General features: G+C 40.7%; 1 protein-coding gene across 1 annotated transcript; it reads right to left on the bottom strand.

Moving 5' to 3' along the window:
* Positions 1-34,692: 34,692 nt before the first annotated feature.
* On the bottom strand, positions 34,693-206,635 carry lamc3 (laminin, gamma 3). Its single transcript, XM_033646979.2, has 28 exons — positions 206,053-206,635; positions 195,680-195,984; positions 162,044-162,174; positions 147,181-147,347; positions 125,698-125,886; positions 124,521-124,638; positions 118,072-118,170; positions 117,071-117,207; positions 114,391-114,510; positions 102,765-102,963; positions 77,926-78,035; positions 74,715-74,942; positions 59,180-59,368; positions 58,624-58,869; positions 55,842-55,995; positions 55,604-55,746; positions 55,264-55,442; positions 51,292-51,472; positions 49,967-50,211; positions 46,756-46,832; positions 46,283-46,417; positions 42,841-43,060; positions 42,230-42,376; positions 39,877-39,979; positions 38,833-39,026; positions 36,775-36,915; positions 36,562-36,661; positions 34,693-36,045 (listed from the first exon to the last, which is right to left on the bottom strand). Exons 1-28 carry the CDS (start codon positions 206,438-206,440, stop codon positions 35,783-35,785), a joined length of 4,908 nt encoding a protein of 1,635 aa, XP_033502870.2. The 5' UTR covers positions 206,441-206,635; the 3' UTR covers positions 34,693-35,782.
* Between the last annotated feature and the right edge of the window lie 26,278 nt (positions 206,636-232,913).

Below are 232,913 nucleotides of genomic sequence, written 5' to 3'. Positions count from 1 at the left end.
ATTTGCACTGTGAGGTTTCAAGCACAAGGCTCTTTCTCAAACTGCTGTAGCGATGTCGAAGTGTAGCACACATTGTGTGTTCATGAATAGTACCTTGAGTACATAATTTAAGCAGAGGCTGTGGTTTCTAATAGGGCTGCGACATTATTTTCCCCATTATTGGTTCATCTCTCAACTGAATGGAGTAACTGTTTAGTAAATAAAATGTCAGAAATAGTAATAATAAAAATGGCCATTGCAGTTAAGGTGAGGTCTTCAGGTAGTTTGTTTTGTTCGACCAACAGTCCCAAACCCAAATATAGGCCTATTCAATTAGCAAAGGACAATTTAAGAATCAAAATATGGCAAAGTTGGAACCGTACAATATTTCAAATTTTCCATGTTTAAACACAAAGACAGAAATAAGAATGACTTTGGCCAGAGCTTATTTACAAAATCAGGTGACATGTTACTGATGTATTTTACTTTAAGAATATTTTAATTTTAAGTTTTGTTTTGTTCAAATTTATGTTGCATGTTTCATGTCTTTTTATACTTTGATTAATAAATAGACACATGTTTGAAATAAGTGCTATCATTGTACATGTCACAGTTCAAAGCTCATGAAAATACAAGTGAAGTGAACATACTACCTACTGTTTGTTATTCCTGAATGTATCATATGTCCTCACATGATACTGCAATAGTTGTGAGCACCACAGTGCCAGAACTATTTTGTATCTTTCAACAGTACCTGTCCATTGCCACATTAGAGATGGCTGCCACATTGGACTAAAACAAACAATACATTTCACCTGTGCTTTTAAAAATTCAAAACAAAAAGTGAAGCTTTTATTTTGAATACTGAGACATCTAAAATCCGGTATCATTGTGTAGCGACACTATCCTCCTCATCAGTGAATGATGCCCTGGGGTAAAGTGGGACGCTTCTTGCTCTCGTGCACCATCATGTGGCCTCAGAGGAGACTGCACACCATGAGGCAGTGAGTCACACTATCAGTGGAGCTGGATCAACACTTCACTGAGGTAAAAGCATTTCAGTGTGCAGAAATACATTTCCAAACAATAAAAGACAGCCATAGAGCTCATACTCATCTTCCAACAAAATGTGACAATCCACTATTAAAAGTCTCCTTGAGCCTCTTTTCCCGAGCAGTAAATGCCCAATAAACACTATGATATGATGCCATATGCAACAAAACTGAAATTCATGATCATGTTGCATGCAGATAATTCATATTGTCTTTGTCCAAAGTATTCCATTGTCTGCGTATGATTGGGTGTGAAATAATTACGCCTCAGCTGAGGCTTTATGCCTGTTAATGTGATGTCATTTCAGCCTCATAAAGACCCTCTTGGCTCATACAACAAAACAATTCGGGGATTCATTTGTTTACTGGATGGAGGGAATTTCCAAAGCGCTATGGGATGATATCATGACTGCAGAGCCATTAAGATCCACCTGCTTGTTACAAAGCATAGCCTTGTTAACAGAGCTCTACAATAAAGTGCATACAAGCCTTGTTATACATTTAAAAGACACCCAAAAATAATTTAACATCTAGCCTTATTAGTAATAATTAGATTTCATTTTTTGTTTTCATGAATAGCAGTTATACACGGTGTCCCACATTACTATATTTAAACCTAATTTATCCCAGTGAAAATAAAATGTAGGCAACACACCATATGAAAAAAAGAAGATGCATTATGAGGTGTTTTTTCTCACCGTAATGTGAAAAAAATATGCAATCTTTCTTGTTTTAAAAGAGCAGTTTATTGACATTGTGAATTATACAGCGATTGTTTTTGAAACATTCTTCCTAAGTCATAATTAATAATGATCTATTATCGTTTAGAGTTAGTTTGTCGCCCCCTTGCGGTCATTTGTTGTAAATACCTGCAGTTATGTTGCATCCAGATAAAGGCAATCAGGCAATGCAGCATCACTTTTTCTTCTTCTTCAGCTAGTGTGTATACATGTGTAAACTGCATTATGTTTACTTTATACATTTGTAATACATATTTGAGACATTTTCCACACTCTATTTCAGTTTGTTTTATCAGTAAAATTCAATTAAAACTCACTCTAGCCTCAGGTCTCTATCGGAATATGACTCATTCTGGAGCATTAGACAAGCACTGAAAATTAATAATAATACACCTGATAACGGTTTAATTTATGTCCAGTAAATTCCTAAATTTATTAGATTTGAAATTACATGACAAGTTTGCACATAGGCCACTATGTAAGTAAATGTCACCATAAGCAGAAAAATCTCACATGTAACTGTATAATCATCATAATGTTTGTTGTTAGACAGCAACCTCTAATAGCTGTCGTTATTATGACGGGAGCAAAGAAGCAAGTCAGGTGACATAGTATTGGAGGTGAAATTTGTTTTCCTAGGATGGCTGATGTTCTTACCCTGACTCTAACCAGTCTCACTCCTCATGCATAAACCTCACCAACCCAACCAATGAAGGCAACAAGCAGAGGGAGAATAGGACAGGTCATGCCTCCCCCATCCTAGAAAAAAAAGGCATTCTTTTGATCCTCTTAGGTGCTGCCATCTTGTGTTGGTGACGTCATTTGGAGCCACAGTCTGCGCAGAAGTGATCGGGGACAGAGCCATGATATCAAGGTCCCTCTCATACACCCACCTGACTCAACTGTGACTCAATCACAGCTGTCATTCTTGACATCACACACCCTTTTGTAATAGCATCAAACAAGGAATTCAAACCAAACTTCTCTTAAGTATTAACACTTGAACACACATCAGCGTGTTAATCATTTTTGGGAAAAATTTCTTTAACCTGTGCTTTGACTTTTTTAGTTTGGCCCCTGCCCCATTCGCTAAAAGGGGAAGAAGGGGACCCAGGTTTATGATCTACACTGCAGGCAGCCACCAGGAAGCCAGATGTTTCTCTTCACTTTTGGGAAGACAATGTTACTGATACTATTCTTTCTCACACCTTGAACTCAAACCATTGTGTTGCCCCGCCCAAAATATATCATTTAAAAATTAAATTAATGTCGTAAACATGCAGACGACTAGTTGACTAATGGCCCTACATGACGACAATTAGTGTGAAAAAATAGGTCAGCTGTGTCAATGCTATTCTGTTCAATTTATTGTTGTCATTATCTATATACAGCAGCAGCATACAGTGAATGAAATGTCATTACCCATGAATCCAGGTGCAGTAAAAGCAATGTACTTTACTGTGAATACATATGTGTTTAAAATATATAGAGGCTCACTATAAACACTGTAAAAGAAACACACAAAACAACACACACTATACTCATTAAATAGAACACAATGTCAGCACCATCACAGGACACAAGAAGATGCATTATGCATAACAGCGTATTATATAGTTATCACATAAGAGGCTGTGTGTCTGTCTGTCTAAAGGATACTTCTCTCAGTGCCATTGAACAGCCACTGCACACTTGATGGGTCTGGTAGGAGCCCTTTTGCTTCAGGTTGATTGGATTTTTTTCCTAATGGGGTTCTCATCTCCAGTGTCTTTGGGGGTGTCATGTTCATTAATTGTTTAATAATGCAGACATTGTGTAAGCCTTTTAAAGTGTTACTGTGGGCGATTCTGCCCTATTAGCCCTTTAAAGATAAGCTCGACTTGTCACTGCTAATTCACAGTTTCAGGGCATACTTGTTATTTTTTAAAGGCGAAACATTTTGGAGTGGTGCAGCCTTACCTGATTCATTAGATGGCAGTCATTTGCATGTGATAATTTAGGAGTAATATTAGAACCACACTTACCAACACCACAATTAAAATTTAACAGCTTTAAACCCAGAGAAAAGGTTTTTCTATAAATGGCTTTGTTCCTGTGAATACTCGCACAGAATAATAAGCTAGCTGAGGGCAAGGCCTTTATCAGGACTCAGCACATTTCTGAATTTATTTCTTCAGAAATACGACTTCACAGAAACAAAACAGACCTGGCTTTAGAAAAATATTGTGCAATCGGAAGTCATGTCTCTGTGTGATTATGGAGACATTTTTATTCACATGCTATATTTTATAGTCTGCCAGAAAACAGGTACAGAGGTGTATCTCTTTTCAGTGTGGCTGCACAACAAAACAAAAACGTGTTTTGAGTGCTTTATGGGAGTATACTTGAAAGCCAGTTTATTCAGTTTTCCACAGTGCATTTAGTTTTATTACAGGAGGCATTTTTTACACTTTCCATTTTGGTTTACATGAAAAGGTCTACTAGTCTTTATAATAGCTAAAAAGATTAGACTGCATCATATTAATCTACGAGACTCAGCTACTGAAGATATCTGCTGGTTTTTTACACTCATTAATTCAGTGCTAGATCATAGGACTGCTGGTTTTAAATAAATCATGACCTTGGTAAAACCACAGACTCGTAGTAAATTGAAGTGACTGCAAAACACTTTCAAATTATAATATGTTGCCCTCCCATTGATTTTGAAGCGATCTCATATTTTTGTTGATGTTGAGAGATGGGCGGCTGACTCACATTTTCTCCTTGAATATTTGGAAGTACATGTTGCAGACAGTTTGAGTCATAGTCACTCACTTTTCTGCTTATTCATTATTCAATCCGGTTCTTAGTAGGGGAGAGTGGGGTCAGTTGGAACAGAGGGAAAGTGCCTTTTTTTGGCAAGTTAGAAAGCACCTATGCCATTTGCCACACTCAGCCATACCCTCTTCACTTTTAACCTCACATGAGTTCTTCTGACTATTCTCCACATTTCATTCACCGTTTTGAAATCTACAGTGTTAAAGGGCCAGTGTGTAAAATGGGTTGAAAACAGTGACATCAGTGGTCAAATTCTAGATTGCAGGGCTCACTCACTCACCTCTCCCGTCAGGTAAATGACGGCGGCCTTGTAGGGACAAAAAGCCTTGCGCACGAGTTTTTCAGGAGTAGGTCTATCTAGCGACGAGGTGAATATTTATTTAGAAATCTAAACCATGTTACGATATTGTAATGAATCCCTCACGAGCAGGAGACCAGAGGAGCGTTCGGGAAAAAGGCCCGTTTATTTGAGCACTCCAAAAACTCTGGTAACACTCCAGGGGGTAAAAGACTCCGTCCCAAACTTTGACTCTTCTAGCGTAACAGACACACTTCATACACACATACTCGTTTACCATACTGAGTGGGCACCTCCTCCCCCCTCTGCTCCACCAATCTCCAGCCCGCACACTGACTGACAGCGTAGCCTGTAAACAGAGCTCGGCTGTTTATTCAGCCTAGCAATATCTCCGGACTATAGTAGCTGCAATGGACGACTTTGAACGCGATTTTGAAGAGTTTCTTGTAGCGGACACAGACCCAGAGCCATACCTGTTTGAGCCGGAGCATACAGATAAGGAACTCCATGTGTTTGATGCTGAGTGGGCGAGAAGAGAGGCTGAATGCACAGAATGGGATTCGGTGCTACCATCGTTGGGGAGATATATCATCAGGAGGAAAAGTGCCGCAGAGAGTGCATCACAAGGAGTGAAGTTGCGTCTTCTTTTCCTCGCAGATGACGGTTCGGGTTCATTCTCTCCTGTTGCGTGGTAAGGGTGGTCCATTCGCAAACTTTATAACTAAAAAAACTTTTCACTACTCTCTATCGACGAACTACTAACACTCTCTGCTGTTTCCTCCTCCTTCTTCCTTTCTTCCACTGTCTTCGTTGGTTCATTTATACACGCGAAACATGTTCTCTGGCTGGCTGGATTGTCCGCTCGGTCTGCCGTACATACATGGCGGTGCAAGATGGCGACCTCTCTAAAGCAAGGCCCTAGCTATATATATATATATAAAAGCATAATCATAAGGCTATGAAAACCAAACGAATTTTATTTTAAAGCGATTATACACTTATATAAACATATTAATGGGCAGAATATTCAGATTCAGATTGACAATAAACCATGCCAAATATTACACACTGGCCCTTTAAAGTGTACTTTTGGCTCTTCTTCATTTTCATTCTACTAAAGCTGATTTTCAGGCCTTTCAGTGGATGCTAGCGTTAGTTGTTAGATTTTTTGTTGGTAGCTGCACAGGAGTCCAGAGTGTGTCTGCTCTCCCTGGGATAGTTAGGAGAGTAACGCTGGGGCCACTGGGACACTATTGTTTACAGCTTCTACCTTGTTGCAAATCAATAAAAAGAAGACAAAAACAAGACATAGGTTTTTTTTCCTTATTGGAATAATTTAATTAACTTGGATTAACCTATAGCCCATGTTCACTTTAAGTCATGTTTAGCCTGAGATTTAAACTGCTAAGATGAATTAATATGTTAATAAATTGTTTTCATGAACTTGGATCATAGCCCATGGTCTCCGTCTTAAGGTACATTTAGCCAATTAAAAGATTTAGAGTGCTAAAATCAATTAATATGTTAATAAAATATTTTTGAATGAACTTGTTTTAGGTGATAGCCCATGGTCTCTGTTTTAAGGTGTGTTTAACCTATTAAGAGATTTTGACTGCTAAGCTGATTTAATTGGCCTTGTTAAAAAATGCATGAACTTCAAATAAGCCAACATTTCAAACCCTAAGCATATACTGAATGTGCAGAATTTAACCATTTCACTTTTAACTCTAAATTTGGTGTTGTTGATATTTATTTTGTGTGCGCAAATTTAGAAAAACAAACTCAATACCCCACATAAACCTACAGTATTGGCTACATATAGCCCAGGGTAACTACACTGAGCTGTCACTGAAATAAAGACTAGATGAAAACCAAATTCCATATCACGGTAATGAATGAAAATTTTTCGCACAAGTGTTTTCTTTTTCTGAAAGAAATGTATGTATGTATGTATGTATTTAAATGTATGAAAATTTGGGAAAATGCACTTTGAAGTTTGGGTTGTGAACTAAAAAACGTGAATCACCTGTATGTGTTTAGAGATCAAATTATTTCAATTACTGTTTATGCTAACATGCTAATTGGAGTAATAGAAGGTTATTTGTGTTGATGCAAAGGTGTCCCACTCAACCCCTCTCTCCCCTGTGTAGTGTGTAGTCCCAAAATAAAATATAACTCAGACCAAACAGTATGCAGACTAAATAGGGTAGATCTTTCCATGTGTTGCTGGACACTATTCTCCAGCAATGCATGATGCATTGCACAAAGGAAACTAAGGTGCTCCTCACAGCTGTACATTTGTATTTTTTGGAACTTGTGGTTGGTGCTGAGACAGCCAGACACTGAAAACAAACAAAAAGTGAAGCTTAATTGGCATGGCAGCTCTGTGAGGCTGTATTTACTGCTTAATGCTAACATCAGTATGCTAACATGCTCACAATGACAATGCTAGCATGCTGATGTATAGCAGGTAGGCTATAATAGTTAACATGTTCACCAGATGGATTTAGTGTTCAAGCATGCTAATATTGGCAAAATGGCAAATTATCTTATTTGGAACAAATGCAAAACAACAACCAAAAGTTAGGAAATGAAGAATAGAGAGATTGTTGGCTTTTCATGAGATTTTTAGATGATAAGAAAATGATACATTAACAGCAGCCTTGCTCTTTAATCTATCAATTTACGACTTGAAGCTTCTGTCTGCTACAGTTCACAGTGCGAGACAAGCTCCACAACTGGCGAGTTTCACATGCTCCTTGTTGTTTTTTGAAAGTCCCCCGAGACCCTCAGGTCAGCAACGAACATCTGGTGGTTCAAAGCGTTAACAGAGGGTGAGGACCACAGAGAAAGAGCTGCAGCAGCGTGAAGAGACAGCAGAGGCTGGTGTTTCAGTGCAAGAGCCAAGTTTTGAAAAACAGACTAATTGGGTTCGGCAGGCTTTTGTGTGAGGAGGTGGGACATTCTTGTCTGCAGTTTGATGTCATACAGGTTTAGGACAATCACACCTAATGATCTGACAGAAGGTGGGTGGGAGAGGAAGAGAAGGGCAGGCAGCAAGTGCGCCAGTAGAAATGAGTTTTTAGAGAACAGAGATCTTAGGTCAGCAAAGGTTTCATAAGAATCTAGAAAGTGAGAGGAAGGAATCTGGAGGAGAAAATGAGAAGTGAATAGAAGGGGAGGTGAGTATGTTTAACTGGGTTATGATGAGGTGAGAAAAACAGGGTAGCAGGGAGGGGAGTGAAGACAGGAAAGCACAGTATATATCCTTCAGAAGAAAAACTAATGACTGAAAGCAAAACAATGTACAATGTAAAGAAAATACAGGACCCAATGTGTTGCTGATTTTTGGCAATTAAATCATTATCAGAGCATAGAAGAGCAAGAACTGAGAGTCAAACACACCACATGAGGGCAGCATTGATTCACACCGCTGTTGCCACCACCCTGACAGTGGAGCCATGTTTATACTGAATGCAGTACATTATTTCAAAAGCAGATGGTCGAGGGAATAAATCACAAAATCTTTAAAACATGTTAAAGACCAACAAAAAGTAAGTAAAGGAGAAATCAGGATAAGACTGAAGAACACAGACAAAGAAAAACAATAGTGATACTTACATCATAATGGCACCCAAACTTCTTCACCCTATATCTGTTACAGGTGTTTATATGTGGTACCACAGAGGATTAAAGTGTAATATAAGCTGAATGCTGAAAACCAAAGAGGTAAATATTCAAGTAAAAGTCAGTGATATTGGCGTCACCAGACTACACTTCATCATAAGGAGCATAAAGGCAGGCTAATGCTGCAGTAGTCAGCTCCGAGTCTCCTAAGCATATATACTTGATAGAGTAAGAGACTTAGTTCACTAAGTTTCCTGCTGAGCTGCTGAGCTTACAAAGATGAATGTCAGGAAATACAGTTAAATTCTGTTCCTAAATCACATCACAAAATCCACATCAAGTCTATCATAAAATAAAAAAAATTGAACAGAGGGAAAAAAACCCTTTAAGATATTACTCCTTCTCCACCAAACCACCGTATTTAAAAGATTAGTTTCAACTTCACTTCAAGAGCCTCTGTGATAATATATGCCTATTTATGTTTCACAACTCAACTGTTGAGCATTTCAAGTGTCGAGTGTTGTTGACTGAAGAAAAACACACTGTTCTCATTTCTCAGCAGATATAGGGTAAATGTACAACAGATAATTAGACTAATTTTCTTAATATCATGTCATTCATTAAGTCCTTTGCTATCAGTAAACAATGCAGGAAATTAACAAATAGGCCTTGCTGTTTAATTAGACAGCAATTAAGTGCTAAACAATGACTGATGCACTGCCTTAAAGTAATTATTAGTGTTACCAATATTCATTAACTCTATCTTTGATTGGATCATGTAATCATTTTAAAGCATGAAATTATGATAATCTAAATCATTATGATGTTGCCACTTATTAAACTGAGCTGGCGAATGTGCCATCGTATTTTTAGGCTCCAGAGATGGCAAAGGCAGTCTGTTGGTTGGCCAATTGGTCCACCACTTTGGTATGGACAGAAATATCTCAACAACTATTGGAATGACTGCCCAAATCATGAAATGTATTAACTTTCTGAGATCTTAGCTTCTGTTCTGTATACATCTTTAACCTGCTAAGCATAAAAGCAAAACATTGTCTTTGAACAGGAAGTAGTTTTGGAGAAAAAAAAACAGATTATTTAGAAACTCTGCATGAATTTTCCTTGATCCATACTCCAAGCTAGGAATGTCCTTTTGTCTGTGACACCTAATTGGTCCCAACATCCTCAAATAAGACAATTCTAAAAGCTTTTTACTGTTGCTAAAATTGGTGAAATCTGTTGTCATATCAAACTTAAAACATTATTTATCATAAACAAGTTTCAGCCATAATATGTGATCAGGTTTTGTACCTTGTCCACTTTTGTGTCGGGATCAGCTGCAGACTGACTTGGCAGAGAAGGCTGCCATCTTGTTTTTACATGGATGAGTGTATTGTGCTTTTGCTACCACTAGATGGCACAAAACAGTGTCCTCGAATGAGGACAACAGATCTAAATGAAGTAGAACTAAGTATAAGATGCAGTAAACCCAGAATGTGATGTCCTCATATGAGGATGCAGGGTCCCAGGAGGTTAAGTTAATTGTTCCCAGATGATATACATATATATTGTCCAATACTTAAGTTTATGACTAAATACCTGCAAAACTGGTATTCCAACCATCCTTAGGTGTGGACTCATGTCACATGACTTGGACTTGAGTCAGAATCGAGTCACAAATTCAATGACTTTAGACTTGACTTGACAAAACCAAAAAAAGACTTGCAACTTGACTTGGACACACGCGCTTTAATACTTGATACCTTTCCCCAAACCCAAAGATAAAAAGTATGTTATTTAAAAAGTGTGTCACAAATCATTTTCTGAATCAGCTGACACCACTCATTCCTAGCAGGTCAATATTTAATTCCCCAGATGATCCCCTTTGTTTGCGCTAACTGTGCACCAGTTGGACTACAAAAACTCTGTGGTAGTCGACAAAAATGGAACTGCAGTATGTAAAGTATGACGGTTGAAAATCACACGCGAAGATGTGATAACTTCTAACAAACTTGTTTTAAATAAATACAAATTTTAAAAATGTGTGTTATCATTACTCTATTGTTAAAATGGCATTTGGTGAAGAGCCAATCATGACTTGTTTAGGACACGAAACCAAAGTATAGGGACTTGGGACTTGACTTGGGACTTGTCAGTCTTGACTTAGGACTGGAGTGCAAGGACTTGAGACTTACTTTTGACTTGCAAAACAATGACTTGGTCCTACCTCTGGTACTAAATTAGCAAAGGTTAGCATGCTAACAAGCTAAACTAATGGTAAATATTATGCATGCTACACATGGCATGTTAGGACAGCCTCACAGAGCCACTTTAGTGTAATATTATCTCAGTTATAAAATATACATCCATTCATTCATCCACTTATTTTCTTGTTGCTTGTCCAGGTTAAAGCGACAATTGGAACAGCAGAACAGCCCTGAAAACCCCATTATGTCAGCTTCTATATAATAATTGTTTATTCTGGCTCCCATCAAAATCATTTATTATGTCTCCATCTCTGCCCCAGAGAGCTCATTTTTCTGCCTCTCTGACAGAATTCCCCTTTTGCAACGTGTCTTTGTGGGTGTTCTAAACACGTTTACGGTGGAAATGTCACCAAATATTTGATAAATACATGGCTATTATTACCTTATCAGATTACAGTCTCACACACGTTTATGAACATATTGATGAATGAGGACCAATGCAAGGAGGCTGCAGCTGGACCCGAAGGTCTTTCTGTATGACTCAACCCTTCACCCCATCAAGCAGAGTGAAAGCAGCCACCCTCTGGAAGAATCTTATTTTATCTGCTTGTGTGCGCAATCCGTTGGCCACTTCCCAAAGCTTGTGAGGTGAGTATCAGATTTAAGATTGACCTGTAAATTGAGAGTTTTACTTTGTGCCTCAGCTCCCTGTGCACAACTGCACTCCCATACAAAGTCTCTGTTACTGCAGCCGATGCCCTTAACTGAGGTCAGTCTTGTGATCCTTCTTACCATTCCTTGTGAATAAAGCACCTTTTTGTTCAGGCGTTTCTTGAATTGCAACCTTATCGTGGTGGAGCGGGCGTGTGTGCCTCAGTGACCCTGGGAGCAATGTTTTCAGGAACATGAGCTCCTGTTAGGGACATCTGAGGCAACCTATCTGAGGAGAAGAGGAGTCTGTGAAGAAAATTGTGCCCAGAATAAACACACCAGGGTTACGGACAGAGATCAGTGACCTCTATAGCTTGAGAGGACAGGGGGGCTAAACGTGCACCACTGTATACACAAAAATGTTACAACATTTTCTGTATTTCCTTTCGTCCTTAATTGTGAATCATGCTCAGATTAAAGTCTTTGTCCAAATTCTGACCTTGATTATACACTATGTGCTAATGTTACCATTGTAATGTGCCACCTAGGAGTTGGCTGGCATAATCTGCGTCAGTATAACAGCCAAGATGACCTTGTATGGTCCTGTATGAATTTATTCAACAATTCTCTTGAAAAGAACAGCATGTAAAGAGCATAATACAATGACTGTCCAATGCATTCAAAACAGAAAAGAAAGGCAATGACGGCAGTAACACCTGAAGGCTTGTTTTTACTGCAGTTCTTTTGAAGATTGTCATTGTATGGTGATCAACAAGCACAGTCATAAAAAGACAGAATACGAGCTTCAGCTAGCGTCACTGTTGTTTTTCCTCTTTAAGTATCTTTTTATTCTTTGTGGAAATTTTTGGTTTCAGTGAAGTTTGTACAAAGCTTTTTGAGTCTGTCCTTCTCCTGTGACACAAGTATCTAAATACCCAAAGAATCATAAAACAGTTTAAGTCCCATGAAAGGAAGAAAAATGAATCCTGAATGAGAGACCTGACACACAATAAGACTAAATTCAAACAAGGACCCCTGAACATCTGCTATTATTTGCTGCCCTCAAGGTAGCCTGCACCCAACAGAACCTAAAAAAACAACTGCTCCCGGACAGCAATTGTCCAACCACAGCTGAGCAAACATTATGAGGCAGACTAGCTTTTCCAAAAGAAAATGCACGAGGAATGGATTTGATAGTCTGTTTTTTTTTTTGCTATAAGGTAAGATACACTCATTACGATCTAACTAGCTTACTACCCACAGTAGTAACTAGGGTTGGGCTGATGGACAATGCCATCGTCCATCGGCAGTGGCTGTCAGCATTGACCATTGAGCCCGACTTTGAGATTTAAAAGCCCCCACAACCCCCTGTCCACACCAACATCAGGGCAGAAGTTTGCTGTGGCACTAACGGAATTCATTGCGTGATTAAAAAGTAACAATTCTGATTTATCTACCAGATGAATTGTAGGCTGCCAGATAGGCAAAGTGGTACTCTTTTTAGTTTAGGATACAAGCAGCTGAAATGAGTTTCCTCTGTGGGGTGGCTGTGCTCAGCCTTAGAGATAGGGTAAGGAGTTCGGACATCCGGAGAGAGCTCGGAGTAGAGCCACTGCTCCTTCGGGTCGAAAGGGGTCGGTTAAGATGGTTGAGGCATCTGATCAGGATGTCCCACTGGTCGGAGGCCCTGGGGCAGACCCAGGACACTCTGGAGGGATTACATATCTGATCTGGCCTTGGAACGCCTTGCGGTCCCCCTGGAGGAGCTGGAAAGTGTTGCAGGGGAGAGGGACGTCTGGGGTGCTTTGCATGGCCTGCTGCCACTGCAACCCGGCCCCAGATAAGCATTTGAAAATGGATAGATGTATAGACTGTGAAGATTTCAAGCTAAAGTTTAAGTTTATTTGCACATTGTAATATAAAAGAACAGAGAAAAGGTAAGATAAAAACAGTTTACATGTGCAGGTGAGGTAGAAACCCAGAAAGGGCTTTTCATGGTAGGCTACCTCACCTAAAGGGGCGAATAAAATATACATAGATTAAAAAAAAGCAACATGATGCAAAGTAAAATGTCAATTAAGACACGTATTTTCCACACAATCACCACTACTGAGGAGATATAAACATAATATCAAGATGTTTAACTGTTGACATCTTCATATGTCAGTTTAACAGACATCGCCCAAACAGAGTTCAACTATTCAGTGTGTAGTGTGACGTAAAGCCTACTGTTTGAATAAGAATGTGAGCTTAGCAGAACTCAGAAAGAAATAATAGTCTAATATTACCATATCTTCAGCATGGACTTTATACTTTGGACATGTAGCTTTAGCCTCAGAGTTTTAGCGTTATATCATTTACCATGTATAGCCACAAAGTGTAGCCTACCATATATTTACAAGATTTTCTTTTTTCAATCGAGTTTGCTGGACACATTAAAACATTTTTTAACCAACTCATGGAGCTAATGTTAGCTTAGTTAGCTAGCTAAAGCTGATAAAATCTGCCACCCAACAGGTGTAATTTTAGCAGAAACTGATGGTTTCTGGTCGTCTAAAGTAAGTTTAAATTTATAAAAGCAAAGCATACACCTGTACAACTACTAGAAAAGAGATTTTTTTTTGTGATATGTGACCATTTACAAGGTCTACAACCCTCACGTACAGTGCATATGAAACACTACAAATGCGCCAACAATATGGAAATTGAGTTGTTTGTACATTTCATTATGCAGTTGAAATAAGGTACCAGAATGAATGGTTTCCATATGGCCACCCTCTCTCCCTCTCAGCTGTGCCCTGACATGCCACTCTCTCCAGCTGCTTGGGCACGCCAGGCAAATAAAGAAAAGATACACATGAGGTGAATAAAAAGGGTAATACCCACTTCAAACGCCACTTCCCACTAATCCCTACATGCATTCAACCTTCACATAGTGAAAGTATACCGCTGACACTTGGACACTGACACTACCCACTCAGCTTTCTGGAACTTTACTATGGAGGAGTAGCAAGAGACTGAAAATGAGATTATTCACTCAGGGAAAAAAAGGAGACAAGACACTGCATCTGTCTGCACTTTAGCCCAGCATATGTTCTTCTCCACAGACACAACTGCTTTATAAAACCAGTCTCCCGTCCAATCAGGTAGCACTGTTGCCTGCTGACTTCAACTATTGAATATGGTCCACAAAAGATCCACCCTCGCTCATCCCCTGCGTGATATTCTGTATGATGCACAATCACAATGAAGATTACACATGTCTCTAACTGTCCCCGTCATTTCTCCATGTCTCTGTTGTCAGGTAAAAACCTTCAAAATCACTGGATCAAATCAAAACAGTAACCTTGTTATAAACTTGATAAGAATGTGTTTTTGATGTCATTTACTAAGTTCTGAAAGGGTTTCATTAACCAAAGTTCTGCATATCTGTCAACATGATGATGCACAGTGTTTGAAGAAAAAAAATCGAAAGAATTAATTGAGCAAAATGCCATTCGAAATGTGCTAATTGTATCAGAGCATCAGAAACTGATAAAGCAAATGATAATGGACTGTGACTGGAGGTGTTGAAACAGAATTTAAATGTGGTGCTGACAGCATGATGTGCAGTTGAGAATTAACTGTGGCTTTGCAATTACCGCAGTGTGAATTCCTTGAAAAGATAGTTACCTATAGACTGAATTAACAGGCGACTATGTCTCCTCAACACTGCTGGACCCACCAGTGGATTCATTATTCCACACCCTAGTCCAGTCTAAAACACCACAGTCAAGCCAGCCACAGCCGCTGCACCATGGTGAAGTTAGTTTACAGCTGGGGCGTCAGTGGCTTAGTGGTAGAGCAGGCGCCCCATGTACAAGGCTGTTGCCGCAGCGGCCCAGGTTCGACTCCAGCCTGTGGCCCTTTGCCGCATGTCTCTCCCTCTCTCTCTCCCCCTTTCACGCTCATCTGTCCTATCGATTAAAGGCTTAAAAATATCTTTAAAAAAAAATTAGTTTACAGCTGCCTGTTTGTCAGATATTCACTCTGGACCTGGCATTGTCTTCTTAGTTTCAGTTTCACCTGACATTGGCAGTAGAAAGACGGTACGCTCACTTCCCAGCACTCCTGTTTACTACTGTGGGCTGACGCAGGCCCTCAATTGTACTATGAATAGAATTTCATGTGCGTCAGCGTGTCTACAGGTGCTTTTAGATGTTCAATGACGAAAGTGCGTCTGAGCCTTTAGTTACTGTTGCTACAACTGTCAAGTTCGCTGCATGCAGTTTTATAATGACAATTGTGGCAGATTTACCACAACAAATTCTTATTAAGTTCTGAAACAATGGGCCTTTGATTTGGACATTAAATCTATTAATTTGCTTGATGTTTTCGTAACACCTGCATTAGCTTGGGGCTGCCTATTGGGAGCATTGTAAACAAGCTGTAAACACAACGCTGACATATTCCCACCTTTTAAATTGAAATAATGAACAATGAACAGCTAGCAGTTTCTAACATCCAGCAAATATGGAGCAACATTCATTTAGGGTAATGTTTCTGGTGGAAAGAAGTCCAATATTCACTCTTCTTTTAGCTCTGTTTTGTTCTCCACCAACTCAACAAAGCAAAATAGTTGTCTCTTTCTTCTAAAAGCTCCTATTTGTTCACCCGCTAGTGGCTAACACTGCGTTTCCTGTTTGGTGCTGATGAGATTGATGAGAGTGAACCTAAAGTAGCGGGCTGTAAAAATATAACTGTTAGCTAGAAGGGGTTGAAATGCTTCCTTGAGCTGCAGGACACTAGCCTGAGTGTCAGACTGAAGCTCCCAGAGCCTTCAGTCTGACATCGCCTCCATTGAAGGCGATTGATAAAGGGGGTGGGGGGGGGGGGGGGGATTTGATTTTTCCCTAACCAATTGGTAGAGATCAACGACTCACCCAGAATCTGACGTCATTAGTATCCATGCATCGGGGGTGCCGAAAACAAGCGAGCATTGCCTGTTTAAAATGTCTCCGTCGTCGTGCATGCCCAGCTGCATCGCTGTTAAATCCAGTTTAGCAGCTTCCTTAATTTGGTCCTCCATTAACGCGAAATACCTCGATAGCATCGTTAATGTGGTCTGTAGGATCTGTGAGATAAATCGCAAATTCATTGCAGTATGCCAGACCAGAGATGCAAGCCTACTCAGTTGAGTGGGCGGGGTCTATGGTCTGGAACCAGGCTAGCAGGACACTGTAAAGTTGGGTGACACTTATCTGGATCTTCATTATTAGCGACCCCTATCACATTACACGTGAATTTGACGTATTGTTATAAGAATATTGACCATAGCAGCTTTAACTTTCTGACATTACAAAACCTGACTGTCCCGTAGACATTTCAAGAAAAATCTTGACTTCTGCATTTGTCAGAATAAAATTCTTGTTATTATAAATTTGAACAATTAAAGTTCATTACAGACTCATGATCATTATAAAAAGATTCATTAATTTCTGGTACAAGGTTGAAGGTGTGCTAGAGCCTATCCCAGCTGTCATTAGATGAGAGGCGGGGTACACCTTGGACAGGTCACCATAGAGATAGGCGACCATTCATGCACACATTCAAACCAACAGGCAATTGGCAGTAACTAGTTAACCTAACCTGTATGTCTTTGGATTGGGGGAGGAAGCTGGAGTACCCAGAGAAAATCCATGCTGACACGGGTAGAACATGCAAACTCCGCAGGGCTCCTGCCTGGGTTTGAACCAGGAACCCTTTTGCTGTGAGACAACAGTGCTAACTACTGCACCTTGCAACCCTTCATAAATAGAGCTAATGGAAAAATGATTTCTATTCATCAGCAAATACTGAAAGACAAGTACACTCTGTGCACTTTCTCTATTCAGTATGTACAAAATTAAGGAAGACAGCACACAAAAAGTTCTCAATCACAGTGAAGCACTTCTACAAAAAAGCACCTATTAGTTGTGTAAAACACATAATGAACCAGTTGGGCTTTTGTCTTTTGAAGGCTGAGACCTTCACAGCTCTGCATGGGCTGTCTTTTTCTGAGAAGTGGAGTTATTGAGGCTATACAAGTTCCCCTGACAGCAATAGTCCAGCTAATAAACGCTAGATAACGTAAACTGCACTTACCTGTCGAGGAGAAAAACAACTTGGCTTCAGTTTTCATTCTCTCTAACTCTCTCAGGTTTCTTCCTCTCACAACACAACTTCCAAAGTGTACTGTTGTTTATGACCCAACTCTATCATTGACAATTTGCAAGGCATATACTGGGGGACTCGATACTGAATGCCACTCCATCATATTTTGCATTACAGACATGTCCTTGGGATGGTTTTTCTGAGCCTTTCTAACAGTGGGAATTTTACAACTCAGAAAAATACACTGAGCTTAATATATAAATCACACCACTTCTTTTACTGCTGAAACAGTCCCAGTGAAAACTATCCATAGAGAGACCCGTGGATACATTTTTCAAATAGTATTTTTCTACTTTTTGAGTGCTGAAAAATGGCATCCCTTTCATTGTCACTGCTTTGCCAGATTCAAAACTATCTCCATGGCTAGATTTTACTTGAAGAGAGAAAATATTCTTGTGAATTAACCCTTAAACAAAAAAAAAGATACAACAGACAAATTCCAGTCATGATCCAGCCTGCAGTATAGCACTGAGTCAGCCCTCCTCAGGGTGTCTAATGATCTGCTGATGTCTGTCGATTCTGGTAATTGTGCCATTTTATTGTGTTTGACCTCTCTTGCCGCTCTTGACAAGTTGCAATATACTTTTTTCATGCAGTGCCACAAGCATGTGTCATGATTTGCCTCCAATTTATAAGACAGATACATTTCTGTTAGAACTGGAAACTCTTCTCATTCCTTTATGTCTGTGCCGCAGCACACAGCACAACATTGCTTATCATCATTTCACTGACTATACACAGCTGTGGGCTTATTTGAAACAGGATGATACTTTGGAGAAAAGATTCAGCTTTGAATGCCAAAAAGTTTCTGTCTAAATGAGAGTCCCTACTGTTTGTGGCCCTTCAGAATCCACTATAGTGCTGTGCCTTTGCTCTCAAATGTACAGCAGATACCCACTGCCAGCATTTGACAATGAACACTATTTTAAGTAGCAGTTTATACATCAGATATATTGCAAAATGAAAATAATTGCTCTTGATTTGATTTCTAGAGACAGTTCTTAAAAAGTTTGTGTCTTCCCATACATGATTTTAAAGGGACAATTCACCCCAAAATCGATTTGCTATCAGTCCAGATTGTATGCTGTGAGTTTCCAAGTGTTGGAAATATCAACTATAGAGATATCTGCCTTCTCTAGAATATAATGGAACCAATCGCACTTAGTTTGTGGTGCTCAAAACACTAAAAAATCAGCGTGTTCTCACTCCCAATAACCGCAGCGTTGTCAGTGAACGTCACGTCAGACACAGACGCACAGAGGCCCACTTCTTGGCAGTATACGCACCAGGCAGCTGCCAGTAACTAAAATAATATAAATAGCGAGAAACTCCATGTAGGGTGGGTTGGAGGGGAGGTGGATATGTCCAACAAGCTCAGGACTTTCACCTGGGAACCCATTTTTTGTTTCCCATGTGAATTTTTAGCATGAATATGTTTTTTATTTGCCTAAACCTAACCACAGAGTTTTGTTGCCCAAACTTAAGGAAACAAACGCAAAAACAAATTGTTTTACGTACATTGTAAGTTTCTTGGAAAAAAAAAACTGTATACATGCAGCAGAAACTGTTCACATCATGTAATAAAGGGAGGTGTATTTTGAAAAGCCACAATGCATGTAACAAGAGTAAATTGATGTGCCGTCCCTGAACATCCAAAACTGACGCCGAATGGTCAGTGGTATTTGCCAATCTGGGATGAGAACATGTTGAAAGAATACATTTGAAAAACTCAACAGCAATGTCTCCTTCCAGAAATCATGACTTGGTCACTCTAGATAATCCACAGACCTTGCTGTGAGCAGTTTCATGTAGGAACTATTTTCTTTATACTGAACTACCGCCACCAACCGTATCACTGCGCAGAAGGAAGCGTAAACTGCTAGCTCATTCCATCAATGTTTACATCTCACGCTGTCACAACACAAGCCTCTCATCCATGAGTAGATGCATGCTTCCTTTTGCACAGTGATACGGTAGACAGGTGTAGTTCGGTAGGAAGAAAAAACTGCTCACAACAAGGTATGTGGATTATGTTGAGTAACCGGGTCATGATTTCTGGAGAGAGACATTGCTGTTGAGTTTTTCAAATGTTTTTTTTTTTTTTTCTTTGGTGCTTTGAGCACCACACGCCGAGTGCCATCTAGTTCCATTATACTGAAGAGAAGACAGACATCTCTATAGCTGATATCTTCAACATTTGGAAACTCACACCAAAAAAATCTGGACTGATAAATGGCAGTACAATTGAGAAGAAAAATACATATTTTTAATTTGGGGGTAAACTGTAAACTATGCCATTATCCTATTAGCTTCTCTTCAGTCTTGTTACAACTTATTTGATTTTTAGTTCCAATGCCTCTCCGTGTTTATGTTAAGATTTATTAAGATATATTTTACTTGCCAATATATCAAATGTAGAATAATCATGCAAAAGTACATCAGAATTCAGGAAGAGACTAAAGAGCTATTCATTTTGTAGCACTGGCACCCCAAATAAAGGGTGGTAGGTGTAATTTGGCAGCAGAAGACTTGGACAGGGATGATGAGAAAGACAACAGCTGCAGGCAGCATCCCATGCCAAAAAAAAGTGGAGTTTTTATTAACAAAAATAAAAGAGAAGCAGATGCCTAAAACAAACCCCGGGAACTGCAACAAAGGCAACTTAAAAGTGAAGTGGAAACAATCACACTCCTTCCAGCGTGCCTCTTTCTCATGAACTACAGAGCACTGACTGGCATTTCACCTTAAAGCCTCATCTAAACTGGGTCGTACCATCTGCTCAGGTGAACATGGGGTGACCTAAACAGGTGTAAACTTTCACAGAATGAACAAAATGACAAATCAGTTCTTTAAGTGACTGATGACATCTAAATTTAGCTATAAACATACACAAATACATCAAAGTGAACAAACCTCAGTAGAATATCCTCTCAGTGCAGAACAGTTTTTCTTCAGGGTTAGACTGTGTCCAGTCGCTCATTTAAAGGTCAAAAAGATACACGTCTGTTTTCAATCATCAGTCCTCGCCACCTGTGCAACATAAATATATACACTTTAAAAAACCTTTGTTCAATATCCATAATAAAGATAACATACAACAAATGTTATAATGGGCCTCCAACTATGCCTGAACTTTCCCCAGCAGGTGCTTCTGTTTCTAAGACACCTTCAAATGTATTTTAGAGTATAGAAACTCCAGCAGAGAGGGCTGACTAAAAAAGCTGTGCCACCTCTGAGAGTCCCAAATTTCAAGTGGCTATCACACAAGTGAATCTCTCTCAAGAACAATTATATTTGCATGACTGCTTTTACAAACGAAAAAAAAAGCCCTTTCTTTCTGTGACGTCCATGATATCCTTTATATTTATCGCAGCAACCCCACCGAACTAAAAATGAATTCCATTTAAACTGATGAAAAATAAATGAGAAAATATGCGATAAGAGACAAAGAGCAGTGATAAATCTGTAAAACAGACGTAAACAGCAGGGACAGCGTCTAGACCTTTGCTTTATCATCTACCTATCTGTATTAGGGGCTAATTATTACACATCAGTCAGCCTGAGCTTTCTTATTCAAACAATGTGTAAAAGCATATCTATTTTCCACATGAGCTTGAGCAAAGAATAATACAAAAACATGCCAGAATCAAATCCATAATTTGACAGCTCTCTAAGAGAATTTTGAGACCTAAAAAGATTTCAGGCGAGAACAGGTAAAGATATGATTCATGTCATTAGCTTATATCATCCATTAAATCTGTGTCCTCACATACTTCTGTATTTAAAGGTTCTCAGTGTTTCGTAGTCTAACTTGCTGATGAATACTTAATAAAGAATCTTTTATAATAATTGGAAATTAGACATACTTTTTAAATACCAAATAACTCCCAAGTTATTGCCTGCACAATTAGTTTTTAATGAAGAAAACTGTTTTTGTGCCTCTAGCCATGGCTGTGGCCCACAGGCATTATGCGTGTGGGTTGTCGGTCCGTCCATCTGTCCATCTCATTGTCGTGAATTCAATATCTCAAGACAGCCTTGAGGGATTTGTTTTTTCTTCAAATTTGGCACAAACGTCCATCTGGACTCAACAAAAACTAATTTGATTTTGGTGGTCAAATTCAACTTGTCAAGGTCACTGTGGCCTCATCTGTCTCATTCTCATAACAGTAATATCTCAAGAATTCCTCGAAGGAATTTTCTCAAATTTGGCACAAACATCCACTTGGACTCATGAATGAAGTAATAGAATTTGGTGGTAGATTGTCAAAGGTCAAGGTCACTGTGACCTTATTTCTGTCTCATTCTCATGAATGCGATATCTCAAGAACTCCGTGAGGGAATCTTCTCAAATTTGGCACAAACATCCACTTAAGCATGCACTGATTAGAATTTAGTGGTCAAAGGTCAAAATCACTGTGGCCTCACAAAACATGTTTTTGGCTATAACTTAAAAATGAATATGCTAATTATGTTAAAATTTCACACAAATGTCTAATTAAATAAAATGACGAAGTGCTGACATTTTATATCTAAAAGGTCAAAGGCCAACATTTTCTGGCCATTACTCAATGTCATAACTCAGTAACAGATGGGGACACATTTGATCTGATACTGAATTGGTGACACTAATCCTGGGAACCCACCTTGAAACTATGCTGATTGTATAGAAGGGAAGATACAGTATATAGGGAAAATGTGTGTGAAGCATTCATGTTTTCATAGGCATGGATCTAAACTGTTACTGCAACTTGACTAGTTTGCAGAGGCATATAACCTCAAGGTTGTGATTCTAGTAAGCTACATTTATTAAGGCATTATGGATGTGTTTTTCTATAGCTAATCTTAAAGCGGCACTAATCTAATGTGTTTTTGTTAATGTGTTAATGTTTAGTGACAAACTGTAGATTCTACAGTTTGCTCAGTTACGTCTTTTTAGCTCATTCTTTTGGTTTTAGGGCCTGCAACTAATGTTTTTTGGGTTAACTCTCACCGCTCTCATGAACCCCAATTCCAGACAGCATACTTTATAAGTGAAAATGCACTGATAAACCCACTGCATGCTACCAGTCTAGCATCAGACAGACAAGTTGGTGACTAGCCAGTGAACATAGTGGAGCACAGTAGAGCGGCAGTGGAGCGGCAGTAGCTCAGTCCATAGGGACTTGGGTTGGGAACCAGAGGGTCGTCTGTTAAAGTCCCCGTCCGGACCAAAAATATGGAGCGTGGACTGGCAGCTGGAGAGGTGCCAGTTCACCTCCTGGGCACTGCCGAGGTGCCCTTGAGCAAGGCACCAAACCCCCCAGCCGCTCGGGGCGCCTGACCAAAGGGCAGCTCCCTCACTCTGACATCTCTCCACTTTGTGCATGTATAGGTCCTGTTTGTGCATGTGTGTGTTCGGACCTGTGTGTAATTGACAACAGAGTGTAAAATTGAATTTCCCCTCAGGGATTAATAAAGTATATGTATATATATATATAAACATTAGCTGCTAAATAGACAGATATTTCCCTCAGGTGTTGGTGGAGACTGAAACAGAGGTAAAGGAGAGTGAATGTTGGACCAACATTTCCCAGGTGGCCAGAGACATGACTCCTATTGACTGATAATATGTCTCCTGAATGTGTAAATTGTAAACTGTGTGCTAACATTATTGCCATATCAATTCTATAATGTGATAGTATGTCAGTGTTGTGTTTATAGCTTGTTGTGGTACCCAAAGGTTCAAAAAAATAAATTCATGGAAGGTTAAGTTCAGAGGCTAGGCCCACTTCATTTTGGCACCATATTTAAGTCGTTTACCACAAAACATTTTGCCTGATTTTAATATTTTAATCTAAATCCTGTTTCATCTGCCCATTCTTTTTAACATTATTCCCTCTCCACTGAAGACACACTTATCACCTTTCATCAACAACATGGCTTTCATAGTTCATTTGAGCTCCGATAAAGCTTAACAATTCCCAACAGGACCCACAGTACGTTCGTTTTCAATGAGAAATGCAACAGGACTCAAGACACGAGGTGTGGTTTTAAATGAGGTTACAATTATTTCATCATGCAAAAGCCTTTTCTCTATAGTTTCAACTTGAATGATTCCACATGTTGCAATGTGGGAAGCAGATGTTTTTTCAGTCTTGTCACACCACAATCTGACTCCTTCATTAATAGGATCATTAATGGCTTTCTAATACACTGAATAATTATATTTAAAGAAACAATATTCATGCTTTTGACAACTGTGTCACTTTGTTCCAGTTTAAAGAGCACATATATATTAACAGTTTGGCACAGATATTTGCAGCAGATGATAATTAAATGTGCGTGATTTACTGTGGCATGTGTTGAGTACAGATGCTCTGTGGTATTACTGAGGCATATTATAGTATTTTTAGTACAATGGCAATAAAACAGTTTTATGAAGCAGAAAAAGTGCTGCAGGATATAGAAATATACCTGACAGAAGGTTTAAAATAATTTCTTAATTTATACACAAATCACAAAGTAGTGATGAATTGAAAAGCAATCACAGTGGCACCCCTGATCGAAATTTTATTTACTGTGACTAGTTAAGTGAGTAGAAAATGAACTGATCTCCAAAAGGCATGAAGTTAAGGATGATATATGCTTTTCAACATTTTAAGCAAGATTAGTGTACCATTTGTGTTTTGCACAATTTTAGAGTGAAAAAAGGGGGGAAAGGAGCACCATGCAAACATTTGGGCACCCCAAGACATTTGAGCTCTCAGACAACTTTCACTCTCAGACCATAATTAGCTTGTTAGGGCTCTTACATGTTCACAATCATAGTGAGGAAAGGACAGGTGATGCAAATTTCAAAGCTTTATAAATATTCTGACTCCTTGTTTCAACAATCAGCAACCATGGGCTCCTCTAAACAGCTGCCTTAGCACTATGAAAACTAAAATAATTGATGTCCACAAAGCAGGAGAAGACCATAAGAAGATAGCAAAGTGCTTTCAGGTGGCTGTTTCCTCAGTTCATTGTGTAATTAAGAAATGGCAGTTAAGAAGAGCTGTGCTGGTCAAGTTGAGGTCTGGAAGACCAAGAAAACTTTCTCAGAGAGCTGCTTGTAGGATTGTTAGAAAGGTAAATCAAAAGCCCTGTTTGACTGCAAAAGACCTGGAGAAAGATTTAGCAGACTCTGAAGTGGTGGTGCAATGTTTTACTGTGCAGTGACACCTGTACAAATATGACCCTCACGGACGAGTCATCAGAAGAAAACCTTTCCTGTGTCCTCAACACAGAATTCAGTGTCAGAAATTTGCAAAGGAACATCTAAACAAGCCTAATGCTTTTTGGGAACAAGTCCTGTTGGAGTGATGAAGTTAAAATAGAACTTTTGGACGCAATGAGTGAAGGTATGTTTGGAGAAGAAAGGGTGCAGGATTTTATAAAAAAACAGAACACCTGTCCAGCTGTTAAACACGGGGGTGGTTTGATCATGCTTTGGGCTTGTGCTGCAGCCAGTGGCACGGGGAACATTTTACAGGTAGAGGGAAGAATGGATTCAGTTAAATTCCTGCAAACTCTGGAGGCAAACATCACACCATCTGTAAAAGAAGCTGAAGATGAAGAGAGGATGGCTTCTACAACAGGACAATGATCATAAACACACCTCAAAATCCACAATGGACTACCTCAAGAGGTGCAAGCTGAAGGTTTTTCCATGGACCTCACAGTCCCCTGACCTAAACATCATTAAAAATCTGTGGATAGACCTTAAAAGACCAGTGCATGTAAACCGACCCAAGAATCTCACAGAACAAGAGGCCTTTTGCAGGGAAGAATGGGTGAAAATGCCCTAAACAAGACTTGAAAGACTCTTAGCTTGTTACAAAAAGCATTTAGAGGCTGTGATACCTGCCAAAGGGGGCGCTACTGAGTACCGACCATGCAGGGTGCACGAACTTTTGCTTCAGGCCCTTTTCCTTTTTTGTCATTAAATGACAAAAAAGGAAAAGGGCGTTTACATTTTTTAAATTTTTTAAAAAATGTAAAAGATTGAAATTAAAAAGCAATCTTGCTTAAAATATTGAAGAAATGTGTCATTTTTAACTTCATGCCTTTTGGAAATTAGTTCATCTTTTACTTATAACTATTCACAGTGAACAAAGTTTTGACCAGGGGTGCCTTAACTTTTGCATGCCTTTTGTACATGCTCACATGATTTCAGAAGGTGAGGCACAAATACTGCACAGGGGCGGAGCAAGACTTGAACATTTGGGGCTCAGCACAAGGGGGGATGCTTCCTTTGGGACCCCCCCCCCCCCCCCCCATTTATGGCAGCTACATGCACTATTGTTAAAGCTACTGAGGATAAATGAATACTTAAAAATCTGTACATCATTTGGGAGAAACATGACACTGCCTACATCCTATTTTGTATCTAACTGCTCTCCAACTGTCTTCGTTATTCTGAAACTGTAACACAACAAATGTTGAGTATGACTCAATTTCACTCCTGACACCTAAAAAGAGGCAAAATTGTCTGATGTGACTATTTTACATTTCATAAAGGTAGTTTGGGAACTTGCCAATCCATACCATGATAATCTGAGCTGCTCTTATGGCAAATTAAGGATTAGGCCGACAGAAGAACATTTACTCAATTATATCAGATTTCTTTAGGAAATAACATAGATTTAGGACCTTTGCGAAAACATTTGGACTTGGAGTCCCAGAAGCCTCCCCCCCTGCTACTTGCTACCTGCTGCTTTTTAACCTTTGGTCTCTGACATATTCAAAAGCCATCTGACATTTGTTTTCTCCCCTTTATATGAGCCTGTTTAAACCATTCTCTTTACTTACACAGCATACTTACGCTCACATTTACAGCCACTGTGTGATTGCTTGATACCAAAGCAAATAACAGGGATAAGCCGCTCCTGGATTCTATTTTTCTGACATAGGGCATGGCAAGGTTTCGAGTGGAAAATATATTTTGAGGGTACAAACATATTTAGTTTCCTCTCCTGAACTCATTTGATGACTAGCTGTGAGGTGGGACAAGGGGCACAGTGGGGGGGGGGGTGTCAGCAACTATCTTTGATGTTAAGGATTTGCACTTGTGTTGCCTGCTCAGACCATGTCAGGCATCGGCATTCTGTGCAATTTTTCGGAGGATTTACCAGCTTTTTGTGGATTTTAAAACAGCTAATTTGACAACAATGTGTTTTTCTTAAGAAGGAATTATGAAGGCACAATGTTTTCCATTCCTCTAATCTATCCTCAGCACATGGTTGTGAATGATATCCAATGTACTGTGCGACTGCCAGCACGCATCTTGACACACAAGTAGGGGAATGTGAAGGTAGAAGCACCCTACAGATGATAGATGTTCAAGAGGTCATTTTACCTGGTCATTGAAGACATGAGTATGAAGCCTGGGCTATCCAAGCTTGCTGCTGGCTTGTGCAGCATTCACATGGGTCAGGCAGACAGTAAATGACAGATAGACAACACCCTCTGGACGACATGGGAAACACAAACAGTCAGATGGAATGGCAGGGTGGCAAAAAGAAAAATGCATGATGATATACAAAGAACAGAATAAAATCCATTTACCTCTCTTTCATGCTGCCTGTTGTGGAAAGTGTGCAAAGCCACGAATTAACTAATTACAACTGTTACTGCTGGAAAAAGATGAGCGCACATGTATGCTGCAGAATCTTTCAGAAGGCCACACAAAGTTAAAAGCTAGCCAGATAGCTTGTAAAGCTATTATATCATTACACACTCTACATATTACCTTCCTGGTGATGTGCTGACTGCTGGTCATATGAGCTTTTCCTGTAATATCTCAGTAGGATTTCAAGCTGTGATTGTATAATTCTTGGTGCTGTTGCAACAAAATGATAGTTTCTGTTTGTCCAAATCGCCAAAGTTTTCTCCTTGTGGAGCATGGCAAAAAGTTAAAATATTTCAATTTTGGACAGCAGCGCCATCCACTGTTACCCGTATTCTCTGCTAATTTTACTGTCCTGCTGTTGTCCAACAAATTCTGAATCCCAACTAGTCAAATATAATACACTTAGATGGTGGCCCCACATGTGAAACTATGATGCTCTAGGTACACGGATGGCGTGTCAGTTTATCTTTATTACATGCAAAGTGTCTTTTCAAAATAGACTTTTGCTTGTACAGGAAATGTACAGTTTCTACTTGTTAAATGTGTACAGTCTCTTCAAAATAAACTCAAAATGTAGGTAAGAAATGTAATTTTGAGGTTTAGAGAAACCATCATGCTTTGGCTTAAAGGAATACTCTGATGATTTGGGAGTTATGCCCTTTCTCTATCATTTTCATATTGAGACAACATGATTGATATCTTTTTTGTGTCTGTACGTCCAGTGGCTGGGTCTCAGCGGTTAGCATTGCGGCTTAGCTTAGCGAATACAATTGAAGTCTATAGGGGTCAGTAGCCTACTCGGTAAAAGTCAACAAATAAACGTTACAGAAACCCTGAAGCTGGAATTTCTGCACGTGTATTTAAAATAAACATGTTTAAACATTAATTCGAAAAACGAGAGTCCTTTTTAGTCGTTTTAAAGATTCGTTTTTGTGGGCTTTTTGCCTTTAATGGATAGGACAGTGTGTGAAATGGGGAGACAGAGAGAGAGTGGGGACTGACACGCAGCATAGGGTCGCAGGCTGGACTTGAACCCGTGACTGCTGCAGCGAGGCAATGCCTCTGTACATGGGGTGCCGGCACTATCCACCACGCTACTAACACCCCCTTTTTAGTCATTTTAGAAGAATTTTGATACACGGAACTATAGTGTGTTTACGCCCTTCGCAAAGGGATACACCGGTGAGCAACAGCTGCAGCTGGCTCTGGGACAAGTACGCTAGGTCACTCGGTAAAAGCAAACAAAGAGACGGCACGGACGATATTACTCACTCGACTGAAAGCTGTCCATCGGCTCCTGCAGGCCTGGGGTGTTTTTTTCCAGTTTATCTTAGGAACATGAAAAAATGTTTCAATCACGCCAGGATTAGTGATTGCTGCAAAGTTTTCAGCAGCTCTACTCCGAGCTCCCTCCGGATGTCCGAGCTCCTTACCCTATCTCTAAGGCTGAGCCCAGCCACCCCACAGAGGAAACTCATTTTGGCTGCTTGTGTCCGCGATCTAATTCTTTCGGTCACTACCCAGAGCTCATGACCATAGGTGAGGGTTGGGACGTAGATGGACCAGTAAATCGAAAACTAAATGAAAAATGAAAACAACAGATTATTTCGGGTGGTAACGCATTGCGTAAAATTGTAAATGTAATAATAATACCCAGAATCCTGTTGGTAACGCCTTATATTAATATTATTAATTACTGCTAAAAAGTATTATCTTACTGTAATGCCTTACTTTTGTAATGCATTACCCCCAACACTGGTTACTAACATAATGTACTGCATGTGAAATACATCACATACATCACGTGACACTTGCGTAACATGCTACACACACAAGCACACTATGTTTCTATTAAAATAACTCGCTGAGTGGCTTCTCAAGTGAAAGTGTTTGACTGATCCACCCAAATTTCAGTTTAAAGGGACAAACCTAAATGCACGAGCAACATTACAAAACTTAGATTTTAGATACAAAACTCTGTGCTCAAGCTCACCTGTTTGAATGACATAATATTTCATAAAACATTAGCTTTATTAGCTAGCTAGCATAAGCTGATAAAATCTGCCAGAGACAGTTTCAACCGGCAAAAACTGCTTGTTGCCTCTTAAAAATGCCCACAGTACTTTTGTTTATCTCTGCTTGAAATCAAGGACCCATTGCTTTAAAGATTACCACATATTTCGAGGTAAATCTTCCCGTTAAAACTGCAAACTGCATATGAGCTGTGTGATGGAAAACTTCAGACGTAACTTAAAGCTAAGGAAAATGTCAAATATATAGAAAATATAATGAATATATATTGTCAACACTTCCTTCCGACTAATTCTTATAAACAACTGTGTGTAACCTTTACATTAACAGTGCCAAAGATATCCCTCCCAAAAATGAGACCTTTATAAAAAAACATTTGCATTTGTTGTTGGTGTTATACAAACAAGGAATTCGTCATCTTCAGCACTGACACTAATTGCTTGTGTTTCCAGTCAAACGATGGAGCTGAGCTCATCACAGAACAAAAGATAAAGATGAGGTTTGATGAGCAGGAAGCAACGCTCAAAGACACATTACAGGGTGGAAGAAACTCTAACTGTTGATAAAGGTGAAATCATACTGAAGTGAAGTGTTGCTCTGATGCTCTCACGTCTCATCTTGAACTTCCAGTTAACAGCGGCAAACTCAAAACTGTGTGATCCTCTGAGACAAACACATTTGCTTCAGAGTTCTTTAGTTCACTGTTTTTTTTTCCTCACACTTTTTAATTCCTTTGTTGAGAACTTAAGGGAACAGATGTGTGACGTGTCATGTGTACACATGTATTAGAGACAAAACCCTCTTTCTTTTCCATTGCAGTTGTTTATCGTTTAACTAATTATTCAAGTTCATGTAAGGCTACATTCAGGCTGCAGGCAATTAAGATTTGTTTCTTAAATCAGATCTTTAAAACGGACTGTCTGCACTGTTATTTGTAAGTGATCAAATTGGATTTGTGTGTCCAGTTTGTGTATACCACATTGTCGACTCCTCAGTTAAGTTCTAGAGTGTCCAGTACGTCAGATTTTTCTCGTCAGTCCTGTTCAACGCTTGGAGGTGAGACAGACTTGTGCACAAAGCTCAGCTGGCAAGGCTACGCTTCAGCAATACAGTACAGAAAAGACACTTTGAAATTTGATTGGACTCACATTTCAAACTATCTCAAAATGTAGTGTAATTCCAGAGTATAAATGCAGATTTTTGCTGTCAAAACTTTTTGAAATCACAATCTCGATATGCCAAACGATGTATTCTCATAGGACGGCTCGTGTGATATCCTATTAAAAAATGAATGCTCAACAGTTCCTATCCTAACAATTAGCGCCCCATGAATGATATTACTTCCTTAACATTCAGTTAAATAATTAACATAAAGTTACAGAGGTTAGGTTTAAGAAAAGGAATATGGCGAGGACATACCTTAAAATCACGCAAAGTACATACCAAAGTTCACACAGTTCTAAACAGGGGAAAGTCCTGGGGAAGGTCCGTGTTTTTGTGAGCCTTCCAAAATCCCAACCTGCCTCCTTACAAGAACTCAGGACTGCTTTCTTGTTTACTCCTGTCAGTGCACTGGTCATGTGATCGCTGCCTTTCAAAGTACGTGGGATATTAACGAATTTAGGTGCTTTCTTTTTATAGGAAAACATACGAATGGTTTGTGAGAACAGCCTGGCCACGTAACAGATTTGGGCTGTCAGTGTGAACAAGGCCTCAATGTTCAAAGAAATTAACTGAAACTTTTTCCCTGTGCTGCAACAATACAAACGTAGTTGTGGTGCTAAAAAGCTGCTCTGAAAATGACTTCACTACGTCTATACATTTAAAATATCTTCAGGCACAATCACTTTTGGTGACATTAGTATATACTACATACTGCCTCTGAATCGAAACCAAAATCAATGGCGGTCTAGCAGGTGATACATCTACTCAGTTATATAAAAGGAATGTTAATGTCTGAGTGAAGCAAAGAGCTGTGAAATGACACTCATCCTGAGTGACTGCCATTGTTGGCAAAAATTAAACTGTTGGTGCGCATAACTACGTGCCGAAAACACTGTTAACGAGACGTCCCCAACTTCTCTGTGAACTGTTTTTAAAGGTCATCTCCATTAGACCACTGCCTGTGGACATGAAATTACCAAGAACTACAGTATCAGCTAATACTGGACGATACACTCTCATATTCTTTTACTTCTAAGGTGTAGACCCCATCAGGAAGAACGTTAGAGTATTCACTGCAGTACCAAGCATGAATATTGTAATTAAGTAATGACTTCAAGGACTCTGTGCCATTCTATATCTCCATATTACCTCTCAACAGTCACGAATTTGGATTTCATTTTCATATGGTAATGACACTCATCTCTCTTTAGCTGCTAAACTGACTGAAAATGACTACTTTTAATTCCTAAAACTTAGAGCTGCATTGCACATGATGGATTTCCATGAATGTTCTCCTCTGTGATTATCTTGGTAGAGAGTTGAACAGAGACACTACTGTTTCTTTGACCTTGCACAACATATGGTGCTTCAGCATTAGATGTGTCAGAGAAAAGAAAAATGACATATGCAGGTTGTGCACATTTCACTGCTGCTGTGTCAAAAGTTGGAAGCCTACAAATGTAATAAAGTATTTAATTTGAGTAAAGCTTAGCAGTCAATGTGTGAACCAATATCTTGCACAGCATAATGTTGTGTTTAAAGTAATGATAGTTTTAGTGGTGCTATTGGAATTAGGTTGACAACAAAGGGAGCACATTATAAAAAGAGGATATTGACTTTATAATGATTTAACTGCAAGGGGCTGTGAAAGGAAAATTTGCTTATTGGCTTTCTTGTCAAGAGTTACGCAGCATTTCCCCTGAATGGTACAGCATGGCTCTACTCAGCTCACACCAAAATTGGTTTTTATTTGTGGATAGTACCTGATACTTGCCTGGTACTTTTTTTTGTACCACCTTGGTTGAGGTGTGTTGTGCTGAGTTAGAGGGAAGCTTTGGTAATTTTCAACCTGAACCCTATTTTCCCAAGTTTTTGTTTCTAAGTGACTCACGGAGACAACAATTTTTGAAAGTGGTCCAGCATTAAGAGAGCCGCAGTGTCAAAATACGCTGCAAACAGGCAATTGCTCACCGTCAATTCACATCCATTAAAAGTGCTTGTTGTTTCTCCATTGACAGGCTCAGATTGGTGTGAGAAGTGTCTGATAACATTATGGAAAGGACCCTACAGAGAAATAAAACATTTTACCTTACCTTTCGCTAATCCGGTCTGTTTGTTATTGTAACCAAGACTCTCTGAAGAAGAAGTCTCATTATGAAATCTCCAAAAGGTGAATTGTTGCAGGCAAAACAATGGTGGAAACATTTGTGAGAGTTGGAGAGAGAAGTGAAGAAGGGAACAGTTGGTTGTGTTGGAGTACAGAAAGCACAGCTTAATGTTATTTAAAAGGTTTTCAGTGTCCTGGCTAAATATTGGGCTGAGTTTGACAATGTGGGAAAAGTCTGTGAAATATCAGAATGAGACTTCTCCTTGAGTGAGACTTGGTTACACACAAACAAACCGCATCATCGAAAGGTAAGGAAAAATGTTTCTAGGGTCCTTTCTGTACATATAATAACAATTTGAGCCTGTCAGTGGCAAAAACACGTTTTTTAATGGACATAAATTAATAGTGCACAATTGTCCGTAGCCTATTTTGCGGCTGCAGGCTCTTTCAAAAATTGTTGTTTCCATTTGTCACTTAGACAGCTAGAATTACCGCCTTGCAATTGTATGCCTTTGCAAACCATTCAAGTTGCACTTACAGTTTACATCCATGTCTGTGAAAACATGGTTGCTTCACACACATCTTACCTCCAGCAGCACAGACAGTCTAGAGAATCAGCACAGATTCAAGGTGGGCACCCAAGATTAGAGTCACCAATTCAGTATCTGACAAAATGTCTCCCCTTCTGTTCCTGAGATAACACACTGAATAAAGGCCAGAAAAGTGGTTTTGCAGAACATTATAATGTCACGGGGAAGTTGACCTTTTGACCTTTTGGATATAAAATGTCATCACTTCATCATTTCATCCTATTTTACATTTATGTGAAATTCTTTGTTAGTTGTGGCCAGAAATGTGTTTTGTGAGGTCACAGTGACCCTCTTATCATGACATAGGCCAAAAAAGAAAGAAAGAAAAAAAAAAAAAGACAGGTAGCTTTTGTGATACTATGTTCTGACAGTTGTTTTTCTCTCTTTTCTTTCGCTGGTGCTTCGTTGTAATTTGCTACATACAATGAAGGGATCCATTATTACACTCACAGCTCTCTCCTTTTAAATGTTATCAACGCTCGCACTGTCTGCCACACACTCATAATTTCCATGCATAAACGGCGACAAATAGGTTCCCCATAAAGGTTTTTTTTTTTTTTTAAATTAAACTAAATTAAATTGCATTTTTTAGCTAGAGTTGCCCCTATTAGGAAATGGGTGCGCATAACATACTGATAAAGTCAATTAAAAATTCATTCATAAGTTTTTGTATAGACCCAGTTGAATATTGCAATAGTAATGGGTGGTTATCACAAAATCCCATGGCACATCTAGATTGGCATCATGGCACACCAGCGTGCCATGACACATCATTTGAGAACCACTGCACTATGCCATACAAATGATGAGGTGTCACATTTAAGATGATGTCATGGCAGTTTAAGCTGGTGGTGCTATGAGAATGACACCCAGCATGATGGGGCACTATCCACAGTGGAAAGGAAATAAAAAAAACACTGGTAACAAAAGAGAGTTGAGTCAACCCAAACCATGCAGTGGAAATGAGACATGACATGGGAAGATCGATAAGAATGTCATATCTGTCGTTAGCTATGAAGCTAATCAGCAGGTGATTGGCTTAGCGTAGCATAAAGACTTAAAACAGGGGGGAAACAGCAGGCCTGAATCTGTCCAAATGCTGCCTACCAGGACCTTTAAAGTGAACTAATTAACATGTTATATATTTTCTGTTTAACGAGATATAACACTGAACAAAAAAGAAAGTGTTATTATCACCATGAGCCCAACAACCACTGGAGAACACTTCATCACACAGTCCCCCCCTCGTAAAAATCACAGTGTGTGGTTTTAACACTTTCTGTTTTTGCACAGATTATACAAATAATACATAAGGTGTTGATTAGTGAGCCGTAGAAGTTCTGGCAAACAGTCTTTGGGGTGTAGTTTCACCTACAGACAAGGGAGTGGTATTGATTTTGTTACTTAACTCACAGCATCATGCTCACTCATGTACAAAGGTTAACAGTGCAGTATTTTAGCACACAAAAGATGAATGTACTCAACCATTTTGTACCAAAAGGAAATTATTCAACATGTATGCTAATAGATGTTAATCACACTCTGATGCCAAATTCAATTTTGAAAAATCCACAAACACCATAAATGTTTTCCAAGGATTAAATACATTCAATTTATTGTTTTTGTTTTCTTAGCATTCCTTGAACCATCACCTAAACTCTTTATCAGCTGTGAGCAGCTCCTTCATTTCCATTGTGCATTTAACTGTTGTACAATAGTGTCCACTCAGAAGCAGAGATATGTAAGTATGGATAATGGCCCTTTCAAGTATACTTTATAGTGTAATGGTTTCTATGTGAAGGCCTTACACACTCAGAGCATAGTTATAACGAGTAGATGTCTAACTGGGACACACTGATGAGCCTATGTGTCTAAATCTGATGCCTGATCAGTTATTCAGCATTTATAAAAACAGAACCAATGTGCCTCGTACATAATTTTGGTATACCGTCACTTCTAGAGTCACATTCACAATACAAAGATCATTAGCTTTTACATTTTGATCACCAGGAGCCAGACAGTGTGACCAACGCCATGACCCCAAGACAAGGGATATTTGATCATTTGATAGTGACATGGAGAGAAAGAGGGAACCACAAAAACAAGAGAGGTAGACACTGTAAGAATCCCAAACACAGGTTGTGTGCTGCTGAAGCCTGACCTGAACCCAACTGAGGCCGAGGGGACTAATTGTTAATTAAGCCAGGCTGATGAAAAAGAGCTCAAGTGTAAATGAATGTGTCAGTCTGGAGGAGCACTCAGACACACCTTTTACCCCTACAAAGGAAAATCAGCATTATTTTAAACTTGACAGGGCACTCCAGCAATTCAGAACGGCTGGTTATTATTATTCATGGTGAAATTAAAGTTCTGATGTTGTTGGTAAAAAAAAAAAAAAAAAGACAGAGTGGGAGGGGAAAAAAGGAAGATTAGGTATAAATCATGGGAGATAGTGGAGCAGTCTGTGGCTTTTAGTGGGAATGTGTGTGTGTCAGTGTATTGAGTTGTACCTTCGGGCACAGGGTGGAAAGAGGGCAGAATGTAAAAAGCTATAACAGACTTTTTTTGAGGCAGAATAAAAAATGACCACAGCCCCTTTTATTAACAAAATCCTCCCAGACTTCTCTGATGTTCAGCTGTGTTATCAATGACCCAAACCCTGTCATCTCCAATATCTAGCCTTTACCTGCTCCTGTGGCCTGGGGGCAGAACTGAGGCAGGTTTAAAGCAATGTCCCTGAGACTGTCTCTCTCCTCCCTGATCTCCTGTAAGTCCTGTTCAATGAGGGACATCCGGCTGTGCTGTTCCTTAGCGGCCGAATGCAGCTTCTGGATCTTCGAGCTCAGCGTCGGGCTCTCGACGCTCCCGCGAAGCATGCTCAAGCGGCGCGCTGTCTCGTTCAAGATCCGGTCAAAGCGCTCCAGCGGCACGTTCCCATCTGGTCCGGACACACACGAGGGAGGACAGATGGGAGAAGGGGAAGCCACAGACAGAGCCGTCAGAAGTTTTGCAGATTGTGGTTTGTAAATGGCAGGCCCACACCAGTAATTCAAATGATGGATCAGCCATGTGGACCCTAATTACAGTGATTTGGTCATTATCCTCAACATACCCACCACAAAAGTCTTTCTAGTTAAGTCTACAAATTGTTCAACATATTACACAGGAAATGGGTTTGAATGAATAGGTCATATAACAGCAGGTCAGAAATAAACCGCTGAATTATTTTAACACACTGAAATTTACCCACAAAGGGCTCGGCGAACAGCATTTATTCTTGCTTTACCACAGGGACAAAAATCTGGAAATATTTCCATGTTAAATGAGGCATGAAAAAGCACAGAGCTCTTTAGTGATCTGACATTTAAGGTATAATGAAGATTTATGAGTTTTATAGATATGGAAGACTAAAAAGGAGCCACGGTAAAAAATAATCTATAAGAGAGTGACTTACCAATTTTGCTGATTAGCTCAGTTAGTGTATCAGAATAGGCCTTTAACTGGAGCTTGGCTGCTTCCATATCTTCCTTTACGTGGGTCAGAGACACCTCAGGCTGCAAATGGAGAAGACACACTATAGAAACAGTCTTTAAAGCTCCGCACAGGAAGCACGGGTCGATATGCATAGATTCTGCTGTTCAAATGTGTATATGTCTGTGTTAGGTACCTCTGAGGTGAGCTGGGAGTTGGCTGTGTCAGTTAGTATCTCCTGCTCAGCCAGCTGTTGTAAAGCAGAGTCTATATGGGAGGTCAGGTGAGCAGATGCAGTCCTCGTGTGCTTGGCCTGGGTCAGAATGGCTTTGGATTCCTGCACACAAATAAAAGAGGAATTATAGAACTGAACAAAGATAAAGGGCAACCAGCTTTTGATAATATTTTGATTACTCACAGAACAAGACTAATGCTGCGTCTCTAATTGGATACTTCTGTACGCACCTACTTATACTGGCTACTTTGAGGCATGAGTGGGTTCACACAGCTACTGTATGGTGAAATGCAATGTACTATGAGTACCAGGATGCTGAATTCATAACACTCGAAAAACTGAGTGTGAAACATTGAACACTTTTTACCCTCAATGACTGCCATGTCACCTAGGTAGCGGAGGACTATGGTGTTGAACATCTAAGCATCACTACCACTGTGTCAGATAGAAGCCCACACTTTGTTTATTGGGTCAATGCTGTAATACTTTGGTACTGCAAATGATAATGCCAATGCTAATGCAAATGCTAACATTAGCATGTTAGCTAGCTAACGGCAGCACATTTTATCATTAAGCATTGACATTTCATTTGTTGTGGTGTAAGCTATATGGTCAAAAGGCCTAAGTTTCATTTGGTGTTTATAAATTATTATTGTTGTCTTCACTGTAGAAGATTTTAGAATTAGATTTGTGGGGAGATGCTTGACAAGTTGTAAATATTCGCAAAATGTGGCAGCTATCATTAACTCCGTAGATCAGCTGGTCAATGCATTGCATCCGGTCAATACGAGCCACGGAAATTCATAGATAAAGGCCGAGAAATGTGCTGAGAAAGCATGTTCATTTTTAATACAATAAATAAATAAATAAAAATGCCAAGTGCTCAAACAAGCAGATATAGCAAGAATTTTGGAGAGTGACAACTGTTTTAAAATGTTAGCAATTAATGTTTCATCTGGTTGAAATTTGTCGAGCAGGAGAAGAAAGGCTGAAAGATTTTGTGATCATCATTTGCGTTCATGTATGTGTTTTGCATGTTTAGTGACACCCTATCACTTTGAAGCATTTCTATTTTGAATATAAAAGGCACAAGATCACCTTGACGCAGACACAAAACAGCCGGTGTAATTAGTTCGTCCTCATCGTAGTAATAATCCCACCTTCAAAAACGAGGTGCCATGACAACCACTGCTTTATGGATGACTTATCACCTCAGGGTCTAAGATTTAAGTTGTTACTTCAATCAATCAGTCAAACAATTTTATTTATACAATTTGCGTCAGAGGGCTTTACAGCATACGACATCCCTCTGTCCTTTGGACCCTCACAGCGGATAAGGAAAAACTCCCCAAAGAAACCCTTTAACGGGGAAAACAACAGTAGAAACCTCAGGAAGAGCAACTGAGGAGGGATCCCTCTTCCAGGACGGATAGACGTGCAATAGATGTCGTACAGAACAGATCAACGTGATAAATTAACAGTAATCCGTATGACACAATGAGACAGAAAGAGACACAGAGAGCCTACATTGGAACTATTTCAGGTAATGCAACCCTTAAAATGTTTGTAGCGCGTGAACTCTAATCTTAGTTAGTAATTACGGTGAAGCGAGGCTAGGTTTCAACCTAGGCATAACTGGTGGAACTACAGAATAATGTTTAGCAGGTGTATATGGAAAATGAACTGTGTTTATATGGTGCTTTTATCCCATTCCCATGTGCTCAAGGAGACTTTGGCATGTGGACAGGAGGAGCTGGGTAACGAACCATCAACCCTGCAAGCTAACATTTGTTAATTAGCAATAAACACAAAGTACAGCTGAGGTTGATGGGATTTTCATTAGTTTAGCTGGTATTTGGTTATAAGCAAAGTACTGGATACATTACCAATGATCTCCAAAGTCATTATAATTTATCCTGAGGTGAAACATGGGTGTCGTTAACAAATTTCATGACAATACATCCTATAGTTCTTGAGACATTTCACAAAAAAATAAGATACGCCAATCTGCACACAAACCTTCGCCACAGCATGTGCTGTCTGTTCTGCCTCCTTTGTGGTGTTGCTGGAGTTTTCCAGAGCTGGTTTTAGCATCTTCTCAATATGTGAGACCTTTTTTCTGACATCAGCGAGAACCTTTTCCTCCAAGGGTCTTTCCTTCTTCAGCGCAGCTTTGGTCTGGGCCTGCCGACGGGGCCACTCCCTCACCATGTCTGAATTAAGATTGGAAAAAAGGCAGGTAGTAGGATTAAAGGCCCTGAAAACTTAGTTTGAAAAACCGAGTGTTTCTATATGAAATTAAATAATCTTTACCAAATAAGTGACATTCAAATTTAAAGTTGGAAAAAGACATCCAGAGGCAAATCATGACTGTTGCATGGATTTATGGGACATCACATATTTCTTACTGAGCCCTGCCCCTTTAAATCAGTGAGAAGAGCTCAGACAACATCAACAACAATACAGAAATCTGTCGTGCAGTAAACAAGTGTTCTAACTTTGCGGAAGATATTTGTGTTCACGTAGGACCCCATTATTCATCGTAAAAAGCTCATTAAGAAAAAATGTTTTCAGGGCCTTTAAGACAGATTCAAGGTTGTAGTGAATTATATAAAGTTTGGCTCAAATAGATCATTGTCTGCTGGCTGAACTTTATTTTCATTATTCATCTTCTGCTTATTCTGTGCTACTTAACTATTTCAGTGAAAGTCTGAGAGACAAAATCACTCCAGTCTCTTCACGTAAAATTAACAGGCAACATTTCGTTCATGAATTTGACGCTGTAAAATTATAGAAACATTCCACTCCATTACATTTCCACATAAGCTGCTGCTGCATTCAATACATGACAATTAGGTCAGAGCATTACAATAGTGATGACATATTTATTATAGTAATACTTCAGTCTGTCGCTCTTATGTTTGTTTTCAGTCTCTGCGCCTGACAGTTCAATTTGAGTCGAATAATTCAGCTGGATGTTCAACAGAAACAACAATGCAAGACAGACAGTGAAGAGAGTGACACAGAGAAACAAGATAGAAAGATGGAGAGAAAGAGACTCACACTCTAGTTCTCTGTGCAGGGCGATGGCGTCTGATTCCACCTCTTTCCCTGTCACCACGGACGACAAAGCCACGACCTTTGCCCCTTGAGCATGTGCTTGCAGCTTGAAAAAGAGACACGTAGGATGGGACATGACCTCAGTGGAGCCAACTGTAGTCAGTGCTTGCAACAACAGATATCAAAGGAAAACTGGTGGGAGGGCAGCACTGAAAGAGTCTACAACCATGCTAGCGGCTCTGTGAGGCTGCACTTGAGCATAGTGGTGCTTTGAGCTAAATGCTAACAATGACATGCTAACATGCTCACAATGTTCATGCTCACATGCTAGCAGGGATAATTAGAGATGGATCAGAAATGAAAGAGCACACCACAGAGTCATTCCCTGCATCTGTATTACGTGGGTTTCGTCATTTCCTCGCCCCTTTAAGAGACTAGCGGACTAGCGGCAGTTTGTAAGTCTACTCACTCCAATCAGAGAAGTGAATGTGACACAGATGATGACCAATTCTTTCATCCCATAGTCACCGAAGTAAATACTGGACCATTTTTTTCACAAGCTACATATCTCCCATACATTTCAACACTAAATGGCATTTTTAAGACTGACAAATCAGGAATTTGTTCGAAACCTGTGTCTGTAGTCACGCTTACAAACCAAATAAACCACATTTTGGAACATTTGCAAAACAAAATATGCTCTTTCCCATTCACTATTATTATGTGAATATTGGGAGTTGGTTCATAAATAGTGGTGGCTGGAAAATTGTAATTGTCTCAGCAACACACTCTCACAAGATCTAGCCATACCCAATTAGGAGACAGGAAATGTAAACCATTTTATACTATTGATGCAGCTTGTAATGTGTTTTTTTTTTTTTGTTATAGAGCATCTTTGGTATAATGTTTACAATGTTCACTGTCTTAATTTCGTGCATTAGGATGCTAACATTTGCTAGTTAGCAGAAAACACAAAGTACAGTACAGTGTGTTAGATTCTGGGGGATATACTGGCAGAAATGGAATAACATATTTTCCGTTTTCATTACTGTATAGTCACCTAAGAATAGTTGGGTTTTCGTTACCGTAGACGGAGCCATTTATATCACATAAGCCTACCAAGCAGGTCCTCTTCCATGGAATCTGCCATTTAGTTTCTATGGTAGCCCAGAATGGACAAATCAAAGTGGCTCTAGATAGGTTCATTGCGTTTTTGCATTGCCCACCACAGTTCCCTGCAGGCTTGGCACATGGGAGAAGTTTCAGGTGGTTGCAATCTGCAGCCTTGCCGGTAGATGTCACTAAATCCTACACGCTTGACCTTTAAGGCACCGCCACAGTTATTACAATTCATCCGAGGGGGGACACAAGCACCTCTAACGGGCAAGGCCAAACTTTTTTGATTATGGGCCATATACAGAAAAAAATATAGGGAGTCACAGGCCAAACAATAGTAAATGCCAAGTTGCAGTTACACAGCAAGAAAAGCCCATTTGCCTTAGAAAATTAATTTTCAACAAAGTTACTATTCTAAACAGTTTAACATTTGACTTTAGAGTAGATTATTGGTGTGCCGACATATTATAAAAAGTATTTCTCTATCTTCCTTCTTTTCAGGTCCACTGCCATGTTGTTCGAGGTAAATATATTTTATCGACAAATAATCAATCATTGTAGGTGAAGATGCAGAAGTTGTCTGAGATGACAGTGTCACTGTGTATAAAAAGTGGAAACTATTAGAAATATTGTCAAACCATATTATGTTTTTTTTTTGTTTTGTTTTTTTAAAGCTGTTAGCCATTTACAAATGGGCAGAGAGCTGCAGTTGGCCTGTTGAATGATTAGCAACTGCGGCCACCCCTGGTCTATACCAAGCATGAAATTCCATCCAGTATTTGTCGAGATGTTTAATTCAATATTACAAATGTTAGCTTCATGGTGGCACTAGAGGAAAAGTCAGGATTCATCCGCTGGGGACCCTGAATGTCTGTATAAAATGTCATGTCAATCAATATAATAGTTGCTAAGATATTTTAGTCTGGACTAAGGCCGCAACTAATAGTTATTTTATTTCTCAATTAATTAATCCGTTGTTTGGTCTTTGGTTATTCTTAAAAAAAGCACTTAAGCGGATTAATTATGGAATTAGTTTGTGATGAATTTTATAGCTGACAACTAATCAGTTATCAATCATTGTAGCTCTAGTCTGGACCAAACCTACTGACCATCAGACTAACACTACCGTCCATAGAGCTGCTAGCATGGATAGCAACAACCTTTACATTAAGCATTAAAAATGAAAATTCAATAAACATTCAAAATATCGAGACATAAAGCAAGATGCTGAAGCAGTCACCTCACTGATGTCATCCACCATCTCCAGTTTCTTATTGGCAGTCTGTTTTAGAGGCTCCACCTCCTCTGTGATCTTACTGATGACATTATCTTTGGTCTGAATTTGCTGGTCCAGCTCTCCTGTTTGCTTTAGCAGGTCCTCGCCCCACTAAACAAAAAGCAGAAATACACAACTTTAATGCTTTCATTAAAACAGTCCCATTTGGCTTTCTCTATCCGTTTTGCAAAAACATTCTGCCTTTAATCAGCTATTTACAGAGGGCACATTAGCCCATTTCTATGTCATCTTACAATGTTTTGTCTGCTCAGAGATGCTGCAGTGGTTAATCACCCTCCTCTGGAACAACATGTACCCCCGTGAGCAGCAAATCCTGCCAGAATTCTCTCTCCTGTGCCTACTCAGCTTCTCCTTCTGCTTGCCAATTGTTAAATCAAGAAAAAAGAAAAGATGTAGAGTTAACTGCCCACTTTTCAAAACTATGTACTTGTATCTGTATATGAGCCTAGTTAAATGTCCCGGAATGGTTTTTAATATAATATGTGCGGCAATAAAACCGGCTCTAATTAGAATAAAGCTTCAAACTCCATTTGTACCCTGCTGTCCACGCTCACCTCTGTTGTATGGTTGGTTGGTTGTGTTTGGTTGCGCTGTGTCTGTTCATGGTCTGGTGATGCGCTGGCATCTGTCACAGCCAGCTGATGTAAAGATGATGTGATGTTACCCAGGGCAAGCTTTAAACCAGCAGCTTCCTCCTCCAGGGCCAGCTGTTTGGCCACTGTCTCGTTCACCTGCGCTGTCAGGTTCTCCTTCTGCTGCTGCATTTGTGTTATTCTGAGATGAAAGAAAGAAGCAAAGAAAGAGAGCTGAGAAAAGGTAAATTATAATGCACTGTAATAGTCACTTTTAGATATCAGGATGTCTTCTGTTCATCTGATTTATTATTGTTAAGGTGATGAAAAGAGATACTATGCTGCTGACTCATTAGAGCCTCACATTTTTCGCATCATTCAGTGCATTCAGTCTTTAGTTGGAGAACTTTTAAAAAGCATTGTGCTTTGCTATATTGAAATCAATATAAATCCATGAACAAGACAATGCTGCTTGTTATAAGTGAGCAAATGGGATTAAAAGATAAGGTGACATTGTGCAAAGAAAGCATGATGGATTCATGAAAGGTGTCAAGCACAGTGCAGTAGATGTTAAAGTGCTATTTCTATCACCTCCGCAGCTGTAATGATAGCCAATCTGCTTTGCCTCAACAGAGCAGATACAGAGAAATTCACAGTGTGTCACTCCAGTTTTTTTTTTCAGATCCTGTATTAAGCAACAAGCACATGGCGTTCTCATGGGTAGATAAAAATAATTAGTTTTCACAAGAATTTATTTAACATGTTTGGTAGGATGCTGGAATGCTGACAGTTGTTTGTAAGTGTATCAATACAACAATGCAGTACTCCATTACAAGTAAAATAAAGTTATAAAAATGTACCTTAAGGTCCAGTGTGTAGGATTTAGGGGGACATATTGGCAGAAATGCAATCTAACTTAATAAGTATGTTTTCTTCTTTTTTTTTTTAAAGATATTTTTGGGCATTTTAGCCTTTAATTGATAGGACAGCTTAAGTGTGAAGGGGGGGAGAGAGAGGGAGGGACATGCAGCAAAGGGCCACAGGCTGGAGTCGAACCCGGGCCGCTGTGGCAACAGCCTTGTACATGGGGCGCCTGCTCTATCCACCAATCCACCGACGCCCCATAAGTATGTTTTCTAAAGTGTATAATTGCTTGAACATAAAAACCCTGTTGTGTCTTGGTACCTTAGAATGAGCTGTTCATATCTACACAGAGAGTGGTTTCTTGCCTACAGAGTCTGCCATGTTTCTACAGTAGCCCAGAAGGGACAAACCAAACACTGGCTGCAGATAGGGGCATTCACATTTTCACTTCAGCCACCGTAGTTAGCAGCCTCTTTCTGACTAGAGTGTAGGAAAAACACAGATTTTTTTTTTTTTTACGTGAAAATTATTAGATGATTTATTCAGTTTTTTTTACTGGTTTAAATCACTGGTTCTATTTGTTTTGGAGAGGAGGAGACATCCGCAGATAATTGGGCTCCCAGTAAAAACCTCCTGAACATCTGGATCTTTAGTTATCAGAGAAGAAGGTGAAATCAGATTAGCAGGTGCTAGGCTAGCAGCCTGTCTCTGACCTGCCAAACAGCATCAGAGAAACTATGATTTGTAATGTGAAACTGCTTTATTAAGTGTTTTTTAACGCTTTTAATCACTGAGTCCATTTGTTTTGGAGAGAAAGGGATCTCTGTGGATAATTTGACTTTTGACAAAAATCTCTTGAACAATGAACACTAAAGGAATTCTAACCAGGAGAGGTCAAACAGGCTGTGAAACACTGCTGTTTTTTTTTTCCCGTGTTTAATCTCCTGTAAATAAGAATCTGTGTTGTTGTTAACTTAAAATGAGCCGATTATGATTACATAGGGGGTGGATCTTCGTCTACGGGGATCACCATGTTGCACTGCCATGTTTCTACAGTCGTAGAGTGGACAAATCAAACACTGTCATTGTCTCGTTATCTCATCGGCCACTATAGTTTGCAGCCCCTCCACAATGAGAGTGTTTATAAAACAGCAAGTTTTTAATATGAAACAGCTTTATTAAGTGTTTTTTCCAGTTTAAATCACTGGGTTAATTTGTTTTGGAGGGACAGAGACCTCTGGATAATTTGACTCACGGTACTCTGAAGGAATTTTTTATTTTTATTTTTTTAAGATTATTTTTTGGGCTTTTTGCCTTTAATTGACACAAGTGTTAAATGGGAAGAGAGAGAGAGTGGGGGGATGACATGCAGCAAAGGGTTGCAAGCCGGAATCGAACCTGCGACCGCTGCAGGCGCCGGCACTATCCACTACGCTACCGATGCCCTGCATTTAAGGAATTTTAACGACAAGTTTCAGCTAGTTGAAATCTGCAGTCCCCCTAAATCTTGTACACTGCTCCTTTAAATAAATGTTGTGGAGTGAATAGTACAATATTTACCTTTGAAAGGTAGTGGCGTATTAAGTAGAAAGAAAGTGCAACTACCTAGTAAATAATACAGTACTTGAGTAAATATACTTAGTTTGTTCTCCTGTGATAAAGCCACACACTTTCATAGTGGTATAATAATGTTACACTACTTCTACATTTGCTGCCACTGAATACAAAAATAGAGCACAATTGTATGTCAAAAGTAAACACAAGTCATTTTAAGTGTTCGAACAAATGTTTTTAAACTACTGTTACTGTTATCTGAGGCCTTGTTACACAGGCCTGCTGTCAGTGGCTGGTTGAAATCCTTTTTTTTCTGATTGGATAGCTGTCCTGTCTATAAAATGCATCTGATCTGCTTAAGTACAACACATGGAAAAAGATGGGTGGGAAATGCAATTTTATGCAGCCCATCTGTGCATAAACTGCTCAATTCACGTCCTATAAAGTGACACATGCGCGCACGTGCGCACACACACACACACACACACACACACACATATATATGCTATACGTACAGCGTACAGCAGTGCTCCAAAGATTAACAGAACTCTCCTGAACTGAGCTGAATACTGTTAGAAGGGGGGTAATCAATTTTGAGTTCCTCGCTTCCTGCTCTCATCATGGCCACCGGAGGGCTTTTTGCATCATTCTGTCTGGCATTCAGGATAATCCTCAGAGCAATCACACGCTAGGAGATGCAGCGAGCGTGCGGCAAATCCAAGAAAGCAATAGGCTTACAGTGGAGAGAAGCTGTCCCCCTGTGGCTAAATGTCTTACTCCTAAACTCCAATGTGCTTTAAAAGGCTGCTGTGAAGAAGAGGACCTTGAGCTGTAATACAGGGATAGGTGCACTTTGTTAGAAATATACTGTTAAAGCACAATAATCGAGGGAGTCATGCAGCCTGTTGGGATTTTGCAATACGGGATGCTTTATGTGAGCAGGAGACATTCTTTCTGCTTGTGCTTGTCTGGGTGGGCGTGTGTTTGGATTAGTTATTGTGCTCACTGCTCCGTTAGGTTCCTGATGTACTCCTCTGTTGAGTTGTCTTGCAGTAGATCCATCAGGAAACCGAAGGTCTGCTCTGAGGCTCTTACTGCCCTGCTGGCTATGGCCTCAATGCGGTCTGCCGTTTCTCTGTGACTACGAGGGATGTAAAATAAAAAAAGAAAGGAAGACAAAGTGAGAGGAGGAGAAAAAAGGAGAAAGTGAGTAACATAGAATAACAGACCATTACAACTGCCTGAGGAGAGATGAAATGGATTTCAGCATTGACGACCTTCCCCTCACTGGCTCTCCAGTTCAGATCTCTGTAACTACCACATAATAACGCTGCATACTCTGAGCGGCTAAGGGCATCGATTCACAGTGGCCTAACCATAATGTCAGTGACAAGCTTAAAGAAGGAAGCAAGGAAACATGGAGTTCCTAGGATAACTACAGTGGCCTTCTCTTATAATTGGTCAATTGACTTGACTTACCTTCTCATTAGGGCCTGTGAGTCATTGACCATAATGTTCCATTTGTTGGGTCCTGACACCACCTCAAAAGGAATGATCTATGAAAAATGGTATAGAGGAAAAGCAGCATATTGAGCAGAGATGAAAAAACTCTATTTTTTCGCTTTAAAGAGACTTCAAACTGTTTCAACATGTTAAATTAAGTTATGTGAATCTCTATCTCATATTTAAGGTAATTTTCACAAATAACAGTTTGTTGACAGGACAGTTTGTTTTTCAACCCAGTGATGTTTGCTCATAGCATTTTGCCTCTGTGTGAAAGCTGATATTAAAGGTAGTTAATTTAAAGTGGGCCTGTATGAGGTTCTTATCTACAGTCAGTGTATTACCTACAGAAGGTGTCGGTCAGCACCTGTGTTTGGAGAAGCAGACAGGAGTACCACCAGGGAAGGTAAGCAATGTACTGGTGTGAATGGAGGTCAGCAGCAAAAGGTATTTTAGGCACTTAAAGGAGCAGTGTGTATTATTCAGTGGCATCTAGCAGTCTGGATTGTAGATTTCAACCAGCTGAAACTTCTCCCATGGGCTAAGAGTAAACTCCTTATTATGATACCTTTAGTGTTCACTGTTCACGAGGTTTTTAGCAGGATGGGAACTATCTGCAGAGGTCTCTACTTCTCCAAAACAAATGGACCCGAGGATTTAAACAGGTAAAAAACCCTGAATAAAGCAGTTTAACATCACAAATAAGTGTTTATCTGATGTAATTTTGGCTCATCGCAGACGCCCCTAGCCCAGCACCTGTTAATGTGTGCTCACCTTTTTTCACTGCTAACTTTAGATTCAGATGTTCAGGCGATTTTTTCCAGGAGCTAAATTATCCACAGAGGCCTTTTCCTCTCCAAACAAATGGACCCAGTGATTTTAACTGATAAAAAGCAGTTTCACTTTAAAGAACAAGTGTTTTCCCCTACACTACTCATTGTGAAGAGGCTGCTAACTACAGTGGTTGACATGAAAATGCGACTGGCCCTGTCTGGAGCCGTTGTTTGGTTTGTCCACTCTGGGTTACTGTAAAAAACATGGCGATCTCCATAGACAAGGCTTTGCTCCCTATATAAATATGAAGGGCTCATTCTAAGGTAACAAAAACACAACAATTCTTATTTTCAGGTGATTATACATTGAAGAAAATATATATTATATTCCATTTCTGCCAGTATATCCCTCTAAATCCTACACACTGTGTCTTTAAAATAAGGCCTACCTAAAAAAAAAAATATCAATATCAGTCTAAGTGGATGCTATATTAAAGAAATCTTCACAGCTGTACCTTGCTGTCAGACAGCCCTTTCCTTTGGCACTACATTTTCTCAACCTTAAAACTTCCATATTCCTCTGCATAAGTACAACTGTGCCGTGTAACTGCAGGTCAGCTTTTTGACTTTCAGCGATTGATGAAGAGACAACAAATACAAGAAAATTATAAAAATGATTATGACAGCAATGACAAAATGCAGTTCACTGTGGAGACAAAAGGATACCCTTGGGAATGAGAATATACAGAAGAAGACCTTTTGCAGAGGGAGACCCAGTGGGCTGAAAAAAGAGAGAGAGGAGGCGCTTCTGTGGAAACCGGAGGCCCAGAAAGAGCAGAAGCTAACTGTGAACTGTACATGCATGCTCACAACCCAGCGAGCTACTGCTGCTATAAGTGAGAAACAACTTAAGGATCTTTCTGAATGAGAAGATGCTAGTGCTTTACACTTTACTGGTTGTTTGGTAAGTTGTTACACTTTTTTGTAGGTATTTATTATACTTTCACCTGATGACTGGATACAGCAGTGCTCTTTAAAAAAAAGTGTCTGTCTCACGTATTTAGCAGTGGTTTTACATCATCTCAGCAAATGTCGAGTTGTCTCAGTCTTGCAGGTGGAGTTTTTATGTCAGTGCAACAAGCCGAAGCTGCTTTCTTTTTCTTGTTTGAACAGCCTGGACAAACCCAAGCACGCACTATCTTTGAAATCTTTAGAAAAGTGAAGTTTTGTCTCGGTCGGATTGTGCAACAGCATTGTCTGACCTTAACAGCTGACCTGTGATGTAATACAGTGCACGCAGTTGCAACAGTTGCGCCTAGGTGCTGTCCTCAGTTGGGAAAATGTAGTACCAAAGGAGAGGGCTGTCTGATGGCAAAGTAAAGCCGTGGGAGCATGCCAACTACCATCTAGTGTAGTTAATACCGTGACTATGGATAAGTATCTCTTACAGCCCACTTTGAAAAGTACAAACTATCCCTTTAAAATCTGGGCACGGGTTTTTGAATATATATCTCAGTGTAGTTGTTCACTTTGCTGGATGTAGATTGCTTTTCCGGACTGCAGTCGTGGGCAAACCTCAGAATGGTGTCCTGTGGATTGCTTTAATTCTGCAAATAATGAAACTCATCTAATGAACCTCTACACTTAAGTATTCAAAAAGGTTCAAAGCAGGGGCATGCGGAAAATAAATCCCCTCAAGTTTTGTCCTGATAAATGTAATGTGTATACAGTCAAATGCAGAATGCTTCCCCGAGTGACATTTAATTTGAGAAAATGCAAATAAAAATGGGAAAACTGAATCAACAATTGACACTCTTGCATTTTTTTTTCTCTTCATTTTGGGTGGCTGCTCTGCTTATTAATATGGAATTAAATTGCTGCCGCTTCAGGCTTACCCGAGTGATAAGGGCTACGGAGGTACAGTGTGTCTGTGCACACAGGCACACAATCGGAAATAGAGAGTTATATATTGGAAAAACAAGCTCTCTCTCATCTCCCAGAAACCTAAATAACATGGCAGCAGTATCCATAATAGATTCCTGCAAAGCATCGTGGGGAGGACGTGAAAAAGTTGTTAATTTTAGCGTCCATCAAACATTCTTTGGATTTTCCTTTGGAGGCAGAAATTTGCCAGGTGGAGGGAGGAGGGTGGTGGAGGTTTGAGAAGTATTGTTTTGCTTTGGGGGATCTTTGTGGATCTATACAGAGGAGCTCCACAAAGAGCAGCAAACTGCAGCATCCCATAATAAGGACAAAAAAATCAATCCTGTTACATACAATATAAGCTTGTGGCCTGGGTGAACACTTACACTGTAGCTACCCTCAGCATTTAATGCATAGAATACCTGGAACATATCCTAACTATGTGGACCATTAATACAATGCTGAAGATGAGATAGGTTTGATTTGCCTACCATGTTGTCCAGGTCCAGTGTTGCCTGCTTTAGCTGTGTCTGTGACGCTCTGACCATGAGCGTCGTCTCTGTGAAGGTCTGACACACGCCCCTGCTCCCTTCATCCTTCCTTCTCTCCTTCCCCTCTTCCTCTGTCATGCTGATGCTGCAGTTCAAAGTAGATGTAATGCCATGCAGCTGGGCTAAGAGTGCGCCTGTGGAAGCTTCTAGCAAGGAAAACTGTTTTATGAAGGCCTCCCGCGCTTCTGAAAGAGCAAACGACACAAAACAAATAAAACCACATTAAGTCCTTGGCAGATTATTTCACCAAGAATATCATTCTTTTGATGCTTTGCAGCTAGAACACTGTATTTTAACACATCTCTCTAATTTACTGTGTGAATTCTCATCCTTTCTGTCTAACAGTTTATAGTCGGAAAAACCAAAACCTTGTGGGATTCTGTCCAGATGTTAACACTTTTGTCACAGTCTCACTTTGTATTCAGTGGAGTCTGACTGATACTAATTAGTACAATATGCCTGGATGTTTGTTGCTTCATTTTGTGACACACTTTGCTTGTCTCTTTGACTTTGTGTCATATAAAATGAGAGATAACAAGTGTGTGTGTGCCCCAGTGTGAGCTGTTTGGCCTCTGTGTGCCCGCTCAGTAAGCCTGTCGCTCCCACATACTCATTAAATCATTATTGGGCCACCCAGTGTTGTAAAGAGCATGGCTGGTAACTATACGTGTGTATGTGTGTAAGTATGTGGGTGTTGGGATGGGGAGGTTGTTAGACAACCGTTATCGTGATTGCAACTATAATCATAATAAACCAGGGATTAGAGATGCACCGCCTGTCATATAAATAGTGATTAAGTTGGTCACACGGCGCCTTGTTCTATATTGTTATGATTTGTCTCCATTTGGCCTGTGCAGCTGAGCCTGTAAGCCCTTTCCCCTCCAAAGATAATGAGGATATATCAGCATTGTGTTAAAGTAATTGGGAAAGGTTTGTATTGTTGCCTGCTCCCCGATTTAATCGCTTTGTTGTGTTGTATCTGTAACAGTGTCACACTGAGGAGACGCAGACAGAGCAACAGCCCCTTTGCACAACACCGTGGGTGGTTTCAAGTCAAATTTCTTAGCCATGCCTGCTGGTCTCGTATGTACTGATCTGGCATGTTATCATCTCGCAGCCAAAATGTGACACAATCATTACAATGGCGCATAAGCGAGCTTCTCACAAAGCAAAGGCTGCCAAGTGTCTCTTGCGTGACCACATAGGAGACATTAAAAGGAGTAACAGGCCAAGTGGAATTATCTTGGCTTCTTGGCTGCTGTTACCTTGGAAGGCCAGAAAATCCTCCAGAGCATTGGGTAGAGTATCCTCCCTCTGGTGCTCATGCTCATAAAGCCTGGCCATGTGATACTTCAGCAGGTGGTGCTGCTTCCCAAATCTACCTCGGCAATCAAAGTGAGCCAGCAGCTTCTCCAAATCCTGCAGGCGAGTCCTCAGCTTTTCTGCCTGTAATAGCACCCAGATTTATCACTGACAGTGTCAATGAGAATACAGATTTTTGCGAGACCAATAAAACACAGGGCTGTGACGACAACTATCACAACAAAATATATATCCATCCATCCTGCATTTATTTATTCAGACACAGGGATTGAGATAGGACTTTTGATTCCTGGTACACCGTGACATCAAAATGTAGTATTTCAACAAAAGCAATGAATAAATGAATACCAACAACAGGATAAGGATAAAACACGGTTTTCATATCCACATCCACTCACACTATTCTCTGCGTAGCATGTGGCCAGAGGAAGCATTCTAGCAGATAACTGGATTAGACTTCTCAGAGAATGCAAAACAAGGTCTGGAAATGGAATAAAGGTGCTGTGATTGGCACCAATTTGTTGACCCTGGAAGTTAAATGGTCCGGATCTATATAAAAAGAGCCTGCAATCTTTCTGCGATCACACCTTTTTCAAACAAGGAAGCATGCTGCACGTGTTGCACATGCGGTTTTGAGGTGTGCCCTTTGGTGGAAGATGTATCTGTGATTTACGTGGTAAAAATTAGAAACCAAGGTGTTAATAAATACACATCTAAAGTCCCATCATTTTAGCACCAGGAACAACATTTGCTTTATAATAGTGTGCCTCTCTGCCTTTGAACAAGTACCATATATCTTTCTCAGTATTTCATCCCATTCTTTATTTTGCCTTTATCCAGCATCTTTTTAATATCTTTCTCGATCATCGATCACACATCTCTATCTTTTCCAACCCTCGTCTCTTTGCGCTCTCTGTCCTGTGTGTGTGTGAGCTGGAGCAAAATGTGAGCAGAAAGATAGAGGCTAGGAGAGGCAGAAAAGGAGAGCTGGGGGAGACTGAGGAGTAATTGCAGGTGTTCAGAGCAGACAAGACTTGGGATGTTCACTGAATTGCTAACACTGTGGAAATCACGACACGCATTCACACAGGTACAAGCCGACCCAGAGAGAACACACAGCCACTTTAGGCTGGAACAAGAATATGTATGGAGAAAAGACAGGACTTGTCGGTGGTATTGGATTGGCTTTGGAAGGCAGATCCAGGGACGCGGCACCTTAGCATGCAGACGTGGGTTGCCACAAATCTAAAGGGACAGAAAGAAGCTGCACAGCAGATCATTAGGGCAAATGTCTCTTTCTGTTTCACTGCACATCTACTGTTTACTTGCAATCTACAAATACAAAGGCGCCATATGGCTGTCATGAGGGTCTACAAAGGCAGGGTGTGCAGGGAGGGGGCTGTGCTATTTCAAGAACAAATTGCACCTCATAACGCAACAGCGAGAGCTAAGACAATGTGCAGAACCTTTATATGGATATTTGCAGCAAACACACATTAATAAATGTGAAAAGGAACAATGGAAAAAGATGAAGCAAATAAAGATTCAAAGCAGGCATATAGATACATTTACTCACGCAAGAGTGATACTGACACTTGACTTGAATGTAGTATTTTGTCAAATGTTGCAATCCCCCTTAATGACATCTCAGAGAGAATTACTGCACTTTATTCTACAATTATTTGACATCTGTAGTTTCTTATGCCTTTGCATTAAAGGCTTTATTTGAGTGCTTTATCAAAACAAGATGAACTGACAATTTTGCTCAGTGATTAATTGTTTGAGTCGTTTATTAAGAAAAAATACCAAACATTCACAGGTTCTGCCATCTCAGATTCACGGAAATAGTGTAGTAGTTAGAGAATTAGCTAGCACCACCTGTAACACTACTTAGACCTTAAAGTAGCTTTGATGAATTACCCCCTTTACAACTTGCATTGAAATGCTTTATGGATGATCGGACTGCAATCGGATAGTGCTTGATCACATGAAAGTTGACATGTGAAATTCACCCAAAATGCATTGAGGACGGACTGAGATGCGATCGGCAAAACCACTTTTAGAGGTAGTAAGGAGCACGTTGTGACCCCACTGAACACAGGTGGAGATGCAAATGCACTTTGAGTCCCCATACAACACTGGCGGAAATATGTAACCACACGCAACTGTTCCAAACCAGCGACGTAGCAGCCACTAGCTAGTTAGCTAAGCTACTAGCAAGAAAGCAGCAAGAAAACCTATGGATGTTCAAGACATTTGTGGATGGAGTCAAGACGAGATCAAGTGTCTGCTTTCTGTTTGGTGTGACAAAACATGCGAAACTTTGCAAATTCATATTGCAACCAAAGCAATGAAGCAATGGCAACGCAAATAGTGGAGAATCAAGTGGAAAATGAAGCCAACAAGGTAGTACCAAAAACTGCAGTTTGTCAAATAGCCACTAAAGGCTGGCTCCAGAATCGGGTCAATCCCTACAGGCCCCCATGTGAAAATGCCCACATTTACAGCTGAAATGAACATTTTACAGCCTGGTACAAAAAACTGTTTAGGTCTCTAAAGCTATTTTCACTGTTCACAACAACTGTACAGGGGGTTAAAGTTAATATAACTCACCCGTTTACATTTCAATAAGGCTTAAAGTTATGCATAACTAAAGGCAGGCTGCTTTGAGTGACAGGCTGTCTGCCAATGGAGTCATCAGCTTCTCAGTCAGATCCATCCCTTGCTCCTTCACAGCTCTAACCTCTCGTTTAAATATGGTAACATCTGGATAGAGCAGTCGCCCCATGTACAGGGCTGTTGCTGCAGCGGCCGGGGTTCGACTCCAGCCTGTGGCCCTTTGCTGCATGTCTCTCCCTCTCTCTCTCTCCCCCCCCTTTCACACTTCACTATCCTATCAATTAAAGGCAAAAATGCCCTAAAAACCATCTTAAAAAAATAAATAAATATGGTGACATCTGGCTCCAAAACACCAAGGGGGGACAGCCGAAATGTAGAACTCAAGGCCTCAAAACAGGAGTTCACAAACCAATGGGTAATGTCGTGGTAGCTTCGTCCATTATTTTAAAAGTCTATGCAGGGGACAGCTACAACTGATCAGCTGTTTTCGCTGGAAAGAGTGCTAAGCAAGGTGTAAAAGGGATCATACTTGTATAAACAATGGATCACATGCCTACTTGTATTGAAAGGAGTTGTTTGTAGTGATGAACCTACAGAAAATGAACACCAACTCAGATCTTGTCAGCTATATGGAGTTTTTCAGCTTATTGTTTATGTTTTCTGGCTCACAGCTTCTCTGTTTTGGTTCTCTCAAGCTACACTTTCTAGGTGCATCAGGTGGCTGTTTTCATCAAAAAACCTAAAAACCTTGCTGTACACTGGGGGCTTTTGGAGTGCTACTGCATGCAGTGACCGGAGCTAACATTAAGTTGAACCTCTGAACTGTGGGCTTGTTAAAACACAGTGTCTCCTTTTGAAACTGTACACATTCCAGTAAATACACAAGATGCGATGTGTGGTTGTGGAGGCTTTGAATGAAATGTAATCTAATGTTTAAGGTGACAAATTATGCTTGCTGTTGAGTAAATAGTGAAGTCATGCAAGTAAGTAACTTGCTACTATCTGTATCTGCTGGATGTGTTAATAGGCCATAGTCTGGTAACAAGTTTATCAACTTAAATGGTTTATTGATATTTCAGTGGCGTGTTCACAGCTTGTTTCTGTAGCCCGTGCCCGAAAAATCGGTAATTGCAGTTTTAAAGCCACTAATGCGTAGAATTTGAAAATTCCTCCAAATAGTAGTTCTCGCTCTCTCGCTCTCTCTCTCTCTCTCTCCCCCTCTCTCGCACACGCACACGCACACGCACACACACACACACACACACATATACAATCAATCACAACCATGAACTCACCTGTTTCTTGACAAGGCCATAACAAACTGGGCACTCCTCACACTGGTGCGTGGCTCTGTTGTGGAAATAGTTCAACTCACATTTGTCACACTTATAACCCACGAAGCCCTGGCGACAGTGGCAGGTACCGTTACTGTGACACTGCATGGAAGTGGAGCCCATTGGGTCACAGTTACAGGCTGAGAAGGGGACAGAGCATGGCAAGAAGGGAAACGCAACAAAATGGGGGGAGCAGAGGTAAACATTTGAACAGTCAGAAATGCCTTCATGTGTGATCTGTATTAGAGGATTAGAGGATGGCACACAGTGCAGTTGTGATGCCTGAAGTAAAGTCCTGCACCTCTGCAACCACGTGACGAGAATCCAAAGAAGCCCACACGGCAAGAATCACACAGTCTCCCCTCCACTCCTGCACGACACACACACTGGCCTGTGATTGGATGACACGCTATGGACGATGAGCCAATGGGGTTACACTTGCACCTAAGGAAGACAGGAAAACGTTTTAATAATAGATTCAGTTCGTGAACTCGGAACATCAGCAAATCCACCTGGAATTTCACAGGTGATATCAATACCTCTCACATCCTACACCTGGTTGGAGGTTGAAGAAGCCAACTTCACAGTAACTACAATCCCGTCCGGTCACATGACCGAGGCACAGGCAATTTCCTGTCTGAGGGTGGCACTCATTTACATGCCCAGAGGTTCCGGCAGGATTGCAGCTGCACGCTAGAGGAAACAAATAAAGGAATTTCCTTATTAAAACAATAACAATATTACATTACCTGCTCAAATGTTGGTGATGTATCACTTGAGCATGGAGGACTTTTATCGATTTGATTCCAGAGCGCTTGAAGGCAAAATGGAAGAAAATGACAGACAGCACCAGGGAGACTTGTGGATCTCTCCTTGACATTGTTCTGTACAAAATTTAAACCCAGTGTACTGGTTGAACTGAAGTACTATGAGAAAGTCAGAAGATGAACACATCACAGCTCTGACTCTCTGGCTCTCTGTCTGCCTTTGTAGCTTTATTTCAGTGTTCCATTCAATTAGACCTTTTTTAATTCTCCCAACCCAAAGACTTCTCTCTTTTTTTCCTTTCGATATCTTTCTGACTCACAGCCATTTGTTCACCCCATTTTCAGCTTTTGCCTTTCATGACTTAAGAGTGCGACACTTGTCAAATCTGAACTCCTGAATTGATTAGTGGAGTCTATTTGAATGCACCATTTTCTGTGTTCCTTGACCCAAGGCCATGTAGTCTTTAATGGGATTTGTCTATCTGACTATTATTTGACTCAACCTTTCCTCTGGTGAACAGAACAATCTGAATCCTAAAAGGTATACTGATGGCATGTCATGCATGTCTTTAGTGAGGACCAAGCGGAAACCTTCAAGGTTGAAAAATGAAGCCAATGCAGAATTGCCAAAAACTGCAGTTCCTCTAATGGCCACTTGAGGCTGACTTAAAAAAAGAGTCAATCCCAGTAGACTCCAATCTAGCATCCCCATGATCCCCATTATGGTAGAAATAAACATGTTTACAGCCTGGAACAAAACGCAGCTTTGGCCTCTATAGTTATTTCAACATTCCGAACAACTGTACAGGGGCTGAATCTTTACATAACTCATCTATGTTAATGTTATAAAGGCTTAAATATGCGCATAATGAAAGGTGTGGCTGCTTTGGGTGACAGGCTGCCTAAGAGGCATCACCACAATTTATGAGTCAGATCCACACCTAGCTTCCAAAAATCCAAGATGGGGACGGCCAAAATGCCGAACTTAAGGGTCAACTTGGGAGTCCACAAATCAATAGGATATGTCGATCATATTTTTTATAGTCTATGGTTGAGGACTCAAGGATTTATAAAGAGCCCCTCCAAACATGTTTTAAGATTAAAAAAAAGCTGCTTTGAATAACAATATAATAATAACAATCGTGATTTTTTTACACAACAGTTCAGTTATCATTACATCTAGTCCTTATCCCTCATTGTAAAACATTAGTCTGTGATGCTGCAAAAACTATTTATACTGGGGGTAAGTGCATTGGTGGCTTCAAGTTTCCATCACATTTGTAAGTTGCACATTGGACTGTGACTGGTTTACAAACTAGTTGTAATGTCACAAATGATGTAATGCTTCATGTGCGCATTTTAAAGAGGAACACCACCTAAATGAAGAATTACAATATGTTATTTCCATGGCCAAGGAAAGTTGAATTAATATTTCTGAGCATGAGCTGCTCTCTCTCAAAGCCAGAAATCAGAGCAGTAAGTCTCCAACTTGTGAGGTCATAAGGTTTAATGTCTGGAGTTGCTCCATAGACAATTAATGGGAGCCTGATTTTGTGGGCTCACAGAATGTTTTTTTTTTAAAAAGCCAAATTTAATCTAGTGTTCTCAGCTCTGAAACAGAAAATGTACCCATATACTCAGAACATTCCCCTGTGTGCTCCCAGTGTCATCTGGAACATCCTTCACCATTCACTGTCTATGGCGCAGCTCCAGATATGACATCACAAATTTAAGTTTTTGCACTCTTGTTTTTGGATTTGGGATACAGTTGTTCATGTTTACTAATATTTTGGACTCTGTGTTCATAGGACTAACTTGCATGAGTTGGGCCTAGTTCCCCTTTAAAGAAATACTTCACCTGCAAAATGACCATTTGTATATCAGCTATTTATTTTCTTTGCATGCCTGCACGGTGAATGGAGAATCCAAAAAGGGGAACATTCTTCATAAACTGAAGTAACATTAGTAAAAGTATATCAAAACATCAGTTTACAAACACTTACACAACTCGTGCCGTGTAATCTAAGTCTTCATTTTTCCGGCTGTACCTTCTTGCGAGCAGAGGTGTTTAAAAATGCATGTATTTGGGAAGAACTGAGCATCCGACTGGATAAATAAGACTTGGATTATATGGCACGACTTGTATGAGTGTTTATAAACGGATGTTTGTTTTGAAGACTTTTCGCCCTTGTTGGCACTTTGTTCACTGTGGAGGCATGTGAGAAAAACAAAATTTTCTTCATGAATTCAAGGTAACATGCATTAATAATTGTTATACAAATGGTCATTCTGCGGGCGAGGTATTCCTTTAAAGTCAGATATAAGGTGAGCACAGAGAAATTTTCCTCCCTCAGCATAAGAATGTGAAAACAGCCTTCAAGTGGATAGTGCATAGTGAAGGTCAAACATTCAGGTGAAGTAAGCAAATGTTTTGACAGGATGGGGACTTTAACATTACCTCACAGAAGAATATCTCTCTTTCTGTCCATCTCTGTCAATAAATACTGAATTAACTGACAGGATGTTACCTCACAATCCCGTCCCAGTTACTCACATTTGCACTTCGGTCCAGCTGTCTGGTTCAGGGCATCGCCGTAGAAACCCCGCTGGCAGCGTTGGCAGTGGTCGCCCTCTGTGTGTCCCATGCATTTCAGACATCGGCCGGTGATGTGGTCACATATTCCTACCGCGTTGAAGTCCACGTTGCCATTGCAGTCGCATCTCACACACGGTCGAGCTGCCCCAGATTGTCCCAGGGGATCACCATAGTAACCATCTTCACACATCTGACAGCGCATCCCTACACCGGGGGAAAGGTGAAAGGAGTGGGCAGGAATTAGATGGATGACTGAGCTGCTGGAGGTCATTCCCGTGTCACCTCAGACTCTGATAATTAAATTAAAACTCTCTCATCAGATGTGTCTGAATCCCAGGTGGCATTGTACAATGACAGCCCCTGCAAATGAGCTGCATTAAAGCCACAGTCTTTTCAGTATCACGCTGTCCGGTGGAAATGTTCTTATCATTTTGTTCTTGACAAAAAGCCCATTATTTACTGGTTGGTGCCAAAACAAATATATATATTTTTCATTGTTGGTGGTTCATCTCACCTGTCTGTCCTGCAGGGCAGTTGGTACAGACCACCTGTCTTGTCTGCGCAATTTCCACACAGCTGGTATGGTCAGGGCAAGGGCAAGGCTGACAATCACTAGGCGTGCCAATCAAAGCATTGCCATAGTAACCATCCAGGCACTGCTCACAGGTCATCCCAGTGGTGAAGTCGGAGCACTCACACACACCTGAAACAGAGAGAAGAGTGTAACGCTTACGCACTCCTATGACACACACACACACACACCTGCTTATATGCGTCATTGTTTTTCACACTTTGGGGTTCGACACAAATAGACCACAGAGGGTGATGTTTACTCCATCGCCAGCAGAGTGCGCTGTGTCGCTGACCATAACTGCAGTCAGTCCATACACACACTCCACTCCACAGCATAAGAAAAAATAAAAAATAAAAAAAACTCCCCACAGCCCACCATGGAGAGCGGAAGACAACTAAATTCACCCTGACTATAATTGCTTTGGGAAATATAAGAGCCAAATGCAGTCTGAAAGACCTTCAAGAAGCAAAGCAATTCCCCCACCAAGTGGGAGAGATTACCAATTCTATGATGTCCTTAAAAACAAACTGTTGTTTCGAAAAGCCGCACAAAAACAACTCGCAGCCTAAGACCACTTAGAGGATTTGCTCATGTGCAACATGTGTCGATATACACGTATATACACCAAATGCTCGGATGGATTCTCCTCAGTTCATTGAGCAGATTTTCCTCCTCATTATGTCAGATTTCAAATCCAGTAAAGTACATGCAGAGCTGAATGATATAACGTGATAATCAGAGAAATTATCTGCAGTCATGGAGGAACTGACATTAAGACCAAGTGTGCTGTATGATTGTAAAATAGTAAAAGGATCCAAAGTAAAATAACCCCGTCTCCTGCTGCAGTTCAGTGACTTGCAGTGGCTCTAACGTCACAGGCTGAGACGACAGGAGCCACGTGCACCCCCACAGCCTCCTCTGCGTTGCTGCATTCGTGCAACAGTAACTTCTGAAATGAAACAGTGAAAATGTGACATAATACAATGTGGCATTCTAATTTAATAACTGACTGACTAAAGCTCACAGTGGAGCACAGAGTAATAAGTGTTAACATTCTTGGAAAACCACAAATAAAAAAGCAACTGTTAAGATGCTTGCAGAGTTTAATTTATCATAAGATCACTATGAGCAAACCTTCATTAAATTTCAATCAACATTTATGCAGTTTAAATGTAACAAAATAGTATGCAGCTTTTTTTTTTTTTGCTGCAAGGAGATATTTAGCATTCCTGCTGCACTGCATGATAGTTTAGTATTCACTGGGCATCTGTATGTCAGTATAATAATTTGAATCATTTTTTAAATTTCAAAGTTGCTGAAATGACTCCAGCATATGGGTTGATAACAATAATTGCACTGATTTTCTAGAGAACACCAATAAGATCTCGATGCATGGCAAATAATCCGCCGGCGTGCGATTTTACAGAGTCCTCATTAAAATTTCCCATCACTCCCTCATAGCCTACGGTGTGATTCAGCAAGGAGCTCTTTTCGCTGTGCATTTTGAAATCAGCTCACGCCACTGAATATTGGAGTAAAAAAATTCTTGCCGCTAGTTATGGGGTCACTGCAACCAGTGCCTGCCACTGCTAAATAAAGCCCTGTTAACTTCAGACCTGTAAGTCAAGTATATGAGATAGAATAACGGCTGCAAAGCTAAATTGATCACACAGCCATTAGGGGGAACAATTATCCTGTTGCCCGATGAAGTGTAGACTTCTGGGTAAAAATCATTAGTTCCTCGGCGAGGTGAGGTGAATAATACATGACTTCCAAGCATGTAATGCCAGTCATTTAAACAGAGTATTTAGTAATAATGATTGTTCCTAGCATAAAGAAGTGAATCTTTCTTGAATTTCACAAGGCATTACAATGACACTGATGGTGTGCAGTGTCAATCCCCAATGAGCCATAGTAAATTTAATGGCAGCAGAAAATGTGCTGACTTTACTGAGTGTGAAGATGACTGAGCGTGATATGAGGCAGCGGAGCCACTGAGGGCCTCCTCGACACTATTATCATTCCATCGGCTCCTCAGAAAAGCTAACGGCATGCATCACAAACCGTCGCCGGACGGCGGGCTCACTCTTCACGTGATATTCCTCATCGTCATGCTAATCATCATTACACCATGACATCCCCGCAGAATAATTTTATCAATGAATCAATGACCGCTCATTCAGCCTTAATGAATTGGGATTTCTGTGAAGCTTCCCCCCGTGGAGCCGCACACTTTGAATCCTTTGACAAATCCACACAATCCCGCTATTCTGCTCTCGCCCTCTTGTACTCCTCCCCTTTCAGCTACGGAGTGGTACACTTCAGCGCTCTACTCCCCGCCTAAACTCTGCCTGTCTGTTCCGTGATGGCAAAGCAATATTTCTGTATGGGAAACAAGCAGTCTGGAGTTGTTGTTGTTTTTTTTTTTTTTTTTTTGAAGAGGAGCCCTCAATCATACATAAATTACACTCCAAAGAGCTCCTTTCTACCACTGCTCATTCTACCTGTACTTCATCCTTTTACTCTACTCCTCATTGTACTCTACAGAACACACATCCAGGACTAATGCACTTCATTAAGGAAGCCACTTGTGGAGGGTAGGAATACATCACTGTATTATAGCCGCAGGGGCACGGGCAGGCACTATAGAATGAATGAAAGACTGGCAGCTTTGCCATCAACCCCCTTTCCACATTTCCCTCATTGAGTGTGTTTATACTCGTGCGTCATTCAGTATTCCTCTCAAACAAAGTGCGACGAGTAGCTCTTCCAAAGATAGCGGTTATCATTGTTTGCAGTAGCTTGTAATAGCTTTAACACCAGATGGAGATAGAAACGTGGGAGAGAGAAAATCCAAAGAGAAATGGATTTTAAATAAGTATGTTTTTGTTTAGGCGACGATAAGAGTGCGCCTCTCTTGTGTTATTACATTCTTGCCCCCAGAATCTCATTTATTTACTGACCAAATTGAGTTTCTAAAGATCATTGCGTGTCATTCTGCGCCATCTTGGGAGGTCTCCCTGAAGGAGAAGGGCAATGTGTGGGGTCTCGGATGATGTGTGAGCCCAGAAATACAAGTAAAACAGGTCTCATGAGTTCAAAGCAACATGTGGCTGCGTGAGTTATGCGACTGTTTAGGCTACTTTTTTGCTCAAAGCGACAAATGCCTCTCAAGTGATATTGGGAAAAGAATCAGTTCTAAGCTAGAACATAAAATTGCTTTTTTTGCTTCTATTTCTACTCTGCTTTACATAAGCACAACATGGATGTGATGTCAAAAACATGAGCTTTTCAAGACCTCCACATTTTCCAGGAGGCTTGTCTCCTTAGCCCAGTGGAACATTAAAAAGCTTCAGGCAAAGGAAATGTATTTACTAATGCATGTCTGAACTCCCTGTTAATGAAGGAGAGAAGGAAACAAAACAGAAAGACAGAGAGAGACAGAGAAAATCCTGTCTGCGGCTCTGAGGCCTCGAGGGTAGAAGTTGGGGGTAAATCTGCTGCGGGACTGTTTGATGGGGATGTTGCTCTCTAATTTAACACAGATATGCTGCCAGCGCCTGCTGCTGCAGATGTGGCTCGTCAGTGGGGTCGGAATGGGTGGACTGCCGCAGAGGAGAGAGGGAGGGTGTCGAAGGAGAAGAGGAGGGGTTGTATATATTCCATCCACCCCCATACATAATGTGCACAATACGGATGACCGGGGATATATGTTTTGTCATAGTGTGACTGTGGAAAATAAATGCATCAATTCCTGTTTTGTGTATAGAGGCTGTCAGCCAAATTGTTATGTCCAAGGCCCTGGGGGTATCAGGGATGGGGACTCTAACGGCAGTGGTTGTAGCTCATGCTGTCCCTCTCTGGGTCACCTCATTGTTACAGAGGAGGTGGACAAATGACTTATTGTGTATTTTGCTCAGATCAGATGTCCATTACTCATGAAACTGATGCAGTAAGATGCAAAATAATTCTCTGAAATTGTGTTTGAACATCTTGCAACTTTGCTCAGCTGGTTAAATAACAAAGGAGAGACACATTGCATTAGGTTTATCTGTCTACTCTTTTTTTAGCCACGTTAGCGGATGGTAATGTTGACCTGTTTGATGGTCCACCACTTTGGTCCAGACTTAAATATCTTGGCATCAATTAATGAGATTCGCCATGACTTTTTCCACAAACATTCATGGTGCCCAGATGATGAATCCTTTGATCATCCTCTGATTTTTCTTCTGGTGCCATCAAGAGGTTTACAATTGTGGTTTTGAGCTAAATGTTTCCACAACTATTGGATGGACTGCCACAAAATTTGGTACAGACATTGTGCGCCTTGTCTCTATTTTGGTAAATTAATTCCAATCAAAATATGAGTATAGGTATGTGGAGAGGGAGACAAAGGAACCAAAAGAAACAGGGATGATTGAAGAGGCACTGGATTATTTATCCCATGTTATCATAGATGCATTATTAACATGACTTCAATATAAAATTCCTGATACCTCTAGTTCCCACCAATGACTGTATTTAAAGATAGATGGGCCAAAAACAAGTCAAAACTGCCCTCAGGTGGCTGGCTGCAGTACAAATCATCAACCCCGTCCCCTCCATGTTAGCAGATGAGACATGAGCTAAGAAATCAAAGTACCGGTCAAATACATTTTTTCTGAAGATTGTTTCTGTCATTTTAGGTGGTTTTCATCATGCTTATGTATGTTTGAGTGTTTTTTGATGTTATAAAAATAAAGTGTTGATGTTATGATCAGAGTTCTGCATGGGTTTAATTTTTAAGACCCGCTCCCAAGTCCACAGAGGCAGTATGCCATGTGCCATACTGCCTCTGCCCAGCCATTTGCGCATATGACCATTTAGCTTGCATCCTGACTTCTTGACACGAGAGCCGCAATCCGACCTGAAACTGCCAATCCTATAATAACAACGTGTTCAAATAATTAAATTAGGCAGCACATTTAAAGTGATAATTTTGGACCCTCATATACATGTGAAACAAAGATAATATATTTTAAAACGAAGGATATTAAGGAAATACAATTTAGATGATTATTTTCTGCTTATTCTCTTAATATTGAGCAGCACATCTCCACAGTTAATGTGCCTGTTAGTAACGTTCTTGATTGAAGCAGTTCCCATAATCCAGCTGGTGCAGAAGACGACACACAAGATCAGCAGTTAGAGGATTAAAACGTTAAAACACTAAATTAAATTCATATTATTTTAAATATGTATTTATCATCCAAACCATATGTTCTTAATTTCACCCAGAACCAAAAAACAGAAATAAAATTAAGACATAATACCACCCGCGAATCCCCGCTTAATGTGGGTCACCCATTCGGTATCCACGGGCACCCAACCTGATGCATGGCTCTGGTTATGATTGACAGCTATTTTTGTCAATTGCTGTGTTCAGGATTAACGGTGCTACTCATGTTTGAGGCGAGAACTCTTCCTGATTGCTACTGCACAAACTCTGGCTCCAAATGACATCACCAGCGCAAAATAGCAGCGCCTGTATCCGGAGCATGGTCTCAAAAATCCAGCGCTTGGGCATTGACTTGCAGCATCAGGCACCAATGAAAAACTGCGTCCTTTAACATCGGCATGATACATAGCTGGTTGCCGTTATAGTTTAACGGTGCCCGGTGGCGTCAGGGGACATGCGGACTGGGGCGGGCAGATGGGTCCAATAAACACTGACTTTTAACTCTGAGAACCGTGTTTGCGTCCCATAAGATTCTAAAGCCAAACCCTGATCTTTTTCCTAAACCTAACCACATGTTTTTGTTGCCTAAACCCAACCATGTGTACAAAGTGTATTTTGAAAGAAGACAATGCATGTAACAGGCAGAACTTGACACGGCGTCCCAGAATGTCGGCAACCAACGCAACCATACTACCCTTTACGTTGTATGTGGGTGTGGAAAGTCCATGACCATACGTCAATATGTGACGAGATCGGAGTGACAATGTGTTGGTATCCAGGATATTTTGGCTTAATTTTTGTTCAGTGGGAGGAAGTGGAGACGTGTTGTCCATCTTTATATCCAGTCTTTGGTACCCACATATTGTACAACTTTGGTGATCCCCATCATCATGTCAAGATTTCAGTTTGTTCAGTGCTATAGTTTATGACAAAATACCAGCACATTCCAGTCAACCCCAGATGTGCAAATGCTAACATGCTAATATGCTAAACTGTGACAGTATACATTATACAAGCAAACATCAGCATGTTAAAGCACAGCCTCACAGAGCTGCTAGCACAGCTATAGACTCTTAGTCCTGTGCAGAGGTTTTCTTTTTATATCTGCCGTTTTTAGACCGAGGAGACTTCCTCATTTTTATTCATTTTGGTGATGCACCAGGTTGGTTGTGCTAAGTTTTCCCTGTCTAAACTAATTTCATCAAGGGAAAGGTTGAAACCTTTTCAAATCAGCGATCTCTGACAGTGTGACTGGAAACCAAGGCAGGCAGACAGAGTGTGCACATTGTTTATCTTTCTGTTTATTTTGGTGTAAAATAAATGCACTGGTTGTGAGGAGATAAGTAAAGCATGCTGAATGGGATCAGCAGGAGAAATTACATGGTAAGATTCATTCTAACTGACTACATCTGTTTTTTTTGCTCTTTCTCACTTCCTTCCCCCTTCACTGTCGCTCTTCATATCCCATCACGCTGATACAGGCCAGACATCTCAGGGCTTAGCCTGCAACAAATGCAGCCCACCAGAGAGATTAGGGGGCAGAATAAGCCAGTGCTAGAGCCGGCTTCACTCTCTATCAGTTTGTCTGCCTCAACTTTCTCCCATAGATTTTCTAACTAATGACCTTAGAGAGCTGAAGATGGCATTTAAGCAGGCATTTGGGAAATGCACGCCCTGGCTTACTCTGTCTCATTCTAAAGCAGCGTTTTGTTGGTAAACACTGACTCACAGTATCTTCCATTTTAACCAGGCATTCTAAGGAGTATTGCAATGAGCTGCATATTTGGTCATTTCTTCATCTGTACCCTAATTGATGCAATGAGATAGGCACTCTAGGTGATGGCCTTTATTAGGACCTCTTCAATGCATTTTGCTGCAGGAGCCCCTGGTGGTCCGTTCTCCTTCACAGACCAAGAACAAAAAAAAAAAGCTTCCGTTTCCCGACCTGCTCCACCAGACTGCAGTGGGCGTGACATTTAGCTATGCAAAACCACTGTGCATTATTCAAAAATTTGGCCCCGCACAAATGTCATAGTGGGAAACAAGCATATGCTGTTATGAAACAGAGCAAGAAACAGAGAGACCTTATTTATTCTGGGGTTTGTAGAGTGGATGCATGTGCTGCATTCAGGTACTTGTGGTCACCAGAATGCACTAACTATAGCTGGCCTTCTTAATAGCCTCGAGATTAAAGATAGATCCAAAGTAAATGGGGAAACGTGACTGAATTTGAAGTCAATTGGAAATGATTAATTAAGCCTTAAAGGGATAGTTCTGCCTTTTTGAAGTGCGGTTGTAATGGGTTCTCGTCCATGGTCAGTATATTACATATGGTAGTGATCAGTCGGGACGCCTAAAGTTTGGAGAAACAGGCTGGAGTCTGACACAGAAGCCAAGCAATTTATTAATTAACATTATTATCTTTTCTATTTATTGTATGAAATACTAACAGGAGCTAATGACAAATCAATGCAAATAAACAACTTGGCAAACAAACATTAACAGTAAATAACAAATGGTAAGATAACTATGTGTTTGCAAATTTCATCTTCTTTTTGGTGCCCTGGATGACTTTTGCCTTTTATTTTCTCTAACTTTAATGCTCTCCACATACACTCCACTCCAAAGTTCCCTTATCTTCGATTATTTTTGAATAAAATTTTTTGGGGGGCTGCCTTTGTTGCCTATGGAAAGATCTGCCTCTGCACAGCAGCCTGTCTGTGGAGGTGCAGACACTAATAAAGATCACTTTGATCCACATCAAACTAATGATTTTGAGATCATCCAATAGCAAGAATACACAAAGGGATTTTGTGCATGAGATATTGTGGGGAAAAATGCTCCTTTAACCTAATTAATGAATGAGTTCTCATTAATAATGTGTCACTGATAAGAAGAAGAGAAAATTAATCAAAGTGATTTCCTCTGCTTGGTTCATTAAAACATAAAGAACCAGTGTTGCCTTTGATTGTGTGTTGTTTTTGAAATAATAAAAATTTTAGATTGCAGTTTTGTGCCAAATTAGCTTTATATTGTGTTTTGTATGTTAATTTGATTTTATTGCGTAGCAACATTCTTATGGGTGAGGATAATGGGAAGAGGCACTGAGACAAATGAGGCTGAGGATCTGAATGGTGAGACCTCTCTCGACTCTCCTTTTGAAGCCTTACAGCAGTATTTAAGAAAACATAACCAAGAGTGTTGCCATGCTAAGGTTTGCTAATTAGCACTAAACACAGAGTACAACTGAGGCTGACAGAAATGTCAAATGTAAATTGCTTACACCACTGTATTCTGTATGCTACTGCTAATTGGCTATCTTTGTATGTCCACAGACTTTTGCATTTGTCGGCTTTTATATTTAAATCTCTCATTGGGCTGGTTCCTTCTTGTCTTTGTGCATATGTTTGTAGAAACATAGATCAATATGGCCTTTGCTCTCATAATATTCTACAGATGTTGGTCCCCCGTGCACAGAACAGAATTAGGCAAAACAGCTTTTAAATATGGGTGTGCAGTGCCACTAAATCTCCCTAAATGACACTGTTCCTTTTTGTAAGTGTTACTGAAATATTTTAAGGAAATATGGGCCGACCTATTAATGCATCTTAACTTGCCTGACATTTGTATTTGTTTGTGCTTGCTGTTGTTGCCCTCTTGATCAGGTCAGTTCTGAAAACTATAAACTGTAGTACTTAAATTTTGCCGAGATGGTGCGCACTGGAACAGAAGATGAGGAATCACAATATTTGTAGATATGGAAGGATGGATATGAATATGGAAGATATTTACCCTCATGGTGGCAGTAGAGAAAAGGTTAAAGGATCACCAAAGTGGACAGGATTTATCCTCTGTGGACAATGAACGTCTATACATATTTTCATGGCCATCTATCCAATGGTTCTTGGGGTATTTCAGTTTGGACCAGAGCGGTGGACCGATTGATGGACATAATGACATTACATCCCTAGAGCCCCACTGCTGGCATGGCTAAAAAGGAATGGTCCAAATCAAAGCAGCAGAGAGTCAAGACACCCTGACTTTTAGCTCCAAAAAACACCATGATGTAACTAGAAAGTGTGTTTTCATCAGACCCAGTGAATGTCTCAGACCTAAGAAAGCTGCCTCTGTACCCACACAGAACATTATACAACTATTTTGGCAGATTAGCAGTACTCCTCGCAACTGGTAATTAGATTTTGCCCTCTAATTATTTCGTGTTTTTTCATTTTAGACTCATATTAGTCATTTTTGTTCAGACACACAAAAAGATAATCTTCAGATGACATTGTTCTTTGAAGAAAGCATAAGTGTGGTTTACAATGGAGCACTAACACAGGTCTATTAGGAAGCAGGGCTAAGAGAGGAGCTCTAGTTCAGCACCCTAAAGCTCAACACCCAGCAGAGACTACAGTGTCGAGAGCATCATGTGTTTCATTTGTTTAAGTGATTAATGAGCGCTCCCCTACAGTGTGGGCTGCAGAGAAAATTGAGTGTCTCCATTTTATCTATGCATTACAATCATCTCTCTCCTTCCTCGAGCTTATAAATCATGGCCTCCTCCCAATTTTATGGATGGTGTGTACGCAATTAACACAGTGTACACACTGTATAGAAGCAGGTCCGGGTCAGTGGTACACTGAAACGCCAAAAACTGTGGAAACACATGCGCTACACCCACATTTTTTTTTTTTTTGTATCTGAAGGACGTATGTTTGACTTCGTCAGCCCTGCAGCGCAAGTGCTCGGCAGAAATCGCAATTTGCTCGTTCCACCACAAATATTAACATTTCCAATCTGTTGTGTTGCGCTACAGCAAATAGAAGCGACACGACTCAGAGAGTGTTAATAAATCATGATTATGAAGCACCATTGGCTGCAGCTTCCCTCGGCAGCCAGTGAATAAACTCCATCCCAGTTCTGTCTGTGGGCACACCCTGCATGATGATACAAGTCGTTAGGTAATTATACAGCAATTAAGATTCTGATAGGAGAAACAGCAGGTTGGTCCGCCCTCCTGGTGACAAATGATGAACAGGGTATCTCTAATCGACTTACTTTGATAGTTCCCCTTGACCTGAACTTATAGATTTATGGGAGAGAGTGTGCTGTTTGTTTGCTTCCCTTTTTCTTTTTTTGAAGTAAAGACGAGCCAGCCGGCTGTCAGAAGATGACATGCCATCATCATCGGTTGGAAAAAGAAAGGCTAATTTTAACTAGCTCCCTTTCCTGATAGTCAGCTATTCAACTCAAGTGCTTCGTGCCAAAGGACACAACACACAGGGGATTTTTGATCCATGACTCAGAGGACACATTGCGCTCCATATTTAACACTCATTCATCATTTGCATGGCACTTGTGCCGTGTGAATATTTTTAAAACATCCTGAAAAGCTTGTGTGTGTGTGTGTGTGTCTTCACAGCCTGTGGGGACTTGTCAGGTGTGAACTCTGTTGAGATGCTAAACGCTGCTAAGCTCAACCTGCCGTGCGTAAACTGAACCTGCTTTGATGTTAAACAGTTAAACAGGTTCATTAATAAATTATGGGGGGTTTCTTCCAACAACTCCGAACACAAGTACATTTGTGTTCAGACCGCCCTGAAATCTCTCTCTCCTAGCTCCTGACACTTTTAATCTTTTTAAAGAACAGGAAAAAATAAACAGACTTTTCAGTTTTAATCTCACCACTTTTCCTCTAACATCTGCTCTCGGATTCAGGTTGAACTTACTGTTGGCACTTATTCCTACTCTACATTAAAGCACCTACAAATTATACAGAACAGGATGTTGGGTACTATATTAATATAAAGGAAATATGGGGATATATATGGGTATATATACAGGGAGTGGAAACTTGAGAGGAGTCTGCACAGAAGGGAGTCAAGGGCGCTAAAAACAAAGTCAAGGTGACTGGGGAGAGCAGGTGCAATCCTTGCTGAGAGGAAGAAGGAAGCCAGCAAGAGGCTGACTAGGGAGTCTAGGGAACACGAAGAGGCAGAGAGAACTAGTATATATGTGTGTGTGTGTGTGTGTGTGTGTGTGTGTGTGTGTGTGAGAGAGAGAGAGACATCCAGATTGAGAAGAGACATAAGAGACACAGGAAATCTGCAAGCAAATTAGACATCATTAGCCAAGAGGCAGCTAACAAGTCTAATTAGGGGGGAGGCAGGCAGGCAGTGATACCAGACTTGCTTCCGGACCTCAGACGCACACACACTCATATAAACACACACACAGTCACAAACATAACACACACTCGCAGCCAAAGCTTGAGGCATCTCCTAACTAGGTCAGATCTCTGATACTTTAAGTCTGAGGGTAGGAGGGAGAGATAGAGAGGAAGAGAGAGATTGAGAGAAGATAAAAGATGGAGGGTGGGACCTTGGATGGGAGAGTTGTCTGTTCTTGGTGAGAGGGAGACACTGGTTTAAAGCTGCGAGAGTGAGATAGTGTGGAAAAGACTCAGGGAGAAAGAGAGAGAGAGAGAGTGCACATGGTAAACAGACGCACACATATAAATAACTGCATAGAGGTTGACTTGTTTACACACCCAACAGCTGCTGTTTTACTTCTGTCATTTACGGGACGCTGCGTTTAGCATATGAATCTGAAAGAATACTGCAGCTGCTGTTATTATCTCCCATAAAAATGTCAGGTGCGTTAAGTACACACTCCTAGTTTTAGCTGTTATTATAAAGATTAGCTTTGTGAAATGAGGGTATCGCTGCATTAGCACAGCAATCCAGTTCTCAGTTTGAGTGATAGCTTGCCAATACACCTGAGGGATGACTGAGTTACATTCCCTTGAAGCGATGATGACTGAATGTCAGCTCTGGGAAGACACAGAAAAATGCTTCAGTCGAACAGCCTGCATCTCTCTCTGTTCCCTCTGCTCTTTCAGAGGCACAGTGACAGAAAATATTGTCTCAACAACCTCTGATGATCCCTCATCTCATGTAACGCTGGCTCAGTGCTTCGGAAGAATGGCGCCAATGCCTAACTAGCAACTTGGACCAGCTTAATATTCTATAATACAGTAATATACCAACACATTATTCTGTTTAGCAATGAGCAAAGCTTGTTGCCATGGGCAATACAAATAGTGGTAATAGTTTTGAATGCTGACTTGTGAAATGGTGGGCTTTTAAATCACTTAACGAAGACAATTCTGTCTTACAAACATGATTAAATTGCTTTTTTACATTCTGTTTAATTCTATGACTGTAAATGCACTACAGATAATGAAACAATGTTGCATCAGACTTTCTTTCTTAACAGTACTTCAGTGATAGTATATTCTGTGATGAGGGGAGAGCATAGATTGTATGAAAATAATGGACATGGACACAGCTATGAAGCATTGAGTTTGGCATTCCGGCCGTCACCATCTTGACTTTTGGATCCAGAAAAATCCTTTATACAATATAAACAGGTGAGTTCCAAAAAAATTCACCCCAGTACAGTTGTCATAAATGAGAAAATTAGCTATAGAGACCACAACTGTTTTTCTGTGCTATACTGTAACTATGTTTATTCTGGCTTTAAAATAGGGCATTCTAACATGGGGTCTATGGGGATTGACTCACTTCTGGTAGCCATTCAAAGAACTGCAGTTTTTGGCAACCTATTTTCCTTGTTAGCAAAATGACCAAAATGACATCCCCCTTGGCAACCTGCCATCCCTACCCGGCCCCCCGGCAGCACAGAACATCGATACAATCAGCACAATTTCAAGATGGGCACCCAAGATTGGTGTCACCAATTCAGTATCTGACCAAATGTCTCCCCTTCTGTTCCTGAGTTATGATGTTGAGTAACAGCCAGAAAAGTGTTTTTGGAGAATATTATGATGCCCCAGTGAAGGTGACCTTTGTCCCTTTGGATATGAAAATGCCATCACTTCATGATATTATCCTATTAGACATCTGTGTAAAACGTTTATGAATTCTTGAGTTATGGCCAAGAACATGTTTTGTGAGGTCACAGGGAGTTTCAGTTCATTGTGAAATCCCAGTTGATGTTTCTGTCAGATTTAAAGAAATTATAAGGTGCTCACAAGTTATGAAGTTCACAAGAATGGCATGGACATAGGGATGCATGTGTGGATGGACTTTTGTAAGTATTTATGGACAGACGGATTTCCCAAAGACATTATTTCTCAGAGCACAGCTGTTGCCAGCTTGGAGGCATAAAGAATGATCAAAGTGGATGTAGCAGAGGCTGAGACATCCTGACTTTTAGTTCTTAATACGGGTCAAGCTTCAAAAATGCTGGATCCTACACTTCCCATAAGACAACTAGATTAGACAAGATTCTTATGCCTCCCAGCTGGAGAAGCTGCGGATGAAGGCATTGTGTTTTGGGGTTGTCTCACTGTCAGTCCGTCCGTCTGCCTGTCCCATTCTTGTGAACGAAGTATCTCAAAATTGCCTTTAGGGAATTTTTTCAAATTTGGCACAAACATTCACTTGTACTCAACAATAAACTGATTGGATTTAAGTGGTCAAGGTCATTGTGACCATCCGTCTCATTCTCCTGAAAGCAGTATTTCAGAAACACCTTGATGGAATTTCTTCAAATTTGGTAAAAGCTTTCACTTGAACTCAATGATTAACCAATTAGATTTTGGTTCTCAAAGGTCAAGGTCACTATGACCTTGCATCCGTCTCATTTTCATGGACACAATATATCAAGAACACCCTGAGGCAAGGTCTTCAAATTTGGCACAAATGTTCACTTGGACTCAACGATTAAGCAATAAGATTATGGTTGTCAAAGGTCAAGGTCACTGAGACCTTACATCCGTCTCATTTTCATGGACACAATATGTCAAGGACACCTTAAGGCAAGTTCTTCAAATTCGGCACAAATGCTCTTAATCATGAACTGATTCAAATTTAGCAGTTAAAGGTCAAAGGTCAAATTCACTGTGACCCCACAAAACATGTTTTGGGTTATAAGTCAAGAATTCATACTATAATTATGAGAACATTTCACACAAATGTCTACTTGGATACAATGATGAAGTTATGACATTTCATATCCAAAAGGTCAAAGGTCAACTTCATGTGTGACATCATAATGTTTAGCAAAAACACCTTTCTGGGCATTATTAAACATCATATTTCAGGAACAGAAGGAGAGACATCTGGTAAGATACTGAATTGATGCGTGTTAACCATCTTTGTTTTCACAGACACGGAGGCATACAGCCGCAAGGTGATAATATGAGTTCATTATGCAGCATTAATATCATATGTGACGGATGTCAGAGAGGGAAAAGATTCCCATGTTCGCTGAAGAAAGACACAAAAAGCTAATTTTCACATTCATAAAATGCAGAATACTGTGTTACTGGATCATTCAGACAGTAGCATACATGTCATTAACACTACTTCTTTCTTCCATTGTTGAATATCTGGCAGCAATATATCGTGGATGAACTTGCACATTCAGAATCTGGACGTTCATATACAACGGCAGACAGTAAATAAAGTGGACTTTGCTACATAGTTAATAGTGAGTGATTTTGGACACAGTGCTTATCTTTCAAAGTTAACTTTCCGCTAAGTATCTGTAGTCTCCTCTTGCCACTATACTTGAGGGTCGCGGGGGGGCTGGAGCCCAGCCCAGCTGACACTGGGCGAGAGGCAGGGTACGTTGTACCTACGGACAATTTAGAGTTATCAATTAACCTAATCCCCAATCTGCATGTCTTTGGACTGGGAGGAAGCCGGAGAGAACCCATGCTGACACGGGGAGAACATGCAAACTCCGCACAGAAGTGCTCCCACACCCGGGATCGAACCGGGACCCCTCTTACTGTGAGGCAAGAGTGCTAACCACCACACCACCGTGCCATCTTACTTAAGTAATATCACTAGATATATTTTCTTAAAACTGACAAAGCTCCTCCAAAGCCACGGAAAACATTGTTCAGCTGTCACGGCCTGTGGAGCACTGTGACTAGTAAATCAACAAGTCACAGGGAGGGACTCCACCACTTTTACATGCTGGTGGAGTCCCTCCCTGTGACTCTCCTTTAAATATGAAACATTCTGCACTTGATTTATGATTTCACTTTTTCAGGCTTTTTTAGGCTTTCTACATGTGCAGATGCCACTGAAACAGAAGCATTGCTAATTGGCTGTCAGTGAAGAGGCACCAAAATCATCATGCCTTGCTTGATTTTTTCAAATACACATTTATCATTTCAATACAGGTGTATAAATATGCTGTGAATGTTTCACTTATTACCTGTCTCTGGATGACAGGTTCCATGCTGGTGGCAGTTGCACGGCACACATGCTGAGAAAGGCCCTCTGCCAGGGTTTTCCCGAGTGAATCCTGGGGCACACAGCTCACAAAACTGGCCTTCAAAACCCGGGGGACAGGAACAAGATTCCACCCATGGGGCAGGAGGATGCGCTGGACCAGAGGAGATGAAAGCTGAGGTCATGGTTAGCCCCGCGAGCTGCGACGTGTCTGGACAGGAAGGGGAAGAACAGACGGGTAGAACGACTTGTCATAAAACTGATGCTTGCAATGATCAGTAGTAAACTGATAATTGTTGCCTCAGAGGCCTGTTGAAGTGTTTAGGGCACCTGCTTTTCTCTGGAATTAGGTGTGTGTGTGTGTGTGTGTGTGTGTGTGTGTGTGTGTGTGTGTTTGTGGATCCCCGTATCTCGTTAAGCAGTAGGTTATTAGCATTTGTTGCAGTGCTGTCCCTCCCTCCCCATCTCATTACAGGTTCTGGCCTGTGTTTACAGTTTACAGTCTGACACGTACCCACACACACATACACACACACACACACACACACCTACACACACATGCATCCACACATGCACACTATAACAGATTCATCCACCCACATGCCCGTAAATGCCACACTTAATGCTCACTTGCACACACACGTGCGCACGCATGCGCCCACACACGTACACTCGTCACCCGGGGAATCTTTGATATAGCAAATGAATAAATCACTGCAGCATAGCAAGACAAGAAGAAAGGGAGACAGGAGAGTCGGTGGAGGTATGTCAGACGTGCAGTTCCTGTGGGGTTTCAAGATCCCTCTCTCCTCTCATGAATAGTGATGGGGGCAGGCCATCCTGAACCGCATCCCTTTCACCCTGTACTCTCTAAACCACAGCCACAGAACACAAAATTACTTTTGTTCCTGGTCCCATACTGTGTCTGCTCTCACTGAAGACACACAAGATGGATGGATCGCTGGATAGACGGATAAAATATGCTGTACGCGCTTGACTATGTAGCTTTGTCAGATGAGAATAAACCATGTGTGAATGGGTGGCTGCATAATGAGGGGTTCTGAGTGGTAGAACCAGAGGAGAGGATGGACCTTGACTTCTAACAAGTCATGATCCAGCCATTCCTTCAGCGGTGATGAAACCCAGTTCATTTGCACCTCTGAGGGATAATCAGTAGGCAAGCCTGTCCTCTTCCCTCTCCATGACTCGCCTTAGCCTCTACCCTTTACTCTCCTCCACCTCCTGAATTCTATTAGCTCGTTCAACGGGGGAAAATGTGCAATTAAAACAATTTTCAGACACTGAACCCTATATTTCACTTAATTAAAAACTCATGCTGTGCAAGTTCTTGCCATCTATCCTCTCTACAAGAAACCCTGTCAGACAAGTCAAGATTTTAATTCCCTCGATTCTAGAATGGCTCACTGCAGCCCCATGGACTATGACAGTTTACGTCTCTTTAGGTACCTGTGCATTAAATTAAGCCATTGATTTATCATAAACTTCCAATAAGGCTGTGCGCTCTATTCAAAACTCAATTTTTGTGGCAGAGAAAATGAAAGGCCTTTACTGCAACTGCCATCAAAGCCTGCCTTTATAGTTTAAAGACAATACTCTCATTAAAATAATGCAGTTCTGTTAGAAGAGACTCTGCAGTGCAAAGAGAATTTAAAGAATAAAGGAGAATGTGAGAAGGAGAGAGGAGAAAGATGAGGACAGCTTTATGGGATTGCAAAATTAAAGTTTGCCGTGCAGCCTGCAGCGATAAGGCACTTCTAACACTGTTTGAGAATGTGTTTGAGACCTAACACAAATCATTAACAGAGTTTCTCCCCTGTGATGTGCAATAGATGCAGCGTAAACTGTGTGCTTGAGTTTGTTTGCACGTTCATGTGGGTGGGTGGTTGCAGGAAACAGTTTGATGGAATATGCATGACTGGGCTTCTGTTTCTCTGTGCGCAAACTTCTGTGCGCGTGTGCGAGTTGCACGCAGAACTACACAAGAGTGTACGTGTCACCACGCCTGTACTGAGCAGCTAATTAAAATGGTGTAAGCAAGTGTGAGAGAGCTGGTGAATTTGGCCAGCTGTTCTGTCTTCTTGGTGCTCTAATCCGCCGTAATGCCTCTCAGATCCTGTCTGTACTTTACAATGCTGACTATCAGATAGAGAGAGAGAGGAAGGACATGACAAAAATAAGAGGAGGATTTCCAGAACTAGTTACAAACATCTGGGAATAAATGTCCCGTTTCTTGCTGAGCCAGATTTGGAACAGTAGAACTATTCCCTGAATGCAAGCAGTGACATTGTTTTAGCAACTATCTTTGGTGCAGCTTTAACTACTTTGTGATGAAAATTTATTTTTAATTTAAGAAAAATATGAATATTTTGCAGTCTTTCTGTGGCACTTTAAATTTAGCTGGTATTACTTGTAATGGCCATGCATTCAGCCACAATATACCATGATGTTTATTTTGTTTTTTTTTTTTACCATAATGCCTAAATGCTCCCAGATTCATAGTTGTAGGGCCACATCAGACACATACCCCTCAATATTTAGAACATGTGCAGAGAAATAAACATCTGTGGATAATTCAGCTCCTGGTAAAAACCTTCTGAACATCTGAATCTTAAGTAATCAAGGAATAAAGGTGAGCATGCATTAGCAGGTTAGTGACCTGTCTGCGACACGCTCAACAGCGTCGCAGAAACATTGATTTGTAATGTGAAACTGCTTTATTCTGTGTTTTTTATTAGTTTTAATCACCTGGTCTGTTTGTTTTGAAGAGGAAGAAGCCTCTGACGATAATTTGGCTCCTGGGAAAATAAACTCCTGAACAATGAACACCAAAGGAATTCTAACTGGGAGAATTTTCACCTGGTTGCAATCAGCATTCTTCACCACTAGAAACTAAATCCCCCTCAATCTTACACACTGTTCCTTTATAGACATTTACACCATAGATTAATGCAGAGAGGGCACAGACAGGTGCATAAAAACCAGAATGCAGGAAATTAAGTATTTGATGTTTAAATTTTCTGGCAAAGGAGCCCCAAACCATCTGTTTTATACGTGTCGCCCCCTTTGCTGAGATGAAACCTACGCCCTTGTATAGATGCACACACAACCATGCTCTCAGGTATGGAAAAAGTCTCTATCTAGTCTAAAATAAATGTGTTAATTGTGACACTTACAGTTCTGTCCTCCAGCGTTGCTGATTCTGAGAGCTGTCAGGTTGTAAAGGAGTTGTTGGAACTCAAAGGCAGACAATGAAGGTTTGAATCTCATCTCATTTTCATGAAGCCTATGAAATGAGAAGACATGAAAACACATCATTCACAGCATGTTTGGGAAGTTTATTCAAATGCTTACAAACTGTGATTAAACACCAAAAACAACACATTTAAAGGTGCAACAAACTAAACTAAATATGTCTGTGTGGCTAATTTATCAACAACTGGAGTAGTTTAAGGGCAATGTAATTGATGTCCACAGCTACCAAGATAAGAAATGCCCTGTCATTTGACTTTTTATGGAAGGCTATCTCCAGCATTACCAGCCGACACGCACTGTGCGAAGAAAAATGTAAATGTGCTGACATCAACACATATTCAGGGTCTTGATCACTGAGCTTTGCCATCTGCTGAAGGATGTTCTGCAAAGCCAGTCTGCGCAGCTGACATCTGCCTGTTTTACTCCAGGAATCATGCACTCTTTCCATCTTGATGAGAGGTGCTGTGTCAGCTCCACACAGGCGATGTAGTGTTACAAAATTTTCTCCTAGTATCATGTGAAGGTCTCAAAAGCGAGGAGCAGCAGCATGACGGAACACATTCACATTATCTTCACGTACAGGTGTAGGAAACACAATTACAGATAACATTTTTCTAATATGTGGTACCTAACCGTTAATAAGTATTCATGAGTTTCTCAGTTTCTAATAAGCCATTAAGTCTGGAGTTACAAATACAGGTGTTGATGAATGGATTTTTGTCCAGGTGCTCTGCAGCTCTTTTCCACAGGGAGAAAAGGAAGACGACCAACCAAAGGAAATGTGCAACCCAAAAGTTATTCTCATCAATGGCTAATAATTTATATATATCTCTATCTTTATACATATCTCTATAAAGTGTAGCCACATCACTAGCCTGACTGACATTTTCTACAGACATTCACGTTCACAGTCCCCAGAGGATGAACTCCTGATTGGTTAGTGCCAAATTTGGTATCGACATTTGTGTTCCCCTCAGGATGTGACTGTGGTAGATTTAGTGATAATTTACCTTTTCATCTGGCCCAATCATCAGACCGTGCAATACTTTGATTTATGTCCAGACACCTTAAAAAAATGACATTCCTATCACCCTTGGCTGTATTTTGTGTTTAACATCAGCATGATAACATTTTCATTGGGGCCATGCTAATGTTAGCATTCAAGGCTCAAAGTTGGGGTATACTGAATCAGAAGTAGTGAGTACAACATCACAATGGTGGGTACTGTTTCCACTTTGTGATACTGTGTTTGTGTGTCATCATGACAAAAAGTGGGAACTACCGCAGAAGCCATTTTGAGTATTTTGCCAGGTGTTTAAATAACTGTCTCTCTGTGGACAGATTTTGTTAATTCAATGGTGTTGCAACCATGCAAGATGCATTCATGAAATTTTACAGCTGTGAAGTTGAGCTGAGTCAAAAGATGGGTGTGGTCTAAGCAAGGGCGCTGGAATTGGGAGTAGGAGGAAGCCACTGGCACCCCCACTTTACACCCCTGGGCCACAGTCGTTTTAAAGCATGGATCGCTGTATTGCAGCTGGAGAGATCCCATCGCAGGATGATCTCTAGTTCCCATGATATGCTGTTGGTCTTGTCAGTCTCAGAAAGTTAAAGAATTGGTCAGACATAGCCCCCCTTCTCCGTTGTCAGACAGATGTTGGCGCAGAGGGTTTACAAAGCTATTTGACCTTCGATAAGTGTTCTGACTGATTATACTAGCCACGTAACTATGGCCTCATACAGCTGCCATTTTGACTGCAGTCTTGTTTAACTATTAATAAAGGCATTTGTTACAACTTATAAACCACATGGTAAAGGGCACCTTATTTGAAAGTGGTACCCAATTATAATATGTGAACCTTGTAATTATAGACAAGAACCATTAAAGAAGTGCAAAACCTTTAGTTTGTTGACCATATCAACCTAAGTCAGGCCTTTCATGTGCGAGTACTTGATGGCCTCTATTTTATTAGGTTAACTGTTCTCAGCACGACACTGACTCACTCTCAAAATGCTTTGTTTTGCGTGTGGCCTCTGTCTCAGCATTCACATTTACACTGTGCACATGAGAACATGTGTGTATGTGTGTGTGTGTGTGTGTGCGCAGTTCTGGCTTGCGACACAGACTCTCCATTGATGCGGCGGGTCCTTGTTCCTTGGCCTGACATGTAGGCACAGTAATAAAGAGAGGCAATTACAAACTGGGCCTCAAAGCCATGGTAATGGAGCTGGTCAGACAGAGATAAGCAGAGTGTGCATGAAAGTGAACAAACTCCCAGTCATGCTTTCCCTATGGAGCGTCAGTGTCCCTTTTAATCAGCACCAAGCAGAGCGCGGAGAGCCACAGCGTAATTAAGCCCGCTCCACTGAGGATGAGAGGAGATCATCGGGAGAGAAAAGCCCAAAAGAATACCAGACACACACGCGCATGCATACACTCACACACAAGTACCCTCAGAGTGAGTACAGAGATAAAGATACAAGGTGAGCAAGACAGCAAGACATAAACGGTGTGTGAAGGATGGAGAAAGAGGAACAGAGAAATGATGAGGTACTAGAAAGATAAGTAAGCATGAAAGTGAAAGTGAAGTCAAATTGAAAAACACAAATGGGTTACTCGTGTATGGGGACATGTTATTAGCATATTCCAATAACATATTCTGATTGTGCCAATCGGCTTGTGATTAAAAATAAAACCCAAACATATATATATATGCACATATATAAGCATAACTAGTTATCATGGTTGGTTGTAACCCTTTTGTAAATGTCATTATGCCATTCCAAGCATTGTGCACTAGTAAAAGATTGATTGAGTTACTGTAAAGAGTTCACTGAATAGTTCTATGTTTTATTTATTGCATTTACTATCCACCTTTTAGCTTGTCATGCAGCCCAGTAGCAAGAACAAATCATTGGCATTGTACGTTTCTGCAAACCACAGGTGTGTCACATTTTTACGTTTCATACATATCATTAATGTTTCTAAAGTGACATAGTATATAAGCTGACTTTGCCATCACTATGTCTTCCAGTGGCTTTTTAGCTATCAAATGTGGAGATGCATTACTGATCTGAATTGAGCTATCACATTTGACACTTTCAGAATTCTAATAAAATTAGAATATATAATAAAATAAAAAATAATATTGTAACAGCATTTTTTTTATGCGAACCTAAAGTCTACATATACAGTATGCGTGTATCAACAATAACAATGCAGTTTATTTATAGGCACCTTTCAAAGCACTCATGGACAGCTAACAAGACACAGTTAAAAAAACCCAAAACAAAACAAAAAAGCAGCAATGTGTCCAGACATCATAAAATCAAACAAAGCAGAAATATACAAGATTCATAAATAAAATACTGGGTATAAAATTTAGTCATAAAAATGAGGTATAGTATAATAGTATAATGAGGTATGATTATCACCATAAAGTCATTATCTGTGCAAAACACAATGTGTTTGTCACCATTTGAGTCAGACTGAATATACCGGCTTTAAAAGGCGTGTTTTCCGATGGGATTTGAAGGTGGAAACAGAATCAATATTGTGGATGTCTTCTGGGAGAGATTTCCAAAGGCGGGGGCAGAACGGCTGAAGGCTGTAGACCCTATGGTAGTCAAGCAGGCAGAGGGTGAAGTGAGTTGGATGGCAGAAGAGAATCTGAGAGTACAGGAGTGTGTGTTGATATCAAGGAGCTCAGAAAGATACAAAGGGGTGAGGGTATGAAGGGTCTAAAAGGTGAGAAGCAAGATCTTAAAATCGATACGGTATCTTACAGGAAGCCAGTGAAGTTCCTGAAGAACAGGAGTGATAAGATCTATGGTGAAAGTTTGGGCAGCTGAATTCTGGACCAACTCAAGTTTGTAAAGCCACTTGAGAGAAAGACCAAAGACAGGGATCTGCAAACTTTCTTTTTCTTTTCTTTTTTGTATTTTTCCTCAGCAGCAATTTGTGGAGTTTGGTTAGTGGAGTTGATAATTGATCAGGTCAGGGCTGATCAGAACAGATCAATGGATGAGAGGAGCAGCTGCTGCAGAGGCAAGTGAAAGCAAATTTTCAGAACCAGCACATTGAACCGTTTCCAGTTTCTCTTTAATTGCGCTTGGTGCTCTGCTGCTCCATTTGTAACCATTGCACAGAGTATGCTCTGCGCCCCACAATGTGATGCAATGAATAACCAAACAGCAGTCGAACAGTGCACCTCACGAACAGTCCAGCTCCAAAAATAGAAAATCAATATGTGGCATGAGATGTTGATATTGTGGTGGGCTGCCACAAATAAATGAATGTAAGGGAAACCCTGCACCCATATTCTTAACCTGGGGGGAAGGGAGAACCATGGCTAAACCTGACTTTTTTATACAATTAATTTTCTCTGGCCGTTGACAATTCCAATGTAGATTTAGTACCTACAAGGAGAACCTCAGTTTTATCATTATTAAGGTTGAGAAAGTTGAATGAGAACCACAATTTAATTTCCAGTAAGCAGTCACAAAAGGAAATTGGCAGGAAGATTGGGAGTAGGTGTGGTGGACAGATAGAGCTGGGTGTCATCAGCATAGCAGCTGAAATTGGATGCCAAATTTTCTAAACATATGACCAAGAGATACAAAGTAAATCATAAATCATAGGGGGCCCAAAAAAGAGCCTTGTCGGTAATGTATAAATCTGGAATGTATTTTTTCCCATCAAATGTTCAAACAGCCTTTGTTATACTGAAAAAGTTATTCTAAATTCAAATGAGACAAGAACTGAGTTTTTGGCCAGGGACTGTAATGGTTAATAAATCACAAATACAATACATTGTCACTTCCGACTTGTCAAACACAGCTGCTTGGCCAGTGGCCCTTAACGTCAACTCTCGAGGTACAGCTCCAGCATCAGTGTTGGATGCTGGGGATGGCATGTCAATTTATGTTTGTTACATGCATTGTGTTTTTTCAAAAACACAGGAAATGAACAGTGTCAGCTTGTTAAATGCATATGTTGTCTTTTCGAAATAAAGTACATAAGTGAAAAAAACCCTATATTTTTAGGTTTACTTCCTGAGCTTTAGGCAACAAAGGCAGGTGGTTGGATTTAGAAAAAAAAAAAAAACATCAGGGCTTGGCTTAAAATAAGTATGTTTGTTACTAATGTAATGTCAACAGACATACGTCACTAGTATGCTATGTAACTAGCACAGAATGTTGCTATTAAAAAACCTCAATTCATTTTGGTTTCAAATGAGACACAAACTGGTAAAAGTCCAGAGTTTGTTCAACCCATCCACCTTCCCTTTTGTCCACTCTATAAAAACTTTATTGCTGTTCACTAGAGCAGTTGCATTGAGTGTCAAAGAATGCCTCTACCTGGTGCAGCTCGTCCACGGCCGAAGGGTGCATTGTTGGGGGTGAGACTGTGTTGGAATCATACATTTACCCAGGCACATAATTCCATGTTTTCTTGTTCTGCCCAGTCACCTATGGCAATTTATTTCATTTTGGCAGCAATGAGCCTTCCATTCAATATATTTAGCTGGCCGTGATCTATGATCAAAGTCAGTGAATTTTGAAAACATGACAGAAATGAGCTCAGTGCCAGATGGACCACATGCCGGCATTACTACAAGAGCTATGCTGACTCCTGCAAATTGGCTCATACCTTTTAAAGCCATTCATGAGCAGTTTCCTGAAACACTTCTTTTGCCAGGGAAAACAGTGAACAGCTGATCACCTTATGTAGAGCATTTATCAGTTGATTGTAAAAAGAAAAAAAAGAAGAAAAAGTGGCAGAGCATCCGAGCAGTTCCTTATGGCATAAATATTATGCTTACATGCTGCAGACGTACACACACAGCTACAAGCAAGGCAATAAAACCTCCCCGCCTACTGGTTTCAAGGGAACAGAAAGTGAACAGAGGCAACATCAGAGAGAAGAGTGGATGCTACCTTATATAAGCCATTCACCTCCTCCTCTCATCAATCCTCTCCGCTCCAATCCCCACGCTTCCATATATTTTTCCTTCATCTGATTTTAAAATGATCTTTGCAGCAGGTGGGAACACGCAGCCACTTAACAGGTTAACATATTTACCAGCTATGAATGCAGATGCTGTCAGTCAACAGAGATGTGGAGTGTGTGTGTTTCTGCTCATGTTTATGTATGCCTTCACATGCCTTTAGGGAAACACTTGGAAGCACGCACGTTCCCATTTTCGAAACATGATTATTTTTGCATCGGACTGTTGCAAATCACACTGGCAGATGGCCACATGGATTGATGTGTTTGTGTGAAAGCTTAAACTTGCAGAAATTCTTGACATGTTTGAATGTGTGTGTGCGTGTGTGACAGGGAGAGGCAGAAAGAGACAGAGGGAGTAGGGAGGGAACGATATACTGGAGTACGTAGTGAAGTGCATCTGTGCATTTACCTGAGAAGTGTAATGAGATCTGTGGAGAACCTCTCCAGAGAGGAACACTTAATGACAGTCTCTCTGTCCCCCAAGCTCCAGTGCATTTCAGAAAGGGAACCAAAGTGCTTCTTTAGCCAGGGCTCTTAGTGCTAAGGGGAAACTCATTACTAGTGCGCAGACACCAGAGAGAGGCATGGAAATATTGGAGGGTATGAAAAGAGCTGTGTCCCAGTTCAGAGGCAGGATCCTCTGATGGAGCAAGCATAGAAGATGTGTCCTTCTTGACTTGAAAGACCAGACTGAACCTGTGCCTCTGGCCTATAATAAGATTATAGCATTCAAGGGCTCCTTGTCAACTTGTTAAGTCAATAATTTTCAAGTTTATCATTAGGAAGGTGGCATGAAAAGGAACAGTTCACCCCGAAATCAAAAATACATGTTTTCTCTAACCTGCAGTACTATTTGTCAATCTTGATTGTTTTGGTGTGAGTTGCAGAGTGTTTGAGATAACCGGGTCATGATTTCTGTAAAGAAACATTGCTATTGAGTTTTTCAAACAGTTTTTTTTTGGCACTTTGAGCACCACAAGCCAAGCGCCATCTAGTTCCTTTATATTCCAAATAAGGTAGACATCTCTACAACTGATATCTCCAGTTATTAGTTAGCAACTCACACCAAAACAATCTAGACTGATAAACAGCACTAAAGGTAAGAGAAAAATGTGCATTTTCTATTTGGGGGTGTGTTTAACAAAGTATAAAAACAGTGGTAAAACTGTCATTTGTTTCATTTAAAATCAATACTGTTGTTTACAACTACAGCATCCAGCTCTTAAAAACCCACCATAGGACCTGCCCAGCACCAAATAGCAGATAAACAAAGTTAGTAGCCAAATAGCCAGATATTATAGCATAAATAACCTGACATAAACTCTTTTAGTGTAAATGACCAGATGACCAGAAGCCAGATGACCTCACATGATCCTGATCAAATTTGGATGGGTGAGCAGAAGCAGCTGTTCCAAGAACTGGTTATCTGAATAACAGGAAAGAGCAGCTTAAAGGGAAATTTCAGTTTATTTCAACCTGTCTCCTATCGTCCTAAATTTGTTTCAAGTGACTAGTGACATAAAAATAATAGTTAGCATGTTAGCCGTTAGCCTAGATACAGCTGGGGCGCATAGTAGCGTCAGACCTGTTAAAACGTAAGTGAACGGGCAACCTTCAAGTGCAAAGTTAGTCCACTAAACAAGCTTTTTTTCCACAAAGACCGCCTCATATCGTTAGGATAAATGTCAGAGAACATATAGAAAATGACATGTAAACGTGTTGTCTTACCTTACCGGTGTGGTGCCATGTTTGTTTACCATCTAGCTCTGCTTTCCAAAGCGCAGCAGAAATATTGCAACAACAAGCAGCGATCTCATACCGTGTCTGACATCTCGCGAGAACAAGCAGCAACAGCTGGAAGGCGGAACCGGACAGTAGCCTGAAAAGTTCATTAATTTATTTTATGAAAGATTTATAGAATAATGGCTGACTTTTTGCCAGACTTCAACTTTGTGGAGGAGGAATCTGATTGCAGAGTTTGATGGCCGCCCTTATTTATTTGAGCCAGAATACACTGACGAAGAGCTTCATAAAACTGAAGAACGGAGGAGAGAGAGAGAGAGAGAGAGAGAGAGAGAGAGAGAGAGAGAGAGAGAGGCGCAACAGGTAGAGGATGAGAGAGGAGGAATAGCTGCTGCAAGGCTGCGTAGCTCTGGAGATTGGTGGTGTACCTGTGAATGCTGTGCCCCAGTGCCCACAGAAGAGGAATGCCTCTGTTGCAAGGAATGGGACCGGTTGCAGCCTTATTTTCAAGGTCTGGATGTGACCGAGGACGAGACACCTCCACCTGGAGTAATATCCAGCTGGGCTTTATCTAGAGCTCGCAAGATATATTTCGGCCGCGCTTTGGAAAGCAGAGCTAGATGGTAAACAAACATGGCACCACACCGCTAAGGTAAGACAACACGTTTACATGTCATTTTCTGTATGTTCTCTGACATTTATCCTAATGATATGAGGCGGTCTTTGTGGAAAAAAAACTTGTTTAGTGGACTAACTTTGCACTTGAAGGTTGCCCGTTCACTTTAACAGGTCTGACGCTACTATGCGCCCCGGCTGTATCTAGGCTAACGGCTAACATGCTAACTATTATTTTTATGTCACTAGTCACTTGAAACAAATTTAGGACGATAGGAGACAAGTTGAAATAAACCGAAATTTCCCTTTAAGCTGCTCTTTTCTGTTATTTAGATAACCGGTTCTTGGAACAGCTGCTTCTGCTCGCCCATCCAAATTTGATCAGGGTCATGTGAGGTCATCTGGCTTCTGGTCATCTGGTCATTTACACTAAAAGAGTTTATGTCAGGTTATTTATGCTATAATATCTGGCTATTTGACTACTAACTTTGTTTATCTGCTATTTGGTGCTGGGAAGGTCCTACGGTGGGTGTGTCAACTGATAATGCTTGTTTGTCAGACACTATAAATTGTCCTGATGTACCAATTCTTTGGCTGTCTCGCAAGTAAACCTTCAAATGTCAAATCCTATGTGCGTGTGTGTGTGTATGTATCCTGTCTTTATTCCACAACAATATTCCCCTCAGGAGTTAGAGGACACTTAAAGAAAAGTGAATATTAGACTTACAGTCCATTCATCAGATGAAAAGACACAGGGATGCTGATGTTGCTCTGTATCTGCTGGATGTGTAAAATGTGTGCTACCAAGTTCACCAAACGAGAATAAAGGGTGATTAATATGCCAATGTTAATGTTTTGCTTGCAGCTTGTTTCTGCTGAAGAAAAAAAAAACAAACAAACCAACAATTACAGGTTTAAGACTTGATGTCCAAGTGGCAAACAGTGTACTAGGTTAATGGTAGTGCTGCACGATTTGATAAAAATGTGCGATTGCGATTATGGTCGACAATATCGCGTTTTGAGATTACAATATAATTACAATACGATATAATAAATAAATGGTATCATGAGTCTTTTTGCTTGATTCAGTGTTTCCCTACATTATATCAGGGGGGCACTGAGCTGACGTAGTTATTGTTATGGACAGACAGTGTGTCAATGACCATCTACAGACTGAGCACGGAAATGTACACACAGCGGAGCAAGCCTGTGTTGCGTTCAGGCGTTGTCACGTAAATGACAAATTCCAGCACGCCATAGCACAACACAGCAGCATGTCAAGTGGGCCGAAACCGAGCAAAATTGCTCAATTTTTCATTTGTTATGGAGTCCATGATTTCCCTGTGACACTTACAAACGTTTGCTTAACTGTGCTTGGATGTTGTTTTATGAGGCTCTGGCGGCTTTCAGTTCTCTCTTTGTCTTTAACGTTACACGGCTTGGCTTTCTCTCACATGCACTCTTCCTACTTTTCCCTGTGGTGTCTCAAGTGTTGATATAGATTGGTCGTGCTGCCGCGGGACGTGGCGACTTTAACTTTTGAACTTTTACACAGCACGTCTTTCTGTCCAACATCGCCGTACCTGAATCCAATGTAATAGACGTTGCGTTTTTTTCGCCACCAACTCAGCCTGTTCATGGTCGTGCTCATGCTCTTCTTCAGTGTATGTGTTGGTCACTGCTGCACGCCGGCTGCACACACCAGGATAGCTTGTGGGCGTGATGTCAACAAACTCCACACACTACAGGAGAGGTAGTCACGTTCACAGGCACACACGTTAACATTTATTTACATTATATTGCAAATCGCAGCCTTTTATGCGGTTATGTAATCGCACAGCCTGACATCGCGACTGCGATTAGATTAATCGTGCAGCACTAGTTAATGGTAAGTACTTTATAAAGCAAAGAACAAACATTGAGGTTTATGTATGGTTTCACCTTGCACTGGCTTTATCTACAGTCCAGTTTGAGTGTTATCAGTGGCTCATGACCATTTATGTGGAAATACCTGGTGAATAAAATGTAGCTATGTGATATTTCATTTAAACTAGTCAAAGAGGTTTGAAAACCTACAGACATGTGGGGAACTTGAATGTCTGTACCAAATTTCATGGCAATACATCAAAGAGACGTCTCAAAAACCAGGGTTTGACGCTAACTTGTTCCCAAGGAGCACATGTGCTCCTAAGTTGAAAAAGTAAGGAGCGCACAAAGAACTTTAGGGGCACAATGTAAATTGATCAAATAATGTGTTTTCCGTAATAAACGTGATGCAAATAGACATTTACAAGCAAAATTATTTAATGAATTTGTATACAAAATGTACAGAAAAAATCAGGTAAAATCATCAAGTTTTGAAAAAGTATTGCAATTTAATTTTGTCTTTAATGTTATTATCTTATATATTATCTTTGCAATATGATTATCTTATATAATGTTATTACTATCCTAAATCATTCTCCAGGTCCTCTGAAACTCTGCAGGACTTATTTCCACCCTGCCCAGCAGCGGTACCGTGGCGAACGGTCCCTACTGCGGGGAGAACGAAGCAGGCTTCCCCGGAGGTCCGCTGCTTTTCCCGGTCCTTCTTCTCCGCCACACTTTGACTTATTCCCACCCAGCCGACAGCCTGGCCGTGGAGAACGGTCCCTAACAGCGGGGAGAATGGAGCAGGCTTCCCCGGAGGTCCGCTGCTTTTCCCGGTCCTTCTTCTCCGCCACACTTGGACTTATTCCCACCCAGCCAACAGCCTGGCTGTGGAGAACGGTCCCTAACTGCGGGGAGAGGGCTTCCCGGAGGTCCGCCGCTTAACCCGGTCCATCTCCTCCACACTTTGACTTATTTCCACGCTGCCGACAGTGGGACTTATATTCATTGTGCCGACAGTGGCTTGGAAAACCACCCATAACCGTGTCACACGGGGAAGAGGGAAGCAGGAAAGCGGCTGGAGTTCCTCCAATATTTGCGGTTAGATTATCATATTTTTTTATTGACAAAAATATAGGCTGCTTCGGCTGATTTTTTTATGCGCACATGTGCCCCTAAATATTTTTTACAGTTCGCACAAACCTATTTTTAGTCGCAAATGCGAGTGAAACGCTCACACTGTCGAGCGCTGAAAACATAAGGCCCGTTTCCACTGAAGAAGTTCCTGGTACTATGTGGGGGGCAGGAACTTTACAGAAATCTCCTCTTACTCCGCTCTTTCAACCACCGTGTCTCCACTGAGAGGGTGGAGTAGGTGGAAGGTTCCTGTAAAGTTAGCGGGATCTGGATGTGACGTAATCGTTGCACGACCATTTTGACCGGGGCGACGCGGCAAAGAACAAACAAAACAAACAGCTATTTTGTTGCTTTCTGTTGACGTCACATCCCGCCTTGAGTATATCCAATCAGCACCAAGTAAACCCCAAGCCCCACCCAGGAGTTTTTCGGGGCCGTTCTGGGTACCTACTCCGAGGCAGGGACTTGCTTAGCCCATGTAAAAGTTCCGGAACTCTGTCCTTCGGGGGTGGTTCCTGCGGTGGAGACACGCATCAATGGCCCCAGCCCCGTAAAATTACCCCAAAGTTCCTGCCGTGTGCCTAATGATCTAAACCTCATCATACTAGAGGAAAAGTCAGGCAATCACCAAAGTCATTGGGAGTTATCCTCTGGGGACCATGAATGTCTGTACAAAATTTCATGGTCAATCATCAAATAGTCTTGACCAAAAAGGTAGACCAACTTACAGCTTATGGACCAGTATTCCCTAGAATGAAAGCAGCAGCATTGCTAAACACATACAAACTGTTTACATGCAGAAAATATCTGCATACCTAGCTAATACAGAAGGAGACAGGAGGAGGTCTATTACATCGTACTACCATCACCTTGCCAGTAACACAATCTGTCCCTCTGTCCAATCACCTGAAACTCAAGCTGAAGTGGGTTTCTCTTCTTTTACCCACACTAAAACCAATTTCAACAAGACTGACCTGTCCTTTGTCAAATGTTGTTTTCCAACCAACACAGACAACAGTACAAGTATATTGACTCCTGCCCAAACTGCCAACAATCGGAGTGTGATTCCAGACAGCCAACTGCGGTGTGAGTCCCATCATTGCAACCAAAACACATTCATGCAGCTTAACTCTTTATAACATCCACAAAGTCAGACCTTTCCTCACTGAGGATTCTGGCCAACTCTTTGCTCATGCTTTAATCATCTCCCATCTGAACTAGGGCTGAATGATACTAGGAAATAATCTTGCATAATAATATCGCAACTGAGATTCATTATGCAATTTTATTAAAGTTACTTATCTTCTGTATTATTCAATATACACAAGCATAAATCTATCTATAGCATGACCAACGCAACATTGGATACAATCAGCATATAAACTACTGTTTTATGGAGGCCAGACCTACATGTTATGAATGAGATGAATCAATGCATAAATTGATAGGAATACCACATATTTATTCAGCAATTGAACTGTAATAACCTTCAATCACTGTAGAATGTTGTAACATCAAGTCTTGTAAGCATGTAATATAATCTTAATGTCTTCACTGAAATAACATCTCAAGAAAGAACAATAAAGCACTGCAGAACAAAAGGCCTGAGAACATTAATATATGAAAAAATAAATATGTATCTTACGGATCTCCAGTCGGTTACACAAACAAATTACACAAAACTATAGCTCAACCACTTTAAAAATATCTAGATAACTCAAAGTTCAGCCCCTTCACATCACTGAGCAGTTGGAAAGCAAGACATGGGACTTCACTTGGACTTGATGAGCTGCAGCATTTATTCATAGACAAACTGAAACCTACAATGTACATATACTACCACTTGACAACTTTACTGCTAATTTCTCCTCTTCTGTGGCCACACTTGCTATGCACTGAGCTGTTCCCCAAATGAGCTACACTGTAATAGCTTATGTGCAAATGTGGATTGCACTTAAAGGAATACTTCTTCCCCCAAATGACCATTTGTAGGTTGTATCAATTATTCACCCCATGTAACATTGAATATATGGAGAAAACGTTTTTCAGTGAATGAAGAATCCAAAAAAATAGTTTTAAAAAAGTTTTAAAGGGTTAGGCTGGATTCACCAAAGTCAAACAATAACACAAACGAAGTAACTTACTGAGGCAGTGGTCGAGCAGCTTCTGTGCTCAGGTAGAATTACTGTTTTTGTCCATGTAGTCTGGCTTTGAAGAGAGAGCACGGATTAAGTTTCGCTCTCCAATCAGTTCCCCGTTGGAGAGGGCTGTCTGGGTAGTACTGAGCATGTGAGAAAAATGTTTTGTTTTTCGTTTTTCCCCCAACAAATTAAATGTAACACGGGTTGAGTAATTGATAAACAAATGGTCATTTTGGGGGTGAAGGATTCCTTTCAACTGACTGCATGGCGTGACATTTTACAAATTGTTTTTTTCATCTACTCTCTCTCTTTGCATATGTCACATGGAGCATTAGCTCACACACAAGTTGTTTCCGGCCCTCTGGTTGGTTAGAATATGCAACATTAAAAAAGCATTACTTTTAAATCACAGCTTTTGCAATATGAAATCTGCATTCCATTACATTGCAATGTCGGTTTGAATGATATTAATCAGCCTAATCTGAATTAGTGCAGCTCCCCACCAGGCAAAGTACAACTTACTCAGAATGCTGTAACCTTCTGTTCCTTCTCTTCAGCTTCTTTAAAATTTAACACATCACTGTTTTTTCAGATTCCTTTCAGCGGCAACCAACAGCCTGCTGCCCATTGTTACCAAGACTGTAAGAGGGTGATCCCACAAGTATGTAGAGGCTCTACAGGACTGTTTTGGACTAATGGACTGGAACAACCCCTGTGGAGCGCACAGAGAGGACAATGCAGGGCTCCCTGGCTGCATAACATGTCAATTTCCATGTCGACCCTTCAAAGCCATTAAACAGTTTGCCGTTTTCGGCAGTTCTCTTTAAACAAACCCTGGAAAACAAAGAAAATTAAATCCCTGCTTAGGGAAGAAGAGACCTTCCAGGGCTGGCTACAGGGAGGAAGCGAAGTTGGTCTGCGGGTGCTGAGGAGGAGAATTAAAGATAGAAACACAGGGGCAGAATTGAAGACAAATTGCAACAAAACAGTGTGAAGGAGGTGCTGAGTGGGATGAGAAGGATTACTGGCTCCAAGACGCCAGGCCAAGTGGGGGAAGAGAACAAAAATAGTGTGAATGACTTAAGTCTGTTTTTAACAGGTTGAATGTAGAGACCCGGCCAGCTGCACCCACTCCCCGAAGTTGACGGACCTCATGAGATCTCTCCACAACAGTATGACTGATTACACTCCCGCTTCCCTACAGGCCGTCACACCGGGGATCACCTCTCCAGCCCCAGACACTCCCGCCTCCGGATTGGACACTTTAACATGAAGGACAAGAAGGGAAAAAAAGGCCTGCAGGAGTCCAGAGGAAATTGTTGCAAGGAGAACCAAGTGAAGTGTAATGTGAGATGAAAGAGCTGGTAGAGGATTTCAAGCAGAGAAAGTGGTGGTGGAACAGTCCTACATATAGCTGAGGGTCAATATCAACAACAAATTGGACTGGTCTGAGAACACAGATGATGAGAGTAGGCTGTTCCCTTCAGGAAGGAACTACATGTACTAGTACAGTCTGCCTTTTTGGTATGTTAGTGAGGCAGAAACGATGAACATCTTGAAAGAAAAGGCAAATTTTGTAACTGGGCTGAAGACAATAGCTCAAGATAAGTTCATCTGTTTTTGGGTCTGTTCGGTGTACAAGCTCAAACCAGTTTGATTATATGCAAACAGTCTGAACCTGTATTTTACATTATTGCACATTTTGGCAAATTAAAAATTAGCCTTCATCAGCAACCTGTATTGATGACATCATGGTGCTAAATCCAACTTGTATTGCATTAGCAACAAGAGATATAACAATGTGATTAACATAATTGCTTATAAATGGACTAACTGAGCTACTAGTGTCTGACAGGTTAAGAACAATTTACTGCCCAGCCAAGGCTGGCAACATGAAGAGGATCACATTTCAGTAGAGGTGAGAGGGGGAAAGAGTGGCGCATGGTGTGTTTCTTTACTACAAAGTTCATGTGTTTTGTTTTTTTTAATGACGACATGTGACATGGCAGAGTAAGTCTATCCAGAACTGTGTCAATATGGAAACTGTGTCAAATATGGATCTGAAGCAGACAAAAGGATGTCTTAACTGGCCGTGACATGGTGCGCCACTTTAACCTGAATTTTTGTCAGACGCCTTGTTGCTATTTATTCCCTTTGCTCGCTTTCAAAGCACCACAAAAGATGAGGAATGGCTGATTCATGAAGGTTCATGAGAAATATTACAAGATGCCTTCTTATTTCACTACCAAAAACCAAATACAGTGGCAGCTGGTTGGAGGGAGATTGCCAGGGAGCTGAAAGATTCTGGTAAATGACCATCACTAATAACAAGCTAAACTACTTGCTGTTGGCTAGATTGTATGTTATTTCCAGTAAATATTGTAATAAAATGTGTTTTCTGCTTTAAAAAGAACAAGCATAAGATAGCTACTTCCTGCCATATTTTAAGTGGGTACGCCTCCAGGCCAATCTTGAGCATACATCTTATAGACACGTGGTTTGTTTGATTGTCACTGCAGAAGTGCAGTTTTTTTTTTTTTATGGTATTTTTTGGGGCATATTGCCTTTGTTGGACAGGACAGCCAAGCGTGAAAGGGAGAAAAAGAGTGAGAGGGGATAACATGCAGCAAAGGCTGGACTCGAACCCAGGCCACTGCAGCAACAGCCTTGTACATGGGGCGCCTGCTCTATCCACTAAGCCACCGACGCCCACAGAAGTGCATATTTAATGGATTCAGTGTGGACAGAGAGCTCTGTCCATGCAATGCGTCGCACAGGGTCCCCCCAGGATTTTTCCACTCAAATTTAAGACTTTTTAAGACCTTTTTAAGACCACAACCAATGAAATTTAAGACCAACCTCGCACTTATTCTGGCATACATTTATGAAATAATGCAAAAAAAATCTGTCAGAATAACTAAGAATAACAGCATAACACAGGGACAAATAACAATCACTTATTTTAATAAACAATAGTGTGTGCGTGCGCACGCCTGTGTGCAAAAGTATTACAAATGGACTTACTTTGAAATGTTTTAGCAGGTCCACCGCCATAGCATGGCCCATGAACTCAGAGCCAAAATATCTTGAGTGGACGCGGTCACCAACCCAGTAGCGCAGATGAATGTCCAGCTGTTTAGTTTTTGTACTTTTGTTTAGACTTTCGTCAAGCATGACCACAAAGCCAGACGCCTTATTGACCTGCTCGGTCAGTTGTTTGGTGATGAAAGGGGCCAGACCAAATTTAGTAATATAGGCAGTCTTGTTGCTCCCACATGTGAAAGTAGCCGCGATCTCTGAGTCGGGGAACATGACTTTGAAGAGCTCGCGTGGTGGTCCGATATCGTCTTTAGTGTCCACGTCACCTCTGCCTTAAGCGTTGGCATCGAGCCACAAAAAGCTCGTATGTTACCTGGCTGTGTGGGCTCGGTGCTGCTGGCAGCCGAGGTGACTGTTGAGGTTAGCGTCGGGTTTGCCGCGCAGAACTGGGATATGGGTGCCTGCCTCCGTGTAGCTGCTGAGCATGCTAAATGTTTAGCACTCTTCATGTGCGACTCCAAGGCCATATGTCCCATTGTGCCGAGCTTGAATTTTTTACGGCACAGGCTGCACTGAGCCTCCCACTCATTCCCTGGTACAGCCTGAACCCAGTCATATTTTGAGTCACTTAGCCACGATGGATTAAATCTGCACTTGCCCATCCCAAAGCTGCTGCGCGAGCGACGACCTCGGTGGGTCAGCGGCTGACTGTGCACGCTCCAACGTAATGCTGCGTTCTAGAAAACTCGGAAATCAAGATTTTCCGACCTCCTAGTTGAAACTGTGCATTGGAACGCCACCTCATGTCGGAGATCGATAAAGTCGCAGAAAAAAATCATTTTACAACGCAACGTTCCAAGATTTTTTTTTGTTAGTTTACTTAGTATACAGTTATGTTGTTGAGCTGTATCATGCAGATAAGAAAGTGGAAAATTAAGACCTTTGAGAATGAAATTTAAGACTTGTAAACAAAATTTAAGACCTTTTCAAGGCCTTAATTTACGGTTATCAAATTTAAGACTTTTTCAAGTTTTTAAGACCCCGCGGGTACCCTGGTCGCAATGTCAAATGCTTGTTTGTTGTTAGGACACGGTATCACTCCACTCAAGAGTGGCTGCTGAGTCAAGTGCAACACCTTGTGTTAAAATTTGGTATGCCAGTCTGATCCAGTGTTTAGCTTGATATCAAACCGGTGTGAAATTTTTTACCCCAGCCCAACTTTAATGTATATTCAAAGAGTTAGTGGTGGCTACAAATGTCAATCTATCCTTTAAAGGTGCTGTATGTAACTTTGGAGCAAGACCATTGATTGTTTAGTCTCACTGCCAAGTCGTCAAACACTGGCGCATTGGGTTGGTAGGTGGAATGAACCACCGCCCCAAAAGTATTTAATAACCTGGGAATGAGACTTAACAATCAACTGTCTTTCTCTAGAGTTTCTTACAGCACATTTAACTTAACTTCTTGGGTTAGCTTGGAATAAAGAAATATACTAAAAAAAAATTCAAATGTCTCAACACGGACTTGTTTAAACAGCAACACAAACAAACACCGGGGCATGATGCCGGAAAAAAACAAAATGCACGCTGGCATAAGACAGCTCAATCTGCTTTAGTCTCAGTTTCCAAATAGAGATGCTTATCAACTATCTACAACACAAACAAATGATTACAACTGACGCGCGTACATCTTAATATAATCTAACACTAGAGACAGGGAAAACAAGAACAGCAGACTGCCAGCTACGAGTAATGTAAACACCATCAGCTCTGTGTGACAGGAACTGTGTCGCAGCTTGATTTTGATTGCTGCTATCTTTCTAACAATATCTGAACTCTGATTGCTGCAGTATTCAAAAAGGTGCTGCTGCCCTCGAATTACAATACAAACTATTCCTGCCTGCAAGGTCTAAATAAGAATTGTTACACCTTGTCACAAAATACTTGTGAAAAAAAAAACAAAAAAACAACCATTTGTATGAAATTGCTCTGTGAGTTTATATCTATATGTATATTTATATGCTACTGGAAATGTATGAATGTGATCTGATTACTATAAGAACAAGTGTGCTTTTGCATGTTGGTGTGGGAGGCTACAGTATGCATTATACCTGAGTGAGTGAAACTACTCAGACATCTAAAACTGCCACCGTTAACAGCAAAATGCTGCAGCAGGTCAGAGATGATTTCACTCAGAGATTCATGGATAAAAAATGTGGACAAAATATTTAAATCAAATATGAATTGACTATTAGATAGAAAATCCCTCAGTCAAATGCCTGGCAAAGAGGCTCTTCATGCACCTCATGTTTATAAAATGAAGCCTCTACCTGTTCACATTCCAAGGCCGTCAAATACCAACGCTTTGTCACACCCCTCTAGCAATGCAGAGGGCGACCTTTAGGTTATCTTTATGACGCACAGCTCACAGACATACAGCTGGTTGAGAAAAAAGATCATGTTTCAGGTTAAAGTATGTTTGTTACGTAATGCAACAACATTGTTTTTTTTGTTTCATGCTGGACACAACCTGCGGTCTTCTGGGTGAAAATCTGGTTTTGTTTGACATCTACCTCACCTCCCTCTCACCCTACATGGACTTTCTCAGTCTTTATACTATATCAGTTGGGTTTCAGAGTTAGTGGAAAGCTCAGTGCATCGTATAATGACGCTAAAGAAGTGCCTTTGGTATTGATATCACACATTGAGGAGTGTGAGGAACCGACTCTATCTGACACCCTGGGAATGAGAATGGGCTGGAGCTCCATGTTAGACACATGAAGTATATGCAGAGCTTTGCACAGCCTGAAGAGCACACATACATACACTGTAATTCCCTTTAGGAATACGCTCGCCGAATAAACCTCTACAGTTGATGATAATATGACTGTAACTTCACACTTTTCTGTACCTTCACGTGTTCATTCAAACCTGCATTCTTTTAAATGTTATGAGGTGTTTTTACTGCAATAATGTATATAGATATATCCTATGTACATGTCTAGATAATATGTGGACAGGCTGAATTTTATACACATATATTGCACTGATATTTAATTCGTTTCACTCATGCTCATATTTTTTTCATAGTCATTTTCACATTTTTGGCCATATACAGTATTTATACAGTTAAACTGCCAGTAAAAATACAGCACAACATAATTAACCATGAACCTAAATAAAATGAATTACTAAAGCATTAACTCCCATCCTTAAAACATTCAAAAATAACAGTTTAAGTATAATAAATCAACTTCATCAGTTTTGTTTACATCCCTAATGTCTTTACAACTGCGACCAGTATAATGCTATTTATATTCTATTTTTTCTTTGTTCCTTCGATGGCCCTCTTTTCCTCATCAAGTCAATAATGTTACATTTTTATTCACTGGTTGTCTGTCTGCTTGTCTGCTTGCATCTAATTTCAAGCCCTGGTGTTGGCATATCAGGCTGCAAAGGGACCACTATCCACAAAACCGTTCCTCTAGGCCATGGACCCACCCTATACTCCATCTAATGCTCTGCATGCTGTCGCTATAATCCACTTAGCTCTCCTTTCCTTGCTATGACCTGGTCATCCTCCCAATCTGGACCCCCCTCCTTTGCCTCCTGGAGCCTACTACAGGAGTGACCTCCCCACTCCAGTCAAAACATCAGACTCCTACAAGGTTCATCTGCTGTAGAAGTACCTTTTATAACCCTCCCTCCACTCACTCTAAACTTCCCCATATTAGTGGTCTAGCAGACCTTTTGTAAAACTCCATCGACAGTGAAGATTTTCGTTAATGTTTTCAGTGTTTATGTGTAGAGAGGGAAAACAGTGTTTGGCTTGTAACGTTAAAGTGTGTGTTATCTCCTTCGTGAGGTGTCACATACAGAGCAACATTTTGTGCAACGGCAGACGTAGCCAAAACAGTAAATGGTAAATGGACTTGTACTTTTATAGTACCTTTCTAGTCTTCTGACCACTCAAAGTGCTTTTACACCACAGAGTCACATTCACCCATTCACACATACATTCACACTCTGGTGCCTGAGGCCACCATACAGGGTACAACCTGCTACTAATAGTAGTATACATAATAGTGCTGTTTCTAACTTTGCAAACAGGAATAGAGTTTTGCTTCCACTATATTGGGGAACAGAGGTGTCAGAATATGCTACAGGCGTCAGGGCTCCAGGTCTCTTCTTATTCTGTGTGTGGTTTTAGATTTAGGATTATTTCACCGCCTTTTGGTTTGGCATGCTCTTGACAGTGTTTTAATTGTGTTTTTGCATTTTCATTGGGATGGAAACATTTTTTTTTCTAAAAGTGTTTGTTTGGACTTCGGATTGTTTGGGGGAATGAAGGAGGGAAAAACCCTGTTTTTAAAAATGCTTTTTTAAAAATACTTTGTACATGTGGACTGGGACTTATATTTGCCAGTTTTCAGTCATGCTAGTGCCATGGCTCTCGAGATGGTTGGTCAATCAGTCCATCGCTTTGGTCCAGACTAGGCTTGCGCCAGTTTGAAAATTTTCCAACTGGTTTGATTTAAAGCCAAATATCTAACCGAACCGATATATCGAATTATATACCTAATTTTACCACTGGGGGTCGCATTGGAGCTATTTTTCCCAATAAAAGCCCATTATAGGTGTAATGCGCTTCCAATCCATTAGGTGACGGTAATGCTTCTTCTTCTTCTGTAACAAGGTTACAGAAGAAGAAGAAGCAGAAGGACACTTCTCTCTCTCTTGCAGCAGACAGCTGAGCGGAGCTGCGGAGTCGCAGTCTGCGGAGCCTCTGAGACAAACTAAACAAAACACTTGTAGGCTCCTCCACTTCATTTAAAAACATACATAAACCTTATTAAGTTGTCATAATGCATGTTACAATGCAAGATAAGTTGAATATAGTCCCTTGACACAACGCTGATGTGAAAAGCCCCCCCCCCCCCGGTTTATCCGGTTGACGTGAATTAAACCGGGTGGAGCTCTACCGGACCAAACGGGTTAAACTGGAAATCGGCACAAGCCTAGCCCAGACTAGAGCTTAGATCGGGCCCAAAAAATCCAGCCCGACCCCGCCCGAGCCCGTGCACATTATGTCCGGGACTGCCCCGGCCCGTCCAATTAACTGTAATTATGGGCCCGAGCCTGATTTAAAACCGACATTTTTCAATAAGTTGGCTGTTATAATTTAGAGTATCCACAAGTCTTGTTATTTGAATGACAGAAACATAGGATCTTAATGAATGGCGCAACACGGAAGCATGATTATGTAATAAAACAGGTGTTTATTTTAGGATCCAGGTGGTGAAGAGCTGCGCGCGCACAATGTTGCAACATTGTAACTGAGGGCCGAATTCACAAAAGGATTGCGTGGCTTTTGCGGCTGCTAAACCGGTAAAAATGGAGCAAACACATACCTTCTAATTCACAAAGCATGCGCAGAGGGTGAAATGCTCCACTAACTGCGCTGCCAAGCAGATTGTGTCTCGGTGCTCCGGTGTTATTTGCACGTATTTAAATAAGGTAATAGCCTATGCATATATTTGGCGGAAAAATTGCCCATTTCTATGCAAATGAGCCTATTGATAAACAATGTCTAATTCACTAACACCAGCGCTAATAGCCACATGCAGTTTGAGTGAAGTAAATAACGTCTTTAGAAAGCTGGTGCAAACTGGGCGCTCCTCTGTGGAAGCCTCTCGCCCAGACTTTCCAGTGATCGTGGCAGCAGTGATCGTCTGTTAAATCAGTCTGTAAATAATATTTTGACATTATTATTATAATCATTATTACTTTAATGGCATCCAAAGATATTGATGCGTTGAACAGGTGCGGTCGTTCTCAAAACGCACTTCTGTCACGCACTTCAAAAGCAACTTTCAATAATTTATTTTACGAAACGGGGGAAACAAACATGAACAAATGGTTCCATAATTCATATTAAATTGAAAAGATAACGAAAAAACAGCTACAAGTGAGAGAGAATAGTGATAAAGTGGTCAGACTTCCACAGCCTCAACCCATCCGACACTGTTAGACTGACTCACCAGCAGACATCACTATATGAGGGTATACAGTATTCAGTACTTTGCCAAACAAAGTCTGCCATTGTTCTGCCACGGTGTTCTTGGCGCTGCACTCAGCTGCCAAACTTTGTGGGCGTGTTTGCGCTGGTATATCATTAGCGCAATATCCTTTGTGACTAGGACGTTAAGACGGAGCAAACTGCGGGTACAAATGAAGTGCAATTCAAGGTGCTATCAGCGGCCGCAGTTCATTCTTTGTGAATTCGGCCCTAAGTTTGTTGTAACTTTAGGCTATGTGTCATACAAAGTGTGGTTTAATTTTATTTTTCATAATACTGTAGGGTCCGCCAGGACGTGTGGAAAGGATGACGCAGTTATTCGGCAATTAAACCACCGTTTATTACTGAACAGTAGGCCTACAGGTTACTGTTGGCCGTAACCACGCCAAAACAACCAACAAACAACAACTTAGCTGTAACTCCATCTGTGCACTCCTGCTCTCTCCTCCAGCTCGCTCACACACACACCAGCACGCGCACTCACACAGCCCTCCTCATCCCCGTCACACTCGCACCCTGCACCTCATTCAATCCCAAACATGCCATTAACTCACAGATCATTGACATTATAACAGAACATTTACTGCAGGGTCGCTACAATACATAGCCTATAACATTATCAAATCATAGCTTTAAAAAACAAAAAAAAAAAACAAAAAAAACACATCATATCTGACCAGGCCCGGCCTGGGCCCGTCAGAGGGAGGGGGGCTCCCTGCGGGCCGGGTCGGGCCGGGCAGAGAATCGAAGCTCTAGTCCAGACTGAAATGTTTCGACAACAATCTGATGGATTGCCATAAAATTTGGTAAAGACATTCAAGGTCCCTAGAGGAAGAGTCTTACAGGCTTTGGTGATTCTTAGGTGACTCTAGAAATAGCGCTTCCAGCAGGTCAGTCAGTGAAAAACCTCAATAGCTAGTTGATGGATTTTTTTTTTTTTTTTTAAAGATATTTTTTGGGGCATTTTCAAGCCTTTAATTGATAGGACAGATGAGCGTGAAAGGGGGAGAGAGAGAGAGGGAGTGACATGCAGCAAAGGGCCACAGGCTGGAGTCGAACCCGGGCCGCTGCAGCAACAGCCTTGTACATGAGGCGCCTGCTCTACAACTAAGCCACTGATGCCCCACCTAGTTGATGGATTGGTACGAAATTTTGTTCAGCTATTCATGGTCACCACAAAGCCTCAAGGAGGTTGACATTTGTGGTTTTGAATAGTGTCTCACAACCATTGGATGAAATTTAGTTCACAGTTTGTTATAACCTTGGGGTTTCTTTATTTTTTCTTCGAGTACCATCATCAGGCCAAAATCTGTTGTACTTTTTGCCAGCCATGACAACATCACTGGCTGGTATTGTTTTCACTTTGTGTGTGTGTGTGTGTGTCATCAGGGTATATTGTGGTCCTGGTGACACCAGTTGTAGCAGGAACTATGTCTGTCTGTCTGTGGACAGAGATAGAGTCACAAAAAATTACAGGTGTATAGCTGAGATAAGGCTAAATTAAAAAATGGGCATGGTCCAAGTAAGGGGACTGAAAGCACGGGAAAGGCAGTGGGGAAGGGGCCATAGCCCCCCAACTTTATATCCCTGGCTGACATTTGTTTTAAGTTTGTAAGTTTGACCCCCTTTCTGTCACTTTTTCTGTACTCTTGGTGACTTTTGTGTCATTCAACACAATTCTGCTCACATTTCAAGTCACTCCAGGTGAAACCATCTGCTAAATGTATAAAATGTAAAAATGAAAATGCAATGCTGCCTCTCTGTACCTGCCAGATCTACATGACAGCCAGCGCATGGGGGAGCTGGCTCATCACCACATTCATATCCTGACATTCTGCTGGGACCATGACAGCACAGTCAATGTAGGTGAGCTGTAGTCTGTGCATGGGTGTCCTGGATAGTCTGTACTCTGCGGACTCTATATATATTGTAACAAGAAACAAGGCAGGCAACAGGGACATGCATAGATGCAGAGAAAAACAAACATCCCGACAACCATTCTTACGCACACATTGAGGCAAACGCTTTGGTATTTTCCACAGAGACTCAAGTTCAACAGTATAAAAAAAAAAAAAAGCATGTGCACAGACTAACAAACTGACAGCCCCATGCTGCATCCTTGTACCTGACAATGAAGGAGTGCCGAGGTGTGAGGCTGGGGTCATGGTCAAGCACTGGTGTGGGTGAAAGGTCAGCAGACAGGGTGACTCCAGAGCCTTGGAGGAGCAAGGTGACGTGGTTGGGGAGCAGCGCGGTGGTCTCAGAGGTGAAGGTGATGGAGAGGAGCTGGCTGTAGCTGTAGACTTGATGACCCAGGAATTTCCCTAGTGGGCGGGCAGAGGTTGGATGTTAGAGAGGTGAGTGGAGTCAGCTTTATTATTGAAGTCTCAGTCAGCTCTCTGCCGTCAACGCAGTAAACACAGAGATGGATTTTTGTTTGTGCAAATGTGTTGTGGTGGAATCTGAATTACTCTTACTCTTTATCTTTGTGTATATATTTAAAAAATATTCTGTCTGTTCTTATCTCTTTCAGTCTGTGTGTGTGTGTGTGTGTGTGTGTGTGTGTGTGTGCGTGTCAGGGCAGAGGGGTACAGGCTTTTTGAGCCCATATGGAGCACTGCAGGAGTCTATGTGTAATTACCCACCCTCTCATCTCTGGCTCATTATAGCACATTAACAGGACTTCAAAGATCTTAGCCACCACTAGACAAACCCCCTCCTCTTCACTACCAACCTCCAAAACTAGCTAAAGGAAAAACACTCACAAGTTGTACTTTTGATATATAAAAATAGGCAAAAGTCTTCCCGTCCCTCACTATGGATATGAAAGATGTAAACAACACATGCTATTGTAGAACGCCTTGCACCAGTTATGCTCTCAAAATGAAAAAATCATACCAATTTTTAGAAAAACAAAACAAAACAAAAAAAAACAACAACCATGCTGCCATTCTTGACCAGCTCTGGGTGAGCGAGTGGGCAAAACTGACAGGTTGCACGCTTGGTTGCCACCTTGTTTTTGAGCGTAATCGTGTGTGAAGTACATCCTGAGCTCTTGTGAGGGTTGGGAAAGCTAAGGACTTGAGTGGGTGATTTTGCTTGGGAGGTGCCTCTGGCGTCATTCGGAGCAATTCAACTGTCTGATCGTTTGATATCTTCTCAACCGACAGCCCCCTTTTATCATCTCTGCCGGGCCCTTCTGTACATCTGCAGCCCACTCTTGGTGTGTTTTTATCTGACCTGTAACGCTTTTGTAAGGCTCCGCTTTTAGACACCCTAATTGATGTTTTTGGCTGCTGTCGGTAATGCATTACTCAGTGATGTGTTAAAGTAATTAGTTAAAGTAATACATTATTACTTATTTTAAAGTAAAAAGCAATGCAATTAGTATTTCAATTAAGTCTAAACTGTTTTCCTTCTTTCATAATTTAATGCATTTCATGGTCCAATGAATAATGCTATTTGCTCTACCTATCATTCATTTGGTTTATTATATTATATTGTTATATTACTAGTCTTGCTGTATCTTTCCAGCTACTATGCAGCGACACTTGCTTGTTGTTCAGCTCCAATGTAAAGGAGTTACTTTTTTTTCATGCGTTCACGTGACACATTACTGTGTCTTTCGTTTTTCTAATAAGCTGCAAGCTTTCACAAACAAGAAAACAAACTCAAGAAGTTGAGCTTTATTCACATTCTTCCATGAAACAACACACCCTGCCTCAATAGCTGTTAAAACAATTCAGTTTTAATGAGAGGATACACGAATAAAGGAAGCCTAACACACTGCGTTATTTATATTTATTATCCAGCACTATGCTATCAGTATTTGTAGGAAATGAAAAAACAGGCAATGATTGAAGAGGAAAGGCTTCAATTACATGACCAATCAATAGCACTTTCTGTTCCGAGGCCAATAAGGCATCATTCATGTCAATTTGACTTTAGAATCGATAGAAATAGATAATTACAGCCAATCAGGAGCAGGGGGAGTGGCTAAACAACCACCAGTCACTGCCAGTGAAGACAAAAGGCCTTCTCAAGTAAAATGAGCTGCCACAGAGCTCAATGTAGTTTCAGGATCAATACATATTGAAATCAGCCAGTCTGGAAAAGAAACGACTCTTAGATTGAATCCATCACCAATTAGACAGGAACGCCTTCAATGAGCCCTCTCACATCTAAACATCTTAACCAGAGGAAAAACAACCAATGTGGGTGAGAGGTCTAAATGAAATTACAGATCAATACACACCGCTGAGTCCAACAAGGCACCACTCATACCAGTGCAAATATAGACACAGACATAAAAGACTGAATAGACAACTTGTAATGTTAAAATTGCATGCTCAAATATAAAAATAGGATTTCTTTAAGTTCCTGTAACGTGCTGTCTACAGTTTTCAAAGGCACGTCACTCCTAAAATTTTTTAGCCAACTTTATTGTTACAAAAGTTTGTAGAATGCACACAGAATTATAGTGATTTTATTTAAATTTTTTGATTTGGCAGACAATGATTAAGGATGATGATTAAGATGAGCCGTCATAAAGACTGGCCAGTGTTGCCAAATGTACGATAATTATTGTATTTGCATGATAATTTTGCCCCATGTACGATGTACGACTAATAATGCCAAAAGTGCTATAATATAATATAATAATAATAATAATAATAATAATAATAATTTAACCATTTTATGAGGCTTAGAATTAGTTGTTGGTTTTAGTTTGGGCTGTCTCATTTTAACTGATTTCCCAACAATCAGGAGAGCAGAAAAATGGATCCTAAATCTGTGTTTATGCACCTCTCTTCACATGACCTCTGTCACCCTAACCATGCTAGGTGTAGGCTATGATAAACGTGATAAAAAGTGGTGTAGTGGTAGTAGATGGGGTGTATATACTAGGGATGCGCGCGATTAATCATTCGCCCCCTTGCTAGTCAACACCAGAAATATTAGTTGGTCAATTCAATTAGTGTTTTATTCATGTAAAAGGCCGCTTAACTGTCATGCAGCCGCCCGCCACTAGTGGGAGCTACAGAACTGTCAGACAGCAGCTCCCCTCCCCATGGTAATGCTCGAGTAGACCGGAGTTTTAAAACAGCACGGTGGGAAATAAGAGAGATGTGGTCTCTCACAAAACCAGCGTGGTTTGGCAGTACTTGATTTTAGAAAATGAAAATAAGGTAGCATGTAGGCTGTGTCAGAAAGAATGACATATAATCACTCAACTGGAGCAATACGTAACTGAAGTTGCTTTTTAGATGAGTCAGCTAGTCCTAATTAAAATGTTCTTTTAGTCAACAGGGAAATTAGTCACCAGGAACATCCCTAATGTATACTATTAGGTAAATGGGTAGGGTACAGAGGAAGAAGTGGGTAAACTGTTCTTTATATTCCAGTGGCTTTTTGGCTGATTTACTGTAAACAGACAGAAAAAGCAGTGGGTAATATATGTATAACTTCACCTACCCTCAACTACACCACTGCTTGTGAGCATGGCTGTCTGTCTTAAGCTGTGTCTGAGTCAAGTTCTTTTAAGTGCAGAAGTAAGGCGAGATATTTATTTAATTAGCTTAGCTTATTGCCTAGGTTTCCATGCCGAATATAAACAGGCTTCCAGTCGTGCTGTCTTGTAAATTAATTTTGTACTAGGCTATTACAAAAATTGTCAGAGTGATGGACTTAAGGACTCATACCCCCCTCCCCGCATCCTAGCAACTCCAGCTTGCTTTGAAAAAAAAAAAAAAAAAAAATGTGGGTAGATTTGTAGGTGTGTCAAAAAGTCATTTAAATATGTGTTTTGTAAAATTACACATTTTGCATATTTGTAGATACTTTCATTCTAAGCCTCTTGTACCATGCACCATTTCCAATCTTGAAAAACTGAGGCCTTTACTCAGTGTGTTCAAGAAATGCAGTGAGGAGAATGGTAAATGTTGTGAGAGAGAAATAGGGAATTGATAAATGATTAAGTGTGTGCCAAGACCTAAAAAACAGAAAACTGAAGTGTGGAAAAATTAAATGACCAAGTGAAAGATAAACAGATAAATAACAGCTTAAAACAACAAAAGTTTTTATTATTTGACTGACTGAATTATTTATTGATGTACTCAGTTGTATTTTTCACTTTTCTGATAACATTTAATTGACTCTTGTAAGTTTCTGATCTCCATACAGTGCAAGGGTGTAGGTTTTGTTTGGGGGTCCTCTGCCAGATAATTTTGGGGTATCAAACACTTAATTTTCGGCATTAAAGTGAATTTATATGCACCAATTTGTGCATTTTCCGCATTACTTATGGTGTAGATGTCAAAATAAAAGTCCTCTGCTACTTCATGTTTTTATTGGAGTGGGGAGATGACAAATGTACTTTATAATACTGAGCAGGACGTGTCTCCCGTGTTCCTCCCAAAATCTACACCTATGACACAGAATCTTATACCTTTTCTATAAGGTGCTGTATATTTGTAATTTTATTTACTTTGGTCTGTACAGTCAGTCAGTCACACTCTCTCACACACACACACACACACACACACACACACACACACACACACACACACACACACACACACACACAATACCCATTGCAACAGAATAGCATCCTCCAGATGATCATTGTTCCATTAAGTTTATAAGTGAGAACAGTCCCAGCAGAGCTACTATTTGGGGGGAACAGAGAAGAGGCAATTACCTACATTTAGGAAGTGACGCCCTATAATAATGAGTAATGTAAGAAACTCATGTTCACAGAAAATAAAAGTCAACAGATATTACTTTTGAAATGATTAATAGGAAATATATACTGCACATTCCTTGCATAACGGTGGGTAATGAGCCCAGTAATACTGTTGTGTGACTAAGCTAATATTCTCTCCTAAAGTGCTCCCTTATGGTTGTGAGTGGTTATGTTTCAGATGGAGCTTGCTGGCCATTATTCTGCTGGGGTCTGATTTGCGTCAGTGTGGTTCCTGGTAGTTTTTTCTCTGTCTGTGAGGACTGAGGTACCAAAGCATAATTACTCATAACCCTAATAGACCATCCAGCAATGGCCCCACTGGCGGGCCCCTCTCCAAAGTAATGAATCACTATAAAAAACAATGAAAGGATTATTCATGTGTAAGCCTGATCTGCTGTCTGTGTATTTCCATGGATTTATATTCATTATTTTATCTCATATGACAAATCGGAGAGAATTAAAAAGTTTAGCAATCTCTAAATACCACAGCATGCAGGCTGCACATACGTGAGGATGTCTTCCTTCCCTCAATAATTAGATTCACATTTACTTTTTAACACTCAGTGCAAAACTTCAACCATAAGGGGAGCCATTAATTAGTTGGTCAGTTTTGCTGACTGATAAATCATCAAGTTATTCCTTAAAGGAACAATCTGAGATTTTCGGAAATATGCCTCCTTTTTTGCTTGAGAGTTTGAGAAGATCAATACCACTGTCATGTCTAAGACTGATACCGATCTCAGGGTTCCCACACCTTGTTAAACATCAAATCTAATGACTTTTCAAGGACTTTCCAGGCCCATTCAGGAACCCACTAGTTTGAGACATAGATCAAAGCTAATTACTATTACAACACTGAGACTTTTTTATGAGAGCTGGCAGTCTCTACTGAAGCTCACAGCCAGTAATTAAAAAGATACAGAGGCCTGAATGTGTGAACGCTTCTTAATTGTGCTGTGTTACAGTGATGGCAGAGTATGTTGTCTCTTGCCTTCTCTAACACAGCACAGCAAAATATTACATTGTGTAAGTTGATCCATAGAGAGTGTCTATCAATGCCAATGTATGTCTAGTTTCAAAAACTTACACAGCCTCAATTTTTACCAAATTCACAAACTTTCAAGGATTTCAAGGACTTGTTGAAACCCTGCAATCGTTGCATCTAATTCTTGGCAGAAAAGGGAATTTACTGTTCAATAAAGTGTCAAAGTAGTCCTTTAAAGGTCCAGTGTGTGGGATTCGGGCAATACATAGGCAGAAATGGAACATAATATAATTAGTATGTTTTCTTAAGTGTATAGTCACCTGAAAATAATCATCATGCTTATGCTACCTTAGAATGAGCTGTTTATATCTACATAGGGAGCAGACCCTCGTCCATGTTGTTAGCAGTGTTGCTCTATGTTTCTACAGTAGCCCAGAACAGACAAACCAAACACCAGCACTAGATAGGGCCATTCCTCTTTTTACGTTGGCTGCCATATTTAGCAGCCCCATGACATTTAGTGTTGGAAAAACACTGATATTTTAACATGAAACTGTTTAATTTAGTGTTTTTATCAGTTTAAATCACTGGGTCAGTTTGTTTTGGTGAGGAAGAGACCTCTGCATATAATTCAGCTCCTGGTTAAAACCTCCTGGACGTCTAGATTGTAAGCTCTCAGAGGAAAAGGTAAGCACACACTGGCAGGTGCTGGGCTGAACAGCGTCAGAGAGACTGACTGAAATGTGAAACTGCTTTGTTTCAAGATTCACTGGTTGCAGTCTGCAGTCCTCACCTCTAGGTGCCAATGAATCCTACACCTTATTCCTTTAAGCAAAATTACCAAACATGCTCTGGTTTGGGTTTCTCCAATTTAAGGACTTGTGTTTATCATTACACTTAACATCTGTAGGTTTTGGACTGTCGGTCAGACATAACAAGCTGTTTTAAGATGTCAACTTGGGCTCTAGAAACTGATAGACAAAACTATTCATAGAAAAATTATCAACAGATCAATTGCTAATAGAAATAATCAATGCAGCCCTGGGTCAGTAAGCCAAATATATGAGGCATGTATTTTATTCAACAACTTAAAAAAACAGAATGGAAAAAAAGCAAAGCTTTAACATGTGCAGCTCCATTTGGTTTCTATGACTGTCAGAATGATCTGAAGTCCGCTGACTGTGCTGCTGCTGACACTCTGCCAGGAACACATAAAGCCACCATCACAACAAGTGATAGATTCCCCTATAACTTTTAGGGAACCGCGGAGGAGCTGACGATCAATCAGGAGGTTTAGACTTTGCTCCAACCAAATTAAATCAACTCAATTTCAATTAAATCACAGCTGCCTTGCACAAACACAAGTCCCACTGAGGCTTTAACATCGACCACCACTCAGACAGTTCAGGGGCAAAGGTTGGATGGACAAACTTTAAACTTTTAAACAGGTCCCACACTGTCAAGACACAGAGTCTAACACTAAACTGCACTGCCTGCAGGTGCAGTAGACTTGACTTGAAATCCAATTACATGAAAAGAAGAGAGTTCCATTCATATTCAAGGATGCTTTTAAAGCAATATGCACCGCATGTGGATATGCAGCCTGGTACACATACACACTGACTATAGCTATACAACCAATAGAGATTATTGATATTAGACATGAAAAGAATATCATAGAAATAAAACTTACTATTTGAAAAAAAATCAACACAATCAAACAAATTTGCCTGAGCCCTCGGTGTCTACACCACAGTGTCAAAACTGTGGTTTAAAATGAATGAGAATGCAATACCTTTTTGACAAAGTGTTGTTGTCGATCTGAACAGCCTTAAGACCTCAGTATGCTCAGACAAACTGCTCAACAGATCCTCTACCGCTGTCTGAAATCCACTTATCCCGATGGAATTGGTGGGACCGTGTCCGGCAATTTTTGTAACTTCCTGAAACAGACAACCTTAGGCCCCAGACACACTGAGACGCAATGCTACAGGCGCTGCCACTTCAAAAAAACCTTGGCAAGGCACACTGAGCAAAACAGCATGTTACACCAGCAGAGCTGCGTGCACAACCGCACAATCAAATGTGAAAAAAACCACACAAACTGACCCGTAATCTTCCCTATGCTCCATCTCGCTCTCTCCCTATGCTCTATCTTGCTCTCTCCCTCAAAGACAGTGACCAACATAAAACTATCATGACATGAGATATGGTTCCCTCTTCTCACATACTCTGCAGCTCTATTACAGTCCAACAGCTAACTGGCTAGTAAGCTTGCCAATGTACTGGCATGGTAAACAGCATTATACTCACCATGATTCACCTGGCTGCTTATGCAACTCCATGCATGCATTAGATCAAGTTTTTTAAATGATGGGGTGACCTTAATTGTAAACACCGCTAGTATTGACCTTTTGACTGCATTTGCCTATGTCCAAATGTTCCTACCACATCTATCCTGCCTCTTGGTTGTTTTGATTGGCCGACTGGGCAAAGCGTGACATTAAAGAGCTCTGCTGTGAAAAGTTAAGAATATTTGAATTTCTACTGCCCTGACACACCAAGCCAACAGCTGGTTGGCAGTGCTGCTCTGTGCACGAGAAGAGAAACGTAAGTGAGGAAAGGAAACAAATGGCTAAATCAAGAGGGTGTACAATCAGAACCAATTTGTTGATTTTGGTAAGATTATGTTTTTAGCCGTTGAGCTATTTAGAAGAAATGGTCTGTGAGTGTTTATGTTATTGTTCACTAGCACATGGTAAATATCCATTGTTCTTTCAACATCTGGTTGTGTTGTTGATGGGCTAACTGGTTAACTAGCCACTTGAATCCTTCCTGCTGTTGCTGTTCTTTTATGTGCTTCTAAAAACTGCAAGTAAAACCTGAAGCGTGGCGCAACAAAGAAGCACATGCCAGGCACGGTATACAATAGAAAAACAATGGTTTTGACTGCAGCACGTTTCTCGCAATGCATGTACTGTGATCAGGGCCTAGCAGTGACACATGCAGTGACTGGTCATGTGTTTGGAGGTGAAGAAAGTAGGCATGATTTGAATTTCTCCCTCAAGCTCTCTTTCTATTACCTCCTTTACTTTTTGAGTAGTGCAAATACATGAAGTAGAATGAAGGGACTGCGTGAAAAATTTCTTGTGTTGAGACAACAGAATGCTGAAAGATACAGAGCTCTTGGAGAGAGATTGGGGAGGCAGTGGGATGCAGCCCGGAGGAAGATATGATGGCATGCTTCTCACCAGGCCTCTGAGTGTGGCTATTTGGAATGGGTATCAACACTTTTACCTTAAGATGTGGTCAGACACGTACCACTGAGTTTGTTTCAAGCATACTGAATTCTTTACTCTCAGTCTCACTCAAGCACTCCTTCACCTTCTAAGTTAGTTGACTTTCTCTCTGTGTCTCTTCCTCTGCACTCCTTGTTCCCTGTTTTTGCTCTCTCTATCTCCCCTCTCAGTTTTCTCATCTCCCTTTGCAACATCTCCTTTCTGTTTTGCTTATGCTTCCAGATGACAAGGCCACCAGACTGGGTTACATGCAGACCTGGGCGCAGGTAGTGCTCAGGTTGTATGAGGCTCTTAGCTGCAAATGCTGCTTGAATCAGAGTGACAGGTAGCCTGGAGCTGCTCTCGTGGATCTTTGCTCTCCTTACTCTCTCTTCCGTTCCTCAGCTGAACACAAGGGCAGCCATATGCTACTCCCTCGCCTTCTACTAGAGGGTTATTTCATTAAAATTCTGTCCCCCCCCCCCCCCCCCCCCCCCCTTCTTCTCCTTTATTTTCCTTTTCTTGTCTCCCTGCTGCTTCGGGCTTAGCAGGTTGGCCTGCGCTGCAGATATGAAAAGGATCAACATTGCAAGCTTCTCAACAGATGGCTGTTAGGACTTATGTTAGATGATGTCCCCTTCAGCATGAAATGCCGCTTAGCCAAGAGAGCTGCAGTTACTGTCCAGCAGATTTGAGTGGTGACCACAGTTGTTGGAGGCAGGTCAAAGCAACTGTTTAGGGAGGTACTTCATGTTTGTCTATGATAGTTCCTGGCAGCTGCGCTCAAGTGTTCAGTCTGTTAAGTCACCGGGGGGACTTGAACTCCGCCTGTGTCAACTGTCAAGCAGATGTCCAGGATCAGGAGGAGGACAAGTGGCATTGCACATGTTTCAGAGGGGAACTGTGCCCTCAAGTGCCCACATGCATTCACACATGTCTACCCACATAAATATATGACTTGGGCACTTGACGTACTAGTAGTGAAAAGAAAATAGGTGAGAGGACAATTGAAGAGGTTTACAGAAATGAAACGTTTTCATGCAAGTGAAAAGGAAGGAGCAATTTTGATGTCCTGACTGGGCCGGTCATTTGACAATCTGGGGTGAAGAAATGAAGAGGAGAAAGGAGTGAAGGCATAAGTGCCATGCTGGCCTGATTGTCATGGGGGACTCAGGAAACTCAAGTGATATTCTTTCTCTCTCTCTTTTTCTTTCACGCTATCTCAAACTCTCCTTGTCTGGTCCAACAACTCCTTGTCAGGCACTATTGCGAGAATATCAGTGATGTCTTGTCCTCTGTAGCATCGGCTGATATTTCTGGAGCTGGGTGAGCTCCCAAACACTCGCCTCTCTCGACGAATTCAATAAAAAAAAAAAAAAAAGCGTATGATTGAATCCTGTCCCTCGTGTGACAGCTGAAGCCCGAGACAAACTACGGTGACAAATACATTCGTGGGAATCACAGAAATTGCATTTCGTATGATGTTTGACGCAGACTTGTCACTCAGAATTATCTCGTACTTTGGTGAAGAACACAGTGGAGGGATTTTCGCGCAAATATAAATTAAAAGTAAAAAGAGCAGAGACAGTGGCAAAGAGAGAGAATTCCAGAGCTGCTTCCAAGGCCGTTGCCACTCCGCTCTAATCTTTAAAGTAACTGTACACACGCAGCATGGCTATGAAAAAAGGGCGAGAGAAAATGAGATCATTAATAGGGATGGCAAGGCAATAGATTTGTGCATTTATTATGTGGAGAAACAACATAAACAAGCACTGCGCGAAGTAGATAAGCAGGCTGCCACAAAGCTGCTCTCGGCCAGCTGGGCCACTAATCTGTGTGCTGTGGCCTACAGAGACGTCACTATAGGCCGTGTGAAGATGAAAAGCAACTTTAAAAGACACCATTAACTATGTACAATTATAATTACACATACATATGGCGAAGCATGCAAGCATTCATTAAGGACTTATCTATATGTCTTGTATACACACACTCACAACTTGCACATCCATGACTTATGTGCGCATTCATAATGACATTTTATAAATTATGCCTGACCACCAGGCTTTGTCACATCCCGCTGTAAGCATTTCATCTTTCTAAAAAAAGATGCCTCCAAATGGAGTCCTTTTCTGTGATCACGCATTTTGGGCATTAAACCTCCAGGACGCAGAGTTAATGGGATTGCTCCTGTTTTGCCTCCGGCTGTGGGGCTGCAGAGTGGCTGGAGGGGCTGCGGGTTGATGCCTAGAACCGACTTAGTGGAGACAAGAAGAAACCAAGCCAATTTTCACTTTGTTGCTTCTCCAGTATGGCTAAGACATCCAATTCCATCAGGCCTTTGCTGCTGGGGCGGCTGATAGAAATGGGCCCTAAGTCCTGTAGCTGGGCCAGCTTATTCCCTTATCTCCTAATGGCTCTGATAACGGATTGGGGGAAATGGTGTCAGAATAACTGCCGCATGACCCGTTGCCAAAGACCCTGATTAATCTCACTAAGGAACAACGGGAACAAGATATGGGTATTACAGATGCTCTTCTAACACTAATATCATTTACATATTTGCTGGAAGAGCAACAACTGGAGGATTTATTATCTAATAACGTAAATGTCAAACAATACTAAAACAGCTTCCTGCAACCTTATTGTAGCTTACTGGAACCTACCCATTTGACCCTACCGGAGGTATCGATGTGTCCTCATGGATGAACTTGAATCTCTATTATTTTGCGTTCTGACTCACCAGGGGCTTTATAAAAGCCGATGTCTTCCTCGGTAAGAGGCAGCAGGTAGACTTCACCTTCCTTCCACAGCAGGGGGTACTCCTGCCCTCCAGAGAACTCTCCCAACCAGCCGTCCTGATCTGGAGATAAAAGAAAACATTTTAGAACATGAATCATAGCTATTCTCCTCTGCATCACAGGCTGTCAGGAGATATTTGGATAAAGCTAGTGTTCACAGAGACTTTAAACCAGAGGTCATCACACATTTGTCCAAGGGCTAGACTTTTTTTTAGCAGACACTGTGGAGGCCAGAGTTTCGAATTAAAAAGAAAAAAAAAAATTAAACCTAATATTTGCTTTATAATAATTAAATAAATATTTTTTTAAATAATAAAATAAAATTAATTTAAGAAATAAAATGTTCAAAAAGAGCATGTGACTGCTCTTGCATGAAGATATACAGGACGCATTCCATTTATAAAAATGGCAAATCGTTTCAGCTCCACCTGTCCAGACCCAACCTGCAAACAGCCGAGGGACAGAGAGAGGTGAAGAGGAGGTGGAAGGTCGACTATTTCTGTAAGTTATTTATCTCAGGCTAATCATTAAATACAACAATCCTGATAACTGTCTTGTCTCCCTGCAGGAAGACGATACCGGATACACCAGAAAAGCACTGACAGGCTCAGGAGGAGTCTCCTCTCTCAGGCCACAAGGATCCCAGATGAAGACACTGTCTAAGACTGCCCAACCTCTATTCATTACTCTGTCTTTTTTTAATGAACAAACTGAAGGCACTGACAGATTACATTTTACTTGAACTATATTTTATGCGATTTCATGTGACAAATAAATTGATAATTGATACCCTGTGATATTTTTCTATAAGGTTATCAAAACCCGCCCTGTGCATCATTTCTACTTATTAATAATAAGCTGAGAGGTGAATTTATAACATATTTAGTACCTATGGGTGGGACACCCACATTTAGGAACATCTGGGACTGGTAAATCATTCCCAGTAAAATTATTTCCATGTCAATTGTTTTGGGGTTGCTTTAATATAGGAAGCAAAAAAAAATGCTGGATAATATAAATAACACATTGGAACATATGGAACACATGGAACACATTTTTTTTCCCGCCTCACATTTTCTGAATTCACCCATTCTCTATGAGCCAGAGGCCTTGGCTGGCCGTATGTGGCCTGCAGGCCGCAAGTCAACAATCACTAAATGTTTGAGTTCTTAAAGGAGATGTGTTGAGATTATTTTTCCATTACTTTTATTTTATCTGTGATCAACAGAGGAAAAAAAACAACTGTACACAGTGGCCCTGAGAAACTCAACACACGGCAAAGAAACGTGCTACAAATACAGAAAACACAAAGAAACTCAGAAATCCTGTAAGCTGCACAGAACAAAACAGTGTCACAAAGTTACTAAACAATGTTTCCAGGTGACAGTAAAAAGTGATGAACATGAACATGATGAATTCGAGTTCTTGCCATGGTCTTGGCTGAAACATGCTACATTAGCCTGCACATACACTATATATACTGTATATATACACCTGAGGCTTGTATTACAAAGCAGGATTTGGGGTTAGCGAGGTAACTAAAAAGTTAAATCTGGATTTTCAGTACTATGAAGCTGGTTCTCTTTTTACCAGGATAAATCACTGTGCTAACTTATGCTGAACAGCAAACCTGCTTCAGAGCAGGTTAACTTCAGAGTATCAGATCACAACCTGTCAACAACCCGACCACTGACTAATCAGATTAATGAAGAGGAAAGTATCCCAACACAGACAAAAGTCCAGGGTGACAGGTAAAATAGGGAAGCCTATATATTATTATAGGTCAGTCGAATCATTTCATTGTTTCAGGGCTCTATTTCCACTGGTTTTAAAACAGATCTCCTATAAAAGGGAGTTATCATTTACAACACTAAACACATGATTTTAGCCGTATTTTAACTTGTGAAGTTTATTTCAGTTTGCAGTGAGAGCTGACAGTGTTGCTGTCTTTACAATGCTCTGATTCTATCACTGCAGCTTGAAATAACATCTAAAACATGCAATCAGGATGTTACAACTGAAATATTCTTGAAACTCATTCTCCAACATCATTGGCAACATCAACTTCAGTACACTCCTGTTTTTTTCAGTGTTCTCTCAATTAGGTATTGTTTTCTGTGTTTGCAGCTTGTTTCGTTACGCTGCATGTATTGTAAAAACAGTGATGAAGTTTTATTCTTTGGAGCATTTATAAATGCTATGCATGCTATGCATGCAATCTGATGAAGATGACTTTCTAATTAGTTTGTGTTTTGTATATTTGTCTGACTTTTCTGAAGTTGCAGTGTGTTGGACTTCCAGGGCCACTTTAACTGTGAAGGAGCCAGCGATAGCATAAAAGACAAATTTTCATTTGCCGTCCCTGGCTCCCTAAAAACAAAATAAAACAACATATATCATAAAGTTGATATACAGAAAGAAATATAGCAACAGGCACAATGTAGTACAGTACACATTCACCAATAAATTATAGCACAATGAAATACATTACGAAAAATGAAGAGGGTGCAAATTCAGAGAGAACAAAGTAAACATCGTTGGTCTTGTTAATTTTAGCTGGGTAAAAACAATCCCACAGTAACAAGGGAACCTCATTAATGGTGGGTGTGTCTCAGACAATACCTTCGATGAAGTCAGAAGTGATGTTGACAGCAGCATAGTGATTGGATGAGGAGCAGGCCAGTGAGTGGCCAAAGCAGAAACACGCCTGGCAGCCTGCCGGGTTCACTTGTTGTAGGTTGAAAAAGCCTGGCTTGCATCTGTAGGCACACACACACATACCCACATCCATAAAAAGTTATCAACATCCACACACTGTGCGTGCACCTCACTGCAGCTATTATAACACATCCTGCCGTAGTGCTATTCTTACTAATCTCTTTAAGTTGTACTCAGTGCAGCCATGATGCTGGTTGCTGCAAGCCACAGTGTTACAGAAGAAGGGACCAAATGGAGCTCAGCTGCAAGGACCCTGAGCTCTGACCTACAGACACTAGCTGGCATATGGGTGGGACAGGAACACCGCTAAAAATCAGCCACTAGACTAGTCACATTACACAGGAGAGGGGCCTGCTCAACGAGCCGTGAAATCAGCAAAAAAAGTCAACAAACAGGGAGCACAGAATTATTCAATAGTCTGAGACCTGGGGCTGTGTGTATTGCTAATGTCACAGTGAGTTTATCTGTTTGATCCTGTGTCCCAGAGGAACAAGATAGAAACAGACAGGGAGAAGCTGCAGAGACTGGGTTATTGACATGTTGTAACAGTCAGGTTCACTGTCAGAGTAGTCAAAATGACAGATAGCCCCAAAACTTGGAGCAATTTTTAGACAAATTATTCTTAAAGCTTTAGAATTCTGGTGCAGAGGATGTGCTGACCTGTCTGCTGGATGTAATGCACTCATATTGTATGACAAACAAGTATTATCATTACCAATATATCTAGGAATGATAACATAAATGTTTTGTCCTTAAAATCAAGACATTAAAGATCAGCCACTATCAAAAAAATACTATTTCCTGTACATAAATTGATGAATGGTATGCTTCAGTTGTTCCATTGTGGAGGACTACAACAGTTGCCTCGGTAACCACTAGTCGCATGCGCAAATACGTGAACACACCTGTCACAGCTCTGTCCTTCGACGTTTGGCTTACAGTGACAACGTCCATCCAGAGGAGAGCAGTCGTCCACACTTCCGCTGGGGTCACACTCACACTGCCTATAGATGACAAATGATGTGAAGAAAGATTTGAGTCCCCTGCAAATAACGGACACATGTGTGGGAGAGAACACATTGCTGAGAAAGAAGGAGCAAGGATTTTAAAGATGAGGACAATGTAATAACTTCCCTGATGTCCATTCTCTATTCGCTTGCCCCCTTTCACATCCCAGATGGTCTAATACACAAAAGCTACCATGGAAACAGTGGGGTGTCTTGCTCAAGGACGCCACAACAACAGGGATAGTTGTCTTAGGCCTTGAACCCGGGCCTTACGTAATAACTCGTCGACCCTGTGAATGTTTTTTTGGAAGCACCACTCTCATTCAGACAGCACAACAAGTGTCCTTGCCACACACCATCAAAAGTGAGATGCTTGATTTAGTGCACAACCTATTACTGAACTTAAAAGGCTGCGTAAACAATACTGATAAAAGTAAGCGAGGTGTGTGGGTCAGCAGTGATTTGAAGAATGTCAAAATGTGTTTGATCACCTTCATTGATTGATCACTTCTGCTTGAAACTATAACGCAGAATCTATTTTTTTTAATGAGGCGCTATTACAAATAATTCAATTATCCCAAGGCAAACCGTCTCTACTTGTTTCTGCTCCACTGGTCTGAGTAATTCACACCTCAACTCAACAGCCTGATTTTGCTGCATGAATGACAGAGTGTGTGAGTCTGCACACATGCTGGCATGTGTTCATGCAAATGTGTATTAACAGAATTTTGTCTCTGAGAACAATTCAAATTAAGGGTCAAGTCTAATAGTGTTGTCTACTTCTGATTTATGAATTTGTTATTTCCAAAACTTGTGATATTCAATAAAGGAAATGAGTTTCAGGGGTTGTTAATCATTAATGGTTTCCAATAAAGCCTCCTTTATCTTGAGCCTTACTTTAAACCTACATTAACTGCTGCTGTTTGTGGGCAGCAGAAACAAGCTGTAAACACAACACTGGGATATTATAACTTCTTCAGTTGATATGGCAAACATGTTAGCAAGCAGTTCCCTTTGCATCTTCCAGATATGGAGCAGCATTAGCATTCTTAATGTTTTTTTTTCTAATGTAAGTCCAATATCTAACCCCATTTTAGCTCTAATTTTGGTCTCCACCAGCTCCGTAGAAAAATATCTGGCTCTTTATCTTAAGCTAAAATCTTCTTTGGCTACTTAATGTTCCATTATACTCGCCAAGCAGTCACTAACCTGGTCTGTCTGCTGTTTGGTGCTGAACAGGAAGCATAAAATGGTTTTCTTCAGGCTTATTTTTTCCAGAAACAGATGAGAGCCGTCAGACTGAACCTAAACAGTAGAGCTGAGGGAACCTGCAGAGTTGCTGCACTGTCATTTGAACTATTGTTCATACAAAGATACTGATTGTAGCAGCTTTAAAGGAGCTTTATATGACATTCAGAGTATTAACATAGCAGCATACAACTATATAGATATAGTGGAGTAATGACATCCTGTGCAGAGAATGAAGTCATGCTCCCACTGTATGTGTTGTAATCTGAGTGTCCTGTTCTTTGTTGTGTTAGCCAGCGCATGTAAATTCCCTGTGCATCCCACTGGCAATCTGATCACTGCCACTCAGCGGTTATCGCTGATATCAGGATAACATCGTTGTGGAACTATACCTAGCAAGCATTTTTTGGTTTAAAAAACGTCTAATAACCGTCTACATGAAGACTTGACGTCTAGGCTAAATCACGGCTGAATTTGTGATGTCAGTGAAAATTTGGTAGACGTCTAACCATAGTCAAAGTGTAGACGTCATCAATTATACGGCTATGTAGAGACCATGTCCAAAAAATGGAGATAAACATATTTTAATTACTGTTGACTCTCCATACGTGATTGAATATCATACCGCACGCCATCTGCAATGGCGAAAATTACATTTAATGAATTTCAAAATTAAATCGGCTAGATTTGGGTTACATGTAGCTAGACTAAATCGGAGCTAAATATAGCCAATACGTTTAAATCATGACTATTGCTTACTGGGTAGCGTCTTCCCTCCAGTTTCTCCCTGGTTTACACTATTAACTTTGCCTGTACTGTTACTGTTACTAGCACTGTTTGTGCAGTTAGCACCATTAGCTACTAGCCTAACTGTTAGCTGCTGGCTGCGGTTATCGCAGATATCAGAACAGCGTTGTTGTGGAAGTGTAGTGGCTACTCTCCAGTTTCAGACAACCTCTGAATCTTAGATATGCTCTGAATATCTTTTAGAGCTACTTTAAAGTCACAAGAATAAATATTCAAGTTGTCAAAATCTAAACCTGAATTTCTCATGGTAGTTAACTGCCTGTTGTCACAGTGTTCACAGTTAGATGTTAAACAACAATGTTAACACCGAACAGTCATTAATATTCGATTCAACACCATCACAACTTAGCATTCCCTCAGCAGGTAGAGGGGGTCAGGGAGAGCCAGGATAGACTTGTTATGAATATGAATACTAGAACATACTTCTCCTACGTACGCACACACATATGCACCATCATATATTGCATACTTAGCAGGAGAGCGCTCAGGTCAGAGAAAGTTGGAATGTGCTTTTCATCATCAAAATGTATGTAGTTGGTCAATGCATCTTCAATCTACAACAAAGGATGTTTAAAAAAAAGTGTGTGAGTGTGCAAACCTTCAAAAGTAAATCAGTCTCAAATCTTAGAGATGAAAGCAACTCTGTGTATCTTAAAATCAATTAAACCCGCTGAGCTTATTCTTGTGGCAAACTGAAATCAGAGCTAAGTACAAACGTAGTAAAACAATACTTCAATGGATGCATTCATTATGTTCTTATTTGGTGCTCCATCCCAGTTATAACATTATAACAATTGTAATCAGCCATCAATCTAACAGATCCTTTTCCAATCAGAGATCAGTTTGTCTCTGCAAGAAAACACCAAACAAAATCTCTTAATATAAATAAACAGAAGGATTTATTGAATACACACTAAATAATTCAATGTCACGATTAAAGCAAAACACTAGTGTTACTGCATTGAATTATGAATGATCTATAATTGCGTATTAATAAATAGTCTGTGACAGTAAAACAGGATTATGGATGTTTTGGTTCATGAACCAGATTAACATGGGGCAATGTTATGCAAAACTAAACAACACTAACCTTTCCTAACTAAAGCATTATGCATTCAACGGTCTTTAGAAGAGAGCAGGGACGTTTTTGAGGCTAAGTTTGTCCTTGGGGTTGGCTGCGGCTGAAGCTGTTCTCTGAAGTTTCTGAAGGCAGTGAGGCTGGATCCGGTCACCATAGTAACAGATGGAGGAGACCGCATGGTCTCTGGCTTGGTTCTTCAAACACCAGGTCTTTTTCTCTTGGTCAAGACAGCTGGCCGACCAACCAAAACACTGACCATGTGTGGGGAATTTCATATTTTCTGGGCTTGGGTCACCATGAGGCTGGATATTTACAATGTTTCCCTTTCCAATTCAACTGGAAAGGGAAACATTGCCTTGTTGAAAGGTAGATTCTTGATATTGGATCAGATAAAGAAGAACTGAATCAATCAGGCCACAAGGTTGATCTTATTTCAGGCTCTTTATTTATTGTGTTGGTCAGACACAAGATGAACAGAAGTACACCTGCAGTCTGCACTGTGAGAAATGCAGACCGCACGTTAAGTAGTACAATACATGGAAATTACACATTACAAGATCATGTATAATGTCTTGGTTCCAGGTGAAAAACAAGTTCAAGTGTTAAATCACATGGTTTGGCTTCTCTCCGCCTCAACTCACATATCTGTAAAAGGACCCAGGGTTCATTACTTCTTTGCTGGCCTCCCTCTATCTAACCAAAGGAACCTGCTGGACCTCTATACGTCAAGGAGAGTGCTCCCAAGCAACAAAGTTACACAAACCTAAAAAACGGTATATAAATGGTATAAACTAATCCCTCCAGGATTTCATAGGCTGATTTTTGAATTGTTGCGGCCTGAAATGCCTGATTTCATGGCAGCTTTTCTCAAAAATCACAATGAATGTTGAGATGTGTATCGGCATTGTTTTACAGTGAGTTAGAATCTATTTGTGATGGTAGCAGGGTGGGGCCAGCAACAGCTGATCGTCGCCAGTAAGCTGTTGATGCTGTGTGATGCAGTGCTGGAGAATCATCCCTGTTAGAGGCTCTCCTCCTACTTTCCCTGCCTGGTTAGCACGAGCTAGTGCACACATGCACACTTGGATCACATGTGATCTCATCACTTTTCTTCATTTTTGAATTGGCTTCACTCTGCCATGCAATTCTACTATGAAATGAGATATTTTAAGAGATGTTTCTATTAGTCAATTTGCAGTAAAATTGTGGTGACTGGACAACATTACAAGGTCACACAGAATTCACTGCGATTGGCTGAATTTGTGTTAACTGTGGTGATCGCAACATTGCAGAATCCTGAAAGGACTGATAAAAAGATTTACATGAAATGATATGATATGAATACAAGAGCATATGGAATATGATTACCTGATATTATCATTACAAAGACCCACCATCCACTTGTGCTCCAATCATTTATGACGCACTCCTTAAACCTGCAATGGCTAACTTCTGGCTACAGTTTCTTACCCTTCTTACACACCAACCACGTTTGGAGTCATGTGTCAGGCAGCTTGATTACTCTATGTCCAGTATTCACTTTTTGTTAGTGGTAGTTTCGGTTGCCACCAACTCTTGAGGGAAATATCTGGCTCTTTAGCCACCAAATGCTCAAGAATGTTCGCCAGGTAGTAGGGCTGGGCGATATGACCAAAATCTCATATCCTGATATAGGTCATTTCATATCCCGATAACGATACCTATCCCGATATAGCACATTTTAATGCAATGAATAAAAAGTTGTGTTATGTTCTAAAACACAAACATGGCCACACCCCCACACACCTCTGTATGTACAGGCTGTACTCCAAATGATGAAAAATATTGCCGTAAAAAGTGTAATTTGCGTCACAACGATATAAACAACAGAGCAAAATATGAAACGATAGATATTTTTCTCTCATCACACGATATATATCGTCACATCGCACAGCCCTACCAGGTAGTCAGGCTGGGTATCAATTCTCAATACCTTTGAGGTATCGATCGAAATAACCCAATACTAAGTGGAATTGAAACTCCTCCAGTCAAGCATTCAATCTTTTTTGTACCCACATCTAGGAAAACATGAATATTTGTATGGTTTTGCTTGCAGCAAATCACCGGAGGTGTTCTTTGATTTTATGCAACATGTGATTGGCCGACTACAGCTGCAGCTACAACCCACACAGTCTGTGGTGTGGTTAGGTCTTGCGCGGTGTAACGGAATTGACAGTTCAGCGTGCTGAGATGCTGAAAAACGTTGGCAAGTACGGCTATACTACATGCCTGTGGCGTCTGCTGGCATTTATGTAGGCCTAAGCGAATGTGTCAATTCACTTGATGGGCATCGAACAAAGTAGAAAAAAATGAAGGTATCAAATGAAGTACTCTATTGGTATTACTACTACTTTATTAAGAGTACTGGTATCGGTACTGATATTGTAATTTTTTAAACAATACCCAGCCCTTCCAGGTAGTTGCTATTTTTATCTGACATTTGGATCTGGTTTTGTGTGATCCAAGACTTAACTAATGTAATACTGCTTCATGAAATGCAGACAAACATTTCATGTTGGAACCATGAAGCCATGATTGATCAGATTGTGATAAACGTCAACACTGTCCTACTGCCATCAGATAATATGCATGAAATGGACATGATTGATAGTAAAGATATAATAGCATTGATTAAACAGTTGAATATATGTGTATAAAGCATAAAGACCACAAGGGGTAGAAGGCAGTGACACGTTGGAATGACTATGATTGAAATATTTGTTGAAATCTTGATTAAACTGAGTGTTGATTTTCTTTTTTCCCCCAACTTCATATTTCCATGTGGAAAATTACAGCGCTCTGGGTTGACTTGCTTTTTAGAATGGCTGTGAGCAGTACGGTACTGTACAGCACATCCTGGTACTAGCTGATAAGAAGGTCACTAATTCACAGTGGTGTCACATAGAGAAATGAGAATCCTCTTGTTTACGGCTGCTTTGTAGTTTGATAAATTCAGGCTTGGGGAAGTGAGATGGTATAACTGCAAAAGAGGGAAGATTTATGAAACAAAGTCTGTGTCTGTGGTACCTGTTTATTTCTTTTAACCCCTTCTCTCTTTTACAGGCATATGTTTTTACCATTTATTTAACTATCCTTTCAATATTTGCATTGTTTTTGTGACTTTCATGCGTCAATATGTCTGTGCGTCTGTGTTTACGACTGTGTTGCTCACCTGCAGCCACCAGGGCCGAGTGAGTGAAAGCCAGCCCGACATGTGTCACACTTCTCCCCTGTCACGCCAACTCGACACGCACACCTTCCTTCTACATCACACTGCAGACTCACTGAACCTGGGAGGGACAGCAGATGGATCAGTGGGGAAAAAACACAAAACAACAACGACAAAAAAAAAAAACAGAATGAAAAAGGTACAGAGAGAAAGAGGACAAAAGGGAAACATTTAGAAATATTTCCAAGAAAATGGGGGGAACAAAACTTCAGAATCCATAAATTTCATTGGTGAATTACATGAATTGGATCAATATATCATTAACAATTTGTCATGTCAGGGATAACTGAATACCCGTTATTAAATTCTGTTCAAAGCCCCCCCAAGGATGAGCTTGAAAGAGCAGGATATAACCTTGCAACCACACTGTAGCTGACATACTGTAGCTGCAGTTAATGGTGAAAAAAGACCAGCTGGGGTGAGGCGGACATGAGAGAAAAGGAAGCCTGATGGAGTCTGCTATAACCTTTCATCAATATAATGGACTCCAACAACTCTGCAATCACCTTACACTATCTAGGAAATGTAGAGGAAAAGATTGCTGATGCATATGTTCATTTCATCCTCTGGCTCTCTCTCTTTACCCCGATGATGGTGTAATTAAGAGCCCAAACATTTAATGTCTCTCCACCCTAAAATTAGACTGTTTAATGAGTCTCTTCATTGATAACGTTCAGTGAGTCGACCGGATCGATTTACAACAGCAGGGCTGAGTGAAATCATGGATTTCTTTAATGGTCATTTGGGAAGCTGAGGCGGGGGTAAATCTGATATGATGTGCAAGACATGAGACGAACAAGATTCTATGAATTATGTACCAGAAAAGACTCCACTCTTAGGCAAGTTGAGTAGTCGATGAGTTAGAGTAATGTAATGTTATTAATGATTTAAAAACATTTGCAAAAAATTTGCAAAAATTAATCCCATGAGTCCTCTTTCTCTGTAGCTAAATCTCACTTATGGCGCCTTATTGTGTCAACACAGCTTTCCAATTTGAACATAACTAAATTTTCTCATGCCAGGGAAAACAAAAACAGTGAGCAATGATATTTGCATGGATTACAATTAGGGGTTTTAAATTCTTATCAAAACAATTACGGGCTTTGTATCTGCAGTTTACCATTAATATTGCAGTTGCAAGGTAGGCAGGGCTCTTCAGCAGATTTCCTGTAGTGGTTCTCTCTGCAGCGCTCACAATGGGGCCCGTCCGTGTTGTCTCTGCAGCTCAGGCAGCGCCCCCCACTGCCGGTGCTTCGGTACTGCTCCACGTCGAACACGCACTCGTCTGACCTCCCACTGCAGTTACACTCTGCGGGCGAGGGAAAGAAAGCAAGAAAGAGAAAGAGCAAGAGGTCAAGTGAGGAGAGACGTGAAGAACGAGGAAAGAACAGTCACAGGGGAAGGAGTGGGCAGAGGAGGCAACAAGGTAAAAAGAGAGAGGACAGAAATAGACGGAGGAGAGAGACAGAGGGAGGGTATATGTGTGAGAGATTATGTGTTCTGGGATTGGATCATAATTTAGAGGCTCGCTGCTAATCTCATTTCACACAGGCCTAATGAGGAGCCAATCGGCTGTCAGGGGGCACTTAGATAACAGTAATTCATGTTTATACAAGAGCAAATTACTCAGCTGATAACACACCATCACAGCTCTCATACTCCTCACATCAAATCCCTCCTTAGTTTACCAGTTACCCTGAGGGGGGATTTAGGTGAAATTGCCCATTTTATTATGAATCAAGCTCTCTGTTGTGCTGGCAATAACCATATGATTATTCCTTCCTGTTAATCAGGAGTCTCAGCAGTGTTCACCTTATTTCAAAGATAAAAAATGATCACCAGTTGCTTCAAAACCCAACACGTAACAAACTTGGGATCGGTGAATAAAAACTTTTAATTTTTTAAAAAGATTAAAAGAGAGCTCTCGGTTTCATTTGGGTCTAACTAATGTTACATTCATGAAATCATCAGTATTATCAGTAAATGAGACTTCATCATTGCTGTTTAAACTTGCAATCATTCTTTTTTGTCTACTTAGGCTCAGCGTAACAAGCTAAAAAGACACCATTGACATTTTATCACCTCAGAAAGCTGATACAGCTAACATGTTAGCAAAGGGTTAGTAAACGCGTCCAGCCTACAAGAAGCAACATTCATTGGGGTTGTGATTCTGACTACCTGACAATAACCCAATATTAACTCTCCTTCTAGCTCTGTTTGGTCCTCACCATCCTCTGAGGGAAATATCTGGCTCTTTAGATGCTAAATGCTCCTCTATGTTCACCAGCTACACACTAACTTTGTCTGTTGGAGGTTAGCCTCTACCAAAAGACATACCTACTGTAATAGGAACAAGAAATGTTCCTCCCAGTAAATCTAAAGTAGCCTAATTAAACTTTATTTGACTTTAACTTCTGCACCATTTCGTTTAATGTCTATGTCTTTGATTCTCTCTAATGTGTGTTTTATCTTTTATACATTTTACATAGAACCATCTGGGTTTCATTTAGAGTTGGGGTGTGTGAAACCCACATCTTCACAGTGAGGACAGTACCTGTTAAGTTTCAGTCAGTTTAGCTTTTGTCAGTCACCAGAGCAAGCTAAGCTGTGCATTGTGAGTAAATATTGTAGGTCCTAAGCTTTATAAACACCTATTTGCATATATACGTGCAGAATCTGTAGGCAACAGGACACCATTTTGATATCAGAGGCAGTCTAATTTCCATTTGTAGACTGAGTTGTATTGATCAATCACATTTGACCGCTGAATAAACAGCAGCGTGGAGAGGCGGAATGTATTGGCTAAAATGCAAGCTTGGAACCCATGGCCTATCGTCTGACCACGATTTATCTCTGTATTCGCTTTCTTAAAAATATGTATCTGTATTCATATGCAGATATCTCTTTATGAAGATTAGCTGAAATAGGATGTCTTGGCCCACGAATTCACTTGCTACACAAGTTCTTCCAAAATACTGGCTGTTGCCACCAGAGGCTTATCATAGTTAGACCAGTAGCTGTAATGTGCCAAGATAAGGCTCCACACAAGTAAGGATAAGATAAGATACACCTTTATTGATCCCACAATTGAGAAATTCCAGTGTTACAGCAGTCAGGGGGAAAGAGTCAAATTAAAGATTTCAATATTTAAAAACTTAAAAAACTAGGCATGCAGAAAAAAGTACAAAAGATACAAGAAACAGCAATAAATAATAACAATAATAATAATGAGCAGTGGATAAAAAAAAGTGAGCAATGGATTAAAGTGAACATATTTAGTGCAAGTGAATACTGAATGTGCAAATGATACTGAATGTGCAAATAAAAAAAAAAAGATTGTTTGAGTCCAAATTGTGGACTGGCTGCTTGTGAAACTGCAATGTTTCATCTTCTGTTCCTAGATGTGGTAAAATGAGATTAAACTTGTAGCTGTGGATGGTTTAAAGCCACCTTTGATGGTGCTGTGAGTCAAAAAAGTTATGTAACAAATTACTTTGTTACCTAACTACAATTTTCCAATGGGATGTATTAGTAATTAATTCATTTTTCAAGTAACATGTCCAACACTGTGTACAGCAGGATTATCTGGGCTTTTTCACTGAAAAAGCTGCCTTGTGTGTGTGAAAACAGCCGCTAATGAGAGTGGCAAAACTGATCCCTAATATTAAAGATGTCACTGTAAAACCAAAACAATGAGCTGATAGATGGTAAAACAACTCACAGAGCAGAGGGGAACTGCAGAGTTGGGTGATAATTCTCTGTAGATTCTTTACTTTGGGAATTCCAACCCAATCAAAATAATAAATGCTAGCATTAAACATTTCTGCAAACCACGGACATGTAACATTTATAATTATGCAGCGGATATGCTGAAGCTTTATATTTCAACAATGCTGTAGTTAGCATGTGGTTACATGTAGTGTAAGCACAAAACCTTTTTGGTTATGGCTGGGAAAAGATGGTATTTTTGCTTAAAACACCTGCTTTTGGTGTCACAAATGCTGCTGGATGTTCTGTGAGGTCTTCGGTGTTGAGGTATTTGTCTTGAAGATGTGTCATGGCAGCTGTCTCACCATCCACCATCCCCTTCACCTCCCGCTTACAAAGCCAGCTCATATACAAGTAATCAGATCTATGTCTGTCACTGATATCATGTGAATGAAATGTACACAGGTAACATATGTGTGGTTTGCAGAAATGTACAACGCCAACATTTCTTCTGGCGACAAGGCTGGGAATTTGACCCATTGTTAAAATAAAAATATTGACTGGTGCAGCTTTAAGCATCCATCCTGAAATTCTAATTCTGATGGATGGAAGAAATGATACCGTAGGAGCCTTTGCACAGCTCGGAGTGGCCTTTTAAACACAACATGCATCTCTGAGTAATGCTGAGTCCCTTGTTATCACATTTGTAGTCCCTCTGCTCACGGGGCAACAGAATCTGACAAAAACTGACACTCCACATCGAGAGTCGCTGCAGCATGACTCAGTTCTGATTGGCACTGGTGGGCAACCAGAGCACAAATACTACCAGCTGGCTCTACCTGTCAGCTCCCATCCACTCTGTCTTTATAGTGCCAGCTAGTGGTGCAGCCACTACTGTTAGGACTAACTGATAGCTAGGTGGCATTTCTTTCAACAGCCTGAGCCTCTTATTGCATTTTCTTCAGTCTTACATATTCACGTTGACTCAGATGTAAGATTTGATGTTCCCCATGATGTTATCATAGATGAATGTTGTTACTCCCAGGCTATCCTCAAAAAGTTAACAATTATTTCAAAATGATGTTTTACTCACATATCTTCAAGACTATCAATAGGTTATGTCAAAAGTTACTTAATTTGTGAACTGAAGCGAGGAAAATGAGTTTGTGTAATTATGGTCCTTCATCCTGAAATGAGCTTCAGGGCAAACTGAACATCTGGCTTCCCATGCCTCTCAGCAAGTTCAAAAGTATATTTGCTAATGTTTTAATTACTTGCTGCTCCTGTTTCAGTTATTATTAAGCTTTTGTTGTTACTGTTTTTAATTGGTTATTTGGTATCTGCAATGAAAATAGGAACATGACTGAAATTAGTTTGGATCATTTCCAACTGTTTGTTGACTCTGTCTTTTATCATGTTGAACATTATCATGTTGAACATTAGCAGCAGAACAAATATCAGTGTTGATGCCATATTGGCCTTGTCAACCTCTTATCTTGAATGAAAAGACATCAAACCATTAAACACGGTATAATAAGCATGTTAAAATGCATATTTTCCATTTAGGTAAAGGAGTGAACAATTAGTGTAGCACAACAGTTTAAAGGTGGTGTATGTGGGATGAATTTTGCCATTAGCAGTGCACACAGCATGGCAGAGGGAAACTGAGACACTCAAAGCTGTTTTTCGACAGATGCAGCACAAAGACCTGTATGCAGCTTTACACGGCCCGTGTTTGGCCATCTTGACCGCATTTAGGTCTCCCCGCCCACAACCACCTCTTTAATGTGCTTCCCTCGATCCTGTCCTGGAGACCACACAGCCTGTGCATCACTGCCACTGTGGAGGCTCCACACAAGTAAGGAGGCACACTTAGCTCCACACTCAGTATGAACACAATAGTGCACAAAGGACTTTTTCTAGTGATTGATGGAGCCACCTCCTCAAACACTATGCCTCACACATTTTTGGGATGAGAAATCTGCAGGATTACAACAGAAAGACTTTTGAATACAACACCATGGGGTGACGGCCTGCAGCCTCCTCAGCTATAAATTCTATTTTTCTCAATTACATAGACACAGGAATATGTGGTAGTTGCATTTCTTGCTAAGGTGAACAAGTAAAGAAACTGAAATATGACTTTAGTTCATGGCTTCACGTAAGTTCTGGTAGAGTTTAAGTTTGATATGTATGTACGGTTGCTGTCTCCTAGGAGCTATGTTTATATACTGCTTATTTGCAAAGGTGGCACTTCCTCAACTTGAAATATTGTTGACACAAGACACAGTGCAGATAAGGTAAGATTATATTTGGCAAAAGAAAGTAGTAGTATTTGTACTGTAATTTATGGGAGGTAGGTTTGATGTTAATGGTGACAACCTGTGAAAGCCGTCTGGTATGAGTCACTTTACTTGTTTCATACAAAGGGCTGGGTATCATTTAAGAAATATCAGTACCCTTAAAGTGATGGCGATACCAATGAAGTACTTTATTTGATACCTTTTTTTTCTGCTTTATTCAATACCCATCATGTGAATGGAAGCATTTAGTTAACTACTTTAATTGTTTTATTACTTTGAAACGTTTTGGTGGTATTTCAGCATGCTGAACTGCCAACTCCATCATATACACCACACTTGGCTTTATCAGACCACAAAATGTATGGGTTGCAGTTGCTGCGGCAGTGGGCCAATTACATGTTAAATTAAAGTAATGACTGTGGTGACTGTCTGCGAGCAAACCCTACAAATAGTCATTTGTAGAAGTCTTGATACTAGTTGGTACTAGGACATTTTGGTCAATACCTTAATAACTCCAAACCAACATCAAAGAAATAGTGGCTACAAAGGTGGACTGTTACTTTGCCTCCTGTTGCCTGTGTCTCAGCCAAAATGTTGTGCTTGAACCCACTGCAAAAACTACAGCCGTGGCCAACTAGCACGTATTCTCCATACCAGCAGGTGGTGGTAGTCTGTATTCATTATTCAAAGTGGAAACTGGAAGACCAACGGGGCAGATTCAAGATGCTAGTTAGCCAGTTAGCACGTTAACAACTCAACCAGATGTTGAAAGAACACAAGGTATTTATGTGCTAACATGTGAAGTGCCAATCAGAGTGATTTCACTCATCGATGGGCTCCACCTTATCCAACTCTAATTCAACATGAAACATTTGGTCGAAAACAGCCAAAAGGGGCCAACGTGTGACAACAACAGGGGACACAACGCAAAAACTAGGGACACTCACCAACGGCCTAACATCGACCAATGGCCAACCACTGGCTTTGTGTGTTAGGGCCTTTGAAGGTATCAAGTACTGCTACCAAGCCCTACTCATACAAGTGGTTGTTTGGTTACAGTGGTTAGTAAGGGTGCTTTCAGACCAAGAGTTTAGTTGCTTTGGTCTGAATCAGGGACTAATTTTGTTACAAAGTTGGATAATTGCCTAGAGTTGGTTACTGTTCTCACGGCTGCATTTACAAGTGGACCAGAAAAAATGCCTGTGCAAGAAAGCTGCTCTTCCAGGAAGTAAACAAAACGTTGAAGATGAGTACATTTGGAAGATAAACACAACACTTTCTAATGTCACAATGGAGGGACAACTACACTGGTTGATTTTAGCACTGGTCATTGTGTACTATATTGCTTGCATTGTTAATTTTAGACAGTTAAACAGTTTGAAAATGAGGCCCGGCTTCAGCTAGAAAACAGTGTTTTGATGCATTGGATGTCCTCTGGGACTGTAACATACTCTTGCTTGTTTAACCCAAACAATGTATAATGTGACTGCAGTTGGTTTGGATCGAGGTCAAAACATGCTCTCACCACAAACAAACTGCACCAGAGTTTGTTTGTAACCGGACCGAGACCACCTCTTCAAGAAGGTCTCGCACTCTGTTTTGGTGTGCACTGTGTTCACACCTGCCCAAATGAACTGTACTTAGGGGGCAAACGAACTTGGGTTTGACTGAACCGAACCAAACAGGTGTGACAGCACCCTAAGTCACCAAGCCAAGAATCCTAAACTATCCCAATCACCCCTCTCTACAGATCCTGTGCAACTTCCACTGTAAAAAACTTGCTGCATTGTCTCTGTGTGGGTAAAGAAGTACCCCAGTGCCTTCAGTGACTGTGAGCCAATAGCACTAACCTCTCTTGACAGGCCGGGACTGCAGCACTTCAGACTCCTGCTGAGGGCTTTCAAGGACTCTTTGATTTGCATATCATGCCCATATAAGCGTGGATGTTGCCCTAATATTGCTCCTTGGGGCTTTGTCTCGTGGAGATTAGCGTGGACACATAGTGAGAGCCATGTTCATTCTAGCTAAATAAACTCAGTTGTAGCATTATGCAAAATTAGGTCATGGAGATGCAATGTTGTAAATTCAAGGTTGATTTCCTTCTTTTGATAATAAAAGTGTTGTTGGTTAACTTGTGTCAGCATCAATCTAAGTGTTAGAAGATGTTTGATGTCTTCGCACTATAAAAACAGAAATCAGTTCCTGTGATGCAAATACTTCCTGAACTAGTCTCCAAATGACATAATGCCATACATGAAAAGATATGTAAATCAATAAAAGGATGAAATACTAACAACACTTTATGGAACCCAGGTTATGTATAAGCTGGAACACTGAGACCAAACTATGAATGTTTAATTTTGTTATAGGTGATGGCAAAACGCCTGAAATTACAGAAGTGCAGTGGTTAATGAATTATAAAGTTAGCATGAAAAAAAATGTCAGTGACAAACAAGCTGAACTAACTTTATCCTGATGGAATGGTGAATCTCAGCACTCTGTGCAGCAGCCATCTTTCAGCAGCAGGGCATAGTTTTTGGAGGCTAAAGGAATTTGCCACCTCACCTGCATGAGAGGTGATGCAATTCACCTCCTTATTGTCTTGTGCCCTTTATATGAATAATTTCTTAGTATTGTTGCAGAATGCATTGTAGAGAGGGACCACAGTCCCTGCAGGCACAATAATTTTTCATTTTTACATCTAATTTGCTGGACGAATGAGATGTCGAATAGCCCAGAGAGCAGAACACCAACAGTGATAACAAATCAGTCTATGAGGGATCATGCTGCACACCTATCTGTATGACCTTCAGTGCACTGTTACAGACAAATCAGACCTCTACCTCACCCCCACACTACTGCGCCTGTTACCTTTGTGCGTAGGTGAAGATATGAATGTTTGATAAGAGGTTTTGCAAAAATGCAGCATTTGAAAACAAAATCAGCCCAGTTGTCCATCAAACATGGCTTACCACACACCACAGGGTTGCTCAAGTCCCCTGACTGTAAAATCCTCATAATTTCCTCTCCACTCATGCCAAAGCAGGGCTTGACGCTAACTTTTTTCCCAAGGAGCACATGTGCTCCTAAGTTGAAAAAGTAAGGCGCGCACAAAGAACTTTAGGGGCACAATGTAAATTGATCAAATAATGTGTTTTCCATAATAAACGTGATGCAAATAGACATTTACAAGCAAAATTATGTAATGAATTTGTATACAAAATGTACAGAAAGGTAAAATCATCAAGTTTTGAAATAGTATTGAAATTTAATTTTGTCTTTAATGTTATTATCTTATATATTATCTTTGCAATATGATTGTCTTATATAATGTTTTTACTATCCTAAAACATTCTCCAGGTCCTCTGAAACTCTGCAGGACTTATTTCCACCCTGCCCAGCAGCGGTACCGTGGCGAACGGTCCCTAACTGCAGGGAGAACAGATCAGGCTTCCCCGGAGGTCCGCTGCTTTTCCCGGTCCCTCTTCTCCGCCACACTTTGACTTATTCCCACCCAGCCGACAGCCTGGCCGTGGAGAACGGTCCCTAACTGCGGGGAGAACGGAGCAGGCTTCCCCGGAGGTCCGCTGCTTTTCCCAGTCCCTCATCTCCGCCACACTTTGACTTATTTCCACCCAGCCGACAGCCTGGCTGTGGAGAACGGTCCCTAACTGCGGGGAGAACGGAGCAGGCTTCCCCGGAGGTCTGCCGCTTAACCCTGTCCGTCTCCTCCGCCACACTTTGACTTATTTCCACCCTGCCGACAGTGGGACTTAAATTCATTGTGCCGACAGTGGCTTGGAAAACCGCCCATAACTGTGGGAATGGGGAAGAGGGAAGAGGGAAGGCGGCTGGAGTTCCTCCAACATTTGCGGTTAGATTATCATATTTTTTTACTGACAAAAATATAGGCTGCTTCAGCTGATTTTTTTATGCGCACATGTGCCCCTAAATATTTTTTACAGTTCGCACACACCTATTTTTAGTCGCAAATGTGAGTGAAACGCTCGCACTGTCGAGTGCTGCAAAGGAATGTGTAATGGCAGTGTTTGCAATGATACATACAAAATGAGAGGGAGCGTATCTATGTTTCCAGGGTTCTATGTTTCCCTTCCCTTTTTGTGTAAGTGGGGAACATAGAAGCTTTATTGCAGGGTTAAGTGGGGAACATAGAACCCTGGAAACAAAGGCATTACCCCAAATGAGACCATTCATTTTAGAAATGTTTTAATCTTTAACCTTAGTTTTGCTTTATTACAGCAAAAAGTCATAAGTGTGTTATATATTGCTTTTATTTTAATGTGGCTGACTTCATGTATAATAGAAGCAGGTCGACATTTTGGGAATAAACACTTATTCGCTTTCTCACCAGGAGTTAAATCAGACTGATATCAGTCTTTATGTTATGTATGAAATTAGATCAAAGCAACAGTTAGCTTAGTTTAGCATGAAGACTGAAAGAGGGGAACATCGAGCTTTGGTTGATGGTATCTTTGGTGAATGGGTGAAATAGCAGCAAATTGCAATGCTTTGTCTTCCAGGCTTTAAGTGCCATCCATTTACCGTTTACATATGATTATAGTGCACTTTCCATTCTGACTCCCTGTGACCTGCAGGTATTCCACTACATGGAGTGCAATTGTGATGCTGATCATGTGGGCGCAACCATGTGACAGTTGAGGTGGAAAGGACTCAGCAGGAAATTAAGTGGAAGGATGCTGACAGGTTTCAATTTGCATTTCGGGAGGGAAACATCAGATTTCTATATCACTGCAAATGTTTGCACTATGATCAATGTTCAGTTTGCCCTGTGTTTAGAGTTTCAGTGTGCAGAGTATTTTTTAATAATCTTGTGGGACTGATAATAAATAATACTTATTAAAGCCTGTATTGACAGTTTCCTTTGTGTTTAGGATTTTGTACCATCTTAAAGGAATAGTTCAGATCTTTTGAAGTGGAGCTGTATGAAATAGTTATCCATGGTCAGTGTGTTACATACAGTAGATGTCAGTCAGCATGCTCTCATTTTGGAGAAGCAGGCAGAAGTACTGACACAGAAGGTAAGCAATGTGCTCCTGTGAAGGGGTCAGCAATAAATCATATTTTAGCCACCTAAAAAAAATCCCAAGAGAAAGAAAAGAAAAAAAAAAATCTTTCAAGTGTACAATATTTTCAGAAAATTTTCATTGCTTTATATTGCCACAGACAACTCTTTCTGTTAGTAAAGCCACCAGTCTCCACTGACAAAAACAGTAATTTAAGCACGCTTTTCTAACGCTGCCTTGATCAGTTAGTTAGTTTGTGTTATCATGTGACTGGAGAATCTGAACTAAATCTTTTAAATGCCAAAATCAAACAATGACACAAACAAAGTAACTGATCGAGGCAGCAGTAGGGGTAGATCAATAGTTCAGGGATATTAAAACACTGTTTTCCTCAATTGAGTCTGGCTTTGAGGACATCGACATAATGGCTTCAGTTCTCTGTTGGAAATTCCTGTTTGACAGCAAGGTAAAGTGCTGAAAATACTTTGTTGCTGACCTCTCCACAGCAGTACACTGCTTAGACTCCAGTCTCCTTCTCCAAACTGAGGGCGTGCCAACAGACATCTACTGTATGTAATACACTGACACTGATAAGTACCTCATACAACCCCACTTCATAAGATTTAAACTGTCCCTTTAAGGTAGCACATTTGGCATATATCAATTTTGCATACATGCAGACATGACTAATTTAATATCAGAATGATTGGGGTTTCTGTGCTTTTGCCCAGCAGACCAACAGCAGGAATATCATATATGCTAACTTTACTTTAGAGCTAACTTCATGTAATCTGGGTTCACATCATCACCGCTATAGCTGCCTTTTTTCACCTCTGAAATGTATTTTAACTGGTGTCCAGCAAGTTGCTGTATTTCTAAATTCTAAAAAATCTCCATGTGTCTGTCATCATGGCATTTCAGCATTTAGTTTTCTACCTACCTGCTGCTTGGCTGTTTGTAAATGGGTTAGGGTTAGTCATGTACAAGTATTTAATAAAATGTCTGCTTTGTGCAAGAGCGCTTGGGGTTCAGTAGTAGATCAAATGTTTTTTCTTGTATTGTCCTAAATAACTACCAGCTAAAATATGAGTTCACAAAGCAAACACAAGAAACCACAACAAAAATACAAGAGAAGATTAAACAGAATTTTAGGCTTAAATCTTCTATATCTATCACATTTCTCACCAGGAGTACAACCAGAGGCTTAGATGATAAGTAGCTGCACTATTACGAGTGTACTATTGATATTCAAAAAAATGATCACAGTCTCCCAGCTACAACCGCAGCCTTCAACCTGAAATCGGTGGCAAGAAAGGATTTAAAGTGTCTTCTTACTGGAACAGCCTCAGGCTAAGCCGATGACAACATCAAACAAACAACGGAAATCATGAAGACCCGCAGCAACCTGCTTGGGCTGTAAATGGTTTCAGCCGGGGAGAGTCTTGATGATAATGACATCCCATTTCACCTCCAATATGCACACATAAAGACACACACACACCCTTTGCATATTTCTTTACACCTATTTTTACAACCACAAAGCAAAACAAAAAAAAAAATATCAGCAGTCCAATACCAAGTTTTGATAAACAACCTCTACTGATCATGAAATGACCAATAAAAAACACTCAGGCACGTTCACATAACGCTGAGACACTCACAGAAAAAGCCCCCCTGAAGCTTCCATCTACCACCTGCTACTACTGTTCACACAGTAACAATAGCAAAGATAGCTGTAATAATCACACTGCTGTTTGTCTTTTTGCTCTTTGAAACAAGTTTGAAATCTGAAGCAATAATAAATGTCTTAAATTACAATAACTTAAACTGACATGCAGGTTTATGTAGTGAGTAGAGAACTGCTATATTAGAGTTGCTTTTTTATCTGGAAGACAGAATAAACAGCCACAGAACAGATATATGAAGGAGCCATACTGCATCAGTAAAGTAGGTTGGTATTGTGTCATAGTATGTGGGAGGACTACGCTAATTTCCCTAATTGACCATAACATCATACTAATGCACTCCATCAAGGGTCACCAATGGGGTTACTTTAACGTGTTTGAATTATGGTGCTTGTTCACTTCTTTTTCACGCATTCTGGTTGATAGAGATTGTCATTTCCCTGACACTACATTATGTTATCTTGTTCTGAAATGCAGAACCTTTGAGAAATGTGACACATGATTCATATAATTTGCACACGTGCAAATATCCAAACACACTGCACTGATTGAGATAAACACACATTATATAAACAGTGTGCTGCGACTGGATTTTGCAGGATGTCTGTATGTGATATGACGCTGCAAGTTAATTATCTGAAATGAGATAGGTATAAATTTGAGTGGTATTTTTCAGATCCTCGCAGTTAGGTTTACTGCATGCAGTGTCAGACGGGCATGATAAAGAGAATTCACAGTTTAAGAGGCAAAAAAGACAGATTCAGGATTCAGGAAATCAGCAGCTTATTAACTGTTTGTCACTTTGTGTTTACTTTGTAAAGTTCAGCTTTTATCATAATTATTTTCTTATTCTTGGGCTCCATGGTTTCCTAAGCCCCAAAAGGTCAAGAGTCTGTTATAGTTTATCCTCCCTTTTAAAAGATTAGCTGCTAAAATATTGCTTGAAAGAGACACTTGACATTTTTGCCAGATTTGTAGGAAATTGTCGGCTTCTATCAGCAGTGATAGCAGTCATTGTAAATAGCCAACATAATTGCAATCCACTTTTCAAAATGTCTTTTTTGTGCCTCAGTAATTGGAGTCAATGTTGCAGTGTTTGTGAATTAGCTGCTGCCTCTTATTTGCATGAGTGCGCCATATACATAACTATATCTCTGTCAGGTTCTGTTGTTGTCATAACCTTGCTCTCTTATTCCGTGATTAAATTTTGCTATTCGGCCTGTATTCACTGTTTTTGTCTTTCTCATATTGTCATGTTCCTGTTTTGTCTTGCAATAAAAAAAAGGGTTCTGTTGTTGTTGTGCTGTCAATTGTTGCTTCACTGTGCTCGAGTGCAAGGTTCTGAAAACTTGCTGTTATAACAGTTATAGTTTTCATATTAGAATTTTGATCATTTTAGCTTTTGCGTGTACTGTATTAGTATGTAAAACAATATATACAGTCAGGTCCATAATTATTTGGACAATGATACAGTTGTCGTCATTTTGGCTCTGTACACCACCACAATGGGTTTTAAATGAAACAATGAATACCTGCTTAAAGTGCAGACTCTCAGCTTTCATTTAAGGCTTTTTTCAAAAATGTAGTATGAACCGTGTAGTAATGACAAGCATTTCTTCACACAGTCCCCCAACTTTAAGGGCTCATAAGTATTTGGACAAACTAACATAATCATCAATTAAACAGTCAGTTTTAATACTTGGTTGCAAATCCTTTACAGTCAATGACTGCCTGAAGTGTTGGACACATAGGCATCATCAGATGCTGGGTTTCTTCCCTGGTGATGCTCTGCCAGCCCTTTACTGCAGCCGTCTGCACTTCCTGCTTGTGTTTTGGGTGTTTTGCCCTCAGTTTTGGCTTCAGCAAGAGAAACGCATGCTCAATTGGATTCAGGTCAGATGATATGACTTGGCCATTGCAGAACATTCCACTTCTTTGCCTTAAAAATGTCTTTGGTTGCTTTTGCAGTATGCTTCAGGTCAATGTCCATCTGCACTGTGAAGCATCGTCCAATGAGTTTTGAAGCATTTGGTTGAGTCTGAGCAGATAATGGTGCCCCAAACACTTCAGTTTTCATCCTGCTGCTCTTGTAAGCAAGACAAGACTTCACTAGAATAAATACAGAGGGTTTATCACAAGATGCAAACCATTGGTTAGCCTTAAAAATGGAAGGTCAGATTAGAGTTTGTCAAAAACCATCTAAAAAGCCTGTACAGTTGTGGAACAGCATACTATGGACAGATAAAACAAAGATCAACTACCAGAATGATGGGAAGACAAGAGACGGAAGAAGGGAAGGAACTGCTCATGATCCAAAGCACACCACCTCATCAGTGAAGCATGGTGGAGGTACTGTTATGTCATGGCCATGTATGTGGAACTGGTTCTCTTGTATTTATTGATGATGTGACTGCTGACAAGAGCAGCAGGATGAAAGCTGAAGTGTTTGGGGCACCATTATCTGCTCAGATTCAACCAAATGCTTCAAAACTCATTGGACAATGCTTCACAGTGCAGATGGACAATGACCTGAAGCATATTGCAAAAGCAACCAAAGACATTTTTAAGGCAAAGAAGTGGAATGTTCTGCAATGGCCAAGTCATATCATCTGACCTGAATCCAACTGAGCATGCGTTTCTCTTGCTGAAGCCAAAACTGAGGGCAAAACACCCAAAACACAAGCAGGAAGTGCAGATGGCTGCAGTAAAGGGCTGGCAGAGCATCACCAGGGAAGAAACCCAGCATCTGATGATGCCTATGTGTCCAACACTTCAGGCAGTCATTGACTGTAAAGGATTTGCAACCAAGTATTAAAACTGACTGTTTAATTGATGATTATGTTAGTTTGTCCAAATACTTATGAGCCCTTAAAGTTGGGGGACTGTGTGAAGAAATGGTTGTAATTCCTACATGGTTCATACTACATTTTTGAAAAAAGCCTTAAATGAAAGCTGAGAGTCTGCACTTTAAGCAGGTATTCATTGTTTCATTTAAAACCCACTGTGGTGGTGTACAGAGCCAAAATGATGACAACTGTATCATTGTCCAAATAATTATGGACCTGACTGTATGTCCACACTACTGAGGATGTGCAAAATATGCAAATGAGCTCTACATTCACTTTGACTGATACTGTTATTTTTCTTGGGAGAGCAGTTCGTAACACTGATATTTTCACAGTGAATGCAGGTTCAGAAAGAGAAAAAAGTTTAAAAAATAGCTGTTATTTTGCAATACTTAAAAAAAGAACTGTGATCATAACTAATTAACGGAGCTAGGTGCAAGCCAGAGGTGTCACTTCTAAAAAGTAACTTCGGACTGTCTTTTCTTTTGGTTTTCTATAAAGTGGCTTACAAATAGTGGTAATAGTGGGTTGTGTTTATTTGTGTTTAAGTGTTGTTGCTTACTTGAGCTTGCTCCTTATTAGTCTCCTATCTCTCTAGTTTGTCCTGTTGCAGCATCTGTCCCTAAGCCTGGTCCCTCTGCCCCTCCCCTCCCCTCATACAAATCTAAATAGCGCAATTAAAGAAGATTCTTCAGCTTCTTCGCAAACAATGTCCGTGACTAAGTCGGCAAAATATGGAAAAACTAGAATTTCCACAGTTGTATGCTTCTGCGCACTAGTCAAGTTGCATTTACAGTTTGCATCCATGTTTGTTTGTGTAGACATGGATGCCTCACACACATCTTCCCCCAGCAGCAAAGAAGATCTATACAATCAGCACAGTTTAAAGGTGCACACCCACGGTTGGTGTCACCAATTCAGTATCTGACCAAACGTCTCTCCTTCTGTTCCTGAGATATGATGCTGAGTATATGGCCAGAAAATTGTTTTTGCAGAACATTATAATGTCAAAGTGAAGCTGACCTTTGGATATAAAATGACATCAGTTCAAAAGTGGGAATTAGAAATGAACACAATAATTTCAGATGAAAAGTGGGAGCTGTCATGTAGAGAGGGACATAAGATAACAAACAGCCCCACTTGGAAGGAATTTGAATGGAAAGTTAAGATGAGATTTTTTAGGACGCCTCTTGTTTCTTCAAAATTCGGGGTCACCTCGAATCATTGCTGGAGGGGCTGTGGCCTGGTGTGAGACCATAAACATATATTCTGGGACTGCCCAAAACTATCAGGATATTGGAAAGACATACAAAATGAGATAAAAAAATAATAAAAAATTAAATACAGAAGTGCCATTAGAACCATCTTACTTTCTATAAGGCATATTGCCAGAAAATCTAGAAAACAATAATCAGATATTATTATTGAGAATTCTTCTTTTAGTGGCCAAAAAGATGATCACAGTCTCCTGGCTGAAGCCACGACCCCCCACAGTGACACAATGGAGGGAGAGGATTAAGGATGTTTACTACATGGAAAACATTACAGCAAGGTTACAGCTAAAAACAGAGGTATTCTTGTCTAAATGGTCACCAATTATTTCTTTTCTTTCCCTCTGACCAGTATGGTCCAAGTGGAAGGGAGAATGATGTTCCTATTTTTCTTCCCATTTAAATGTGAACAATTTTATTTATTTTATTCTCTCTCTCTCTCTCTCTCTCTCTCTCTCCCATTCCCTCTTCAAATAATGGATATATGGACAATGGATGTATGGATAACGGACATATGGATATTGATGGAAGGCCAAAACCCATGGACAGACCCTTAACATTTATACATTTATGCCTGTACTACTTTAAGTGTCTGAAAAGCTGATTGTACTGTACAACTGCACTTGATAAAAGGAAATAAAATAAGTTAAATAAAAAAGACATCACTTCATCATTGCGCATTTGTGTGAAGTTTTGTCATAATTACCGCATGAATTATTGAGTCACAGTGACCTTGACCTTTGACCATCAAAATCTAATGAGTTTATCACTGAATCCAAAGTGGACGTTTGTGCCAAATTTGAAAAAATTCCCCTCATTTCTTGAAATATCTCGCTCACGAGAATGTGACGTACAGATGGACAATCTGAAAACATAATGCCTCAGGCCACGGCTATCACTGGCACAGAGGCATGAAAAATTCAAAAAGGGTTGAAAAAAGAGAGTGGACAAAAGACTGGATTCAACCTCATGTTAGTGATAATTCAAAGGCAGTGTGCAGATTCTGTAAGTGTGACATATGTGCACATCATGTAGATCTTGGTCAACATGCCAGGGGGGTCATCAAGGTACTTCTTTTGGGCTTGTTTCCATGGACCTGGTTACTTATATAAAACTAGAAAGATTCGCATCAAGGAAAATAAAACTATTAAGCTTTTGATTATATTCTAATCACTGTTTACTGATTGTCTTCAGATGCTTGGTTATAGATCTGACAGTTAAATATAAAAGGTATGTGACACACAAGACCTCCCTGCTGCTGTGTTAATCTATATGGATTTTTATGGATTTTTCCAGGTCAAAACCGATTCATAACAAAACGTACACATCATTCAAATTCATCAAGTGTACTGAAGCAAATTAATGCATGCTCTAAAAATAACACTATACATTAATTCTTCTTTTTGCTTTTACTCTCAGTTCCTGCAAAGACAAAGATCACATTCCCTCTCCACTCAGCCTGCTTTACATATTCTGAAAATGCACCTTATCCCTTCTACCTTATTTCTGAGCAGTCTGAAATTACATGCAGCCAAAGCAGCCTCACACTGCAAATGGTGCTGCTGCTGCTCCCCAAACTTGATTATCAGGTATAAAACAGTGTCAGCCCCCCTCGAGCCCACATATGTTTCACACCCTAGACCTCTGACAGCTCAGCCTGCATTTGTTAGCATGAAGACATCTCTACCATAACTAGCAAGCAAAGGGGCGGGACCATCTTGACATTGTTTCACCTCATGGTAGTAACAAACGTGGACAAAATAACAGTGTGTATACACTCACTGCATGCAGTTTTTACTGGTGCAACAAATGCACAGCAAAATACATTATCTCAACAAGTAGGGACACAACATAAAAGACGAATTGTGCCAAATGTAAAATGCCATAATAAAGGAACAGTGTGTAAGATTTAGGGGGATTTAGTGGCATCTAGCAGTGCAGACTGCAGATTGCAACCAGCTGAAACTTCTCTTGTTATAAATTCCTTCAGTGTTCATTGTTGAGGAGGTTTTTGCCAGGGCCTGAATTATCAGCAGAGGTCTCTTTCTCTCCAAAACAAACAGTCCAGGTGATCTAAACCAGTAAAAACACTGAGTAAAGCAGTTTCACATTAAAAATCAGTCTTTCTCCGACACTATTCAGCACGTCTTGCTCAGCATGTAAAAAAAAAAAAAAAAAAATCAGTGTTTTTCTGACGCTCTAATCGTGGAGGAGCTGCCGGAGATGGTGGCTGATGCAAAACTGTGAAAACTACAAATGAGAATGACCCTGTTTAGAGCCACTGTCCGCTCTGGGCTACTATAGAAATATGGCAGTGCAACACAGCAGACTTTGATTACGAGGACACGTAATTTAAAAAAAAAAAAAAAAATTCAGGTGAGTATACACAAAAGAAAACATACTTATGTTATATTCCATTTCCCCTAAGTCCTACACACTGGACCTTTGAGTGAATTTTGAGATGATCTTATAAAGCAATGTGTTTCAAAAACTGTATTGCAACTTTTCACCTTTGCTCAGTGTTTTATAATCCTTCTCCTTGTTTCTTTTCTGGTTTAGGTTGCATTTTGTTTAAAAGGTAATTATCCTTAAAGCCTTTTTATATGAACGGATTAATCAAAAACATAACAAAGCAAAATCTCTTTGAGATTTGGGAACTGTTCTAGCCTTGGGATCACACAGGATCATGATCTCATCTCATCTAATTTCTACTTTTTATGTTCTTTAGAAATTATTTAGTTCAGTTACCATCTTATTTCTTTGTGTATTTAGTGCATTCAACTTCCCTTGATGCAAATTTTCCAATAAATGTCAGCAGTGTATAAAAATATGTCACAGACAGAATATTATGGCAGTTGTTCAAGTCCCTGACAGGAAATATAAAAGGTTGGTGGGGCAAACTAAAGCAAAATGAGTGTTGTGCCAGATAGAAATGTGCAATTACACTGAGCATTCATTATTATGTTTCCACAATCTGTGTCTCTTTTATATGGTGTGTTTATTTATTAATATACAGCATTGATTAAGTTGGGTGCAGTACTCTATTCAAGACGCCATCTGCTTGGAACCAAGAGTAAGAGTAATTAAAACAAGCTTGCTGCTTAATAGAATTCAGCGAAAAACAAATACAATTTGCGAGCCACTCTCCTTTATCCTTTTATCCCTCAGCCAATTACATTTCATCCTCAACAGCATTCACAAAAAGTGTACAGTGTGATGAGCCAAACCTGATAATACTCATGCTAATTCATATGCACAGAAGCTCTGACGCAGGGACGCCTGCAAACATATGGGCACATGCACAATGCATGTGTAGCTGTAGCTGAAGAAGCTGATCTGAATATGCACACGTCTTCCAAGGAGCCAATACTGAAAGACTTAACAATGCAGGCATGTTTAAAATAGATTAATCAAAGTCAATCAAAAATGTATTCAATTACTGTGTGTTTTTGCTCTAAAAGTGAGATGTGGTGGCAGGGGAACAGTTAAATGCTGTATGAAGCTGGGTTCACATAATAACATACCATTCAATGTACAGCATAGTAACAATTAATAAATATTGACTTCTGTGAATACTTGATTGCAGGGTTTGAAATTAGCACCTGCCACATGCTGGTAAATTGTTGGCATTGGCCATTTAAAGTGTCAGGCCATCCACCACTTTGACAGATGCACAGAACATAAAGATGTGTTTAGTAGGGCAGCTGGTTAGGTAGAGATACCCATTTGAAAGATGCTTTCAACTGCTATATAAAAGCAAGCCTACTGGTTGTAGACGTTCACGGAATTCTAGTCAGTGACAATCAATGAACAGTAGTGGGCACGCACACATACATACATACATGCCCACTCAATACTGTATCGACTTCCCCTGTGACCTACATGTTAATCTTCTCTAAAGGAAAAGCACAGTGTGTAACGAGTGTGTGGTTGAGCCAGAGAGAACGAGAGATGGTGGATGCACTCAGAGCAGACAGGTTTTGGTGATCTGGGCAGAGAGGAAATTAGCAGTAAAGTTAACTCATGTAAGTAAATTTACAGTTCAGGTTTTTGTTTCTCCATGAATAAACACTGCAGCTCCTCTAGACAAAAGTTAACTTCAACTGTAACAGACTGTAATATTATGCTGTCTCCTATGACTGCTACTTTTGGTATATTTCCAGCTCTAGGTGATTCCAGTCTCCCTGCTCACCTACAAAATGTCTCTGCCTTTTCCTCTCTATTAGCCAGCCGTTCAATTCTGTTTAAATGGAAGGTTGTAACAGCTTCATCACACCGCAAGTGGATCAAAGATGTGATGCAGAACATCAAGCTGGAAAAAAATCAGATGCATCCTCAAGAGCTCTGTTAAGATATTTCAGAAAACCTGGAACCCACTGATAGAGGTGGGATCAAGTCATTGTTTTGTAAGTCACAAGTAAGTCTCAAGTTTTTGCATTAAAGCCCCGACCTGCATGTTTTGTATACTGCAAATCGTTTTTTTTGACCATGGCCTAGTTTTTGTGTGCTAACATAATGATCTTAGGTATCATTTTTTCCAGCTAGTGCACTGTAACTTAATGTTAGTTCTTTATGGTTCTCTCTTGCAACTTGGTTGCTGCTGCATTGGTTCAAACAAAGTGAATCTGGGGAATTAAGTGTCTACTTGCTGGGAATGAATAGCATTCATTGATTCAGGAATAAAAGGAAATGAACTGAATCATGGAAGACTTTTAAAGCAACATTCTTCTTATTCTTTGGGCTTGGTGGAAGGTATCAAGCATTTTCAAGTCGAAAGGCTTAAGTCCAAGTGAAGTCATGAATCGTTGGTGTTGAAGTCCAAGTTGAGTTACAAGTCCTTTTTTGATTTTATCAAGTTGAGTCTAAAGTCATCATCATTTATGACTCAAGTCAAAGTCATGTGACTTGAGTCCACACCTCTGCCCACTGATAAACTATGTGAAAGTCTACCTGAACTCATACATCTACAGGTGGCCTGTCCTGTATCTGCTTCAATACTTGCTGGGTTTTTGTTTGTTTCTGTTTTTTTTGTGATCTGTCTGGTTCTATTCCAGTTTTCTTACTATTTCTGTACAAATCTGTACCTTGAGATGACAGCTTATGTTCGTGTATTGCCTGATAAATGGAAAAATCTCCATATATATAAAATCTTTTTTGTTTCTTTGTTGTTCCAGGCTAAATATTCTCTGTATGAATCAAAGGTATTGATAGTATTTTTGCATTCATGTCTGCATAAGCATTTATACAATACCCTCCCACGCCCGAAAAACAAGGTTCTCCCGAAAGCCTCGGTGTAATTCAAACAATGGAATATACCATGCATGTAAGCGGTTTTTTTTTTTTGCATATTAAATTTTTTTGCCAGCAGTCTTCACATGAAATGTTTAAATGATCAAAATGTTATTCTGTCAATTAGCACATACATTTCGAAAGTGGTGGATCCAATGTTTGAATCGCAGATACTTAGGTGCCTACCAGAGTGGCAGGTAGTGAAAAAAGTTCATTTCAGACCCTGCTTGTTTGCCATACTGATTGTCAACATCTTACCCCTCACACAGCAAATCCAAAAGCTGCACGAAAGGGAAATCAACGCCTTAAGATATGTCTGAGGTTGATGTAAGGTGGCGCACTGACGGATTGTATGACAGCCTGGACTTGTCACTTGAATTCAACACCTCCCTGTGGATTCTTCAGGAGGCTGCACCTGGTGGGTTTGTGACAGAGGAAGGGAAGACGGCTACTCACTCAGACACTCATTGGCGGAGTCCCCAGTGGCCCGGGCCCAGGGTCTGTCCTGGTAAAAGGGGTGACATCTCTGGCAGTCATCTCCCACCGTGTGATGTTGGCAGGAACAGACCAAGCCCTGATGTTCCCCCTCTATGCACTCGCTGGCGTGACCGTTACACTTACATCTGAGGGTAGCACAGACAGATTGTTACGTAAAAGACACAAGTACAACTTTTCCTGTACACATTCCCTCTCTCGCTTTCTCTGCTTCTCCTCACTGACTCAAAATACTTGCACACAGTGAATGGACTAAAAGGTAGAGGGGAGGGGAAAGTGAGAGGGTATTTCCACTGTGAAGAGTTGTCACTTCTTATTATCTTTCATGGGCATAAACATAGTTTGAGATGAGGTGGGGTTTTCATTCCCTTTCAGCAACTGCACTGTTTAAGTGCGCACTCAATGCTAATACACTCACACTATCTGAGAGTGTATGAAACAGCAACAAGCATGTATCTCTGCAAGTATTAGTTTGTGCCTTTGTGTTAAATGTACATGCCTATATTTACCATATTTTTGTGTGCACACCATCTTCAAATAAGTGTATAAAAAATAGATAAGTAAATAATCATGAGATAAACAGGATTCATTAAGTCCATTTTCAAAACAAGACAGCTAATATCTGCTAATTTCCTCCCCCTCGCATTTGGAAAGCCTATCATTTCCTCTGAAGCACGGTGGCAGCTACGCCCTCCTGTGTGTAATATTTCCTGGCAGTGTTGTCGGGTTTTGTCAAGTGGCTGTTATAGGGGACGGGGACTTGTCACTGAGTGGCAGGCTCTGTCAAATTTAGCCAGCTGTCCCGGATCCAGACGTATGCTTGCCTGAGGCTCAGACCCAGTTATTTCTGTTGTTGCTGAAACGACAACAACCTAGTAGCTCCAAAGTGCTTCCAATCCACATATCAGATCTTTCTGCTAGAGTAGACATGAGCCACTCGGCGATAATTCTTACTGAATATGTTATGAGGGAGCTGACCTGAACTGTACAGGCAGCATATGTGTGTTTCAAAAAGTAATGAAATGTTATAGCAGAATGGAAAAAATGCATAAACAGCATTTTTTTTTATATACATGTGGATTGTTGCCACCACACTTGTAACACTTTTATTTTCGTAGCAGTCCACCTTGGGTTACGGTTGCAGTGATATGCTATATAAATCATGAGGAGTCTTTTACAGCAGCTGTGAGTAGCACCGACCGACTTGGCGAGGTAAACTCATACAGAAAGTGCAAGGCTAACATGTTGTCATGTGGCTCTCTCCCCCAGGTGTTGTGGCATTGGTGGGTAATTTGTACTGTCACTGCAGTGATCCTAAGTGTTTATGACATGTGTCAGATCAAATTTATATTCCGTATGAAGGCTTCATCTCAACTACTTAATCGTCCACTTCTATCCAAAGCGCCAAGGTGCAACCTGGTCCTTGGCACCACGTCCTCTTTCATTACTTTAGGTAATAAACCAAAAGAAGTGGAAGGAGGATGGAGAGTTATCCTGGTTCATTTTCAGCTGATGGCAACCTGACAGATGGCAAGGCATTTTTTTGTTGCAGGGTGAGGTGTTGATTACTTGCCTTGCTTTAGAAACTTATAGCATCCGTGTGTTACAAAACGCCTTTCCCCTGAAAATGACATTCATAAACTACATGTGTGTTGAATTATACTATCACGGTAGGTAACGCTGCCTTGGGTGACTATAGGTATGAGACAATTAAATTATATGCTTCTGAAGTCCGTTTTTACCAAATTTAAGACTGATTTTTGAACAAGTAATATTTTTCTTGATCAAGCATCGCAAGGAAGTACAAAGCTCAGTAGTGTATATATCTATATCTATATATGTATATATGTATATATCTATCTATCTATCTCTATATCTATATCTATATATATATGTATATGTGTGTGTGTGTGTGTGTGTGTGTATATATATACAGTACAGGCCAAAAGTTTGGACACACCTTCTCATTCAATGCATTTTCTTTATTTTCATGACTATTTACATTGTAGATTCTCACTGAAGGCATCAAAACTATGAATGAACACATGTGGAGTTATGTACTTAACAAAAAAAGGTGAAATAACTGAAAACATGTTTTATATTCTAGTTTCTTCAAAATAGCCACCCTTTGCTCTGATTACTGCTTTGCACACTCTTGGCATTCTCTCGATGAGCTTCAAGAGGTAGTCACCTGAAATGGTTTTCCAACAGTCTTGAAGGAGTTCCCAGAGGTGTTTAGCACTTGTTGGCCCCTTTGCCTTCACTCTGCGGTCCAGCTCACCCCAAACCATCTCGATTGGGTTCAGGTCCGGTGACTGTGGAGGCCAGGTCATCTGCCGCAGCACTCCATCACTCTCCTTCTTGGTCAAATAGCCCTTACACAGCCTGGAGGTGTGTTTGGGGTCATTGTCCTGTTGAAAAATAAATGATCGTCCAACTAAACGCAAACCGGATGGGATGGCATGTCGCTGCAGGATGCTGTGGTAGCCATGCTGGTTCAGTGTGCCTTCAATTTTGAATAAATCCCCAACAGTGTCACCAGCAAAACACCCCCACACCATCACACCTCCTCCTCAATGCTTCACAGTGGGAACCAGGCATGTGGAATCCATCCGTTCACCTTTTCTGCGTCTCACAAAGACACGGCGGTTGGAACCAAAGATCTCAAATTTGGACTCATCAGACCAAAGCACAGATTTCCACTGGTCTAATGTCCATTCCTTGTGTTTCTTGGCCCAAACAAATCTCTTCTGCTTGTTGCCTCTCCTTAGCAGTGGTTTCCTAGCAGCTATTTGACCATGAAGGCCTGATTCGCGCAGTCTCCTCTTAACAGTTGTTCTAGAGATGGGTCTGCTGCTAGAACTCTGTGTGGCATTCATCTGGTCTCTGATCTGAGCTGCTGTTAACTTGCGATTTCTGAGGCTGGTGACTCGGATGAACTTATCCTCAGAAGCAGAGGTGACTCTTGGTCTTCCTTTCCTGGGTCGGTCCTCATGTGTGCCAGTTTCGTTGTAGCGCTTGATGGTTTTTGCAACTCCACTTGGGGACACATTTAAAGTTTTTGCAATTTTCCAGACTGACTGACCTTCATTTCTTAAAGTAATGATGGCCACTCGTTTTTCTTTAGTTAGCTGATTGGTTCTTGCCATAATATGAATTTTAACAGTTGTCCAATAGAGCTGTCGGCTGTGTATTAACCTGACTTCTGCACAACACAACTGATGGTCCCAACCCCATTGATAAAGCAAGAAATTCCACTAATTAACCCTGATAAGGCACACCTGTGAAGTGGAAACCATTTCAGGTGACTACCTCTTGAAGCTCATGGAGAGAATGCCAAGAGTGTGCAAAGCAGTAATCAGAGCAAAGGGTGGCTATTTTGAAGAAACTAGAATATAAAACATGTTTTCAGTTATTTCACCTTTTTTTGTTAAGTACATAACTCCACGTGTTCATTCATAGTTTTGATGCCTTCAGTGAGAATCTACAATGTAAATAGTCATGAAAATAAAGAAAACGCATTGAATGAGAAGGTGTGTCCAAACTTTTGGCCTGTACTGTATATATATATATATATATATATATATATATATATATATAAAAAAGGGCTGTCAAAACACCAAGAAATTGATTTCGAATATTTTCGAATTAATTTAGTAGAGTTCGAATTATATTCAAATTTATAATTATTCATTTTTATTTATTATTATTTTTTTACAAGAAAACACAAAAAATAAGATGCTTATTGCTGGCGCAATATGAACGTGACACTTGGATGAAAACATCCGTTCTGACCTCACTGAAGTGCCAGGTATGACCAACTTCTGCCTCGCTATCTGAGCAATGTTTGGATACTTCAGTGCGCCTGTAGGTTTCCACCATAAGAGTGGATCCTGGTCGGCTCTTAGTGGTGTCTCATTCTGGTAACGTTTCATCTCTTCTTGAAAAAGCGTAGGCAGGAAGGCAACAGGCGCAACACTCTCCCTGTATGTCTCACCAAACAGGTCACACATCACAGACAGCGCAGTGGGTGGTGTTGACGCAGCGGGTTCCTCCGTCGGCGCCTCTCCCTCCATCTCTCCATCCCTCTCTAGCCCGGCTTGTGCGCAAGCCATCTCCGCCTGAACGGGATTCACCGTGAAATACAACATTATTAATAGTACTGTAACGAACTGGGCCACATTACTGTTTATGTGTTATAAATAAGAGAGATTTAGCCCAGATTCTATACTGTTAAGTTGAAGTACTGATATTTCTGAGTGTTAGTGAAATAGTTCAAGTGCTGGTTTTCCTGAGTGTCTATGAACGCGTCTCGTGAGTGAGACGCTGCAGCGAGAGGGTACGTATGTGTTTCTCTCCTCTGAAGACAAGACGGCGGCACACATGTGGATAGATAGCCTGTGTTACAATCAGAAATAAATCGCCCTCTAAACCGGATAACGTCTCGGCGTGTGGTTATTGAGGGATGTGGGATTAATGATATTCGAAGGAAGATCAAATTTAGGTTCGAACTTATAAAAAAAAAAAATATATATACATATATATATATATATATATATATATATATATATATATGTATATATATATATATATATATATATATATATATATATATTCGAATATATTTCGAACTTCGAATCTTTTTTGACAGCCCTGACACATGTATGTATATATATATATATATATATATATATATATACACACACATATATATACAGTACAGGCCAAAAGTTTGGACACACCTTCTCATTCAATGCGTTTTCTTTATTTTCATGACTATTTACATTGTAGATTCTCACTGAAGGCATCAAAACTATGAATGAACACATGTGGAGTTATGTACTTAACAAAAAAAGGTGAAATAACTGAAAACATGTTTTATATTCTAGTTTCTTCAAAATAGCCACCCTTTGCTCTGATTACTGCTTTGCACACTCTTGGCATTCTCTCCATGAGCTTCAAGAGGTAGTCACCTGAAATGGTTTCCACTTCACAGGTGTGCCTTATCAGGGTTAATTAGTGGAATTTCTTGCTTTATCAATGGGGTTGGGACCATCAGTTGTGTTGTGCAGAAGTCAGGTTAATACACAGCCGACAGCCCTATTGGACAACTGTTAAAATTCATATTATGGCAAGAACCAATCAGCTAACTAAAGAAAAACGAGTGGCCATCATTACTTTAAGAAATGAAGGTCAGTCAGTCCAGAAAATTGCAAAAACTTTAAATGTGTCCCCAAGTGGAGTCGCAAAAACCATCAAGCGCTACAACGAAACTGGCACACATGAGGACCGACCCAGGAAAGGAAGACCAAGAGTCACCTCTGCTTCTGAGGATAAGTTCATCCGAGTCACCAGCCTCAGAAATTGCAAGTTAACAGCAGCTCAGATCAGAGACCAGATGAATGCCACACAGAGTTCTAGCAGCAGACCCATCTCTAGAACAACTGTTAAGAGGAGACTGCGCAAATCAGGCCTTCATGGTCAAATAGCTGCTAGGAAACCACTGCTAAGGAGAGGCAACAAGCAGAAGAGATTTGTTTGGGCCAAGAAACACAAGGAATGGACATTAGACCAGTGGAAATCTGTGCTTTGGTCTGATGAGTCCAAATTTGAGATCTTTGGTTCCAACCGCCATGTCTTTGTGAGACGCAGAAAAGGCGAACGGATGGATTCCACATGCCTGGTTCCCACTGTGAAGCATGGAGGAGGAGGTGTGATGGTGTGGGGGTGTTTTGCTGGTGACACTGTTGGGGATTTATTCAAAACTGAAGGCACACTGAACCAGCATGGCTACCACAGCATCCTGCAGTGACATGCCATCCCATCCGGTTTGCGTTTAGTTGGACGATCGTTTATTTTTCAACAGGACAATGACCCCAAACACACCTCCAGGCTGTGTAAGGGCTATTTGACCAAGAAGGAGAGTGATGGAGTGCTGCGGCAGATGACCTGGCCTCCACAGTCACCGGACCTGAACTCAATCGAGATGGTTTGGGGTGAGCCGGACCGCAGAGTGAAGGCAAAGGGGCCAACAAGTGCTAAACACCTCTGGGAACTCTTTCAAGACTGTTGGAAAACCATTTCAGGTGACTACCTCTTGAAGCTCATCGAGAGAATGCCAAGAGTGTGCAAAGCAGTAATCAGAGCAAAGGGTGGCTATTTTGAAGAAACTAGAATATACAACATGTTTTCAGTTATTTCACCTTTTTTTTGTTAAGTACATAACTCCACATGTGTTCATTCATAGTTTTGATGCCTTCAGTGAGAATCTACAATGTAAATAGTCATGAAAATAAAGAAAACGCATTGAATGAGAAGGTGTGTCCAAACTTTTGGCCTGTACTGTATACATATATATATATATATATATATATATATATATATATATACACATATATGTATATATATATATATATATATATATATATATATACACACACATATATATATATATATACACACATATATGTATATATATATATATATATATATATATATATATATATATACACATATATACATAGTTACCCATAGTTTCTGTAACAACAAACAAATCTGGCTTGTGAGAACAGCTTAATTGTCCCACGCTCCCGTGCAGTGGTGCTCGCGCCACATCTCATCTCTGCAGCTGCAGTCACTCACAAAACGCAGTCATGGCAGAAGCAGCGGACCCGAGTGGCGGCAACTCTGTATCCCTGTATTTACGGATAAGTGTTGGTGTTGTTAGCAGGAGGACTAGCTAGCAGCAAAAGTGCTTCAGAGCACAGAGCGTCTCTCCTGCTCACAGCCTGTCAGCCGCAGGAGAGCGTCCCGGTTGACAGGCTGTGAGTTGACGAGTCACACTGGACGGAGGAGAGATGTAGAGACGCTAATACTGTACACTAGGGTTGGGTACCAAAACTCGGTACTTTTTGTACTTGGTACCGATTCACGTTGGTACTACTGAGTACCGATTCACTTAAAATGAATTGGTGCCAAATTTCGGTACCTGAGGGGGAGGCAGAGCGAGAGCGCATGACTTGCACCTCAGACTCAGCAACAATGGCGACAAAAAAAATGTGCAGACAAAAGTTAACATGCAGCACTGTTCCTAAATGTTCTCAATAAAATGTTGAAAATGAGAAGTTTAGACTATGGGCCCGAACGACGCATAGTGTGTCCAAATTCACACCCGTTCTTCTCTGTGGATTTTCTCCGTGACCATGCGTCATAGCGAGAAACCACGCATATCACGTGAAACAGCAGAACTGTAGCTTTCTGACAAGGCCAAGCACATGTCAGTAATCCAATGTTTTCACAGCAAAAAAAATTGATAAAATTACAATAAAATGATGTATAACAGTGCTTTCATACAGCTTTGCACACACATTACAGCTGGATGGATTACTCGCGAACGCAGGCTCGCAAAGAAATGCCACGCATATCACATGAAAGCGCAGGACCACACACACCCAGACAACTGCAGCCTAATTATGCATGCTGACAGGGCAGTAGTCACCATGTGACAGAGTCACCTAATCATTAATTAAATGCAATTTAAGATATGGAGATATCTGAGAAACAACAGGTTTCTTCGATTATGTAAAAAAATAAATAAATAATTCCCTGTACATGTATAAGGGTAAGATGGGGTATCCGCTGTCGTGTGTGTAAATTTCTGTATGTGTAAAATGATAATTTACAAAAATGGACGAGATTATTTAGGGAGGAAGAGGCGGAGAAGACGAAAAAAGAGGCGGAGAAGAAGGGACCGGGAAAAGGAACAATAGAGCTGGCGGACCTAAACGTTAGGACCTGAATATAAAGTAAAAGTAACGAGCTGTGGACATTAAGTAAATTAAAAAGACCATTAAAAAGAAACCCATCAGTGGTTACCTTAAAGACCCGTCCTTTCACAGTATCCCAGCTGGACATCTCGACCTCAGAGGACAGAGCGTGTGCCCAAGACCAAACAGATGGATTACTTTCCCTGACTGACTGCGCGGTCCCTGGGTGAGATCGTTTCTTTTATATATTTTTCCTGGTATACCAGAGGTACAGCGATCGATCGCATATTTTTGTTTGTTCATCGGTTTTTGCTGTGTGGATCTGCACTATTTTTGTTTGACACGCCTGGATGAGTGACTGTTTCGTTTGCGTGCATCACGGACTCAAAAATAATCAAAAGACATTTAAAAGTTATTGAAAATGGACAGTATTGTATTTTTCGTTAGTTGGGACTGTGAGTTTATTTTGGGGATTGCAAAGGCTGAGATTGGTTTTGTGATGTGACCTTTCTTTTTTAATTTATTTAAACCTACGCATGACGTGCGTATAGGCGCTGGGGGGAGGAATTAATTAAACGTGTGTTATTTGAATTTATACACTCTGTTGAGAGTTTCATATATCTTTATTCCTTAATATTTGTTGTTGTTTTTTTTGGGGGGGATAAATATTTTTTATTTTTCCCAAAAGTTTTCTATTTTCCTGAAAAGAGCCCCCCTTGTATAGTTAACGCTTACTTGAGAAAAGGTAAAGTGTTACAACCATATACATTGAGGGGGACACGCGCCCCCCCACCAATGCCCAAAATGTCCCCCCAATATATAATTGAAACTGAAAAACAAATATTATCTTGGAGGACATCATTGCAATTGGTTAACTATTTTTCTATTATCTTAGATGTAAATATTGCATGTTTCTTTCAGATAAAACACATTTTTGACTTGTGAATGAGTCAATGGAATTTCTTGCAATAATAAAAAAAATACTGGCAATAATGTCCGCCTGGCACAAACCACATGTTTTGGACAACTGTGAAGTGACAGAATGTCCCAGCATCATGGTTCTTATATTGTCAGACTCTCCCCTCTTCATATATGGCAGAATATGTCAACTTCCAACTTGCTATGGTGAGATACATGTAAAAACGTAAGAATTTAGGCACACGGATTTGTTTTTTTCATTAGTATAAAAAATAATAATATAAAATACAGGCACATAGAAGGACATGGAATGATGGCAAATCTGGTTAGCCCAGATTGTCCTGAAAAAAAAAAAAAAAGAAGATATAGCATGTGTATGTAGCCTTTATAATGACTGCGATATGAGCTTAAAAGTAAAGGCAGTAAAAATACCCCAAAAAGGCCGAGGGCCCATAGGGTTAAAAAGTACTGAAATAAGGTACAGTTTGGTACCGGTACCAAATTCCAGATACCGGTACCGTATCGGTTCAATTATGAACGGTACCCAACCCTACTATACACGGACTTTGTTGCATTTAACACCAGAGCTGAAAGCGCCAGAGTCAGAAACGAGACTGTTCAATTTATGAACAGGTAAAATAAGATTAAAATTAAATGAAATTAAAAAGAGAGAGAAATAAGACTAAGATATAAATAAGTGGACATAAAGAAAAACATTATTAATAAAATGTAATATGTAGCACAGGTAGATGGACCTGCCTGCTTGGCATCACTGCCCGACGCACCTCCGACGGTGCCTTTGCGCCAGCTGCAGGGTCATCAGCCGGGAGCCACCCTTCACTGATGTTTCGCTCCATTAATCCCGGAACATCTCTGGGTGGTGGAGCAGCGATAAGCCCTAGCGGTGTTGGATAGGCCCTGGTCTCCCTGTCTAACAAAATGGATGCGTCTCTGTGAAGGTACTGTGCTGTCCTTCTTCACCTCAAGCCAGCGTGCTTCCAGGATCTCAGCGATCTTTCGCAGGACCCAGTCGTGGCGCCATCTGTACCGGCCCTGCGTTAATGCTGACTTGCAGCTAGAGAGGATGTGCTGCAGACTTGGGTTCTGGGAGCTGCACAGCTGGCAGCTCCCCTCAGTACCGTACCAGAGGTTGATGTTCTGGGGGCTTGGAAGGGTGTCATAAGTTGCCCTGATCATAAAGCTGAGGCGTGCTTGTGGTATCCGCCACATGTCAGCCCAGGTGACGGATCGCTTGATCACCGCCTCCCAGGCTGTCCACCTCCCTTGCTGACGCTGGCCAACTGCCTTGATCTTGTAGGACTCCTCCTCCATCCTCACCACCTCAGAGATTACCAGGTCCTGTCTCTCCTTCACATTGGCTCTGGACCATATCTTGGCCGCGGGACCCCAGCCAAGACCAGTCCTGCCTGGTTGCAAGACTCCCATGATCTCATGGTGCTTCAACCGGCTAATGGCTTGATCCACTGTTTGCACTGCGTCCCACTTACGTCCTGTTCGAACCTGTGCCCTGGCGTTTCTAACGGTTGGATCGGGTGAGTCTCTCAGTTGGAACACGAGTCTCACCTTCTCCTGTTTGTAGCCCAGGCTGATGGATTTCAGTGGTAGCGTGAGCATGTTTTTGCCAAACAGTGCCACGTTGGACAGGCACCGTGGGAGGCCAAGCCATTTGCGGATGAAGTTGTTTGCTTTGGCATCCATCTGCATCGCTGCTGAAGCTGTGATGTCACTTAGCTTTAATGGCCACATCACCCGTTGGTAGAGGGTGTGCTGGTAACACCAGACCTTGAATTTCCCTGGAAGGCTGTTCTGGTTGATCTTCCTCAGGCCGTCCACCAGCTGGGATGTCACCGTGGCAACCATGTGCCTGTCGGATAGATCCGCCGTGTAGAGCCTGCCAAGGCTTCGGATTGGATGTTCTGCCACTAGAGGGATCTTCTCGCCATTTACCAGGAAGGAGATGTTGTCGTTCCTGACCCCTTCCAGATTGAGAGACTGCGGGACTTGGCTGGTTTGATTTTTAACCGGGCCCAGGTAAGCAGTTTCTCAAGCCTTTTCAGGAGCCTGGAAGTGCATGCAGCTGTCTGGAGAAGCGTGGTGATGTCATCCATATAGCTGCGCAGGGCTGGGAGTCGCTGCCCTGACTGTGCTTTGACTCCACAAGCTTAAAAGCCAAACTAAAAAGATATGTCTTGAGTTTGCTCTTAAAAATATCAACAGTTATGAACTAAAACACAGTAATAATATGCATTTCCTATCCCTCATTTCAGAAACAGCCACCCACTCCAAAAGGAAGGAATCCCCAGGCCCACACCATACCTGAAATGTATGAGCAGCAAAGAAAATTTCAGTCAACTTCAAAGGAAGCAATAATACTGAATAGAGCAGTGGCCGAATTTATTTGTTTGGACCAAGTTCCAATATACACAGTGGAGAAGTCTGGCTTTAGGGAACTGGTGAAGAAATTAAATGGTAGATATGAGCGTCCTGGGAGGAACTTCTTCATGTATTCGGAAATACCCAAGCTTTATACAGAAATCAGAGATACAGTTAGGGAACAGCTGTTGGGGCCCAACAAGTACTTCTCCTGTACTACTGATCTGTGGACCAGTAGGGCCATGGATGCCTGCATGACTGTCACTGTGCAGATGATAACAGAGAGCTGGCAGATGGATGCATGGTGCTTGGGGTGTTCTGAGCTGAACAGTGACCACAACGCTGAAAGCCTACTGGAGGCCCTGGATGAAATGATGGAAGACTGGCTTTTGGACAAGAAGAGGATGTCAGCTGTCACTACCGACAATGCATCTAACAACATAAAAGCCTTTTCACAAAGCTACACCTGGATACCGTGTTTTGGACACAATCTAGATTTGGCCACTGACAAAGCACTGGCCACTGACAGGGTCTTGTCCAGCCTATCCAGGCTATGGAAAACAATTTCGGCCTTTTCAAGGTCACCAAAGATGTCCAGGCTGCTGGTAGAAAAGCAGACAGACTTGGGTCTACCTCAGAAAAAGCTGCTTTATGACACACCAATGCGCTGGAGCTCTGGGTATGACATGGTAGAGAGATTCTTAGAGCAGCAGCAGGCTGTGGGTGCTGTCCTGGTCAACGACAGGAAGAAGTGGCATCTCATGCCAAGGGACAGTGACATCACCACCCTTGAAACGGTGAAGGAGGTGCTTGGCCACTGCGATGGTTCACAGATGCTCTCAGTGCAGAGAAGCTCCCTACAATTTCTGGGGTTCAGGTGGTCATGTGGGAAATATCCTCTTGCCTTGCTCCATCTGAAGATGACAGCCACCTCGTCCGTGAAATGAAGGAGAAAGTTTTAGTGGATTTGAAAAAGCGATATGCAGACCAGGATTTACAGATTACCCTCAACTGTGCCACATTCCTCGATCCTCATTTCAAAGACACCTTTGTGACGATGGGACCTGAAGTGAAAGAACGCCTCATCAAGGAAATGCAGGACACCAGACGTATATATATATATATATACAGTACAGGCCAAAAGTTTGGACACACCTTCTCATTCAATGCGTTTTCTTTATTTTCATGACTATTTACATTGTAGATTCTCACTGAAGGCATCAAAACTATGAATGAACACATGTGGAGTTATGTACTTAACAAAAAAAGGTGAAATAACTGAAAACATGTTTTATGTTCTAGTTTCTTCAAAATAGCCACCCTTTGCTCTGATTACTGCTTTGCACACTCTTGGCATTCTCTCGATGAGCTTCAAGAGGTAGTCACCTGAAATGGTTTTCCAACAGTCTTGAAGGAGTTCCCAGAGGTGTTTAGCACTTGTTGGCCCCTTTGCCTTCACTCTGCGGTCCGGCTCACCCCAAACCATCTCGATTGGGTTCAGGTCCGGTGTCTGTGGAGGCCAGGTCATCTGCCGCAGCACTCCATCACTCTCCTTCTTGGTCAAATAGCCCTTACACAGCCTGGAGGTGTGTTTGGGGTCATTGTCCTGTTGAAAAATAAATGATCGTCCAACTAAACGCAAACCGGATGGGATGGCATGTCGCTGCAGGATGCTGTGGTAGCCATGCTGGTTCAGTGTGCCTTCAATTTTGAATAAATCCCCAACAGTGTCACCAGCAAAACACCCCCACACCATCACACCTCCTCCTCCATGCTTCACAGTGGGAACCAGGCATGTGGAATCCATCCGTTCACCTTTTCTGCGTCTCACAAAGACACGGCGGTTGGAACCAAAGATCTCAAATTTGGACTCATCAGACCAAAGCACAGATTTCCACTGGTCTAATGTCCATTCCTTGTGTTTCTTGGCCCAAACAAATCTCTTCTGCTTGTTGCCTCTCCTTAGCAGTGGTTTCCTAGCAGCTATTTGACCATGAAGGCCTGATTCGCGCAGTCTCCTCTTAACAGTTGTTCTAGAGATGGGTCTGCTGCTAGAACTCTGTGTGGCATTCATCTGGTCTCTGATCTGAGCTGCTGTTAACTTGCGATTTCTGAGGCTGGTGACTCGGATGAACTTATCCTCAGAAGCAGAGGTGACTCTTGGTCTTCCTTTCCTGGGTCGGTCCTCATGTGTGCCAGTTTCGTTGTAGCGCTTGATGGTTTTTGCGACTCCACTTGGGGACACATTTAAAGTTTTTGCAATTTTCCAGACTGACTGATCTTCATTTCTTAAAGTAATGATGGCCACTCGTTTTTCTTTAGTTAGCTGATTGGTTCTTGCCATAATATGAATTTTAACAGTTGTCCAATAGGGCTGTCGGCTGTGTATTAACCTGACTTCTGCACAACACAACTGATGGTCCCAACCCCATTGATAAAGCAAGAAATTCCACTAATTAACCCTGGTAAGGCACACCTGTGAAGTGGAAACCATTTCAGGTGACTACCTCTTGAAGCTCATCGAGAGAATACCAAGAGTGTGCAAAGCAGTAATCAGAGCAGAGGGTGGCTATTTTGAAGAAACTAGAATATACAACATGTTTTGTTATTTCACCTTTTTTTGTTAAGTACATAACTCCACATGTGTTCATTCATAGTTTTGATGCCTTCAGTGAGAATCTACAATGTAAATAGTCATGAAAATAAAGAAAACGCATTGAATGAGAAGGTGTGTCCAAACTTTTGGCCTGTACTGTATATATATATATATATATATATATATATATATATATATATATATATATATTCAGTGGTAGGTTTAAAGATTTCTAACATCAGAATTGTTAATGTTCATGCAGTAGAGCTTGATTCATTTTGACAAAAAGAAATTAATTTTGTTTTGAAGAGGAAGAGACCTCTGCGGATAATTTGGCTCCAAGTAAATACCTCCTGATAATGAACACTGAGGGAATTCTAACCAGGAATTCAAGCTTGGCACATGAGAGAAGTTTCAGCTGGTTGCAATATGAAATCCTCTAAATCTAAATCCTGCAGACTGTTCCTTTAATCAATGACTTTTAAGGCTTAATGTTTCTAAAATTGAATTTAAGACATTTAAGACTTAATAAGAACATGATGACACCTTGTGTTACTTAAAAACACAAAAGAGAAATTTTACTTGAAGCATGTCTGCAAAGTGTTCACTGCAAATGTTAGATGTTCATTCTTAATCTGTCTGAAAAGATTTTGGTATTCTTCAATTCTGAAAAAGGTCAAAGCCAACTTGAAGCACCAGATGTGATGTGCTGAATTTTTCAATATTTAACCACAACCATAATATTCCCCAAACCTTGACCATTTTTTTACAAGCCTATTTCTATTATGTGAGATGTGGGACATAAACCCTGTGCTCTGGCGTCAAAATATGTTGCTTTGTATTCCCAACCGCCCACCCCTACCTCCTCAGGCAGCAGTTGTGTTTCCTCCAAAACATATTTGGCAAAGCCAATTATTATATAAATGTATTTTGTAATAGACAGGGTTTGTTTGAGCAAAAAACACTACGGCACAAAGGAAATACATTTGGACATCACAACGCTTTTGAGTCTCTACTGGAATTTTGGCTCAGTTTCATGGGACAGAGCTCAAGGTTAAACCCTAAAGTGAATAATTGAAACACTTCAGAAATAGTGCTGGCTAGGCAGGGTGACATTATCCTAGATGGCAAGTTTTCTGGTGTCTCTTACCTGCCACCCACGGAGAAATCAGAGATGGCATAGAAGTACGAGCGCAACACTTTGGCATCCTTAAAGAATTCATCTCCAAAGGTGTTGAGCCTGTCCAAGGAGATGAGCAGGTCAGTGGCTGTCACCCATTCCTGGAAAAGAAAAAAAGGCAGGGAAGAAGAAAGGCCCAACAGGGTGAGAGAGATGTTAGAAAACACCTTTTGATGTTGTCCACTTCAGTCAGTGTGTTGGCTGCTGCCAGAAAGTAGACAGAAAGTAAGATGGAGAAGAACACCAACTGGGCCTTAGTTGAGAGACAAGAGGTGCAAAGATACCCAAGACAGCAAAAGTTGACAGAGCAAAGAAAAGAAGTTGAAATTGGAGAGTTGGTGGATCAAGGAGACAGGTGTGATGGTGTAACGGCAGGGGAGAGAGCAGATGTAATGGGGAGATAATGAGTATGGTGCAGAAAATTGAGTTAATGTCAGAAAGAGGGGTGAAGAAAGAAGGGGATTAATGGAGACAAAAGCTGAAATATGAAAAAAACATGAGAGAAGAGACAACACTGCAGCACTACTTCAGTATAATGGATGGCGCGTGGCAAAGCTCCCATCCCTGATATGATTTGAGCTCCTCTGTTTGAGCCCACTGCAAAGGTAAAGACAGGATGAAGCAAGAGTGGGAGAAGAAAGTGAAGAGGGATAACACGAGCAGACAAAAAGCAAACGGGAAGTGCAATAGTGGGGTGGAAGATAAAAGTGAGGCCAGGTAAAGGGAGAACAAATGACATGAGGAATCTCATACTCGTGAAGAGAACCAACTTTAAAACAAATAGCTGAAGAGAAACTTTCTGTCTGTTTCTTGGCTGGTTTGGGACTCTGTGGCAGTCCTGAAAAAGCCTGTAATGCTGTACGTTTTGAAGCTTCTCCCCAGGGGTGTCTTTGAAGTGTGGCAATGGGAGAAAAGGATATTGGAGCGGATGGGCCTCAGACTAAAAACATGTGTGAGGAGTTCATTCATTCATGTTTTTCTCAGGCACTACAGCTTGTCTTTGTAGTGTTAAAGCCCATCAGATAGTATCTACTAAATAGAACTGGGTTTAGCCTGTTGCAGCCTATGAAGTGGTAAAAAGTACAAATTGTGTTTACTTTACAAAGCATGTTTACCTTGTTTTCTTGTCATCATTTTTTAATGCATATAGCATAAATGATATCATATCTTCGCCATGCTCGCAGCATGACCCTAACAGATTTTGTACAGGCATTCATGTTCCCCAGAGGATGAATTTTATTGACTTTGTTTATCCCCTGATTTTATCTATTGCATGTTGATATTTTTGGCTTTTTGTGAAATATGACAACTATTTGACAACTACTGGATGTATTTTTACAGATTTCCAGCCCAGAAAGTCAGATGAACCTCAGCAACCCTGACCTCAAAATCCAACATGGCTGCCCCGCACATCAATAGCAGTGAAAGCTAAAGTAACACACCGTTTATTTGCACTTATGCCTATTTGTGTCTCATTAAAACAGTTATACACGCAGTACTGTCCAACTACCATCTGTGGACATGTTGCTACAGTGTGTCTGTGTGCAAAATACCATGTAATGCATTTTTATCAACTGGTATTGCTAACAATGGCTAGCCTGGTTTTATTAGGTTTTCTTGGTTTTCTGACTTGCACTGGAACGCAATCAACTTGGTGTAACGTCAATTCCAGCTCTGACTTCAACGCGACCTTAACACGATCAACTCGGTGTGACGTCTATCCCAGCTCCAACCTCCATTATCAGGGGTATATGGAATGCAGCATAAGCATTGTGACTGTGAGCATTTTAGCATGCCCACATTGGATGTTGCTGGAAGCATCACTGCGTCTCAGTGCAGCTTCACAGATGTTTGCTATTTAATGTTATTGTAAAGTTACAGCAGATCATGAACATGCATTTGAAAGTTGTTAAGAAAAAAAAATAGCGCCTTTGGGGATCCTCCAACATTGCAACAAGCAAACATGGCTCATTTGGCGGCCAACTCTAGCGTTGCCACCCGTCCCGTTTTTCCCAGAATTGTTCTCTTTTTTCATCAGCTGTCCCGGGAAAAAAAAAAATCTCTCCCGGGACACAATTTGTCCTGTTTTTTGGGGAAAATGCAGCAGCAGCAGGCCAAGGAGTCCATCCAGAACGACGCGTAGTGCGTCCAAATTCACATCTGTTCTTCTCTATGGTTTTTGTCCGCGACCATGCGTCATAGCGAGAAACCACGCATATCACGTGAAACAGCGGAATCGTAGCTTTCCGAATGTTTTCACAGTGAAAAAAATGATAAAGTTACACTAAAATGATGTATAACAGAGCTTTCATACAGCTATGCACACACATTACTCTTGGATGGATTGGATCGCACAGAAATGCCACGCATATCACATGAAAGCGCAGGAGCAGAGCTTTCCAATGATACCACACACATCATTGTGCTGTCATCCCATCACGCTATAAATCCAGATTAATTGTCTACCAAATAAAATCCTGACGAATTTCTTTACAATCCATTATACAGATCTTGTTATCAGTCACTTCATATAGTGAGGAATATGTATCTTACCACGTCTTAGGCTTGCGTGTGTTTCTCCCTGTCTATCCACATTTGTAGTCCGGCTTTCAAGATGCAAATATCTCCATATTGTCCAGTTGACACTCCATCAAACTTTGTATGACAAGACCAGCCACTTCACCTTTGCACACCCAGACAACTGCAGCCTAATTATGCGTACATGACAGGGCCGTAGTCACCATATACATTGAGGGGGACACGTGCCCCCCCACCAATGCCCAATTTATTTTTTTTTACTGCAATCAAAGTGGCAAATATTATCTTGGAGGACATCATTGCACTTGGGTGACTATTTTTCTATTATCTTAGATGTAAATATTGCATGTTTCTTTCAGATAAAACACATTTTTGACTTGTGAATGAGTCAATGGAATTTCTTGCAATAATGAAAAAATACTGTCAATCATGTCAGCCTGGCACAAACCACGTTTTGGACAGCTGTGAAGTGACAGAATGTCCCACCATCATGGTTCTTATATTGCCAGATTCCAGAGAGTCTCCCCTCTTCATATGGCAGAATATGTCAACTTCCAACTTGCTATGGTGAGATACATGTAAAAATGTAAGAATTTAGTAACACAGATTTGTTTTTTTCATTGATATAAAAATTAATATAAAATACAGGCACATAGAAGGACATGGAATGATGGCAAATCTGGTCTCCTATGTCCGAATTTCATGTTCATTGGTCAGTCTGAACTGGTAATAATGGCCGAGCCCTCCGCCTCAAACATTTGGTTGAGAGTCCCTTTTTTTCACAAATCCAAGGTGGCAACCCTAGCCAACTCTGATGTTAAATTTTGTGTTGGATAGGGTTGTGACGGTAAGAGAAAAAAAACAAAACAAAAAAAACCAGTCCGTTTTTTGGAAAAAACAAACAAACAAACAAACAAAAAAAAAACGCATCACTTCGGTAATACCGGATTTTCACCACTTGGGGGCGCAATTGACTCATTTAAAATAAAAAACAACTTTAGGATAACAGAGTGACAGTAACAAGTTGTTTCTTTTATTCCTTACAAATTAATTTTGCAGCTTACTCAATCAGTACAAACAAGGGTTGCCTCCTTCGTCTGGCTCTAAGCCAATGTGTTGCCATAGTGGCGCATTCTTTGATTTCTTTGAGACTAAATTGCCCGCCATTACCAACTCCCCGTCACTATTAAACAAACTCCAGGCTACAGTAGAGGCCTCGGCGCATGCGCACTCGCACCCCCTAGCTCAGTCCCCGCCCCACCCCCACCCCCCTCTCTCTCCTGCTCGCTGTGCACTTAGCGAAGAGGCAGACACAGGTGCCCACAGACTCGGGCGTACTATAAGCGGAGCGGACTCCGTGTAAAAATGTCTGTGAAAAATCCCTGTGATGTGAAAAATACATGCCGAACAGTCTTTTGTGTGACACTGGTGCACGGAGCAGAGTCCGTGCGGTGGTGCTTTGCGCGTGCAGACCTCCGCGGAGTCCGCTCCGCGTACGTTCCGCCCGAGTATGCGAACCCGGTCCAAGACGGAGTACCGAACCGAATTGGTAAAACAAAACACAACAATACAGAAAAACAGTCCCTGTTGTCAATTGCATTGTCATGAAATAACAAGATCAAAAACAATGAGTTTTCGTGGATTATCAATCCCAAGCAGAAAAGAATGTAGAGTAGCTGTCTGAAAGTTATGAAGTCAAACTAAACAAGATACAGGATAACAGGATAACAGACTAAAAACATGAGAATAACTGGTATAGGTATATATCATAGACTGTATAGAAGAAGTCGATGTTGCCAGTTTTAGTGAGTTTGGCATTTTGGTTGCTGCCTTCTTCATTTTTTTTGGAGCCATGTTTAGACCAGAGGGTGGAGCACTGAAGGAGAGAGGGGTGGATCTGACTGAGAACCTGAGCACATTGGTGTAGTCACAGCTTGCCAGTCACAAGATAGCCACACCCAAAACCATGCCCTGCATTACTGTCTATTTCACCCTCCATAAGACCATAATTTCCAAAATTAACGTCATGCTTTGTTGAAGAAGACTTGAAGCTAGCACTTAAGACCATAAAACCATTAGTTAAATGTTTACAAAGGTAAAAAAAATCAAGTGAAAATTTTTTTTTTTCATAGACTTCTAAACAATTGATTTTTTTGCAACCAGTGGAGTTGCCCCTGCTGGCTATTAGAGGGAATGCAGATTTAAGGCACTTCCAAACTGGTGTCACTTTTAAGACCCGGAGATTACCCCTTCATATTCACAGTAAACTGTATAGTCGCTACAGAGGACTGAGATAACACATTGTTCATTTTCTAGCTTCATAAAAGTTAAGATGTAAAAAACAAACACAAAAAACACTACTCTTTGTCCAGCAAGTGAGGAAACTGGCTTAATTGGTTAGCAAGAAATAAAACAAAGATGACACTACTGATCCCTCTGAGGCTCTTTTCACAGATACTTAATGTGAAAATAGCCTGAGCAGCACTGCAGTAAACTTTTAGAACTAAGTTATCTTTAAAAGAGCTGCGTCTTAGGGGCTTTCTTCTGCTGTCAGCAGGACCACCATCCTCCTGTCTCAAAGGACAGAGTCCTGGGATTCAGACCACCTGTCTGGTCCGTGCCTAGAGTCACAAGAAACATACTGCTGAGGCACGAAGAGGTCATAGCCCCTTATTGGAACATCTGGTGCTAATATGCTACACATGTGTTCCTGATTAGTTTAACCCTTACATGGATGGTGTCAGCACGACTACTGGACCTCAGTACCACCCATTGGTTAGCCTTGCCAGTAAATTTTCTTTGTCAGTAAAAAGAGGAGTTTTCAGAGTGGAGTTTGGTGTGCTCAGCAATGTGCAATTAGTGGCACAGTGTATAAAAATCTCTAACAGGTGATTTTAAAGCAAGGAGACATCTTTTTATTTTAACTAGGCCAGCTGGTGACTCCCTTTCAGCAAAAATTTTGACTGTACTGCAGTCGTAACTCATCGCACCGTTAGTGTTCTTACCTGAAATGCCCTCTCTCTTTACCCTATACCTCTCTATTTTCCTTTCTCTTCCTCTGCCAGCCTTATCTCTGCACTCTCCCGCTAGCTGGAGTGCACTTCAGGATTTCCCAGACAGTACTGTGCCTTAGCAGCCTATTGAGGGCTATACAGTAGAGCTGTTATTTTGTAGTAACCGTAACTATACTGTTGCAAAATTGAGTGCAGTTGGCTGGCGCTGTATTGTTCCGGCCTTCGCTTATCGACTTTGGCCCTGCTTGACACGACTTTACTGGCTAATGGGGTTTGGAAGACACTGGATGACCCTGATGCAATGCAGTTGCCAGGGAAAACAGATGCTCACTCTTTACTTTGTTTTACACTACCTGGACATGACGTGATTTTCATCACGGTTTATGAGAGGTGAGCTGTAGAGTTTGAAATGGGAAACTCAAAGTAACGATTTAAGATAAATGAAGGGCAGGAAGGCTGAGAAAGTGGAGAGGGAAGGGAAACTTTGCATTTCGTGTCACACAGTGGGCCGTCGCTGGGGCATGGGCAAGGATGTCAAGGTGCTAGATGCACGGGGGTATGCCAAACACTGTTCATCTGCACACTGTGCTCACAATGCAATGACACAGAACAAGTTGAAAATTGACAAAGTTTCCCCTAAACTTAATACACAGGGGAGAGGAAATATTTCTTGTCCTGTGCAACATGCTTACAAAACACAATTTATTTTTGATAGCTCATTTTTTCTACCTTGTCATTTATTTTGTACTGTCTTGTGACGGGTTATTTCAGAGCCTGCTCTCCTGTCACATAGTAAAATAAGCATTATGGGCCTCATTCAACAACCATTCTTAAGAGGAAATGTCTGCTTAAAACCCACTTACACAGTTTTCTCAAAGATTTGGACATTTACTAAAGTTTTCTTACTTGGGATTTGTTCTCCTCTTAAGACCACTCTTACACATATTTTATGCTGACATGTTTGTGATTGATCATGCTAAAAAAAACTATCACTGGCGGTTCAGGCGGGCAGTACAAAACGTGATGAAGATGCAGTCTGTGTAAGTTATTAATTACAGAAACACTGCATGACATTGTCCACCTTCTGTGCCCATCTCTTTGTCTCTCTGTAAACACATGCACAGCTTGAAGAATGCCGTTGCTCTCATCTTTGTCCTCAGTTCTGACAACTGTGCTGCTATAATGCATAACGTTTGTGATTTGCAGGTCGGGTGGTTGATTAAGGTGAATATTTAGCATCACATGCATCTTTTTTTGGTTTTGTTTGGTTATTTGATATCCCCCTTTTATATTGCCTTCTGATGTAGTGAAAATGGCAGCTTGTTTGGCATTCACTGCAGAAGTCCCTCCTCTTCAAAACAGCTTTTTTTTATGTTTGGAGTCTGGTGCTCCACCCTCTTTAGACTTTTGTTTGGGCATTCTTACTTAATTCTCTCTTCTTCTTCTACTATTTCTCTGTGTGCACACAGCCCCACAGTCTCATGCCCTTTAAATGTGGATTTGCAGAAAGTTTACCTCTGCTAATTAGGATCACCTGGCACATGCTGTCAACTTACAATTACAACAACATAGTTGCAAACAGTTGTGCCACTTAAGAACACATCATGAATATGACGTTGACTTACAGTGCCCTCCAAAAGTATTGGAACAGTGAGGCCAATTCCTTTATTTTTGTTGTAGACTGAAAATATTTGGGTTTGACATCAAAAGATGAATATGGGACAAGAGATCAACATTTCAGCTTTTATTTCCAGGTATTTATATTTCCTGGATCTGATACACAACTTACGGGTGAAAAAGAAGCAATTGTGAATCTGAGAGAAGATGGACAATCAATCAGAGCCATTGCACAAACATTGGCCATAGCCAGTACAACCATTTGGAATGTCCTGAAGAAGAAAAAAACCACTGGTGTACTAAGCAACAGACGTCAAACAGGTAGACCAAGGAAAACATCAGCAGTTGATGACAGAAACATTGTGAGAGCAGTAAAGAAAGACCCTAAAACAACTGTTAGTGACATCAGCAACAACCTCCAGAGGGCAGGAGTGAAGGTATCACAATCTACTGTTTGCAGAAGACTTCATGAACAAAAGTACAGAGGCTACACCAGAAGATGCAAACCACTCATTAGCAAGAAGTATAGGAAGGCCAGGCTGGAATTTGCCAAAAGGTACAGAGATGAGCCTCAAAAATTCTGGGAAAAAGTTTTATGGACTGATGAGACAAAGATTAACTTTTTCCAAAGTGATGGAAAGGCGAAAGTTTGGAGAAAGAAAGGATCTGCTCATGATCCCAAACATACAAGCTCATCTGTGAAACACGGTGGAGGTAATGTCATGGCTTGGGCTTGCATGGCTTCTTCTGGGACGGGCTCTTTCATCTTCATTGATGATGTAACACATGATGGCAGCAGCAAAATGAACTCAGAAGTCTACAGAAACATTTTGTCTGCTAATTTAAAGAAAGATGCAACCAAACTGATTGGGAGATCCTTCATCATGCAGCAAGATAACGACCCAAAACACACTGCCAAAACAACAAAGGAGTTCATCAGGGGCAAGAAGTGGAAGGTTTTAGACTGGCCAAGTCAGTCTCCAGACTTAAACCCAATAGAGCATGCATTTTACCTGCTGAAGAGGAGACTGAAGGGAGTAACCCCCCAAAACAAACAACTGAAAGAGGCTGCGGTGAAAGCCTGGAAAAGCATCACAAAAGAAGAATGCAAAAGTTTGGTGATGTCAGTGGGTCACAGGCTTGATGCAGTTATTGAAAGCAAAGGATTTGCAACTAAATATTAAGTCTCATTCACTTTAATCTATTTTAAGTTTATATGTTCCAATACTTTTGCTCACCTAAAAATTTTGTGTTCCATTACAAATAATGCTATCTTCTAAGTTGTGTATCAGATCCAGATGTAAATACCTGGAAATAAAAGCTGAAATGTTGATCTCTTGTCTCATATTCATCTTTTGATGTCAAACCCAAATGTTTTCAGTCTACAACAAAAGTAAACGAATTGGACTCACTGTTCCAATACTTTTGGAGGGCACTGTATATAGGACCTTTCTCAAGAAAAAAAAATAAGAAAAAATTTAGAAAAATACTGCGGGATGAGGCCCAATGACTTGTACTGTCATAATGATAATACATGTAGTGCACAGTAAAGGAATTACATAAAGGCCACATAAATGGAAACTGGTTGCTGTATGACAGAAAAACAAATGGGCAGAATTTTGTAGTTTGCACCTAAAAGATGAAAGATAGTTGACTAAAGATTAAAAAGCTAAATGTGCCCTCCACCCCAGTGTTTCCCATTAATTAACGAAACTATGGCGGCCCGCCATAGTTTAATTTGACCCGCCATAGTTTCTAAATAAAAGATTTAGGCTGCCAAAAGTATTGACTTCTCATGATATAAATAATATCTCGAAAGCTGTAGCGTTTTGTGCCGATGTGCTCAGGCTGTCAGATCCAGCGCTCGACAGTGCAAGCGTTTCACTCGACTAAAAATACGTGTGTGCAAACTGTAAAAAATATTTAGGGGAACATATCCCAAAATCTTGTGGGAAACACTGCACCCACATATTTGTTCAGTTATTTCAATGTATTCTGTCTGCCTTTACAGGAATATTTCACCCAGAATGACCATTTATAAATCCTAAGTCATGCAGTATTACTTTTAATTTGTAGGGAAAACTTTGGTTTTCTCACATGCCTCCACAGAAAAGGCAAACATATTGATTTATTGAATGATTAGGGACCACGATTTACAGCTGCAAAACTAGATCAAAACATTTGTTAACAAACTCACACAACATGTGCAGCATAATCCAAGTCTCACTTATCTAGACGTATGCTCAGTACCTCCCAAACACATGCATTTTCACTAAAAAAACTATATAGTAGTATTTATATAGTATTTAAAACTGAATGGAAAGTGAAACTTGTTTTCTAAGCCAGACTCCAAAACTAAGATTTTTTATGGCAGAAAATGCATGTTTATGGGTTAGACCTGGTACCTAGTTAATCAATAAATCAATATGTTTGCTGTTTTCCCCAGAAGCATGTGAGAAAAATGTATTCAAAGTGAATTCAAAGTAATAGCATGAACAAATGATTTAAAAATAGTGATTTTGTGAGGTATTCCTATAAGCTATTAGAAAGAGGTTTTTATGTCTTCATAATTTTTATGTGATCAAATCTCAAGTGAAATTCAGAATTTCCAAAAAATAACAAGAAAAGGACATGATCTGCCCTTTTGTTAAATATGAAACGAGTAATTAATTCAAACTGATGATCATTAATGTTAAAATGCATGAGATTCAGGTCTCGTTTCAGGGTCCATTTGGAGCACTGGCACTGCATCGCTACTGTGTCCAACATCCAGCTCTCATGCTTTAACACACACATCGATGATAAAATGTTTTAGCATTTTAAAGTTCTTATGCACCATAAAAGCAAAAACTCTTTCATTTATCATCAAGCGCGAGACCATTATCATATGGAAGAGTTATTAGCTATGCTTGGTAGAACAGTGTTAACTGTGTAAGGAAAAGCAGACATAGTTCCAAATATCACTTACTGCGTTGAAAGGAAGCAGTTTCTTAGGGTTAATTAGTAGTCAGCCCATTACGTATTATTTGTGCAAAGCACAGCAAAAGCTTAATTAACTTTGATTCTCGCTCCCTTGGAATTCAGGCTCACAATGCTACAATGATGCTGACTTAGGGATAGGATAAAGCGTTGAGAGTGGCAGTGAGCCAGTCCTTTGCTTGAGACAATAAAGGTCTAATGACCAAATGAGCAGGTGCACATAGGACACGTACTCTACATGGCCGCACACAGCAAAGTTTTTAACAATATCAAACATTTTAGAGGACAGCTCTGCTCAGGGGCTTATAACCTTCACCCTCACTCTCTTGTCTCTTTCCCTCTGTCTGTCTCTACCCTTTTTTTTTCATCGCCATGTCTGTCTCCTTCCCCTTCTCCCCTTTCTCTGTTTCAGTCTGTTTCCTTGAACTCTGAAACCTCTGGCTGCAGGCAATGACGGGAAAGAGAGCAGTGTCCCTCATTCCAAAGTTAATAACTTTTTAATTTAATTGCTTAAGTTCACTGTGCCCTCAATATGTATTTTTCCCCTTTTACTCATTGTCATTCAACACTGGAGCTCCAATTTGCCACACAGCTTTTTAGAGAGAGAGGAAGAGAGAGAGGGAGAAGTTGGACTGGTGGCAGGAGAGACAGACAAACCGTTTTAATGGATGACTGAACAAATTAAATTAGAATTCAAAAAGCAGCTTTCATCTTCTGCGTGATTATTGAAAAAAGAGAACTTTACAAACTTGACAACAGAGCCCTCTTTGAAGTAAGCCATTACTTTAGAGAAAACATCTAAATGCTGTGGTACAAGGTGAGCATTGTTTACTCCACATTAAAATCATTTGGCAATGAAAACAACACATTAGATCACTGGTATAACACAACACTATGCGTATGCAGATGACATATACATAAGACTAAAACACCTGTGCATTTAAGAGTCACCAGATATGTGTATGTGTGTGTGTGTGGGTGTGTGTGTGTGCTTTGACCTCTCAAAATGACAAGGGGATATATTTTAAAAGCAGCAGATGAAGCGTGTGAAGTCTCTATACTGAAACTACGCGCTCCTCAGACTGAGGCACAAGCGTTAAATCTGCAAAGGGATTAAAATGCTAATAAAACAGGCAGGATGCAATTCCTGTTTTAAGCCTCATGAAATATGCATGCTTCTGTATGCGCCATATGCAGAGGAAATGACATACTGACATGTCACAGTGAGGAACAGGGATCATTTTATGCTCTGTTGACAATCTGTATGTAAAGACTGGAGTTTTAACCCCCCTGACACAAATGCCAAATCTTAATCTCACTGCAAGAAAAGCCAATTGATAAATGAGATATCTATGAATAGAAATTCTTAAAATGATTTGTCCACAGTTTTATCTGCCACTGAGGCATTTTCAAAATATGTTTATCAGATAAGTGGCTCTTTTACAGTCCCGATTTAATCGTCTTTATGTGCAACTACACCTCAAGACTTTAAGACTACTCATTAACGCCAATGTTGAATTTAAAATGCGTCCTTTTTCTGTGCAGTGTCAGTCAGACAGACAAAATATGGTAGACTGTGGCCTCTTTTGTACCTCCGGGGTATGATTTTAATGCATTAGCTGGATCACTGCTCATGTCTATAGAAATGCAATATTGCTACAAACAATGCTGAGAAAAAAAACAAAAACTGGGCAGTGAATGCTCGAGGCATTTACTCTGATTACATCAACTTTATGAAAAACACATTTTGCCCGAGCAACAACATTCAGAAAATCACAGATGGAGGTTTGTTTCAGAGATGTGTTTTCATAGAGGCTAAGCAGTGATTACAATCACAGCACTGACATTTTTCCTAATTCTCTTCCGCTTGCGAAAGAGCTCCTTGGGGTCTCTGAAGAATATAAGAGTTCAATCCCAGACAACTAACTGCAGGGTATCTCCAGCTTTTTTTTTTTTACCTCTATACGACATGAAAAAGGTCAACTCCTAACAGGGACAATGTGAGGTCATCATATGTGGTTCACTGAAAGTAGAAAAGACTCATAAAGGTACTTAAATGTGACACGTAGCCTCCATTTATTACCCTTATTCCACATTAGCCATACAGAAACCTCCCAGTCAGCAAATATCACCTGCATGTGGCAATATAATCATATTCACATAAGGTTTGACTTAAATAAGAAGCAAATGAAGATGAGGGTCGTCTTCAGGGAGTGGGATTGCTTCAAGTGTGCTATTTAGCAAGATTACCAGACTCATAGATCACAACATGTGCACTTTATGTGTGGATACATCACATGACATGTGAATAACTGGCAGGCTGCTCTCCCCGAAAAAATGGCTGGACTGGTCGACTGTGCAAGCAGCTTATCATGACCCTCTTACGTTTATTGTAAGGCGGCACTTTCTTGTGGCGGCAGTAATTATTACAGCCGCAGAGAACGAAGTGATGGGATGTAATATAAAAAGTGACAAAGTCTGTGCAATGTTGTATAAGGATGGAAGAAGTCCCTATGGGGTTGTAGAGAGGGGTGGTGGATGGTCAACAAGCACAGTGTCAGATCCACTCCTTGTTCGTCCAAGGCTTCTTTTCCAAATATGTCCCATCTGGCTCCAAAATCCAAGATGGTGACAGCCAAAATGCTGAACTTGAGGTTTCAACACGATAGTCCACAAATCAAATCAATGGGGGACGTCACGGTGGCTATGTCCATTATTATATACAGCCTATGGGTAGTACTGTTTGTACCAGGTTTGCCAACACACTTTAGACTGTTAGCACGTTGATATTTGCTAAATCTCACTAAACACAAAATAAAACTATGGCTGTTTCTCAATACCAGGGGTCCGTCCCAAGTCTCTTAAATTACTGCTAGTTATCTTACCTAGCCGACTTTGCTAGCTGTTTAGCCCCTCCCACCTAGGAAAAAATGTGAGGAGCTAGTGCTAGGAGCGATGAGCGAGCATTGTCGGTTTAAGAGACATGAGACGTCCTTTCCACTGTAGCGTCACGTGAAGCGACGTCCATTCCTGATGACGGCGGCACAGCTGGATCTGCTGCATAACGGAGCCGTTAGAAACTGTGGCGGCCCACTGCCAGCTTCTTACACAAGCCAAAGTCTGAGACTTTGGTCACACACTTTTGCATGTATTACCATTGTTATTGAGTCATTTGCCGAAGTTTGTGTTAATTAAAGAACGGTCTGTAGCCCTGCCACTGTGATGAGCATCATTATCATTATTATTATCATCATCAGCATTATCATCACTATTATTAAATCCACTCGCCATCATTCAACAAGTCAGCTGCTGAGTGAATAAGACATCAGACCTGTCAGTCTGCCTCAATCAATATAATTTTATTTATAAAGCCCAATATCACAAATCACAATTTGCCTCACAGGGCTTTACAGCATACGACATCCCTCTGTCCTTAGGACCCTCACAGCTGATCAGGACAAACTCCGCTAAAAAAACCTTTAACAGGGAAAAAACGGTAGAAACCTCAGGAAGAGCAACTGAGGAGGGATCCCTCTTCCAGGACGGACAGACGTGCAATAGATGACGTACAGAACAGATCAGCATAATAAATTAACAGTAATCCGTATGACACAATGAGACAGAGAGAGAGAGGGAGACAGAGAGAAAGAGAGAGAGAGACAGTGACAGAGAGAGATGCAGGACAGACGGTAATGACAGTAGCTTACAACAACATGAAAGTAATAATATTAATTAATATTAATATTAACAGGCTAATTAATATTACCTATAAGCTATTAAACATTCCACTCACATGACATGCAGGACAATTAATGATGGGCAAATGTGTTTGTGTGTGTGTGTGTGTGTGTGCCTGGTGTTAAATCAACACGTGTGGTTCTGGACATGAGCAGCCGTACATTTAACAGCCACACATCACCGACAGTCCGTTGAACAACGCAACGGGTTGTGAATGAAATAAACTTAATTACAACATGACAGTCTTGCACGAAATATCATTAACGTTACTCTTTGTAGTCACGTAGGCATGTGAATTACAGCGTTTCATTGCAAAGAATGCATCTAACGGGTAGCCTACACTTGCGCCGTTTCTCCGCCATCTCGTTCAAATGAGCCAGATGTAGGGGGCGGGTATTTATACATCACGGCGTTCAGCTGAAAAACTCTTCCGGATAGGAAGCTCTCGACCATCCTAGCTCGTAGCTGCTTAAAGCTTGCTGCTAGCTCCTAGCGCTAGCTCCTCGCTGCACAAATAAGAGACTTGGGACGGCCTAGAAGATGGCAGACCTCGAACGACTTCCGGTTCAAGCGAGGAGCTAGCAGTAGCACTATAAAAATAAGAGACTTGGGACGCACCCCAAGTACGCCAAGTTCAGACTTGCGCACTTCGGAGTTCGGACTTGGCAAGTTCGACTCTGGAGTACAAACTCCCAAGGATGGCTGCCTTTGCTGCTGGTCCGTGAGAAAGGCATTCTGGGATACCTGGCTGTCAAAGTCCACACAAGTCACCTCCCGATGCATCCCTGATGGAACGGGCAGAGCAAGTTCACATCCGGGCATTTGGACTGTACTTGGCTGGATGCGGACTTTGATTGGAACAGTACTTGGGCTGCGACTGATGACATTTAAGTCCGCAAGAACCCAATTACAGGCAAGAACGCAGATTGAGAAACGGCTCTTTACTGATGCAAATGCCATTATATATGTCATTCTACCCTGCAATAATCCAATCTGTTCCTTGTACATCCATCACTGTGTGATTTAGATCAGTCAGGAAACGGGCAGGTACTGTAACATCACTGCAGACCGTTCACACCCTGGACACAACCTGGGTGAAATTTTCTCCCCTCTGGTGGGCGCTGCAGAACACGTCAAAACAGCAACACACAAGAGCAGTTTCTGCCCGCAGGCCGTCTCCATGATGAGCACTTAACACCAGTCACATAGTATCAGGAACAATCCCTGTGCAATAACCCTATTACACCAAGCACCCACGCTACCAGTCAATTATTGATTTTTATAGTTTAAATATGCACTGTAAACATGTAAATATGTCAAACATAATCTTAGCATGCTGTTCACACTGTATACTCATATCCACCTACCTTGTGTATATAAAGCAACCTGCTTGCATTTTTCATGCTATATTTATTTCAGCACCATTTGCACTACTGTCCTTCTGTTTTTCACACACATTGTGTTGTTGTTTTTACATTTACATCTGTTCAATGTAGTCAAGTGTTTACCTTGTTCAGCTTAATTGTCCTTGTTTATAGCTGTATGTCTGTTTCTGTGTATGTGCATTGACAGCAACATAAGAATGGAGTCAAATTCTTTATTCATACTTGTCCAATAATGCTGGTTCTGATTAGATTTGCAGATAATAAAGCAATGGATGAAACAGAATCTGAACCTGCTGGTGGCACCAGAGGAAAAGTCATAAGGGTTCACTGAGTGGGAACCATTAATGTTTGTACAAAATTTTGTTCTAATCCATCCTGCAGATGCTGAGAAGTAAAATTCTGACCTGCTGGTGGTGCTACAGGAAACATCAGGGAACCACAAACTTCTGCAGATAGCTGGTATTGACTACCCTGGAAATCCAGAGTTCTTGCGAGAGCACAATTTGAATTTGCTCAGCGAGTCACTCTGGCAATCAGTAATGATGCTCATTACCTATGCCCATGAAACCGAGCTGCACCAATCACATCGGTGTATCTGAAATAGGTGGGCCAGAGGCGAGCTAAACAGATTACGACAGCGCTGCAACAACGAAGTCCGGAATCAGTCAGTAAACATTGCAAGATGGCTACGGATGAACACCAGTTGTCTGAAACGGCTTTGGCCGCTACAATTAACGAGTTAGACTTGGCTTTTTCTCTAAAAGAGGAACAGAACAGCACTCGAGTCTTTCCTTTGCAAGAATGACGTTTTTGCTGTTTTGCCGACCGGATACGGCAAGAGTCTAATCTACCAGTTAGCTCCACTGGTAGCTAAGCGTATACACCCCGTGTATTGTTCTGATTGGTCGTAGTGTTATCCAATTGCGTGCAGTGATATTTACAAATGCATGCTTGGTGCCGCCCCTCGAGTTGGGCCATTTTCATTACTCATGGCCAGACCCTAAATCTTTCTAGATTTGGGTCTGGATTTCCAGTGGACAGAATTACAGTAACCACACTGACAGTGGTCTCTGAAGGTTACATATGATAGAAAATGCTCATGTTAATGGTTTTTCAACATAAATGTGTGTCCTCATGTGTCAGAGACCAGCAGCAGGAACAGCAGGTCAAACTTGCAGCTCCATATGACATCCTATGGGGTTCGTGTGTCATGAAACCACCTCCTGCTAGGTGACTATCTCCTCCCTTTACCACCAGCTTCCAATGTCTGTGCAAAGTCAGCAGCAAAAGCGCTGGAAAGGACAGGACCCACATGTCCTGGAAATCCCTGCAGCCAAAAATGCTGAATTCCAGAGCAGCCTGCGGTGGTGTGGTGACGCTATCTGAAATCAGCTGGATGGATCTAAAAGGGAACAAACTAGGCTGCAGGCTTCCAAATGGAAAGTAAAATATGGACACCTGATTAACAAACTATTTGGTGTTTGTTCCTAATATATCTTATATATATAATGCTAAAAGATACTTGGTTTAAGAAATCCAGAAATCTTCTCAGTATTTACACTATATAAGAAAATACAAATAAGCTTGCGTGTATTTCCCTCCCTGCCCTCTCTTCCCTCCTTTTCACATATTTGATCTTTTATTCAAGAAATAGTGCTGTTGTGGGAATGATACTTTTGCATACTGCTCTCAACCCTGACTCTTGTATTGAGTTGCCCATTTGTTGGCTAGTATTTGTAGCTCAAGCGGGAACCAGTATGCCACCATTAAGAGGAGTAGGCCCCACCATCCCTTTTTGACGATTCATTGCGTGGCAAAGAATATTCTCTTACAATCCACCGACTTTGTTTGTACATCAAAGAGGATGGCTGATGTGTTTTTGTCTTTGCTCACTACACCCATCTGTGCCATCACCCTTAAAGTAGAGGGGGAATGAGCGTTTTAATGAAAGAAATGGTGCAATTGATCCGCCTTTTATTCTAATGGGAGAACAGATCACAGTCAATTATGGGTCTTCTCATCTTGTTGTTTAAGAGGAAGGCAGAGCGAGGGAGGAGGAGTGAAGAAGAGGGGCTGTTTGGCAGGTCTGTTGAGAGATTTGCCAGCCAATCTATGTATTCTTGGCTTATATTGATCCCCCACAGCTTTATAATCAGTGGGTCGATGTCATCCAAAGCATACTGAAATACAGCCAACAGCACCATTAGTAGCCAGTTTTTAATGTAACTAAGGGCCCCTTCCTGATCACCCAACCCCCCTTATATCTTCTTTTAACATGGCCTCACCATGAAAATAAAAACATCTGAAGGATCAATAGGTTAATGAGAAATGACAACATTCCCTGTTGCTATGAAAGGTTATTCAAGCTTTACTTTAAAAACTGTGATGGGTAAGGGGAAAAAATACCTGATAATAGACTGACTAAAAAAAAAAAAAGGAAAAATGTGGCATGTACAGTACAGGCCAAAAGTTTGGACACACCTTCTCATTCAATGCGTTTTCTTTATTTTCATGACTATTTACATTGTAGATTCTCACTGAAGGCATCAAAACTATGAATGAACACATGTGGAGTTATGTACTTAACAAAAAAAGGTGAAATAACTGAAAACACGTTTTATATTCTAGTTTCTTCAAAATAGCCACCCTTTGCTCTGATTACTGCTTTGCACACTCTTGGCATGCTCTCGATGAGCTTAAAGAGGTAGTCACCTGAAATGGTTTCCACTTCACAGGTCTGCCTTATCAGGGTTAATTAGTGGAATTTCTTGCTTTATCAATGGGGTTGGGACCATCAGTTGTGTTGTGCAGAAGTCAGGTTAATACACAGCCGACAGCCCTATTGGACAACTGTTAAAATTCATATTATGGCAAGAACCAATCAGCTAACTAAAGAAAAACGAGTGGCCATCATTACTTTAAGAAATGAAGGTCAGTCAGTCTGGAAAATTGCAAAAACTTTAAATGTGTCCCCAAGTGGAGTCGCAAAAACCATCAAGCGCTACAACGAAACTGGCACACATGAGGACCGACCCAGGAAAGGAAGACCAAGAGTCACCTCTGCTTCTGAGGATAAGTTCATCCGAGTCACCAGCCTCAGAAATCGCAAGTTAACAGCAGCTCAGATCAGAGACCAGATGAATGCCACACAGAGTTCTAGCAGCAGACCCATCTCTAGAACAACTGTTACGAGGAGACTGCGCGAATCAGGCCTTCATGGTCAAATAGCTGCTAGGAAACCACTGCTAAGGGGAGGCAACAAGCAGAAGAGATTTGTTTGGGCCAAGAAACACAAGGAATGGACATTAGACCAGTGGAAATCTGTGCTTTGGTCTGATGAGTCCAAATTTGAGATCTTTGGTTCCAACCGCCGTGTCTTTGTGAGACGCAGAAAAGGTGAACGGATGGATTCCACATGCCTGGTTCCCACAGTGAAGTATGGAGGAGGAGGTGTGATGGTGTGGGGGTGTTTTGCTGGTGACACTGTTGGGGATTTATTCAAAATTGAAGGCACACTGAACCAGCATGGCTACCACAGCATCCTGCAGCGACATGCCATCCCATCCGGTTTGCGTTTAGTTGGACGATCATTTATTTTTCAACAGGACAATGACCCCAAACACACCTCCAGGCTGTGTAAGGGCTATTTGACCAAGAAGGAGAGTGATGGAGTGCTGCGGCAGATGACCTGGCCTCCACAGTCACCGGACCTGAACCCAATCGAGATGGTTTGGGGTGAGCTGGACCGCAGAGTGAAGGCAAAGGGGCCAACAAGTGCTAAACACCTCTGGGAACTCCTTCAAGACTGTTGGAAAACCATTTCAGGTGACTACCTCTTGAAGCTCATCGAGAGAATGCCAAGAGTGTGCAAAGCAGTAATCAGAGCAAAGGGTGGCTATTTTGAAGAAACTAGAATATAAAACATGTTTTCAGTTATTTCACCTTTTTTTGTTAAGTACATAACGCCACACGTGTTCATTCATAGTTTTGATGCCTTCAGTGAGAATCTACAATGTAAATAGTCATGAAAATAAAGAAAACGCATTGAATGAGAAGGTGTGTCCAAACTTTTGGCCTGTACTGTATATTTCCGTACATTAATTACAATCAACAGAAGCCAAGGATGGATTACTGAATGGGTTACCAGCACAGAGGCCAATGTGTCACGAGCCCCCCGTTGCATTCTCTTGCAAAATGTCACTCAAATTAACATATACCAACCAGGAAGAGACTCAAAATGACCACAAGGAGACACAAAAAGACAAAAAAGAGATTTGAAGGAACTGCAAAAATGGGCATAACAACCACAGAGATACACTAACCAACTACAAAGAGACAAAAAACCTCCACAGGAAACACACAATGACAAAAATATTCATAGAATCACTTCAAAGACACCCAAATTTATATCAGTAAGACACAAAATTACGAGACCTGAATGACTACTAAAAGATAACGAACAACCACAAGGACACAAAACAACTAGGACACAAAGTGAACATAAAAAAAGACACATAATCACAAAAAATAGCTTAATGACTACAAAGAGATGCAAAATCACCAAATAGTCTTTGTGTCTTGCTCCTCTGTGGGAGAGGTGTTGATGCCCTTTGTATCTCTGTGCCCAGGGGCCCATTGTCTCATAATCTGCCCATAACAGGAGCAATCACAACCTTAAAAGGTAGGCATCTATTGGCAAAATTGAAATTTAATTATTCATAAGTTTGTTTTCATTTGTGTATAATTACCTGAAACTAAGAATTGTTGTGTTTTTGTTACCTTAGAATGAGCTGTTTATATCTACACACAGAGCAGGTTGTCTTCAACAAAGTCTGCCATGTTGTTTTTATAGTAGGCCAGAACAAACAAAGCAAACTCTGGCTTGAGATAGGGCCATTCGCGTGTTTCATGTTATCACCGCCGTATTTCTCCTCCATGCTTGGTACATGAAAGAGTTTCGGTTCTGCAACCTCACCACTAGATGCCACTAAATCTAAACGCTGGACCTTTAAGTTGTTGAAATTGTACATTAAGTTGTACCTGCAGAGATGGCAACTCCATTTAAAAGTATATAATACTGTATTAAAGTTTAATAATAACAATGATAAGAATCATAATGTTCTGATATATTAGTGTTTACTTTTTTCAGTAGCCATATCAAGTTGTTCAGAACTGAAATAATTTTTTCTCTCTACATAATTATTTGTGTAAAAGCAGTTTTACTATGTGAAATCTGAGTTTTTATAGTGATCTCAATTACTTTGCATACAAAAAATAAATTATTCAACACTTTATGGCAGTAACTCATGTTATTGTATTTTGCAGTTTACCACAGGAAAGATGTGATGTTCTTGGATGGATAGTATTACATTATGTTTCATGTAGAAGTGAATCTTTCTGAGAACTACAACCTATAGAACAATATTAGCTAGAGGCGGACATGTGTTTGCAAAATCTAGTTATTTTTCACAGACTGAGTACTGTTGAGCTTTCCCCACACACTAACTAATTCATTAATTGATTGATTTTTCCATCCAGCTGGTCACAGTGGTTCCACATACATAAAACGACAGGAATTATCACAGAGATGACTGAGGAACAAACACCAAATCAAAAGCAGGCTTTGCTGCTCCTCATTCAGAGAGTAAATGCTGTGATGCTGCTGACCTGGACAAGCAGAGACCGGGACAAGCTGGAGCTGTGGACAGACACCTGGGAATCAAGCCCACTGAGATAAACAAACAGACTGAAGATTTTGGATGAGTCCTCTGAAGTGTAAAAACCAAAACCAGCTCAATAGACTGAGTCATAAGGGTGTTTACTGGAACAGTGTTGCAACTTTCAGAAGCCAGAACAAGAAGATTCGGTGGTTTGCTGAAATGGAAGTGCTTTTAGGTCCACTGAAAACTCTAATTTAAAGTCACTTAAGTCTATCACAGGTTCAACAGGTATTAAAGTGCCCTTTCTTCTGTTGAATGATTGTGGGTTTTACTTTTTGGTACAATATATGCTACTGTAGATTGGCAAAGAGAAACCTACAGGTACAACAGTAAATCCAACAGTCATGTCAAAAGCTCAGTGTTGGGGTCAGAACCCATCGACTATTGGTCTGATGATGATAAGCCTCTGGGGGCAATGGCCACTATTTCGGGAGATCGGGTGTAGTAAGCAGATATCCAGGCCAACACTTATTGTTCCATACGTTGGTCACTTTGGCTTATCTCTATAAACAGATATGCCAATGAATGCAAATTAAAAAAAGCTAATATAAAGCTAAATCATCGTCAGACAACAGCCGATGGGTTCCAAGCTTGCATTTTGGCCAATGTGTTCTACCTCTCCACAAGAACTGTTTAAACACCCTCAAACGAAATATGTAAATACGACTCGGACTACAAATGGATTACAAACTGATACCAGAACTCTTCCAATACCAAAATTGTTTCCCATTACCTACAGATTCTGCATACAGTATACTGATATCTGGTTATTGATATCTGTTTATAAAGATTAGGGCCAACATGAATAGTATCACTGGGGATTCTTTACAGTTCTTTGCAGATTCAGTGCCCCCTTAGTGTTAACTAGAGAGTCTACAGATATGCTAGCTGCTCTGTAGGGCTATACTAAAGGCAAATCAGTGCTTTGAGCTACATGCTAACATCAACATACTAATATGCCAACCCAATTGCTAGAAAAAAAGTTGGCATTGTATATTTCTGCAAACCACAGATACGTTACATTTGCATGTTATTATGTTGCTGATTCGTTGAAACTTTACATTTAAACACAATGTAGTTAAGGAGTGGTTAGGTATAGGCACGAAAAACACTTGGTTATGGTTAGAAAAGGTCATGTTTTGGCTCAAGATACCCAGTTTTGGGGGCACAATCTTGGCAGGAAACGCAGCAATGTCTTGGTAAAAAAACAACTATGTGGCTAGAAAACACTCATGTTTGGTGCCTAAAAAGCTGCAAAAAACACAGCAATGGTTTACTAGATAATTATTTGTTGGTCTCAAGCAGTTTTCTCTGGTGGTCTGCAGCTTTGCAAACATCTGGCCCACGTGTCACACCATCCACTGTCCCCTTCAGCCCCTGATGACAAAGTAAGCTCATGCCAAAGTGCTGATCTTTAGCTTGTGTGTTGTTTACTGTGTTTAGTGTTAGTTTAGCATGTTAGCATGCCAACATTTGGTAATTAGCCCTATACAAGTTTTGCAGGTATTTTGGTGAAAAACCAAAGCAATGGAAAAAACTTTTAAAGTGATGATGGCACGAGAGGAAAACCTACAGGATTGCTAATGCTAATGTAATTCATCCTGAGGGGGACATGAATGTGTGTACCAAAGTTCATGACAATCCATGAAAAAGTTGAGACTTGAGTTGAGATTTCACTCAAAACCACAAATATTAACCCCATGGTGATGGTACTGGAAGAAAGCCAGAGGATCACTAAGGTCATCATGTAGGAACCATGGATATCTGTTCAAATTTTGTGCAAATTTCAGTCTGGACCAATATGTTGGACCAAGCAACTGACACTGCCATTCCTTGAACTACGCCACTAGTGTGGTTAAAATACTTTTCACACATCGAGGTCCTTTTTCTGAATTCTATCATATTACACCCGAGGTGTGATCAAAAAAACTGCACCTAACAAGTGATTTACTCTCATGATGAGCTGTGTGACTCAAATGCCTAAAACCAAAAATGTCCTTCTCTTGTTTTACACCTTCCAGTGTACAAAATGTAATGGGATGAATGAAATGTGTTGTGGCTAGAATTACACGCCACCTCCACTGAATTATGTAACTGCAGCACAAACATTTTTCCTGAAACAGCTTAGCGTAACCAGTGGCGCTCCCAGATATTTTTCATCCGGGCGGCCAGATAGGGTTACTGAAAATCCTGGTGGCACACCAAAACTAAAAGCAAAAAATAAAATTCAGGACTTCAATTATGCTGTTAATGTTTATAGACTAGTTGAAAACTATGAGAAACAGGGAAAGTTAAGGAATTGCACACTGATATATTTTGGTTTCTGATATTACAGTTCATATCACTGATATGCATAGACTAATACTGGTAGTTTTAAACCTTTGAGTTCCACAACAATCCTGTTTTAATGTAAATGTATCTATACATATTAGGCCATTCATTGTTCTTCAAAAAGCTAATCATTTGTAAGGAACAAGTCTAGGGGAGATTTATGGGTACCGATAGAACCCATTTTCATTCAGATTTCTTGAAGTGAAACTTCAAGGGACCTATTTTCATATTGGCCATGCCAGCTGTTCCCTCACCAAAACTTACCCTAACTTTGGAGCATTATTTAGCCCCCTTCCTGACATGGTATACCACATGGTCAGTACCAATGGATGCCTTAGGTTATCTAGTTTCACAAGACACCACTACCTCCCCCGCCCCCCTTCTAGGGCACCACAGAGCGTAAACAGGTAACACAACTTCAATTAAATGACGTTAAGGCAAGTTTTCTGACAAAGAAAAAACAGACAATTGAAATTTTGCAAAAAAGTCAGATAATAGCACAAATTTTCTTTTCTTCCATGACTTGTAACTTAATCCAGGACATTACAGATTAAGGTAAGTGTCCAGCACCCTGACCACATTGTCTTTTCTTCCCATTGCGCTATTGTCGACACTCAGACTACCTGTTTCTACCCATGCCTCCTTCCCATAATCCTTAGTCCCTTAATTCCTTAATCCCACATAATCCTTTCATGGTGGGAAGATGTATTTCTCGCTCTGTTCATGCATGGAGCATGTATTTCCAACTGAAAACATAAGGCTCACTTTACAAAATTTCAGCAGACCAGGCTCAATCCTGTAATGTCCTACAAACCTAGACTCCAGTTTGCTATTGTCCCAGCCTGCCACAATTATATAACAGATAGATAGAGAAGCCAAAATAGCACAGTGGTAGAAGACTAGTGTGAAGGGATTAATCAGAAAAGGACAGTTAAATAATCTCTGAACTAGGAAACCAGGCTGCTGATACCTTTTCTTGTAATTATTTTATAACTGCTGTCTTGCAAAAACAATGTAGAACTACTAAGCGCAGGAGGCAAAGACAAAGTGATACACACTGTGCAGGGAGAAAGAGGATGATGCAAGAAACATCCTTGTGCTTTGTGGAAACTTCTAGAGAGGTCTTTTCTTTGCAGTAGGTTAAGTGGCTATTGCTAAGCCATATAAATGTTTTTTTTTTTAATTCACTCTCATTTCCTTGTTGTCCTACCATGCCAGATAAGAGGAGAATCTCTGGACTTGCAGCTCAGAGACCAAATCCAGTTCTGCGTACAGATTCCTTTTTCATGCGGCTGTACGTCACCTTACTGACAGTAGCCTGCCACACAATGTGCACAACCCATAGCAACACTAAAGTTAATCCAATGGTGCATTTCATTTCTATTTTCACTCGTTCTAGAAGCAAGGGGACCTCACGTAGCAGCGATGAGGAGAAAATGTCTTTATCCTCCTCCTCGGTGCAGCTTAGTGTATGCTTGAGAGCTGATGTGACTTCACCACTGCTGTCTTTCCATCTTCCATCTTTTCCCAGTTTGAAATGGGATCACTCTTGAGGAAAGCTGCCTCTTTCTACTCTGTAGGAGGCTGCAGAGATGTCACCCATTCAAAGTGCCATGGCTGATGGGAGGGGAGGTTTTATGAGAAGACAGCATCCGGCACAGAGAGCATGTGTGTGTTAGGGTGGCAGGGGGGTGGGGTAAAGGTATGTGTGCAGGCAGAAATACCATATGTAGCCCTAAGGGCTTGTCAGCTCTATCACCCTGACGTGCTTTTGAAATCATACATCTTAGGGAGGTTTAAGAGTGCAAATAAAACAATGGCAGCATCACAATAAATCCTTATCTTCAGTTACTATTAGAATAAGCTCAGCATTTTGGTTAAAGCACTTTTTTAAGATTAATTTGCTTTTAGCCATCATGTCGCAACTTAACTTTAAAATCTAACCTCTATAAATAAATGACAGCTTTTATTCACAAACTAAATATAATTTATTTAAGGGAATGAATTAAAAAAACAAAAAAACAAAATGCCATTTCTCTGCTCTGAGTCAGGCTTCAGTTTGCTTCAGCAGTTTTTCACTGAATAATACAAATCAATATTTGAAGCACATTACGTTTCAAGATGAGTTTCAAAAGATCAAGCTGAGAGAAATTGGGATTCATGTGTGCTATGGCTAAATCATCTTTAAAAGGTCCAGTGTGCAGGATTTTGGAGGACATATTGGCAGAAATGGGATATAATATAGTAAGTATGTTTTCTTTTATGTATAATCCTGAAAATAGGAACCGTGTTTTCGTTACCTTAGAATAAGCAGTATATACAGGGTTCGACATAACCCATGGCCCGATGGCCCGGGGCCAATCAAAAAGTATGTCGGGCAAGTTGACTGACAGGTCACAGGCCCGCTCGGGCCAGTTACGCTGTAAGGCTTTTTTTGTCAGGGGAACAACTCCAGCGGATTTTTATCCCACTTTTCTCGAGCCTTCAGTGGAGGGCACCTTTGGCTTTTTGGCCAAAGGTGCCCTCACCTTTGCTCGTGCATTGAAACACTGGAGGAGGGGGAAACGTGCCGGTGCGCTTGTGCGTCTCCACCAACGCGGACACCGCACACCGCTGCCACGCAGGTATATTTCTCTCCAACAAGCGCTCGCTGGCCAGTAAACTGGATGAACTTCAGCCACTGATGGTGAAAAACGGAGACTTTTCTACATCTGCAGTTTTGTGCTTCACAGAGATGTGGCTGTGTGGATTGATACCGGACCCTGCGCTGCAGCTGGCAGGCTTCCAACTCTTGAGCGGATCGTAACATGGAACTCTCCGGCAAAACTAAAGGTGGAGGTATCTGTTTTTACACTAACAGTGGCTGGTGTAATGACGTGACAGTGATCCAGCAGCACTGCTCTCCTGATCTGGAATCTTTTTTTCATCAACTGTAAACCTTTTTACTCCCCCCGAGAGTTTCATTCACTCTGGTCGGTGTTTACATCCCACCGCAGGCCAACGTGCAGGAGGTAGGCTACAGCACACGCTCGCCGACCAGATAGGCTACTGTGTGGAGCGGACTTCTTAGTTATTGTCCTTGGCGACTTTAACAAAGGTAACCTCACCCATGAACTCCCCAAATACAAACAGTTTATAAAATGTCCGACCAGAGAGAAGAATATCCTGGATCACTGTTACACAACTGTTAACAACGCCTATCACGCTGTCCCCCGCGCTGCACTGGGCCACTCTGACCACAACACTGTCCACCTGATTCCCTCATACAGGCAGAAGTTAAAGCTCTGTAAACCTGTTGTGAGGTCATCTAAGAAGTGGATGAGTACACAGAGGCTGTGACATCATACATCAGCTTCTGCGAGGACTGCTGTATATACCATCACGCACTACGATGAGGTATAATGGAGTTAAATGAAATGAAGTTAAATTAACTGAAGTTTTATAGACATTTTTTCTCTCTCTCTCTCTCTTTTTTACTTGGGCCAGTAAGAATATACAAGGGGCCAGTAAAACTCTGAACTACTGGCCCAGGGGGCCAGTGGGGAAAAAATGTTATGTTGAACACTGATATATCTATGTAAGGAGAGGGTCCTCATTTATAGGGATTGCTCTGTTCATTGCCATGTTTCAACAGCCGCCCAGAAAGGACAAACCAGACACTTGCTCTAGATAGGGCAATTCACATTTTCGCATCAGCCACTGTACATTAAAAGGCCCATCTGCGACAATCAGCATTGGAAAAACAATGATTTGTAATGTGAAAAAGGTTCATTCAGTGTTTTAACTGGTTTAAATCTGTTTGTTTTGGAGAGGAAGAGACTTCTGCAGATAATTCGGCTACCAGTAAAAACCTCCTGATGATCTGGATCTTAAGTTATCAGACAAAAAAGGTTAGTACACATTAGCAGGTGGTAGGTCAGCCGCCTGTCTTCGACATGCCAAAGAGCGTGGGAGAAACACTGATTTAAAACATAAAACCATGATTCAGTGTTTTTACAGGTTTTAATAATCTGGTCCATTTGATTTGGAGAAGAAGAGATTTCTGCAGATAATTCGGCTCCCAATAAAAACCTCCTGAACGATGAACATGGAAGGAATTCCCAACAGGAGAAGTATCAGCTAGCTTCAATCTGCAATCCTCACCACCAGTCACCACTAAACCTCCCTAAATCTTACACACTGGACCTTTAAATGGATTTTTAACAGTCATATAAAGTGAACTGTGAAAATACAGACAGGCAGAGCAACGCACATCCTCCAAAAATCCCCTCATGGTTACTTTATTAAGTTTTGGAAGATGGTTTCTTTCTTTGGGAACGGGCTATGCTTGTGCAGGCTTACACTGCATATCCTCCACACATCCTCCAAAAACCACCCCAGTCTTCTTATTTAATGATGTGGAGGAGGACAGCTTCCTTTACAGAGGTGGTAGTCTTGTATTGCCAGACCTATTTCCTCACGGCATTTTAGGAGAAAGGTCAGGCAGAAGAACATGTTATTATTAGATAACATGAAGAGGCCACGTCTGCGGACTGATCGTCACGGCATATGGTTCCTGAAATAAATTAAGATTACTATCGAAGCTGTATGTCCACTACAGAGTAGGATTTTTTATTGTTGTTGTAGTAGAAACAGGGAATAAAAATAGCAACTTGCAGATAGTACTGTAGGGGACAGTGGAAAGGAAGCAAAATGCAGAGTGAAAACACTCGGGCAGTGGGAGGCCGAGATGTCTACATCCTGGTTATGGATGTGAAAGTGGGACTTTTACTGAGAAACAAAAACTTTTTGAATGAGGTTTATTCATCATGGTCGCTCCTACTGGGGTCATTTACATTGTTTTACTACATTATTGCTGTTGCCTCCTGTCTACCAGAAATTACTTTAATATTTATAATACTTACATGCAACAGCAAATACTGACTTTTTGAGATTTTCGGGAAACATAATAAGGAAGCTGTATAATAATTAGCCAGAATCCATTCCTTTGTCCTGCAAGATCCATTTTTGCAATACAGTATCTGCTCATAGCAGCTAAAGCATGATTGATGTTTTTTTATGCTTATTTTTAAACTCACTCAAAGCATGCAGTTAAGGTTAGGGAAAGATCATGTTCGTGGTTAAATACTGAAAACCCCCACAGTGAACTGAAGCATAAAACGGTCTTAACTTTATCAATATTTAACCAAAACCATGATCTTTCTCCAACCCTACCTGAAGTGCCTTTGTTGCCTGAATCTAATCACATGCAGAGCTCGGGATGCAAACCCCGATCTCCGACCACATCCCTATAGGGTTTGAGCATCACAAGGGTAAAACTTCCTTCCCTTGAAAAATTATGCCACTGAACGTAATCTAGGAAGTGATTTCCTTTCATTATGAACGTATTAAGCAAATTAACAATATATAAACTGAACTTCTAGAGCTTTCTTGGGTTATGAGGCCTTAAAAGAAAACTCTGGTATTTTTTCATGCGCACCCTATTTTCCTATGTTTTTGTGTCTAAGTGTCTCCTGGGAACAACAGTTTTTGAAATGGGTTCAGCATTGAAGGCTGCAGCCAGCAGCGGCAACACAGACTGCGATGTAACCACCGGGGTCATGTGCGTCCCGTCAGTATACGTCCATTAAAAATATTTTGGTTTGCCACTAACAGGCTCAGATAGTTAACATGAGTGTCTTATAACACTACAGAAAGGACTCTACAGAGAAATTAAACATTTTCTGTGCCTTAAGCTTTTTCTGATCTGTTTTGTGTCTGGGTTTTGCTTGTTCTGAAATCTTGACTTTTGACTTTTTCACATTGTCAAAATCAGCTAAATATTCAGCCATCTATATAGATAAGCATAACATAGTAATATATTACTTATTACTTGTTGCTTTTTTTAAAAGTAATATTACTCTACTTATTACTAGCTGCCAAAAGTAATTTGTTACACTAATGTTACTCATTATATTACTTTTCGTTGCACCTCACAAATTAGTAATTGTGTTCTTTTTCCTTGAAATTCAGACTTCACATGTGCTCCTCTGTGAGGTGTATTTCCTGGAGCTTTCCTTTGTTGTGCTGGTGGTCATAGTAGGTGTTTCAGACTGGGGGGGTTTGGGGTCATGTTTTCACAGTGGAAAGAATCTTAGTAGCACTAAAGTTACTTGGAATAATCATATTCTTGTCATCTTTCCTCCTGACAAAATCAAAGTAATGGGAATATTTACAGCTATCTAAGGTAAGCGTTTCCATCTTCCAAACTAGCTTGCTGCTTTGTGACAGGCATGCACAGCTCAACGATTACAAAAATGAATCCGATGTTGTGATGTTGTATTTCAAGTCAGTTGGGCGGCGACAACAAAATTAACATTGTAATGAGTTATTTGGTTTTGGAGTAACTGCAAAATTATTACTGAAAATTTATCAGTAATTAGTTACACTACTCTTTACTGGAAAAAGTAATAATACTGTTTAAGATTTGTTCAGACAAAAAGTAAGGTCTCATTCAGGTGAATTTTTCACTTGACTGTTTGTTTTCCCTTACACTTTGTATGCAGTGGTGCCACCTGCACAATTCACTTTTTATTCTGCCTGAATACACAATTAGATTTTAAGGTTAAAACAAAGAAAATTAAATATCAGCAGCAGTCACCAAAGGGGCTGGACAACATCCTTTACAAGGCATTTGAGTACAAAAGAAGTTGCTCCTAGTGATGAATTCTAAGAAAGAAGAGTTGAGACTAGGTCATAAGGTGAAAAACTTTTAAGAGTAGTGAGGAGGACTTTTAAGGGGCCTCAGAGTTCCTTAAGTAGAGGAAAAAAGGCTGAATGACAAAGAGGAAGGAGAAATATCCTCCAAACGCTGGATGACAGGGAGTAAATGAAATGCTACAGATTAGATCATGCAGGGATGATGTCTGTGGTAGATGGCATTAGAGATATGCTCACCTCTGCCACCCAACGCAATAACAATATAACGCCAGAAATGAAAGTGATCACAACACGAAGATATTTGGCAACTGGAAAGATGCAACAGTGCAGCAGTGATGACCTGTGTCTGTCTCAACCTTACATCAGCAGTGATCATACTAACAATGACACATTCAGTTTTATATTACAACCCAGTTTACAGAATTTCCACTTGGTATCCGCACCTTGCACGTTCGCAAAAAGACAACCAATCAAATCTGTTAAAAGAATGTGTAGGTAAAAATTTCTGTCACAAGTTGCCCTGAGAACTTTCCTAAATCACTCCTAAGCTAAGACTCCTTGCAAGAAATTTTTAGGCTAAGTTAGGGAGCTCTCTGAGAGTCTTGTCAGAATTAGGAATGCACCGAATATTCGGTAACCCAATATATTTGGCCGAATATTGCAAAAAAACACACATTCAGTATTCGGTAGAATAAGTGAAAAGCAAGGCTGAATAATAGCGGCGTGTTTTGATAACGCAATCAAACAGCGTGCGGTGACGGACAGAGTAAAATGTCGGCAGTGTGGCGATATTTTACTTCGTCCGTCACCGCACTCACATTTGCGACTAAAAATAGTTTTGTGCGAGCAAAATAAATCATTCAGCACGCTGTGTGAGTACAGATTTCAACCAGCAGCAGAAACGAAAGGCGAATCCCGCCGGTTGTGAGATGAACGGAGGTCACAGACACAGACAGGAATGTATTCCTGTCAAATACAGCAGCCATAGTGCTTCGCGGCGCAAGATAAGGCTTACCGGCGACGGAGAAGTCCGGCTCCAATAATTTCCTCTTCTTGGCGTCATGACTGCCCAAAAGTACCTGGACAACCGAGCCGTGGCGGCACACAGGTATGTGACATGTCAGAGGAGAAATGAGCCGTTCACATTTCTCTCTTTGTGGCAGATAACGGTCCACAAACCTCACCGCACTTTAGGGACCGTTCGTTACTTATGAAGGGACTGTTCTTTACTTAAGAAGGGACTTGTCAGGGGAGGAGGGTGGCTGGTTGATTTTTATTTTATTTATTTATTTTGATCCCCCCTATGTTAATCACTTATTGATGCTGTTTTTGAAGTATGAATAAGTCAATAAGTAATTTATTCCTTTGAAATATCATTGATGTATTATAGAAAAGTGATTTATCTTTTTATAAATGACAAAAGGCACATCTGCCTCATTTTCGCTGTGGTATCGTGATACTACTCAGAACCATGATATTTTCACTGGTATCGTACCATGGGTCCCAATTTTGGTACCGTGACAACACTAATCTGGAGGGGGTTCATCTGCAAAAACTAATGAAAAACAAAATAACGGCATTTGGTATTCGGTACTCAGTATTCGGCCAAGTGTTTAAATTTATTCGGCTTCGGCCACAAATTTTCATTTCGGTGCATCCCTAGTCAGAATGTTTGTGAATACGGCTCTTGATCTACTTTTTCTGGCCACATATACATGTTTCATCTGCTTAGAAATGGAGGCATTATTATCACTGTATATATCATTATGATATATCCTCCTTCAGTAGCTGGTCAGATCTGCTCTAATTAGCGAGCTTACTTAATTTGTTTTGACAAGGTTACTTTCACTGTAACCACCACACTGTATTTTGGTTGATTATAAGATACTGTAAGCAATGCTGAGACCTGGAAATACACAATGATTCACACACACGACAGCTAAGATCCTCAGTAATTAAAAACCAGAAAAGTCTCTTAAAGTTTTTCCCTAAAGTAAGTAGCCATGCAGAGCACATGCTTGGACAGATGCACACATGCATACTCACAGCCCTGCGGAAAGAAAAGGAGTGGCTGCATTAAGGGCTTTATTTACTCATTTTTAGCCACGCTTTACTATGCCCGCCCCTCCCAGGCTCTCCCCCAAGAGGCTGCCATTAATTCAGCACAGCCCTCTCAAAGCTTCATCAATGTTAATCAGAGCTAAGCATAACATTAGATTCCCCTCAGCTACTTTGAAAAAAGGCTTGTAGGCGTATGTATATGTGTACAGCTACGGTATGTTTGTTTGTGTAAAAGTGTATGCTTAAGGAGGTGGCCCAGAAACATCAGTTACACCGTATTGTTGCAACATGCTGTCTATGTTTTGTGTATACAGGTAAATAATGACCCTTTCTTGAAGAAAATTGTTCACATTGTCAAACCAGAGGTTTTTTGGGAAAAAATGTTGGAAAGGTCAGCACTAGCAGGATCTAACATCCATTACGAGTTGGCAGCAAGGTTTTGAAATGTAATGCACTAAAGAGAAGAAAATTAAATCATTAAAAATAAGTAAACAGTCAAATGTTTTTCATGTTGAATCTACATAAAACATTTGTCTCTTCTGAAAAATATATGTTTTGAATTTGTTTGTTTTTTTTTAACGCTTTTTTTTTGCATATTGCCAAAGTCAAAATATGTATTACTTGATTAAAGGGACATTTTAATACCAAATTAAGAATACATATATTTCCTCTTAACTCTAGATTGTTTTGGTGTGAGTGTTGTAGATATCAGCTATAAGATGTCTGCCTTCTCTCCAGTATAATGGAACTACATGGCACTTGGGTTGTGGTGCTCAATGTGCCAAAAAAAAACAAAAACATATGTAATCTCAACAGCAATGTCTTTCCAGAAATCATGACCCCTTTACTCAAGATAATCCATAGACCTTGCTGTGAGCAGTTTCATATAGGAATTATTTTCTTTTTATCAAACTACACCCACTATCCCTGTAAACACTCAAAAGGAAGTGCGCATCTAGCTAACTTTGCACCACTAAGCTAGCTAACATCACAGCGCAGCTAAGGAGAACAACATTAATGTTAAAATCTCGTGCTGTCATGAGCATGAACCTCTTGTTCATGAGTACTTGCACGCTTCTTTCTGCGCAGTGATACAGTTGGCAAGTGTAGCTTGGTAGAAAGAAAATAGTTCCTACATGAAACTGCTCACAACAACTGGAAAGAGAAATTGCTGATGAGTTTTTCAGATGTTGTGTTTTGGAACTGTAAGTACAAGTTGAGCGCCATCTAGTTCTGCTATATCGGAGAGAAGACAAATATCTCTATGGCCGATATCTCCAACTAGGCAACACACACCAAAATAATCACGATAAATAGCATCACAGGTAAGAGGAGAAATGTATGTATTTTTGATTTTGGGCTGAACGGTCCCTTTAAATGTGTGACTGCTTTCTTGTTAGTTGTGCTTGTTCTGAAAAATCCCTTTGAGCGGAGCCCATAATATCCATGTCAACCAAAATATGTGAAAAAACAGAATCATAGTCATAATATATATACAAGCCCCTCAACAAAATGTGCCCTTACCTGCAACACTGCGCTTTGGTCAAAGTTGTATGCACTAGGCCGTCCCTCTAGGGTGGAGAAAGCCACGTTTCCTCCAGTGAGGGGAGAGATATCACTGAACTCATCTGTACATAAAGCAGTCTGCTCATCATCTCCTGGGCGAATGAAACCCTTGGCATTCTTCCCATAGGTCTTCTTACAAGAAGCGCTGTAATACTGGTAAGGCAACCAGGGCCCATCCTCTTCTGTGCGCTTGTAGATGGCGAAGCTCTCCGGCCGACTGGTGTAGAATTTCAACCGTATATAGGTTATCTCAAAAGCCTTCCCTGTGGAACACAGATATGATTAGCTCTGAATGGGATCATTGAAAGAATTACTGTTAGAACTAAATCCATTGTAGTTACACACTTAGATCAGGGCTGGTTACGTAAGAGACAAATACTGTGGGGTGATAGTTTAGGGCCCAGGAGCAAATGGGGGGAAAAAGACATAATTGCATTATAGACAGAAGGAAAACAATGGGGGATAGGCTTAATTTCCCGTGCCTCTATGCAGGGTAAATGAATGTCATTCCTGCAGGAGTAGAAGAATACCCAGGATTATTTTCTCATTATCCAGATTATAATAGGCCCCAGAAGTGAAACATAGGTCAAAGGGAAAGAGACAAAAACGTCTTTTTTTCTCCTTTAACGTTAGATGAGGCCAGTGAGTGCAAAATCACATTAGGGAAATCTGCCTGTATGTCGAATCAATGGTTCAAATGTAGTCTGATGCAACGTTTAAGGTGCGACATGAAAGCTACAGATCCAATCAATAGAAAAGTGATTGGTCAAACATGCAAAACACTAATGAATGTCATGAGAGGCTGAGTAAGGCATAGAATTAAACATATCATTGACTTACTGATAAATCTAAGCCAAGGTTTTAGAGGTACATCAGTCATTTGGTGGCATGGGGAGAAACAGATAAAGAAAAGTGAGACTTTTCAAAGATTTGTATTCCCCCTAAAAACAGTGATTCGACTTCAATCTGTGAAAAAAGGGAAAATGGGTTTCAGAGCACAATCTCATCTGGAGGAAGATCCGCAGCAAACGAGGAGATATACCGTACTCAGATTTCCATTTGAGTTGGTGCTGGGGGATTTAGCAGATCCTACTAAGGTGCGCTGTAATTGGTGTTGCATTGTAACTGAAAAAATGTCTGTAAAGTAATTTTTGAAGGTGCATAATAAGTAGACAGATGGGTCTCACAGGTACATGTTTAATTAAATGAGAGGAAAGGTTAGGAAGGAGTGCATTTTGGCATCTTTTTTTTGCATACTGCATACTCAGATGGCTTGAATTAATGGTTACTTCATAATGTTTCCTGTGTGGAAAACTGCAGTGCGAAAGGCACTGATTTGCAACTGCTGTTCTTATTTGGTTTTGTTGGAAAGTTGACATCCTCTTGCCTAATCTCAGAGCAAACAGGGAATCAATGCTTCTTTTTGATTGAGTGGTGTCATTTCGGCCCATTGTTTACTCACTGTGGACACTTCAAACAATAATCTTGGAGCCATATCACGGAGGCTTGCAGAGTTATATTTCCTGAATATGAACACACACTCACAATCTGCCAAATGTTGTGCAGCGTTACAGGGGATTAACTGGGCAGACACAAACTGAAGTCATATTGAGACCACAGTGAGAAGTAACATGTAAAAACTCTCTTAACAGGCTACTCATTGCACTCTTGGGCATTTTTTTTTCTACATCATTAGATACTAAGTCTTTGCAGCTCTGCACATTCATAGAAGGATGCCATCCACTGGTACAGCCATAATGACATCTGTTGCTTTTTTTCTGCCAAGTCAGATCTAGGCATCTCTGTCTCTTGTCTCTGCAGCAATCTCTAATGGTATCTTTCCTTAAGCAGGCCTAAGATCATTTAGCTTTCATTTACTCCCTGCATGAGGTGAGCTCGGCCCTGCTGGGACTGAGGCAAAAACATAAAAGAGGCAGAAGATGAAACATTTGTTGGATATCCCCTGTGATGAAATGCACACTAATTGCAAAGGATATTCGTATGTTGTTATGCATAATGTTTAATGATTCGTGATCCATCGTCTTTCAGGAATGCAAACTTTAAGCATTCATTAGAGTTTATGTGGGCACAAGAGAGAGGGGGTTTAGCTATTGGATCTTTACCAAACAAAGTGATGCATATAACAGAAAATATCTATGGATAAAACACACCCTAAGATAGAAGTCACACATTTAGGTCCAATCCTATTTCTTATTTTTACACCTACATCTCGTTTTCATGTGCCATCTTGTCCCTTGGGACAGAGGCACAAGGCATAGTGGTTGAAATCTCCCCACCCAAAAAATGGGACAACCCTTCGAGACCCTACTATGTCATTTGTAGTCATTGATGCTGGCGTTTACGAAAACAGGCACAGCAAACATTAAACAGGTGTTGACGGACATTGTGAACATGCCATCTTCTGCTGTGGTGATTTCTCTTGCGTGGGCTATAGAGTGCAGCAGGGAGTTGGCCAACACAGAAGTTAACATGGCCAATGGGAAATTGTAGAAAATCAATTCTGGGCAAACAAAAGTTTCTGATAAGTACATTTTTTGTTCAGCAAGATAATCTTCACAAATGAAGACCACTTTGATTATTTTTTAACACTAAATGCAACTGCCAAAAGTTAAAACAAACATTATGCTATAAACAATTCACACCGTGGTTGCATGACTTCAACGTCGCCACCACAACAAGGCTGTAAGGCTGTGTTCGGCATGATAACATTCTGTAGTCTCATTTTTTTTTTTTAAAGATATTTTTTGGGGCTTTGTAGCCTTTAATGTATAGAACAGACAAGCGTGAAGGGGGAGAGAGAGAGGGGGTGACATGCAGCAAAGGGCCACAGGCTGGAGTTGAACCCGGGCCGCTGCGGCAACAGCCTTGTACATGGGGTGCCTGCTCTACCACTAAGCCACCAGCGCCCCCATTCTGTAGTCTCATTTAGCTACTTTTTTGCAACAGTCTATTTTTAAGATGCATAAAATTTAGGATTGGGGTATATTTTCTGTCAAAGAACAAATGTGAAAGTCTCTTGAGCTTGTGTTAACCACAGTTCATGTTTCAGACATCTCACCAAAAACCCACTGACTTCAAGATGATGGACACATTGTCCCTAAAATGTTCTAGGTCTTAGGACTCATTCCAGCACCACTCTATCTTTTGAGGTTGTCACGACACTAACCATTTGTTCAGAACTTAGGTTTTATGATACAGATGGATCAAACAAGTCATTAAATAAAACAAAGAAGACTGCTTCATTTCCAGATCACTAGAATTACTCTCTGTGCTAAAGTTAGCAACCCATGCTCCTCCCCTGCTAGTCTGCACTGTTATTGGAGGAGGGATAACAAGGAAATTCCAGGTGTCAAATGACATTAGGGGGGCGCAACATGGAAATATATAAAAATGTGGGACTGTCATGCACAAATTAGCATCAACTATGCAACGTTTAGCTAGCTCGGTACCAAGACATTGGCATACTAGCAATTTATTGTGCTTGTTAGAAAGAAAAGGACCATAATCCATATAAATGGCATTAAACTACTCGGAATTTTTAAATCCTTATTAACAAAAAGAAAAAAGAAAAAAAAAGAAAAAAAAAAACAGTTTCTTTTGTTGCTTGTAGAGCCATTTTGCCGATGATTTCTCTTTACACTAGGTTTGGAGTGATCCTCTGAAAAACCTCCGTTTGGAGGGCCATGTAGCCCTAACACTTTGGTCCACCCCTCTATCCCAACAAGAATCAGGACACCCTGCCCCTATACATGAACATGCAAAACCGAGGGGTTAGTGCCAAGTGGTAGGGACAAGGGGTGTATTGGGATTGGGCCTTATTCTTACAGTTTACCCAGTTCAGTTGGAAGCAGAAGGTCTTTGAGCAGTGAAAATTAAGACAAGTTTGGAAACACAGTAAAACAGCCTGGTGTGACTTTATGGGGCTGATCCAGAATCTTTTGTCACTACAAAATCCAACCAAAGCTGTTCATGTTGTGCACAGGCACACTAATAAAAATACTATTAGGAAGCAGACTTTAAGAGTAAAGGCTAGGAACTGCAGAAATACAGCATCTGACCCTACACTGAGTCATTAGTGTCAACTTAACCCAGCTGCTCTGGATCGAGACAGGCTGAGACTAAACTCACCACAAGTACTGTAGACTCAATATTTACAATCTATTTACTCCAAGTTTTTTTTTTTTTTGTGATCAGCAAAGACACGGATGAGCGGATTTATCTTGTAATCATGCTGCGTCTCGAAGTTTCAAATGAAATAGAAAAGAACAGGCTCTTATGTAGAAATGTGTCTCATACGCACGCCAATAATCTGGCTGTGAGAGCATCATGCCAACTGTGGCAGACTTTTTATCATTGTTTTACATCTGAAACAGGATGTTGCTCGGCTTTGACGGCACAGAATGAGAACCAGCTGCAGACATCAATGTGTGCAGTTGGAATGTGTGTGTGTGTCTCACCAAGTCTTTGTGGGAAAAACCTGACCCCAATTCCTTACCAGTAAACCGCCCAGCGTTTTCTTTTTTCTCCCCCCTTCTTCCTCATTATGTTTTGTTTACTCCCCTTGAAGCAGCCCGACTCCCCCTCTTCTTTCTACTCTTCCTCAGAACCACTCTGACCTGGCTGCAATATGTGTCCCTGCATCCTACTGCTGTGTTTATCATCCCAGCATTTGCCTGTATACCCTTCAGAGAGAGCCTGTTTTGTTTGGAGAGGCAAAAGAAAACAGTAATGTCGAAGACACCCCCCACCGGCAACCCAGATGGATCACAGAGTGTTCATATGGACCAAAGGGATGCCACACATACAAAATTTAGGGATTTTCAGACAGTGACATCAAATTGTGTGTTGTAATCATCCTTTAAGAATGGTAGAATAATTCAAAAGCATCAGCTCTAGAGAAACACATGTTTGGGAGTAGTGCAGAAAGGGGCAAAAGGTCAATTTAGTCTGAGGGAGACAGACATGTGGGTGTTGGGATTGTTTGAACAACAACAAACCCTCCAGACAACGCCGAACATACCTCTGCAGCACAGAATATGCCGCCTTTTTTCCAGGAAAAGAACTAGCCTGAGATTACAAACAACAAAGCCTCAAAACACAGCCAGACATCTACTTGCTATTGGAAATCAATATTCTCCATTTGATAGAGGCACTTCTTGCTTTCAGAGCATGTGATTTATCAGTTCGTCTATGGTCAAAGTGCTGACATTTTCAGCGTCTGTCATCATGTTGCCCCTGTCTCTTGTTCCTTTGAAGAAGAGCTTTTTGAAGGGGATCGCCCACTCCACCTACAGAGGAGAGAGGGAGGAGATCTGGTGTGTCAAGGAAATTTCGAGTTTTGAAAAGGAACCGTCTTTGCTGACTGATTGCTGAAAGTCTAAATACACAAATAGGCTATACACAGAGGATATATGTAGGCCTAATTACAGTGACTCTAACCTTAAGTATAGTGACTGTAATCAATGGTGACACACAGAATAGAGAACGTGAAACTGATACTGGTTTTTGTTTTTCTTTTGGACAATGGGGGCCATCTTGTAAGGACTGTGCTGTTTTATCTGTGCATGCTATAGTCTCAACCTGAAGTTTCCCTCGTCTCTTTATAATTATAGTTATAATTTATAGGCTTGTTTGAGGTGAGCCAGGCCTGTGCAGATTCGATCACTTTTGCGTCCAACTTCATCCCAACTTGCTCTGACGTATTACAAAAGTGGACAGCGATAACCTCACGATAGCGAGGCGGCCGCAGTTTTTAGAGTTGCTCTCCATTAACTGCAAGACCCAGAGCATGATGGGAAACACCGGGCTCTCACCTGATCTACTGTAACATCTGATTGGTTTAGATGCTGACTCAACATATGACGTTTTGGATAAAGTTTTCATTTTTGTTAAATTTCAAAATTTTATTTGTCTGATTTGAAAGTTTATTCTGTAAACAGAAAACACGTGGTGAAGTTTAGTTGTCAGTGACTAAATGCATTCATTATAAACTATATGTCGTCTACTATATATTAACATTGGACTGTTTTAATTGTTGAAGTATTTAGCAACGCAAAGACTTGTGGTCAGTGGGATGTGAGGATTCTTAAGATAACATCTGTACAGATGTAAAGCCCCGCCCACATCTGACTGATCTTTAATGAAAGTTGTTGTCTTGGTTTTTCTTTTTCCTCTAAAAATATTAACCTAATAGTCAGACACAATTTATTTAGCCTGTGTAGTTGAGGGGACAGGTCTGCTCTGCAGTAGCCAACTGATAGGATGCTGATTTACATGAGAATTCATGTAAAATGGAGATTGAACCATGAACAGAAACTACAGATCGCCAGTCTATCATTACTGAAACAACTGGAGACTGAGAACAAACTGATATATGGGTCTGAACACATTTTTAATAAATACTCATCATATCGGACAGGATGTGTGTATCTGTGACTTCCTGTACGGACTGAAGGCTGCTGGAAAATGTCGGCAAAGTGACAAACGTCACTGCAGCCTTTTATTACCGCCGCCTGCACTCGTCCACTTTACAGGCCAAGCTCATCTCGAAGGGGCCTAATATCTTTTAACATCTTTACCATTGTTTTCAATTCCGTTTTAAACTTTACTGATTTGGTTAACTCTCAATAGAGAGTCTAAAACACACAGAGTATGCCACATCAACGTTAGACAGACTGGGCTACTAGCTAACGGCATTAGCTGACGTTGCTAACATTAGCTAGTTAACATGGTGTAGCATTTCGCAGCTAACAGCTGAAGAGCTATTTCCTTCAGGAGTTAGTGGACGCCACAAAATAACGCCGAAAAGAAATATTGGTGAAGATGTATATTGGACTTACATTCGCCAGGTGGCCAGAAACGTGACTCCAAAGAAATGATAATGTCGCTCCGTGTCTGCTTGGAAGTGTAAACCGTTTGCAATCAAGTTCACCTGTCGACTTCAAATGTGATGATTACGCTGTGCTGTGTTTACAGTTTGTTTTCGCTGCCCCCATGTGGCCAAAAATGTTATTGCAGGTTTATTATGATATTTAACTATAGCTATATCTGTTTGAAACCTTTTAAATTTACTGTTATTCAGAAGATTTCTGCTACCAGTTAAATTGCTACAACTAATCTAGTTACTTTTTAAATTTTAAATTGTCCCCTACATGTGACCTATGTCTTGATTCTTAGAGGACAGCTGAACAGGGTCCAGTCCACAGACAGTATGAGTATCCATCCATTCACAATTTGTATCCACGTATCCAGAGAAGGTGGAGTTTATCCTAGCACACATTGAGCAAAATCCAAGTACAACCTGGACAAATCACCATTATACCAGCATCAGTCGAAGATGGGGAAAAAATTCCTATGTAGGATTGTTTTTCTGCCAACACGTGAGCACACTGTGTAAGCAGTTTATTATCAACCGACATACATTTCCATTCAATTGCATCACTTTGAGAAAAATGAGAAAAACAAAGGAACATTATTCACTGTGATGGATCACCTCATCTATTTAGCAAGTGTCAATTATCTGGAAGTTGATTTTAATACTGTCAAGTTTTCCAAAGACATGCTACAGCTTTATGTTGAATACAGGCAGAGTTGAATTTAATGAATAGTTTGACATTTTGGGAAATGTACTCATTCAATTTCTTGCCTTCTTAGATAAGAAGATTGATAACCCGACAATGTATGCTGTTTGTCATTTGCAGAGCCAGAGGAGAGTTTAACCAAAGAGAGACAGATTAAACAGTGTGGGAAATGCTGATTTCAACCTCTAACTGAGAATAAATTTAATTTGTTAGATGTACTTGTTACAAAAATATTATTTTTCCATTAGTATTTAATTAGTATTAATTCAGTTTTATAATGAAAAGGGGGCCCACAGCAATATTCTTCAAGGGGGGCCAAATTCCTGTGTACGCTCTTGCTGAGACCCTTTGTGACACACCCACCCACACACGTACACACACGCACACACACACACACACACACACACACACAGCTCAGCAAATAAATGGAAGTGGGAAAGGTAATTTCATAGAAAAAGATTTGTATTAATGCTTTGTAACATTAATCGCCACAATTTAATTCAGTTAAAGTGACAAATGTGCTCTGTTACTTTATTTCAGCAGTTTTGCACAGCATGGTAATGGGATAATGATGCTAATGGCTCAAGCTGGTCTCATAAAATTTTGTGAAATGAGGAATGTCTTCAAAGGCAAATATGTACGCAGTGTACAATAAGTGAGTCAAATGCATTTGCTCAAAGGAAAAGAGTGCGTGAAGAAAGCAACCCTAAAAATTTGTATTAGTAACGCAGGAATAATACAGCGTGGTAAAGGTGGTGCATGGTTATATATTTGCTTTGAACTGTGAAGACCCAGGTTCTGTTCCAAGTGAAGTGAAGTATAATTATTTAAGCTGATGGGATTTCACATTTTACCACAAACAAACCCCAACCTTAAACATTTATCTGACCTGATCTTACATTTACCCAGCCTATCCTTATGCTAACCAAGGAATAGTTGGCACAGATATGTTATGTGCAGATGAGTAACTATTATTTGAGTTTTTCAAGTGCTGTACAAGAGAAACAAATGAAACTACTGTGACAGAATCCACTTCATGCTCGAGAAACATTTTGTTTACATAATTTGTGCCAACAACAAGTCATTTGTCTTCAAGAGTTTGTGTAATTTCACAAAATATTATGAGATATTGCAGTTATTATCCACTTCTTTCCCCCAAATCATTATGCCACCCTTTTCACACACTTCCTCAACAATGCATTTGTGCCTTTTCCTGTGTTAAAAGTTTTATCAGCACTAACTCCTAATCAAATGTTGCACAAGTTCCAAAAAAATCTCTTGGCTACTTAATATGTTGCTGGTCTAAATTGATCCTGTTGTTTTGGTATTTAGCTGTAATTTGTTGGATACACTTGAGCTTTGACTGTAATTGTGTTTACTATAGGTGAATGTTTCAAAAACTCCAAAAGCTAAACTTAGTTTAAAACACATTTCTGAGTGATTTCTCTCCAAAAGTTTTGTAAAACTTTCTCCAAAGTAAAGGGGTAATGTGCATAATGTAAAGTGACAGTAGACCTGCTGACCAAGTCTTGGCTTGCAAAAGTGACTCTGGCTGGGGGGTTAATGACATATACCTCCCTTGGAAGTCAGGGTATCTTTTGAATTCTAGATGTATTTTATGGTAATGCCTAGCTAACTTCAGCTGGTCCACCTTTCCTTATCAAAGTCTTATTTCTGCCAAACTTACTGACATTTCCTGGAATCTCTCTGAAAAATATAATAAACAGTATATTTGTTGTGGTAAATCCTTACAATCGCTGACATGAAAACACTAAAGTGAGCCTCTAGCAAAAGATTAATGCTGAATTTGTAATGTAATACAATGTGAAATGTGGATTTCAAGCTAAAATGATTACATAAAGCTTGATTTCTGGCCCTGGCCTGGTCCAAATCCTGCTGGAAACGTGTCTCTGAGAGCTGTGTGTCTTGGCCCAAATCAAACCTTAAAAAAAAAGAAGAACCCTGAGTTGTGACTGTATTATAGCAGCCAGATTCGGATGGGTTCATCACTAATACTCCATGGTTGTACGTGGGCTGAATGTAAACATAGGCCAACACCGAACCATCACTCAGTTGCTATCGAGGCATGTCTGATGCAAGTGTGTGTCCTCGTCATCCACTTTAAATCCGACCAAATTCTCAGACATGCCCTTGTGGCTATGTGCTAACAAACACTCCAAGTCTAAGCCATGTCTGGGCCAAAGTGTTCTTTATGAAGACAGCTCAAAGCTGGGACTGAATAATACAAATCATGTGTTGTTAAGCGCAGCTGTTTCGTATTAAAGATTTCCCCATCAGAGGGCTCACAGTGCAGAAAATAATGCATCATGATACTTGCTGCACAGAAAAGAAAAGTGGAAAAAGTGATGAAACCTTGACTCAACTGGTGTGAGGTCGACTAACATGCATTGATCTGAAATCCCATCACCACACTCTTAACACTGGAAACCATCTGCATTCAGCGGAGCGCTAAATCTATTACTGATATTCATATTCTATTCCTGGACACAGCAAATGCAGTGCACACATGAAAAGCTTTCAAGCACTTTAAAATGAAATGGGACATTATATACAACATTACAGGAACAGACACCATAATTGAACCCTGAGGACACACATGCTTGACCTAGATCACTCAGCCTGGCCGCAAAGTACACTGAAAGTTGAGGAAAGTCAAACCAAAGAATTCTGGGGTCAGATAGAATGAAGGATCTGCTGCTGTGCTCTTACCAAGGTGCAGGGTGAGGTTGACAGAATTGGGGTGCTGGATACCATAGTACATGGACTGGCTCTGCCACCATGTGGGCTCCTCGTTCCTGTTGAAGTCTGTCAGGAGGCTGGCGTTGTGGCTCAGCTCTGGGTCCGAGGCGTCACAGAAGTGGCATGAGCGCGTCGAGCCGGTCTGCATGCAGTAGTCCTCACGTGGGGAACCGCATACATTTGATGCCACCACAGTGCGATTGAAAGCAATGTTTTCAAACTTGGGCATGCAACGGCTTTGGGTGCCTTCCTCATCATAGCAGGAGTCCATTGCGGCCCAAACATAGAGGTGGCTGCATGGGTAAAGAGAGAGTAGAAGGGCCAGGAGGAGAGAGCTCACAGAACAGGATGCATCCATGTCTACAGGTAGTTAAAATTACATTTACACCTCACACACAAACTTTCACATTCATGCACTCTGTTGCAAAAACGCATGAAGACCCTGACTTGAGAGAAGTAATCCAACATCAAACACTGAGTCCAGACTGAGAGCTTTGTTTGTCTACTCTCTCTGCTCTGCCTGTGGTGAGTCTCCAACATATGTTCTCCCTCTGTGGAGTGGAATGAAGTTTGTGCAGGAACTCCTCTCATCAGGGGTAGCATGAGACAGACAGGAGGGACAGGGGTGGGGGCTGGAGGGTAAAACAGTCCATAAAAACTTCTCCACCTGCTGGTCAACACAAGCACCGCACCACCATTAGCCTCAGATGGAAAGCAGACCTGGGTAAAAGAATCTCATTTGACCAGAAAAACACATGCTATAACAACTTTAAATAATAGTGCAGCGAAGTTGTTACACCTCTGGGCATTGAGGTTGTGAGTGCCGAAGCACCTGCATTCACCATTTACAGGAATGCACAATATCATCGATATGGTGATAAATGTACTTGGCGGTAGGCCCCACAGCAGGACATTGTGGTAAATGCTGACTGTAGTGATTCACAGCAGAAGACTAGAGGTGCTAAAACCGTCTGGAATATTTCAGCAGGCACGGGTCGTCTCCATAAAGGGATGTCGCTCAGGGGAGTTCTGTGACCTAAAGGGACAATTTATTTATAAAAATAGAGGAGTGAAAGATCGGCACTGCTTTTTCAGCAAGATCCACTCAAGGCCCAGCCACCATGAAAAGTGAGAACTGGTTTGCATATCCCTGTAATTCATACTGCCTGCCTGGAGTCCTATGTAACCCATCCATCAGTGTTTGATTGGACTCAGCCATGAATTAAAAGGCTGGGAAACTATGACATGGAATTGTAAGTTCTCGCAGTCACTAAAATAGACAGATTACCTATTGGTGGGGATGCTAGTGTGTTTAATATTCTAAGTGTTTGCATTTACCCCCCTTGTGCACATTTCCTCATTGATGATGAGGCCCAGGACTGTGTAACCCAGTGGTTCTCAAATTGTTGCAATAATGTGCCCTCTGACCAGTGCAAAACATTTTTGATGGAAAGAAACAAGCATATACTGTATAAAGAGGTACAATTCAGTACTGCCTCATTAGAGTTTGATTCACTAAACAACAACCTTGTAACTGAAAAACACTTAAAAGTTTAATTTCACATGTTTAGAATCCATCATTAAATTCATGGTGAACAATTTTTTGTCATCATGCAATAACACTAAGACGCCATTGTAGATGCAATGAACTGCATCTTTTTGATTGCCCTCACAATTTAGTGATATAACTAATTTATGAATCATCCATGACTGATATTTTTTAATCTAAAATTTAAAACTAGAAAAGTACACTCAGAAGAGTACAGATCTCTGACAGGCAGCCCCGTCTAGCTTTGGAGAAGCGTCTCAGAAACGAATAAAAAATACACACCTTGTCTATTTTTCATGGAGCCCCGGCACACTGCACAGAGCGGTTCAATTTCTCCTGCTAACAGACGCTGTATGTGAGAGATGGCTACAACGTAATTATGCGGAAATATGTATTTTTAATGACTAAAACACAGTTACAATCTTTGATCCATGTCATTCACTTTGATTAACAGTATTAACTTTGCCCGTAGGCTACAGCACATCAAAGTAAAAACAATAATAAACTACATAGTATATATATGGTAGAAGCACAAATATTAAGGAAAAATGACCACAAAATCTGCAAGTATACAAAATTTGTCCGGCAAAAAATTCTCTGTTTCTGAAATGCTCTCATTGTGGTATGACACAGTTCGGCAGATGGAACTAAACTGGGTGGCAGGCGAACCCCGGTAGAATTATCCCTCCCAGCTTCCTAACATTAAAAGTTGTGCAAAGCTAGCAAAAAATGGTGACAAAATCATCCCGTATTATGACTTGCTTTAGTTGGTTTAGCTTAATATATCAGGTATGGGATTAATCTGCAGATGCTTCGGTTCAAAATGAAACCAAACTTTTCTGTGAATGTCACTTTTTGAGCCACGACAAAGGGCAAAATGAGGCCTGCAACAGACGAGGCAAGGCTTTTTATAATTAGCAGAGCCACTTTATCAGCCGGTTAAGAGGGGTGAGGAGTCGGCACTTAACAGTCAATGGCGGTCAATAAAACAGGTTTTTCAACAATTGTGAATCACCACAACCACATGAGTTCCTTGAGCATACAGTCATAAATGTGCACACAAAATATGAGGCTGATTGGTCCAGTAGTTTGCAAGATTAGCCAGATAGCCAGACAGATACTCACACTCGCACAAGTCCAAAGCTGGAAAAAACAACAACAACAAAAAAAAAAAACCCCAAAAAAACAAGACGTTGTGGTGGTGTTGTGTCACTAACAGTTTTAATCACTTGATGGTCAGCTGGACCAATTTTGTCCTGTCTCAATTGTGTACCCGCTTACTGTCCAGTGGTAACGTTGTTTGTAAGTGCAACATTCAGTATGTAAAAAACAAACGTTCAGTTGTGCTCATACAGTTGTGGTAATAGTCACATTGTTCCTTCACTGGGATTTTTTTTGCTGTCAGGATGTGTGTTTGTATCAAAATAAAGACAGGTAGTTGTTAATTTAGACACATAGTATAGAGAAATAGTGAGGGTGTGTACATTGTATATCTATGGGTGTGTATTTGAGTGTGCTTACTCTACAACACAGCACCAACTACAGTGTCAGAGTGGAATGACAAGTCCCACAAGTGTCAGGTCCAACAAGTGGCTGTGGAGATGTGTAATGCTTTGCACTCTAATGCTCTGTCTATAAATGATTGTACTGTTGCTGAATCCCATTAGAAATTTGGCACAATAATCCAGGAAACCAGTGAACATTTAAAATAACAGAGCAAATCAGCACATTTTAACTAATGATCGGATCAGTGTCGACAAGGGAGTGTTTGAAATGAAGAAAACGGAGAAAAGGAAGAACAACAAAAGAAAGTAATGTGAAGGCAGATAGCATGAGACAGAGCGAGACAGGTAGTGTGGACGGACGCGTTTAGATGCTGTACATTTATGATCCCTGTGGGATTTACGGCAAAGTCTTTCCCATATCTCCTTGTGATTGCCTTGATTTATTGTGGCTCTATCAGTACTCAGGCAGGGACATTGTAAAAAGGACCACATCAATTTGCAGTGAAATCCTCTGCTGGCTTTGGATGAGAGCAGGCTTGGCGTCAAATCTGTGCGGCTGTATGTGGAACAGCCATTATGATGAAGAATCTAATGCCTCTGCAAACAGACATTTTATTCATCAAGCAGGTTCATTATTACACCACCTGCATGCCATGTGCAGTATGTGAGAACACAACTGTTGCTTGAGATGACAACATGTTTAAACAATATGCAAATAGAGAACCGTAGGCACCAAGCGAGGGAGTGAGATGTGGGAAAATGTTATTATACATCAGCAGTGCAGTTTTTCTTGAGGGCAGCTGCAGATGAGTTGGCCTGTCTTGGTCTGTTGAATCAGGGTGATACGGCAGAATTCATCTGCAGAGAATATTTCTGACATTACCTGTGACATATCCTGGAAGCTGGAGAATCAAATTCTTAACAAAAAAAAAAAAAATTCAGTCAACAGACAGAGTTGTATTCTTGACTTCAAAATTGTGGCCGGTATGTGAGCTGGCTGAATGAGCTCAGCATGGGGCCTGCAGAAACTAGCGGGAAAGTCTGCAAAGCACCCAAGGGTATACTATTGCCTAGGACCCCCTACTGTTCTCTAACCATCTAGACAAGTCAACCACATGCTTTCATGTGATGCAGGAAGAGAAGATAGACCACACACTTAGAGCACGAGACTCAGCTTGTCAAAAATCCATCTGCTGACTTTGTTCAAAGTATCTCTCTTTCAAAGTCACATGTCAAATATCAGCTGCAGGGCTTCAAGGCAGAAACATACATTTTGTATACATGTACTTGCAGTTTTTGCAGTTTCTGTGAACAGTGCCAGATCTAGCACATTCGGCACCCTAGGCAACCCCAACCCCCTCCTCCCCTTTTTCTTTTGCCTTTTCATTTTCTCTCAGTCTAGTGTAATAATTCTAATCTCCAAATACACAAAACCCATCAGTGCTATAGCAAGTAGCAAGTTCTGACTGTGATGATCACTGGTACCCCTATGATTGGTCTCACGTAACCAGACCTGTCTCCACAGTACTGTGTCAGCACTAGACAAAGGTCTAGAATCACTGATTTTGTTCTGCTTTCGTGAAAAAAACCCACTCTGGTCTGTATTTGTTTCTTTGAGCCAATCGCAGTTGTCTATGAAAGAGCAACAAAATAGTGTCAGGGTTGAATTTGTATTGACGGAACTTTTGCAAATGGGGAGTCAAGCACTGTTATCAAAATGGCTCAGGAAAAGGAAACACCACAAACAACATCAACAATCGTATGTCACTCTGTCATATGTCACTTATGCTTAAACTGATAAAAAAGACAAACAAAATTTGATAACACATGCCCTAGAGGTGAAGCCTGACTCTGGAGGAGCTCACTAGACTTGTTAAAGACACAGACGGTTTGCTGGTTGTATGTGGCTCTAGCAGAACATTATAACAATAAAGTTACAGAAGCTTGATTGGTACATTGTTGAAGTCATTGTCACTGGCGTGTGGTGATGCCTGAATTAAACGATGTGGCAAATCAACGCCAACTGGCCATGTCAAAAAATCGATCAGCATCAGGCATGAGAATCCTGTAAGATGGAGTCTGGGTTTTTCCACGCTGCGTTCATGAGTTGTTTTATTTGTTGCAGATCTTTACAACAATTCACCAAAAGAATAAAGCAGGTGTGCCTCATTCTCAGAACCCATCGGCTGTATTCGGCGTCTGACTTCCAGCAGACGGCGATACAGCCTCTGGGGACAGACCCCTGATTTTTTCGGCATTCCAGTTTGATGTGGGCGGAGGAGGCGAATTTCCGTTTCCAACTTCCGTTAATATATAGGTAAATATGCTGAACCATTGCGATGGATTCAGAGTTTGCAGTGACGCCAATTATGTTCCGCCTCGTTAGTTCACTGCACGGACCGTTTAACCTGGCAACAACTGCAGCTGGCTCAAACCCGATTGGTCAATATCACGCTGACTACAAACAGCCTACAACCGGAAACCAGGGCTCTTCCGCTCTTCTTCCTGAGGCAAGATCTCCAGGGTTTGCCTACAGAATCTACATTCACTGAATGTAGAGTCTAGGTGTGCTTTATTGCACGTGCAAGTCTTAGTCAAAATGTGCCATTTGCAGCATCTAGGTTGTTAACTCTGAGTTTGTTGTTGTTTTCTGTGGCGAAGGGATTTGGAAACCGTAACATGAAGATAGCAAAAGGAATGGAGGATGTTGGCCGAAAGCTGTGGCCCTATGATCAAGATCAAGGTCAAGATCAATATTAACTTTATTGTCCCACAAAGTGAGAAATTTGTCAGCTCCTCAACTTTAATCTTCAAGGAGCAGACATTACAGAGAAGCATGGAAGGCAGAGATGGTCTGTCTGCTCTCCTCCAAAGTCTCTGTTGTACTCCACCGCGTCTCCACACCTCTTCTGCATCTGTCCCCCATAGCTCCCCGCTGGATTTTGGGTCAGCAGTTCCCTCAGTAGCTGGGGGGCAGGTGTGTGGCTCAGGCAGAGGCAGGAGTTGGTCTCGGGTGTAGCACAGGAGCGCTGCTGACATAGTGTCCCAGTGTCGAGTGGATTATTGCAAGCCAGACAATAAAGTTCAAAAGCAATACCTCTCAGTAAGAAGAGCATTGCATTGCACTTGTTTAGCACCGTGTTGGGGTTATGCACTATAGAGTAAAAAGTTCAAAGATGACCCACATGAACAAAGACATTAAAACAAAACAGAAACGCTGAGGCAGCAGCAGCCACTGGAAGTCAGACAGGCTTATAGCCACAATCTACATCCGGTGAGTCAGACTACCCTACCCGAGGCCAAGCGTTAGCATAAGATCTTCGAATCTTTTTTCCCTTACGTTTAATTTGAAATTGAGAGAGTGGGATGGGGGTGAGGAGGTGGTTTGGCACCCCACCTCTGGGTAGCTGCCTGTGTTGCCTATTGAGATCTGCCACTGTATCTGAATCAGTGTCACAGTTGTATTACTAAGGACTTCATGTTCTAGCTTTAGAAAACTCCCTCTAGTCATTTCCTCTTCAGCTCAGAAAAGGGAGGTATCCCAATGGGAAGTGATACATATCTTTTTAGGGCATTTAAGGAAACAAATGGGTTTGCAGCCGTCTGGCTGGCTCTGGTCAGACTTGGCCATGATTGGTGTTTACTAAAGCAAAGCCAGCTTCTTTTGAATCCCTGCCTAAGCCAGTGATCAGACAAAGTGTTTGACTGTTATGATATGCTCGTCCCAGCCTTTCTGCAACTGAATGTGAATATGGACAGAATATTAATTTCCAAAGGAGTTTGTTTAAAATGAGATTATTGTCAGTCTGTTTAAACTTCAGACAGATTTCTTATCATCCGTTCTCTCTGCTTTAACCCTTAAGTTTTCTGTCCTTTGTTTTCCTTTCCACTCACATCTTTCTCCCCCTGCACCATGTAATACTTCAAACTCCACTCTGCCCTCCCACATTCTCTACTCATTTTCCTGGTGCATCTTACCTCTCATTCTTGTCTCCCCCTCCCGCAGATCCTTTAGCCTCCACCTGCCACCCACCCCTTTCATGCTGCAGATTGGTGCAGCTGGCTGTCACGATGTGAAGCTTGTTGCACCGAGACTAGCAGGTATGGCCTCCTTTTCATGATGACACAATGTCGTAGCGATGAGTAACGCTTTCAAACAGTGATTTGATGTCACAGCTGTCAGTGCTTCGCTTAGCAATGCAGGAGGCGGCTGCCATATCCCCGCAGGGAAAGCGTTATCTGACAAACTAATGAGCGCTGCACAACCGCAACGTCGTCACAAAAAATTTCCCGGCATCACACACCTTCATGAAAGTCCTCTCTAGCCTGACAAAACTGTATCACATTCATACATAACAACTCTGTTCATACTGTATGATGTTTTGGTGGCAACATTGTTACATATGAAGCTAAAATGTTCACACGCATGTGACAAAAAAAGATGCGCCTACAAATTTTTTGCTTAGCTGGTTATTGTGAATGGAACAGGAATATAAAACACAGGTGGTAAAGGATAACATGGGGCATTTTTTTAAGGTTTTTGTTCATCATGGTTGACTGTGACCACAAATTATCAGTGTACTTGTCAGTGGGCGATCATTAATACCTTGTGCGGCACTTTCAGAGTTTATTTAAAGATGTTATTGTCTAAGGCCCTGTTTATACCTAGTATTAACATGCATCTTGGGTGATTCAATCACAAGTGGACAGATCTAATAACAACCAGATACTTTGTGATCTGATCACTCAAACCACTTGTCGAGCTGGTCTGGGATGCAGTTTATCTCATATCTTTTGTTGTGTAAACTGATTTGGTGACAGCACAACGCTCAATAACTTGCCCAATTTGAGTGTCCCGTTTTGCCTTAGACGCGCTGACAGTGATGCTGTATCAGAACAACAGCTAACATGACTAGCAGGCATGCTAGCCTGCAGCTAGCAAGAGTGTTGACATAATAACTGTGCATGGGGTCCTTTGACCTTCTAGTAAAAATGATGTACTGTAGGTAGCAATGAAATCTGAACACAAGTGGTCAGCTGGAGATGCATGGTAGATTATTTAATGTATTATTAACATGCATGTTAATAATATTTGCCAGGTGTAAACAGGCTCTAGGTCAGCACAGCAGTGTGTTAATATGACTCTATTTGAAGTGTTGCTATTTCTGCACTATAATGGAATCCCTACTGAGTCTTTACATAGTTGAAATTTGACAACTTGATTGTTGTGTTACAAATAAACTCCTCACATGATCAGTTGCTAACAACTGTGGCCGCCATGCTGCTCTACGGTGTCAATATACACCTATACAGCTCAAAAGTCACATCTCATACAACTAGCAGTAGGCTAAACCATGCAAACACATTTTACTAAAATATTTGGATCATATTTTAAAATTTTTGTGGTGCACAAAAATCGATTACCCGCAGAGTCATATACACAGTCTGCAGACTAAAATGATTGCAAATTATGTAAAGTGATAACAAAAGCAGCCTGTCAAGCTATAGCTGGCTTGCTAAGCTAGCTAGCTTGACCCACTGGGGCTCACATGCTGTGTGTTCCAATACTCATACTACCATACTAATATAGTATGCCAGAAAAAAGATTTAGTATGTCAAATGCAGTATGCCAAAATACCAGGATGTTCTACTACATCTGGTCTGATTTTGCAGCAGGCTATGCAAGACAACATGCTTTTCTGGCTATTCTGACCCACAGTTCTTTGTGTAGCAGGCGATACGTCACATTGACTGAGCCGCAAACAGATGACGGCTTGACAGCTGTCAAGAAATCGCAATGACGGATGATGGTGCATTCAAGTAACTGAAGACCAGTTGAATAGTAATAATAGGAGTATTGATTGTTTCAGGGAAAAAAATAATCATAAATATTTCAAACAACATAACTATAAAAATAACAGTGACAGAGAAATGCAGATGTAATTTCACTGTCACAAACATAATATTAGAGTCTATGATCTGTGCAGTTATAACTTTAGTTTAATTATACACATTTCAGAGTAACAACAGTCGAGCTCTCCGGGTTGATCTCTGTCTCTGGCGGACTCAGTAATCAGTGTTTGTTTTATCTCGATTAAACGGATATAAAAGCAAGAGGGTCAAAGTTATGTGTAATGTTATGAGACAGTAGTATGTCGCAATTGTGTGCATACTGTATGCAATACTTTAAGGGCAGCTACCGTACCTGCTAAAAGTAAAAAGGAAAGATGGTGCGTTTCAGAATGCATCCATGGAGCTATCTATTCTCTTTTCCTCCTTTATTGGAAAGTTAGAAATTCGCAAGTTGATGGTGGAAATTCGCTAGTTGAAATTGACACAGAACATTTAAAATGTTTAGCAGACAAAGACAAATGAAACCACATATTTATGACACACAGGTCTTTGTGAAGTACCTCAGGTGATCTGTGTTGGGGTTCAACCCCACACCTCCAGGTCTCCAGCTGGCTTCCTTGACCACTGGACTGTCTTCACAGCTGATCAACACAAAGAACCAGAGAGAGAAAGAAAATCAGATTGAAACTGCAGAAAGTTCAATTTGATAAACCTGCAGAGGGCCAAATTTTATAGACTGGAACTTGTTCACACTGAAACATGCTAACATTGGAACAAAGTCACACTGAAACCTCTTAACATCCCAAAAACTGAGCAAAACAACTACTGAGACCAGATAGCTTATCTGGTAAAGAAAGTGCTATAAAGGCAAATGATTTGGGGTTCAAATCCCTCCTTGTCTGTTTATGTTTTCCTTCTGTTAACCCTCAGAGGACTGTTTCATGAAGGTTTCTCTTATTTCGAAAGCCTGTCTTGAATAAGTCAAACAAACTGAACTGTGGTCTGTCTGTTTCATGAAGACACTCTGTGCTGATCAGATCCTGAGTTCATTGAAACGTCTCAGAGGAGGAAAATTGTCTTAACTATTTTGTTCTTCTTGTAGGGTGAAGTGTAAAAGCATTTTATTATTTTATTTGAAAAATCAACGTCCCTCCAAGGGATTGTTACCACTTGAAAATAATAATAAAAAAAAATCCTATAGGAAAGATAGGATTGGCTCTCAAATCAAATTTAGTGAAAAAACAGTAATACATGCCACTATCTAGTATCGAATTTCTAATATCCCTTTAAAAATTGTCTCGTTGTATGTACTCCCTTTATACCTTTTAGTATACCCAGCATTATCTTAGTATTAATATATCATATCATATAATAGCCACATACATTTTTCTCCAGCTATTCTACATTGAGCTTTTGATATTTTTCTCATATGACATCAATATAAATGTATATAGTATGGACTGTCAGTCTGTGCATGCTGCTGCTCAGAGTCTCTTCAGATAACAAGGGATTGATTTATCTGCCAGTCACAGGTGCTGCTGCAGCAGCCAAAGCTCGACAGGCTGGGTAGAATATTCATAAAACACTCAGGGTCACCGCACACAGGCCAGTGTTAAAGGCCTTTACTACCAGTTCACCACCGTGAAACTAGAGGCCATGCAAGGCTATAATCCACATAGTCATCTGCCAAACGGCAACAACATCAGCATCAACAAGGAGAGAGCATGCCACGGGCTGAATTTATCAATAGATTTACTCGCAACAAAAAAAAAATACTATGCTCAATGTCAACCATTTGTCTACAGAATGAATAAAATCAGCACTATCAGCTCGTTAACTATAGCTAGCAAAATAAAAAGTGCAACCAGAAATCCACCACACTAAACTTTTTTTCTGGTATTTTCACTCACATGCACAGAGAAGCATAAGGGCAGGTGTTGTGCTATGTCCAAATTCACTGCCACATGCCCAAGAATTAGAGAGGTGCCTCCAAAAGAGGCTGTTAGAAGAACTTCAGCAGGAATGAAATCGTTGAACAAAAATACTGCATTAAAAAGGTTAATGAAGTAAAAGTATGTGCAATCACAAATATATTTTAGCATTAAAAATTAAAAGTACTGAGTGAAAAAAAACATTTTTCTGTTAACTGATTAAGCGAGTAAGTGTTTTTTTTAGCTGCACTTGTATTTTCTTATATGGTTTGTGTGCAAATAATCTTAATTTGTAAAGTAATTAAAGAAGGTGGAGTAGAGGTAGAATGTGGCATGAGATTAAAATACTCAAGTAATGAAAAAATAACTTATGTTTCCTTGTAGTGGACAAAGAATTTTTGGACTGTGAAAAAATGTTTTTTTTCTTATCTTGGTAGGAATGCTTTTAACCACTTGTAAAATTTCCTCTTACCTAACAGAAGAGCAAAATTGTTGGTGAATTCCAGAAATCAGAAAGTACTCACAACATAAGGATGGATGGGATCAGGAATGCGTACATCAGAAGGGACAGCTCATGTTAGATGTTTTGGAGATAAAGTCAGAGAGGCCAGACTGAGATGGTTTGGACATGTTCAGAGGAGGGATAGTGAATGTATCGGTAGAAGGATGCTGAGGTTGGAACTACCAGGCAAGAGGCCTACAGGAAGACCAAAGAGGAGATTTATGGATGTAGAGAAAGAGGACATGAAGTCAGGTGGTGTCAGAGAAGAGGATGCAGAGGATAGGGTTAGATGGAGGCAGATGATTCGCTGTGGCGACCCCTACAGGGAACAGCTAAAAGAAGAAGAAGATTAAGAACAAATCATGACTACAAACACAAATAAGAAGTCATTTGTTCATGTAATGCATCCTACTGTCCAGGGTCATGAACTTAAATATACTGCATCACTGACCTTTATCACGGATCTTAAGTACTAGTCCATACCCACTGAGTGCACAGTTGCCCACGTACAGTTTCACATGGTGTGTGTTTGGGATACAGGTCATAGGAAATCGCAGATTAAATAGTCAACTGAACCCATGAAGAAGAGCAATGTATTCAGACAGAGTTGTTGTGAATTTGATAGTATGATTGCTTTATTGAAAGTACAGTAGTACCATTGCCAATAGTGGGATAGTTAGTGGGCTAAAACTGTACATTAGTAGTTGAGGTAGCACGTTGAAAGGCAGATAGATAAAGTGTTTATATGTTGTACTGACTTAAAAGTGGGGCACACTGGTAGAATGACTGACTGACTGACTGACTGACTGACAGAATGACACACTGACAGTTTCTGTGATTATGTACAGCATACCATACCATGACTTAGTCATACCAAAAATTAGACAAAAAAACAACAACATTCGGCCACAGGGGGAGCCACAGCGATCGGTCGCATTTTAGCCATTTTTAAGCATTTTTCTGTTGTTATAGCGCCGCCCAGTTGCCAGTTAGAGTTAAATTTCTCCAGTCACCTTGAGGCGTCCTGTTCTACGTATCTACCAAGTTTAGAAAAAATCGATATGGCGGTTAGGCCTGGATAAGAAATTAGCTCTCTAGCGCCCCCATTTTGTTTGATGGGGTCAATAATGGAGGGGTCCCCTCAGATTATGTGTGGTCATATGCCTACAAAGTTGCGTGGTGATCGGTGAAACCCTTGAGATGTTATACACCTTTATGTGATGAGCCACGCCCTCCGCAATATTCATTGCCTTACAGAAGCTCAGTTTTAGTAAGTTTTCCAACTTTTGCCAAGAGGGAACTTTAGATATTGGTCCCTAGATTATGTTCACCGAGTTTCATGCAGATCGGTCAAACTTCCTAGGAAGAGATCGATTTGAAGTGATTTTCAAAAAATTCGAAATGGCGGAAAATCTATATAACCGGAAGTTATGGGTTCTTGGGCAAATTTGTTCCTCGTGAGGAGAGGCATCTCTGTGCAAAGTTTCATGTCTCTGCGACATACGGGGCATGAGATATGCCCATTCAAAGTTTGCAATTTCAATGGGTTGCTATAGCGCCCCCCTTTGGCCAATTGATGTAATATTGCTTCATTCCCATGACCCTCTACCACTGTGCCAAATTTTACATGGATTGACCAAGTCAGTGAGGAGAAAAACGTGGAACAGACACACACACACACACACACACACACACACACACACAGACAAATCATTATATAGTAAGATAAGCCTTAGCTCACCAAATGGAGCAAAGAGTTCAGGGAGTCAAAAAATGTTGGCAATGTAAGCACAGTCACAATCATCTGTCATGTTCACTCTCAGCCAAATAATAAAAAAAAATTAATGTAAAAAAAAGATCAGAAAATGATTTTTGATGTGGGTGTTCCAGTGAGTAAAACACAGGAATGCTTTCAAGCTGTCACAAAGAGACGTCCATGCTTCTGCTTCTTCTGATATGATGTGAATGTGAAAAAGACGAGCTGCAAGCCAAGTAAACAAGTGTGGGCAATGCTAAGGAATGCTAAAAAAAGGGCCATTATCACTGAGACTTGATAACAGTTCAGTCACTGCTATTTAAAGAGGTGTAACAGCAGTGCAGAGTGTTGAAGCGTTGAAATGACATGCTTTATCTGCTTTTTTGGATTTGACTGGTTGTGATGGGGGTGATCCTTGGGGTGTGTAGGGGATGAGCAGCACTTGGATCAGCTTACAGTGCGGTTGTACTCAAAGCTCTGTGGTGATTAAGTCACAAAATTTCACACAAACGTAACACAAAAAAAAGACACAATGCCATGCACGCCCCTATGGCAGATAAAATGTGATGAAGAGATGTCCTTTCAGTGGAGCAAATGCAATGCAGTGCTACAAAGGCTGCCCTTTATTTGATTTTTTGCTGCCCCTGCCCCTCAGGCAGAGTCTGCCACCATCACAGGTACACCCTAGTTTGTAATATAAAAGGACTTTAACTTTACATTTAAGGTGCAAAGTCAGACGGTTACTCCACATTTGTGGGGGCTCATCCCAGATTTCAGCTTAATAAATGGATAAATGAATGGATTATGATATATCAAAGGGTTTTAATTGGGTATCTCCTTCAAAAACACAAACAATAAAGAGATTTAAACCCACAATCTTCAGACAATAAAACTCATTCATTACCAGCTGAGCTATCTGGACTCACTGTGCACAGATTTCAGTGTGGGCAGCTTTTAGTGTGAATCTGTTCTAATGTGAGCATGTTTTAGTGTGAACAGGTTTCAGTCTGTAGACTTTGTTTCTCTGCAGGTTGATGAAGGTCAGCTTTCTGCAGATTCAGTCTGATTTTCTTTCTCTCTGTAGTTCTTCGTGTTGGTCGGCCGTGAAGATGGTCCAGTAGTGAAGGACACCGACTGCAGACCTGGAGAAGTGGGATCACACACCATGACTCAGAAGACCTGAGCTAAGTTAAACAGGAGTGTGTGTGAAGAATTTGTGTATGGGTTGTTGTCGACTAAAAGTTTCCCTATGTTTTGCATCGATCTCAACTTGCGAATTTCACCTTGCATCTTACCCAGTTATGATGATCTCACAAAGATTTTTACATTCACCAGTGTTTTCTTTTAGGGATTTGTTCTTGGGTGAGAACAGAATCTCTGCACACTCAAGAGCACACTTACACACATTCTAGTGCTGACTGGTTTATGCAAAAAAAAAAAAAAGAAAAGGGGTAATTGTGTTTTCCCTTGATTCTGCAGTTGTATAAAATTATGGGATTTAAATATCTAATATTTTTAGTAATTATTATCACTAGTCCATACCCATTGGTAGCTTTGTCACCTTCTACCTATGCCAATCCTCAATGCCTATGTGCAGTTTCACATAGATTGACCACGTCAGTGAGTAGAAAAACGTGAGACAGACAGAATGACTGACAGACAGAAAGACACACTGACAGTTTCCATGATTATGTACAGCATACCATACCATGACTTAGTCATGATTTGAAGTGTTTTTCAAAAAATTAAAAATGGCGGAAAACCTATATAACCGGAAGTTATGGGTTGTTGAGGCAGATTTGTTCCTCATGAGGAGAAGCATCTCTGTGCAAAGTTTCATGTCTCTGCGACATACAGGGCATGAGATATGCCCATTCAAAGTTTGCAATTTCAATGGGTTGCTATAGCGCCCCCCTTTGGCCAATTGATGTAATATTGCTTCATTCGCATCCTCCCATGACCCTCTACCACTGTGCCAAATTTCACATGGATTGACCAAGTCAGTGAGGAGAAAAACGTGGAACAGACACACACACACAGTTTTCGTCATTATGTAGTGAGATAGTTTGATTATTTTCCAAAGCATTGTGTCTTTTTTTAAAAATAAACTCTGCACTAACGCTTCAATTCACATCAGTTACATTAATTGGGAACCATGCCATCTTAATTAGTGATTGATCATGCTTTTTATAGGCCCAAAGTAGGCCTGTTTTTACACCCAATGCATCATTTACTGCTGCTGCAAGATGCTGCAGATCGTGCCCTCTTTCACGACCACTTAGATCTATTTGCAGAGAGTGATGAGGCCCCCTCCAGTGGTCAGCGTCTCTCTTCTGTGTTTGGCAACATTATTTTTTGGCTTCAGATTTAAATTTGAACCTTAGACTAACTCAGTTGTACACCCTCCTCTAGATACAGTGTTCACTGTAGTAGTGATAGCAGCCCATGTATCTTCTTTTTTTGTGTTATTTTATATCAACAACTGATGCCACTAAATATGACAGCTCCTTTGGCCATACTTCCTGCAGAACAACACTTGAGAATTTTATTTTTATTTTTGGAGTCCAGTGCTCTACCCTCTTCAGACTTTTGTTTAGGGAAGTCTTTGCTTGATTCTCTCAACTTCTCTATTTAATTTCTGTGTGTGCACACAGCCCAGCAGTCTAACGCCATTTTATGTGGATTGGCGGGGAGTTTATGCTATTAGGATCAACTGGCGCTTTCATCTTATGAAGACAGTGGAATTCATCATTACAAGAACACAGGTGCAAACAATTCAGAAGTTTAAGAGCATGCCATAAATCTGACATAGACTTTTCATAGGACCTTCCTCAAGAACAAACAAACAAACAAAGAAAAAACAAGAAAACCTTGCACTCTGCCTCAGCTTGTTGACTTCAAGCTCCCCCCTATAGTGTATTTTTGCATCTATATGATATTTCAAGTTTTTCTCAGTCATGTCCCGACAATATTGTTTACCCACACTGTTCGCCAATTTTTAATTTTTTTTTTTTTAATTTGACAAATGACCTTATTTTGTGCTCAAAGTTAAAGTAAAAAGGAGGTTGTTGCTAAAACCGGAAGGTGACATCTACAAGTCACATGTCATCCTCCAAGCTTGCGCAGGTGACTGGTATAAATATCATACAATCGCTAGAGGCTAGTCAGGCTTATAGCCTTAGATAGCCCTTTCTGTGTAGATGTGTCCTCCATGTAAATTTAGTGCATTGTTTATTTTCATAATGGCATTTGTAGCCTATGTTTGGTGAATGGCTGCAAGCAACACACTGCATTACACAAAATCCCACCGGCAAAAATAGGACAACACACGACTGTCTGTCTCACTCGCTCTCTACTTTCTCAAGGTCACAGCGCACCAAGGTCAACCGTCTGAAATGCAGCTGTGGGATGTGTTGAAAGTTTGCACCATCCACCAGCAGCTGCGGCCCCCAACAGACGCTGGGAAGAGCGCAACTTTCAGTCAAAAAGTTGAAAATTCCTGTTACAATAACAAAAAAAAAAGAAATCACACTACTGCTCAGGGCAGTGTCACTGCTGAGCTGAGGCGAGAGCAACCAATACACCACCAAAACATCCCATCCACTCAGTTTCAAACAGCAGACCTCAGCAACAAGTCTATCCTCTCTGCAATGCACCATGGCAGCTTCCTGGTGTAGATGCAGCCAGACGGCGCCTCCTCAATACAGAACTGACAGCTGCAGCGTGAAGAGACGATAAAGAAAAGAGCAAATGACAGACAGATTTGGTGTGTTGAGCTAATTGTTATCTTATTAGTGCTCTGATTAACAGTTAATTCATCAGGTAAGTGCCATATTGCTGTTTTCCAGTAGCTGCAATCTTGTTTTTATAATAATGGATTGACGTGATGCATTTTTCATCCAACACCGTCAGTTGGCACCTCTGTTGGCTGTCACCGAGTCGCACAATGAAACTCCAAACTCATGTCAAACTGATCACCGAAGCATTGATTGCAGAGGCTGATAATTGCTGGCAAAACTAAATATACAGCCGTAAACTTGCAGAAACAGTGTGAGATGTTTTACCTTAAACTTGGCATCTCCTCCTGCAGTTTAAGTGCACAACCACCCACTGCCTTATTAAAATCCAGGGCTCAGTCAGATTGCTATATACTAATAGCTAATTATGCACTCTGAGCTAAGCGGGCAGGATGATTTCTTTTAGGGAAAATTGAACATTTTCCACCCTTTACTTTTGCAATTTGTGCAGTTTATAGCACAAAAACAACTTTTCCTGATGATCTCCTCGTTAGCTGTCAGTTATTCTGGTTTGTTTTCTACCCCCTGATGCCATTCTTGCAAACCCGTCTATACAGTTAATAATCCCAGTGATGCTCTGTTACTTAAACAGTTTGGGGTTTGGCTTGTGTGAGGGATGGTGACATCAGGTTAGTCTCTCTGTGTTAGCTTGGCACAGGGGCTGAAGGTGCAAGGAGATGATCAGCACTGCCTAGAAGATATTTATTGACATGCTGTCTCTTCTTAGCTGGCCAGCTAATGTTAGCCACAGGTATACATTCAAGGATCATCTAGCTTTGTTCAGAGCTGGAGGGAGGATGAACCCCTGGCTTTACTGTGAGGACCAGACTTCTCTGGAGAACTGCTGTGGTCAGTCACTGGGGTTAACGTTAAGCTAGCTGTTGATAGTCAGCAAATACTGTACCTCTAAAACCTGGGCCATGCTGAACCATAATGTCTTGTCCATTGCTACAGGAGTTAGAAGTACAAAACATGGGACATTTTTCAAGTAACTTGCCAAACTGTAGAAGCAAATAAGAGACAAAAGCATTTGAATTCCAACTGCCACTGAATACTTAACTTTGAAAATGAAACACCACTGAATTCACAGCAAAACCATGTGTCTGAATTTAGTTCACCCCTTTGAAATCAAAATGTAAAATTTCTTGATTTGCTAATGTCAAACTCTGATTATTTTTCTAACATACATTATTAAATGTTGACAAATTCAGATCCAAAAATTCAAGTTTCAGAATTTCATGAATTAGATTTAGGTTGTTCAATTTTGACTGGTAAAATTTAGCTCCAAAAATTAAAAAAAAAAAAATAAAAAAAAAATCAAATAGTGATAACTAGGAAATTCAGGTAGCCTGGATGTTGCTATTTGAAATTTTTCATCTGGAATTTTTGGGTCTAAATTTTACTAATCAAATTCGACTAATTTTTTCCTTTGCAAATCAAGAAATTTCATATTTTATTTAAAAAAAGTGAGTTTAGAAAAAATAAATTCAGATACAGTTTTCAGAGTAAAAATATTCCAATTCAGTGGTGTTTAAATGTCAATATCAACTTGCTAGGGTGGGAAACACTCTGAGGACGTTTGATGGGCAGGTGAGAGAAGCAGGGTCTGAAATTACAGGAGAGTTTTTTAATGTATGCCAGTAACGCTGGAGGTGTTTATAAACCGCGACACATGGGTTGGAAATAGCCACAGTTATCTTTTATTTTAAGTATGCTATATATGCTATTTGCTGTCTGTATGTGACTTGTCTATTCTGACTTAAATAGTGCTTATCTACAGCTGAATGTATTTAATGAGCTCCATAAAGCTTAAACCTCTGACTGTAAACCCTCCATTAGTGGAACAGCAGACTGAATTTTAAGCTGGGTCATCAGATGCAGTGCTCAGTGGGACTCAGATTTAATTTTTTAGTAAAGTTTGGATTCACACATTTTTGTACATTTGACTTGTGTCAATAAGCAGGGCTTTTTTCATCACTGCTACTAACTGTACTATTGATTTCACAGGAACATGTTGCAACCATCCAAATGTTGGCAGTGCATTGCAGAAGCCTTGCACCCTTAACTGTCTGTCTGCCCAATATAACTCACCCCACTTTGATGCTCTATATAGTGTTAGTTCACACTGTGTCTTTCTTCCAGGGTGATTTGTCAGCTTCCAAGGCTGATATGAAAAGAATTTACCATTACAGCGTTGGCAACACAAAACCGAATAAGCCTATCGATTTAGAGACTGCTCTCTAAAACAGTTTCAAAGATTCCTAAGACCTGCAAACATGGTAATATGACACTTTTGCACAGGGGTGCCATTGAGGGGAGAAATCATCTGAATGATTTAGGGGGCCCAGAGCTGGACAGAGGCCCTGTAACAAACCAGGGATTGTAGATATTTATTGTGTCTGAGCTGTTGCTAAGCTGTTGTCAGAGGCCCAGAATTTGCAGCTTCGCCTCGGCTCTTGCATCATACCTTCTGTTTTCTTCTTTCTTCTTTCTTTCTTTACTTAAATGGACAGCATGGAAGGCCACGTTTTCTTATCTCTCCGTCCACCCATCTTCTTGAAACCACCAGTTTTTTCATTCTCAAACATCGTCGGGTTTAGTAATTAGTTGACTGTTGATTAAAAAAGGGCTTTAGAGAGAAAGAAGAGATCCGGCAATTACCCAGCATATTAATCCCCTTCAATGGCTTCATTAGAATGCTCCACGCACCCTGGTTTCAAGTTTTACATTTAAATTTGACTCTGAGATTTTTACACTGCAATTTGCACTTTTAATTTGTGCCTCCCATAATTGGACATAGCTGGTTCGTGCTTGAGTTGGCTTGTAAGTGGAACCAATGCTCTGCCCTCCTATTTGTGTGTGACTGACTGTGGGACTGCACAGGTTTGAAAAGGAAGAGGACAAACAACTTTTATGCTGCATACCAAAGCTCATTCTCCATATTCTTAATTTCCTCCCCTCACTACTGCTATGCTACTTTCCTAGAGGCAGGGGTCCACCCTGGAAAGGATGAAAGGAAGGAGTAGAACAAAGGAAAGGGTAGGTAAGGGGGGAAGGTGGTTGATGTGCTAATCCATCATTTAAAGTGTAACTTAAGTAGTTTTTCAACCTGGATCTTATTTTCCCATGTTTTTGTGTCTAAGAAACTAATGGGAACAACAATTTCTGAAACTGGTCCAGTACTGAGCAGACCAATACAGTTGGCAGTAGCCTAACAGGCTGTAATGTAACCACTCTTGGCATTTTTGCGCTGTCAATTTATAGCCACTAAAAGTGTTTGGTTTTGCCACTGCTCAGATTGTCATTCTAAGAGTCTGACAACATTATGGAAAGGATCCCCACAGAGATAGACCATGTTGTCAAAGAGTAGGCTCATTTAGTTTAACCAGAAACAGCTCTGAAATCACCGTCTCCAAACTGACCAGACTCCATTTAAATTCACACCGATTTTAGCACACATATCTAACTGAGTGAGTTAAGGGTTTATTGCAACCAAAGTTGGTGGTTGTTGGAATAGTGGAAATGTGAACCAAGACGTTTTTTGTGAGTTCTATGATCTATTTGTTGACGTTAAAGGAAATCTGTTTTACAGTGATAGAACTGATGTTTATTTAAATGGAGTCCGTGGATTCGGTGACAGTGACTTTACCAAAAGGGTCTATGTTTGTTATAAGAGTCCTTTACATTATATTGTCAGATACTTAGAACAAGACGCGGAGCCTGTCAGTGGCAAAACAAGCACTTTTAGTGGACATTAATTGATGGTGCACAAATGCCTCAAGCTACATTACGGCCTGTTTCATTGCTGCCGACTGCAGTGCTCTCTCTTAAAACAGGACCAATTTCAAAAATTGTTGACTCCATTAGTCACGTAGACACAAAAACATAACAAAATAGCATCTAGGTTGAAACATACTTGAGTTACCCTTTACCCTGATATGGTTTTTCCATTAACAAGTTCGATTACCTTGTGTAAAAGTCTTGAAAGCACATCCACTCCTTCTCCCTCATTGAAAACCCCAGAGCATATTCATTTGCAAAAATATTGTTAATTTACTGCACATTATATGAGCAACAATAAAATACCCAAAATGGTGGCCTTAAATTCCAAAACAACAAACAAGGTGAAAGCAAATGCTTGTCCTCCTTTTAATTTTATTTGTTATCAGGACACTTAGAAAATGAATCAGCAATCTCAATCACCTTGGGTACAGGAAAAAACAAGTATTCAAATCATCATCCATGTTTTTTAAAAAGCTTGGTTTTTGGTCTGGTACAACAATAACAGCCTTCAAATGACCTCCAGGAGAGGATGGCCCCAGAGAAGAAGGATCCTTTAGCTACCCCAGAGCTGTGGCTCTGAGGAACAAAAAAAGCTACTTTAAGATTCAAGATTCAGTACTTTATTGCCATATCAACATGACTGATTTGAATATGTACTTGTGAGCTCATTTAAACTTTTATACAAAAAAATTTCTATTGTATTCAATAAAAATGTCATTATATCCTGACAGTAGGACATGAAATTCTGATGTCAAAAAAAAAAAAGTTCCTCTGCATCCTTGCACTGCTTTTCATGACATAAGCAAAAATCCACTTCGACTAAATGAAACCAACCAATCAGAGCTGAGGAGACTCTAACGCAGCCGTCAATCATGTCAACCACTGCTCTGAATTGCAGTCAAACTGTCAAACTAGGCAGTGCTGATCAAATATGCATCAAGATTCTGTCACTGCATTGCCTATTTCTCACCTTAATGTTTTCAAAAACATGTTTTAGTGTACTGTTTAGCTGTAAAATGAGAAAGTGTGCTCCTGCCGGTGGACTTTGCTTTGTTTTGGCTTGACTATTTTCAAGGTGGAGGTAGAAGTAGAAGTAAGAAATAGTAAAAGATAAACAGGTTTTTTTTCTTCCATCTGTAGATGATGGCACCCTAAGCATTCGCCTATACTGCTTATGCCACTGCCAACATTAATAATATTCATACCCATAAAATGTCTTTTCACACACACACTCTCCCACACAATAATAATAATGCTAGATTAGAACGTCTCACTTTCCTTATTGCGTTCTTCCACAGTCACTTCACACTGTACTTAACACCTCAAGAACTGAGATGACTTCAGTTTCATTAATGAATACAACCTAATAACCATCACACCATCAGAGAGATGGTGTAGAAGTTGAAGTTGAATAAAGAAGTTGCTGATTCCTATACATCCAATCAATGGAACACTTCAAGATTTCACACTTCCTACCTGTAATACATTCATCAAATGAGACTCATCCATTGAGATTACAAGTAAGGTGGTGACACTAACATTGATCTGTGACACACGGAGGAATAGCGTGACTTTTCACATTGTTGCCGCAGATTTGTATTCTTAAAGCTTCTTCAAGTATCTACAGGCAATATGTATGGTATTCTCGGGAGAAAGAGCAAAAACACATGAGGCTGATTATCGTCCAGTACTGCACCCATAACTAATGGAGTACGTCTAATGTCACAGGTGAACATGATTCATACATGATTAAAAGTTAGGCCTACAGCTGTTTGGAGGTGTTCTATAAATCATATGTTGAGCTTTGTTTTTCAAGTAGCTCACTTCTGTCGGCTCTCCTTTTATCCCTGCTCATCTTTCATGTATTCATTTACATTATTTTAGGTTCTTGTTTGTGCTCCTATCTACCCACACACAGTATTTACACACATACAGCCTTATACACACATTCAGGCAGAGAGACCAGGTCATTAATTTAATAGCTATTCCACCTGAGACGAATGGAAAAGGGGACTGTGGGTGCTTATGTTCAATCTTTGCAAATTTGACCTCAGTGGTATGTGACTGCAGCCCACCCACACATGCAGTTAATCCACACACACCATTACACACGCTCCTTACCTCCATCCTTTGCACTTTTTTTTCTCCATCTCTCCCCTTCCCACACTGTATGCACATACAGTGTACGCAAGCACGCAAACACACAAGGCACATACTCACACACAAGGCTGCACCTTAAGGCTAACAGAGTCTGCTTAATGGAGTTAGTGATATATCCATTGGGTGCTCTGCTCAGTTAAAAGTCAGTGGAGGGAGGAAAGGAAGCAGGCCGGGAGGAGGTGGGGATAGTGAAAGGCTAGAGGCTGGAGAGAAAACTGCAACACAAGGGGACAGGACATATGGATGCAGAAGAAAAGGTGTGTGTGGGGGGTGGGGGTGTAAACAATAGGTGCAAATGACAACATTAATCCCACATCAGGGCTATCACTGAAGGGTGAGAAGGTGGATGTGTAAACAAGGCCACGGAGGTGCTCTGAATAATGTGAAGATCTCAGCGGGCCTCTTCTGCCCAGTGTTATTTTTTAGTATTCTATCAGCAGGTTTTTATTATGACACAAGCCAGAGATGAAAAGACACAGAAAGTGAGAGGAGAAAATTATTCTGCCTGCTACTGGCTTCATCCAATGTCCAGCCTGCCTGTAAGTGAGACTGCCTGAGCTCTGAGCCTGAACCGTATGGAGGATTAGAGCTTAGAAGCATAAATTAAAGCACTGAAATGACTGAAATGTCCCATTTACATCTGAGTGGTGCAACTTAATGATCATTTCAAAGTAAGAAGTGAGGGATTATCACTAGGAAGCATTAGTCTTAATGTCCAGGCTGTTGTTATTCCTTTCCATGTGTTGATATGCACCCTCTGATTCCCACAGGCCTAGTTTATAATGACATTATAGTGGAGGCCATTTGTCAGCTAATGGTTTTCCTTATTGACCTCTCCAAGGCTTATCTCAGTGTGATGGCTGTGATCACTCCCGTGGCGAGGAGCTGTGGTGTCCACCCGCTAATTTTCCTCTTTTCCTCACATAACTGTCCTATATTTCTCACTATTTCCTCCTGAAATTTTGTTCTGCATGGTTGACCTGACACGGTTTGGTCTGGGCACATCTCCAGTCTCTCCCTCCATCCCCCGCTGCTTAGTGAAAGAATATGTGTGTGTATCAGCCAGTCTGCATCTGCATGTGTACATGTTACACAAACAGCGTGTTTTGGAAAAGCCTGAGGTGTGATTAATAGCTCGAAGGTGATAATGCATGCAGATGTTCCTACGTGCTGGTGTAATCAAACCAGGCTTGGACTGGCAATCTGGTAATTTTGGCAATGCCTGATGGGCCAGCACACCTAATTGGCTGCAAGGCCACCAAGCGCAATGTGGGAAAAAAAGGACCTGCCAGTCATGGCCCACTTGACGTTGGAACATCTGATTAGGGGTTACATGGTCCCAGAATTGTTAAAAAGCTAGCCAAACTGTAAGGCAGGTGTAGTGTTCCCATGTTTTGATTTATCTGAGGGCACAAATTAAATAATTAAATACTTTTGAGAGTGCACAAGCCAAGTCATTCATTACAGCCACCACCTGTTAAAGGCACCTGTCCTTGGTTGTAGATAGCTATGAACAGTAATCCCGAGCTCTATAATTGGCAGGAGGCATGGTTTTCACATAAGTGGGAGACATCTGAAGAGAATATTTGGTGTACCCTGCAGTCCCTTCACTATACTATCCAATGCAAGGAAACTACTTGCCGGGAGGAGACTCAGGAGACAATCCTTCAGTTAACGGCTGCAGCAGCTCTGCAGTGGTTCTTACCTGTATAACTGCAGCAACAGAAAGTTTGCTGATACTGGACTGCCCCAACTCCCAGCAAACTTTCTATTGCTGCTGTTACACAAGTTAGACCCAAGCGGCAACTGCTGGGGCTGAAAAATGAAGCTAATGCTACACTGGCTAAAGCTGCAGTTCCTCAGGTGGCCACTTGAGGCTGGCTTCCCCATAATGCTCTTTTTCAAGCTACTGTTAGCTGTCATGTTTTGAGTGACCTGTGTGAGTGCAGTTTTCATGGGAATGCTGTCAAGGCTTTTGTCATGTGGAAGTGGGCGTGGTTTCATAGCCACCAGATTAGAGAACAATTTTTAATGACAGTTTTCCCTTGTACTTCATATTCTCTTGTCTCTTACTAATATAAAAAATGTGCCTACTGTGAAGTACTTATTTAATGCCTTTAGATTTAAGGTCAATTTCAAAATACAATTCAATGAACTTCTCCCACCAGTGTGTGCTCTCGATGGTTGTGGTGGTTTTAATGGTGCCAAATTGCCCAGAGTGACCCTTTTTTTTTCAAATGAAAATCAAAAAAACATCTTTGTTTTGTTTTGTTTTTCAGCCTTTGATTGTGATGTCCTCTCCCGGGCTGTGCAATTCTGTTTGCTTTTTGCCATGTATTTTAGTTTGACCCAAGGAACTCTTGACAGAAAGTTTCAGTTTGCACTACATGCACTTACATGTCACCTCCTCTGTAAACTGCACATGAATGCACCCTGCACTCTGTAGTGAAATGAAATACTAACACTAAGGGACACAAGGGGGTTGTACATTACTTTTTAAATACATGTGCAAACTAAAAAATAAAACGTTTTGTATATGTGTTGAAGTGAAGCTGCCCAAGATATTTTAATTCCCACAGAAACCTGGCTTAATGCCATGCTTCAGCTGAAGACATAACAACTGCTTAATATAGCCTACCTTGTTTATATGTAACAGGAAAGGTAGAGGAGGTGGTGTATTGATTTATGTAAAATGCTTCTTTATTGCACGTCTGCTTAACTCTTCAGTGCCTAATTAATGTGACTCTATGTTCTAAATACAGGTGTTAAAGAGAATGGTCACATCACTGCTATTGGTATCAACCCCTTCCCAAGCACTGCAGTAAGTGATTCTCTAGAGGAGATTAGAACTTAATGGTAAATGTATGCACCTCTAAGCTGCTTATAATGGGTGACCTTAACTTTACTGGTTCTCCACCATCTCAGGCAAGCTTAAAGAGCTCAGTCTTGTAATAAGTAAATGTATATCAGCTGACACCTAAACCAACCAGACCAAATATGACACGCTGATAAATCTAAAACATCATTTTGATCTGTATACCAGGGACCGCATCACTGTAGTTTGTGTCAGAAAAGGCAGAAACATCAAAAGTCAAGTAATATCAATTATAAAAACAAATTTCGAACACTGTAAAGACCAAGATACCATCCCAACTTGGAAAAAAAATTCTCATAACACATATCTAGAATGCTTGCATTTTTAGGTGTCCATCAGGGATCGAAGTTAGGTCCTGTGCTATTTTCTCTAAATATAAGTAATACTTCTCAACTTCAACACTGTAATATTCATTTTCATGCTGATGACACAATCTTCTATGCTTTTGAATGAACACTAAAGAAGGCCCCTCTCAGGTTACAGTCTACCTTTGATGACCCACTTACTTCAAAATTTGAATGATGGTTTGATTGATATACTACAGCTGTATAGAGGCACATGTTGGCAACTACATAAGTCATGATTGTGGTAGTTAATAAGAGACATAAGTATTTTAAATGTGACAACCAGTGAATATTAAGTAGCGCACTAAAAATGCCACTGAATTAATTGTGTTGAAATATTTTACTTTGAAAACCATGTATCTCAGTTTAGTTGTGAACTGACTCTTTGAAAATTAAATTTTTCTGATTTGCAGTTTCAAAAGCTGATTTCAATATATTTTTCAATCTTCGCAAAATTCTGATCAATGAATTCAAGTTTCAGGGGAAAAAAAGATTTTTGACTTGAATTTCTATATCTAAACTTGACCTATCAAATGTGACTGTGTACTTGAAATTTTTTTTTTCAACTTTAATATTTAGATCTGAATTTGACCAGATTGAGCAACCTGAATCTATTTTTTGACACTTAAATTTTGAATCTGAAACACTGAATAAAATAAATTTAAATTCAACTTTTGAAATTGCAAAAAAAACCCCAAATTATTAGGTGAACTCAAAACAAAAATAATCAGATACATGGTTTTCAAAGTAAAATATTTCACTGCTATGAATTTGGT

Source organism: Epinephelus lanceolatus, chromosome 19 (genome assembly GCF_041903045.1).
Source record: "Epinephelus lanceolatus isolate andai-2023 chromosome 19, ASM4190304v1, whole genome shotgun sequence".
NCBI lineage: Eukaryota > Metazoa > Chordata > Actinopteri > Perciformes > Serranidae > Epinephelus > Epinephelus lanceolatus.
Note: the sequence above shows the minus strand (reverse complement) of the source record. Positions and strands in the feature narration are given on the sequence as shown.

Coding starts and splice junctions, on each gene's coding strand:
- lamc3 (XM_033646979.2), bottom strand. CDS start 206,440: ATGGATGCATCCTGTTCTGTGAGCTCTCTCCTCCTGGCCCTTCTACTC. Junction 42,377..42,840: donor CAACCAACCATACAACAGAG/GTGAGCGTGGAC, acceptor CTTTTTGTTTAG/TGGGGCGAGGACCTGCTAAA. Junction 36,046..36,561: donor TGAGCTAATCAGCAAAATTG/GTAAGTCACTCT, acceptor TGTCCGGACCAG/ATGGGAACGTGCCGCTGGAG.